Below are 288,358 nucleotides of genomic sequence, written 5' to 3' on the forward strand. Positions count from 1 at the left end.
TGCCCTTTAAACCCGAAATACGATAATGTCTTCTAATCTGAGCTCTTGTCGAGAATGCTTTCAAAGCTTTAAATTGTGCTGGATTCTGTGTATAATTATACCTACATTTATGCTAAAAGCATTTGTGACCCTCTTCCCCCCCCCCCCCCCCCCAAAGCCATAAAAATTTGAACATAACATAGGCACACAACTTTAACCACTGGGGCGTGTGACCGAACTTTAAGCTTCCGTTGCCCCAGGAGTTTCATCACCCCCACAGCCCCCATTTCATCTCATACATGCTGTCTCTAGATCCAGGCATGATGTGTGAATTTAAGGAGAGAGGAGGAGGAAAAAAAGGAAAATATAAGAAAAATTTGAGGTCTCAAATTTTAAGAGGTCAAGTTCCGACAATCCAGCAGCTTTCTCAAGAAGCACGGCCATCCCCACAATTGTTAGAGGTGTTCCCCGCCCAAAAATTAAATTTTCACACATTTTTCCTACATACTCTTCTCTGTTTCTCTCTTTCTTTACATTTTTCTCTTTTTCTCCTGACAGACCTGCCCTACGATAGACCTGTCCACCGGGAAAAGCCCCAATAGTTCCATATGACCGGTCCCGGCCTGTATACAACAACCTCAATGTCAGCACTTTGTCTCAGCTATCGAACATTGTTTACACCTTGAACAACACAAGGTGGGGAAAAAACAATTACTTCTTGAGAGGCCTGTCAAAACCATTGAATTGTGCGATTCGATTCAAGTAAACTATGGTTTTTCATGTTATGTAGTGGAAAATTCAAATTCTTCGTTTTTGCCTCACGAAAACATTATTGTTTGGTTGGGAGTTTGTGAGGGAATGAATTCTGTTCACACTGAGTTCTTCCCCTCTCGCTTTTTTTTACCATGACGAGTTACGATGAATCAATTTTCCAGCTTGGAGAAAGCTCCATGCCGATTGAGTCATGTCCGATTTTTCGCCGGTCCAAGGTTTTTGAGCCAATCGTGTTCAACGTAGAATTTTGAAGCAAAAACATATGTAAGAACGCTTGAATTTGTAACTGATCCAGTGGTCAATTGGTTTAACCTCTGCGTTCTAAAATAGTGTACACTCAAGACTGTTGAGTAGACTGTATGAGACACTACAACATTTGGACCGCGTTAAGCAGAAAGGAACCAAGCCACATCAGCTATTGCCAAATTTAATTGGCTAATTTAATTTTTTACGTGAAAACAGTTGTGCGGATTTTTGTGCAAATTTCAGTGAATTTTCTTCATAGTACAAAGCAAATTTCTCAACATTTTCAAACGAATCCGCACAAACGTTTTCTCGTAATAAATTAAATTTCCCAGTTAAAATTGGCAATAGCTGATGTGGCTTGGTTCCTTTCTGTTAAACGCGGTCCATTTAACAGCCACTTTTGCCTGTGGGTGAGCCTGTAGTTAATTTGCATTTGAAGTAAAAAACATAGAGGTCTTTAAAGAGTTGGTAAGTACTATCCGTTCAACTTAATCTAGCTACTGGTTGGAGGACAGCTTAAATCGTCGCCCCACTAACGTAAAGGCGTACCTCAATTTTCACCTGAGCCCTGTTGTCAGTTTAACTCTATGCCTTACAGAGCTCACACGGAAATGAAGATAGGTTCACATCAAAAGAGCGACAAAATGTTATGAATATTGAAAGAATTAAACTTTTGGGAACTGTGAAAATAATAAAAAAAATTTAAAAAAAAAAAAAAAAACTTGAATTTTTGGACAAGAAGACCATTTAACATACTGGTCACCAAAATCTAGGTTGAACAGGATCTATTTTAGCCTTTCTTGTAATTTCTTCTAGCTAAATTTTTCTACCTCTTTTTATAGAGAAATATTTTTGGGCAAAATATCTATGCTTGATTTTTCTCTTCTTGATCAGGTCTGCTACTTCATGAAGACAAAATTTCCTGGATGGTATACGTTCTAATTAAGTAAAGGTAACTGTAAAATATAATTACGGCGAAAATGTTGGCTCTTGCTGGTTTAGATTAGGATTTTTCTTAAATGTTGCTTGATCATCATAAGAGGATAAAATTCATTCAATGTGCAGTATGAAATTATTAAGGAAGGCAACTCAAATTTCAAGAGCAGGATGCAAGGCATCTTAATTGGCAGGAGCAAAGACAAGAACTCAAACATATTTTTTAATGATTGTAGTGATGAGTATCTTTTGTACGTTGAGAATTGAAACCATCACGTCAAAATACAATAAAATTCTACTTAATCACAAAAGACCTGAGTCAAAAGGTACCCTAATTGATTCATTTTTAAGATTGCTAAGTGTGTTTTGAGAAGAGCCAATATCTGAACGAGTAATAGGGAATGCTGTTCCTCAGACTTACTTAAAATAATACTTTTGTAAAAACTTTTTAATATCACATATGAGTTGACAAACTTTAACATACATCGCGAGTGCTGATCACCTTCAAACAGAGCACCGCAGCAGATAAAGTTGGCTTGTACAAACAAGGATGCAGATTATGGAGTCAAATGTTAGGAAACAACAGAGTATCGATTCATTAACATTAAATGGCAGGTATCACACACACGCTCAGGTTTTGCCGAGGATGGCATTGGCATCGTATTGTCTGAGCACGCGTTGCAAAAAATCTCTCCGCAGTTACGGCAATGATGCTGAAAAACAAAGCAAAAATGATTTTGAGCATGAACACAAGTTCTTAAGGACAAATTAAAAATGTTTTTTACAAATTGATTTAAATCATAAGCACTTTCAGATTGAGTTGATCTGCGAAAGAAAAAAAACAAAATGTAAATACAGCAATAAAATTGTGCAAAGTGGATGCAAACCATATCATCATAATCTTTGCTTACTGTTATTTCTGTGTTTATGGAACATTTTGATGCTTCTGAAGATGAAATCAGTCCAAGAATTCACTCAGGAATAAATTATTTCAAACAAAAGAATCTTTTGTTCCAAGGCGGATTAAGAATGGTGGTCGCATTTCGATTTTGGCTGCCATCTTGAAGCGTTGTGACGTCAGGAGGGTACAGGTTTTGCCACGCATTTCGAGGTTGAGCCGCCCCTCCCCCCCCCCCGGGCCTCGACCGGCTCATGTACCTGATACCGTTTGACGTCCTGAGGGCACGAAATGCGACCACCATTGTTTATCCGCTTTGCTTTCGTTCATTTCAACTAGGTTGGACATAATGAAATGCTGTGCTTCCGAAATTTTAAATTTTGAGTAAAAAATGAAGCAAAATGTTCAGAAAAACTAAAGTCGCTTTTATGGTAGTCTAGAGCACTTTTCCTATTTAAACGTAAATTTTATTACAAAATTACACAAGCATCAAACAATGAACTCAAAATACCACTGAAGTTAAAATTCAGCCTGGTCCTTTGAGCTTTAACCGATCAAGTTAGCGAGATTTCACTGTGCATGTAGGTGTTTCTAAATATTTAAGTTTTAGTTTTTTGCCCGCTGCTATTTTCAAGTTAGTTTAATGGGTAAAATTCTGATACTGATATAAAGTCTTACTTTTCTGCGAGCTAAGGTAAATTCTCTAGCACATGCATGACATTTTGACGCTTGCTTGTCATCTACCCACTGAGCATCACTGCGGGCCTGACTGGCACTTTCCTTCAGATCTTCAATTTGCAACTTTGACATGCTGAGTTGAGCTCCTACTTCCTCTAAAGTTCTTTCCAAATCTCGAAATTGAGTTTGGAGCTGAAAGTGTTCTTCTTGTAGAGTCACATATTTCTGTTTAGCGTTAGAAAAAAAGAAAAAAGAGAGAATAAATTAAATTTAAATACAAAAAAAGAGATATGAAGGTGCATAGATTACATATTTTGAAAGAATTATTTGTAGAGAGACATTTGAAAAATAAGAGGTGAGCTAGTGGCATTCTTAGGAGAAAGCTTAAAAAAAAAAAAGACAAAGATATTGAAATGAGTTGTATTGGAGATTGAACTGTATGCGGGTAGGCACGGAATTGCTTTAGCTATATTTGTATTTTCTATTGTATTTTCCTGGCAAATTTTGATTGTATAGGCTCACGCCTGTTTATTTTTTTAATAAATAAATGAATAAATAAACAAATAAATTAAATGCATTAATTAAAAAAGAAGAGATGATTATTTTTAGAAAAAACCTATCAGCACAAGTGGTACCTATAATATAGCATTTAGGATTGGAAATTGAAGGCTGAATCACGCAAAATTTAATGCTCAAGCTTTGTTGATCTGTTTCTTTTTTCTTTCAATTTAATATAATGAGCAACTGAAGTTGAGCTACATTACAAATCAGAAGGTGCCTAAAAAATGGAAATCAGAAAATTACTTGACAATAGAACAAACATAGAGGGCTATAAGTTCCATTCTATTTTGAAGACAAGTTCATTTTATGCATAGAGGATGCTATCGAGAAAAAGTCTTTCAAGCTGCTTCTAATTAATTACTATGAGATAAAAGGACGTGACCAAAGGTGCGGCAGTTAAGGCGCACAATGTCCGATACCAAAGTAGTGAACAATTTGTGAGGGACTTGCAGCCCCGACCTCTGCGCTTCCATTGCTGGGCCTGTTTTATTTCCTTTACATAGATTCCCAGTGCTGAATTTGGTCACTAGCCTTGGGAGCACGCTTTGAACTCATTGCGTGCCTTGAATGCTATAACTTTAGTCTGAAGGAGATAATGGGTTTTTCCTAAAGTTTCCATGCAAATGCACTGTTTTGCATAAATTGCTTCAAGGAAGAATTGCATAACATAAAAGAAGTCAATCTGCAGGAGAGTTGGACTGTATTTTGAAATAAGGGACTTTGTACTATTTCTGGCTCATTTTAGAAACAACGTATATGTGATTAGTTTACCCATACAGAAAGGTTTTTTTTTTTTTTTTTTTTTTTTTTTTTTATATCTGGGACATTCCCCTTCTATCTTTATTATCGTATTTAGATATTACATGTATTACATAATATAAGTATATAACATAGGATAAGTATTACAAAATTATATAGGCTTAATTAACTATTTAATTACTTAATATACAATAAAAGGACGGCAAATATCAAAGATATATCCATCGCCCTGATTGGAAGTGTATACGATATAGTCTAAATATTAATTAAATTTACATTATAAATGGGTATAAAAGTCACACATAAATAGAGGCGTTTACGGTAGTCCCGAGGAAGAAGCCCCGGGACCGTCGGAGGACACTACGTCGGGGAGAAATTTGCTTTGTAAATTATTAGTCATATCTTTATAGTATTTATTCTTATTATCTAAAATATTTTTTATATAATTATATCCCTTATGCCAAAATTCCTTATTTGTTAACATTACTTCTAATAAATTGTCTTTTGTAATCTTATTATTAACTTCGTTTTCTAATTTCTTTAAGTTATCCTTATTTACAAAACAGTCAAAAAATGCATGTGCAGGGGTGTCAATCTGGCCACAGAAACAAAGGGGTGAGTCAATGATTTTTCTTTTTTCCAAGTAATAGCCAAAGGAACCATGACCTGAAATAAATTGTGTAACATAGTAATCCGGAAATCCGTGGTCTCTATCTAGCCAGGCATCTAAATCCTTAATAACTGTTTTGATCCACTTGTTTCCAGTTTCATCTTTCCATCTTGTTCTCCACTTCCCTCTAATATCTGAGTCAACTACCGATCTATCCTCTTTTTTGGCAATTCTGAATTTTAATTCAATCAATAGATCAATTGGGGGAACCCCGGAGATGACATCTTGGGCAAAGTTAGACACCGATCTATATCCGCAAATCAAAGTCCTTTTAAGAGGACGAATAGAAGTTTCTAATAGGTTAGTGGTCTTTTTCCATTGAAGGGCTGTGATCCAAATTGTTATTCCGTAAAAGATTATAGAAAGCAGTGCTTGAAAAATAATTTTGCGTTTGTAGAAAGAAGGGCCAAAAGTGTTGGGTAGAATTTGACGATAATGACTAGCGGTTTTGTTAAGTTTCTGGCAAGTTATTTCAAGATGCTTATAAAAGTTTAAGTTTTTTGTAATATAAAAGCCAAGATATTTCATAATCTCGCTCGATTCAATTAAAGTCTCATCAACTTTAATATTGGCTTTAGCATCTTCTTTTTTGCCGTCTAAAATGATAGCTTCTGTTTTGCTTTCTTCCATGAATAGTTTTTTCTTTCTAAGATTCTTTTTTAATCTTTTTGATGTTTTCTCTGTTTCTGAGAGCAGAGCTTTCTTATCTTCAACTTCAAAAGCCAGAAGCGTATCATCTGCGTACACGTTTTTATCAGTTCCTTGATTGAATCTAATTCTAACAATTTCATCAAAGATAATTAAGAATATGAGAGGGCCTAGGATACTACCCTGAGCGCCGCCTGAGTTGAGTTTAATTTTGAAATTTGGAAAGACCAGAAACCTATCGGAAAGATATGATTTTAATATTTTAACTAGATATGATGGTACATTTCTTTTGCAAAGAGTAGTGATAAAATCGATCCAGTTTATGCTATTAAAAGCATTTTTTATGTCCAAAGAGACCAAGCATAGTAATCCTCTTTTGCTTCTAGATTTACGCATATGGTAATCATAGATTCTTTTTACTGATTCCATAGCCGTTAGGGTAGATTTGCCTTTTCTAAATCCATGTTGTCTTACATCAAAATTGAGGGATTTTTCCAATCTATTGGCAATGATTCGTTCGAAGATTTTGGCAAGTGTATTAATTAAACATATAGGTCTGTAGGACATACAGAAAGGTGCTTTTATGAATGAACTAGAAGTAGTAGTTCCTTAATGCAAAATGCAGTCCAGTCAAAAATCTCACATGTCTTCAGTGAAGGCAACTAATACTTCTTTTTTCAGTATGCCATTATTTTCTTTTAATATTATGGAGATACTTAAATAACAAATACTTTCTGTTCTCAACCATTGCATCATCAAGCAGTTAAAATTTTCTAAAAAATGTTCACTAACGTGCAACAAAATAAAACTTTGTATCTAGACACGATTTGGCCATTCACTGTCTGCCCATCTAATGATAGTGACATCATCATCGCTGATGGCCAGGCAGTGGACAGCTGAAATGCATTTGTATACAAAGTTTTATTCTAATCGTCGTAACCAAAGTAGCAGTGATCGCGATAAATTACGATTTAATCGGAGAATGTATCGTGATTTTATCGACGTCGGCTTATTATAATATTATCGGATAAAAAATCGTGATAAATTGCGATTTCATCGCATTAAATTGCATTAAAATCGCGATTTCATCGACGGCAATTGATCGCGATAAATTGCGATTTTATCGCATTAAATTGCAATACAATTTCGATTTCATCGCAGAGATTTTGTAGGGATGAAATTGCAATTTCTTATCAACGCCTAATAGCGCATGAATGACGCTTATGAAAGATGTTCTCTAGTGGAGGTGTAAGAACGATTCGATACGAGGTTGGGCGTGGGGTTTGGATGGTGGGAGGTACGCCCACACTGAGAAAAAATTCTCGGCGTTTTTACCAAGGTCCGTTGGTAACTTTACCATCTCACTTTTTTTACCAATTACTGGTAATGTTACCAAGAGAGACTGGTGAGCTTACCTAAAAACCGGTATTTTTACTGGTTTTTTCAGGTAGGAATATGTACCACTTTTATTGGTAATCAATTTCCGGTAACTTTACCATTTTATCTCGGTAATTCTACCACAGTCGATAAAAAATGTTGGCGTTTTTACCAAGGTCCATCGGTAACTTTGCCATCTCACTGTTATTGGTAATTTTACTGAGACAGAATTATGAGATTACCAATAGGACCTTATTTTACCAACCGTATTTCAAGGTATGAAATAAAATACAGAGGAGGGAAAATAAAAAAAAAATTCCAATGAAAACTCGGTGTCAGTCAACGCAATGACAAAAGTTGTAAGGTTGCGAAGCGCCGATCCATGTATAAGAGGCTTCAATTCGCGCTCGTTAGTCATATAGCAGCCATAGCCTAGTGGCAATGTGCTGGCCTACCACTGCTGCGACTAGGGTTCGAATCCCCGCGGAGGCTCCGGGGATTTTACGCTCGTCTTCGTCAAAAAACCTGATGGCTGAGCCTAACGGCAACCGGCTAACAGCGTAAACTCCTTTTTTTAGCGATTTTATCGGTGATAAAATCGCTAGGATCATCAACATCTGAGCGATTATCCTCGATCTTATCACGATGAAATCGCAATTTTTTCGGGCCGATAAAATTGCAAAAAGATCGAGGATAATCGCTTAGATGTTGATGATCCTAGCGATTTTATCGCCGATAAAATCGTAAAAAAATTGCAATTTAATTGCGAAATATCGCGATTTTTCCGTTGAAAAATGCTACTTGGGAAGTGAACATTTTTTTAGCAAATTACAACTGCTTGGCAGCTATAGCTTCCTTGATAGATAATATATAGTTTTCCATGCTCCAAAATGAGTTTTTAGTAGCAACTTTAAACTGTTGCATTTTTGACAAGTAAAAACTGCAGTTCACTGAAATTTTTGTGCATTTTTATAAACTAAAAAACTCATAGAAAATGAGTTCAAACTTGTGTGTTTTGAGCCTCCATTTAAACGCAACTCCGAGAAAGCCAAAATGGCTTTTAGAAATATCAGTTCCTGTGCAATTATACTTTCGACTGCTTCACACTTCTGCTTTAATTTATGGTCCATGTAGCCGTTATCAAAGCATGACTGGAAGAACCATAAATTGTGACAGAGGGGTCGTGCAGTGGAAAGTGTAGCGGAGCCTGGCTGAATATTTTGGGATGCCATCTTGGTTTCATCTGCATAGCACAAGTAAATAGAGACTCAAGGCGTCAACATTGAATGCGCTTTTTGCAAGTTTTTATCGTTCAAAGAAGAGTCTTGTTCAAATAAATTAGTTGATCTTCTTTTGTTTACTTCCACGGATTTCCTTCTTGGCGGTTTCCTCTCTAACAGATGATTTTCTTCCTTGGAAATCATTTTGTTTCTTTGTAATTTTTCATGTGCCTAAATATCAGTATATAATTTAAAATGTGAATGATGATTATTGATGTTCAGTTGAACAGTCTTTAGTTCTGTTGTACATGTTTTTTCAAAAATCACGATGGCCCACCACAGATCGAAATGCGAAATTTTTTTGTAAAAAAGTTTTTCGGTTCTGTAACCACAGAACCTCTCAAAAGAACTTCTTATTTAGAGATTATTGCATAGAAGCCTTTTTTTTTTTTTTTCAAAACTTCTCCGAATGATTGACTCAATTTGTTCTGATGCATCCAACTATGGATATTAATCTGTTAATTGTATGGTAAAAGCTGGCTATTTTTTGGCTTGCGGCCTTTTTTGGGAAATAGGAGATGCTGAGAATAATGGCATCAATTTTCTGCAAATACCAAACTGCGACTTGGGCTCCATTCATGTTTGTGAAGTCCAAAAACTCATAGCAAAGCCGTATGGAAAAAATTAAATAAAATGTTTACTGCTGTTATATTTAAAAACCTTTCACGTGCTTACCATTGAAACTGCTTTCAACTGAGAATTTTCTTGTTGCAGCTGACTAATTTTTTCCCTATCTTTTTCCATTGAATTCTGCAATGACATTCGCCATTCTTGCTCAACTTTTAACTTGCCTTCTTGCTTGGAAACCTGAACACTTTCTTGTTTCATCGTGTCGAAAGCACTCTGCCTTTCCTTATCGCACACTTTGTATCTGGAGAAAAAAAGGAGGGAAGGGTAAAATTAAAAATAAAGAAACAAAATTAAAATAACAAAAAATAACTTAAATTTAATGCTGAAAAATAATTCTGATTATCTGTGAGGCAATCTCGACAATTTATCTGGATTTGGAGACTTTACTTGTACTTTTTCTTCTATCTTGTACTTTTAGCGCTATTCATCTGTATCTTCCAATTTTATGCAAATTTTGACTGATAAATGTTGGGATACATGAAACTTAATGATAAACTTTTTGAATACGTAAGATAAATTGAATTTTCCAAGTAGAAAATAAGTTGGCAAATTATTACAGAGTTTAAATCGAATTATTATACAGCATTCATACAAAATTGAATAAAGCAGGAAAAAAAATAGGATGGTTCTATACCAGAGGTATTTTCAAGTTGATAAAATTAAGTGAAAAAGATTAAAATGATAAAGAAGAATAAAACCAAAGGGAATCAAATGAAGTGAAAAGAGTTTTTCAACAAGAACATTTATTTTCAAACTTCCCTAAAGTCATTCTTTATCATTTACCTGTACAAAAAAAGCCAAAGTACATAAAACTTAATGAGATAAATTTGTAATAAATCGGTTTAACATTAAAACAAATTGTGCAGATAGCATGAAAAAAATTTAAAAAAAATATTTCACGAAAGCCTTGTAAAAAAGTTATTTTGATTGGAGCCTAGTTGCCAGTGGTGAAAGATTTCCAAAGTTCTGACTGAAGGGCAACTACAATCAAAACAGAAAAATTTTTACTACTGATCTATAAGAGTCCCATAGATGGATAGGAAAAATAAAAATGAACCTATTAAAATCAGAAAATACTAATCTTAGTAAACGCTCTGTCATTTCTTCCTTGATAATGACTCAAAAGACTTTTCAGTTATATTTATGAGTTAGGAAGAAATACAAATTTATAACAGATTCACAATTTGAATCTACCAATTTCAAAAGATTTCAGGAACAAGCAATAAACAAATTTAGGCACATACTTCTTGCTTTAAAGCAACGTTTGCATGATATTAAAAAAGGTATTTCTCTTTTAAACAAATTAATCATCTTGAGAATAGAAAAAAACTTATTTTGAGAGATGTACTGTTCTGTGAATCTCAAAAAGAAGTTTCAATTATTGTGTTTTTCAAAGCTAAGCGGAAAAACTTAGAACACCAGAAGACTGGAAGATATGGATACAGAAGACTGATTTTACATCTCATGGGAATTGATCGGAGCTGTGTTTTAAAATATTACAGCTTATACAAGACCGTAGAATTTGAACTTATTTCATTTTTTCTCATTTATAACATCCCAGAGATTAAGTATCTTCCACACATGTATCACACTATAAAAACATGCCCTAAGATTTACTGGCCTCAGGTACATTGTTTCAATAAAAAGATATCAGTATGGAAGCAAGTTTGAAATGTTTTGGACGATGTTTTGGAAGAGTAAAGAGTAGAAAAAATCCTCAAACCTTCCAAGGCAACTATCGATTCTTTTTAAGCTCTACTGATCCAACTTCTTTCTAAAGAAATTGACTTGGTGGGAAAAAATACCATAATTATTCACCTGCGTCTTTGTAACTTGGTTTGAATTGTACAAAATAGGTCTCCTGCAAAACGTAATAACCTGTCTGGTTATTTAAGCAATACGTCGCTTGGCTGACAAAAAGGTGCAACTACATTTTGAGATGAACCCAGAAAAACATTGCGCTACATGGACTTCATTGGATTCATTGCTATGTGTAGTTACGCCCTTGTGTCAGAAAAGCGCCAAATGACATCTACAATTTCCAAAGAGAAAGAGCTAGAAGTCTTATGAACAGCAAATATTTTGGGATTTCATTTTAGGTTGAGTATTTGAGATGCAAGTGATGGATTTAGACTTTTAAAAATTGTTGCTTGCCCAGCCCAAAATAGTTCATTGAAAAAATGTTCCAAGTACATACATAGACTTCAAAGGAAACATTAAAGAGTTTTCCTCAAAAATGGAGCCGTTTTTTTCTGATGGAGATAACATTCTTTTCTCCCATTGATAACTCTATAAAATTTTCAAATGGAGAGCTCAGCTTTGGTTTGAAATTTGGGCAAGCAAAATGAACGTATAAATTACAAAGGAAAAATTCAAGAAAAAAAATTTCACTTAAAAAGAAAAAAAAGGACTAAAGAACACAAGAACATACTTAGCATCCAATTTCTCTAAAGCATCAGACATGGTGACAGTTTTAGCCTCTAGTTTAGTAATCAATTCTGTTTTGTGCTTGAGCGAATTTTCGCATTCCTGTAAACATAACTCTGAAATGAGACTCAAACGACAGGAGAGGTAACATAAAATAAATCAAATGAAAATGAAGGGAGAAGATTCAAAATTATTCCTCCTTTCTTTCAGACTTCTCAACATTCTTGGAGGATTCTTTTCCAGACGCTGAGTTTTCATTATTTGAACTCGGCGACTTCTCACTCTTTTTAGACTTCTCTGTTTTCGGAGGTGGATCTCGCAGTAAATGATTGTGCTTTTGTAAACTGCTCAAAAGCTGCCCGATTTGTGAGGTTTTTGCTTGAAGTCTGCTGACCATCTCTCCTTTTTGAGTCAGTTCTTCCTCACATTCCTGTGCATTGTCCAAAAATAACATTAATTATACAGTTTCGATAACATTATTCAAAACTGAAACTTGACACTAAAAATACATGCTATAGAAACTTCGATTTAGGCTCACAATTTAAAGACAAGAAAAAGAAGCGGAGCTCTTTCTCATGTGTATTTTTTTGTTAAATGATAAAATATGAAGAGATGTTGAATTCATTTAAGTTCTATCTAGCATGAGTGAGCTATCAAATTACTCTTTCATTCATCTCTCTTCATTCTGAATAAATCTAAAAAATTGTGCAAAATGTTATCAGAAAATTGCGGTGTGAATTCCCAAGTAAATGTTTGATTTAAATAGGATGAATGAAAGAATTGCATAAACAGAGTTGGGCGGGCTCTAAGTTTCCTGAGGGCATGCCCTGCCGTAGAGAGGACTTAAGGCTCCCACAAATACTGGAGTGGAGAAGAAGAGGGTGTTCGAAAGTGAGTCTAAGAGGGTCTACAAGATATTTCAAAGAGCGTTGAATGGGGCCCCTAAATTTTGAGAAATAGAGGCCCCTGGCCGTGCTCTTTTGGCCAAAGTTTAGGAAGCAGTCACTCTCTAGCCCTAATGGCTAGTCAAACCCCTGCATCCAACTTCTTTCAGATGAAAAAAAAAGAACGTTTGATTCAATTTACACATTAAAAAAAGGTACTGGTGTTTGTTGTTCTACGTACAAGATCAATGATTTTTTTTACCCCATAAGCTTAAGAATTTTTTGAAGAAATGTATACGTTGCAAAAAAAAAAAAGAAAAAAGAAAAAATTGAGGCATCCTTACAAAGGAGAAAGAGAAAGCATCAAATAGATGATAGCTAAAAAGAGAAGAGTTTACCTGTAATTTTTTATACATTTCTATGTTGATTACTTTAATGTCATCCAACTGACAACGGAGTGAAGTGATTGTATCTTGTTTGTCATGAATGTCCTTCTCCAAAAGTTTCATGGCAACTTCCATTTCATTCTTCAAGCATAACTGCCAAGGTTATCAAAGAAAAGAGTCAAAACCGAGGTTTGAGTAAAACGTAAGAAGCATATTTACGGTAAAAATTTCGAACTTCCATTTAATCTGTGTTAAAACTGCTTGTTAATATGTGACTATTTCTGAAGTTGATTTCTGAATTTCCTGTTGTGTGAACAGTTTTCCACATAAGATTTTGAGGAGCAAACATGTAACATTTCCGTTCAATTTCGGCTGTACAGTAGACTCTGGATTATCCGGCTTCGTATTATCCGGACTCTGGATTATCCGGATCGATTTTGCAACCATGTAACTATGTACACTCTCCTAACAACTCCTTAAAAAATCGTAAAACAATGAAAACTGGAAAGTACCCAAAAGTAGACATCCAAGAAACACGCGGATTCTAAAAGGCAGAGGCCATTGACTGCCTACTTTAAGCCCGTTTAAGTTGGTATGTACATGATGTATACATAATAAGAATACTGTGGTGTTGGTTGGTGGTGTTTGTGTTTCGTATTATTATCCGGAGTTTTTTTTTAACCGGATCGGGCCCGGCACCAATTAATCCGGATAATCCAGAGTCTACTGTATCTGGTGGCCAGCATTTTCAGGACATTTCGTCAGCGATTTTTTGTCCGCGCACCTGTTTTGTCCGGTAGTTTACGTTCACATGTAAAATAAGCAACAGCGACTTGGTCCAAGCGTTATATCTTAGTCCGTATTTAAAATTATATTGATAATATCAAAATGAGAAAATTGAGAGAAAAGGAGGTGTTTTTATGGTATCTCATTTTTTATAACTTTTGATTCATATTTTCAAATTGTCATTGTGGCAAATATTTATAAAACCTTTTCCAAGCAATGGCATTGATGTTAATCTCAAAGAACCAAAAGCGTGTCGAACAAAACTACACAAAAATGAATAAAAGAGGAAATAAAACAAAAAAACAGGCAATCTTTGGTTTTAATCCATTTGTGCATCGATCTTCTAGATTTAAATACGTCCAATTTTGAGCGTTTGATTGCGCATACAAGACGCTGCAGCACAGTAAAAGCACAAAATATAAATAAAAAAAAAATAACAGGCTTTGGAGATCATTAAATTTGACATGGAACTACCTTGGTATTTTCAAAACACACATTAAATTTCCTTTTAATACATATTTTTCCCCATCAATATATATGAGAATAATCAATGCAGAGTGTGCAAAAATTTCAAAATCATGAGTTGAAAAACACTGACTCTGCGAGTTTAAATATTAGAGCCAAACACAGAGCTGAACGGCGCGGCGCGGCGGAGTCTGCCAGCGCGACCCGCGCATTGGCGCCTACAAACCTAACAGGGATACTTCACGCATTGCGAAATGTGCATTGGCGCCTACAAACCTAACAGGGATACTTCACGCATTGCGAAATGTGCATTGGCGCCTACAAACCTAACAGGGATACTTCACGCATTGCGAAATGTGCATTGGCGCCTACAAACCTAACAGGGATACTTCACGCATTGCGAAATGTGCATTGGCGCCTACAAACCTAACAGGGATACTTCACGCATTGCGCAATGCGTGAAGTATCCCTGTTAGGTTTGTAGGCGCCGATGCGCGTGTTGCGCTGATCGCCCTCGCCCGCCGCGCCACGGCGCTTCGAACAACTATTTCGCAACAGAGGTTACATATAAAATTGAAGGCCCACAAACATATTAAGACTGACAGGCATTCTTTAAGAGTACGATGCTTTCATGGCAAAATAAATCAAGATTCTACGGCACAAAAACAAAGCAGTAGTCCAAAAACTCACTAAGTCCTAGCATTCATGTTTAATAACGTTTAGCATAATTTTTGAATTTCATTAGAGGAAAAAGTGACTTGATTTAGGCAGAAATATTCTTGGGTATGCCGCCAAGAAGATTTTATTTTGAATCAAGAATAAAATAGCTGAATGAAAGTGGGTTTATGCTTGATGTGGTTGACTTTTCTTTTTGTGTAAGCATCTTTTCTTCTTTAAAAAAGTATTATTTTCTTTGTTGATTCATAAGGAAATCTTCCTGGCGGTAAATTTGAGCATATTTCTGCTTGAATCATGTCCCTTTCTCCTCTGATGAAGTTAAAAAATCATGCTAAACTTTATTGAATACAGATAATAGGACTCAGTAAGTTTTTCGACTACCCCTAGTACTTACATGTGGACCAATTAACTTTGGGTCTCGATTGGTAAGTGGACCAAAACTCCCCTGCCAAAAAAACGTGTGGACATAAAATACTAGAAAAAACAGGTGTGCGGACAAAAAATCGTTGACGAATTGTCCTATAACCTGGCCTGCTGTCACAAATTATTTGAAAAATGATGAGAAATGCTCTGAAAAATACTTATTGAGAAGATGTAGAATTAATTTTAATTGTATATTAACAAATAAAATCTTTGGCTGTACCTGTAGATGTAGTTCCTTCATTGCATCCTGCTTTTGCTTTTTTTCAGCATCTAACTGTTGTTTAAGCTGTTCCATTTCCTTCTTCATGGGATCATTCTCGTCCTTCACATCTTTAGTTCCTTTGGTTGTCTGAACATAATGATAAATTTTTCTTGAATCATTGAAATTTGACTGTTTCAGAAGTAGGAGTTTAAGGTACTTCGAATGATGGATGGTGCTTATCAAAATAGTTAATTAAACAAAATGAAGATTTAATCGACTCAAATGCAACTTTCCTAAAAATTGATGAGGTGCACATATCTTAGAATGCCTGGTACATATGCCTTGGTTACAACCATGGACCCAGAGTGCATAAGGTAGACTCACTTGTGCAAAAGATTGCCTCCTTCTTCACTGATCTGTTGAAAACATTAAATTATAGGACAACAGCCATGATGGTTGTTCCAAAAGTAAGTTCTATGGCCTTATTTCTCCAAAAAGACTGACGATAAATGAATGCCACACAAAGGGTTGTGTCTGTCATTCTCTCAGCTTTAATCAAGCTAAAGCAGTTAAAAAGCAGTTCTCCGGATCGCTAAGAAAGTCCATTTAACTGAGCAGACCTCCTCTCCTTCCGGGTCCAATAATAAGGACTCCTGAATTGGCATGTTTGTTGAGTGATTATCTAGATTCTAGAGCCACTCAGAATTTGTTAAGAGTAAAACTTTTACTCATCTACCATACTCGCCAGAATTAACCCTCCTTTCAAAATAGAAACCGGAACTTTTTTGCACCTGTCATAAAAAAACTGGAGCAATGTTATCGCGTGTTAGGTCAAAAGAGGAGACTACATTGAAAAGTGAGGTAAGCTCTTCACAACTCATCTTTCAGAGAACAGTCGATTTGTTTTCATTGTTCCGAAACTCTGCAATCGTGCTGCGATTACATTTTTGGACTAAATTTACGAGCTCTCTATAGCTGGTCCAGCCCGCCAGCTCAGGAAAACGAACTTTCTTATCAAACCAGTGAGCCTATTTCCAGCTTCTTTACCTTGTTAGAAAGCTGAAAGTATGAAAAACACAACTTTTTTTACTGCATTCATTCAAAATTAACAAATTCAGAGAAATGAAGCCATGGAACTCATTTTTGGAACGATGGAACAATACTTGTATTTTTGTTATACTTCGTGATCTTCAGGTCATTAAGTAATGCTCAGGTGAGATGCATCTGCCCTCTCTTAAACTGAGCTATAAATAGTCTAAGATCAAAACAAACAAAAATTGAATGAGTATATCTTATTGCATACACTTACCTCTTCAATATGTGCTGAGCTATTCACAGAGCTTAATTTGGCCTTCAAATTGGCATTTTCTTCCATCAAAGCATACAGATTACTTTTTGATATCTCCAAGTCTTCTTTCATTAAAGCATTGGTGGTTGTTAAGGCTTCTACTTTGGCTTGAAGATTCCCAACTGTGGCTCTGAAAATTGGAAGAAACGATAAAAACTTGTTGAAGGAAAAATGATACTAATAGGTCTTCAATTTTAGGAAAAAGTCTTAACTTACATTTACTGTCGACTGATCTTTCTTATAGAACTGAAAATTGACTGCATTGGTAAAAGTTATCAGTTATAAAAATTTTGGATGAAAACTTTGAAATGAAGACAAAAGAATATCATGGTTTACAAGACATGTTTGCTTGTTTTTTAAAGAATAACTAACTATTGAAATTTTCCGTGAATTTTTCTTCACTCCAAACAATCACTAAAATTGCATGAAAACGTTTGAATTAGTTTTCTTTAAAGGAAATAAAACAAAATTTGAGTTTTTTAAATGTTGCATTTGAGATATGCATTTTTCAAATTTAGTCCTGGATATCCTAGTTGTTCCTTCAACTTACTAATAGATATTGAAAAGCGAGGGAAAAATTTAAATGAAGGAGTAAGTAAACATACGTTAAATGCCTGTTTAGTTCTTCGATATAATTTTTTTGATCTAGGACTGCAGTCATATTCTCTAAGTCAGGGTCGTTTTCAATTGAACTTCCACTACAATTGACAGGACAAGCATTACGCAGGTACAGGGAGAAATCAATGACTCCTTGCTGACAATCTAAGTCTTCTTCCTGGAAATTATAGTTTATTGAAAATACATTTAATTAGTAGAATATTTCTCATTTAAAGTGTGGTTTATCCTTAACAAACTAGTTTATTTTATGTAATCGGCTGTGTACTGCAGCAGGAGAGTAAATATATGTTTATAACTATGAAAAACAAATTGAGTTTCGTTTTCTGGAGGGCAGAGGAAACAATAAATTGATAGTTGCAGAACTTTGATACAAGGAGATTGAGTCACAGAGTTCATAATATACGTATACTTCACGGAATGAACAATTAAAATAATAGAAATTGTTCTATTTCTGGTTTTTTTTTTGGTCACTTTACATGAAACAAGTGACGGTTTGTGGAAAAAGACTTACTTATGTACAAAATTGAATTAGAGATATGTATTGCTACCATTGCTTTGAGAGATATTCTATGAAGATATTAGCAAGAAAAGCACCAAGACAAATCTGACCAAAACAAGAGTTAAAATGGTCTGAAGTTCCTGATTCAAAACATGTAGTTTGGGGTAAAAGCTATTCAAAGCTTTTGATCTGCCATTATCGAGCCCTAGCATTGATAACCCAACATGCAATTTTACTAATTCTCCCTCTCTGTACTGCCACAAATATGAAGTGAATCACTTACAACCTCGTGTTTTCCTTTCAACAGTTCTTATGGTTCGCTCTTCAATCAGCTTGACAAAACTCACTATCCAGGAAAGTGTGCTTCAAAGCAGCTTCGTCCGATTTTTTTTATTTTAACCTGTTTCCGATTTTAGAGGCCAGTCACATTTGAAAAATTAAAATTATTCAACACCCTCCGAGAACGATTTAAAGGGGGATTCTATCAGCATTGAATTCCATTAGATTCCTGGAATTTAAAATGAAGTTGAAACATACATATCGTACCTTCACACACAAATTGCAGTCTATGACATTCAATCCTAGGAGAAGACCAACGATAACTATAATTTCCTCACTCATGAGAAGAGCGTCTGGTTCATAATAGTCTGACAGTATATCGTCTTTGTGATCGACTAAAACTTTTAGGTAGTCTCCTAACTTCTTTTGCATCAATGCTAAGCGAAGCCAGGCTCTTGCTCGACCCATGGCTGTTCTGAAAAGTAAAAGCATAAAAGAGTTTTGATTAGCTAATGATAGTTTCTAGACATTTAAAGAAAAGAAAAAGAATCAGAAGAATTCAGAGAAATCAGTGTTGTTAAATGGTTGCTTCCAAGTTTTACATGAAATTCAAAGAGAGAAATATTCAAGTGATGAAGGCCTCATTCATGCTGACACCAAACCCTTGATCTTCAAAGAAAAAACTATATCATTGAGGTTTATATCCATTTGAACTATTAAAAAGTTTACAATTTCGAAGAAGTTGGCTTGGAAATTGGCGAAAACAGAAATTTATCTCTTCCTATGACAGTGCATCAAAATTTAAAAGAGCCAAATAAGGTGAGACTTATCCATGAATTTATCTCATTTTAAAAATTCGAACTGCCGGTCTACCCTTTTCACTTGAACTATGAGCTACTCTCCCTTTCTCTTGTATGCAGTCTCATAATATTTTTTTTTTTTATTTTGTCACCCTACTATTAAGGTAGTGTCTTCAACTCCTTACAACAGTATCCTACTTCCATCAACTGTTTGTTTTTTTTCGTCTTTTGTTTTTCTTTTAACTCACTCGACTTTTTTATCTCTTTCCTCATCCACCAACTCAGCACTTACATGATTCCAATTTGTTTCATTTAATCATTATTGTCTTTACCTTTATTTCTGAGAAATTTCTTCCAGTTCACAACAACCAAAAGAACTTGACACATTCAACAGTTCAGTGGGCTATGCCCAGATTTATTTTTTTAGGGCACAGTTCATTGTTCAAATTTCTCTTTTTAATGCCTTATAGTTCACTTATAGTCGACCGAAACACACAATGATTACTCTGGGGTCCATGAGGTAGGACCCCCTAGGCTGATAAAGGCTTGCTTCAGTAAGCCTATAACAGCTAGTATGCTGTGAGGTCCCATTTAAACCCAAAACTCACATCCTTTAAGCTGAAGATTGGAGGGTTTTACGATACACTTGATTGTTTTTTTTACCTACAATAGTGATTGCTGACACTTATTAACTTACTTCACAGTTGGTAAATCCCGAACACTTGCTGTGATATCTTGTGCTTCTGCAGTGAGTTTCTCGACAGTTTGTAAGATGTCCCATAGTTCTTTTTTCGGTCCTAATAGACCCTGCACAGGTAAAATCACAATGACTGAGTATAATAACATGAAGTAACCAGACGAATTGATTGGAGTTTTTTTCCCTCTATCCTACATGAATGAGAGGAAACTGAGTAAACTTTTTCCTTTTCTTAAAGAAAAATAACTTAAGTAAATACAGAAATGAGAAAAGGGGGAGAGGGCAAGGAGGGAAACCTTTTAGATTGCAACGAGGCAGAAACCAGAAAATTCTGCTGCTTTCATTCGAAAGTTGAATTTTGGATAAAATGCCTATATTCAAAGTGAATTTTATGGTGTAATTTTAAAAACATGACCATCTTGTGGAACCGCTTAGTGGAAAGATCGATCAAACTTAAAAATGTTTGGTACATATTAATTACATGGATGACTTGGACAGAGGTACATCAATATTAGGTATTGTGCTTCAGGAGCTATTGTGCTGTATATTGAAGATTGCTTGGAAAATAATCCTTAATATATACATATATTTTTTTTAAAAAAAATTACTGGAAGCAATTTTACCTTTTTAGGCCTCAACCCATGTCGAAGAACATGTTCCAGAACAATAAAAAAATGCTGTAAGGGCATGCTATCTGAATCCAGCATCCGTCCATATTTCACAGACGTTTCAATTAACTCTTTGACAATAAGCTTAGAGATATTGACCAAATTTCTGCGCTCAATCAAGCCGGGATCTCGGACTGTAAAAGGCAAACGAGAAATAAAAGTTAGTGATAACTTGTGATAAAACAAAGAGGGTGTAAAAAATAAACAAGTCGAGAAACAATGAAATTATAAAAAATATAGGTTCTTTAGTCTTCTCTGGAACAGAACTGCCTAATGCTACTGGACTATGAATCTGCTCAGTGAAGGCGATAAGTCACATTTTCCACCTTTAAAATCGCTATTTTTAATTTTAATGCCAATCTCAATGTATAAATATTGACTTTAAAATCTGATCAAACACTCTTGAGAAATGTATCTTTTTTGAAAATGACTTGTATAAAACTCATGATAGTTCATGTATTAAAGCGGAGGTATTATGTAGACCCATACAAACCTTCCCGCCCGGCAAGTGGTTGCCTGAAGTAGATGCGGAAATAATGTCACAATGTAACTGCCAAAAATAATGTTGCGGCAACGTTGCAGCAACGTTGTGGCAATGTTATTTTTGGCCGTTGCCGGACGGGTTGGGTTCAACTCAGGTCTTTGATCACTTTTGAAGTGGCAAAAAAAAAAAAAAAAAAAAAAAAAAAAACCCTTAGGAGAGTAATCAGACTGCACAAAGTTTCTTCCTGAAATTGAGAAAGTTGGACAAAAAATAAAACTATTTCGACAGTTTACATTTACCGGAATGGGTGTTTTGGGACTTACAGATGACCCTGTATACATTTTTACCATTCAAACAGTAAAAAGACACAATAAATAAAACACAAAGACCAGAGAGTTCCTCCTGCTTGCAGATCATTCGACAGTTTTTAAAGAGAAATAGTTTGGATACGGTTAATAGAAAATTCTAGAGGGCCAACTATTAAACCCGAAATAGAACCAAGGAATAAAAAGTTAGTACCAATAAATAGAGGCTCGATGGGAGACGGCGTCCTCGGTTCAGGGAAGTTATCAATGTTGTTGTAATCAACATCATCTAATTCTTTCAAGCAGAGCCATTCGCCCTCAACAGAGACTCTGAAGTTGCACAGATAAATTGTATCTTGGGCACCGGGAACATTCGCCTCATTCATTTTCAGACAGGATCACTTCAAACTCTTGAATTACATTACTCCACCGACGAAATTTCCACTGACAGAGTGAAGATGAAACAAACGATTCACAAGGAAAAGCTGTGTTTGTAATGACAACAGATTTTCACTTGGAAGTTCTCCAAACGGATACACCAAAAAGGAAGAGAGACTGGAAAATGGGGGTCCTCGGCTGAGAAAAGCCTTAAAAAATATGATTTTTAACTGCGGGGATAGGGCGTAGGGGGTGACGCGAAGGTTCTACGACGCATTTTGGAGAATACACTGCGGAAAACTGAAAGGTTAGCGGTGAAGTTCGCACGAGTGTGAGGCTGGAGCGGTGCATTTGGGACCCGGAAAAATCAATAAAAGTCTTGGTGAGGACTGAGGAGTGAGCGCGGAGCGGCTGATGGCGTGTTGCCGCGAAAATTCAAAGTTGGCGCACAAGAGCTGCCGTCGCGTCGCGCCCCTTTGACACTCGTAGCCGGAATGCAACAGTCTGATTAGTGCGCAAGTGCAATGGTAATACGCATGCGTGAAAGGCAGACTGCTCCACGGTCGGATCAAGAGTGGCATGAGTAGTGGTTGCACCAGGCGCCGTCGAAGCAAGGGCACCAATCAGGGGTGCTAAAACTTCTCGACCACGCGACCGGACGGGGAGAGCTGGCAAAATCGCGAATATTTGGGCAAAACTACGGTAAAAATCATGTATGGCCTTGTCTCCACGAGCCGTTTCACGAGATTTGTCCCAGGGAAAAATCCCACTTACGAAGTTGGGAAAAATATTGAGTTAATCAATATTTTTCCCAGTACCAAGTATGGTACTTGTACCCCTAGGACCCACTGAGAGAAGAAGAAGAAGTGAAAACGAATTGAGCGATATTTTATTCATTACTACATTGTTCATGAATACTCGACTTTAACTGATTTATCTTCCCACGCAAACTAGTCGCAGGACTGTATGAGCCCCGTCCCGTGGAGACGGTAACTGGGAGAAATCCCAGAATTTTCATTCCTGCGATTCGAACTTGGGACAAATCCCATGAAAACGTCCCGTGGAGACAAGGCCTATTCTTCGTAAAGGTATCGTAATCGTGAAAAATCGCGTGTTTTGCTCAAAGTAGCGCCAAATATGCGATCGAGCCATAAAAAAGTTATCTTTTCGAATTATTTGGAGAAAAGGGTTTTCAGAATGAGAAGGCCAATTTAAAGAATGGGAAGGCCAAGAACTTTCTGCACCCCTGGCGCTAAAATGAGAGGAAAGAAAAACTATCGGCAAAAAGAGGAAAGAACAAATAAGGAGTGATGATAAGTTTCGAATTTGCCGGGGAACACGGATACAAGATACAATGAAGTCTCGATTATCCGCGGTGATAGAGCCGGAGCTGTCGCGGATGGACGAAAATCGCGGATACATGGCCAGGAAAAAAGATCAAGAAGGAACTACTTTAAAAGACTCTGATGGAACACTTGTCAACTTTTGGGCAGAAATGTATAAATATTGGTTGGATTTGAATACATTTTACTTTAAAAAAGATTATTTCGGCAGAAAATTTCGACGCGATGATTGCGTTCGTTCTATTTTCTTCTAATGTAAGTAACCTCCCCCAAAAAATTAAATATCATCCTAGTTTCTGAATACTTACAATGAAGATTGAAGAACATATTTTTAGGGAGTCGAGAGTGCTGACACGTTGTCCTTCAGCATTTCCTACAGTCTTGTGGGCGCTAGTATACGTTTCACGCCGCAACTGACCGACTGCACTGCGTTCGGCGCAATGCGAGAAGTATTCATCCAGTCTTGTAGGCGCTATGGGCTTCACGCGGACCGCACGGCTTGGTGCAATGCGTGAAGTATTCTTAAAGTCTTTCAGGCGCTAATATACGTTTAACACCGGCCGCACTGTGTATGGCGCAATTATTCGAACTCGCGTTAGAATGATCGCGGCATCGAATAATAGAGCTTAAAAGACCTATTTTGTGTTTCGATGCCGTATGAGCATTCCAACGTTGCCTCGTCTCTCCCGATTAAATATTTTTTCCGAGAAAAGTTGGGAAAGTTCTTTTTCCCACGAGCATTATTCAATCTTTTCACTTAATTTATCATCAGAAGGTAAGGCATCGATGACCTGTTAACAAACTAACCTAAACTGGCGTTGACATACAAATGCGTTTATTTTCCAACTGTTTCCTGTTTTGCCAAACTTATACCTTAAATTAACTTCATTTAAAGTCGCGCATTCGAATAGCAGATGTTAAGGTTTCTATTTGCGCAATCTTTCTGCCTTTTTCGCGCAATCCGAATATATTTTTTTAGACCTTTTGTGCAATCCTGGATTACCAATATTTTGGCTAGAGTTTAAAGATGATTTTAGAGATTCACTACAAATTTTACATCGTTTAGCACTAAGTTGACTATACTGAAGCGTATGCTAAAAATGTAAACTTTGCAATGCTGTACCTATCGCCAAAACTAGCTTTGAACTACACGGTTTCATTTCAACCATTTTACAATGAAGGTCCCAGATTCCTCAAAAAAGGGAAATTTTTTGGAAGGCTTTCTCACCTTCCTATATTTCTTGCTCAATTTAAGTAGGGTTCTTCAGGATTCTCAAAATGTTTGTCCTGCCTGAATCATCTTTTCCTTTACAAAAACTAGAATGACCTGGTGCTCTTGGATGATTGTTCAAACTAACTCAAAATCAAAACGTTAAATTTAGAAATATCCTAAGTTTAGTTTCCTAGTGAGGAAATTGTATACAGTTTTCACTATTTAACAGTCCCCGGTTGATAGATACAAGGCAAACCCAAAGCATTGATAGTAAAAGTGCAACTTTTAGTAAAGGAGTCCTCCCTACTTCGTTGAAAAATGATAATAGTCACGCGATACGCTGATACAGCTTGGACGAGATAATTAGTGACATTGGAGAGGGAGAATGCAAGACACATACCAGATGCTACAGACTCATGATAAATGACAGGGGGGAAGAACAGAAATACCTCAATAGATAAAAAGAAAATACATAAATGGACTGCCTTTAGTAGTAAGGGACCAAGCATCATCAGCTATTGCCAAATTTAACTGGGCAATTCAATTTTTTACATGAGAACGTTTGTGTGGATTCCTTCGAAAATTTTAGGAACTGCTTCAGACTATGCAGAAAATTCACTGAAAGCACAAAAATTTGCACAAGCTTTTTCATGTAAACAGTTGCCCAATTAAAATTGGCAATAGCAGTTGTGGCATGGTCCCTTTCTGCTAAATAATTTAAGATTTTTTTTTCCTTTCTTTTTTTTTTGGGGGGGGGGGGGGGAATAAATTATGAGCAAACAAATTCTTGGAACCACCCAAGAATTAGTCGAGCTAGGGCCGCATTAATTTCCCTCCCCTTCCCTAGCAAAATTTTGAGAAAAGTAAGTTTCTTTCAAACTTCAAAAAGCCCCATTAGGTTTGATCCTATGTTGTAAATACCAACCCCTTCAATCCCTGCTCAACGCTCAGTCACAAAGAACTTTGCTTGCACTCAATGCTGGCTAGCTGGGATTCAAATCCAGGGACTCACAATCATGAGGAAAGCCTTTACAGGAAGCTTTGGTAAAATCTCATTTAAAAAAAAAAAAAAAAAAAAAAAAAAAAAAAACTGAATTTTTTGAATGCTTGGAGAATTCTAGCTATCCTTCAAAAAATGTTGCTCCCCCTGGCAATTTTGGTAACGGCCTAAATTGCATAGTTCATGGGTGCAAAAGTTTCAAGACGACGCGACCGAGCGGGTCGCAGATTGCGATCAGTCAAAACCGCGTTAAAAATCACGTTGTTGGTAATAAATTGCAGAAAGAATCACATTTTTTCCCCACGCGATACACATAACAATTTCGTTTGGAACATTGTGGCAATTCCAACGTACAGAGCCATCTTGAGATGAAAGGTCATCTTTTTGAGATCTCTGAGGAAAAAGGTGTTTTTAGAATTGGAAGGCCATGAGCTTTTTGCTTCCCTAGGATGATCATCTGAGGGTGTCCAAAATTTGGAAAATTTACACCGGAAGATGAAATGGACCGCATTAGGCAGAAAGGAACTAAGTAAACCACATCAATTACTGCCAGAGGTAATTGGGAAATTTACGTAATTTTCTACATGACAACGGTTGTGCAGATTTTTGTTCAAATTCCAGTGGATTTTCTGCATAGTATGAAGCAAATACCTCAAAATTTTCAAAGGAATCCGCACAAACGTTCTCTTGTAAAAAAATTGCTCCATTAAATTTGGACATAGCTGCTGTGGCTTAGTTCCTTTCTGTTCAACGTGGTCCAACCAGCCATCAAGGAGGAAACCTTTCCTTTAACCTTTTGACCTTTCCTTTCCTTACAAATTTTGATTTAAAAAGATTTAACTTTAGTCTTGACTAACGATGAAAAAGCGCTGACCAGGTCCAGGATTCATCTGATGATGCTAAACGACCAATGGTCTAGAAACAGGTGCATTGATCAGAGCTGTCATCCACTTCAGCATAGCTATCATTAGCATCCAGCACACCTCATCATAGCGATCAATACTTGGTATGACATCACGTTCACTAGCATGACAAACAGTGCTTGTCAAAAAGGAGTAAGAGTGAACCCTTGATTTAGAGCACTTTTTGCAAGCGATTAAAGTTAGAATCCTATTGCCAGACAAGACTAATACAAATATAATCTGGGGATAGGCTGCAAAAAACAACAAAGATCAAAAAATGAAAACAAACCGGGACATTTCGAAATAATAACAATCCCATTTTCAACCGGAAAAAAACAAAAAATGAGTCATTGATCTGCTGTTATCTACTTAATGCGAAACCAATACTAACAAATTGTTCATTGAACCCTGGTTTTGCAACTGGAGAAAATTAATTCAACTGAGCCACACCCCTTCATGGATAAATCTTTGTGAATACAGAATAACTGCTGCTATTGAAAAGCAACCTATTGCAGCATACCGGACAGCTCAAAATTGTATGGTCAGTTTGTTTGCTTGACAGTGGAAAAACCTGTCTTTAATCAACAACGGGAAAATTTGATAGTTTCATATCCTTTCACACTTCTTTCCATGACCTGACGGTGGTAAATAAATATGAGTGCCACAGGGGTAGTCCGGTGAATACTGCGTTCACCGCCCAAAAGAAGGCAAGTTCCCTTGCCTCTTCCTCCATTAAACTCAACCTTTCGCGAGATGCTGTCCGCCCAAGGGCAACTAAGATGTGGTTCTCAGCCTATTACGTTGACTTGCGACAAAATGCTGCGAAGTTCATCAAGGTGCTTACTGCATTCACCCTGCTCCTGAACAACATAATAGGAATATCTAAGGGAGGAAATACCTGCGTGAACCGGCAGGTAATGGATAAAGTCCATCTCAAATATCAGGGTTCCTTGGCGGGTGTGCTTTTGCGGGGATCCAGATTTTACTGCATGCGGATGAGTAGATGAAGCGTGAGTATTGATGAAAGAAGTGCTTAGCTTTGGGCTTACCTTTCTGGGACAATTTGTCTGATTTTGAGTTTGAAACTAACAGTTGGGGCCATCTCTCAACGGAGGTAACTGATGGGGATCTTGAGGCACTTTTGAAGAAAAATTCACCAGCAGTGGGACTAAAACCAACTTTAGATGGTCCCTCAGGACCTGTAGGCAACCCTTCACCAAAGGCAGCCATAATTAATGTAAGAATAATTATAAATGCATTGCAATTCGTTTGATAAAACTGATAAAGTTGAATAAAAACACTACGTCACAAAATAAAAACAATTTGGAGCAATGTTGCCGATATCACAAGAGTAGAAGTTTAGCGTTGCCAAATTGCACTTTCCTTTATATTTGATGACGTCACAATTAATTGATAGGAAAAAATAATATAAACAACAACTTAACCCAAAAATTTCACATGGCCATTCATTCCCAGCGTTGACGTTTCTTAGTATTTCACGCCGATATGAGTAAAATGTAAGTATTTCCACCTAATTTTCATTTCATTTGCTCTGATTTTTCATCGCTCTCGCAATTTTGCTTTCATCAGATTTGTTTTAGGTACTCTCTAATCTCTGTAAGTGCCGACTCATTTTCTACAAAATTCCTCCGTAGGAAGGGTAACAGTTAATTGGAAGCTGGAATAGGGCTCAGACCCAGTCCTATCTAACCACCCAAATTTTGAAAATACACTATTTCTCAGAGATAGAGATATATGGATGATTTGACTAGACATGAATGTAAATTGGGAGATGATCATGCTGTTCCTGACAGCACTTAGTTTGCTTTTCCGTCAAAGGTTCATTACAAGAAGAAAGTGTCCAAACACAGGATAAGTTGCAGGTTCTATTTTAATTCTACTTGAAAAATGCAAATAATTAGAACTAGCATCTGTTAAGATGGCAGTTGTTTACTTTCTGTACGCATGCGACTGCGTTGCAGTTGTCCACTAGCCATCAAGGATTGAGTGCACGCAACGCAGCTGCCACTCACTATTGTACTAATATCTATATCGACAGTGTAAGTCGGCAATCACATAACTCGATTTGTGACGTCGCAAACCTCCTATCATACTTTATTTTTTAAACGAAAAACTACTCAATAGCAATTCTTTAAAACTGCCGTGATTTTTTCTCTCTGTGCGAAGAAAATTCTGCAAAAAATTAAAGGAATGATGTCAATTTGTTCTCCTTTAAAAATTAACATAGAGGCGGAGACTTTCAGACACTGGGAATGAGTTATGTGATTGCCGACTTACACCGTCGTCATGTACTCTCCTAGTAGAATGTAGCATTCTTCAAAATTTATCATTGTTTTATTAATTTTTGTCATTTTTGGCTCTGTTCAGTCCTTGCTATCCTGAACAGGAAACATAGGGTGTTTGGTAATATGAAAAATTCCAAAGCTCACCCACCATACATTTTACAGAAACCATTGTATGATAACTGTCAACTTCTTGACTCAGAGGGAACTCTATTGTCAACTTGCAACCGAAAAAAAGTACAGTGGTAAGTTTATTTGTTTACTTATTTACTTGTGCCTGTCCTTGGGGAAAGGGATCTCACTGCAGAAAAACTTTAAAATGAGATGGTAGGTAAGGGCCATCCTCCGAAATGGTTGCGAAGTATTTTACTTTATCATCTTCAGAAAAATTTCAGTTCCATAAAATGCGCATCAAATCTAACTTTTGCCTTTAAATCTTCAAACCGTGTAACTTGAAAACTTCTTTTTGCTTGAATGTTCACACTACTTTGGTTTTTTTCAAAACGGGAAATGATTCTGTCTTTCTTGTCTCATTTTTGTTTTCACCCTTGAATTACTTTAAGTGTTTCATGTTCACAGGTATGTTGATAAAGGCCTAGGTTCCGTCATTAAAGAGAATCCAGTCACTCTCCAGTTAAATTTTTCTACTAATTATAAAGATCAAGGGTGTCCATCAAAAGTGTACTATTGTCATGATAAGGATAACATCTGTGTTGTTTGCGGTTGCAGTAATCTCCTACTTCGGAAGTATATTGTTCCGGCAGAGTATCGCAAATATTTAGGAGGTAAATTACAATACGATGGTACTGGTAATTTGTTTATAATAATTCAAATAACTCTTCCACAAATGTTATTTGGTTTTTCATAGTCAGATTTTAACTAAGTAATGGTCAATCTATTGAAAAATTTCCAAAAAATAGAACGTACAGGCACAACGAATAGTTAAGGGGCCATTTATAAAATACGCTATGATACACTTTGAATTTTTCAACCCCTCCTCCTCCCCCTTGTAACGCTTTTGGGACATAGATCCCTATCCCATAATACATAGAAACTGGATGGTGCAACGCTCTCCTCAACCCCCCTGACCCCCACCTTTAGCATTACATATTTTTTGAATGACCCCCAAGGTTGGAGTAAAGTTTTTGAAATGATACTACAAGGACTGATCCATCTGTGCCTCAGCTGGATCAATACGTCGAGTTTAATAGTGTATTTCTGTTCCTCTTTAGTATTTCAATGCAAAAACAAATGTTTGTAAAATTTTCGATTTAAGCCAAGAAAAAAAAAAGGGAAAAACTTATCACATAGGTTACCTTGAAGAAACCATTGCTGTAAACAGGCTGCTTGAACAAATGGTATATTAAAAATCTGAAAAATCAGGGAATTGTAAAATGAAGGAATTAAGGAAACCTCGAATTTTAATGGTGAAGTTCAGATGTTAAAAATAAACATGGAAATGTATAAAATTTTTTGGACAATGACTCTTAAAAATCGCTGGATTCCTGAAAATGTTTTGTACTATTGAATTCACAGTGTTGAAGTTGAGAAGTTTGAATTTTTAAAAGTCTCTCATACATTTCTTTAAATGATGTTTCAGGAACGTCTCATTCTTCCCATGATATCCTACTTTTTTGCAAGTCATGTCATGATGAACTTAACAAATATCAACATGAGCTGAAAAAATCTCTTTGTACCAAGTACAAAGTACCTATCAACAATGCTGAAACAGGTCCAAAAGTAAGTGCTTCATATTGTGTCTGCATTTATCACTGAAACATGTACTTAGATGGTAAACTCATGAGACACAGCAATGCTGTTTTAAATGATAGAAATAAAGCTCCTCGGGTTTATTCAATTTTATTTTCAGTTTGAAAGATATTATTTGGACTAGGTTCATTAAGTGTGTGTTTAGATGCCATAGGTCCGTTTTTTAGGAATGAATAGCGAAGGGGAATTTTAGCAAAAGCGGAAGGAGAATTTTAGTAAAATGTTGCATTACCCTAATAATTTTAAAGGTCCAACACTTAGGGTATACTTATCTACCAATGGATATCCGCCTGAAAACCAGTCAAAGGAGCTCAGTCAGATTTCCTGTGGCAGATTGTTATACTGCCTTTGATTGCGGACTTGGACAGTGAACTTTCACCATAAGTACCAAACCTTACTTGCCTGGTTAAGATTTATCATTGACTCCAAACAGGAATCTGAAACATTTTCAACGTCATAAGTTCAGATATTCTTTTGTTTTTGCAACTGCCAATTCATTCACAGGGTGACTTATGTTCTCCTTTCTTGATTCCTTGTTTCTCATCCATTTCTAATCAGTGCATGTGTTGGATTTAATGTTCACCAGTGGCGGATTTCCCACAAGGCAGACCTAGGCAGCTGCCTAATAGGGGCGCAAAGTTTTGAGACACCTGCATGCTTTTTAAAGGGTTGTAATGAAATTCGTAAAAAAAATTAAGGACGAAGACATAGGTTGAAGAAAAGAAGAATATCTGTGAATCTGTCCTTGTCTGCTGATAAGGTCCGCGCCCCCTCTGCATTGATTGTCTCGTCTCGATGTCGCGCCTTTGTTTTTTACTTTTTTCAACTTTTTGTCGCCTTTGTTTAATTTTGCTGTTTTAATTCATTATAACTTTTGATAACAATCATAGCACATGAGGCTTTTGAGCTACCAAATTTTTCTCAGAGATAACCAAAAAGTAGCTTTAAATTGCGTTAATCAAATACCCGTTTTTAAAAAATTTCCGGGGGAGGACCCCCGGCCCCCCTTTTTCCTGGAATATCCCCCCCGCACCCCCCACGTGGTTGTCAGTTCTGCGAGGGGCGCGACTGTGAGATTTGCTTGGGAGCACTAAAAGGTAAATCCGTCCCTGGTGACTACTACAAAAAAATAAAGTTTCTCAGGAAGTCTGCAAGTCGCAAATGGAGAAACGTCGTCTCTCATTTTGCCCAAAACTATGTATGTATAAAATTGAAGACATTTTGACTTTCTTCCCTCAACTTATATTCGTCTGTAACGATAAACACTGGGACGCGTCTGCTACGGCACCTTGATACAACTATACAACCTCGACGGATGTCCGTATTGCGTTCAAAAAATTGAAGGCGTTTTGACTTCCTACGCACCAACTGAATCTGGGTCGATCGACGGACGCGTTGATCGGCGGAGAAAGGGACTTGATGAAACTATTTAAACTTGATGGATGTCCGTATCGCACCGCCTGAAGTGCGAAACCACGTATCTCCATTGCGGTGTTTCAAAATTTTCGTTCTTATTTCATCTCTTCCAAGAGAAACAATCCAAATTTACGACTCTATATTTTGAATCAAATCTCCTGCTATCGAATACGAAAAATCATAGAGAATTTACGCATCATGTTGACATTGTTCACTTTTAGGCATCCCCCCCCCCCCCCAAGTATTCATTGAACGAAAGTGAAAAATTACATCGAACCGCTAAAGGATAAATAATAATAATATAAATACGACTGCAGTCACTTGTGCGTTTATTTTTATTTTCGTTCATTATTCGTATATGTTTTATTGGAATGCTTCAATTTCATTCAAGTTGTACATAATGATTACGCAAAAAGAAAAGGATTAAAGTCTGGAGATGGATGTCAAGTCTGAAGTATGGTTTTTTCTTAAGTAGATAAGGGACAAGGGATTAGAGATGAAAGTATGCTACCCTAAAACCATACAGAACCTGCTAAAAATGAACCTTCCATAGCACCGACGCATCCTTAAGTCTTGTACAGTTAGAATATATCCATATCTGCATAATATCTATACTGTTATTGTTGCTCATGCAAACTTGAAAAATGGGAATGAAGAAAAAACCAAGAAAGAATTTTAATTTTTCCATTAATTACCTATTGTTTTCAGTTTCTTCCGAATGAAGATATAAAAAAAGTTCAGCAAGCTGGCAAGGCTCTAAAAAAGCACAGATCAACTTTGCCAGATTTTCGAATAAAAGAATTTTCAGACAGAATCAAGAACTTTTACAATATTGAAATATTAACTGATGAAGATATTGACAAAGCTTCTAAGGAAATCTATTTGTAAGTTTGGTCACATTTTGTATTTGATTTTAAATTATGTTAATTTTTTTCAGGGCATTGCGTGTCGCAAGTAGAGGCATATCTAATTATAGTGTTTCATGTATATGCAGCTCTTTCAAAAATGAACCGTTTTTACATTTTTCTGACAGTTCCTACTATTTTTGTTTTTATTGTCTAGAAATCTCCCTGAGGTTTTTAAGCCTGAAAGTGCAATGATGGTATGTTTTACAAAGAATCTGTTCATGGAGATTTTGGGACATTGTTTTGTAGATGTACCCGAACGTGCAGCATCAATGAGATCAACACCTGAAGTAGAAAAAAAGCAAGAGTCTAATGATGTATTTATTTTTCCTCGGATTTTTAGGAAAAAGATTTTTCCATTTTTAAGGAGGCTCTGAGTTTTAAAATATATCCCAAAAATCTTGAAAATTAGTGAATATAAAATAATTCAAAAATTTAGTTTGGAAAGCCTGAAATAATCAGTGCCATTATTGACTTTTTGTGAAAACTATGAGAAGCTCTATACTTAGTTTTCATAATTTATTTTCAGTCAATTACTTTGATGAACTGAAAGCACACTCATTTAGGTTCAGTTAAAGGATAGCCTTTTTTTGACCTCAACAAACCTATTTTAAAAGAGCTGAAACTAGTTCATTGAACTGAATGTACTCACTTTGTGGAACTATTTTCGCCAAAGGTAAATTGCACAGTTTGACTGAGTAGACAAAGCAATAAGCATCCCAATTACTCATGGAAAAACCCATGTCTCTTCATTCTACAATTTTTCTATTAACTCTCCAGTCCATCCCCAAAATCTAGTAGGTCTCAGGTTCAGTTTTAGATTTTTTCACTCTATTTTTTGCCAACTGATAATAGATGGGTCTTCAGTCATAATTTCTCAAATTTTCACTAAATCTGTCTTCAGGATTGTTTCCGATTTGTGTCATTGTTTCTACATACGCTCACTTCATTGTCACTACTGGCTTTGCAAGTTGTTTTAGCACGTAGCTCTTTTCTGGTTTATCATTCACAGTTTAATTCATTGATCAGCAAGTCTCTGAACATTTGAGTCTTTTTAATATGTAACTAATGATTGTTTCCACTATTTGTGTCTAGCATAAAGCATTAACCTGCCACTTGGATTTTCTGTAATTTTAATTTTCTCAATTTTATTTTGCAGGGAGACCAATGATCATTATGAATCGCATGGAAAACAATTGATGGACGCCTACAAAAACTTTAATTGCGATGACATGCTAGCTTCAAAAAAGTTTGAAAAACTTTGGCGACAACATTTCCTTGATAGTATGAAACCAAAACATTTGCCCCTCGATTGGTCTGTTGATCATGGCTTTGATCTTGTCCAATGTTAAAGCACCAAATAAATGTATTTACCTACCTACCATACATACATATAGGGGAAGTCGCTTTTACTGGAAAAACCCATGTCTCTTCATTCTACAATTTTTCTATTAACTCTCCAGTCCATCCCCAAAATCTAGTAGGTCTCAGGTTCAGTTTTAGATTTTTTCACTCTATTTTTTGCCAACTGATAATAGATGGGTCTTCAGTCATAATTTCTCAAATTTTCACTAAATCTGTCTTCAGGATTGTTTCCGATTTGTGTCATTGTTTCTACTTACGCTCACTTCATTGTCACTACTGGCTTTGCAAAGTTGTTTTAGCACGTAGCTCTTTTCTGGTTTATCATTCACAGTTTAATTCATTGATCAGCAAGTCTCTGAACATTTGAGTCTTTTTAATATGTAACTAATGATTGTTTCCACTATTTGTGTCTAGCATAAAGCATTAACCTGCCACTTGGATTTTCTGTAATTTTAATTTTCTCAATTTTATTTTGCAGGGAGACCAATGATCATTATGAATCGCATGGAAAACAATTGATGGACGCCTACAAAAACTTTAATTGCAATGACATGCTAGCTTCAAAAAAGTTTGAAAAACTTTGGCGACAACATTTCCTTGATAGTATGAAACCAAAACATTTGCCCCTCGATTGGTCTGTTGATCATGGCTTTGATCTTGTCCTTTGTGAAGAACCTAGTTGATATGATGATCGTCCTCTGAGAGCAAGAAGTTTTTACCGTTGCATTGACAAAAAGTCAAGAGATCAAAAATTTAATCTTAATTAGCTCTATGCTTGATCGGTTCATTGATTATCGTTTTGACCTTTTTCATGAGTGAAGAATTTAAGCAAGATTTACTTGACTCAATATTGACCAAAAATTTATTTAACTCATGCGTGTTGCAAGGACCATATTCTACAAGAATATGAATTCTAGTGAGAAGTTTTTATTATTGTATCAATGGAGAATTTGCAAGGGTCTGAAATTTGATGAATTTCCTGTTTAAGTGGAATCCTCTGAGTGAACTGAACACGAAGATACCCTTGATTCATAAATTGAGCGATTATTAGAGGAGATATGACAAAATAACCGATTCTGCTAAAATACATGTGTTTAAATGGGAAATGCCGCCAGATGACGTCACAAGGCGGCGCATTTTCTCACTTTTAAATCAATTTTTCTCCAATTTCCCATGTCAGAAAAAAATTATGAAAAATATTGCGAACTCAGCTCATTAGGCACTTTCAGATGAAGCAATAAAAAAATTGCGTGCAAATTCTCCATTATCAGGTAAGGTGTGAATAATTCTCATTCAGTTGAATTTTAGTAACATCATTACATATTTTGATTGATATGTGAGATCTTTGCAACCAAGGTGTGCTAAGATAAAAAGACGAAATATTCTTTTTTTCTCTCTTTTTTTTTTGGTCCAATGCTTTGCACAGATACTATCCTCAGAGATTGTTTTTCATTAGAAAGATTCCACAAACTCAGTATCTCAACCATTCAGCTACAGACATTTCCTGTTGCATATATAAATAACATTAAAATTGGGTGCACATCAGGTAGCAAAATTGTGCAGCAAGTGTATTGATAAATATTAATTGAAAATAGCCTCTTGTGATATTCACATTCACCCCTCCGTTTGTTATTAAAGTCGAATAAAAAGGGATGGAATGATTTTTTATTTCCACATTTAAAGCCATCCTGTAACTTCTGTTAAAATTTTGTGAATGATATTAGTCCTGTTTTTCATAAATAGGGCTTCTTCACTTTTATCCCCAGCAGAATCATGTGAACTATAAAGTAACTCTCAATTTACCAACCTGAAGAGGACAGCATCATATTATGAAAGTTTCATGCAAACATACCTACTGACTGGTATGAGGAAAAGGCACCCTCAATTTAGCAGAATCATTTTTTTATATGTTATACAATTTCCTTAGCAAAAGCCCTGTTGCACCAGATTGCAGTCAGACTTCTTTTTTTGGCCCAGTATCTCAGTCTCGTGTCTTGCTCAGTTAACAAAGTATGCCTCAGTGCTTAGTCATAAATCATGATAGATATTTATATTTATAAGCTAATTCTTTTTGGAGTTCTCTGGTTTCAGCGTCTGGTTCAAATTTTTTTTTCCTCCTGAAAAAACTGAAGTAAGTAAGTAACTGCTATAAGTTGCGTTTGACTTTTTACTTTGTTAATATTTTTTTAAAAATATACCTTTTTAATTTCTTTGAACCAAAATACGCCATAACCATTTATTTCCATATCCTCACCCTTAGTGTGCAGTTTTGCAAACATTATTGTCTACATTGACCTAATGTAATCAAACAATAGAAATCCATCTGTATTTCTGCCTTTGGGAAAAGGCCTGTTCCAGCAAGAAATTAGATTTGATTTAACTACCTTTAAATGCCAAGCTTGAATAAATTAAACGCTCCACAGCCAGATTTTGCAAATCTCTAAGGACAATATTAAGCCTTTGGTCAGAGGGCCGATCGTTCTTTCAGCTTCAAATTTTAATCTTTAATTGTTGAATTGTGCCTCATCCAGTATTCGAATGTCCTTGAAAACCATATGTGTAAAACCCCTGACTGTCAGTAGTTATTATTGTGGGATTATAAGTGGTCTCATTTGGTTTTCAATCTACCTACCTTGTCCCATGGATAGATTCTTCCATAGCGGCATATGCACCATGTTCATCGTGCAATGCCATATGAATGGATTGCATTTTGCAAAAAGGAACCAAGAGCATTGGAATGTTGCTAAGATTGCGGAACTTCATTCTTCGCAATAACTGTATTGAAATCATGCAAAATTATTAAATTTACATGGTAATTATTGTCTTGAATTTACAGTTTTTAGGGCTCGAAACAGAAACTGTTTACTTATAGATGATCAGGTTTTTATTTTATAACAAGAAAGTTACACAATCTTAGAAACATTGCAATGCTCTTGCTTCCTTCTTTCAAAATTCAATGAATCCATATATTCTGTTGATTTTTTTCTCATAAATATTTCAACGTAATATAAGATGGCTTTGAAGCTTTTGCAGAGAGCATTATGTTTCTCGCAACTACAACTAATTTTTTGGTTTGTTTGTTATAATTTTTATTTTGAAAGATTTATTTTTATACTTTGTCGTTATAAGGCAAAACAGGATCAGTAAAAAAGTCTTGATGCTGCTGCGTATCCAACTCTTATTTTCTTTATTTTGGTTCTGATGCGCTCAGCGAATATAGCTCTGCGCTCCACAAATTAGGGAGCGCAATTTTGATTTTCCCGCTCTAAAGTCAAGTTTGGCGCTTTGTGGAATCAGGCGCGCGCAGAGCCGAGTCATGTGATTTCTAAAACCGCTGTGATTGGTCGAAACAAGCCTCAAGTGATGGCGAGAGGGAGGGGGAGGAGCTGTTGCGCAAGATGTTCTTTCGGCCGAAAATTTCATTCAAGACCAATCCACACAGGTCAGTTATTGCGCAGCTTTTTTGAAATCCACTCCCCCGCCCGGCCCTAACTCGCAGCACTCATTGTGACGTACTATTGAGTGCACCCATAAGAAATACATTGCAAGCACTCAATAGTACGTCACTGCGCAGTAGAGTACCAAAACTCGTCCACCGGAATGACTGACCTGTGTGGATTGGTCTTGATTTCATTGTTGATTTTGATTTTCAGTTAGAACTAGTGATAAGGAAGGCAGCTCCGTTTGACCATCATAATACGTTCCGGTTTTGTCACTTTCTTCGAAAATCATGGCACCAGATTGTCGATAAATCGGTCGTTCCTTTTCTCGTCCATATCTGTGATCATTTTCGTTTTCGTGGTTGGCTGTGCAGTTTCATGTAAAGAACGGATTTTGCTCTTATCACCTAACCCCATTCTTCATCCTTGTCCTAGGTAAGTTTCCCACTTCGATTGCATGCCGAATCCAATTGTTTTAATCTCTCGTTCGTTTCTCCTTGATAAGAATGAAGTCTGAAAAATTTTTCACTTTCACTCTTCTCAGACGAATCCATTGTTCTTTTATTGTTTCGCTGCGAGTCATGAGGTATGTCGTCTCTTGTAATGCTACAGAAAACTAAGTTCAGGATCTTGATGTTGCAGTCGAATTGCTGAACTGTATAAAGTGCATTTTACTTTTTTAACAATTTTTATGTCGAACAGCACATCCGATTTCTAATGTAGGAAACTCCAGGTTTCATTTCTGAATCCTGGTAACTGTCCCATATGCACCCTCTAAGTCTCATCAGCGGGTCGATTGTTGAATCGTTATCGAATGACCTTGATCGATATATAGCATTGTGAAGATAGGGAGTTATCGATCGAATTAATTCGATAAACGATTCAACAATCGAGGCGCTGCAGCCTGATTATTGAATCTATTTCTAGCCTTACCGGCAAGACAAGACAACACATACTTAGCTCTTTCTATGCTCTGTAATATATTGCAATATGATGGCTTGTTATTAGTCAGGCTGCAGTCTTTATTTGGAGAAAGACCTCAGCCAAGAGGAGCAATGGGTGTAAGGAAATGTTCAAATTCCATTCTGTAGAAAACAAGGCTTTGTTTACTGTTTTAGACTCGCGAAACTCGACCTACTATCCACCACTTGATTCCGTATTTTCAGAATTCCTGGCAGTGTCTAACGGACATTGTCCAGAGGACTGATGCCAATCGCATTGAGCCTGCGAAGAATTGGATTCGCAAATTTTTAGCTCTCCCAAATTATTTAATTTTATGATATTTCATCCACATAATAATATGTTCCCCAATTCCAACTTTAAAATACCTACTTACTCCAAGGAAGACCAAAACTAAGTACAGGCTCTCTTAATGATAATGTAGGTATTGCAGAAAATTGAGAAACCCTCAGCTTTTTTGTGACATGTCAATTCCTTGTCACATATATTTAGTTTTTCAAATGACAACTTTTGAGCTTTGTTTCTTGGTATTCACACCGATGTCTTACTATCCTGTGCTGAAAATACCATGTTTCCAAACAATCGTGTTCATTATGGTGTTTCTCCCCACCAAAATTGAAAAACAGCCCAGATGCAGAAACGTTGCAATCAAGATATGTTTCTCTTGACTTCGACCTTTGGGTCAGGTCTGAATACCACAATTCCTGCTCCCAAAATGTGCGCAGTGCAAGGGTTGAAATTGAAGATGCGCCAGCTTTCTCAGTGGCAACGCTTTGTCACTATTAAGTGGATTGTTTTCAAATAAAGAACAAGCAGCGATGATAAAAAATAGAGACTAAGGGAGTTTTCAGCCAGCAATTCTTTCATTTCGTTTAGGTACTTACTTACTTCATATTTCTCCAGAATATTTAACCGTCTTAATGCCTTAGCTCAAAAACAATTTCGAGTTATGATTCGTGATCATGACGTCTTGAACAGTCCTAAAGAGTCTTTGGACTTCAGGAAAATTGAATGAATATACTTTGAACCTTCAATTTTTGTCGCAACCCACGATTATGCTGTTGTAGTGGACCTCTGACAACAGATAAAAATACCTATTTATTCTTATTAGTAAAATATATGCTTAGAAAATTCAGCAGAAAATTCAACAACTTTCGCACATTTGCTTCAATCATAGTGAATGAGACGTATTTTTTTTTTGTATTCCTGATGACTGTTCATCAGCAATTGCGGACCTAAAAGCGTTCAAATTTATGAAGATCGAAGGCGAGCGGCACTGCTGGTTTATTATCGTGGGTCTGAAAATTAAAGGCATTCCTCTTCATCCCTTCTCCTCCATTTACCACCATTTTCTTTCTCACGCCTCGCTGAGGAATTTAATCATATCCCTCGCACCCTCTCGACGATCTTTCCTCGTGCGCTCTTGTCCAAAGATGCCGCGAAAAACGACTCATATACTGCCGTGCTAAGGAAGAACGCCGTATGAGCCTTCAGGCGTTGCTAAATTGCCTTTGATAAAACACGAATTTTCTGGTTAACTTATGAATATTTTTCGTCCACTTTTGCAGATAGTTTTGTTCGCGATTTCAGCTGAAGTTCCTGAAAATTCCGAGGAAATATATTCATAGCACTCCTTAATAATAAACATTTTATAGAAGGAAATTTGGCAAGTCTGGAAAGTTCATACGGCGTTCTTCCTTAGCACGGCAGTATGGTCGCTCCTCTAACGTGAAACGTAAGGGCGTAATTTGATTTCCACGTGAGCTCTGTTCTCCGTATAACAATGCTTTCTGGGGCTCACGTGGAAGTAGAGATACGCCCTTACGTCCGAAGAACGACGTGCAGGGTTGCCGGAGTTCTGGAAAATTAACCAGGAAAGTCAGGGAATTCGTGGCGACCGGGAAAAGTCAGGGAATTTTGGCTACCGTGAGTGGTGTGATGCTCGGAATTTTGGAGAAATGCTTTAAAATCCAGAGATTATTAACGGATCGACCGACCACGGAAAATGCTGAAAAACGACTCTAAAAAGAGTTATGAATATCTTTCTTCGTTTCTACACAATTCCAATAGAATGCCGAATAAAATTCTTCAAAAAATTCGAAGAAAAATCGGTACCTATAAGTTTGCCAGAAAACAATATTTCATCAGTAAATTTGGCAACGCCCCACCGTTGTTACGGAGTGAGGAGACGGAGTTCCCTCAGTAAGGCAGAATACGGATTCGCCTTAGTACTGCCGTGCTAAGGAAGAACGCCGTATGAACATTCGAAAGTTGCCAAATTTCCTTCGATAAAATGTTTATTTTTAGCAAAGTTTTGAGTATTTATCCTTGAAGTTTCCAAGGATTTAAGGTGAAATTGCGAACAAAATTATCTTAAAGATTGGAAGAAAAAAATTCATATATTTAGCAGGAAATTAATGTTTTATCAAAGGAAATTTGGCAACGCCTGAAGGTTCATACGGCGTTTTTCCTTAGCACGGCAGAGTAAGTATCAAGACTCCAAGGATCCGAATTAAGGGGTAGAAACGAGTTTCACTCGCACCGCAATTTTCCGTAATGCTTGGCGGAGGATTTGACCTGGATTCATAAATTAGGAAACGCCGTTCGGCTCGTCCCGTCAGAAGCAGCAGTAAGATTTTAAACCTTATTTATTAAAAAATATATCGAGTTTTCATCGGGAAACAACAACGATCACTTGAAACTCGTGAAGAGTACCCTACACTGGGAAAAAAAAAAAAAAAAAACACATTGGATCTGGAGTCCAGACTCTTGAAAACATTGACAAGAAAAAATACTCCCGATTCAATCGGATTTAAGCTTAGGTAAATCAAGAGGAAATCCGCTCAAATTAAGAGGCTTGGTTCTTGATTTAAGCAAAAATCCGATTGAATCAAGAGTATTTTCTCTTGTCGGTGTTTTTAAGAGTCTGGACTCTAGATCCAATGTGTTTTTTTTCCAGTGTACAATACCCCAGTCCATTCTGGAAAGCTTTTAGTAGGTACTTATTCTTTCCGTGTATTTTCTGGTAGATAGACATTTTAAGTACTTATTAGCAATCATTTGAATATTTATCGGGGGAAAAGAGGTTTATAGGGTGTATACCGGTCCCCAAAAGTCCCCAATGTCCGCGGTTATCCCCGATTTTGGAAGGGTGTCGTCGATATCCCCGAAAGTCCCCAATTTTCTTGTTCAGGTCCCCAAAAAATGACAAAAATCGTCCCAAACACCGGCATTTTCAAATTTCCCCGCCAGTCGCGGCGGCGCGGTATAACCAGGAATAGAAGAACTGAAGTGTTGCTTGGTTTTTCGTATGTTTTCATCGGTTCAACATGACTTGTAAAATTAGTCGTATAAAATACGCCTTTTAACGCTCTAACTAGCTTCCTTTCATAGTATTTCGGGAAAAAAGTCCCAGTTTTTTGTTTTTTCATAACTGGTAGACACCCTGGCTTATGATCAAATTTTCATAGATGCAAACGCCATCGGATTTTAGCATGGTTTATGCGGTCTTGAAAAGTGCTCGATCTGGAAAAAAATCTGGAAAAAATCTCATCGTTTAAAAACGGTGTGTTTTTTCTTCTATCCAAAACCGTTGTTTTGAACTATTCTTCTACATCAGCCGAAATGAGGTATACAGCGAGCTTAAGTGTCGGACGCCTCAGATGTCTTGGGCACTATCAGTGCAAGTTGAACTTATAATTAGTCATCGATGAGGCACTTACTGATAAGTGTTTGCCATGATTGTGTATAATCGGAAACATTTTCAAGCAGTGGCGTGGCGTGCTTCGCGATCTATCGATATTTCTCCATTTGAAGCTGTGGTAAATAATCGATTATTAAGGTGTTCGCTGCGAACACCCTGTTTATCGATACTTTTCTATAGGTTTAAATCGCCGATCAGTCGATATATCGCAAAACACGCCACGCCACGGTTTTCAAGGAGCGTCGCCGACGCCGAGGTCCCTGTTCTTCATAATTGCTGGACTTTTTCTACGACCAGCACGGTTTTTCCCCTCCTTTCTTTCCCAGTGTTCATAATGGGTGAATTACGTTGTTCTTTACCGTTAACATGATGTAAATGCACCATCGGCGATGTGCCTCATGCTTTTATAAACTTGCAGAAGAAATACTAGTTGCGATTTGGAATTCATTTTTTGTTCCACCACGTGATCATAGTCATGGAAAATTCAAACGGAAAAATTGGCTCATTTTTGGCAAAATTGTCAGGGAGACTGTATATTGTTCGTTATTAGCCCTCATGTAGAGAAACGCTGCACTGGGAAAAAAAAACACATTGGATCTAGAATCCAGACTCTTAAAAACACCGACAAGAAAAAAATACTCTTGTTTCAATCAGATTTAAGCTTAAATCAAGAACCAAGCCTCTTAATTTGAGCGGATTTCGTTTTGATTCAAGCAAAAATCCGATTGAATCAAGAGTATTTTTTCTTGTCAATGTTTTCAAGAGTTTGGACTCTAGGTCCAATTTTTTTTTTTTTTTTTTTTTTTTTTTTTTTTTTTTTTTTTCTTTCCAGTTTGCTCTCAGGGAAGTGACGAATTTTCATGTTGAACAGTTTGTTTCTAAAATGTAACAAGTCAAGTTTCCAGGAGAGCCCGACAGCACCATAGAACTCTTACGTAGCCCAGTACAGGGCCATTCTGGAAAATGGACTCGTTACCTTTTAGAAACATCTTATTTACATATCGTGTCTCATTGCCTCAGCTTTTCCGAATCTTCATATTACTTTTCATTCCGCATTGTTTGGAAATCAAGGAATTTTGTCAAAATTCGTCGAGGAAAAACCTCGAAAAGTGAGGGGATTCCTATATCCTCACCGGAAAAAAAACACATTGGATGTAGAGTCCAGACTCTTAAAAACATCGACAAGAAAAAATACTCTTGATTCAATCAGATTCAAGCTTAAATCAAGAACCAAGCCTCTTAATTTGAGCGGATTTTCCTTTTGATTTAAGCTTAAGTCTGATTGAATCAAGAGTATTTTTTTTTGTCAATGTTTTCTAGAGTCTGGACTCTAGATCCAACGTGTTTTTTTTTTTTTTCCAGTGCTGTATTTCTATGGCCACCCCGGAGTGCGCAAACGAAGGAAATCCATCAGCTCCCGCGGTGGCGTGGCGTGCTTTGCAATATATCGCCATTTAAACCTATGGAAAAGGATCGATAAACAGGATGTTCGCAACAAACACCTTAACAATCGATTCCTCACCATCAGTAGCGAGGCGTGAATGATCGATTATCGATACTTCCTCATCGGAAGCTACGGTAAAGAATCGATTACTGAGGTCTTCGTTGCGAACACCCTGTTTATCGATCCTTTTTCATAAGTTTGAATAGCAGTGGCGTGGCGTGGACGATCGATTATCGATATTTCCTCACATAAAGCTGTGGTAAAGAATCGATTATTAAGGTGTTCGCTGCGAACGCCTTGTTTATCGATTCTTTCTCATAGGTTCAAATGGCAGATCAATCGATATATCGCAAAGCACGCCACGCCACTGTTTGCCATAGTTCAGAAGGGGAAATATCGATAATCGATCAATCGCGCTTCGCCACCGAACCCTCGGGTCCCACTTAAAGACCCCGCATTCCGAAGGGGGATCGAATGGAACGCCGGCGTCCTGCTGTGATAACGCGATCAATGTTCGAGGCGAACGAAACGACGAAAAGCATGGCGACGAGAAAGCGGGCGAACGGAGAAGTGACACGAGTGTCAAAAACAATTACCGATAATGAGAGCACACGGGTTATGCCTCCGGAGGTCGCTCCGCTTGATATAGAATTTTCAACCAAGACGAAGACGAACCCTCCGATTAGAATTTTCGAGACTCCATCAGGATAGAATAGACGAATTTAGTGGCTGCGACGTAGTGTGACGTCATACATTATTCGCAGGGTTGGAAAACCGGGAAAGTCAGGGAATTCACAGGAAAAGTCAGGGAACTTTGCGAGTTGCGTTTAGCAGTAGCGAGTGTAATTTAAGGGGAAGAAATAGAAGTGAAAGTTTTATTAGAATGTTAGGGGAAGTCAGAGACTCCGAACATTTCAGGTCAACAAGTTAGGGAATTTGATAATGATGGGCATGGTGGGGATTGGGATGATGAAATTGTGGTAACCTTGTAATATTCGGAACTTTCACTGGTTTGAAAAAGCTGGAATCAGAGAGACCACCTCTCAACCCCTCTAAACACCCCCCCCCCTTAAATAACTTTTAGAGCAGAGGGGTAGGGGCTTTTGACTTCCTCGGAAAATTCTATACAATAAACCTCCCCGAGATGGGATTCTAAGCTCAAGATTTGTGAAATAGTTGGTTGTTAAAAATTTACTGCAATTTTTTGAGCATTAGCAAGCAATTATGAAGTAAGAGTGTTAAACGAAACAATATTTTGCACGACCCCCCCCCCCCCCCTCCTTCCACGAGAGGAAAAATAAGCCTACAATCAGGTGTCAGTTCAGTTCTTAAAACATCTCAGTAAGTTTTTAGGTTTGAAACTTTTACTCTCCAATTTTACTCCCTTGCCACTTTTTATCCAACTTTTTTATTTTTCTCTGATGGCTCGAGGGGGATGTCTACGTGCCCCTCCCCCTTCTTCTTCCTGAAAACTTTAGTCGGGTGGCGTTTTAACCTCAAAAGTGGCTTAATTTTAGAAGATACTCGTGCGGTTGTCGACAAGGTCGCAGAATTCTCTCGTTGTTTTAAGTTAAGCGGCAGAACGAATTGGTTATAATTTGGTCGTTATTTGGTGAAACTGAATTTCAGTCTCCGAAAATAATTTTTGCATTATAAGAGGCTCTATGACATCATAGGTGATCTTCAGGGCCGCATGCCCAACCTCATCGGGCGCCGCACGTTCTTAAGACCATATCGCGGCGATCTGAAACCTATAGGTCAAAATTCGGATTGATTTTCAAAAAGGAATTATGTCCAGAACACCCCAGCAAAATGAGTTTCGGACCGCGCACTGACCACTATGTAGTACGAGCTTACTTCAATTAGCGACTGCTCTTGAGCTGATTCTCGACATTGAGTTTGCTCTGGACATACAATAGCTCTCAAGCTCTCGACATCGCATGTTCCCCCGCGGTCACGAAGGAAGTCAATCTCCACTCATTATTCTATTCGCTGCCAAGTTCCGCATCGAACGAAAACTTCCAGGACTGTCCCATCGCTGGAGGAAGCAATGAGGGGATAGTGGCTAGTGTCCTTGCTTCTGAATCATCGTCGCCGAAAAATGTGCGATTACTCATTGATGGCCCAAGTCGAACAATGCGTACTTTCGATGGAGAGTTCGCACGAAACAATTTTATTGCTGCATCTGAGAATGCTCAGGGAGCTGCGTTTGGAGTGTTCTTTTTTAGACAGGAAATAGTAGAAAAATAGATTTTAAAGTGAGAAAATTTGCCGTCTTGCGACGTCACCAAGGGACGCAGTTCCCATTTAAAAACATGTGATTTAACAGATGATGTAATATAGTCATATCTCCTCTAACAATTGTTCATTTTAGAAACCGAGAATATTCTCATGCTGAGTTCGCTGTGTAGTTTCTTCTTAAACATGAAATTTTACAGAATTTCAGACAACTGCAAATTCTCTATTGTAACGCGTAACAAATGTACACGCATGTTTTATTTCATTAATTTTTTTCAAAGGAAACCAGCCAACGGTTTCTCTCGGGATTTTTGTGAATTTTTCTTCACTTATCCCAAAGTATCGAGGTACCTATAGGAAATTTCAAAAATATATTTTGTTTTAATTTCTTTGCAGAAGAGTGCATTGTTTTGAAACGTTGTCTGTTTTGCAATAGAGGTAGGTGTACATTTTTCGACTTTACCTGTTGATGTCCCGCCGCGTTACCAATGAGAGTACCAATGCGAAAATAAGGTCTTGAGAAAATGATCGTACGAGCGCGTATAGAAGCGTCAATGGCCATCTGTAATACACATTGAAATCACTGAGTGTCCAAATCTTCGAACAATCAAGAATTGATGCACCGATACTTAACCGTAAAGGAACACGCAAGATAGCTTTTTTTTGCATACTTGCATGCCTGCAACTAACAATAAACAAATTTTAAGGTCAATAGTCGGTATCAAGGGGTAGCAGAACCTAGTGAATTTTAAAATCATAAAATATTGACGTAATTCATGAATTATGTAAAATTTACGTTCGAAATATCAGATAGTTAACCTCATGCTGAATAATAATTAAAATTCCTCCAGCATTGTTAGGTGGCACCATCCTATTCACATGTATCGTTATTTTTGTACGTTGAAGAATAAGAAGGAAAAAGTGAGAATCAAATTAATTTTTTTTCTTCAATTTTTTGGCATTTCGTTTGGCGTTTCTAATTGCGTACTGAATACCCAGCGCTGCTTGAAACGAATGTTTCTTATTTTTTATAAATCTCACAGCCTCGTAAAATTTCATGAACATTTTTAAAGCTAATGACGAGACAGCAATGGCGACTGATCTCTCACGAGATAATATGCATTTACTGCTGTTTTACCGGAAATAATGTCAATTTTCACGTTCTCACTGCTCTCTCTCAGCATTTTTTTTATTTTTTTTTTTTTATTTTATTTTTTTTATTTTTATTTTTGTTGTCCCAATGGACTGTTCATGAAATAAGGCATGTTCTAAGGGAGATGAGGTCGAGAAGATCGTAACATCATTTCGTTTTCCTATGTTAAAGGATAGGGACATGCGTCACCTAAGCTTCACGAGAGAAAGGGTCGGAAAATCTGCAATTTAGCGTTACGTATTTTAAGAGCGGTGCCTAAAAATGAATAATTTTTTCTGTTTTTCGGAAAATTCCAGTTCCTTCGAAGAAGAAAAGTTGAACTTCGAAGAAAACTAGACTTGACAATTGGACGTTAGGTACTCCTCTCCGATAACCCGAGGAACGTCGCACAGTAGGTCGAACAATCGTAGAGGACGGACGTGGAATTGTTTACCAAAAATGTAAATTTTGATGTTTATTTCGTCGCAATTTAAGTTTAAAGGGGCGCTCCTGAAAGAAAATTTTACGAGGGAACCTATGTAGTCACTTTAAAACTTCTATGTTCTATGTATAATTACAAAGATTTTAGCTTTTAAAGACTCCAGATCGTGTGTGACCTTCCTAATCGACTCGCTTCACTGTGCGCCGTATATACCTTCGGACTTCACCAAATTTCCGCCAATAAAAGACTTGTTCCATAGGAAAATGCCACTATTTTTCTTTTTTCCAGACACCTCAGATCCAATGCGAAAATAATTCTCAGAAAAATTCTAAGAAAAATCTTGCGAACTTCTCTCTGAAATAATTATTTAATAGGGGGAAGTTTGGTAACGTTTGGTGAGTGGTGGCTCTTTCGGCGTTCTTCCTTAGCTTGGCAATGTATTCCCATGCAAAAGAAAAACGCCGTATAAAAATTCGAATGCCGTCAAATGTCCGCTGATAAATATATATTCGTGGAGGAAAGTTATGCATATTTTTGCTTGATATTTTCAGATACATCAGATTATATTACGAAATAAATTGTCCGGAAAACTGAAAGAAAAATACAACTTTCTCAATAAATTCGCATTTTATCAAAAAAAATTTGGTAACGCTTGAATGCTCATACGTTTTTACGTCAGGGTGTCTACAAGTCCGGAATTTCTGGAAATTGTACTGCTTAAGGGCGGTCCTCTTGTACTGAAAAGTGCGGAAATTCCGCAAGAAGGTCCGGAATTTTTTCGTTCTTTGTCATTTTCGTAGCAATCTGAGCGAAAAATTCAGATTTCTGAAATTTTTCGAATTTCGTCACATGAAGGTACTGAAAAAGCACTGAATTTTTCTGTCGAGGAGGCACTGAATTTCGTGGGAATGCACTGAAAAAGTACTGATTTTTTGCCACCCTGTTTTAGTAGACACCCTGTATTTTACTGAGTAAGAACAGCAGTATACTGCCGTGCTAAGGAAGAACGCCGATGAACATTCGAGAGTTGCCAAATTTCCTTCAGTTAAATGTTTATTTTTGAGGAAAGTTATGAATATTTTTCCTTGAAATTTTCAGGGACATCAAGTGAAATTGCGAACAAAATTATCTGAAAAATTTGAAAGAAAATATTCATCAGTTTACCAGGAAATTCGTGATTTATCAAAGGAAATTTGGCAACGCCTGAAGGTTCATACGGCGTTCTTCCTTAGCACGGCAGTATAGGGAGGCGGATTCGCGGATACAAGCTCCGACTAATTTTGAGCAGTTGAAAGTGTGTCTCGGCGTTACACACAATATGCGTGCTCTAGTTTTTGTTTCGACTGCAAGTTTACAAATTCTATGGTGAGGCCGGATCTGTCAATAAGACTGTAACGATTGCAGACAACAGACAGCCACAACGACGACGGCGACGGGTGCGGACACCGTTTGAATTGCTAATGGCTTTCCGGATTTTATTGTGTCAGCAGTCACGTTCGATTATCTGTTCCGCGCATGGCTCATGTTATTTCGCACTATTACGTTCGCCAAAATTCACGGTGGTTACTCGCGGTAACCATTCCAGACCGGTGAATGGTGCTCCTTCGTGCACCAACTTCAAAGGGAGGATAATTCAGTAATATCTTTGGTAACGACATGAAGCAGGGTTGCCATAGAGTCCCTTTATTTAAGACAACTCGATTATCAGCTGACTGGCAGCCGGCCTTGGCTGGCCATGGAGGCCGAAACGAGTGCACCCAAACGAACGATATTGAGGGATAAGGATCAGGAATCCTGCGATGTCTGTCACACAAAAACAACAACATCAACAAATTGATCAATTAAAAAGAAAATGGGATTGGTTTGTGAATAATTTCTTAATCAATTTTCATTTTGGACCGATGGAAATAACAATTTACTCTTGATAAACCACAATTAGGTAATATTTTCATTATTCTTGTTCACATTCGAGGTACCGCCATCTTGGTGCACTCGTTTCGGCCTCCATGAGCGAGAACCAATCAGAATTGGATTTTTTTTTTAGGCCACTTTTAGCCCAACCCTGGCCCAACCAAAAGTGAGTTGTCTTAACTCTGGGTATAAAGGGACTCTAGGTTGCCACAGTCAGGGTATACCGGGAAAATCGAGAAATGTTAAAGAATGTTAAAAATCCGGTTAATCTATTCGCTCCCTATCTGTGCATGGAGAGTTTGTCTTGATATAGAGGTAAATTCGTAGGATACGGTGATATATTCCCTCCATTACGGCCTCAACTTCGAGAGCTTTTTTCGAGTTTTGGAATTTTTTCCTGAGAAAACCAGTGGCACCACCGTAATTCTTACGACATTTTACATAGGAATTAGTACCTAAATCGCAAATTCCTAACACTTGCAAGAGCTCCATTGGTTTAGCAATCCTAACCTATTTTGCAAAAACTCGTGTTAGATAGAATACCCACATAGGGAGAGTACGGACATGTCGGTAATTTTGAGGTTAGATGATGGAGCTTTTAGGACCCAAAAGGCTAGGCAATCTATGAATTCAAATAATCCAGAGTGATTTCTCATTACAGTTGTTACAATCTGTCGTTGCTTAAGCACTTATTTGACTCAATTTTTGCATACATTTACTCATTTTTGCGGAGGAACACTCATTCATGAACATTCTTGGCCATTTTGGTTTGATGTTGGTATCTGAAGATTGACAGTGAAATTCTCCGTTTTCAAAGATTGGTCGTTCTTTTGGGCCCTAAGAGCTCCATTTTTCGACACGTCGTCGCCTTCCGGCCAAAGTATCACAAGCGCCATGGGACGTTTACAAATTTCCGCCGTCATTTTATTGTTTTACAGAGAAAGTTGTTCAGCGAAGCCGTCCGAAAATTCCACTAAATTTTCTTTGTGCCAACGACGAAAAGCGACATTTTCCAACAGATTCAACCAACAATTTCTCCGTGAAAAAATGAAAAGGCGGCGGAAATTTTTAAAAGTCGCATGGCGCTTGTGACACTTGGGCCGGAAGGTGCGGATGTCCATACTACTCCTATATAGGTACTCTAGTCCAGGAGAGCTCTTACCCCGACATTCATCAGTCACCATGCGGCAAAAACCGATTTTATCCTCTCTAAGTTGCTCATCAATCATCATACTGAAAGCTGCATCGAACTTCGACTTCATATTTTCTGCCGTGATAGCGAAGAGAGCCGTCAGTGCAAAATTTTCAAAATCGAGTTTTCTTCAAAATTCGTCTAAACTCTTTTAGATGAAATTACTGAGACAGCTAAAACAGCAAAATTCATTCTAATTTAACGAAAACGAGACGTATGAAAAAGCCGTAAGTGCACAAAAAATGACATAGTTTTCTTCAAGACAGCCGTAGGTGCATGAGAACCAATGAAAACAGTGCTTTCAAGAGGAATGCCGCCCTCATTTGCGGATTTCTAACCTGAAAATGTGTTTGTTGTGTGTCCAACACGCTACCGAAAAAGCACGCAGAAGATAGCACTTACGGCTGTCTTACCTAACAATAACCTAGCATGAAAATGAAAAATACCCTTTTTACGTAATTGAAATAAAATCGGTCGATTTTTAATCATCCAAACGATTTCTAGGAATCTTTCGGACGATTAGTGGCAATTTGATGAAGGACGGAGGCTCCTTTCAATAACATTTTCCGGTCAGAAGCTTCAGAGCCCGTTTTCCTCAAAACTCCATTTTAAGCGCTCAGCCAATAGGCAGCGCTTTTTGATTTCGACTTGCCTCTGAGTCGTTGCTCTGAGTACTAGTATACTAGTGCTAATACGTTTAAATGGCGCACCAGCTCATCGATGTGTAGGCTTTTGGGGGGGGGGGGGGGTCCATTTTTAAAATAAATAAAGCTGTGAAAACTGTATTTTATGCTTTTAACGTAATGCGCAGGTAGTTTCGATCGTTTGTCCATAAGAAAATTTCTTAGCGGTAGAGTAATTCTTATCGAAATTGATCGTTGAACTCAAATGAAGCCTAAAAAAACGCGCCTGATGAGCTCAACGGTGAGCTCATTTTCGGGAAACGAAAAAACGCGTTTACGGTTTCCTCGGTAACCTTTGTTTGCTATCAGCTGATGTTTTATTTCCATTTCCCAGCCGAGTCGACGGAGTTTATACGTCCTTTCCTCACTAAATACATTTGCTAACACCTGAGCGCTTTTCTGATACGACAGTATTAGAACTTTCCCGCTTGTTTGCACTTACGGCTCTCTTCGCTATCACGGCAGTTTTGCCTTGCACGATTCCATATCTTAGATCGTCAGTGCGAGGTCTCTAAACTACATCGCTCGTGGTTCGGATCCATCCCTGAAGCGCCTCCACCTCGACGCGCCCCCGCGCTCCCCCAGGTCCCCCCACGTCCCCCCACGTCCCCCCACGTCCCCCCACGTCCCCCCACGTCCCCCCACGTCACGGGCTCACGGCCGGGATAAGGGAGGACCGCGGAGGCTGGGCGCCGCGCCGGGCGGGGGCGAGATCGGATCCGACGGGGGTTGCCCTCAATTCGCGCTGGATGCCACCAGCTTCCCGCCCCCCGCCCCCGCCCAATCCTCGGAAATAATTAAAGTCCTCCGGTGGATTTTTCGACTCCTCGCTCGCGCCCGACCCTTGATTGCGTCATCCTGCAGGCGCGTGACGCATCCCGCGTGACGCATACGCCGGCAGCGCGTCACCGTTCAACCTTTTTTCCAGCCCGGGGGTTTTCCTCCGCCTTCGTCCCGCGATAGAGAGCAAGGTTGCCAGATTGTGGAGTGAGAGATATGATGGACGCTCCGCACTGCCGTGCTAAGGAAGAACGCCGCATGAACATTCGAGAGTTGCCAAATTTCTCTCTATTAAATGTTCATTTTTTTGGAAAAGTTACGAATATTTTTCCTTTAAATTTTCAGAATCTATAGGTAAAAATGCAAACTAAATAATCTGAAAAATCGGGAGGAAAATCTTCATAAATTAACCAGGAAATTCACGTTTTATCAAAGGAAACTTGACAACGTTCCAAGGCTCATACGGCGTTCTTCCTTAGCACGGCAGGGCAGCCCGTGACAAGATATACAATGAAAAAAGATTTGAAAAGCGGGTGACAAGGCTAATTTTCATGAATAAAACCAAAACGCTTCGGTTGAGCACTCAGCCTTCCTCAGTTGGAGAAAATAGTAGAAAGAAAAATGGTAAACATCTAAAATAGTACCTGGCTGTACCTTTCAAAGCGAGGCTGTTGCTCTCATTTATTACTATTTCATCCAACTGAGGAAGGATGAGTTTTCGGCTGAAACATTTTGGTTTCACTCGTGAAAATTAGCCTTGCTGCCCGCTTTTTAAATATTTTTTTTTTTTTTTTTTTTTTTAATCTTTTTTTTTTTTTATTGTGAAGTAAAAAGTGGGTATTTTACATGGGTTTAAATGCGAAAAAGTGCGAAAAATAAGCACTATCTGGCATTAATGATAGAGAGGCGGATTTCCGCTATTGGATGCCCCCTCGAGTTTTTGTTTTGTCTATGTAGCCTATAATAATGTTTTTCGATATCGGCGGAAGGGAGGGGGGTGTTGGAAATTGGAACTCAATGACGTCATTTGATGGGTGCGTCACTACACGTGGAAAAAATTGGCGGCAATATCCGCATCCCAAGGCAGCTGGAACTGAGATTCTCGGCCCTGACTGTCGTAATTTGGTGAAGGCTCCAATCTCGGTGCACGTATTATACCATGCTTTCGAAAGTTTTTATGGACTTTGGCTGAAACCATTGAGCTTTTCGGGGTGCGAACCCTGCCGGAAGACCAAATTAAATTAAATGTTAAAATTGTAATGGAATAGAGAAAAATTGATTTTTTTGGTGTTTTGAATGTAATCATAATCGCAATAACAGTTACAAACTTTATAACTTTAATACTATCTATGATTTTACAAAATCATCACCATGTCTTCGAATCATGTTCATTAATATTGATATTCTAATAATTCTTTTTGTAATTAGTAAAATTGTAAAATATAGAGTGGTATGATTTACCGTGTAAAAGACAATCTCGGATCGGTGAATAAGTCCGTCTCATGGCAAATAATTAAATCAGGATTTTTGTCAAATGCCCAGGCAAATGATTATTCGCGAGCCAACTACTTTTTTTTTTTTTTTTTTTTTTTTTTTTTTTTTTTTTTTTTTTTTTTTTTTTAGAAGTTTTTTATTATAGTTTAAAGATACTAATGCCAACTACTTGGGGGTCCAGTTGCATCTCATATAGGTAATTTGCAATTTTCGAAGTCTTGCCTTGTCGTTAGATATCATCACCAAATTGTATAATCGAGTCGGCTCTAAGCATGTTGAGAGTGTGAATAACTCGATTTTTCGAGAGAGTTATTCACACCTTGAGACCTAGAGAGGACCTCGAGAGGTTATACCGAACGTTTCAAGGTCTCTTTTCCCATTGACAGTCACGTAAAGCGATTTTTCACCAAACCTAGTTTCGATCAATGGTGAGACGTAAATGGTCGATTATCGATATTATTATGGTCATCGGTATTATTATAGATATGGTAAAGAATCGAATACTAAGGTGTTCGTTGCGAACACCCTGTTGATCGATCCTTTTCCATAGGTTTAAATGGCACGTCCATTGATCGGAAAGCACGAAACGCCACTGGTGGTGAGCCCCACGCCCCTTGCGCCCTTTCGAAGATTGGTTAACTCGTTCGTTCCACCGGAAGATGCGCGGTTTTCTCGTTATTTCTAGGCGCTTTTTCCTCGCTCAGCTAACAATGGAGATGTTGCATGTGTGAGGAATTTGCGATTTGACTCTTGATTCGTATGACTAAGTTCGCGAAAAATACGATGGTCCCACTGGTTTTCTCTGAAATTAACTCCCAAGCTCCAAAAAAAGCTCTCAAGTTGAGGCCAAAATGGAGGGGATATCCCACGCTGTCCTGAGAGTCTACCTCTCCATTAAGACAAACTCTCCATGCAAAGATAAGGAGCAAATACATTGACAGGGCTGCCGTGATTTCAGTTTTTTAGAGTCCCCAAATAAGGTGACAGCCCTGTCAATGTATTTGCTCCCTATCTTTGCATGGAGAGTTTGTCTTGATGGAGAGGTGGACTCTCAGGATAGCGTGGGATATCCCCTCCATTTTGGCCTCAACTTGTGAGCTTTTTTTGAGCTTGGGAGTTGATTTCAGGGAAAACCAGTGGCACTATCGTGCTTCTCGCGAACTTTTACATAAGTATCAATAGTCAAATCGCAAATTCCTCACACATGCAACATCTCCATTTGGCTGCTCTGAGCGTGCGTCGTCATGCTCCATTCAAACTTTAAAAGCGAACATTTCCGCGAGAAATTTACAACCTATCTACAACCTAACTTTTTCCGGGAAAAATATCTTATCGGGAGGCAACGTCGGAATACTCATGTGGCGTCGAAACACGAAATGGACCTTGTAAAGCCCATTATTCGATGCCGCGATTAGTCTAACGAGTGTTCGAATAATAGTCGCATCAAACACAGTGCGACCGGCGTTAAACGCATTTTAGCGCCTGCAAGACTGTAGGAATACTTCACGCATTGCGCCAAGTAGTGCGGCGGGCATGAAGCGCATCTTAGCGCCTACAAGACTGCATGAATACTTCTCGCATGGCGCCAAACGCAGTGCTGGCGGTCAGTTGGCGTTCTTTTGACGATCTCTGCCCGATTTTGATCACCCTTAAAGAGCAAATAAGTATACATATCAGTTGCAACGATTTAGAAACTCGGACGATGTTTAATCGATTCTGAAGCTTGATTCGCGTAAAATTAATTTTGGTTTAGTAAAAAGAAAATATAACGAACGGAATTGCGTCGAATTATTTTTTGCGATTTTATTTTGTATTATTCCGGAAATTTCCTGGAAACTCTCGAAGAAAAACTGTCTAGCTGTTTGCAAAGAAAACTGATGAAAAGTAAAAAATGAGTAGATATGTGCAATGTTGCAATTGGAGGAAAGAACACTTTCTTCCGCGTGCAGGCGTCGATTTTTGATTTCATTCACAGCAGGCCGGCAGGCGTAATTTGACTCTCTGTTCCAAAGGAGGAGTTGCGTTTTGGGCCTTTACCGGCCCCACCTGGATTTTGCTAAATGTTTCATATTTTCAAAGTACTAGTCTTAGGTAGACTCTGTGCCAAATATTAGACCGATCGGAGCCCATGCAAGGGCGCAGCAGCGCCTCAAACCCAAAATCCTGGAATCGAAAAACAATTATTTTCGTCGACTTTTTCGACTGTTATCACTCTTCCAGCACATGATTCTTATTCTTATGTATTTTTTTGCGTACTTTTCGTTTCTGGCCTTTTTAAAGGCCTCCGATAAATTTTAAGGGGCCTTATGGCCCATTGTTGCCATTTTTGGCCCATTTTTAGGGGTTTTTTTCCATTTAACACATTCAAAACTCAATTTAATCCAAAAACTGTGTACATTTTTGAAAAGTACGTAAAAAAATGAATAAAAAATGTTCAGTAAAATGTTTTCCTATGTTGCCAAATTTCCGAGAAAATTGGCCCCAAAGTGTCAAAAACGGCAAAAAATCGATAAATCGCCGCGTCTAAGGTTCAAGAAAGTGGAGTACATTTTTCATACTGTACCAGATAACAGCTCTTATCCATCCATACAACATACTAAAATATCATAGTTGTACCTGGATTCCCACGATGTGAAAATTGACCGAGATGTCGATTTTAGCGGCCTTTTTATACTTGAAGGCAGCTCTTTTGAATGTTTTTCGACCTTAGTCCACCCTCTATGGGTGATGTACAATAGTGTAAATTTTTCTAACGTACTTTTCATATCTTCGGCCATTAAAAAATGGCTTCCTGTGAATTTTAAAAGGCATAACTCCAATTGTTGCCAATTTTCACACACCAATTTTTAGGGGTTTTTCAAGTTTTACGTGTGTGAAACTTAATTTAATCTAGAAATCGTGTACAATTTCGGAAGAACTAAAAAAATACATGGAATTTGATTTTGTAACCTTTCCCGTACGTTGCCAAACTTTCGAGAAAATCGTCCTGAAGCGTCAAAAAATGTCCAAAAATTGGATTAATCATCACGTCGGAGGTTCCAGGATGTGAATTCTGACATTCATGTGATCGTGGGGGACACTTTCTCCACAATTTTCTGTTCTAACGGTATATTTGCCTGTAGCAAGCATCAAGAGAACCAAGGATTAATCTTCGAGGTTACAGGAATAAAGAGTGAACTGGAGTGAAGGATAAAGTAAAAGCACCTTGAGGCGCCCGTTTTGTCACGTTCATCTACGCCATACATGTTTCCTTGAGATGCATGCAATTTTCCATTTTCCGATACGGTTTTTGTATGAAAAAAAACTTGAAATTCACTTCCTGGAACCTCCGACGTGATAATTAATCACAATTTTGGGCAATTTTGAACGCATCAGTACAATTTTTCCTCGAAAGTTTGCAACGTAGGGAAAAGGTACAAAACACATTCCATGTATTTTTTTACGTTCTTTATTTCTTTCCCGAATTGTACACGATTTCTAGATTAAATTAAGTTTCACACACGTAAACCTTTGAAAAAACCCCCTAAAAATTGGTTGAAAATTGGCAACAATTGACCGTTATGCCTTTAAATTCACATGAAGCCAGTTTTATGGCCAGATATGAAAAGTACGTAGAAAAATACATATAGTACACACCGCATAGAGGGTGACTAAGGTCGAAAAACATTCAAAGAGCTGCCTTCAAGTATAAAAAGGCCCTAAAATCGACAACTCGGTCAATTTTCACATCGTGGGAATCCAGTTACCACTATGAATTATTAGTATGTTTTATGGATGGATAAGCGCTGTTAACGGTACAGTATGAAAATGTACTCCACTTTCTTGAACCTAGACGCGGCGAGTTATCGATTTTTATGCCGTTTTGACTCTGTTCCAAATTTACCGTACTTAGAGGAAAAAATATGTATCCTCATTGTATCGATTCAGAAACTCGAAAGATAATTAATTTTTTTTTTTCTTTTGTGTGTGTTTTGTTACATAGAAAGAAAATAGAACGAACTTGAATATCGTATCGAAATTTCCGATGCTTTTATTTAAGATCAATTGGGAAAATCACGGAAACTTTCCGAAAAATTGTGTGTAGCTTTTCCAAAACATTGATTAAAATAAAACCTAAAAGAGGGTGCATAACATTGCAATCAGAGATAAATACGCTTTCTTCCGCGTGCACCCGAATCACCGGACGGCTTTTGAATCCACAAATCTCTTAAATAACTTGAACATGGTTGCTCTACGATTTTTTACGTGTAGTTCTTTTTCAGCGGTTGGGGACCGCGTAGCGGCCACAGGCCTCTGGTACAATTTATTTACTCCAACCAACTCGCTTGGTCTCCCCTCGTGAAATTCGAATTTTGTCAATTTTTATGTGTGCACATTTTTCCTTTCTAATAGGTCCACAATGTTTGATTTCAGGTTGTTAGTTAGTTATGTCCTGTGATGGCAACGAGGGTGTCGATATTCAAGACTTTCAAGACCTCCATGATGAGGGATCTTTCGCCAACTTGTATCCCGCTTTAACACAATGTTTTGCCATTATCACTTGTGGGTAAGTCTTTTGTCTTAATCAAGTCAATTTCGTTGAAAAATGATTTTTAAAAAGAAAAGATAAATAAGAATGAAGAATTCTGAAAAAGCCTAGTTTTGTTTTACTCGAATGATTGCATGTTCTTCTCTATTTTACCCAACATTTGGTTGTTTTTTTTCCCCGTCCTGATTTGTGAAACCACGCTATTCCCGTAACGTAGTCTTATGTGTGATAAGTCTGGTTCGTTGAGTAGGTATCGCGAAAGTTCGAGCCACTGGCAATTCTTGAAATTTGGCAACACTGTTTTTCCTTTAATTTAAATGTATGTGAAACAATCGATTCTCGGTAATGCAAATTGCCGTACCTAAAATCGATATTTTTGGAATGGATTTCGACTCACTGAAAAAAAAATCTCTGTGTATTTACTAAGAAAAGGATAAAATTACCGAGAATTCAGGGTTCTATTTGATCCCAGTTTTTTCTTGGTGAAATTACCATTTATGGAATTGGTAATTTTACCGAGAAATCTCGGTAAAATTATTGAACTTTCGCGGTAATTTTACTGGACCTTGGTAAAAACGCCGATATTTTGTATCGACTGCGTGGTAGAATTACCGAGATAAAATGGCAAAGTTACCGGGAATTGATTACCAATAAAAGTGGTATTCTTACCTAAAAAAAAACAGTAAAAAGACCGGTTTTTAGGTAAGCTTACCAGTCTGTCTCGGTAAAATTACCAATAATTGGTAAAAAAAGTGGGATGGTAAAGGTACCAACGGACCGTGGTAAAAACGCCGAGAATTTGTTTTCAGTGCGACGCTCGATGGATCGAGTCAATAGAAGAGGTCGGACAAAATTTGGAAACTCTAAACTCCTTTAACTCCGTTTATACGAAACTTTGAGGTTCTTAAAGTAGTTCCATAGGTTTCCTCGTAAAACGCACTTCTAGTAATACAATTTTAAGTTGAAAATATGACGAAATATTTATCAAAATTTGCAGTTTTAGTCAAAAATTTTATGTCCGACCTCTCCGATCGATTCGATCCGCTGTGCGGCGTCCGACTGTCGTCACGTCTGGGCCGGGCTTTATGAAGGAATAAAACTTCAAACCTCTTTTTCTCGGTACCAACTCCATATTGCGCGGTTCCTTTTCTACTGAACTCGATCTATTTGTGATGATCATGTTACAAACAATTATGTTTTGATGTTAAGAGTCTGATTGTGATAGCATCTCAAACAGCGACGCGTTAACACAACTGTTGTGCACATGTCTTTTCTCGGAAGGGTTTTCAATAAAACTCTACGGTGCATTATCCAGCTCAGGCTACGCATGTAACCTGCCATAGAATAGTGAGAAACGCACCTTTATTACTTTCTCAAGGGATTTCAAGTTCCTTTACAAGTCCATTTAAAATAATAAGCGTGTCAGCATCTGAGCTCCAACTTTACGGCACCGCACTTGGTGGGGTCGCTTAGGGTCAAAAATCACCAAAATATTTCAAATTAGGCGACCAGCATGAAACTTGGTGAAAATGTAGTTTAAGGTACCTAGAATGGAAATCCGTCGGGACCCAAGCTGGATCTCCCGTGGTTCCCGTATTTTGGCCGCCATTTTCCAAGATGGCCACCATAAGCTGATTTCCATTATTATCTCATTTTTCAGGCATTCTTACATACCCATGAACATGAAATTTGGCAAGAATATACTTGAGTGTGTCCAGAATGAGGAAAAATTGACATTTAAGTCCAGTCGGCCATTTTACCCTTGTTATTGGCCGCCATTTTGAAAATTAGCGGTTTAGCGCCGTTTCTCCGCGGTTTATCAGATTTTCGCGGCTGGGTTGGAATGAGATAAATGAAATTTGGCAGGAATATGCATAGACATGTTGAGAACCAAAATCTATCGAGACCCAAGTTCAGTCGGCCATCTTTATCCTGGCTAATGGCCGCCATTTTGGAAATTAACAGCCCAGTCCTGCTCCTCCGCGGTTTCTCAGATTTGCGCGGCTGTTTTGCAACTGGACGCCTGAATTTTGGCAGGAATATCCATGAGTGTGTTGAAAATAGAAATTCATCGAGACCCAAGTTCAGTCGGCCATCTTTATCCTGGCTAATGGCCGCCATTTTGGAAATTAACAGCCCAGTCCTGCTCCTCCGCTGTTTCTCAGATTTGCGCGGCTGTTTTGCAACTGGACGCGTGAATTTTGGCAGGAATATCCATGAGTGTGTTGAAAATAGAAATTCATCGAGACCCAAGTTTGGTCAGCCATTTTACCGCCGAACTTGACTCAACTCTGGAGCGAGTCAATAGGAGAGGTCGGACGAAATTTGGAAAGTTTAAGCGCTCATAACTCCGTTTTACAAAGTTTTGAGGTTCGTAAAGTGGTTTCATTGGTTTCCTCGTAAAGTTTGCCTCTGAAAACACCCTCGAAATTTAAAATGTGGCGAAAGCAGCATCGAAATTTACAGATTTAGTCAAATATTTCATGTCCAGCCTCTCTAATGGACTCGATCCACTGTGCGCCTTGACCTAGAGTACCTTTATAGACAGAGTATGGCCATTCGTATCTTTTTACTACAGGAAAACTGTTCCGCTTTTTGATTGGTCAACGAGTTTTTAGGCTTCATGATGCTCTTAGGGCCGTAAATAAACAAACAATATGGCCGCTCGCCGTAACATCGATAAGAAGCTAAATTTGACACAAAATTCAATTCTACGGCAGTAACAATTTAAACAAGCATATCTACGAATAACACACGAAAAACACACGAAAATATTGTTAAATCGCCTTTCACCTTTATCACAGGAGGATGTAAGATGTGCATAACCTCAATCTTGCTTGCTGATAACGGCCATCTTGTTTGTTTATTTACGGTCCTAAGAACATCGTGTCAGCCTATTTTCACGCGACCAATGAAAAACCGGAACAGAAATGACCATACTCTGTCTATAAAGGTACTCTACCTTGACCTCCTTCACTCAAAATCTCGAAATATCATCAGAAGAGGCAGAAGTTTAGTTCTGAGGACAATGTTACGTTTTGCCCAACGATGATTGATGAGTAACCTGTCGAGCATAAATCAAATAAAATTCGCCTAATGGTGACTGATGAATGTCGGGGTGAGCACTTTCCTTCGATTATTTGCAAATTAGTTTAGGATTGCCGAAGCAATTCCTCAACTCGTGTGTAATGAGTCATCATTAGGCGAATTTGAGCATTGACTTGAAAAAGTAGCTTTTACACTACAGGAAGGAATTTTGCCGAACGTTGATAAGTCGGGGACAGCGAGGGAATTTAGCTGTGGGAATCTTTTTCTCCACCTCGGAAAAATGAAAGCGGATTTTAAAGTGTTCTTATATTCGTTCACACGTACAAAATAGGGAGTAAAAAAGGTGCAACGTCGCAAATTGAAGTATGAATATTTCTTACCCACCGTCATGAAGAAATGTGTAACTGCGCACTCGCTAAAGTGTAATGTCAGCGGCAGTCGTGATCTCCCGCCATCATATCGAAACGATACTGTAGAAGGCGCTCTGAGCAACTATTTCACCACAGAAGTATCGCACAGTATCAGGCGTAGATGAAGGCGCACTAACGTTCGTAAATTGACCGGTTTCGTTTTCCATTGTGTCGAGCCCTACTAATCGTACGATTTGCGGCCCCTGTTCAATCGATTTTTGTGGAACTTGGTACCTGGTGGCATTCTTTGACGGGAAACTTAAAGTTCAACCCATTTTCGAAATTTGGAAATTAAGTTGGTGGATGTGGCCTTTAATGCTATCTCAGCGCCTGTTCGATCGATGAAAAGCAATCTCAGCTCGTGGAAGAGCTCTTTGTCGTACTAATTTGAAGAAAAAGCACATTATACAAGAGAAAAATAGGCTTTCGCTGTATTGCCGTGCTAAGGAAGAAAGCCGTATGGACCTTTAGGCCTTGCCAAATTTCCCTTCGTAAATCACGAATTTTCGGGAGAATTCCAATTTTTTTCCTTCCAATTTTTTAGATAATTTTGTTTGCAATTTTGCTTAAAGTTCTTGAAAATTTATCGGAAAAATATTCATAACTCTCCTCAAGAATGAACATTTTATCGAAGGAAATTTGGCAACTCTCGAACGTTCATGTTTTTCCTTAGGACGGCAGTGTAACTATGTCGTTTATTTTAATTGGACTACATTTTGCAATTAGGACTTTTAAATTCCGGCCTGGTTTAAAAACAACGTATATGCCATTAGTTTCCCTATGCACATACGTTTTTTTTCAGATGAGCCAGAATTTATAGGTCCAAATTGCAAAATGCAGTTCAATTATTATACTCTACGCTTCTTGAGGCACAGTGTCATGCTGAAATCATAACAAAATTTGAGAGACGAACTTTTGAAAAATGAGGATGAATACGAGACCGGTTCATAAAACGCCATGCGACGCGGGCTAAGATTAAAATCAATTTTCTCTGAAAGCCGATTCTTCATCGATACTGTACTCTCCTTAGTCGGGTAGCTATTTATGAATTTCATTCTTCATTAACAATCAAGTGAGCGTGTCTCATATTAAAGTTTACACGTACGTACGATTGGCATTAGTTAGATCGCGAACTCGTACATACAACGTGCAATGGCTCAATTGTTATCAATAGTAAGCAAAGTTTAGTAGACCGTGTTGTCGTTATCTGTGCAACTCCAGAGTCTAGACAACTTGCAGTTTTGATTACTGGACGCTGGCGGCTACTAGAGGTCAGTAATGTTCAATGAGTCATACTCGTTGAGTGACGCGGTGTCGTTCTGGGGCCTTTGCTGGGATAAACGGGCACGTACTTGGATATCCCTCGAATGATTCACAAACGCATTTAAGTGTCTATATTGTTCAAAAACAGGGTGTCAAGCATCAGGATTTTCCCGATTCTATCAGGATTTGAGGTCAATCAGGATCAAATCCCGGTTTTTTTCAGGATTTGAGAAGAGTCGGCCGTCCGCTTATTTTCCGTTAATTAACCGCTATCCGCCGTTAATTTTTCTCCGCAAAAATCAGGATTTGGAAAAATTATGAAATCAGGATTTAGCAGTCAAAAATCAGAAAACATCAGGGTTTCCCAAAATGAAGAAAAACTAGACACTCTGAAAAAGTAGAGGCGCCTCTTAATTTTAATAGGCAACACTTATTTCACAAAATTAATTTTATTCATATTTTACTGTAAAATTTAATTTATCTTTTACTGTAAAATTCGATGTATTTTTTAACTGTAAAATTGTATTTAAAGTTTGCTGTCTCGTTTGCGCAGATATGTGGCAGGCCGGTTGCAGCTGGTCACGCCGAAGGAAACGGCTGGCTTGAGTGTTTTTGTCGGGACGTTCTCATTACCATCCCTTATATTTCTCTCATTGGCCGAGCTAGATTTAAAGGCAGTCAATTGGTACTTCCCTCTAGCCATCTTCCTCTCCAAAGCTCTGGTTTTTTTTGCGGTCATATTAATAACGATATTCATCACCAAACCATCAAGTCTTGCCAGAGCAGGGATCTATGCTATCTTTGCAACGCAGAGTAATGATTTCGCCATTGGTAAACCTATCGGTAGGCACAGAAAATTTCTGAGTTCTCTTGTCTTTTATTTCGTGTGGTTTTTTTTTTGTTTTTTTTTTTTGTGTTTGTATTTTCAGTTAGCTTTTTTAAAATTTTAATTTGCACGCTTGTTTTTTGGCACCTGACTAATATCATGATATAATTATTAAATTATCATAGTATCCATCTTTTCACCGCAATAAGAGGCCGTCCCTAAATCACGTAACGCTTTAGGGGGGGGGGGAAGTTGAGGAGAGCGTTACGCCTTTTTGTTTTTATGTGCCAAAGGCTGAAGACCTACGTCACAAAAGTGTTACAAGGAGAAGGGGGGTCAAAAATGCTGGAAAAGTGCGTTACGTATAATTAAGGGACGGCCCTTAAGGTTAAGTAGTTTTATTTAGCCATCGTAAAGAGTGTGCACACTTTAAATGATAGGCCAACATTTAAGTCAATCATCGAAATCAGAAACCCATCAATAACTCGTGATTTACTCGTAACGTATGTATATCATTATTTCATTTTTCTGTGAAGTATCAGTTAGTGCAGTATAAACTGTTTAAATAAAATTTAGAACTTTTTCAATCGAGTCATACAAAAAAGGATCCAATTACTTTCTAAAGAAAACAATAATTTTTCTTCTACAGAAAATAAAATTCCAACTTTTCTCTCAAATATTCTTCAATTACTATTTATCTAACTTTCATTAAATTTCTAGTCACCATTTAAGTATGTGTAACGTCTAATTCGCAATAACCCTTCTTGCGTAAACATCCTTTCAATGCATTTATGTAAATTTAAAAATGTCTATCTACCATGAGAATTTCATGTTGATGAACTCTCTTTGTATACCCAAACATGTACTTGAATTTATTATTAAATTTTGTTCAAAGAGGCTTGCAAACATTCAGATCCATAAGCTCTGTGTGTAAAAAATTTGTGGTTTGTTTTTGTAGACTCCCATTCAAAACATTTAACATGTCTGATATCTAGTTTCTTCTCTGCTGAAACTTCACGAAAACTGCAAAATTAATGAACATTATTTATGATGAAATTTTACAGCAAAATCTAATTGAATCGCCCTTTTTGTCATGTTTTCAATCTCATTTTATACTGTGATAAAATACTCCTCTTGCAATGAGATTTAAATCAATGGCAATCATACGCAAGAGAAAAAGACTAACATACCAACTTTTTGTGCATATTTCCTTAATCATAACACATAAATATTTAAGATATTATGTCAGTTATTTAATATAAAGGGAACTGTATAAGCGATCTCATAATCTTAAAAACTTACCCAGCCTAATACTCAGAAGATCTCATTTCTTTTTTTCTTTTTTTTTGGCTTCTGCAAGAGAAAGAGCGTTTCTTCTGCAAAGTTCATGAAGTGTTAGTAGTTAGTTTCAATGTAAGTATATCCCATTTCTAATCTTCAGCGCATGTTATGCCTATTCAATTTTACTTCAAAAGTTCAACCGTGATAGTGCCACATGTATTCATTAAATGACAGTTCAGCATCCTGGAGAAAATTTTGTGTCGCCCAAGATACTATATCATCTTTGCTTCAACTCTCTGTTCACCGATTCAACTGGAGATTTTGTTCTGTTACACTGTGATCCCATTCAGTGGACATTACATTTTTTCTTGTTGACTTTTCATCATTGTGAGCAGACATCAGCCGCCAAAAATGCTTCCGTTCAGATTGTTAATGTGAAAAATTCAGGAGTGCAAAAAGTATTCCATCCTGATAAGAAAAAAATACCAAAAATATCCTAAATTTTTGAAAGGCATTCTAGGATTTAGTTTTACCATGGTTTGCAAAGAGTAATTTATCGATAACCCTAGGTCTCTGGACTCTGCATGTTCTACATATCATTGATTAGCAAAGTTAGCAAAATTCTGACCACATATTGTCAGTATTTGTTCTCCCTTTCATTGTTCACTCCATCATTTAGTGAATACTTATTTGGATTGATTTTGGCAAGTACGATCTGCCTGAATTCTGAGTTGCAGTCACTAACCTGACACAGCTGGAGTTCTGAAAAAATTCCATCTAAAATTTAGCTTGAAAAACTCTAAACAAAGAGACTAAACTATGAAGAAAATTGCGTATCTACTTGTGACACTTATGTTTAGTCTTGGGTGTTAGTGCTGTATGTGCTTTCAATCGGCTGCAGGTATGTTTCTTTTACGAGCTGGCCTCAATCAATCCAGATTATCAGATCACCGTCTACCTTGTTTTTTAATGAAATAATGTATAGCATTATCATAATTTCCCGCGATGAAAAGTTTTAGGCTGTCTTCAGTAGGAAAAGAACAAAAATTAGTAGATAAAATATTATCAAAATGTATGAGGAGCTTTAGAGAAATGCCCATCTTAAAAAAACAAAAAAAAAAAAAAAAAAAAAAAAAACTAGCATTCCTGCATGATTTTGCTTCGTCTTAAGAGTTTATATTCAGGATGAGATCACAGGAAATTGTAACTTTAAAAAAGAAAACTTGAAGCCTACTTGTGAATTTTATATTTAATGGTAGAAACGCTCCTTTTTTTGCTGCATATACTTTAGTCCTTAATTGAGAATATCAGTAAATTTTTGTTGTATCGCTTAGAGTAAACTTGGAAATATCAGAGGATTGGTTTTCCTGAATTCTGTAGATGCCCTGATCTCTCTTTGACCATCCTCTTAAATATTTTTAATATAGTTTCTTTTCTTTTCTTAATTACTTGTTCCCACATGATAAAGAAGTCAGGTTCCTTAGCCAGGAATCATATGTAGTCAAATTCCCTTTCATAATTGAATGTATTCTCTAGTTTAATATATGTTACCGCTTTGAATGAAAAAATATTCTTTGTTGAATAAACAAACTAATGTAAAATGTAGCATGTAGGAAAACGGTCTTTTTTTGTCCAGACAACATTTTTTATTTTTTCTCCTTTTGATAGCACTCCGACCTATTTTTTGAGCTTGGTTTTATCGTGTCTCGCTTATTCTTTAAGTTGCGTTTCATATAATTTTCTTTAATAATTTGCTATATTTAGTTTCAATTTTGAATGTATTTTTTTTAATTTCTCCATTTAAATTAAAATGATGATCAATAATGCATCATAAATTTTTTAACTCTCCTTGTTTAAGAGTCATTGAGATTTTTTATCTTGTATACTACCTATCAAAATATAAATTGGTTTTTGTTGTGATTTAAGATGTATTTTAGCTGCAGTAAAAAGCATAAAAGCAACTGTGGTAAGGCTGTTACACAGTTATCTGCTACAATTTTTGCTAAAGCCAACACCTTGCCAAAAATCCTGTTTTCATGCTGATATGAATTTTGTGGTATATTTCCACACAACTGAGAGTTCTCAGGAAAATTTTACTAGATATTTTTTGTATAATGCTGTCCGATTTTTTTTCAGACAAGAAGGTTTAAAGCATAGTAATAATTTTAGTGTTCATCGCAATTTTGTTTTATTCCTATTACGTTTGTTTCAGTTGAAGCTCTGTATAACAAGTCTCACCGTGAGTTCGTTAGTTACCTTTATCTTGTAGCTCCAACATCCCTTATAATGCTGAATCCCATAGGATTCATTCTGATCGGTATCAGCAAGTTGGCAGAGGCAGCGAGTGATGAATCTTCTACTCTTCCAAAAATGGTTTGGAATGTTGTGAAAGGAATTCTTAGTAATCCGGTTGTCTTCATGAGCTCACTGGGTGTCCTTGGAAATATTGTTTTTGATCATCAACCACCAGTCGTAGTGAAAACAATTTTAGATGTAAGTAGAATGGTACAATTAACTAGCTGACATTTGTTTTCAAACTGAGGGGAACTCTATTGAGAACTTTGTAATCATCATCTCTCGGCTCAAAAGAAACTTCCCTGAAGCTCTGATAGATAGTTGAGGTTGAGGTTACCAATCGTTCCCTTATATATAGTTTACTCATGGTCGATTTTCGTCGTCTACTTGAAGTCAATAGTGGCTGTTCATCTATTTTGTAGAAGCAGAGATAAAAGGCGCAGATGTGACAAACCCTGTCTTTGTCTGCCGCACTCTGAGTCAAATGATTCAATCTTACATTTTTTCATAGTTATGAAGGTGATGTCATTCCATTTCGATAGCAAATATCCCAAACCGAGTTCCTTGTTTTCAGTGTTTTGACATCTCTTCTCCTATTTGATTTTTTAGTAGGAGAATAAATCAACATTGTTCCTTGAAGGTGTTTCAGAATTTTCTTCCCACAGAGAAGAAAAATTACAGTAGATTATAAGAATTGATTTTAACTAATTTTCCATTTAAAATATAAAGAATGACAGGAAGTCTACAACGCTGGAAACTGCGTTACATGGATAGTCTCACTATTAATCCATCAAAGGGTTTTTTATTTCAATATGAGAAGAAAAAAAGTGATTAGAGATTTATAGTCAAGTGTGATGAATCGATGAAATATTGAGTTTTGAGTGTCCCTTCAATTAGGGCATTTTAGGTTCATGCTTTCTGGAAAATGATCAATATCACAAGCCACAGATTGTGGTAAAAGGAAGGGAAAAAACAGCACCATCGGGAAAATATTTTTGTTGGTTTTATTATGCATGTCTGGAATGCATTTGTGTTGTTTTCATTTACAGGTTTTTGGACAAGCGTTCTCCGCAACTGCACTATTTTTACTGGGGCTTCGGATGGTAGGAAAAGTCCAAAAATTACAAGGCGCAGCATTACTTACCCCTGTCCTTCTGATTGCAGTAAAATTGTAAGAATTTAAAAACTTCTAACTACCGTTTTTTTCCAGGTTTTTAGGTTTCTCGTTTTAATCTTCCTGTAATACACTTTGTGCTGCATTTTTGTTCGTTAAATTTCATGAATTTTTTATCAGTAACTGTTTAGGAATTACAAAGATCAATTGACCCATGGGTATTAGAATGTGTTCTATTTTTAGCAAATGAGTGTGGTGAGTGTTTTTTGAGAGCTTTCAATCTAAGTTTTCTAGTTTGAACCGTTTTACTTCAGCCAACAGAAGAATCCATTGAAAGAAATATTTTGAAATGAAAAAATGTTTTGTACTATTTTAGGGGTACAGTCAAGAGTTACTAAATAGTTCCACCTAAGAATTACCAAATTGTTTCACCTCCTCATCCTTTAGTCTTGCTGTCTTTCCTCTCTAGCTAACACATCGCAGGCAGATTTGTTCTCTCTTGAGAAACTAAATACGTCTAGAAGATTTGTATTACTTTCAAAAATGACTGCACAAGTGTTCATGAACATAGAAGAAACTGAACGATGATCAAGAGCTCAAGCAAAACAGGTGTTTCAAAAGTTTTGCAGCCGAAACCTCCCTTTGTATATATAGTACAATTGTTTAAGATCCAGTGGTGTTTTTACAGAATTGCAATGCCAATCGTCACAAGAGAAGTTGTGAGTGTAACGGTCCGCTATGGGGATAGTAATTCGACCCTAGCGCCTGCTTTGAGTACATTTGGGTTCTTATACGGGACTATTCCAGCAGCCCCAGCTGTATTTGTATATGCCACTCAGTATGGTTTGGATACAGATGTGGTAAGTGAATTAGTAAATTTTATACTTTGGTTTCGACAGTTTTGAAGAATAATTAGTTTTCCTCGCAGTTGAAATATGTGTGGTTTTTGCAGTTTTATAAATGCAAAGTTATAACTAGACTGCGTTAAGCAAAAAGGAACCAAGCCATATCAGCTATTGCCATATTTAATTGGGCAATTTATTTTTTACATGAAAATGTTGTGCGGATTTTTGTGCAAATTTCAATGAATTTTCTGCAAAGTACAAAGCAAATTCTTTAACATTTTCAAGGGAATCTGCACAAACGTTCTCTCGTAAAAAATTAAACTGCCAAGTTAAATTTGGCAGTAGCTGATGTGGCTTGACTCCTCTCTGGTCCAACTATCTGTCAAAATTGAGTGGAATTGTTTTAAATTATAGCATTCCTGGTTCAGATTCTAATTTCAAATGTTACATGCGTTCCAGCTGAAGTTAATCTTCTAATATACTAATGAGAGGCCTTAAAATTGTATACCATGGTCTCTTCCTTTTTTTTATACGTGAAATAATTTGGTCATAAAGTTTTAATTTTCTCAAAATTAGGTAACAAAAAAAAACAAATCTCACAGGTATATAAAAAAAGTAAGAAAAAACAATTCTTATGGCAGAAGGATCCTTGCTGAAGATGATTTAAAGATTAAGAAAATATTAACTAAAACTGAACCATAAAATTCATATTACCGTATATCATAATGAATTTTGTAAATGAATTATTTTAGATTGCTGCAGCAATGGTTCTGTGTACTTTCATATCTGCACCTTTAATGTTTGCTTCGGCCAAAATGATCGCAGCGACTGAACAACCCTCCGACAATTTTATAGATGCTCTTAGCAATTTTGAGTTTGATACGAGCATTATTGGATTCATTGCTTGTGTAAGTTACTTTTTTTTATTCCTTTCGCCATCTTCTCATTTTTGGTTTCAAAATCTGTGAACCTGTAATGTTAGTTTGCACAACATAAGATACATCATATCATGTAAAGTTTCCCTGGTTGAAACTCGTATCCACTCAATTATCTCCTTATGAGCAGTGAATACATTGTGGTGGGACCCAATATTTTTATATATTTTAAAGACAAAAGGTAGATCCAACAGAAATACTTACACTACCTCTAAAAGTAAATCATTCAAGGAATTGGACAAAAAATTGTATTTCTTTTATCTGTCTTCCCCATTTTTTTATCTCTTTCTAAATTAATGGTTGATTCGCTCCCATTCATAAAGTATTATTGCTTTCAAAATGATGCTTTAAATTATCCTCTGTTTTCCTCTAATCTGTATAATTTTATTTTTTTAGTTGTGGGTCTTAACTGTCTTCCTTGTCGGTAAAGATTTTTGGAAGTTACCGGTCAGAGTCACAGCATTATTAATTGTACCTGAGGTGAGTTGTACCTTTAATCTGTCTACCTATACACTCTTTTTCATTTACATTTTTTCACCAAAAATTTATTTTACTTCTAAAATATTTTGATTTTTCACTTGTGACTCGAAACGTGGGGCTTGCTTCTCAATGAGGAGTGTTCCTTCCCCTTTCTGTTGTTCAAAGTGTGAACAACGTGCAGCAGCTGAGCAAAAGTGCCAATATTAAAGTTGCCATATTCTCATACAGCAAAGAATGTCATGGTAATATTTAGTATAAGATTAAACTCAAACATATTATGGTTTTTATATGAGCAGAAAGCTCAAATTGATAAATTGAAAAACGATACTGTTGCTATTATGAGTTACTTTCAGTAATTTTTGTCGTACAAATTGTTTTCCTCCTGAAATTTTTATGAGAAAGCTTCCATCAAACGCTGACTTTTGCATATTGTCTTGATCCATTGTAAATTAAACCAATGATCAAATTGAAACTCCGAATCCTTGTATTAATTTTGGCCACCACCATATAGAGCTCAGGTTTTTTATCGTTTTTTCTTTTAAAGGACTACGTGCAAAACGGGCCGTTTGGGGCTCAGGGCGGATACCTTTGAGACTTGCCCTATTCATTCACCTAACAATGCCCCATCTTTTCCTAAAGTTTCAAGCCCCCCAAAAATTTTGGGGAGACGCGGCGGGGGGTCAAAGTTAAAAACCGGCAAAATTTTCGCGAAGTTATTACTCAAAAACCAAGAAGTTTTGGAAAACGCGGTTTAAACGAGCGTATTCAGCGTGACGAGAGCTTTCAGAAAATGTATAACATCATAGGGTTTTGTCAACTTCAGCTCGAGTTATCGCCTCCGAAGCGCCGGAACGCTCAAAAAAGACCCCTTATTTTTTCACGTTTGGGCCGATTTAAAGAAAAGCCATTTTTATATTTTGATGAAAAACTGATATGTTGTTCCTGACTCTCTGTAGCCCCTCTAGCTCTTTACCGCATGCTGGGAAATGTTTTGGTCGCGAGTTATAAGAGCGGAAAGGAGCGAATGTCGGGAAAATCGGCTATTTTAAACTGCCCGCGCGGCGTTGATCGGAGGGAAAACGTCCCCTCCCACTCAGTTCGCCGAATCATACTTCTCTGCCGACCTCGCATTGTTGCCACATGTCTCTTGATCCGTCGCCGCGCGCAGTTTAAAATAGCCGATTTTCCCGACATTCGCTCCTTTCCGCTCTTATAACTTGCGACCAAAACATTTCCCAGCATGCGGTAAAGAGCTAGAGGGGCTACAGAGAGTCAGGAACAACATATCAGTTTTTCATCAAAATATAAAACTGGCTTTTTTTTAAATCGGCCCAAACGTGAAAAAGTAAGGGGTCTTTTTTGAGCGTTCCGGCGCTTCGGAGGCGATAACTCGAGCTGAAGTTGACAAAACCCTATAATGTTATACATTTTCTGAAAGCTCTCGTCACGCTGAATACGCTCGTTTAAGCCGCGTCTTCCAAAACTTCTTGGTTTTTAAGCAATAAATTCGCGAAAATTTTGCCGGTTTTTAACTTTGACCCCCCGCCGCGTCTCCCCAAAATTTTTGGGGGGCTTGAAACTTTGGGAAAAGATGGGGCATTGTTAGGTGGATGAATAGGGCAAGTCTCAAAGGTATCCGCCTCGAGCCCCAAATGGCCCGTTTTGCACGTAGTCCTTTGTATTGTTTCCGACTGAAAATGACTCAGTTTTGAGTCGAAACGTCTCGGATTTCATTAATTGTGTATTTTTAGCCTTGTTTCCCGTTTTTTATCCTTGTTTTTCCACTGTTATCATTGTCTTGGGCTGCTTTTAAAAATTTGTATCTATAATTTTGCAGATGATCAGTTGTATTGGAGTGATCTTAGGGCATCTGATCCCCAGTAAACAAATGCTGCGGTTCTTTTTGACAACTATCGGTAATCTCTCCACTGATCTGCTGACAGCTGCGCTTTGTGCCACTATCCTATGCATTCAGGCACAAAAATTCTCTGTCCTACTGAAAGGAGAAATGCTTGTTCTAGGATTTTGTTTAGGGTAAGGTACCTTTTGCAACAAGTCAAAACACTCTTCAGAAAAGAAAATTCCAAAGAACTTCCTCAAAAAAATCTCTAAACTGCACCAAAATATTTTCTTATAAATGAGGTCCATTCACTATTATTATGGTCTTTAAGGACAAAATTTTGATCATCGCAGTTTTTTCACCCTTAATCTGCCTTTTTTCTCTTTTTCTTTTTTTGTGAAGGGAATTCCGTTTCTTGATTGTTTTCAAGCATTGCAATCGTTAGCATGTTGGTGTGTAATATGCACCTCCATAATTTTTCAAAAGAGCAAAAAATAAAGAGCAAAGTAAAGTCTTTTCAAAAGTAGCACCAGAATAAATTGACCCAGATGAAGAGAATAGCCTCAAGTCTGCCCTTATTTTATGTCAAAGGTCTACCTGTAAAATTAAAAATTTGATGAATAGAAATCAAACAAACGTAATTCAATGTTGTTATCTTTGTTGCATGGATTTTGACTTCTCTAAGGAGTCAATTTTATAAACCTCAATACACATCAGGCTTTATAGCTTCTAATTAGAGGTGTCGTCAGCTAAGTTGATGGTTGTTTAATTCCGGTTTGCAGGCGTTTTCGCGTCACTGCTATCCACATGAAAACATCTGGCTCTCTCAGAAGCAAGAACACAAGCTTAGATAAGTTATTTAATACTTTCAAACCTTGAAATACTTTAATTTTTAGCCACACAGAAATCACAACCACAAAAAAGTCACAAATCATAACTGATAAGTAGTTTTTTTACGATACGATCATGAGATTGATGTTTTCAATGTGGATAGTAGCAAGCGCCGCTTTGTTCAGAGGCCCAAATTCGTCGTTGGCGCTTGCAAACCGAAAGTAAACAACCATCAACTTAGCTGACGACACCTATATTACTCTATGAAAAATATTTAAGGAGCCAAGTTTAAGCAGGCAGTTTTAGTTTTAATCTTGACTCACTTCTCTAGCCTTTCCTCTCAACTGTTGTGAACAATTCTCAAAATGTGTGAAAATATATTTAGTATTCCTATCAGCACATTCAAATTTCTTTATAGGTTTATAGTTGTAATGATCAAGGTGTAATTTTACCAATCTATTCTACAACAATTTCTAATCCTGTTCATTTTTTCAGTTTTCCAATTTTAGCTGTAAGTGTTCTAATGTACTTGGTAATGCCTTCTCCAGTGCACACCGAGTATGACTTTAATTTTATGTATGGGTCTCCAGAAGCTGTCCTCTATTTGCTAGTCCTCCTTGTGTCTTTCATAGGTAAGAATTTCTTGAAAAAAAATATTCACATTTCCTTGGAGTGTATGAGGCCCTTTTTACTCTCTATTTGTATTGACTTGTAAAAATTTGAACCAATTAGTTGCATGAGGACTTTGGTCCATCCTATTGTTTCAAAATTGCTGCTAAAAGCGTATTTTTGTTGATGATCGGTCGAGCCAATGTGCCCCGATAATGGCAGGGAAATCATGAGGGCTTTTTTTATCCGAACTGCAGAATATCGCTGCGGAACGCATCACTTTCTTATCCCATTCCACTGGCGCATTCCAGTGCGCTCCATGTGTTCCAGTGGAACGCTTGGACCGCTCTTCTGAGATGAGTTGAGGTCGGTTGAGGCTGCGGTTACATCGGTTGAACCAGCCTGAACTACTACAATTGCGTTCCATGCGTTCCACTGATAAAAAAAAAGCTCTATAATCGGGTTGGTAAGCATTTGAGGTTAGATTTCGAAATTGATACTGGTTGGATGCCATCATCTTCATCAGGTCATTTCTAAACCCTACTTTTTGTAGGATTATATTTTGGCCCCAACGTTTGCAAGAATTCCACCTTCTATCTGTCTGGTGAGTCCCGATGTTCCGAAAAATTATGATTGTGTCAAAAAAAAAAATACGAAACCACTTGATCCACCCATTTGATTCGACCGATCATCAACGAAAATACGCTTCAACTTATCATCTTAGTATTAATGATGGATCCCCAATAAAATTTCCTTAGAAATTTTACTGAATTTTTAGGTTGCCAGGGGAAGATTATCCATTTTCCCAAGCTTGGTTTTCCGTTAATATGAAAATAAACTCTCCTTGGCAATCTTGTAACTTTGCGATAGACTGAAGCTCTCCTGGAAAAGTCAGTTCATTTTTCTCTAGATTTGGAAAGACGCTTATCTCAAAATTTTTTTTGAGTTCCATCATTTTGAAATTGATTATCCCATGTATGCTTGTTTTAACTTGGAGGAATGTTTATTTCCCTTGTTGAGTCTGTGCCAACTAAGTTCACGCACTTTTAGACTGCGAGGGGAAATCCGCCATCTTGCTTCTTGCATTTACATTCTATGCAAAAATGGCGTCGGACAATCTTCTTTTTCAGTCTAAAAGTGCGTAAACTTGTTTGGCGTGATCTCTATGTAGAATTTATTTTTTTTTCTCCCCTTATTAGAGGTCGTACTGCTGCCAAGTATGGCAGGAATAAACAATAAAAGTTCTTACCTACGTACCCACTGTATGAAATGTTTTTGTAACTTATCAATAGCTTCATGGTTAATCATCTGTAAAGTTAATAAGCGTTTTAAAATAATAACTGTTCTAAAATTATAAAGAAATTTCGTCCAGTGGTCCTACCCTTTCACTTTATTTAATTATTTAAGGTTCTGTGAGTGAAATGAGATCAATTAATTTCTCACCCTATCGGTGAAAGGGCATCTAGTATGATCTCGTCATCACGAAAAAAAGTGAGGTGGGAAAAATTTTTGTTAAAAAATCAGGTAAAAAAAATTTGAAAAGTGATGCTGCCTGAAATACTATAAACTGATACCATTGGATATGACTGCGGTCGTTCATTTTTGACTGGTCTGCGTCAAATATGCAGTTAATTGAGCATGCCGTAATATGCATCATAACATTGTTGCTTTCAGTCATTACCGTTTGAGAAAGATGGGAATAGTTGATAGTGCAAGCGTTTAATAATGAGCCTCTGTTGAATTGCCTGTGAGCACCTGGACCTATTTTAATATCCGTCCAGTCACACTTTTAGGAAATATTTTTCAGCTCTAAATCGTAATGTATTTAGCATCTTAAATTTTTGGAATTTTTACAGGATCCGTTTGTTTTTTAACCCTTGGACAGCGGCTGAGGATCCGAAATGCACATTTTCTCGCTCTAGTCTCTGAAGCAAATGGCATGACAGCTCACGATCGAATATCTAATCTAGCTGAAAATGGTTTATCCTCAACTAGTGTGAACAGTAATGAATCATCGTAAGTTGTTATTTACTTTAACGTTAGGAATTGGTATTTTATGAAGGACTGAGTGACATAGAACAACATATGTATTGATGGCCTAAGTGCAAAACCATGTATCCCTGTTTGCAACATTCTAGACTTCCTGTCATACTTAATTTCTCCTTTGTTTAACCAGTCAACTTCCTTGCGTTTTCTTCTCTGTCAGCAGAATAAACTGTTCGAAAAAATCAATTAGGAGCCGAAATTTTGAAACGTCACAATGCAGAAACGTGGCTTTGCTTTTTGGCCATGGATATCTGAAAAATTAGCATATTTTCCTAAACCCAATTTTGAAATAAGTTTAGGTTTTCTGCACAGAATGCCAACAAGAAAAAAAAAAAAGTTAAATAAAAAAAGTATTCTCAAGTTTGTGCCTAAAATCAGTTTGCATAAAAAATTTCACTTTTTCTGTGGCTTTTTTGATCCGACTAATCGTGTTAGCTGTGCGAGTACTTCAGCGAAGATTCACTTTTAGATGCAGAAGTGAGCTATTGTCAGTCTTGAGGGCTGTATCATAATGTACTTTTTTGCAATTCACTTACAACACAATTTCAGTAACGGAACCTGAATGCAAAAGATATCTTATATTTGATGAAAACAGAGAGAAGGAAGGGGGGGGGGGAAAACTGGGGCTAGTTTACTAACTTGTTCCAAAAAAATACTCTACACACTTGATTCAATTTCTTTAAGTACTAGAGTGCTAAACTCAGTGCGATCCTAGACCAAAACTACCGCAAAACTGTGGAAACTCAGCATGTACAAGTAATCAGAATAGAATAAGTGTAGAAATTCTTCGTGAAACTATCATCAAACTTCACATGGCAGTAAAAGTGAAAAAATTCTGTTGGTATTACTTGCTTAGCCCTGTTTTACGATATTCTCAAGACTGAGTTTTAAGTAGCGGAAAGCCATGAAAGGCGCGAAAGGGGAAAATATAACAAGAAATAGGGTATTAATTTTACCTTGAAAAAATCTGCATCATTCTCAGCTGTAAAATTGTGACATTTGGAACAGTTCCTCTTATTGGTAATTCTGTGTTCCAGAGCAACGGAGTCGCTGTTAGATAGTCCTGCAACGCCTCGAGAAAGCAGAGACAAATTGATGCCTCACATCATTTTTGTGATACTAATAGCCTGTGGAATTTTCGTGGTAAGTGCAATACTCGCATAACAAATTATAATTTTGGGTAGGAAGTATAGGATTAAAATTTACCTGTTGCTCACCAAATGGAATTTCTGTTTCAGTGAGTACCTCCCTGGTCCTTCTCAGTGAACTATAAATTAAATTATAACTCATGATAAAAAGTGCTGACTATTTTAGGTAGCTGCATCATAAACAGGTCGATTTTATGTAATTCCTTTTCAGGAAGAGCCCGTGAATTACTTAGTTTCTATTAAACTCTATAGTCAGAGCACAGTCAATGATGTTTTAATTAGAGTTGGGCCGAAATGGAATTTTCGCGTCACCGGAACCGGATCCGGATATCTGTTTTTTGTATCCGGCCGGATCCGGATACCGGATAATTCAAAAAAGTATCCCAGGTCCGGATCCGGATAGTACCGGATCCGGATAGTGCTTTTTCGCGCGAAAAATGTCGCGATTTTTGAGGTTAAGTTTACTCGACTCACGATCGGTCGTAGCTAACAAAATTCGGGCCTTGAATTTCTTTCCTTATTTCTAGTGTCGCAATTGCAATAGTACAAAAATCATGGTTGACAAATAATATGTGTCATAAATATAGCAAGGCAGTTTCTAGCTTTTCGCAGCTGTGCTCATATGTTCAGCAGGAGGGTGTTATCAGAAGTCAGAAATGTAAACAAAACAAAAGTGGAAAACAGCGCTGCCAATCTGACACTTTTGAAAGCACCGCCGCCGCATGCCAATCCAAAGTCACAGCAAATCAAAGCCTGTCTTGACGGAAAATTATTCGGTCAATTTCTGTTGATGAGAATCTCTAAATGAACGAGAGAAATGGATGTTTCAACCGATCACAAACTTAATTGGCCTTCGTTTCGATATTACCGAAACAAACAGCGTGCTGCGACACTACGATGAATGCGGAGTTTTGCACCGACTAAAAACGGGGAATTATGCATATGTTGGTGGCGTTGTTGTTTGTTATTCTCTTTTCCACCTGCATCTATGAAAGTGAAACACGCGGGTCGCGGACTTAAGGAATTTACGTTGCGATCAGCGGAGAAGAAAAAAAAGTCAAAAGTTTCAGGAAAAAATACAGAAAATTGTATTGATAGGGAAGAAAAAAGAAAGAATATCACCAAAAATTTATCGAAATTTTCAGGGCCAAAAAAGCACTATTCGGCGGGTCCAAAAAACGGATAGCGCGATTATCCGGCCGGATCCGGATACTCGCGAAAATCGTATCCGGCCAGAGCCGGATATCCGGTATCCGGCCGGATAATCCGGCAATCCGGATAATCGCCGGATACCCGGCCCAACTCTAGTTTTAATTGAAACAGCCCATTCATGTATTACAATCCTATAGTCCATTTTGTGAAACCTGAGACTTTTATTCGGCATTAAAATCCGTAAATGGCAACGCATCAGTCTCGGATTCTGGTGACCGGACCGCTTGCCGGACACCCTCTTTTGTTCAGCGCCCATAGGCCGGCAATCCATCCATTGTGAGGGTAGGAACAATGGGCACCCTTCATCCCTCCTTAATGAGCCCTAGTACGTGGACTGAAATTTTTTTCTTGCTGAAAAATTCATCTTTTGGCGTGAAAATTTAGTTCCAGCGTGAAATTATGGTAAAAACGCACTAAAATTTCGTCCAATTACACGCTGATACACGACATTTTGCGGCGAATCGTGGTCACACGCAAATGCCTTGTATCAGCTCAAAATTGAGATAATTAAGATAGTGCGTTTTAACCATAATTTCACGCTGGAACTAAATTTTCTCGCCAAAAGATGAATTTTTCAGCAAGAAAAAAATTTCAGTCCTTGTACTAGGGCTCATTAAGGAGGGATGAAGGGTGTCCATTGTTCCTACCCTCACAATGGACGGGTTGCCGGCCTATGATCGCTGAACAAAAGAGGATGTCCGGCAAGCGGTCCGGTCACCCAAGTCTGAGACTGATGCGTTGCCATTTACGGATTTTAATGCCGAATAAAAAGTCTCAGGTTTTGTGAAATGGACTGTAATGGTAGATTTTTCAAATTTTGTGGAATAATATCTGTTACATTTATGTTGAAAAGTTGCAAAAAAATCCATTAATTTGTAAGTTCAATTGGAAGTTTCTCAACAGATCACGCATCTGTGAAGTATGGGAAGATTTTTAAACTTAAGAAGCTAAATTATTTCAGAAATTGATCGTACATATGTCGAATTGGCAAATTTTTTTGTTGAGTTTTAGTGTCAATCAGTGAGGAAGTGAAAGAAAATCATTTTATTTCCCGTACATCTTCTGATCTCCTCGGAAAATGTTGGTTTCTTTATCATCAACCATGTTTCGCACCTTTTTTTATTTGTTAAATAAGTTTTGAAAAAAAAATGAATGAAATTAAATCAATCAAAGTAAATATGATTAAAAGATTGTGAGCGCAAAATTTGAAGATTGTTTATCTTTTATCTTAGAGGGCTCTAATTGTCTTGGCTGTGTTTTCTGCCGATTCTCTGACCTCAAGGACAATCTATCTAAGAAGTTTAAGTGCTGTTGTTGAAAATTGCAATTTTCTTTCAACTTTTGTGCAGAGCACAAAAAAGAAAGGCATTGTCTTGTATTCTACAACAAATTTAAATCAACTTTTCATGTCACAACCTTCTGCCTTCTTTTGTATTCTTCTTTGTATTCATGATCGTTTTCTCAAACCTTTCCAGAAACTCGGTCTCATGCTGTGGCGTTTAATTCTTGATGAGATGACTGGTGTTTATGTAGAAATTGCCTTCTTTGCCATTACATTGAGCAGAGGAAAGGGTATAATCGCCTTCTTTTTGTTTGGAATTGACTCAGCAACAGTGTTCAAACCCATGTGCAGGAGGTACATACATTTTGTAATCTAGTCAACAACTCTTCAATTTTTTTTCAGGAAATGTTAGGTAGATGCACTGATTTCATTTAATTTTCTTCCTCACGTACAAACTAGAGGCTTTAAAGAGGCTCATCAATTACTCCGACTTGTATTGCTGACCAATGAGAAAGCCTATGGCCAGAAAAGCCATATCTATGAGCGTCAGTAAGAGCTTAAGTTTGTGCATTGAGAAGAACCTTTACTCAATCCTTGGTTACCTTATAGAATGAAAGAGTGAGGAAAACCTGGAAAAAAAAATTGGGAAAAGTACTAAAATGCTTTGTGGCTGTTGTGTCGTGTAGTCTCAGCTTTTCTCTCAGCTGGGCCCGAAAATCTCGAAATGATTATTTTTAATTCTGTCTTGTCCCAAAAGTTAGGTAATTTTCACGGTATGCAGTAGGGAAGAAGTCGACAGTAGAAACGTTTCAATTACAAATTTCTGTGACCACTCTGCAATTGATTTTTAATTGACTGTCTAAAATATACATTTGACATCCTGGGAAAGGTAATCTTTAGTTTCTGTTTTAGAGCTATGTCTACAGCATTTTTTATTTTTTCAATGTTGAAAAAATTTCCGGGTAGATACTTTTAATCAAAAATACCATTTCAAAGAAAACCAGGTTTCCAATTTTTTTTATTTTTTTGCGCAAGCAATGACTGGTTGTGAGTCTCCTAGGACAAAAATCTGTTTGTGAATTTTGAAGGATCAAAGTTGACATTGCGCAAGTAAATTCAGTGCTTATGTAACTCACTACTGCCTAAAATCAATCGAAATCAATCAATCAAAATCTTTTATTCCAAATTTTTTATTTGAACTTAAAAATACAATAGTTGCACACAGAATGTTGGATTTGTCTCCTTAAAATTTAGCTTTCTCTAAAAATTAACCATATTTTAGTGCAAGTGGGCATTGATAGCTTTTTTTCATTCAGGAGATATAAAAACTACAAGAGATTCAGCTTTGATCCCCCATAGTGTCCTCAAATTTTTTGTGGGTTTGAAATATTGGTCAAAAATTTCTTTTTCAAGAGACTTCAAGGGATGCTATACCCTGTATTTTATTCTGTTCCAAAGCAAAAAGGCACCATACTCGATTTCAGTCATTTTGAGGAACTAAAGAAAAGTGCATGTCATCCTTTGATTCCTATGTAAATCACAATTTTTGGAGCTTAACAACTCAGAACTGGTGCTCGAAAGGGCTACCAATGTTGTTACACAAACAGATATTTTATTGAAAATCTTTCACAATGCTGATAACTATATTGTCCCAAAAGTGTGAGGTAGGCACTTTCTTGCCTTACTTTTTTGAGCTCTGTGTTTTTTTCACAATTTTTTTTCCTTCCAGAATTTTAACTCTGTGGTACGGAGGGGAAAGTTTTGAACTTCCCTCACTCGATTCCTTGTCTCTGGAAACGAGGACTGCCTGTGATCAATTCCGATCTCAACACCTAGAATCGTGCAAAAAGGATATTGCAAAAGATTTGCGGTAATTATACACATATTTCTAATGTCTATTGTTTCTGTTGGGTCTTTTTTAAAATTTGGTCTCCTTTCAATGTTGCATTTAATTAATTAAACGTCAACTGTTTTATCAGATTTAAGAAATTTTATCAACCTTAAGGAGTTTTACCCTCTTAAATGAAAAGTAAAGTGGACGATTCAAACTGCTGATTGCCTTGCTGTCCATGATGTAGCCTTTAAAAAGTCAAAACGAATAAAATAATGGGTACTTATTAAGTTATCTTAATATGTTACGGCATGTGGTTTTCACTGGAGGTTGCAAGGGTTTCCTGTGTTCTTCTCTGTATGGCACTTGCTTGCTTTTGTGTGTCCAGAGGAAAATTCTCTCTTTGGTTCAACTTTCTCAATTCAGTTTCTGAATGTCTTCTGTTTTTTGACTCATCATCATTGTTTTTATCGTTCTCACACAATCATCTTTCACTAACAAGTGTTTTATCATCTCCAACATATCGAAAGATCAGAAAATGAACCATTCTTTTTGAGAGTTTCAAAGGACTTCTCGCCATCGAGAGTAATCATGAATTGTGTTTTAAGCCTACAAAGTTGCTGAGAAAAAAAACAAGTAGGAGTATGCAATTCTTTAAGGATAATCACATTTATTGTGAAAATAAAAATTGAGTAAATTGAAGACACAATGGGTTTCTACTTTTTCCAGGTAAAATTGCACAAAAATCATGCTTGGCTAATCAAAAAAGGCTAAAATCCCCTCTTTAGCGTGCAATCTGTATTTTATTACATACTTTTTCAAATTTACCTCACTTACCAGCAGTTTTTCCTCATGCCTGGCCGTCAGGTTTGCCGAGAGAACATTTTGAACAATAATCATGGGGGAAAAACAATTTATTTTTCTCATTAGAGCTAACAGATGAAATTACCCTTACTAGTTTTCTAGCATTGCTCCCAAAATTTTCACTTTCAAACTTCTAAATACCTGGTAAAATTTTGTCTTGCAGTGAGAGTGTGAAAATTCTGATGAATGCCTCGTTTTTTCCCATTTCTTACAGATGCGGAATATTCATGGTAAGAGATTGCTTTTGTGGGGCATCCTTTTTAGACTGGCTTGTTGAAAACTCCGTTGTGAGCGAGCGCGAGGAGGCATTTCACTTAGCAACACAGTTGGTACTTGGACGTGTTCTGCGGCATGTGCATTACGACAGACACTTTAAAGATGATTCCAATATCCTCTTTGTCTTCACCTGAGAATCTCATTTACGCCCAAAATATCTTGCTTTGTACTTGTTTCCGTAGTGTCTCCTTAATCAGGATGAAACAGGAAAAAGTCGCACAACTTGTCTTGTTTGATTATTGAATGTTTCAAAAGTTAAGTCGATCATATGGAACCATTAAAAAAAAATGCATCACTCATCAAAGTGTATGTCCTAGTGCACAGCTGCTCAGCTCATGTGGAAGAGTTACCAAAACACCAAGAGTGAGAAACTCTATACCTCTGAAATTTTTCTATGAAACAAGAATATGGTACCTATTCGGAGGAAAAATCCCTATGTTATTTCTTATACCTGTTGTGGATTTTGATCTCAGTTATCAAGATCTATAGATGTTCATTTTTGTTTTGTCTAATTGCATGACTATTCGATCAAATGAAAAGTTTAACTAATGTACTCAACCAATTTAAATCTTTTTCTATACTTGAAAACTGAATCATCACTCATGGTCAAATATTATAATTTACTCAAAGAAAAATCTGAGGCTTCTGAATCACTGTATCCTATTTTCGAAGAGTAATTTTGACCTCATAAAATCATGACTATATTTGTTTGTATCCTTATATCATGTAGGTATTTACTTACTTACCCACAATTTTGATGTTGAAGCAGGTCGCTTTCATTTTTGACTAGAAACGGATAATCGTATCAAAACAAGTCTATCAGTCCTTGTCTTTACATGATGTTTTCATGTGATTCATCTAAGGTCGAATTACAAGAAGAAAACTTCGGTGAATTTTTGCAGTTACCATCCCCATTGGGGGGGGGGGGGGGGGAGGCTCTCCTATTCCTGCAACCAATTTACGTAGGAATATACTTAAATCAGTAAAAAATAATTGAAGATAATTAATAATCAAATTTTTTAAATTAAGAAAACGTGAACAATCTAGTGAACACAAAAATTGTCCTTATAGTTCACTTTCACTTCTTTTTCTACTCTCAGTTGGTTTTGGAACTCTTCAAGGACCGCTTTTGGTTCTGCGATTAATATTGAGTCAGTCAATATTTGTTGCAACTTCACATGAGCGACTTTTTCCCACAACAAATTGTCAGAAAACATCCTGTGAAGTCAAGGTCTTAAGATTAATGATCATTTTTCTGTACTTTGTTGATAAGTTTCATGTACACGTTAGCTCAAATTTTCAACTATCACGGGGCTCCTAATTTTTCTTGCATGCTCTCTTCTTTAGTCCCATCTTGAATTTATATTATACATTTTGGTTTCTTCCGAGGAAATTATTCATTTTTTTTTCTTTTTTCTTCAGTGTGGAAACTCTTTAACTACTAATTTTGAAATTGCTGAAGACAAATTGTAATTTTATAAAAGAAATTTACCAAAAATAAAGTCCGACTGAACTGTGCTTCTTAAGGTTTGGGTCAGCGTAAGTTAGGTTCCTTCCGTTAAATAATTTATCGTAAAAAAACCCTTTTCTTCCCGCTCTGTAAAGTGTACCCTCATCATTTTCCCATGGGAATTTAAAATTCATCTTGTTTACTCTTAATACCTGTGCACTATCAGTTGTTTTCTCAGACCTGCCCTTCAAAACTGTGTCCCTAAACTCATAGCTCTCACTTTTTTCCACCCAAATATTTTTCTTTTCATATTCTTGTAAATTGCTTCTGTTTTCTTTGATTTGTGTTTTATGTTTTGTTGGAACGGATTTGCTCCATTATCAAAAGCATGCTCCAAATATTTTCCTCATATTTTTCTCTCCTCTTTATTTGGATCCAAATGAAGGAGGTAAATAGTAATCTTAAGCGAAAATATCATTATGTGCCAAAACTTAGTAGAAAAGCTCTTGAATACATTTATGAAGCTCATTTCGACAGTGAAACTACCAAAACACGTGTCTTGTTTGCAGTGCTAAAAAATTTCTGCTCCCATTTTATCTCAACATGGAAGAACAAACCAACAATATAGCTTGAAATTTTCACTAAATATCTTTCACATTAAGAGGACAAATCAAGAGAGTTTTCATGCAATGCAGTTGATGAGTTTGTTCCCATTTCACAAGTTAATTATATGTCTGAAGATCTCCAGTGTCGCAAACCGAGATGCGCATTTTTGTAGTTTCACTGTCGATTTGTGAGTATAGACATTCAAGTTTTTCATTTATTTGAAACCTCCTTTGGTCTGAAATTATTTATGATTTACTTGCGTGTCATTGAATTTAGCGGAAAAATGTAATAAGTAGGCAATGAAAAACAAATTATTAACAGAGGAACGTTATTTTGAAAAATTATTCATCTACAACGTGTGTTTATTAATATTTCAAGATTTGAGAATTTATTTTATAAATTAAACATAAAATTACCTAACTGATAGTGTCCCTTTGGCTTGCTTTACTTTTTGAAAATAATATGTAAATCTAATCACAAAGAGCAAGTACCAAATGAACTGCAGGAAGGTGCTGAGCTGTTGCACAGTTTTTTGAATTTATTGCCGTCATGATACATTTCACACCATTAGGAAGAACAAATCAACCTTATCATTCATCCAGAACTTTCGACTTTTCGTATGCAACGCAGAATCAGGCCTAAGAAATCGAAACTTTGAACGTGTAACCAAGAAACATGTGTGGTTTGTTGGACAATGAAAATGTCTGTTCAATTTTTGTACTTATTTTGCTGTTACCAATGGCCTCCCATATTGGTACAAATGCATGCATATGGGAATGAAAACTCTGTAACGTACTTGCAACATGCACCATTGGCACCTAAATATTACCTTTTTTTTTTTATTTTTATTTTTTTTTTATTTTGGAAACTCATTTAATCTGTTTCATTTGTCAGATTTTATACACCCCTAAATTTTCATTTGATTTTCTCTTACAGAGATGTGAATGCTGGCCCACCATGCACCCATTTTCTTTCTATGATGTGAGATTGAGAAACGTGTTTTTGATCATTATGCTGATTTTTGTTTTTGTTTTCACTCTTGTTTTGTAGTGGCACCTTCGTTACTATCAAACTGCTGTTTTTAATAATGATATGATTGGATTTTTATGATTTCAAAATTATTGATTTAATAAAAACGAACAGTGTGTTGTTCTCTCCTCGAGGAAATAGGAGGGGAGGAATTTTATTTTGAAAAATCTTTGCTTTCTTGGATTTTTGAAATCAGTACCATAAAAGAACTTGAGAAAAATTTCGCCAAATCTAAACCAAAAGCTCTATTTATACTTCTTTATCAGTCCGGGTAAAAGGAAAGAAGAGTAGGTGCAGAATTATAGATTGAGGAGGAATAAGTTATGTATTTTTCCTTGTGTAAAATTATTTTATGCATTGAGGAGTAGACCGCTACCAGGACTGCTGAATTCAGCCAGGAATTCAGAGGAAAGGTCCTCGAGCTCAATAGAAAAGCTTTTTGGTAAAAATTCGCCTAGGTCTTCAAAATCTCCATTTAAAGCCTTTTTTGGGGCTTTCTCAGTTGGAGCCTCTAGTTCATTCACAGCGGTAGAATTAATGTTATCTAATTTTGTATATGTTGGTTTATTGACATTTTTCATTTGGCCAGAAAACTGATTAATCTTTTATTATGAATTTTTTATTTTTGTTGAGAAACACTGTTCAGGAGGCAATATGTTCTTCAATTCAGTTATCATACTAAGTTGTCCAAATATTGAAGACTTTCAACAGAAAGAATTCAAGGTCCCCAAGCTCAATAGAAAAGCTTCCCGAGAAAAATTTGTTTAAGTTTTCAAAAATCCCCATTTTAAGCCTTTTTTGGAACAACTTTCAACTCACAAAATTAAAAGGAGTGTTACTTTCTTCACTCATTTTATGTATTAGAGATACTAAGATCTTGTGAGACAGTTTCGATTGGACTGTGAGCAAAGGGATCAAAAGATCTCTGAAATTTGAAAGCGTATATGTACAATTTCAATCTATCGATCCTTTTCAAGGACATTTTAGTCACTGTCATATTTCAAGAATGCAAGTGAATCTAGTTGACTGTTTGAAATTTCGGCGACTAGATTCATCGAGCCCTGAAAAAATTTCTCTTGTGATATAAATTTAGTAAAGGAGTTGTGCTGAAGCGTATTTTTCGTATGTGTTTTATTTTGTGATTTTTATTATACTATTAGTCGTTAAGTTGATAGTCTGAGGAAGTATACTGTGCGTTAATGTTATCTATCTTTCCATTGTTTCTGGTCCTTTGGCAATAATCTGTCAGTGGTTGTAATGATCTGGAAATTGAGGAGGAAAGTAATTTTATCGATTAGCTGTTAATACTTTCCAAGTATGTAACATGATTTCTGTTGAAGGAATGAAATTTCTCTGGTAAAAATTAAAAAATGTGAAAGTAACCACTTTCTTCTATCCAGGCATTTCTGATAAAATTTTGAGGGTCATATTCTCCGAGGGATTCTTTCGAATCATGCTCCTTAACGCAATGGCAATTCTAGTGAGTTCTCAACACTACATCTGCTCCATTTAAGCCATTATAAAATAATAGAAGATTCTAGGCGGGACAGCCTGTCCCAATAAAAATTGATGATTTTACATACATTTAAATGGATGGAACCTAGCATTGTTAACTTACAAGAATTGTCTCAGTCATAATGCGAAATTGTTCTAAAGAATTTTATTTATTGATAACATAACATTATTGGTTTTCTTAAATCAGTTGTGTGTTCACGAGATATTATTTATAAATCATGGAGTGGATGTTTAGTCCCTGGTGAAAAATACTTTCTCTTTTATTTTATGTGCAAGAGAAAAGAGTCCTCTTATTTTAGAAATTTTATGCGGTATGAAAATAAACTTTCAAGCATACCAATTTATTTTTTGTGAAAATATTTTTTATGTTTTTTTATTTGGTGGAAAATTTCTGCTAGTATTAGACTGATTATCTTGAGGAAGAATTGAGAAAGGATAATATGAATTATACAAAATGTTTCCCTGATGAAAATTTTTCTTAGCAACTCAAAATACCACTGAGGATTACTTTTTTTCCTATACATACTGTTAATTTAAAAGTTTGTTGGAAACCGAATGAGGTCAAAATGCTTTCATCAATGCTGATTCTTTTTTGTTACCTCATAAAAGTTTTTAAATAAATTAATATTTATTTTTTACACATTATGAATTTTTAATTGTAATTCCGGACCAAACACTCTGGCTCTCTGTGATTTCTCCCCAATTTTCCCACAACTTCAAATTTGGAGGACAGTTTTACACAAAATGAATGTGAAAACTTAAAAATTTTAGGGTGCGTAACTTCCTTCAAGAGGCAGAGTAAAATAAAACAAATCAAAAATCGAATATGAAATTAATAATTATTCTAAACATTATAAAATCATAACAATAATACTGCAATACGAAAATTGAAGATGATTCGGACAAGTACAATTGTCAGTATCTCAAAAAAGTGGGATCCCTAAAAATGAAAGAGGAATGACCCATCATAGTTCAGATACTTTTAACACATAAAAAAACAACTAATCTTCCTTACATTTTCAGAAGATGAGCGAGTAATAAGTTAAAATATAAAAGAAAGCAGCACAATAATTTAGCACTTTTTATGATACATACGTAGAATCAAATTTCATAAAAATTATTTTATTTATTGTACTTTATGTAAGTTATTAACTTCAGTCAGAGCTTAGATCTTTGCATCTAGAGAATGATCTAGATTTTCAACTAATTCTAGTTTCAGTTAAAATATTGAGGTTACCACATCAGAGAAAGAAGCAGAAGAGAGGGGGAGAAGGGGTCCCGGAGGAGGAAAGGTCTAATGGCTACACATAAATAGTTAAAAATTAAGAAAAGAAAATTAAACAGCTGCAGATTTTTGTAAAACAGTAAAAAGGATGTGTTGCTAATAGAGTGAGATTTACAATTTACTTTCAAATGTTGGAGTACCTAAGTTCTGAGTATTTAAATTCTATGGATGAACTTTCATCTAAAAAGTAGCTTCCAAATTTTCAGAATATTGTTTGTTATAAGTGCATTCTCAGAAAGTTAAGGAGGAATTCATCCATTAGTAAGCAGAGATCCAGTATGTTAGGACTAAAGTAAAATACTGTTCAGTCCCAAACCAGCACCCGGTAGATTCTTATCAGTCATGCCTATATCCGACAATGAACAGTCACATAATATGTGAACACGAACATGTACTGTCAATGAATATGCATATAAAAAAAAATGAAACACAGAAAGTCAAGTTAAAAATACATATTCCGTTTACAATGATTAATTCCTCACTTATCTTGGGGAATGTATTGATGCAAAGGGCAATGCGAGACCAGCTCGAAATTTTTGGGGAACTTCACTTTTGTCAAAAAACACTGAAATTCAGCTCCATAGGATCAGCTATCATATTCAATGATCTCTTGTTCATTTTAATTCAAGCATAAGAAAATCAAACAATAGTAAAAAACTGGTCTAAAAACGAAGTTATATGATTTGAGAATTGATGTATGATACTAAAAAGGTAAACAAAATATAAGATACTGGGAGTTGAGACACCTGAACTTCTGACAAGATTGACAAAAATTTAGAGATATTTGAGTGAGAACTTTGAAATGGAAGAAAGGACTACTAGGCTATGTTTGAACTAAATCACAGGAACACCTAGTTAGACATCAGAATTCCACATAAAACGCAGTAGACTCAAAGCAAATTGCTGATATAAATCTTTTTCAGATTCATATTTTGGCAATCCTCATGTCATACTTGATGGTACCTCCAGCGAGTAGATACTGTGAAACTATATGAAGGATGAGCCCAGCAAATGAGACTTAACTTAAGATTTGTTATTGATAGTCAATTTACTTACACCAATTCTAGTTTTTCAAATAGATGGGAATTTTGAGTTGACTGATTTGACCATGAACTGAAAAAGTGAATTTCTCACTTCTGAGTAAACTTGGGGAAATTTTCTATATGTTCTTGAAGTCCTAGGTGGAATTCTGATGGGGAAAAATGTCTTGAGTGTTAGACTTCTTATCTTGTCAAATAGTCAATTCATAAGGCTTATTAAGAGAACCTGAGAGCTTTTAAAAACTGAAATTCAAGGTGGATCTAGTAAGGTGGGAGTATTATCATTAACTTGATTATGTAAATAATAGTGACAGGAAAGAGGAAAGAGTATAAAACAGGGTACTCTTTACAAAAATTCTCTAAGTCTAGTTTATCATGCCTAATGATATTAAAAAGGTAGAAAAGCTTACACATCGTTAGATCTACTTTGAATGAGACCTATTAGTAAAACCATCTTCTGATAGTAAAAACAAGTGTTACAGGGTACGATAAAAAAATTGGTCAACATGAAAGATAAGTCTAAATAATTTGTCAAGCCTAATATGCCCGAGTATGTACTACACATTAGGATTTTATGACTTGAATTTTCGGTCTTGTTAATTTCGTCGTTTCTCTCATGAAAGAACGTAACTTCCTTTCAAGTTTTTGAATTTTCCCTTGTAAATTGCATTTTTACCAGGAGGATCTTTTCAGGAGGATCAATTGAATTGTACGAGACAGAAATAAAAAAAGGGATTGCGTGACTAGCAATACTTGCATAACTAATAAAAAAATGGCAAGTTGTATTCTATAGATTTTTTACTCATTATTAAATATATTAAAATAAATTAGAAAATGAAAATTATGGAATTACTTTAAGAAAGAAAGTGCGCCTGGGGATAAGAATATCTCCCTAAAAAAAGGTGTCAATGTTGTGTATTGAACTATGTTAAGTTGAAAGATTCTTATCATTCTTTTAGTGCAGAGAGAAAATTGCTTAAATTATTACTTGATATTAGACACTATTCAACATTAAAGTCTGGTATCTTCAAAATCTAACTTAAGTTCAAGGTCGCGTCCAGATGAACTTGCATGACACAGAAAGATTCATCTGTATCATTCAAGATCTTATCAGGACGCTCGGAACTCAATCAGCTAAAACAAACTTATTTAAAAGTTCCTAGGAAGGCTGATTGCTTATCACTTCTGATAGAAAATTTCCATTTATTAAGGGTAAAAATTATTCACAGTGATAAAATTGACAGGGTGATGATATTGTCAGAACCAAAAAAAATGCAGGTAGTCGTTGGAGTTAGGACTGCGTCTTAGCAGACCAATAAAGCTAAGATAAATGGAGACAGCGTCTTTGTTAGGAGCTGGGATTCATTCTGTATTATCCTACTTCACAAAAAATGTTCATCAAATACTCAGGTTCTGTTGTACCTCCTTCGCTTCTTCCGCATTTCAGTCCTGACTGTCACAGTTACTCCAAAGGCTTTAGGTTCTGACAATACATGACACAAATTATAAGAGCTAATACAAAGACATTTGATTTAATGTATTGGTACAATCAGTCTGACTTTTTTTTTTTTTTTTTTTTTTTTTTTGAGTGTGTGTGTCGCAATAGGTGGTTTTAAAATTTCCAAGGAAATATCCAAGGTTTTCCGATATATATGCTTTTCAATTGCAAAAGCACCATACAATAAGTCAGCAAATTAATGGCTAAATTCTAAATACAGAGCGACAAATCTACTTCAGTCGATTTTAGATGGCAAAACAGGGTTAGGGTGGATGATCTTGATTAAAAACAGAAGAAATTACTCCTGAAAAATTGGCCTCAAAGTACTACGGTTCCTTTCACCATGAAGTAACAAATAAAGAAGACAATTATCTGTTAAATCTCCTTAAAATTGAGATCTTCAAGATACCCATCTTGAGAGGTTAGCTTTGAAAATGTTGTTTAAGTTAGGGTAATCCTCCTTGAACGCATGCGGACGCTACAAAGTGACTCAATGGTTTCATAATTATTGAACCGCAAATTCAAAATTGGCGATAATTTTCTGTTTTTTTCTGTTCCTTTCACATTCTACCCCTCTTTTTTTCCTTGTGGAGTTAAACTCTACACAAAAGTGAGAAAAAGTTTCATTTTTTTCAGCACATTTTGATTAGCTGGACTGTTTATTCGTTGATCAGAAACTAGCTACAATAAAATTAAAATTATTTTATTTGCAGTCCATTTTCACTTAGTTAAATGATATGGATTAAGAAAAATTCTTTCACTAATAGAAGGTTAAAAAAAATCTTTTCAAACATTCAGTCCTTAGGTTCAATATCAGTATCAAGTCTTTGATCAATTAACCCTAACAAAAATTTGAAATCTGTATTATTAAATTGTCACTCAATCAGTAAAACTCTCTCGCTTAGAGTTTCTTGCTTATGAATTTGGGGTTCAACAGAATCTTCAGATGTTGAACTGAAACCAATACTGAAAAAATAAAATTGATACAGAGTTTTTGATTTTTTCATGATAAAAAAAATAAGAGAAAAAGTGGCTAAGACGTATTGTTATGAAAAACGCAAGTATACTAATTTCAATATAATCTGGATAGAGAAGGTGACAACATATTTCTCTACTATTATAATAAATTAAACATTAACTATACATAGCAACCTAAGAACTTCATCTTTATAAGTATCTAATTACATGAAACTTCAGTTGAATTGGGCACGATAGTGAAAGAAGTAGCTATTTGCACCCGCCTTTTGAGAGGGAACTATAGAGTAGAAAATTTTCAACACTGAGTTCCCTTAATTTGCGGCAAAAATAGAAACCTATTTTAATGACTATTTTCTACTCTCTTCTCTGGCTGACAAACCTTTCTGAGGCACAAGCATGTGCAATAACAAAGTAAAACAATTTGATTGTGAAGAGTAAGCATTAACTTCAAGTTAAATACAAACCAGTACTAATAAGGAATTGTATGAAGATGAAATGATCAGATTTACAACTATACAAACATAAATAGGAAGAATTATTTTCAAAATTACATTTGAAGACTTTACAATAAAAGGGACAGAAATTCAATTTTGAAAAAATTATAAGGGGTAAATCAGAATAAAACCGTATCACGACTTCATTTATAACACTAAATTTAAATGAGTACGCTTGTGAATAAAAAATATAAAAAACAAATAGAATATTAAATAAAAATTTGTCAATGCGAAACAAAAAAAGAAGAAATAAAATAAATCAGTACAAAAACAGAAATAAACTGAAACAGATTAAAAGAAGAAGAAAAAACTTGAATTTTTAAATTACAAATCACATACACGAATAGTATATACATGTAGCGTACGATGATAAAGTACGTTTATTTATATTAAACATGTTGGAAAACATAATACTGTACAACGAAAGGATCTGAGAGGAAAATTTGTTGGAGATCATGAGAGGCAGTAACGGGCACTCGATCAAAAGCGAAGAGTCAATGCATCAAACGACTCTGCATCAAAAGTATCTGAAAAATGAGAACAATAAACATTGAAAAAACAAAAAACCACTTCCTGGTTGGTTATAATAGCAGAGAATAGAGATCCTTCACTGGTACTGGTACATATCTTGGCAAGGGTGAAAGCTTTTACTTTCGGGATTTTAACATTCAACTGTTGACCTACCTACTAGGTCGATGGTCAACGAATTGAGAATTAAGTTTTGCAAACTTGTTTGGCTCATGCTGTCACCCAAAGCTCATCATCCACTTGGTAGGTAAGATGACTGTTACTCCCTCATAATTGTCCATTTAGAAGTGATAAATCCCCAAAAGTAAAAGCTTCCACCTGTCGCCAAGAGGCCAGAGGAAGGTCTCGTCTCTGGTTACTAGTTACAGGACCTCTAATTTTACCTTTGAAACTATACAGCTTTGAAAACAAAAATAAGGGCGCAAAAAACCCAAAAAGAGCACACTATGATATGCTAGAATGCCTAATAGGTAGAGAAAACTGCCACCTTCCGCCCGAAGTATCACAAGTGCCATTTACGTACAGATGCTATGTTGCCAACATCTCAATATTTTTTGAATCTTTTCTTTGAAACTCTTGCACATATACTTTTGCGAAAATTTCAGGACTTCGTCATGATGACTACAGAAATAATCGGCAAACTTTTCAAGGGATCCTGCTCATTAGTATTTCCGTAATAAATTGAACAAGTTTGAGAAGTTTGGGAAAATAGTGTTTAGACACAAATGGTGCTTGTAATTCTCTGGCCAGAAGATCACAATATCATCTCCGGACAATTCACAGTTGCAAGCCTTGCAGGTCAAAATGTTAAGTCATATCTTATGCGACTTCAAGAACTCACAAAACAATACATTAAGGAACACATGGAATATTGATTGTGAGAGCGGGACATCAAATACGCATAACATCAAAACATGAGCAGAGGAACATTTCATTCCTCCTGGATTAAATAAGAACGAATGGTCCTATCTAAACCACCTATTTACCCATAAAAAAATTTGACGACTGCAAATGGGCAAGATGATGGAAATGCTTGGAAAGCAAGAATAAGAATTTTCTGTAACACCTTAAAACAGATAAATGTAAGAAAAATAAACTTTTGAGCGATCGAGTTCGATGGTGAAACTTCAAATCAAGTATCTCAGTTTGCAACGTTGCAAACTTAGAGTCCTGTCACATTTCATTTTGTAAATGGGTAACTAGTTATTGTCAATTCTTAGAAACTTCCATGCTTTTTCTTCTCTGTGCAAAGAAAACTCTGTAAAGACTTCGAGGAATACTGTTGATTTGTTCTCAGTCAAGAAAATAAAATGGGAGTGCAGATTTTAAAACAACGCAAAAAAGACACAAGGTTAGGGAGTTTCACTATCGAAGTAGAAATTCAGATAATCAGCGTAGTTATGCCTCTCAATCTTTGTCAGGTATAGCAAGAATGAGCATACTGGGCTTGTCCAACACCAACGTACACAAATTATTAAACAGATATTCACTGTCCAACAAAAATCATCTAGTAAAAGAGTAAATAACCAGTACTATGTGCACCTTTGTACTTGAATAAATACCTCTTTACTTTCCAATTATCTACTTTCATTATAGATAATTTTCTTTATTCGTTTATTTAGTCATTACCAATTTTCCTTTTAAGTTGGTATAACTTTTCATTTGACATCCATGTTCTAAGACACATTTTGTTTGCCGTACCAATCGTTAGCAATGTGAGATAGAGCACAACATTCTTGTTTTGCTTGAATGTTACTGAGTATTTATGGACCTATTTTATTTCAACGATTATAAACCAATCTGGTAACGCTATTATAGCATCAGATGCATGACATCCAGACCGATCTTTAAAGATGGATCCGACCAAGTCCCAAAACAGGTCTCAGAAGGAAAATAAAGGGAGAAAGTGAGTTCGTTACATTATTTTCATTATAAATATTAGACAACAGTCTTTTTCTGTTTATAAGAGTTCTGTATACTAATAAATTTAATCCAGAACGAGATGATAGGAAATTTCAAGATTATTAACGAAACTGAGAGGCGCTTTTGAATTCCGACCTCATTTTCCTCTACTGCTCTCTCATTGGTCATAATAAAAAAGAAACGAAATCATTATTATTCTGGTAACCAGTAGCAATTACTGTTAAACTTACATAAAATTGTCTGCCTTCTGCTTTCAAGTTTTGAGCTTATATTTGAATACAGTGTACTGAAGTGTCAGGAGTTGTCAAGGACTCATTACAGCTGAAAATGATTTCTGAGTTCATTGAAATGACATTGACTAATTATAACAATTTGAACTGATCAAAGAAATTTTCATTTGATTCATTGCTATAAAAGAAAGAGCCGATTGTGAGAATTAAAATTTTAAGAATCACACAACCTATAAAGGTTCACAGAAATCATACATTTTTATGACAAGAAGATTAGTACAGATGTCATCTTCCAGCTCTGGAAGGAATTTTGCATCTGATACCTTGAAAATTTTAGGTGGAAGTATAATAGAAGAATAAAAAAACAAAACAAAAAAACAGGAATTTCAGTAATATTAAATTAACAGCAAATTAAGTGGCTAAAGAGAAAATAAGGAACAGAAAAAAACAAAATACAGAAGAAAAACGGCAGAACTTACATTTTTTTAACGAGAGTTATTCCTAAATTTCTTCTTTGACTCGGGATGCTCCGTTTTCACCTGATTTGGATTCTGAAAAAGGAGGAAACTCACATTAGAAACCGGACTATAATAATTTTAAATTATTATTGTTTACTCATGAAGGATTTAAGTCAGATTGTAGTGGTCAGAATAGAAAAGGACCCACAAATATTATCAATGAGAAGCGGAAATTTTGAAACACCGCAATGGAGATACGCGGTTCTGCACTTAAGCCATCGATATATTTGGACAGATTGGACTAGAGTCAGCATGACTTAATCAAACATTGCTCAAATTTCTCTGATGTTTTAGTTTCTAACGAGAAAACTAGGCAACATTTAGATTCGAAATTTTGTGAATAAATTATTTGTAATGTAAGGGAAGCTCTTGGAAAGTTTCAATGCATTATGTTGTTATGTCTTTTTGTAGGGAAATAGAACATGTGTGGATACTAGGCAATGGAAAAAAAAGTCTGATTTCGGTCAAAAACCTCCATTTCTAAAATTACTTTGAACTGCTCTTTATGAATTCAATTCGTTGAAAAGCTATGTTGATGTTAACATTTTTAGATTCATTTAAGAAAATGAGGAGAGAATTTTTTGGATGCAAAATGAAGATTATGGAATCATTTTTATGTAACCAGTTAAAAGCCTGACAAAATATTCAACAGAGGACCTAGAACTGTGCAAATTTTGCCGCACATATGACAGTTTATCAGTTTCAAGTAAGGTTATCAAGATCACACAAAGGTCTCATTTATCGACTTAATATATCATTGATTCCTGAACAAATGAACCCGACTACATCTAAGTGCTGTAAAATTTCCATCCGCTGATTGCATTTTTACTGGGAAATATTCCGGAGTTGCTGACTGAAAATTCAATTGGTTTATCTTCCAAATACAAACAAAAATCAAACTACACTGTCGTATTTATGTTAAAAATGGATCATTTTTTTTTTTTTTTTTTTTTACTATTCAAATAGCCCTCAAGGGCTAATCCAACGCTTTAAGTCCTATCCCCCCTCCGTCCCTACTGAACCAGTCCCAGGCAACCATTGTTTGAGACCATCAAACTCGGGTCGCCTGGCCGGGAATCGAACCCGGGACCTCCCGATCATAGAGCAAGCGCTACAACCACTACACCATAGGAGGCCGACAATTTATGTCAATGTTGCAAGCTTCAAAATCAATTATATTCCTTCATCTGGGAAACAAATATATACATTTCTGTCTGTTTGCAGTTAAAAAAAAAAAATAAATATATATGCATGAAGGGGCCGAGAGAGAAGTCTATTAGAGAGGGGTGGCAGTGATGATAAAAATAGATTTGCTGCCTTATGGTTTTGAAATGATGAACATTATCTAGTTGACAAAACATGCTGTTACGTAAAACTGAGGTGATGAGTAGCTTCCTGGGTTAATGTAGTAAGTGAATATAATTTTTTAAAAAAAATATCTAGCAAGAATTTTAAGCAGTAGCATAAATGATAAAATGAGTTAGCGATTAGTTCCATCCTGTTCAGCTTCAGCATGCAATGCAAAGTGTGAAATTTTTGAGGCGCACTTGCAGGCAAGAGCAATTTCTTGAATTTTTCCTTGAAGATTTTCCTTGAAATAAAGTTGGTTTTAGGTTGACGGATGCCTATGATATGATAGGTGTTGATTCACTGCCAGAAATTAATTGGAAAAAAAAACAACGTAAATTGCTGAAACCTAAAAATTGATTTTGGCTTTTTGAAAAGTTTTAATTTTACCCGCAGCTTTCCAGAAATTTCCTGATTATAATGAGCATGTAAAAATGATCCTAAAATTAACTTTCAGAATAGCTCAACTTCAGAAAATTACATAATTATTTTAAGATAAAGGATTGACCACAATTCGATTGTAAATTGAAGGTTAAGAATAAATTCAATTTTTAAATTGTGTCGATATTGAAGGTTATAGAAAGGAGTTGAAAAACAATTTTTTCTCGAGGAGCGATTCTATCATAGAAAAAAATCAGTGAACTTCGGCATACAGTTTTTGCATTGGTGATATTCAAAGATTATTTAAGAGACTATCAAAACAAAAACCTTTTTAGGTTTCAACATTAATTCCATTTTAGACTTTCAAACAGACGGAGAATATAAAAAAGGTATGTACAATAGAGGTCACTGAATACAACATAATTAGAGTAATATCAAGTGTGATAAGCAAGATAAGGGCTCAAAGGTAAAAAACAAAATCCAGTGCATTCCATCAATTATAAAATCTCTCTTTGAAACATAACTTCCAAATCTTAGAATTTGGACGTGATGTTAAGATCATAACTTAGAATTAATTAGCATTGATTCGTTGGTGCAAGGTTAACCTGTCAGTTGGAACAGTTTGCATATGCTTTCTCACACTAGAATTACTCAATAGAAGAGGATGGGGAGGGGGGGGGGAGCAGAAAACAGTGCATTGTGCCAAGATGACGACGAATTGATGGTATTATTCGTAAAGTAAATCCTACTTCAGCTAAATTAAATGGATCTAATGGCAAGTTACCGATTAAAACAATGTGATAGTGTTTTGTTGTCGATTAAACAAGTGCATTACCTAACGGTTCAGACTTTTTTAATTGAAAAGTGCAGACGCTATCTCAAGAGAAATATTTTTCTATAAAAAGACAAACCAAAAAATCTACACAGTTTGGCTAGTTTATGTGGAATTGAGAATGAACAAAAAACTTAGAGTGACTAAAACTGCAAAAAGAAAAAAAATATCCTCATGTGCAACAGCTAATATATTAAAGAAGAACAACAACTGATGCAACATGCAATTAGACAAGGAGCAAGAAAAAACTAAACCATGTTTCACAGTCATTCACAGGGTTGAAATTTAGAGGGATCTTCGCTTGACAAGGAACTGGGCGATTGTAATTCAACATAGAGAACTTTTCACCGTTCATTTGATATCAGAAAGATAGTCATTGCCGAGAAAAAAAATTAAAAAGTCTCATTATTTTTCTCCTTTTATAGGATAGGGGATGAACTGCTTTGACATGTTTCAATTTTTCACGGTTGGGACAAAGGAGATCGTAAATAGAAAAACAGAAAAAAAAGCGTTAAAGTTTCTGGTGTTCTACATTGCAGAGCCATGTTCTTAATTGCAAAAAAAGTTTAGCAAGATTTTAAATTTTTAATAGACACAAAAACAGGCTTAGTTCTCTCCAATTGGAAGCTATCTAACTGAACACTTGCCGAAGAACGATTTTGTCTTGTCAAAGTAGAAACTGACGGGAAAGACATGAAAACACACAAAAAAAAAAAACAAAGTTACATGATAAAAATACTCGATTTATAAAAAAAAGGAGCAAAATAAAAATTGAAAAGGCAATTGAGAGGCCCCAGGCTGCAGGTCACAGCCACCAGACTGAAAAAATCACCTAAGTTACAATACGAGATGTCTCTATCATTGCAAGGGCTAACATTTTATATGTTATTTGAGCAACAGGGTGCAGATCAGATTGATGCTTTTTTTTATCATTTTTATTTCTTGATGGTCCGAGTCAAAAATGGGAAAGTCTGAATTGAAAAGGGTAGAATTGATAGAAAGAAAACAACCATCTCTTGAATGAATGCTTGGTGCTGTGAGAGGAAAACTTAATGCCTTTTTGAGGTGCAATATTCTATTAGAGAAATACTTGCATAGCTTTGTATGTTCTTCTAATTTCCTCAGCGCAGACTGTTACTTATCTACGAGAACAAACACTGAGAACCACAATCTTCTTTCAGCACAACGCATGCTAACGCATTTTTACGTAAATGTTTGTTTCTATACCCCCATTTTTTTCAAAAGAAAAGACAAAAACAAAGTACTGCAACTTATAGTTTAAATTATTTTTTTCATTTAAAAAAAAGAATAGACAAACAACAGCACTTTGCCTACGATCTCCGATATAATTTTGCTTGTTTCATTTTTTTGGGCTTTTTAAAAACATTTTTGATGAACAAAGTCCATTCACAGTTTCCCTTTAAAGTTTTGTGGAAACTTCACACATAACAGCAGAAGGGGAGGAGGGACGCACTAAATGCATTTCTTTCTTTTCTACACTGTCATGCATACTGGTAAATTTTTCCTGAACTTGCTATCAGCAATAACTACCTCACCGAACAAATCTCTTCAAAACAAAATAGAACTTGTACCCAAAATTGAACTGAACTAGTACCCATAATTGAACCGAACTCAGACCTATTTTAATTTCCCCTGATAAAAGAAAACGTAAAATATGATGAAAAAAGGTTTATGTTTCCAAGGCAAATTTTTTCCTTCAAAACAAAATGCTTAAATGAAAAGAAGGAGAAAATAGATATTGGAAAGCGCTTTGGGTAACCTTGTAATTTCATTTCTTTAGTAAAGTAGTCGAAAAAAGTGTCTTTTGTATTCTCAACTTTTTCTCTTTTCAAAGATAATTAATAACTCCAGTACAAGTCAATATGAACAAATATCGAGCTCACAAGAAACTTGGGTCTTTGCAACTAAAAATAGCTTATGCTGGGATCGTCATCGAACTATCGTTCAATGGGTCTATAGCTTCATCATTCCTTGAAAATTCCTGGAAGTAAACCGAATATGACTACATAACCAATCATTGAAAGAAATAATGAGTGATAACGCAGAGCATAATTGGTGAAAATGTATGATCAGGACTCAATTGTGTAAATTCATATTAAAAATGTAGCTTTTAAGCTCAGCAACCTCATAGTTGCAATCACATATGTATACGCTTCTACCCACCCTACACAGGGCACAGAAGCAATATTCTTGAAATAATTACTTTTTATGGAAAAAGTAATTTTTTTTATTAACATTTCTTCAAGATTGCCAGAAAATCATTGCTAAGCTGTACAAATAAAATAGGGACTGCAAAAATATTTGTTCAATACTTGCTATGAATATAGCAAGGCAATACTGACAAAAAAGTCAAAAAAGTAATTACAAATGTGAAATGTAATGCTTGAAAAAAGAATAGCACCAACAGTAATTTTTCAAATTTAGAGCTACAATTTTGGTACAACATCAACCAGTAATATTGCTTTCTGTCTCATGAGTAATGTTGTTTTAACATTGATCAAATATTTCGTTCCAATGATGCAGGGTCATTGGAGATATTGAGGCAATGTTGAAACAATATTATTTCACTGGGTGGGTAGTCATTGATCTAACCTGACATTTTAGAAAATTAGTGAGCGAGTATTGGAAGTCGTTGAGAGGTATCTCCTCCAATGATGTAATTTTCAATGCGCAGGAACTTGGTCGAAAACAAATAAAGGAAAGCTCTGGCCTTGAAGAAAATTTGAATGATCCGATTTTGATGAAAAAAGGAGTTACAAAGCTAGAGTGATGATATGAGAGAATGGGTGATTTTTTTCATGTCTGGTGCCGATGCTGCGGGTCGACTCCTAGGGTGAAGGGACTCACCATACTCAAGGTCACCTGAGTCAGAGCTACTGGATGAAAAGCTGGAACTACTTGAGTCCGAGTCCGAAGAGCTAGAACTAGAGGCTGATATTCTTGGGTTTCCTGCTCCGTTAGTTTTTGAATCTATAACAATTAACTTGAGGTAAGTTCAGTCGCCAGAGAACAGCAAACCTAACTCTCGCCTTTTGCATATCTTAGACCAATCTTGTAGAAAATTTGATGATAATCTCTCCCCGTAGTCTGGCTGTTGTGTGAATTTCTTCTCTTTCAGAAATTTATTTTTGTCTAAAGAGGAGTACAGAAATGATATGATACAGGAAAAAATGAGGATGTGTAAATGGGCTATTGGTGATAGTGGCCATTACTTTCTATAGTGAGTGTAAAATTGTGTGGTTCCTTGAATATTTTTCAATTTTAAGTAATTCTTTCATAGTCTTAAACTTTCATTGAATGCAATCTACATTTTGCTTTCACAATTACTGACACATGATGCTGAGATAATATAGTAATTAATCATTTAGTTATGAAAATGGTAAATCTGAAGATCAGGCACAATTTTCTGTTGACAATTTGAATTTGAGTGATCCTTAACAAAAATGAACTGAGAATGTGATGGAAAATAAATTAAAATTTCAAACTATGCAAAAACATGAACGTGAGAAATACAAACCGGAAAATCAAATGCATTCTACAGAGCAATGAAACGAGCATACATTCCATGGAGAAACTTAAAGTAGGTCTATTTCACAACTAAGCTACCCCGGACGACACACAAAGGAGACTTTATTTTGTTCAAAAGAAATTCAGATCTAGGAACGATTACAAATGACAGAAACTAAATTTCCATGCAATTAACAATTTTACTTCTTCAAATCATAAAATCAGAGAAGGATAGGAATAAAAAGCTTCCAAAAAAAATAAAATAAATAAAGAACAGACAAAAAAGGGGGAAAAAACAAAAAAAACGAACGAACAAAGCCAAACAAAAACGAATTGAAAAGGAAACATTGCCATTGCTTTAAACTTATTTACAGAAATCAAAAAAGAAGACAGCACACTTTGGATCAAAAGTTTCACTCTCACTTTCATAAATGATAATTCAAGATATTGTTTTTTTGGTTTTGGATCTTATTCTAATACAAAATTAAGGATTTAGAGCCTTCCTTTACTCAGGTCTCATTAGCACACAATGTGTAAATGACTCACTTAGATGAGAAGAGGGATTAGGGCTTCATCATGTGGAAAGAGAGGGGGTAGGGGTGTCAGTCAAGCATCTTAACCCTTTCAAACATCGAGACATATAACCTTTTAATCCAACAGTGGGTACAAGTATAATATAGCAATTTAATTCCATGCATTTACTATCAAATTTACCTACAAAGTCTTGTCACTTTTCATGGACATCTCTTTTCGAAAAATAGAGAGAAATGTGTTGTACATGAACTACACCTAAGTAATGTCCCTTCTTACAGGTAAATATTAGCAAGTAAAAAAGACCCTCATTGTATCAAATCATGGTTGACACCCAAATGATAGAAGATTCTAAATTTAATATTTGAGGTAAACGCATCAGCTGACAACTGAATTATAATTGTAAAAGTTACAAAGAGTGTAAAAACAAGATAGAAAGTAGAAAGTACGAAGGATACAAAGTAGTCTAATATTTATGACAAAGAAAATCAAAGTTTGCTGGATAGCAAGGCAAAAAGAGTACATAAAAATACAAAAACTCCCAAAAATGTAAGCTAAAATTGTCATAATTAGTATGTAGATGGTGGGAGAAATTTAAGAAAAAGCACTGAAGCCAAGAGCAGCAACCAAAAGTAAACAAAGGAAAGAATGTAAGTGGACGAATCCACAGAATGAGGAACTATTAATTACAGAGGACTAAATTTTAGAAGTTTAGTGGTGAAAATGTGAGGTGAATACATATATAGAGGTTCAAGATTGGAAATCTGAATGGCCCGATTGATATATTTTGTGTTTCAGTTTTTCTTCTCAAGTTTATTGCGCTGAGACTAGAGCATAACAGCAAATTTTAAAACTAGTGCAGGATAAAAATGAATAATGAGAATATTTTTTTTAAAATTTCAAGAGGCAATGGCACCATAATTGACAAAAATGTCCATGTAGCCTTTGCATTTAGCTTAAAAGATGAGAAATCTAGTAATTTGACATTAAGTTGTACGCGATGTATATTCGTATAATTCAGACTAAAAAGGTTGGTGATTAATGAAGCGAGTTATATGCTTGATGATTTGAGACAAGGGATCGTTTGCTATGATCATCAAATTTTACATTGATGTTTGAGATTCATGGACGAGTGTCAAATGATCACAGCTGTCCTTATGCAAATTTTCTGTATCAATTTTAAAGAGGAATGACTCTCCAAAAAAACAAATGATAACGGTGATGTTATCTACTGCAAAAAACTGTACCATAACAGCTACTGGTGTAGATAAGTGCTTCATTGATGACTGACGTCATACACCATGGTTTGCAACAATTGATATCTTTGTTTAAAAATACATCAAATGGATTTTATTAGCACTTTTGGTGATATACGAGTTTTAGCCATCAAAACACAGTTATGTGATGAATGGAACTTCATCATTTAGAGTGACAGCAGGAAGTTTAAAAATGAACTTGACTAGCGTCAGTACTTCTTGGTATATTTTTTTTTCATTATATTTCTTGTCATTGATGAGTGACGGCTTTTGGCAGTGGGAATCAAAAGGTTTTTTTTTTAACTGGATGAGAAATTCAATTTTGGGCAAAGCATGAAAATTAGGATGCAGCTAGCAGGTTGGCAGATGTAAATGACACAGCTTTTCACGACATTGATGGGTACACTTTAGATATTGTTCTAATTTTTCATGGAGCAAAAAAGGACATATTTAGGCACAAAATTTTCCTATTTTACTCATTAAGAAAGGAAAAGTCTTCTACGTGGCAAGGAAAACTGCACCGGAAGCATAGGTAATAATATTTGAATTGATGAACGTTAAATTATAAATTGAAAATTGAAAACAGAATTGAATTTCATGTTTTTCTTTAACACAAAAATTAGTGTGAGTTAATAAATTCATGTGAAGAGCAAATCAGCAATCAGCGCAGATGAACGTACACTGCATCCAACTTGATATACTGATGAATTTTCACAGATATCGTGACCAAACCTTTCAAGTTAAGGTTATGCTCATCAACAAACAACAACGTTGTGTTAGACATTAAAGTTTCAATATCACAGTGCAATGAGAAGACTTAAAATTCTCCACACAAGAGGTCCTGAACCCATGGTTTTGCCCTGTTTTTTCAGATTGTGGAAATTGGAAAATCTCTAAGCGCCAGTTTGTCATAAACGAGACATTATTTGTGTCTCACTCAATAGGCAAGGGCAAAACAGACACTTAGAGATTAATGTTATCGGTAAAAAGGTAAAAACAATTTGGTCCGAAGTCAACTTTTCATTTTTTACATAGGAAGATATCAATAACTTTAGTAGGATAGTAGAAACCTGCACTGTCAGACGTCTATCCTTTCATTATATTTTGTTGGGTTTCTTTACCATAGTACTCAGATCACAGTCAATAGTGTATAGTCGATAGATTGATATCACTAGCCCTTCAGCCCTGCTCAGATAAGTTTGGTTGGCACAAGCAGCCGAAAAAGTCTCAATTTCATTATTTCATGGTCATTGAAAATCAGGACAGAACTTTATGAACGGAAAATGAAGAAATTTCTTTGAATAATTTACTGTTAATGACCGAAAAATTAAGGCTAGGTAAAACAAAAAGAATAAAAGACAAGCAAACGAACTAGTGTGCAAGCAACTGGACTAGAAGGCATTGGTGAAAGCTAATTCAACTCTACTGACAGTGCGATAAGGTGTCAATGTACCTTTCTTGGCAGTTTTCTTTGGACCTGAGTCTTGTGGTTTCTTATCTAATTTCTCCAAAATTTCTTTTGATTTCCCAGATAATTTTTTATCTACAGTAAACACAAAAATTCAAAGGTTTCCGGTTATTCCATCGAAATTGAATTATTGAAACCCCTTACAAAATAACTTGTAAAGCTACCTTGCATATAGATTGAAACCTTAGCAGAAACAAAATGATGAAATTTCATTTTGCGTAAGCCTGTGCTTGGAGAACGTGTCGAGTTCATTTTCGGAATACCATTTTTTGGGAGTGATTTTCAGTTTCAAGCTTAAAAAAGCGACACGTGATTTTCAGTTTCAAGCTCAAAAAAGCGACACGTGATTTTCAGTTTCAAGCTTAAAAAAGCAACACTATATTCTTTTATTCATTGACTATGAGTTGGTTGTTATGCCTGTAACAAGGGAATTTTAAACACAAAGATGATTCTAATGGAGAGCCATTAATGATCAAGCATTAACAGGGAAAAAATTTAAAGTATGTGACTAACAATAAGTATTTGATAGTCACATAAATGATAGAGCTCAAAATGTATAATTTTTTATTTAAAGGAAATAAGTAAAAGATATATGCATCATAAGTTTTTAAAATTGTTCGGTCTTCAACTTCCGAAAATAAGAAAGGTTAATGTTAATGCGAAGACAGTTGGGAAATGCCAAGAATGGAAAACAGTTATCTTTCCTGTATGGGATTATTTTTAGAAGTGAGTTCATTTGTAATAAGCAACATCCTATGCCAAAGGATTATCAGACACTTAATTTTTTTCAGGACAATTCTTCCATACTTCAACATTTTCTGACTTGGCAGACAGAGTTCAGAAGAATCATTCCCATCACTATGCAATAAATTCATAACCTGATTTCCTCCGTTTTTTTTTCAAAAACTCATAAGAAAAAAAATGGAAACTTCAAACAATCGAGATATGCACAAACCCTCCACAGATACAGTCACAAGGGCTCAAATGAGCGGTAAACTCAGAAAAAAAAAATCGACATAAATCCATTAATAAACTAGATACATAATATATGTTAAAGTGCTTTTAAAGCATTTTGTAATAGTCAGTTCCATCTTTTCTGTTCACAACTAAATTAGAACTTTTCGCATCGGTGTATTGAATTCAGTAAGGCAGAAGGTTTGAAAATTCTGACCACATATTTAATCACAATATGGCGTTTTCTGCATCACAGCAAAATTTCTGATTAGCTCCATGGAAAGTTATTTTTTTTAAAAATTATGAACAACCGGTGTCATCACTTGGGAACATTCGCCACAGATCCAAGTTTTATCTCGTCTTTGTTGTGCATAATTTACACATCGAGAATCAGCATCTCCTATACCCCTGAATCAATCCACTAAAAATTTCGAGGGAATATTGCAAAGTTACAGCTTGAAATTAAAGTAGGGACAAAAGTTTGCAACATTTTCTGTTAGCACAATTAAAATGTTTTCTCCTGGTAATTTTTCGGTTATTTTTGTTTCCATTGCAGAAACAACAAAATGGACAAAGATAAACGACAAAGACAAACTTTGAAGAAATATGATATGAGAAAAGATGAAAAATACCTAAAATAAGTTCAAGGTTGGTCTGTTTTAATTTAATACGGAGAAAAACCAGACAATCCCCATCATCACAATACATGGCACCAAATTACATGCAAGGACACTAATTGAAACAGATAGCTTCCATTGAAGGAAACTAAGAGCACAAGGGTACTTACAAAAAGACCTATTCGTATAGGAAAATTAACAGCAGATATTCTGCTTTAAAAATAAGCCAAAAAAGGCGACTCATTTTCAATAGTTACATCCAAATGATTTCCAAATATTTTAATTGCTCTAACATAAATCTGAGATAAACAAAATGCATTACCCTGGGTTATTATAAAATTTCAATTAAAGACAGTTCCCAAAAACATGTGAAAGGAGAAAAAAGAAGAAATGGACAGTTATAAATGAGTTCACCGTTGAGGCTGAATCAATTAGAGATTGTATTACTAAAACTTCAAGGTGGTAAATTCAAAGTATCTACTTAGAAAGTGAAAATATTTTAGAAATAAAATGTTTGCTGTCATTGGCAATGAGCAAAAATTTGAGGAGGATCCAAACAAAGATAATTGACGACTCATTCCATGCACAAAAGAACATAGGACCTAAAAATGTGACTGTCCACAAGAGAGGGGATCTTAATCCGCAGTGGTATTGTTTAGTAGAGCGATTTTTGTCAACTTCACAAAAGTTGGGCTGAAAAATCGGATTTTGATATTTCAATGGAAAACTCTCTCTAAAAGTTCTGACAAGTTTAGGGTTAGTTTGGTTTTTGTAATATTAGGAGGTATGAAGTTGCACTAAAATCCAGCAATTTTGCACCCTGAATGTCAAAGATTAAAAATTACATAGAATTTCCTTAAAATTACATTTTTTGAACTAGAAACTTCAAATCGCCATGATTCTGGTTCTAGATTTTACCTGTGGTTAGTGCTTTTATCCTAAAATGTTTTTAGAGCACTCTTCAATGCTTTGGAATCAATAGAGCAAGTCCAACTTATACGGACCAAGATTTCATCCCTAGTGGACTGCCACAAATGGAGAAAAGACACAAACTTTAAGTGATTGTAGAAAATTTTAAAGGACACTAGAGTAGATAATTTTCTTGACAGAAAAGAAAAAAACATTGAGATAGGAAAGTGTCATTTGAGTTGTAGTTCAAAACTAATCATACCCAGAAAAATTCAAAGGACATCTTATCTGGAAATATGAAAATAAACCCCTGTTGAATTATAATTTAGGAAGATCAGCATGTTTTAAAAGTTGTCTGCAAGTGAAATTCCTTTCCCAGAAAGCATGATTTTCACCAGACTAGCCACTTCAGCACATAAAACTTAGGTGTTCGATCACACTGAATATTGGCAGAGAAATCGCTGTATGGTAGTATTGCGCATTGTATAGACTAATGTACAGTTTCATTCTGGCATGTGATCAGTGTTTTCTCAAGCTTCATATCACATTTAAGCTAAGCAGATAGGACCGGGGGGGGGGGGGGGGAGAACCCAAATCGTATCAAGAGGCAAAAAGAGGCGTACATGATTTTCATGAGTTCAAAAGAAAGAAAAAATGGTCTGAAATAAGTTAAAAACTCAAGCTAAAAATACAGAGAGGATTTTAAAGTATTTAATAGCGTAAAAACTAACATGGGTCAGTCATTGACATTTAGTGAGTTCTTAAAATATGGAGATCAGAGGAGATCTTGGAAATAGAAAGACTACAGGACGTATCTTGTGTCTTAATACTCATTGATGAGCGCAGAGTAATTGAACTGATAAAAATTAAGCTGGGGATGTTGCTTTGAAAGTGAATAAGTGCTTTGAAACTAAGAATGATTGAAGAACAGAGCTGAAGATTTTGAACTTTTTTTAGGAGTTAAATGAGAGATGAACGGGGAAAACCCAAGCTAAAAAATAGTCAAAGGGGTACGTGCAAAACGGGCCATTTCACGCTCGTGTCGGATACCATTGAAACTTGCCCTATTCATTCATCTAAGAATACCCCATGTTTTCCCAAAGTTTCAAGTTCCCAAAAAATTTTGGGGGTAAGTGGCGGGGGGTCAAAGTTGAAAATCCGCTAAATTTTCGCGAATTTTTTACTAGAAACTACTAAATATATCGAAACGCGGTTTAAAAGAGCGTTTTCAGCGTGAAAAGAGCTTTCAGTAAATGTATAATATCATAGGGTTTAGTCGACTTAAACTCGAGCTATCGCCTCCGAAGCGCCGGAACGCTAAAAAATGACCCGCTTTTCTGTCAAATTCGGGCCGATCCCCAAAATACTCAATTTTTAATTTCTTTGAAAAACCGATATGTTGTTCCTGACTCTCTATGGCACCTATATGTCTGTACCGTATCCTGGGGAAATGTTTTGTTTGCTAGTTATAAGCGCGGAAAGGAGCGAAAGTCGGGAAAATCGGCTATTTTGAACTGCGCGCGTCGCATGGGTTAGAAGGAGAACGCCCCCTCCTGCTCAGTTCGGCGAATCACACTCCTCTGCCGACCTCGCATTGTTGCCGCATGTCTCCTGATCCGTCGCCGCGCGCAGTTCAAAATAGCCGATTTTCCTGACTTTCGCTCCTTTCCGCGCTTAGAACTCGCAAACAAAACATTTCCCCAGGATACGGTACAGACATATAGGTGCCATAGAGAGTCAGGAACAACATATCGGTTTTTCAAAGAAATTAAAAATTGAGTATTTTGGGGATTGGCCCGAACTTGACAAAAAAGCGGGTCATTTTTTAGCGTTCCGGCGCTTCGGAGGCGATAGCTCGAGTTTAAGTCGACTAAACCCTATGATATTATACATTTTCTGAAAGCTCTTTTCACGCTGAAAACGCTCGTTTAAACCGCGTTTCGAAATATTTAGTAGTTTTCTAGTAAAAAATTCGCGAAAATTTAGCGGAATTTCAAATTTGACCCCCCGCCATTTCCCCCCAAAATATTTTGGGGACTTGAAACTTTGGGTACACATGGGGCATTCTTAGATGAATGAATAGGGCAAGTTTCAATGGTATCCGACACAAGCGTGAAATGGCCCGTTTTGCACGTACCCCTTTAGGGATTCTTCGAGGCATAGGAGTTTCCAACAATTAGACGAAAATTGATAAATACTCCAGAGAAAAAATGAAAAAACCAAAAGCACAATCCAAATCTCAAGAGAAATCAATTTTGACTTACGTGGTTTTTTCCTTAAACAAAAGGCTACAGCATTTTCTAGGGCGCGCAATGTGGACGGTTTCAGGGTTTCAAAGTCTATTTCTATCTCGTCTGGATTTGAATCCCGTAGAGAGGGCTCTCTGGACTGGATTATTTGCACTACTCGACCAAGTTTATCACCTGAAAAATTTCGTGAAACAGATATGAAATATAATAAGATCCCAGCATTTTTCTTTCGGGGACTCATAAAATTAGGAACTTAAATTAAGAGTGAATATTTGCAGAAAAAACTAATTATTTTTAAAATTTAAATTTGTACTTGGTTATTTTTTAATACTTTAATGAGTTTTTCTTATTTGTGTCCTCTGAATTGTTCTTCTCAAACAAAAATAGGGGATGAAGAGCGCTCTTGCACTGTAGCTAGCAGTACACCAATAACAGCAACTTACTGCTGTTTTTGGTGTGAACAGGTGTTCAGGTAGAGTCCATTCAGCTTAATGGGCCTGTTGCAAACTTTTGCTAGAGCAAAACTAAGAGTTGTTTCCTGTAGATAATGCCTCAAAACTCACAATGAGCGCATCGGCAAAGTCTGAAATGCACTCATAACTTCACAATCTGCGTAAGATATTTGCGGTTTTTTGAGCTTCCCGCTTCGAAAACGATACTACGGTACAGGTGAACATTTTGTTAGAAGAGTCGTTCCATTGGCGACAATACTCATTATGGCCGACGCCAGTCCGCCAAAACACGTGTGATGGGACGAGATAACACCTGAACAGGATTAAACCATATAACAATCGGCGTGTTTACGTTCATATTTTCCTCGCCCGCCTTAATTGACCTTGAACTCTCCTTGAATTACGCGAGGAACTACACAAACGTCGGCCATGATGAATATTGCCGACGATGGAGCGACTCCTCTAACAAAATGTTCACCTGTGCAGTAGTATCGTTTTTGAAGCGGGAAGCTCAAAATAACGCAAATTTCTTGCGCAGATTGTGAATTTATGAGTGCATTTCAGACTTTGCCGATGCGCTCATCGTGATTTTTGAGGCATTATCTATAGGAAACAACGCTTCATTCTGCTCTAGCAAAAGTTTGCAACAGGCCCATTTGCTGTAAAAAGAGCAAATCTAGCAGCAGTTCTGTCAGTGGAGCCCCAGCGATACATTTTTAATGCACCTGCCTGGAACTGAACCTCCTTCAGTTTTGCGCCGATAAATATAAGTTTCATCATCAAACTCAGCGACGCTATGTGGAGCGAGTGCATGCCTCTAGGAACTTTGACACACTTGCTAGCTGGTACCTCTCTTCATTTTTGTCCCTAGCATTAAAAATTCTGATGGATCCTTTAATTATTTCTTGTAAGTAAGGAATAAAAACTTTTAATAATCAAAATGAATAAGAAACTTCATGGCACGTACTTGGTAATTTGTTGATATCCAAGCTAAGCTTTCTCTTTTCATCGTAAGTCATCGGCTTGGCATTATCTTCCTCATCTGAGTCATAGGCAGGGATTCCGCCAGCATTTTTCTTCCGTGCGTTGTTCACCTTTGCATTAGGTTTTTTCTTCGGAGCGTTTGCAGGAGCTTTAGCTGCAGCAGCCCCACGTCCTTTGCCGGTCTTATTTGTCATAGAGGGTGGCGATAGACCACTTTTTCCGTTTGCAACGGCGTTTATAACTGAGCTAACTGAGTTACTAACGTAACTGGCTTTGGTGCTATTAAGAGGACGTCCTTTCGGTCGTTTGACATCGGTACTACTGGCAAGTTCAACTTCTTTCTTTTCTTTCTTTTTTGCTTTTCTACTACATTCTTCCACTAACTTTTTCATTTGCTCTTGCATTGCTTTTAACTGAAAAATAAACATTCAACTTCAATTAAAAAAAAAGTAGAGAGATTGTTTTTAGACCAAGACATCTGATACAAATACTCCTTTATTACCCCTAATGTGAAAAACCGCTCTGATTAATCTTTTCCATCCTTTAACTACCAATTTTTGTGGCAAGAATTATAACTGTACGGTACATTGGAGTCCCTTCAGAGGGATAGTTAAGGCAAGTTGGTTCATGGATGTCCCAAACCAGAATATAGATGTTTGAACGTTTCTTCCAATTTTTGATCAATTCATTCCTGAATTCCTCTCATCTGTTCCTTCTCTCATTCTGTTTGTTCACTGATGTACCCCTAATTCCACAGTCCATTCCAGTGTTCCATTTGCAATGGGTGAAAATGTAATCTTAACTCCGGAGTAGGGATACAGAATCCATGAGGAGGCCTGAAACACGGGAACCAATCAGAAATGGATTCCTTATGCCTTAACTCTTAGAATAAAGAGACTATACTGTACAGTAAATCATATAAAAATATAAATGAAAAAAATCTAGCATCTGTTCCTTTCCTCGGCCAGTTACTACTGGTCTTGCTTTCATCCAACCCATTTTTAAGATTTTTCAAACTTGGTGGCAAAAATACTGTTTTTTCGATGTATTTCAAAATGAAAAGGGGAAAAGGTAGAAATCAAAATTACACCAAGGAACTTGGGATAGTTTTTTTAACTTTTTCAACTCATTATTACAGAAGATTTGAAGATGAAAATACCTGCTCCTGAAGAACAAGGAGTTGTTTGGCTCGTTTTGCTTCAGCTTCTGAGTCTGATTCGGAGGAGGAATCGCCATCATCATCATCATCATCAGTGTTATCATTATACCTCGGCCGATTCAGATGCGTAGCCCTTGTATGATTCATTGTAGGAACTTTTTCTACTACTGGAGATGCATCGTCAGGAACTTTGGCATACCTAAAACATGATTATGATGTGGTCAAAAGCACACATTAAGATTGAAATATGAGATGTCAGATTACTACATAAGTACCAAAGACCAGTATAAAATTATTTGCAGAAATAAAACCGTCATCAAGGTCATCAGAGAATGAATCTCTAAGATGCTATTGTGAGAGGTGCAACCGATTGAATGGACCATTCACAAGTGAAATCTCACAAAATAAAAAAAAAACTCTGCAAGTCTGCAAATCTCTGCAAGGTGCAAAAACACTTGGACAAAAACTCCAATCATGGAGTGTATGCAAATATAAGAATTAACAAATACATGCCTCTCTTCACGCTCGGACTCTAACTAAGAGTTTCTGAGGAAAGAATGATATTTTTAGAAAAGCATCTTTAAAGAATTTTTTCTGAGGCCAGATACATTTGAGAAATACAAGAGAAAATTAGAATTTTCTCGTAAAAACAAATAAGGAAGACTAGAGACTTCAAGAGCATGAATTTCCGAGTCAATCTTACCTCATTTCAAATACATCTTGAAGTTTCCGCGCCATCATTACAACATCATGCTCTGGGGGATTATATTTGTAACAGTTGGTGAAAATGAGTCGAACATCAGCAGCAAATTCTTGCGCTGTACGGTATTCACGATTGTCCATCTTGCTTTTCACTGTACCAAGATCCATTGGTTTCTTGATTATTTCATGGTAGTCGTACAAACCAAGCCATTCGGCATCAACCGGTTTATAGAAAGGCCATGCGTATTTCTAAAACAACAAAGAAGAATAAATTGAGACAGAAAGCTTTGAATTTTAACCCAGTTCATTGATTATAAAATCTTTACTTAATATGGTCAAATTTTGGTTCCTAAGAAAAAACAAGATAAACAAGTATGTAGAGCCTTGACAATAGAAACTACCAACATTTAAAACTGGAACAGCAGGACTTCAAATGAATGATGGCCATATTCATAGCCGTTCATTGAGCAGTTCCTTCCCTTAGAAAGCTGCGTACGGTTTTACATAGGGACTAAAGGAGATACATAATTAACATAGCATCATGAGAAGGATAATTTTGACGAATTGCCAGTGAAATTCAACACAGTGACTTTGAGAGCGTATCATTGTAAAGGATAACAATGATTTGCCACTGCAAAAAATAAGAAAACAGAGGAAGAAGTTCTATGATTTTGATAAACTTTGAGGTAGGTGCAAACCTACTAAAAGTTTCAAAACCACCAAAATATTTCCTTCAATATTCTTCATTTTTTACAGGGTAAAATCATTATAATTCCTTGCAAGCGTCTATTTCCAAAGTTTTACCAATGAATTCTACTCGAGAATCGTTAACATCGTCTTTTTTATGATGCTATATGTTAGAGATCTCCTTAAACCGCCGTAAATTCCAATGTAAATCATACGGGGCTTCATAAGGAACTGTTTAAGGAATGAGAGTGGCCCAGGGATCTAGCACCCAAGTCGCAGGCGATGACGAAAGTCCCATACGTCATGGGATTGGGCACCAGTGCCCAGTTTTGTGACGTAGGGGGTTTTCTTCATCGCCTACGACTTGGGTGCCAGGTACTTGGGCCTCTCTCTTAAAGGAATGACTGAATATGACCCAATTTGAGCTGTCTTAACTGATACACCAGCAGATTTTTATTTATTTAATAATGGAAAGTTGGTGTGACAAACCTTTGCAGGTTATGTGGGTCAAAACTGACTTCTGAAAGAGTGAAATTTGTATTTTCTGGATTTCTTGGACAAGTATGAGCAGCACCAGACATTTGAGTGACTTATTTTGCATGCATTCAAGTGGAAACTCATGACTGCTATACGTACTCAAAGGAGCAATGAAACGAAAAGTGTGAGGTAAAAGTACTTACAAGGTGTTTTTTGGAGAAGAGTTCCTTCAGTATTTCGTTGCAATGCTTCAGAGGCTCAGATAGAGGTTTATTCTTTTCACTCTGTCGGTAAAAAGGGAATAAATAAAAGTTATTAGATACATTCATAAAATAAACAAATAAAAAGGGTAAACATGAAAATTATACAGCTTGTGGAGTGCGACTCGTAGATGCTTTGCTGCGCAACATAATCGTGCTTCATTGCGCAGAAAGTTGGATGAACAAAACTGATAAAACATACATGTTCGTTGCTTTTGCTCCTTGGCTTTTTTGAACTCTCAGCTCCCATCTCATGACCCATTTATGTCTGTTTGGCATCCATGATCTCCTGTATCATCTCATTCCCGATGTTATCCTTTCTGGGAATGCCAGCCAATCCATGCAAGAAATTCATCTTTGTTGCCTCTACAACCTCCCAGGTTTATTGCTCCATCAGCCATACTTCACATCCATGGGTTACTATACTCATGGCAAGTGCCAAATTGAAAGACTCCCAAAAATTGCTTGGTAGGGCCAAAATAACTGATAGTCTACAGATGTTACCTTTTCAGTTGGTTCCTTGAGAAATTCGAAACATACTAGGGCAGTTGGAGCAATTTTTCCAGCAAAGTAATTTCTTAGATAATATAAATTTCAGCAGCTGTAGCATATTTATCATACTACTAAAGTGCTTGTTTCAAAAATGAATATGGAATCTAAGATTTGTCTGCCCATTACCGTTGACGATTAAAACACAATTTGGGACTTGATGGTCTTGAACATTCTGAACCTTTGGTATTAGTAACGAATAAAAAACTGATAGTATTTTTCTAAGAGAGAGAAATAAAAGGAAGACAATGAAAATTCATGTACCTGACTCTGAGATATTCCACTGGGCAATGCAGGCGACTGACTAAAGGATAGTTCATCTATTGATTGCTCCATTTCCTGAAATCAGTGGGTGCATTAGTATTAGTAAGATCTAAAGAAACTGTGGAAAATAAAATGTATAACTCCCTCAAGAGCTGCTACCTGGAGCTGTATTCTGAATTTTGATGCTAGGATGTTTTAAAAGATTTCATTTTCCATTCTTGGTTCTTATTTAGATGAAAAACAAAGAATGTGCATCCTGAACTGACAGACGGTCTTGACAGTTCAGTTTTGATGTTTTATTTTTTTCTCTCAATGAATGTGATCACCGTACAGAATTCATAACATACCTTAGTTAGATATAATCATAATTAGGAAAAATCCCCCATTAATTCGCAATCGTTGAATTATTGTAAAGAATTGAGGATATTGATGAAATCAAGGTTTCATCTGAAAGGAATGAATTCAGTTTGATGGAACAAGATATTTTCTTACCACTTTCTTTGTGGGTGAGGGTCGCCCAGTGTCTCGCCGGGTCGTAATTTTAGCCTGTTTGCCCGTTGAGGAGGACATAGACAGGGGATCAACAGGGGTATCACTTTTTCGTTTCACACCAGCATATTTGTTGCTGGGGGTAGGTGCTCCTTTCACTTGGACCGCTGTCATTGGTTCTAAATAGTCGCTGTCTCCCTAAAGAGTAAAGATTGAAAAGAGTTAGGTACATGCTCAAATTGTAATGAGAGTCTGGTAGAAGTTCTGGGAAATGCACGGTTAAATACTCATTAAAAGGATGAAGTGAGATTTATAGCCGATAGTTGGTAAATGGGTAGAGGTTCGGAGAGTAGGTTGACAGCAACATCAAGAAGTAAAAAAGTGAAAAAAAATAATATAAAAAAAAAATAAAATGGAAAATAGTGCACTTTGTTCGGAAAATACTCTTTGACTGTGAAGAATAAAATACAAAATGAAAGTTGGATTACTAATAATTCATTACCTGCGAACTTGACGGGGCCTGCGACTGAGATTTAGGCTTTGTACTGGCAGGAGGTTTTTTCACACCCTGTTTTGCAGCACCTTTAGATTTTGGAGTAGGGAGCTCCATTTCTACTTCTTCTTTTGGCATTGAAGAAACCTGAAATTAAGAAAAACTTAACATTCCTTTCCTTTAGGCAATCATCATAGATCAGATGTCTTCGTTTAAAGTTACAATTCATTCCGTAGATTTTTTTTTCTTGGAATTATTCACTGAGGGAAAGCAGTGCCTCTTTTAAAGGCGCAGCATCTTAAACGTGAATGAATGCTGACGATGAGTGCAAGTCAGATAGTGACACTTGGATAAAGTTTGTCTCAAGAGAGTCACTTCACATTCAAAATGCCACACCTTTAGAATCGTCACAGATTCTGGATTCAGAAAACGCAGAAACCTCCCAACTACACACCTATGCTCACATGAAAAAATTGGAAGGATGTAAAAAAAGTGAGGACTGAGAGGAAAATAGAAAAACCAGTTAGCAGTCACGTGAAATGCACAGCACATTGTTGGGGGGGGGGGGGGGGGGGCTGGAAAATTATGGGTTTTAGTATAAAACTGAAAGACCAATTTGAAAAATGACAAGGCCAGAAATCTCTTACATCCCTGGGACAAGACAAGATTCAATTTTTAAAAGATCAATCTTTCACTTGGAAGGGAGGCATCATTGGAAATTACTGTTTCAAGGATTTTAAAATCACCGTCCAAGGCTGATGAAACAAGTATCAGATCAAGTTCAGATGATATGGCAATAAAAGTAAAATTACCTTTATCAAAAGAGTGACTTACCTTGGTAAGGAACAATTTTTCGAGAGCTTGAGCCATGACGACAACATACTCTCCAGGCTTATTGTATACATAACAATTAGTGAACATGGTGTTGAAATCTTGTATGCATTCCCGTCCACTCCAATAATAATTATTTTCTAGGCGTTTTTTAATGGTCCCCAGGTCCATTGGATTTTTTATTAAAGTGTGATAATCCTGCAATAGAGAAAAAGGATTCCACACTGTAACTTAAACATTATTACTTATGCACTTGGAGAGAGGAAAAGAGGAGAAATATTCTTTTAAAACAGAAATTTCTTCCCTCTTATAATAATTATTGAGCAGCTATATGAATGTACTATTCAAATGGATAATACTATCCATTATGGATAGTAGTAGTCAATAACAGAGACAAGGGTTTACACAGCTCTGGACCTCCGAAATTTTGATGAGTTAACTTTTTTTAAGTTTCCGAGGCCTGCGCTCTGAGAGATTACGCAATGACTCACATGGAGTCACTCAGTGCCCTAACACCTATTTCAGCCGCTAAGATGACGCTATCGCTGATTTTTCTGAAAAAACCAAAAATTTGTGTTCAAGATTTACATATTGATGGCCAACGAACAATATCGTCTACCTGACAATTTTGGCAAGAATGAGTTACCAGCTTTGCTGCATTCTACAGTATAAAGTACACAAGCTGATGATTTTGTTTTTTTCCAATGCTGTAGGGGAGCGCTTCAATGACGCTGTAACGTATGAAAAAAATTGCAAATCTAACCTTCAAATTACAAAAATGGCAAAGTTTTCTAATCAATCTACAAAATCTTCCGTTTGCAAATAGGCAGAATTGTTTCTTAGCTACCCATATTGTTCAAACTCTATATATAAAATATAAAAAAGATAGTAACTCCGAGTACTTAATGGCAACGATACTTGGTGCGAGTGGTTGAAAAACGGCTAAAATCTGAAATTTTTTTTGTTTAAGGAAAGAACCTGCGAGACAAAATTTATTTTATTTTATGATTAAGTACGGCTGTTTTGCAGAAATTTGTGATGACATGGTATTACTTTTTTCTGAGCTCTATTTAATCATTGACCAGTATTTGGGTACCGGCCATAAAAGAAAGAGCAAAAGACAAAAAATAACTGCACATATCCAATATGAAGAAAATCCCAGTTTTATAGAACTGGGGAAAGAAGAGAATAGACAAATACATAGGCTGTCCCAAAACAACTGGCACTAAGGCTGTCATTCGGGAACTACAATAGATATCGACATGCGGTTTGCGGGAGATGATAGCTCATACTCTTAGCTCTTAAACGAGCCTAAGTTGAGCTAGTTTGGTTAAAAACTCTACGAGTTACATCAATTTTCCCGAGACGTGTAAGAAATACCCCTACGGAATTTTTCGGTAATTTTTCATTCCGTTAACTTTGCCTCCGCAAGTCCGCAAGCTGTGCAATTGGTTCAGACGTTATGAATCAAGTTTCCACTTGTCTGGATGCAAGTTTGAACTAGTCAGCAAGTGTTTCCATCACAGCCGAAAAGTTTTTTTCTGTTTGCAAAGTCAGTTAAGTGAAATTGTCGATAACGCGTTTTTTTGTGTTTTCGTCATGAGTTCACCCGCAGGGTTGAAGCAAGAGCAACGATACGCAATTCGATATTGCGTTCGTCGTGAATTATCTGCTTCTGAAACACTTCTGAGCCACTGTCATTTCATTCACAGTTTCAGAAGCAGATAATTCACGACGAACGCAATATCGAATTGCGTATCGTTGCTCTTGCTTCAACCCTGCGGGTGAACTCATGACGAAAACACAAAAAAACGCGTTATCGACAATTTCACTTAACTGACTTTGCAAACAGAAAAAAACTTCTCGGCTGTGATGGAAACACTTGCTGACTAGTTCAAACTTGCATCCAGACAAGTGGAAACTTGATTCATAACGTCTGAACCAATTGCACAGCTGCGGACTTGCGGAGGCAAAGTTAACGGAATGAAAAATTACCGAAAAATTCCGTAGGGGTATTTCTTACACGTCTCGGGAAAATTGATGTAACTCGTAGAGTTTTTAACCAAACTAGCTCAACTTAGGCTCGTTTAAGAGCTAAGAGTATGAGCTATCATCTCCCGCAAACCGCATGTCGATATCTATTGTAGTTCCCGAATGACAGCCTTAGTGCCAGTTGTTTTGGGACAGCCTATGTATCACATCAAAGAATGACATCATTTAACATAAATTCACATGGTAACCAATGGGCCAAGTGATGATTGATTCACACAGATTGATGTGGCATTTGCCTATTCTTTTCTTTTCCCAGTTCTAATATGAATTGACAATATTATATCGTCACCTTCCATGCGAAGTATCACGAGCGTCATATGACATTAAACAATTTTGCTGCCACTTTATTTTATTACAGAGAAATTGTTGGTTGAACCTGTTTGAAAATTTCACTGAATTTTATCGGCAGTACTTACGAAGAAAATTAAGAGAAATTTTCGAACAGCTAAGTTGAACAATTTTTCTGTACAAAATAAAATAAAGGCGGAAATTTTTAAAAATTGCATGGCGCTTCTAATACTTAGGCCGGAAGGGGACAATATCTTCAATATTTATTTCTTTGTTATGCATTTCCTAACAGCCTGTGAGAATCATGACGGACTTACAGGAAGATTCAGTTTTACAGCATCAACTGGTGTTTGAAATGGCCAGGCATGCTGATGTTTCCAAACAGCTTTGATGACATTATTCTTAATGAAATGAAGCTGGTTAGTCAGACGTCCCGGTCGATTTGGTGGGGGCACGACAGGTGGCTGGACTACGCCATTGACCGGCTCTAATCGGGGCTCTTCTTTAATTGTGGATTCAGAAGTCGTTTCTGCAGGTGCAACTGTTGGTGTGATTTCTGAAGAGCCTGTGTTATCACTACTTGGGGGAACCTCATTTTCCTGTGGTAAAAAAGAAAGAAAAAAAAAACATGATTTCACATTTATACTTTTGATTATTTAGATCTACTTTCAAGTAAATCAAAGGTAAATGATTAAAGTAGCTACTACGATCAGAATAGATGAATTGAGCTCTTTTTAATACTAGCATTTAATTTACATGATACATAAATATTTTGACGGTGTAGGTAAGTCAGCAACCACATAACTCGGTTTGCGACTTCGCAGACTTCCTGTCAATCTTTTTTAAATGGAGAACTACTCAACAGCAATTCTTTAAAATGCCATGATTTTTCTTCTCTGTGCAAAGAAAATTCTGCATAAACTTCAAGGAATAATGTCAAAATTTATTCTCCTTTAAAAAAATAACATAGAGGCGGAGATTTTTAGACACCGCAAACGAGGTATATGATTACGGACTTACACCATTGATATGGAGAAAAAAAAGGCATACCTGATTGTGGAGGAAATTAATATAATGGGTCAGTCCATTGTAACGGGCCGGACAACCGCACGCCTTTGAGTAATAAAGAAATGAATTTAAAATCACATAAATTTAAAATAAATTGTACCAGTAGATAGAGCTCAGTGTGTTATTTCCAAAAGTGTACGAACTTACTTTTTTGTTTTAATTTTTAAGGGAGTTGTACCAAAAATAGAGCCGTAACGGGACGGACAGTTTTTGGAAGTGAGTTTTGACTCCCTTGAGAAAATTGAATAACTCAGCGAATTTTACCATGTAAAAAATCCACAAAAAATGTATATAGTCCTCAAGGGTTCAAGGTACTATGCTATTTAAACTAATTTTCATAAGTATTGAATTAAGCATAAAAAAAATTGAAAAATCTGCGTAACGGGACGGACAGCATTTGTAACGGGCCGGACAGAGTACGACTGACACATGGTTTTACGGCTGAAAGTCATCTGTATATGATCATACATTGGTCCAATTTTTTCTATGCATTAATTTAAGGTTCTGACTGATTATTTTTGTTAGATAAAATGCAATTTTTTGTTGATTTTTATTTTTTGCAGCTTGTAGAAGTAGTAGCAAATTGTACATACCTATTGATTTTTTACTCTTTTCCCGAAATTTCAATTATTTTGATTAATTTTCAACCCACAACACTCAATCCTTTAGTTATTAATACGATTTCGTTAACTTGGAAACAAAATTATGAGCATAATAGTCAAAATAACACTCGTAACGGGTCGGACACTTTTCTCTTAAATCAATAACTTGAACTGTTACTCGCTTAAGAGCGACAGTTCATTAATGCAGTTACTTAAATTTTGAACGCTATCATTATAGGAGTCAGAACCTACATTTTTTCCTTTACTTAGTAGTTTATTCTTTTTTGTTTTTAATATACAAAGCAAAATAAAATGAACTCTTATTATCCCCTGGAAGCGAACGCTTTCTTTCCTTCTCCGAGTTTCTTGATAACAGTTCCAGCTGCCCATCCACCTGCACATAAATTTTATTACTTATTTGGATATGAAAATGATTTAAAAACAGTTAAGATTTCTTTTAAAATCAAAATTTGAACTTTATTAATGTTTTAACTGGCAGAAACATCAAAGAAAGATAATAATAAAGAAACAAAAGCTCGAGGAAAAATTAAATAGTAACTTAGTACCAAAAATAATAATAATAATAGTAATAATACTTCATGGCAACGGTGTGAGTATCAAATAAATGAGAAGTTTATACTATGTCTAAACAATTATAGGAATAAATGGATCGGTCGAACAGAAAAACTTGAGTGTTTTAAATTTTTGTTTCGAACGTAAACGGGGGAATTCAAAAGTTTAAAACTTTTTTAGTGGATGTCGCTGAATAAAATTGTCAATATAAATAGTGAAAATTGGTGAACAATGTTAATTTTAATCTTAAACGTAGTAGACAAAATAACAAAAAAAAAGAATTGCATTTAAGGCAATAAAAAACAAAAAAAAATGAAAAAAAATTTTCTGTCCGCTCTTTTGCGGCGCTTCCCGTTCTGCATCTTTCTTCTTAACAGCCTCCTCATACTGATGGATATTTTTTAAATATTCTCTTCTTCTCTGTGTCCTAATCTTGTCTCTCAGTCCTTTCTTTAGCCAGTGGCTTTATAGTCATCTGGGTCCTCCTTTCAATTTTCTGTCGGTGCTTCTGCATCCGGTTTGCAGAAAATGTCCATTTTTTAAAACCTGAAACAACAAAATTTCTTAAAATCCAAGAAGTGGAACATTTTGAGTTTTTAAGTACCCATCCTAGGTCTAATAATGTTCTTCTGATGCTTCTAATACAGCCTTTCACAATCCTTAAAAAATTAAACACCCTGTGCCCCATAAATAGCGAAGTTCAATACTTGTCCTGCCCGTTACGTAACGGGACGACAACATTTAAGTATGTTTTTTTTCAACATCTCACAAGTATAAAAATTGAAAAAAAAATTGAGGGATAACCTGAGTTAATCAGAACAAAAGTGAAATCAAAATTCGCATTTAAAATATGCAAAAATAAGCAAACAAATAAAAAAAACCATCTTTTTTTGCGTAACGAACGGTCAGGACATTTTGATGTACCCAACTTCAAAGTAAGTAAAACACGTAAGACTTACTTTTAGAAAATCCAACTTTTGCGAGCACGTATTTGTTTGACATGTTTTATGTTAGATCAAAACATCACTTCAAATAGTTTGTGAGCCAGGAACAGTAAAAAGTGCTGCCAACTTACACCTTATCCAGAACTAAAATACACTGTACAGCCACCAAGTCATAAAACAAACAAAAACACACAAAATAAACAGAAAAATCGCAAAAACCCGTATATTTTCGGAAACTAGAAGTTATTTGCCGTTCAAAATGTATTCCAAAAGAAGTTTTCACTGTATTTCAATTTAGACCCTCAGGTTGACCTTACCAAGGACGCGACCCTATTCTTAATTCTACAAGGGGGAGAGGGGCCGAAAAGAGCGTTTCGCTACAGGTTCTTGAATGGTTATGGACATACTGCACAAAAATATTAAGGGAGGGGGGGGGAGGGGTCGAAAAATCCAAAATTTAGTATTACGTATTTTGAGAGCAGCCTTCATGAGTTTCCAGATCATAAGTCACACTCTCAACATGCGAAAAACTTAACTGGCACCAGCTGCTGATAGAAAATATGAGATACCATCTAGATGACGGACAGTTATTTATTCCATTAAGGGATTAATACTATGGAAAAAGATAGATGTCCGTCTGGAAGACAGAAGTAAACACACAGTAATGATTTGAAAGGGACAAGGGTAAAATTAGATGGTAAATCATTGAATTAAACTATGGCAAACCTAACCCAGCAAAATTTTCACCTGTAGTCTTTACGGTGCTTTTCTCTTCACTTGCCATTGGTATCTTCAGTTAGTACTTTTAGGAGTCAAATACCTAATACTTCTACAGTCATGATAAATCATGGAGAGTTATTTCATCTTGAAGATACGCAGAAATCTAACTGGTTCAAGATGCTACAACTATGTGAACAACTAGGTAAGGTGTCCAAGAGCGAACCCTCAGGGACCATACTCACCTAAAGTGTGTCATGAAGGGTCAGAGTGGAGCAGATGGGTATGCAAAGCAAGCATGAGTGGGAGAGATTGAGAGACTGATCTTACATTTAGGAGAGAAAGAAAATTTTCCAGGAAAATATTGGATAATACTACTTCCGACAGGAATCAATGCAGGACATAACACTAATTTAGTTATTTCAGTATGTAAGTACGCTTCTTTTGGAGAGTATGGTAATGTAACGTAAAAATGGATTATTAGAAACTGCTTCTGAAATTCTCTTTCTAATACCATTCAGCTTTCAGTAAATTCAGAGAACTATAATGCATCCCACTGACAATGACTGATAACGGACCATTATTGAGTGTCGTCCGGTGAAAGGGACAGAAAGTAAGATCACTGTGCCACATAATTGTCCATATGCTGTTGAGAGCACATTTCCATGCCCCAACCTTGCATTTAATGGCTCGTATATAGAAAAATCTGTAGATAATAAAAATTGAGTAAATATAGGAGAAGATAAACTTTTGAAATCATATTCACAACAAAATGATGCATCGGTCGATCTCTACGGATCCCAAACAACAGCTATTTTATTCAAATAGAATGGAGCCGAGAACTTGATACTTACAGGGGTTTTTGGCACAGTTGAATCAGCTTCTTGCATTGTGATTAGATACTTTAACTAAAAACCATTGATATTTCTAACACTGATGAGAAGCATTTAAATCGGCCTGTCACTAAGCCATTCAAAAGAGCAGTACAAGTCATTGCACTTCTAAAACATTTTTTCGCTAACTGAGACCTCTATTGCACGGAAAAAGGTTTGAAATTATTTGCGGCGACACTTAACTTAAAATCCCGAGCGGAAACAAGTTACCGAAAAGGAGGCGTTGATTAGAAATCAAACTTTTAGAAAACAAAACACGACAAAATAATGGCGTCACCGACCGTCACGGCGTTGACAACAATTTTGGAGGTAATAAAAATCTTTGAAAATGCACCTCTGTGATTGGTTCGTGTAAATCACGTGGGTGCAAGATCGATTCTTTTAGAGATTTGCCAACCCTTGAACACAAGATAAATTTTAGAACCTACTTGCTAAGGTGATTTAAGAAATTATCTGCCTCGTTTGAGACAATTGAGAGTGAACTTTACTGGAACAATATTTTTTGTTCTATACTCTAACTGAATGTTGCATAGAAAAGATTTATCTGTCTGCGTAAAAAATGAGAATGATGAATGTTTTGTCAAAAACTTTGCGATCTTGATGTGGCAAATCTGAATTTACTGAATTGGCGGAAAATACAAAAAAAAGAGCGACTGTCATTCCTGGATGAATGTGCCGAGCTGCATTTCATTTCTAATTTTCTAACTTCCTCTCATGTATTATTTTTTTACGGGGAACTAAACAACTCAAAATTTTGTAACTTTTTCTGAATTTCCCTCAGATTTTGAAAAAATACTTAACAAAATTTCAAGTTAGAATGTGGCTCAGTTCTCTGGTAAAAAAATAAAACAGAGGAAATTTGGCAATGCCTAATGTAATCAGGCTGATTTGGGGGTAATCCGTCCGTTTGATGATTAACTTAGCGGGATGTTTCCTTCAAACAGGCTGATAGATGGACCAAATCATTTCATTTCAAAATTCTGACTCATAGAGAATAGGAGTGTCTGAAGAAAAACTAAAAAGAGAGAGAAAACATTGTCAAAAGACTACTATATGCTTATTTAATCATTCATCTACGATGAAACAAAATTATGCGGTACAGATTTGTTAGAAGAAAAAAATTGCATCTTATCTGATGATACAATATTGTTCAATCTCACTAGAGCTTGAGAGTTTTTCAATTACGAGTAATTTAAAAATCGCCATTCATACCTGTACCACAAGGAGGCAATCTCCACAGATCAAAACGTAAAATTATGTTACACGAATATTACTTATACCTAACCCCCCCCCCCCTCCTTTACTAGTTCCGATAAAGTAAGTATAAGGATGTGCTCATCCCATTAAAAAAACATTAATAGTAGGTAATTCTTTCTTTATTATGTAAGGTACTTTCTGAGCAGGTACCATGCTAATCTTTTTTAGACAGTTTAACAATTTCATAAAAAAACATACATATATACTGGTAACATACAAAATATACGGTAAAAAATATGACAAATTAATGCACTTATCATGTTGAATTCTCATGGGTAAGAGAAAAGAAAAAATGCAAATAAACAACCTATCGACGGTGTAAGTCGGCAATCAAATAACTCGGTTAGCAACGTCGCAGACTTCCTGTCATACTTTATTATTTAAACGGGAAACTACTCAACGGCAACTCTTTGAAACTGCCGTGATTTTTCTTCTCGGTGCGTAGAAAATTCTGCAAAAACTTCAAGGAATGATGCCAATTTGTTCTCCTATAAAAAAATAACATAAAGGCGGAGATTGTCAGGCACCACAAACGAGTTATGTGATTGCCGACTTACACCGTCGATATGAACAAAAGTAGAAAGATAAAAAATTTATGAAAACCTCATAAGTACTATAGAGCTACAAACAAAAATCAAATAAAAAAATACATATTTAGGGACATTTGGTAGACAGTATGTGATGCAAGAACAGTCTTAAAGAACACTGTTGAGCATGCTCTTAGGATATGATAAATTTTTTCACCTTTTGTACCTTTGGCAGAGAGACACAAATATTTACAGAGAAAAAACAGATGAATGTCAATATCATTCCATATTTGAAATCCATCTAAAAGAAACAGCACTTGTATAATTTCCAACATTTACGATTGAAATTAAAATTTACTAATATTAAGTGTGCATTCCACTAACTATTCTTCCTCATTTTCTCTTCAACCTAACTTTATCTGTCCACTTTTCTAGACTAAATTCAGTGCTTTTGCCATTAAAACAAGTGCTTTTGCCATAAAAACAATAAGGGGTCAAAATAAAAATTAAAAAAACATGGAAAATATTGTAAATTAAACATTGTTCAAGAGATTGGTTTACAAAAGTACCTACACATTGCTGTTCCTGAGATCCCAAAGTAAAAAATAAGGCAAGAGGGTGTAAACTCCTTAAAATATTAAAGACCAACTGGTCACAGGGGAGAACTATCCATGATCTAATACTGCATTTTGTGATTGCAGAATGATGTGTTCAGTAGTTACATGCAGTGATGTTTTGCTAAATAGGTAGAGAGATTTCAGTGGGTTTTACATCTTTTACACATTTCAGAACAACTCACCCAATTCAAATATTTTTGTTTGTTTAAAATGTTACAAAAAAGTTTTCCTTGAGATATTCAAATCTCTCAGAGCAAAAATAAGATATAAAAATCCTCTGAAGAGCAAGCCAGAAAAATATTTCAATTTTTAAAAAATGCGAGATTGAAAATCACTCATCTCTGAAAAATGAGAAGAATTGAAAAACACAAGTGCGGACAGTCGAGTTACAGAGGTATCGATGGTTTGTACTCACAGATAGAAGAAAGTTTTGATTTTGCTATAATATAGAATTTCCAAAGGTTAGGTTAATAGAGTAACCAAATATATAATATAATAGATATAGTTTGATATGAATATACCTAAAGCTACATATGTACCTGACTTTACTGAGCATCCTGGCTTTAATGGCTTATTATTTGTGCTTCATTAGCTTGCAAACAGTTCACAGCTTTACCAAAAAAGACACAAAAGAAAGTAAGCCTTTGTTGTATCACATCTTTCTTGGTAAGAAGGGCATGTGTAATACTGTGTAACACATTAAAGAATAGTCTTAGGCTCCAATTAACTTGGTCATGGTCATGTATATCTGGTAAAATTTGGCAATTACATGAGAAAGACAAAAAATAAAAATTGAGAAAGAGAAGACAAAAACGGCAGAGGAAAGATACAACAATAAAAAAAGTAACAAAACATGATTTACGAAGAATATGGAACACTTTGTCATGAAATATTAATTGTCATTTTGATTGAGTCACAGCAAATATATCTTGCTAAAATGTCGACGAAAAAAGAAATTTAAAAAACTACATTTTTAAAGGAGCCAAAACTTAAAAATAAATTCTACAGAGCTGTACCTCACTTTCTTTTCAATTCAAAATATGATGACATTGTTATGATCTTAGGAGCTGATCATAATGGGAACCAAATAGCAGGTTATCAATTTATTTTACTTTTTCTTTTATTTTAAAATGTTAATTTCTAAAAATATTGCATGTCTTTGGTCGTTAGTTCTGGAGAACAGCTAGAGAGGAAATGAGGTATCTACTTTACTCTTACACTTCAACAGTTCTCCTAAAGAATTCCCTGAATGCTCTGGCAAAATATTGTTTTTAGGATGAAAATCAACTTTCACTTGAGAGACTGGAAACAAGAACAAATACTTTTTTACAATTTGCGACTAGTCTGGAAACGTAATACAAAATACGTTGCGAACTTAACACCTAAAAATAGTGCTAAGATAAAAGAGTAATCCCGCAAATAATGTCCATCTTTTAGACCAAGGTCATGGAGCAACTTTTTTGGCATTCTAAAATGACAATACATTTCTGAACAGTCTAGGACAGGTCGGTTGTAGCCATAAATGGCACTCATAACGCCTTCCAGCGCATACTTCATAAAACTGATTTCGAAGAGCCATGAGAAGTACGATGGTGCATCTTTGGCTCGAAGGAAAAATCCTGAGAAAATAACCCATGGAAGACAGGTCAAAGGACCAAATATTACTCCATTCTGAAAAAATATACACAAATGCATTAATAAACTACACACAACTGATCAAAATAATTGTAAGAGAATATTGTTGAAAAACCAAAGACAATTCAAATTGAAATATGAACCTAGGGTATATTATTTTCAACACCTTCACACTTGAGTGGAAATGATATAAATAAATTAAAGTTTAAGATGCATAGCCTGCTCTAATATCACTGTCAGAAAAGTGAATCTTCCATTACTGTTTAAATCAAGGTATGTATGGCTCATTTTGTGAACATTTTCAATCTGTGACAATCCTGAGGATCAGTAGCGAAGCGTGGGTGATCGACTATCGAAATTTCTCCATTTGAAGCTTTGGTACAGAATCAATTATTGTGTTTATTGCGAACGCCCTGTTTATAGATAATTCTGTAGGTCTGTGGTCTAGGTCTTCTGTAGGTCTTCTGTAATGTCTGATATTCTGTAGGTTTAAATGACAGATCAATCAATAAATTGAAATGCACGCTGGAGAGAGAAAGAAAGATCATGTGGTCTTTGGAAACTTATAAAATTATCCCATCAAAAATTCAAAAGATAAGATTATAGGTTCCTGAACCATGAAACGGCTGTGTCGGTCAATTGGAAATCAATAATAGGAGTTCAAAACAGAAATCTAACAGAGTGATTCCTTCTTTTCAGAGGATCTGTGGATGGTAGTCACAGAAATTCAGGATTAAAATTCCCTAACATTTCTAGATTTTACCTGACCAATGAGATCCTTTATCAGAGATACCTATCTACACTTACCTATTGCATAAATAACCAAAGGTGGTTTAATCCAGGAAAAAATAAGAAAATACTCACTTTGACATCGAGTAATATTCCGACTAAAACACCAACAGCTTGAGTCAGTAACGTAACGGTTGAAAGCATAGTGAAAAACAATAAAAATCGGTAGAGTTCTAATGGCTGAGAAGACATGACAAAGACTGTTATGGAATAAATCAACACGCTCAGAATCTGTAAAAAAAAATGTATGATTATTATCAATTTAGTGAGTAAACTTTCTTGATATACAGGATAATCCGTAAGTCCCACACTTCCGGCACCTAGCATCACTCCTGTAATTTTTGAACCAATTGAGATAGAGACTTGAAATTTGTTAAGAGTTTGTCAATACCTCTGGGTCAAAGTAAACGACTTTCAGGAACCCTCAAAATGTTAAAGGGACCACTCACAATCAAAGGGCAAAAACTATAGGAACTATAGGGGTCGTAAGGGTCTACTGGATCATCCTGTATATTGGACAATATTTTGAAAAATGTTTTAACTTCTTTTGTTTCCCATTTTCTATGGGCAAGCAGCTTTTTATGAGATGCAAGGAAGCTTGAGGACTTTTTCTTTTTCAATACTAGGATTTTCAGTTTTTTTTTTTTTTTTTGGGATAAAAAAAGGGCAACGAGGCCAAAAATGAACATAATGGCTTAGTAATGGGTATTACTTCAGTAGATACAGGCAGATGTAAGAGAGTCAAATATTGAAGTGAGATTGAAAGTGTCTGTTGCAAAGTTTTTGATTAAAAATACAGGCTGAGTACTTTGCATTTATTCACACAAAGCTTCAGGTATTGAGCTTGAAATGGACCGCGTTAAACAGAAAGGAACCAAGCCACATATGCTATTGCCAAATTCATTTGGGCACTTAAATTTTTTACATGTAAACGGTTGTGCGGATTTTCGTGCAAATCTCATTGAAAATTCTGCATGGTACGAAGCAAATTCCTTAATATTTTCAAAGAAATCCGAACAAAAGCTCTCTCGTAAAAAATTTAATTGCCCAGTTAAACTTGGCAATAGCTGATGTGGCTTGGTTCCTTTCTGTTAAACTCGGTCCAAATGGGAGTGCGCATCTGTGACCTTTAGCTCTGCACTTCTGCAGCATGTGTTTTAATGGTTGCTCTTTGAGTTAAATTTTTTACACCCCATTAAGATTTTATCCTTATCAGATGCTATTGGTGGAAAAACAAGGGAAAGGAGACCTTTTAGCAGACTTTATAAAAGAGTAATCTTCGTTAATAAGGCTCAAAATATTGGAATTTATGTTCTTCACTGACAAAATTCTGTCATATTCTAGATATTAAGTTGTGAGTATTTTAATTTAAAACTTCAAACATGATAGATAAATAACTTTCTTTGGAAACTTTCTTATCTTTGGAAAAACTTTCCTCTACAGTAGTACTCATGCAGTTATGGTCATGCTCATTCTATGTTTTTTTGCATTGAGGTCTCTAATCCTGCGGATGGTCAGGTACTCTTGGAAAATATATAGAGAAGCACTGTTGAATATATTTTTATGAGGTAAAATTCCTTTCAACATGAATTTGAATTCTCATTAGGTATTCATTGTATTCTCATGAAGTTTAAATTGGAATTTCAACATACCTGTATTGGTGCGTCTGATATTGAATTTGTGATGAAATAAGCTTCCAATGAATACCATCCATTGAAATGTTCTCTTGATACGATGGGCATCTCTTCGGGGAATGTTATCAATTTAGATTGGAGAGATGTGAACATTAAAAATAGAACAGAGAAGAAAAGTAAACTAAAATTGTCAAGTGTGTGAGCAGCATCTTGACCTATACCTGTAATAAATGAAAAATACAATTTATCAAATTATCTGAGAGAAAAGAGAGTAGTCAAGGATTAAAAACAAATCTCAGTACTACAAGTTTTGAAAAGTTTCATTTTTTTGTCAAAGTAATAATGACAGATCTATCTACCTGTAAAGTTTTACGGCAATCAACAGATAATTATATTGGAAAAACTTGCTGCTTCTAAATTCTGAGGGCGCAGAGCGCCTGTGAAGTATTGAGCCAGTTGCTACCAGGAATTTTACTGTACTATTGTATAATTTTTGAAAGTTGATCCAGTTTGATTCAGCACCATGATTATTTAAGCTATTTCAAATTTACATGAAATTCAGTTTTATAAACACTGAAATCCTCAGTGTACAAGATTTATCTAAAAATCTCTCAAAAGATAAGGCGTTTTCTGAATTTTGCTAATGGCGAATATGGAAAAATGCTCTAAATTTTAATAACAATTTTGGACAATTTTGCCAGTGATTGGTAATTGCATCTGTTGTTCATGGATCTGGAAAAGAAACTTAAAATATGTCCATGATTATGTTTGTAAGAGTAATGTAGATTGTGAGATAACTACCATAGTAAAAAATTCCTAAAAGGAGAGCGACTAAAAAATGCAACGTCAGTCTAGTATTTGTCAGGAAGCTATCCCGATAAATTTTGATTATATCCCTCCACAGTAGAACTCGAAACTGTGTAAGTACAGAGCATCCATAAGTGTGTTGATAACTGAAGTCAGCATTATCAAATTCGAGAGGTATCACAGATTGAGGGGTATCATTAGATCCAGATGGGATTGTTTCCTTATCTTTTTTCCATTCCTGGTTTTTTCCATTGCTTATATGTTTGACTAAGGCATCAACATGATATCCCAAAGCTCCAGAAGCTAGCTCGATCACTGAAAAGAGATATGACAAACTTAAAATTGCAAGTGAGGATGGCTATTTCCTAAGTATTCCTAATGTTACCAGTCCTTCATTTAACAAACATTTCAGGGAAATAAAAAGGCTTGTATTTGAGACATCACACTAGTCATGACCTCACTAGGTAGAATTTAAGATGAAAAATCTTGATCATCATGCGGCTTGGCAACAATATTTTTGCAATTAAATTTAACTATGTGAGTTTTTCCACTTTATTTTCAGTTGATGCAGAGATTTGATTTCACCTTGCTCACCATTAACTAATGTGAGCAGAAAATTCGATTTTGGTAATTTCAAAGTAAACGATTCCGGCTAATACCTCACGGACAAGTAAGACTCTTGAGTATTTCTAAAGGACCAATTTGTTCAGTGTGAAATTTTCAAGAGGAATGTGTCTTCTTACCCTGTCTAGTGACCTGTCAATAATAATAAAACTTAGATTTTTAACAATCATAAATGCTTTCAAACTCAAAACTTACAAAAATCAACTGGATTATGATACGTTGGACATTCAAAGCCAATGGAGCTTAGAAAAGGGATCAAATTTCCTGGAGATCCTTGGTAGACACATTCACCATTTGCCAGACAGTAAAGGTTATCGATTAAGTTTAGATGCGAGGCACTTGGCTGATGCAGAGTGCAAATAATCGTCCGACCACCAGATGCAAGTTGCTTTAGAATTGACAAACATTGTTTTGCTGATGTGCTGTCAAGTCCACTGTCAGAGAAAAAAAAAATTGAAATTAAATTTCAGGAGTACAAAATTGTGGATTTACATATTGATAAACTATCAGATATCAGAGATAAGATGATGAGGAAGAAGAAAAAGGGAAGAGGAAAATTAATAAGTGGTTCCATGTAAGTAAACAATTTTGTGACCTCATAGAGTGTTGGTTTAAAGTTAGTTAAGGTGTTTTAAAAGTTGAAATTCATAGTAAAATCAGTTAGGCTAACGCACAATTTTCACTAATACTTCAAAATGGTTGGAATCTACTTAGATACTATATGTATATTGATATGTGTTCTGTAATAGCATTGGGAAAACTAATTTTAAAAAAATAAAAATAAAAACTTGAATAGCCTAAGTAAGGTACTTAGGCGATAAAAACGAACTTAAATACTCAATAGGAAAGGACTGGTGACTAGATTTGAGTGTTTTTGTTATCTATATTCATTACCATGTAAGTGCCATAGGTTTACGGACAGTAGGTCTAGAAGAAAAAGGGCTACAAAAAAAAGGGCTACCTTCTTTGGTCTACAGTCAAAATGTCTACATGAAAATGCCTATTAAAATAGTGTCTATAGTAAAATATGTCTGCGGCATTAACATGTCTTCGGTTTGATTGCCTACTCCAAAAACGTCAAAGTACGTATTTATGTCGTCTGATAAGAATCTCATTTGAAAGTGTATCCCCAAAGACAGGACGAGACTGTGGATGCTGCAGAAGCTGATGCGTAAAAATTGTGAGTCACACTTCGCAAATAATTCACCATATAAATATCAACATGTATATGTTATGAATATTTTATTTAATTTTTAATTTTATAAATGTATTTTATATATTTTTAGTGGCCAACATAAATATTTTGACATTTTCTAAGTGGGCAAACAAACCGCAGACATTTTAATAGCGTAGACATATTTAACTGTAGACATTATTTAAGTAGGCATTTTAATGTAGACGTTTTGACTGTAGACTAAAAAAGGTAGCCCTTTTTTTTGTAGCCCTTTTTTCTGTAGACGTACTGTCTGCATACCGTGCCGTAATTAATTTCTAGGGCTTCCTTCTTGCGCATAGTTTTTTAATAGTTGTAAGTTGATTCAACTTTCAGTCATCATTATAAAAAAATAAAAGCTACAAAAAAGAATTGTTTGCCATTTTTAATGGGCAGGGTAAAAATCTAACAAATACAACTGGAATAAAGAATTATTCATGAGTTAATCCGTATCTGTTTCATTTCTTGATTGAGCACGTTCTTGATGCACCAAAAGAGAAGACCGCCTGTACATGTCGCAGGCAATCAGCAATCGCCGGCAATTTGCAAGCTCCGTACTTGTCAATTCGTCAAATTGCAATTACAGTGACATCGATGTAGTAAAGGTTTCTTAAGCGAAGAGATGCAAGGCACGACCTCAGCTTTGAACGCCTTCAAATCCAGCGATACTCTCAGCTTTGCCGCAGAGTTAGTTTAGTTGCTTAACCTAACCAAACCCAACGCAGATTATTGATTACATTTCACGAACTCGCGAGTGTGCTAGCTGGTACCATGCATTCAAGAAGAAGGGGATGACGTATGTTTGAATTCAAAGCATAGTAATCACTACTTCCTATCTCGTTTTTACTTTTTTCACTTTAAATTTTTTTAATTTGTTGATTCAACACGAAAAGATTGCAATTTGCCGGCGATTGCTCATTGCCTGCAACATACATATCAAATTATGTTCTGTAATTTTGTCGAATAAAAACACTATGTCTAGAGTAATTAATTCTCAAAGGCGAAGAAAAAATAATTACATACCTTGTTGGCTCATCAAAAAACATAAACGGAGGATTATTGATAAGTTCCAGAGCGATGGATAATTTCTTACGCTCTCCACCACTCAAAGTTCCAGCTAGCGTGTGTCTATGTGATATTAAGTTCATCGAGTCAAGTACTGAGTCAACCTGTGTTCAAAAAAATAATCAAATTGAGGGGATACTTGTTGGAATATTGCAATTTTTATAGCTGTCGAACTGATTAAAGTTGAAGATAAAATGATCAGGCTCTTTTTGGGGGGTAAGTATTTTTTCTAAATTTGTGACAATTTTCAATCATTAGAACTCATCAAACCTCTATTTGAAAGCTATTTAAAATCCAATCTGCTACGATCAGGGCATGCAATTGTCGGATTTACACTATTCTGTCAGAATTTCAAAGTCTGATTTTTCGACCCAACTCAACAAAAATTACGTAACTGAAAATTTTTTTCCTATAAGCTCAGGTCTTTTTTTTTTTTTTGTGAGAGGTCACAAATAAGATGTCCTCTGTGCAGCTAAAATTTTTTTAAAGCAAATAAACTTAAAAGAGATGAACTTAGGTATCTATGATGAGAAAATCGTAATCATTAGTCGATTCACTTTTTGTTTCTAGAATACAGCTAAAGACAAATCCTGCTCCTGTTTGAATCATTTGAAAAAATTTACTTAAATGTTGTTCTTAAGTTAAGATTAAAAAACCCTCACGACATTGCTACTCTAATTCTGAACAGAAGTAAAACGCAGATACAAATTTTGATCAAGATGATTTGTAACGGATCAATTGTGAATAATGATTATTCACTTTAAAACTAACAAACTCATTTTAACAATGTCGATTGGACCGAGTTAATTGGAGAGAAACTAACCCACATTGAGTTGAAAGTGAAATACAGAGATGTGAAATTTTTAAGACGCATTGTAAAAATTAAATTTTAATTCCGAACATCATGAACAAAGTACTCTGCCTTGCCTTAGCATTTTAGGCATGCAATTTCGGTAAAAAAATTCATTCGGTTGGATTTCAAACCACCCGAAAAATTGATAATCACGTGAAAATATGCTCCAAATTACTTTTCATTTTCCCTAAAATGTAGGCTAGTTTCTAATCGTTCATTTGGTCTAGTTCTAAGAAGGCAGTATTTGTTCCAGACATGCATCCAGGAAAAGTGTAGAATTAACGAACTTGAAAACAAAAAAAAACCAATAACACTTACAGGTTGGTGTATTCAGGAACATCAAATTCAATTTGAGGCTATGAATCAATGCTTATGATAAATTTTTCCTTACAATCGTTACTTTGATTTTTTAAACTACCATGAGGGAGGGGGAGATCGAGAGAAAATGAGGGGGGAAGAGGGGAGTAGGACAATTTGCCATGATGTCTTGAGGAAACAAGAGCCCCATTACAATAAATTATCATGCAGAGTATGATGTCAAAGTTTAATGACACTGATACATTAGGCATGCACCTTTAAACATTCATGAGAGCTAGTAATGAGCAGTAGAAACTACAAACATCTGAAATGATGGCTAAATGTCGAAAAAAATTACTCAAATTAAAAGTATTTCATGCATCAGATAGATTTCTACCCTCGATGCTGTCTTCCAAGGACTGATTACTCACCATTCTGGCAGTCAGGAATTCATTGATTGAGACAAGAAATTATCCCTAGGGAGCTCTAGATTCTAATGTCTGTATATAAGATTCATTAACAATTAACGAGGAATGCGACGACCTCTTTGGTTCATTGTAAAAGTTTCCAGGGTGGAAACTAACAGAAAACGATGCAATTAAAGAATATATGTTGCATGCTTAAATGCTGCATGCATGGGATATTTACAAATATATGCAGGTATTTGGTGGAGAACTGATGAAAAGAATCTTCATTAGAAAAGTAACCTCCCATTTTTGGTACTTTTTTTTAAATATTTTAATTAGAGCAACATTTTTTCTTGGTAGAAAATTCAGTTTTGAAGTTTATTTATTGGTAGATGAGAAAGTTTACTGGATCTAAGGGATGAACAGAACAGACTAAAATAAAAGGTAAATCTGCGAACAACAAGAAATTGAAACGATACTTGGTTTTTCTTTTTAAACTTACAAAAAATTAGTTGGTGGATAGGAGTGTCCTTTTCTTTAAATACAAGCTGGAAGAGCAAAGAATAATAAAAGTTAATTGGAAAGAGTGTTGAAGCAATCGCAAGACTTGAATTAAAAGCACACCTACTTTTTGTAACTACTGTTTTTTGTGAATAACCTATCCATGCTTTTCGTGTTAGCAGGTCACATAGGTATTGAGAGATGGTTAGAACATAAGAACCTACATATTTTGTAAACATGATCTCTTACACGAAAGACTACAATTTTAAAACAATGCATAAAAAAATGGCGATAAAATCATTTTTGCGGCCAAATGGAAGCTGAAGTTTACATACCAGAGAGACAATTCTAAGAATATCATGCTAAGAATTTAGGTACCCAATTACTATAATTGGTTGATTTGAGAATTGCACTTTTCTGTTGTTAATGCTACAGGAATGTAAATATTTTCTAATTTCAAGCGGTAAGGAACAAAAACGTCAAAAAATGTTTTGATCTTTGAATTTAGAATGAGTGACTTGCAGATTCTGAATAAAAGTACAAAGCTGAAAGAAATGGGGGCAACATGAATATGTGCGCGAACAAAATTACTTGCAGCTCAGGTTTTTGAATTGATAAACCGGTTAAAGTTATTTTAAATTTTTAAAAGTTCATTCGGTTGCCTATTAAAAGCCAAAATGAGGCACGTTAGTGTGAAATGAGGGGAGACCTTTGATAAGGAGCTTATACATTCTGAAATTTCCATGAGAAGGGAGAATTTCCATGAGAGAAATTTTGAGACTTTACTAACAAAATGTTGGGAATCTTGACCAAATTTCTAGAGCTTTGATTTTCCTGAAAAGCGTTAACCGAAAAATTTTGTCAAAAACTTAAAACAGTGAGAAACGGACTGAGTTGAATAGGGTAAATACAAGTGATGACCTTTTTTACATCTCTTTTCTGAGTAAATGAGGCAAATCAAACGTTTCGGCAAGAGACAAAAATGTCTCTTGAGAAATAATCTGTGTTTTCGAACTTTTGGCAGCACTACTAGATGCCTCCATCTTGGTAGAACTGGCATGGTTATTCCAGAAGTTGTGGCATGAGAAGATCAAACATTGTTTGCAATTGTGAATATTAAAATGTCAGCTGAAGGATTATTAAGCAGTCCTCGTTCAAAATGATGAAAGGCTTCTAGAGGTGTCTGTACAAAAATTTGCAACCAAGAATCCTCCAAGCACAGGTTGGGGAGAGAGTACTTTAACTTACCACAAATTTCACTGATTTCGGTAAGGGTTGCAAGGAATTTTCATCACCACTATCAGAATCAGAGTTGAAAAGAGTAAGTGGTTCGTAAATGCGACCGAGGTTGACCTGATTCAAATATTCAATGGATCAAAGCAAAATAGTCATTTACACTGGAAATTTTCTTTCGTAAAAAACTTACAGTATGTAGGGAGCTTTGAGGTATGCACAAATTGGGATAGCATGATTCAATGAAAGCAACTATGACAAAATTAGTTTCTTTTCTTTGAAAGAAACGAACAGTGTATATCCATTCACAAACAGAATGGATTCCTATCCATTTTATTGTTCCCTAGTAACTACTATGTGTTGATTATAGACAAAATGAACTAAAGATACTAAAAAAATCCTTTTCATGTCAGTAACTGAGCTCTTACGATTCTGGTGCACACATGCACATGATAAAGATAATTATAGAGAGGAAAATGCAAGCCAAGAGTATAAACTTTGCCAGGTCCAGAAATTATGATAGACATCACTTTAAACTATTTCATGAACCAAAGTGGTGCAAATAATTTACGAAACATGAGCATTTGTGAATATCATTTCATAACATGGCAGTTTCTTGACGATTTTGTTTTTTTAAAAGAAAAGAATAGGGTAGAAATATATGAAATATTTTGTCTCTCTTTTCAATACTGCTTTTTCCTTTTAGCTCTGTTTATTAGATATAACTTCTTCCATAATACATATACAACTTTTTTCCATCTTTTACGATGAGTACTTTTCTACCTCCCTCTTTTTTGATATAAAATAATGTGAAAATCTACTTTCCATTTTTTTTTAAAAAATCTATTATATCGTTGAGCTTATTTCCACCTAAGCTTGTTTAATGGTACTTTATGGAGAAATTAAAGAGAAAATACTTCGATAAATACATTCAAAAAGAATCATTCAGTTCTCATATTAAATTTTTGATAAAACTACAAAATCTTAAATAATTTCACTGTCTCGTTGGTTTGGCAGCATAGCTTATGAAAAAATGGATTAATTTTATTTAAAGTCTACGCTAAATTACCTACTGAGATATGACATGATAACATTAAATTAAATGAAAAAGAGAAGAAGAAGCACAACGCATCACTAGAAGTGAAAATACCAGAAAAATGAGATCAAATACCTGAATCAAGTAATAAAAAAAAGGTGGGGAAAAAGTAAATAAAAAAATAAATAAATAAGCTGGTGTCTAAGTTATTAAGCTGCTAAAATTAATGTAGAATCATCGAAAAAACAGCCTTATTACATGCTAGCTGGTTAGGTATTGTTGCTGTAAAAAGCATAGATTCACAAGAGATTTCAAAACTTTTGTACTCACGAAAAAAGTTTCGCATCCAATGGAATTCTACAATACGAAAAAATATCAATGTATGTACTGAGTGCTAAGAAATTCATCCAATCAATTATAGACATAACTTTGGTCTTTACAGAATTAATTTTTTGTTTTTTGAGGCAAATGGTTAGGAAATGATATAACGGTTACAAACGCAGTATGGACTTCAAAACCACTTATCTACTGATGACCAAAGTAAGTATCTTTTCCACAAGAATTCTAGGATATGATTTCACCTCATGGAGGCGGAATGGGCAGAAAGTTTGGGTTCTGAATCATGCATTTTCCATAGAAATCGAATGCTACATTCATAAAGAGTTTGAAAACAAAGTTACTGCCCAAGCAGCCTCAATCAGCAAACAAGAGCAAGTTTGGAGTGATGTGAATGGTAACACGGCAGACCTAGAGCTATGTAGCATGGCTACTCGTTGAGTCTTTTTTCAACACTGCCCTCACCTTTTCTCATTTCCGAGAACCACCTGATGCCTTCAAGGTGACTTGAGAACAAAATTTAGGCAAACTATTTTTGGTTTCAGGAAATTTTCAAATTATCTGACTTATTTGCCCTTATTTGAGGAAAATTATATCTTTACACTTTCAATTAATATTTTAGAATCTACTGCAATTAGTTCAATTTGATTCAGTAATACGCAAAAGAGCAAATTCCTCCTCCTTCAAGATTTTAAAGGGGATCGGGTTTTGAGTAGCTGAGGAACCTGTTCAATTTCATTTCTCAGTATAAAAATACTGCTAAAAATTAGATGGACGCTGATCATGAAAACTAAGTGTGAATCATGCATTAAAATTCAAAACTTAAAGGCTAATGATAATGAAATTGCAAACAATAGCTAATTTAGACAGAATAATAAAAAAAATGAAAACTGAAAGAAACAAATGAAGAAAAAAACAAATTAAACTCTCAGAGAGCAACAAGCCACAATATGAAAAACTTTCAAAATCTCTCTCCCTAGATTGAAAGTACAAAATTAAATGTTAAAAAGAAATTTCAATCAACAAAACTTACTTTGCGAATCTTTCTTTTTGGAGAGGATCTGCGGCCTAACTTCAATGTTGCAGCAAAGGTCATAGATTCTTGTACCGTTAGTAGTGGCTGCAGGTGATTGTCTTGCATGATGTAGCAGGACTGTTTTGCAAAAAGAGTGTCATTTTTGTCTTTCCCATCAATTAAAACTTTCCCATCAACACCTTCAGTCCTGCAACACGACTTATTCATTTAGTCAAAAAATTAAGCAATGCTACTTCAGAAATATTATGTTTCCACCAAGTTAAAAATAAACCGACTGTTTACAGAAAAACAAAAAAAATATCAGAAGTATACTCCAGCCAACAACTTCTAGTTTATTTATTTTGTTAGAATTTATCACCTTCCATCTCCTGAAAAGGGTTATGGTACTGTGTCTTTATCAAAATGTTAGAAACCACTTGCATATTTCTGCTCGCTCAGTAAGGACTATTGAAGTTGAGTTTGAAATGAGGCACCCCACTTCACTATCCATTCATATGCTAGGTAGTGTATTCTTGTCACCCCTGCCTTCAGAGAATTTGTAGAGGTAATTATTCTTTCCTTTTTCAATTCTAAGTCTGTGAAAAAGTTCCTTGACTTTCAACAATTATTAAGGTAATTCCATGACATTTCCAGGTTTTTGTGTCACATTTCCCCCCAAGAATTCTAGGTTTTTCAGACGTTTTGGAAAGCAGTTGTAAAAAAATTGAACCCCACTAGGACCATGTGTGGTTTGCTTAGAACTCATGACAGATAAGTTGGCAGTTGCTTACTTTTGACTGTCTTGCGCAGTAGACTGGTTAGTGTACCTGCACATAGGGGTTGTGTTGCCCTCAGTCTATCTTTGTTTGCTTTCGGACCGCGGCAGCACAGTCACTTGAAAACAGAAAGTAAACATTTTCCGACTTACCTTCGGCAAATTCTATTGTAAAAATGGACCACTAGACAGGGTACGAATTTTAGCATTCTAATACATGTTTCTGAATCAAAATTTCACGTAGAATACGATTCGCGCAACAAAAGTTATTGAAACCAACTCTTAACGAAGATATTAACGTTTTTATTCCACATCAGTTACGAGGCATTTGAACTGGCCGCTCACAAGAAACTCAAAGCTCTACGTGAGTCAAATCGCGCACTACAACGGTTTCAGCAAGCTTCTCAATCGAGCAATGTTCATTTCCCACCATGTGTTGTTCAAACTATAAGCAATTTGCTATAGCTGAGCCAAAGCGTCAGGACTTAGGTTGCCAGATTTATATATCGCTGAGACGTTGATGATAACGTTTAGCGCTCGATGTGAATCACGTAGAGCATTGAGTTTTCATGAGCGGGTGGTTTCAATTCACGCATCAAGAATCATTAAATATCTTCGCAAGGAGTTAATTTCGGTAATTTTCGTTGTGCGTATCGTGTTGTACGTGAAATTTTGGTCAGGAAACATGTATCAGAATGCTGAAATTCGTACCTTGTCTAGTGGTCCATTGTAGGCCTCCTGCAAACCAACTTGTACTTACTAGTAATATGGAAAGTTTTTAGTTTCACAATCAACTAGTACAAATACTTCAGATTTTAGTGTGCTTTGATAGAAGTACAGTCTTGAAAGTCATTGTTTGATATAAAGTTTCTTACGTAAATCCTGTGAGAATGTTCAAGAGGGAAGTTTTTCCTGCCCCTGAAGGTCCTATGATTGCAGTGACTTGCCCATTTTTAAATTCACCGTTGATTGAGTTCAGTAATTGTTTGGTCCCTGGAAAAATAATATCATGAAGTAGACACGATTAGTTTTCAATCAAAGACATTGAATCACGTAGACCGTGCATCCTGTGTTACGAAAGGCGTGACAACTTTTAAAAATTTGCATGCGGATGAGTGTTAGCACCGACCTGCGTCGATGAATTCCTGTGTCCTAATTGCGCACATCTGTGCATGCGCAGTGAATTTTGTGAATGTGTGCTGGTATATTTTTGTCAGACTGTGAGGTTTCTTTCTCGCTTGGTAATTAGTTCGGAAAAGTCAAACTTTGCGATTCGGTTGTAAACTTACATGTTCTCCAACTTATATCCTTAGGAATTTTGTCTGGAAATGGACTCAAAAACGAGTTATTAGCAAAAAACCGAGTGCGCGAAGGGATTCTCCATGAATTCTCTGCAGTCTCTTCGAGTGCTTGGGACACATGCTCTCTCCCCAAAACCAAGTCGGATGCACGGTTTACGTGATTCAATGTCTTTGTTTTCAATGAATAATAGAGAGAAATTTCTTTGGTACAAAATATGTATTCATTGTTGACCTGCTAACTAAAGTGATTGCATTGCACAGCCCGAGTTCTTCCTTAAGAAAAGCCATGGGGTCTACAAGAGAGTATGTGACTGGAATGCCGGAGTCTTTCTAACCTAAAATTCATGAAACAAGCTGATTTAAACAGCATCTTCATCTCTAACATATCATTGACCTGAAATTCTACTTGCAATCACACATGAAAATTTTTGGTATTTTTAGAATACATAAGCCTGTATCAAAACTGGCTGTATTGTGCAAAAAGAGTCTCACCATTAGATGTGAATGAATTTTGCGCCTGTGGAATTAAGTGCACCGAAAAAACGTAGAAAAGGATCAAATTTTCACTCTCCAGCTAAGATCAATACCTCAATTTCTACATGACTCTCTTGGACAGTAAGAAATTTTTTTTTTTTTTTTTTTTTTTTTATTTGTTCAGAATCAAAATTTGCACAAAATACACTTAGAGACATTTTTAAATGTCTTTTTAAGCTTACAATTAATTTGACTGTAAGATTAACTTACCTATACTAAATATACATTTTATCTTATCTTAAATAATAACATACTACCTCTTTACAGTGAGGAGATAAAAAGTACACAATTATTCTTGTAAATAAAAATGTCTTTCTGTTTTAGCTTTAACGTCTTTTTGTTTTATTTGAGACTACGGTCGACCGTCACCGGCCAAAGACCCAGGAACCCCTGATCCATCCGAAGGTACGGGGGGGCACACTTGTTTAGGGGGAAAAGTTTTGAGAAGCCCTGAATTCCAAGCTCATAGGGCTTACGTCTTTTCAATCTGCGACCACACCAATCCCATTCCAGGAGCGCAAGCGCTTCCTGGTTGGGGTGACGGTGCAATCTCATCTCGTACGCAGAGTACATCTTGGTGATGTAATCCTCTACAGAATCAATATTAAGGTCTGCGCGAATATCTGCGTTCCTCTCGTACCACATTGCTTTAACGACACTTCTTAAAATCTTCATTTGCATGACTTCTATTTTATCTACATTTGACTTGGCTGCGCAACCCCACAATTGGCAACCATGACTCCAAACTGGCCTCAACATTGACTTGTAGAGGAGCAACTTTAGATGTAGGGAAAGTCGAGATTTGCGCCCCAAGAGCCACTGCATGTTCGAGAATTTAAGTCGCAGTTGAGCGACTTTTTTCTTAATGTGAGCGCCCCATCTAAGCCTGGAATCCAGGTGGAGGCCCTCGATACTTAGCGATATTATCGTTAGGGAACAGTAAGAAATGATATGGATAATACTGCCGTGCTAAGGAAGAACACCATATGAACATTCGAGAGTTGCCGAATTTCCTTTGATAAAATGTTTATTTAGGAGGAAAATAATGAATATTTTTCCATGAAATTTTCAGGGACTTTAGATAAAAATACAAAGGATATTCTCTGAAAAATTGGAAGAAAAATATTCATAAGTTTACCAGGGAATTTGTGTTTTATCGAAGAAAATTAGGCAACGCCTGAAGGTTCAAACGGCGTTTTTCCTTAGCACGGCAGAATAGGACTTGACTAAAAAAAATGGTTTCACCCTGGGTTACGTCGGGAGTGACGGATTAGGTATAAATTATTTTTTTTGTTAAATTCAATGAGCTGAGAAAAGCAACAAAATGAGCAAAAATAAAAAAGCGATAACATACCTCTATTCAATGGATTTAATCCTGTTTTTACAGAATACGATAAATCACTGAACGAAATATCAGAGAATCTGTTCGCCGCATCACTGGTTGGGCCACGTTTCTGGACAGTTCTCTTTAGGGGTAGATCCTGCTGCTTCCCTTTGTTCGGGGACAGGACCTTCGTAACTTTGGACATTATCACTAAAATCCGAAATACCTACGAGGTAATTTCAACCAGGATACTGGACATCTTATTCTTAAGAAGTTGACTTGTTTTTTTTTTTTTTTTTTTTATTGGGTGAAATAACAACAATCTACAGACACAGTATTTGGTTGAAGTTGGATAAAAACTAAAAAGCCTCACGGGAACGATTGTTGGCTAAAAAGAACGAGTGGGGAGAAACTCAGCATTCTGAGATCTAAGACCTTAAACTACGTAAATTTAATCCCCGAGAACTAAAACTAAAACCTTCTGCTGGTTGTCACTAGGTTCTAGGTTGTCACTGAGAGTAGGGATGGGCGATGTCGATGCAATACTATCGAAACATCGATGGTTGACCATCGATGTTTCGATGTTTTCACATCGATGGTTGACAGGATCGATGTCCGAACTATCGATGGGTTCCGCCGATGCTGTATGTGACATTCAAGGGTGCCTCTGGCAATACATTTTTATGTTTTCTTATTACCCTTCAGTTACCTTTCTTTCGTTCTGTTTGGTTTTTTTTGTGTAAATACGTTAATAAACATTTTTCTACTCATTTTTACTGTTTTTTTGGCTTTGGGTGAAGATTTTCAAAGCTTTTGGGAGCGTTTTTCAAGAAATATCGAATTTTTGGGATCGTCGATGGTTTTTGGACCGATATATCGAGACTATCGATGGTTTTGGACCGATGTATCGGTGCTCGATATATCGACGGGTCGCACCATTCGATAGTCGGCTATCGATGTCTTTCGACCATCGCCCATCCCTAACTGAGAGTCGTTCAAACTGACGGAGTGACGCAAGAACAGAGGCCAACGTTTGACAAAAAGAATGACCCGAAAAAGCATCAAATGATGCTCTTCGGCTTCGGGTCGGCACACCGGTGACCCTACAAAGATGGCGGAACCTATTTTGCGCGGCAAATTCAAATTGAGCGCGGTATTTTTAATTATTTTCAAATGCGTGACTGGTTTCTCTGACGAGGAAACGTTTTGCGTGGTAGTTTCGTGATTTTGTTTATGCGCATATTTTCGATTGAACTTGAATTTCATGCGTTGGTGCCATTTTCACAAGCTATACTTCATTTTTGCACTATGAATTGATTCAATAAAATTATTATTACTCTTTTATCCCGTGTATGTTCCACAATTTTTCCGGAATAATCAGGAAATCTGGGTCAATTGAAGTTAATATTATTGGAATGATAAGCATAACAGAGGTGTTAATGTTCTTTGAATTAAGATTTCTGATGATTACAGTTGATCTTTTAGAAATTCTGTGAGTAGCAATGTAAAATATGAAAATCCTATATAATGATCTTAAAAATATAATTACTATTACACTATACAGCGACGCCTCCCTAGAAGCATACTATGTAAAATTTACGTAAAGTAAACAGAGAGTCGTTTTGAAAAACAACCAGCATCTAAATTTTGTTAAATTCTAAAAATCATTAATACCTATTGGTGCCAAACACAGAATAAATTGTAAAATTTGCAACTTAAGGAATACTAGAATACTTAAATTTATGGTTTATATGTTACTGCGTTCAAGTGCAAAATTATTTAAATATTTTGATTGCACTGTGTGACTATTTGGGACAAAAAAAGGAGGACAGCTAGAAGGGGGATTTTTGCGAAAGGGTTGAAAGGAAAGAAAGATTGCACGGATAGGACAAAGTTCTTAACGTGTTCGCACGTGCTAACTACCGGCGGCGATGCGATGTTCTTATGCATTTGTTTACTTTTCTACTCATGCGTTTAAGTCTCCAAACTCATGCACGCTCAGAAAAGCAGCGACTCGTGCGTTCAGCTAAAATATTACGATGGCGCATATTTGTGCATGAAATTTTCACGTATCACGGTGTTCACACGGCGATGTTACTACAAATTTCTACTTTCTCCATACCTCTCCTTCTTCTCCACCCCCTCTTCTTATTCTCGGATATAAATAAAAAATAAAAATAGTCCCATGAGAACAACGTAAGGTAGAGTACCTATACGTATAGGAAGAGTATGGACGACTCGAAGTATGTAGCTCTTAGGGCCCAAAAGGGACCTTTTCTGTAACCTTTGAAAACGAAAAATGTCACCGTCAAACTTTAGACTCCAATATCAAACGAAAATGGACAAGAAAATTCATAAGTAAGCATTCTTCCGCAAAAATGAGGAAGTTGATGCAGCATGAAAACAACGTAAGGTAGAGTACCTATACGTATAGGAAGAGTATGGACGACTCGAAGTATGTAGCTCTTAGGGCCCAAAAGGGACCTTTTCTGTAACCTTTGAAAACGAAAAATGTCACCGTCAAACTTTAGACTCCAATATCAAACGAAAATGGACAAGAAAATTCATAAGTAAGCATTCTTCCGCAAAAATGAGGAAGTTGATGCAAAAACCAAGTCAAATACGTGCTTTACCATAACGACGGTTCTCAACAATTGTGATTGTAAATCATTCTGGATAATTTGAATTCATGGATTGCCTACCCTTTTGGAGTCTAAGAGCTCCATCACCTAACATCAAAATTTTCGACTTGTCCATACTCTCCCTATGTAGGTACTCTAACGTAAGGTGACCATTCACGCGTCAGTGATCGTTTGATGGTAATAAAGGACAAATGCGCTTGAAGGACCCAAAATTGAACTCGGCCTTCATGGGTGAAGGGGGGCATTGCTGGGGTCATTGCTGGGGCAGAAAAAAATAATTTCAACAACGTGAACAGAACGTGAATGAGTTGAAGCAAGTGTAATGAAAGTTAACATGTCTACGACAAATTCGCCGCCAGAGACCGTCTGACTATTTTAGGGCGGATGCTACCACTAATCGACCTTCGTGAGAGCTCGTATTGTTTACACTAAAAATTGAAGGCGAACGTATATGGCGTGAGAGGAACCCTTTTCGGTTTTGTAGAAAGGTATTTTTGGAGCAGGTTCCCATTGAGCTTGTCATTTCACGATGATACCACTATTCGGCCATGGAGGAGCTCGTGTTGCCTAAACTGAAAGTGAAGGCGATCTGACATGGCGTTGATGCAATCTTTTCCTGCTCGATAAAAAAAACTCTCTTTCTTACGTGATTTCCGAGTACCCAACCTTACTTTTTCACCATGTTAACACTGTTCAAATCCCTTCTCATGTCTTCTTCTTTTTCTTCTTCCTCGACTTATAGTATTCTAATTTTCACACCATGTTCCCATTGAGCGTGCCATATTCCACAACGATACCACCATTTCTTGACTTCTCTGAAACCTTGGACATACAGTAAGGTTCTTCTGCAGGTCAATCATTGAAAGTTGAAATCAACGCGATGAGACATCGAAATACAATGTATTGCAGGGGTTGAGAATATGCAATAGGGCTATGTTTTGCCTTGTCGTATCGACATAGATTCAATAATAATTCAATAACCTTTATCCATTCGCAAGCGAGCCAGACTCCTCCCTAATTTGTCAACGGCGCGTGCGGAGAATCGCAGAGGAAGGCATGGTTCTCCACGAGCCGTTTCGCGAGATTTGTCCCAGGGAAAAATCCGACTTACGAAGTTGGGAAAAATATTGAGTTAACCAATATTTTTCCCTGTACCAAGTATGGTACTTGTACCCCTCGGACCCACTGAGAGAAGAAGAAGAAGTGAAAACGAATTGTGCGATATTTTATTCATTACTACCTACATCGTTCATGTTTGTTTAGTTAAAATAATGTGTCTAATGGTCAATTGAGTGTATTTATTATTTTGATCCCGGTTAAATACTCGACTTTAACTAATTTATCTTCCCGCGCAAACTAGTCACAGGACTGAATGAGCCCCGTCCCGTGGAGACGGTAACTGGGAAAAATCCCAGAAGTTTCATTCCTGCGATTCGAACTTGGGAAAAATCCCATGAAAACGTCCCGTGGAGACAAGGCCTAGCGCCACGACTGTCTTGCCGAGGAATACGCTGTTTGAGCTTTCGAATGTTGCCAAATTTTGTTTAGTAAAAATATAATTTTTCAGAAAAGTAGGAAAAAATTATTTTTTCTTGAGATTCTGAGAAACATATAGATTAAATCAAGAGTAAAGACCTCTACAAAATTAAAAAAGGAAAAGTCACAAGATCCTCAACAAATGTTTACTTTATCGCGAGAAACTTAGCGACGTTCGAATGTTCATACGGCATTTTAGCCCAGCAGGACGGCATTCAGGAAACCTGACATCATGACACTTGGTGCCTACGGGCGATATAAGAGCGATAAAATGCAAATGGCTCTGGCAGGAAATCTGATGCTATCTCCGGAGTTAATCGGTATAATTTACACAGTTAAATTAAGAAATTGCAAGTGAAATTACCTTCAAATGATAGATCTTTCTGATCAATTATTCTATGATTAACCTGTTTGTTTTTCTCTTATCTTATTTTCCTCTCTCTTGAGATTTATTTGGCTCCTGCTATTCTTTTATTTTCTCCCAGGAATCGACAGCCATTATCTTTTCTTAACTTATGTATTCTTGAGAGTGTTCATGAAGTGCGTAACGTTCTGGGGGGGGGGGGGGGTGTTGGAGGAGAGCATTACACCAGTGGCGTGGCGTGCTGTGCGATGTATCGATTATTATGCCGTTTAAATCTATGGAAAAGGATCGATAAACAGGGTGTTCGCAGCGAACACCTTAATAATCGATTCTCTACCATGTAGGTTTAAATGACATAACAATCGATACATCGCAAAGCACGCCACGCCACTGCATTACACTATTTTGCTTGTATGTGTTGAAGGATGAGCATCAGGATCTGCGTAAAAAAGGGAATAGGACATGGGCATAAGGGAGGGGGAGGGGTTGAAAAATCCGAGGTTTGGCGCTACGTATTTGGAGAACGTCCTGTAATCTCATTTTACACTGATAAAATTGGATTGTCTCTGCAGGTATGACAGGTGCGTGAAGTTTGGTGAGAGATGAGTTGGTACGTAGGCACTGTCGCACCGTCTTCGCTCATGCGGGACACATTGGCATCGATGTATATTTTGACCGAATTCTGCTGTCTGGGCCGAATTATTTAAGTATTGACAAATATGCTCGAAAACCGCATACATAGTGGTGAATAAAATTGTAAAAATATTATGCCAACGCTAAATCGGTTGTGGGTGCAAAAATGTTTCTTCAAGAAAACTGTACTTTGATTTTATGTACCATTTCTGGAAAGGATCGACAGCGCTGTCAAACCAGACATTTTTCAATGAAGTCAGTGTTTAAGAGTACCCGAGGAGGCTCTGAGGATGAAAATTCCGGAAAACGCAAAAAATTGAATGGTCCATGCTCATTTGATTAAGCTCGAGGTTGGCTTTAGTTGAGTTGATAGGGAAGCGCACGTGGCATGGGTTTTTTCCCCATATCGCCCGGTGACACTCCCAAACCTCGTATCTCGTTTGCGGGGTTTAAAAATCTCGGCTCTTACTTTATTTTTTTGAAGGAGGACAAATCAACATCATTCCTTGAATTTTTTTTTTTCAAAATTAACTTTGCACCGAGAAGAGAAATCTCGGAAGTTTTGATGAATTGATATTGAGTATTTGAACATTTTTTTACATAATATGTATATATTGAATAGTTCTCCATTAAAAAAATAACAAGTGTCAGGAGGTCTGCAACGTCGCAAACCGAGATAAGTGGTTTGAAAGTCTCGCCACTCATATGAGAGACATGCTAAAAATTCATTAATAACCGATAGCTTTAATTGCTAGAATTGGTGACAACTTTTTCTTCCAATTGAGAGAATGAGATGAATGCCACATAATAGTCTATGGACCAATTAATAATGTAGTGTCCTTTCCTGATGCCACCATTAAACCAGCTTCGGCGCCTGTAAAAGTCACTTCAGACTTTGAGAGGATTGTGAATTAGGGAAAAAATACAAAGGAAAAAAGCGGCTATATTCTTCAGAAGTTTGGTGTAAGCGGAATTGTTTCGCTCATAGGACTACGTCCAAGGGGCGAAAGCTTATGGGCAACAAAAGAATACGATTTCATCTCACAGACAGTAAAAAATCCAGTGAATAACGTCAATCAGCAGTGTCCGAAACTCATTTTTGAGTTTTAGGAGCCATGTTGCGCATCAAGAACGACTCTTAGGGGCCATTGAAGATTCTTTAGGGGCCAGATTGACATTTTGCATATATATCACGGCGTATTTAGTGAAAAATTAGACGCAAGATGTTTTAGTGACAGAACTAATAACTGTTGGGGGAAATGTTGAAAATTCACAAAAAAGAAGAATTAGGAAGTGTTTTTTTTTGGGGGGAGGGGGGCCCGGGGGAAGGCAATTTTTAGGGACCACGTTGGTGCAGAGCCATCATTTTTTAGGCGCCATGATCGATTTCTTGGGCGCATTTGGCGCGTCGGCGCCTGTGAGTTTCGAACACTGGTCAATAGCCTTAGTTCTTCGACACTTCAATGCTCTTGCTGCATCATCAGACTAGCAAATATCACTTCACTGAAAAAAAAGTTACGTCACACGAACCAACCAAACTTTGGCGGTAAATTGAACTGATGAACAAAGTTCGGTCAAATGAACCAACAGTTCGGTTCAACAATGCGAATAGTTGGGATGATATTGAACACCAAACGTTTGGTCCATATGACAGCATGCGGTAATATTTCCTAAGGATGCGGCTGTTAACATCTTGAATGTAAGAGTTATCAAGAGTCGGTAAAAAGTGGCAATCCTCCTTGAATGACATTATGCAACTACAAATGAGTCGGTCAAAAAATCTAAAGAAATGACATTGGTGCAGAGATAACCAGAAAGGGGCCGTCCCTAAATTACGTAACGTATTTTTTTGGCATTTTTGACCCCCCCCCCCTGTCCCCTTCCCCTAGAACGGCGCAACGCTCTCCTCGACCCCCCTCCCCCTATAGAGCGTTACGTAAATTAGAGGCAGCCTCTAAAGACGATTTTAATTTTAGTGAGAAATGCCAGTTAAATTTTGAAAAAGAGTTAGAAGGCACTGATTAAATTGAGTAAATTGAACGACAAAAATTCAGACATTAATCCGAGAATTGAGTCCTTAAGTTTAGTATATGTGCAGTCGTTTTGGAAGCTAAGTAGATGTCACGCTAATGACAAGGTTTGCCCCCGAAAAATAGCTTTGAGAGTAAAAAGTTTTCCAATAGCTCACTTGAATTAAGATCCGTTGACAGCGGTCAAATCAAAGATGCAAATTTAGAGATCTCTTCATTCTTGACCTTGCAAAATGCTTATTCCTTTCTTATCTTTAAAGGAAAATGAATTAGTGTGATCTCTAGGGACCTTCGCTAAGAACATTAAATATCCAATTATTGCGTGTTGAGCTCATTTGTTCCGCCCCTGCTATCTTCGTTGATCTTAGTGCTCACGAATTTTACATTGATGAAGCCAGATTTATACTCTTCCACGTCCCTAATTTCATCATTTAAAATAGCAGCGCTTATTAATCACCCGCGTGTCTTGAGTTCGAGCGATAATGTTTCGAATAGCCACTCTGCTATGCTAAGGAAAAACGCCGTATGAGCCTTCAGGCGTTGCCACATTTCCTTTAATAACCAACGAATTTACTAGAAAAATTCTGAATATCTTTCTCCCAATTTTCCAGACAGTTTTGTTCCCTATTTGATCTAAGTTATCTGAAAATTTCAAGGAAAAATACGAATAACTTTTCTCGAAATTACATGTTTTATCCGGGGAAATTTGGCAACTCCCAAAGTTCATACGGCGTTCTTCCTTAGCACGGAAGCGTCGGGGTTGCATATTCCATTTTGAAGGAAATTTTTGCCAAAAATTTCATTAATAAATGTGATGGGTGGGACTGCAGGCCCGCCACAAGGGGGGGGGGATACTGGGTCCCTGGTACCGGGGCCCGGGCCCCGGAGGGGGCCCGTGTTACCCGTGAAAAACCACTACGAATTCAAATGCAACCCTTGTTTCGTAAGAAAAAGTGAAAAATTTACCCTAAAAATTTCGCAAAAGGAGAATAGATTTTCAGAAACACGCTGGGGCACTGTAGAATTCTTCTTAAATTTTCAAAGAAGTATACTTCCTGGAAAATTTCTATCTAATTTCAAGATTTTCAATAGAGAGGGATATTTTTAGTAGCTGCGTTTCATTTTCTTCCGTCGTCAGATGCTGAGAGTATCCAGTCTGGGCATCCTCGACTTCAATGGCTCATGGCTCAAATCCCTTGCCATAGACAAACGAAGGGGCAGTCCAGGGGGGCCTGGCCCTCTTAGAACTGAATTAGTATCATATGCCCCCCCCCCCAAAAAAAAAAAATAAATAAAAATTTTCCAGATTTTTTGAATGCAACAATTCGCAAGTATTGTGTGCTGAAAGTAGAAAAAATAAACATAGTTATTCCGCAGAAATTGATGGAAAAATTCTTTATGGAAGCTTCAAAATGCGTCCGATTAGTCGTATAAATTCTAAAATTTCTCGGGGGATGCCCCTCGGACCACCCCCCCCACCGTCCGTGCTTGGGGTCCGGACCTTAAAACTGGTACCAGGGCCCGAGAAGGGATGTGGCGAGCCGTCACATTCACACGGCGCAATGATACAACTATTTGAACTCTCCGGAATGCGTGAGGTATCACGCCGCATTTGAAAGCGTTTTCAAATCAGCCAAGTTCCGTTATCGGAATAATCGTTTTGCATAGTTCATATTCTTTTGTTATTTTCCGTACCACTCGTTTATTTTTAATTCTCGTAGAAAAACCACCCATTTGCTAAATACAATTCTAGCTGGAGCGCACTTCAGCTATGCATTCACCACTGCAAAAATGTCAAAGGAAATCGACACGCACAGCGTGCATGGAGGCTATTTCCGTTTAAATTTTCCGTCACATTCTCACGGCGCAATGATACAACTATTTGAACTCTCCGGAATGCGTGAGGTATCACGCCGCATTTGAAGGCGTTTTCAAAACAGCCAAGTTCCGTTATCGGAATAATCGTTTTGTATAGTTCACATTACTTTGTTTCCATTTCTAACCACTTGTTTACTTATAATCCTCCTATAAAAACCACCCATTTGCTAAATACAATTCTAGGTGGAGCGCACTTCAGCTATGCATTCACCACTGCAAAAATGTCAAAGGAAATCGACACGCACAGCGTGCATGGAGGCTATTTCCATTTAAATTTTCCGTCACATTCTTACGGCGCAATGATACAACTATTTGAACTCTCCGGAATGCGTGAGGTATCACGCCGCATTTGAAGGCGTTTTCAAAACAGCCAAGTTCCGTTATCGGAATAATCGTTTTGTATAGTTCATATTACTTTGTTTCCATACCTATCCACTTGTTTAATTATAATCCTCCTATAAAAACCACCCATTTTCTAAACACAATTCTAGCTGAAGCGCACTTAAGCGCATTCATGACTGCAAAAATGTTAATGGAAATCGAAAAGGCCATCGTGCATGAAGGCTATTCAATTGCAATCTTCCGTCGCATTTCTAAGGCGCAATGATACAACTATTTGAACTCTCCGGAATGCGTGAGGTATCACGCCGCATTTGAAGGAGTTTCAAATCAGCCAAATTCCGATACCCGGATTATCGTTTTGCAAAGTTCATATTCTTTTGTTATATTCCGTACCACTCGTTTATATTTAATCCTCGTAGAAAAACCACTCATTTGCTAAATACAATTCTAGCTGGAGCGCACTTCAGCTATGCATTCCCCACTGCAAAAATGTCAAAGGAAATCGACACGCACAGCGTGCATGGAGGCTATTTCCATTTAAATCTTCCGTCACATTCTTACGGCGCAATGATACAACTATTTGAACTCTCCGGAATGCGTGAGGCATCACGCCGCATTTGAAGGCGTTTTCAAAACAGCCAAGTTCCGATACCCGGATTATCGTTTTGCATAGTTCATATTCTTTTGTTACATTCCGTGCCTCTCGTTTATTTGTAGTTCTTGTAGAAAAATTACCCATTTGCTACGTACAATTCTAGCTGTAGCGCACTTCAGCTATGCATTCACCACTGCAAAAATGTCAAAGGAAATCGACAAGCCCAGCGTGCATGAAGGCAGGCCCGCCACAAGGGTGGGATACTGGGTCCCTGGTACCGGGGCCGGGGCCCGTGTTACCCGTGAAAAACCACTTTGAATTCAAATGCAACCCTTGTTTCGTAAGAAAAAGTGAAACATTTACCCTAAAAATTTCGCAAAAAAGGTGAATAGATTTTCAGAAACACGCTGGGGCACTGTAGAATTCTTCTTAAATTTTCAAAGAAGTATACTTCCTGGAAAATTTCTATCTATTTTCAAGATTTTCAGTATTTTGAAAACTGATGGAAAAAATCTTTATGGAAGCTTCAAAATGCGTCCGATTAGTCGTATAAATTCTAAAATTTCTCGGGGGATGCCCCTAGGACCCCCCCCCCCCCGTCCGTGCTTGGGGCCCGGACCTTAAAACTGGTACCAGGGCCCGAGATGGGATGGGGCGAGCCTGGGTGGGAGGCTGTTTATGTAAATAGTACCGCTCCAATATACTTACGGGTTTTCGTTCTTCTTATAATTTGCTTTGTTGTCACAACGTTTTGTGCCAAAATATGTGACAGATTCACACGGAATGTGCGTTAAAGTGCATAGAAATTAAAATTGTTCAGTGTTCACAATGACAAAGTATATATTTGACTTTTTTTTGCCACGTAGGGAGACAGTAATTGAAAGCATGATAAGCAGTAAAAAATAATGTATTTATTTCTCTAACAAAAAAAAAATAAACATTTCCTTGATATTCCTTTGGACAGGATAAAAATTGTAATATTTATGCTTTTGGTTCACTTATTTTAACTCATAATATCACAGAAATTCGGATTTTATACAATCGCAGCTTTTCGTAAAGCTATAAATATTTACACAGCAATTTTGAACTTCCAATTTCTGGAGCTTTTTGATTTTATTTCATTTTGACCTAGACACGGTACAACGATTAGGTTCAGTTAAGCAAAGAAATTGTTTGATTTTAGAAATTGAGCATTTACATTACACAATGAAAAGGCCATATTAAGAAGATGCAGCTTACGTACATAAATTCAGCAAAAGCACGGGAAGATCATATATAAATACATTTTAACAAAGTTGGTTAATTCTGGATACCAGATACAAATGAAAGAGAATCGTCAAAAAGGCAACAGCCGACTCAAAATCAACGAAGAAAAGTTTCATACGTCCCTTAAGATCTCTATATTTTTTTTTTTTTTCAGATGAAATCCCCTCTAAACCTCTCCTTCGATACATGTAAGAATAATTACAATAAAATGTTTGAGACAAAATTCGTTCGGTATCTATTTTGGAAAATACCTAAGTAATCAATTAGTTTAAGGTAAGGTGGTGGATTCACAGATTGTTCTTTACTTTACGGCGAACTCAACGTTATATGAAGTTTCAGGGGTCTCTCTCTGAGAAAAAAAATATCATACATTTTTTCTATTAATAGAGAACTAAGAAAAAAGTAAACAGAAAGAGAACAACAGCATAACGACGGCGTAAGTCGGCAATCACATAACTCGGTTTGCGACGTCGCAGACTTCCTGTCATACTTTATTTTTTAAACGGAAAACTGCTCAACGGCAATTTTTGCTCTGTGCAACGGCAATTCACGCTCTGTGCGAAGAAAAGTCTGCAAAAACTATCAGCAATGATGTCAATTTGTTCTCCTTTAAAAAAATAACATAGAGGCGGAGATTTTCAGACACTGCAAACGAGTTATGTGATTGCCGACTTACACCGTCGATAAATAGAAAACTAATTTTATGTGCTTGGTAAATACTAATTGAATGAATAATGCTGTATACAAGGTAGGTACAACTCAAATATCGGTAACATTTTAATACAAATGGGGCATAAGCGTATACTTTGAGGTCCAATATCTGCCCTACAGAAGGCAATACATCAAAAGATCCACCACAATATTGGGAGACATCCACGATACTCAGTGACACCAGTTGGAATAAAATGTTGAGGGTGTGGAGAGAATTGTCATGCTATCAAAAGATTGAATTACCTAATGCCTTCCTTTTATCTTTTTGATGAAAAAATTGACTTTTCTTTATCGTAATTACGTCCATTATTCTCAATTTTGAACTACTGCTGAGATTTTACTAGAATCACTATGCGAGAGCATAAGTGTATTTTCAGTTAGATTTTATCTTGGTATATTCCATTTTTGTATCGATGAGGTTTCTCTAAAAACATCAAGAAGCTGTTTTGATCATTAGTCTCGTGCCGCAGATACGTAGCTAGATAGATATGATCTTAAACAAATTCAAGGATTTAAGGATGTTTTTTCTACTCATGCCTTAGAGTCTCCAAACAGCACCGCATTAAGCAGGAAAGAGCCAAGCGCCAAGCCATATCAGCCATCGCCAAATTTCATCAAACAATTTATTTCTTTACAGGAGAGTAGTTGTGTGGTATCTTTTGAAAATGTCAGGGAGTTTGTTTAACATCATGAAAAAAGTCCTCGGAAATTTTTACAAAAATGTACACTATCGATCTCGAGTCAAATAATAATAAATCGTTTGATGAAATTTGGCAATGGCTGATTTGACGTAGTTCCCTCCTCCTCAACGTGGTCAAACTATTGGCTTGATTAGATATGGGTTTAAATGATCATCGATTCATTGAATTCTACCAATTAACGACACTGCCGAAAGGTTTCAGCAGAGTCCTTCATGAGGGAAGTTAAGGTACCTCAAGTTTTGACTGCAAAAAAACGTCAAAAAGATTACGTGCCTTTTTTTTCGTAATCTTTGATCAAGGCATTCCCTAATTTTTCTGCTCCATCCTTTCTCTAATTTTTTTCTCACTTTTTGCGGAGTTGCACGCTGCAAATAGGGTCATCGATGACCCACAATTGCACCATTGGCCGACGAGAAGGCTGGGAAAATCATCGATGCCTCCGTTTTGAGCTCACATTCGAAGCGTATCAACTCGGTATTAAAGTCCCTTGGTCCATTTTGGTTGGTAATCTTTGCTATTTGACATGGAAATGTAATATTTGTAGCGATTTGTGACTTAATGGAAGCCAAGAAGAGCTGGAGGAACGGAGAAATGTGAATTTTATGAAGGAGAAAAAGCGACTCTCGCTTTTGAAGCTCTTGAATAAATACAACACCGGGAGAGGGGTGAAAAAATAAAATTTGGTAAAAAATAGAAAGAAAAAACAAATAATCAAACAATAAAAACAGTTGTCTCAGCATACAAATACTTAACAGTAACTTTTTTTACTGTGTTCATCACCGAGGTAACCGACGAAACAAGCAATTTCTAGGAACACTTCCATTTTTTGTGAAACAACTCATAATATCTTGAATTGCTTCAGTTTGTCACTAAGTGGAAATGACCATTACATATCTTTGGCAGAATCTTTTGTTGTTTTTAACTTTGAGTAGTTACATTATGGCTTGAATGGAGTCGCTAACTGCGAAGACAATGGCACGGGGAAAAAACATAAAAAAGAGGTAACATGAATTGTAATCTTTGGGGGCATAAATATGGTTGACTCATCGCCGCGGTCAGTAGATAGGAAGTTTTTAACTTCTCCTGAAGAAAAGCTTTTGCGGACACTTACTCGTGAGTAAACTTGAAAGCCAGTATACATGCAGATTCTTCTTAAACACTTTTAATTCAATTTAATCTTCATTGAGTTTTGGATACGTGACGGTCCACGATATATTAATTTGCTGTTAGTTATGAATATTCATACAATATGCTTCACAAGGGGGGGGGGGGGGGTTGCAGTGAGGTAGCAGCGACGCAAGGGAGAATTTTTTTAACCATCTTCATATTGATCGTAAGGTACTCACCGAATTGGCTGCTGAGGCTTACTGGGTGAATCATTTTTTTTCACAATGAGTTTTTCCTCTTAGCAAAACTGGAAGTATGTTTACAAGACAACTATTTTGCTATGTGGCATTTGGAATTTTGCTATGTCCAACAAATCCTAACTATTAGGATTAATCGAAATATTTTGTACTTAAATTACTAAAGTATCTCCATTTTCTTCCAAAATTAAGATGTACATTTGAGGACAGCAATATTGAAACAAAGATTTTATTCAAACGCAACCTGCACTTGAGCGAAGGGCTGATTATCGAACATGACAGACAAAGCGATAGACAAAGAAGACATATGGTAAATCCAATCGGTAATCCTATTGGTGGAGGTGAGTGGTTGTAATGGACAACGGAGGGTGTAAGTGATAGACTGACTAACTGCAACCCACGAGAAACCGTTTAGCTAGTCCATCATTTTCTCTGTTAGTCTACAGTAACACCACCATCGGCGATCCCATTGCTTCCAATGAATAGGATCGCTACATTTCCCCTTTATCTTCTTTGTCTTTCGCTTTGTCGATCAATTTTAATAATCAGCTCACAAAAATTAGCCTACTACTGTTTGCTAGTCTGAAGTCGTTGTTTCCACTCTGTGTCAAACAGAAGTGCATTGTGCTCCTACACACCATTTGGACCGCGTTAATCAGAAAGGAACCAAGGCACATCAGCTATTGCCAAATTGAATCGGGCAATTTAATTTTTCACATGAAAACGGTTGTGCGGATTTTCGTGCAAATTTCGATGGATTTTCTCCATAGTGCGAAGCAAATTCCTTAAAAGTTTCAAAGGAATCCACACAAACGTTCTCTCGTAAAAAAATTAAATTGCCCTGTTAAATTTGGCAATAGCTGATGTGGCTTGGTTCCTTTCTGTTAAACGCGGTCAATTTGAAACTCTCCCGTATTCATAGAATACATAGAGTCGTAATGTAAGTGGGAGAGCCGGCGCCACTTCAAAGCATTTTCCAGGTCCTGAATTCCGCCTGAATTGTGACGCCGGGTCACTTTTTCGATACATTATCGATTGTTCCCGATACACGGGTACCCAGCCATTCGATGTAAACAAGGAAGATAGGAATCATCACGTATTCCACACCGCCATTTTGGATCGAACATGTCGTCACCTTCCAGGCAAAGTATCACAAGCGCCATGCGACGTTTAAAAATTTCCGCCGCCATTTTACTTCTTTGCTGAGAAATTGTTGGTTGAATCTGTTTGGAAATTTCACTAAATTTTATCGGCAGCACAAAGAGAATTCAGTGAATTTTTCGGACAGCTTCGTAGAACAATTTCTCTGTAAAAAAATAAAGTGGCGGCAGAAATTTTTAAACGCCGCATGGCGCTTGTGATACTTTGCCTGGGAGGTGACGATGTATCGAAAAAGTGACCCGAACTCGGCGCACACCGGGCTCAGAACTCGTCGAGCAGAACATGGCGCCAGCTCTCTCATTTACATGACGACTCTATGTACTCTATGTCCGTATTTCATGCTGAGTATGCCGCTGGGTCGAAATGGGCACCCGGTGCTATGGGTTGATCTCGTAGACGCAGTTGTACCTAGGGTGGGATTGGGGGTACTCCTCGGGCGGGGACGTGGCGCAGGGGACGGGGAAATGGGAGAAGTTGGAGGCGTCGCTGGTGGAGTAGTCGGTGTAGCCGGAGGTGCCGGTGCTGGCCGGGCTCATGAGCTCCACGTTGCTGTCGTACTCCGAGTGGGCGAACGGCGAACCGTGCGCCGCCACTCCCGTCGCCACTGAGTACGCCGGGAAACTCGGGTGCGTCGTCGCGTTGTAGCTCCGCTCGTAGTAGTTTGCGCCTGGAATCAAAGAAATAACAACAGAGTCATCGACACTGATTTTTTTTAAATAGAGAACTTTAGATAGGGGTGTGGCCTGGCCAAGGGTGCTGGGATGGTTCGGCACCCCAGGAATTCTGACGGGCGGCTCAGGGTAGAGTACCTGTACAGCGAGAGTATAGACAGATGTGAAACTCCGAAAATGCATCAGGCTTTCACCGATGCCTCCGCGAATAAAGTTAGGGCCCAGAAATGCAGCCAATCTATGAATTTCAATTATCCAGAGCGCTTTACTAATACAATTGTTACGAACCATCGTTTATAAAGCACGTATTTGACTTAGTTTGTGCATAAATTTACTCATTTTTGCGGAAGAACGCTTATTTATGTACATTCTTAGCCATCTTGGTTAGAGTTAGAATCTGCAGACTGGCAGTGAAATTTTGTGCGTTAGAAGTTGGTTAGAAAGGTGGCTGCACTTTTGGGCCCTAAGCCCTCCATGAAGCGATCTGTCCATACTCTCGCTATAAAGGTACTCTACTCAGGGGACCCCGACAGGACTCCAGTAGTGCCGTGATAAGGAAGAGCGCTGTGCGAACATTCGGGAGTTGCCAAATTTCCTCCGATAAAAATTTCCTCTTGGAAGAAAGTTGCGCATATTTTCCTTTGAGATTTTCAGATATTTTAGATTAGGCAGTTAATACGGCGTTTTTTCTTGGCACGGGAGTATAGAGCGGCCCCCATCAAGAATGATGACACGCAGTCCTACAGCATTCCTACAGTCTTGGGGGCGCTAATATGCGTTTCCCGCCAACTGACCGCCTGCACTGCGTTTAGCGCAATGCGAGAAGTATTCATGCAGTCTTGCAGGCGCTAATATGCGTTTCCCGCCAACTGACCGCCTGCACTGCGTTTAGCGCAATGCGAGAAGTATTCATGCAGTCTTGCAGGCGCTAATATGCGTTTCCCGCCAACTGACCGCCTGCACTGCGTTTAGCGCGATGCGAGAAGTATTCATGCAGTCTTGCAGGCGCTAATATGCGTTTAACGCCGGTCGCACTGTGCTTGGCGCGATTAATCGAACTCGCCACGGGATAATCTTGGCATCGAATCATAGAGCTTAAAAGGCCCATGTTGTGTTTCGACGCCGCATGAGCATTCCAACGTTGCCTCGTTTCTCCGGATTGAATATTTTTTCCGAGAAAAGTTTGGAAAGTTCTTTATACTGACGACCATTATTCAAATCTTCTCACTTCATTTATCATCAGAAGATAAGACATTGATGACTTGTCAACAAACTAACCTAAACTAGCGCTAAGATAAAAATACATTTATTTTCCAACTGTTTCCTGTTCTGCCAAACGTTTACCTTAAATTAACTTCATTTTAACTTCGCAAATCCTTGTCCTTTTCGCGCAATCCTCATGTATTTTCTTAGACCTTCCGCGCAATCCTGGATAACCGAAGAAATTGCTTCCATTCCCTAATTGCTCTTTTCCTCTGGGATGGTCAAAGCACCTACACCCTGCACCCTGAACCCTGTGACGTGCACTCAGAAATCTCCCAACATTCAATCTACCATTCTCTGAGAAAACTGACCTGGAATGATGCCAATTGGTGGTTTGATATCAGGATTACTGAAGTAGACTTCCGAGCCTGGATAGACGTAATCCTGTCTCACGGGCACCGTTTCGGACGGCGGGAACTCCTGCGCGGAGTAGTCCATCGTGTACTGCGCATGCGCAGAGGTGCTGGGCCCGTGGCTCACGGCCTCGGGTTTGCCGGGCTCCATAGGGGTCGTGGCGAGGGTTGCGTCTCCCGGTTGGAAGGGGTTCGTCCCCAGGTCCGTTGAGATGAATTCCGGGTCGTTGGCGAAATCTTCCTCGGTCAGAGTGGTGATTCGGTGGTTTTTCTTGCAGTGTTTCTGGTGTCCCGAAAGCATCTCGACCAGCTGCTGTCGTTCCGACTTCAGCTTCTCGATTTCCGCTTTCAGGTCTACGTTTTGATTTTCCAGCAATTTTGATTCCTGAAAAATGCATCAAACGTTGCATGAAATATTTTTTCCCCTCATGGCGGCTTCCGAATTATTATTAATAGGTAGGTAAATATCCTTGCTTCTTCCTCCCTCCGCCGCTGTGAAGTAAGGTTAGATTTCTTGGCGGAAGAGTACTTTTTTTTTGCGCGCTTGCCTACTTTATAAAAATGGACGTATCTTACTTTCTATCAATAACAACGTAAAATACACTAGTTTTCATAAAATGATTCTCGCATTAAAAGAGCAGACTCATCCTACGTTGAGACTAGATTTATCAGTCTAGAGTTAGCACCTTAGAACAGATTAGGTAATGCAAATGCCTCATTTGATGAAAGTTGATACAAAGAGGATTTAAATTTTTTCCAAGCATACGCAAAGTATGTATAGGGTCTGGGCAAATCCCGCTTAAGTTTGAGGGTTAAAATATTAAGAGAACAACAGTGATGATCGAAGCTTTCAAATAACTGACAGTCATTTTGAGAAGTGGCAACAAGGTGCATAAGGTATTTTGCTCATTCACTTTACAATGTATCTTTTAATTGTGACTGTTCGGAAAAAGGATGAGCCGCGCCCTTGGAATTTTCCTCTCATCGTCGGTTCACTTGCATGGACAGTTGCATTGTTGTTCACACTTCGCAGGGTCTACGATAGCACGTGTGAAAGCCCTCCCAACTTACTTGCCTGAGCGGTTTTCCACTAATGGCGGGGAAAAAAACCGATTTGAATAATTCCCTTGTCCAATGATCGTGCAACTTCTGATAATAGAGAACATTATAAAATGTTCTTCTCATTTCATAATCTAACAGAGTTAATTAACATTAAGTTAAATAATATCGATGGCTAAATTGCGACACCACGTATCTCCATTTGAGACATTGTAAACTTCCATTTAAGTACACTTTATTTTTTAAAGTAACTATAAAAAGAAGAATCTTGGTACTATACATTTTTATTAAAGGTTATTTATACTTACATGCTGGTTACATGCATGGCTACAATGATTACATGCAAAAGGCCTTTTCATTGTAGCCATGCAAGTAACCAGCATGTAAGTAAATAACCTTTAATAAAAATGTATAGTATCAAGATTCTTCTTTTTATAATTATTTTAGCATACGGCACTACTCTGTCAAAAATGTTTGGATACTTTATTTTTTCCTGAGAAAACTAGTCAAGGTAATTTTTTAAAAACACCAGTGTTCCTCTCTGGTAGTAAAATATTCTGTATAAAATTCAAGCTATAGAGTTGACTTGTTCCTCTTCGAAAAATCTGTACAAGGAGCGGAGATGTTGAAACAGAGCAATTGAGATGCGTGGTGTCACACTTTAGCCGTCGATATAAAACTCAGATAAATCATTATTGAAAGATTATTGTCTCGGATATGTTAATTAGTATCATTTAAGCTTGGTTTTACACTAATGTGGAAGTTTTAATTTTTAAAAAATCAGAAGCCCTGTAAGAATATATTGATGAACTAGTCTCTCAAAGGTATTTTAACGATTCATTTAACGATTGAATTGACACTTTAAATTATTTGCTCTGAAAATTTAATCCTAGTGGAAAGAATTGGTTGCTTTAAGAACGAGATGCACTTCCTTACTTAATGTATTATTATTTCTAATTGCCTTTTATGACAGGCTGTTGTTATTGCTTGAATTTTTTTTGGTAGGTTCATATTACGTTACGAGTTTTTGGTCAGCAAACTCTTAAAAAGAACATTTTCATGTACTACACGCTAGAGAATGTTATTGCTCCGGAAGCCCTAGAAAGGGGGCCGGCGGCGGGTGGTTTATGAAAGTTTATTCCTCATACGAGATACGCAAGAGAAAAAATCCTGTTCTCAAAATAAGATAATAAATTGGAGATGAAAGCACTGCTTAGATATTTATCAAGTTTCAGCGCAAAGAACGTTTTCATCTTCGATTATGGGTTTCAAACTAAAACAAAGCCTTCATTAACTTCAACACGGACTGCAAGAGGAAGAAAATTTACTTCTCTTCGTTCTCATGGAGGCAAAATTATTCTCTCTGGCCGCACATTACCGGATCCGACTATATTTTAAGGAGGTGCTGGCCGATTATTGAAATGAGGTCCCAGTTTTAATAATCACCGGATATGTTCTTCACGGACAAAACTTGGTCGGAATCCACGTGTGACAAAACGAATTAATTTCAGGAGTATAAATATTTAAAAACAGACTTCAAGCGCACGAGATGGGGTCCGATAACAGGGGAAATGCGGGACTTGTTTTTCCGAATGACTCTAATGTTTTGCCAGATTTGACACCAATTTTTGTTCCAATAGAAAATTTTGAATAAATCTTAACGGTATTTTCAAGCACAATCTGAACTTTTCTATAAAATGTATTTATTCCATTTAAGTAGTAGATGCTCTGATGAGAGGAAGGCAAGAGGAAACTACTGAGAGCAGGAAGACATAAATCGGTCATCATAAGGTCGCTTATTAAAGATCTACGGCCCAACAGAAAAAAAAAAAACCATAACATCGTCTTTAATCCACGCGAATTCCACACGCTGCGATGTTTTCGGCGTTATAGTGACATAGTTGAATTCATGAACACAAAACACAACAATTAATTCATGACAATGAATTCATGAGGCTACTTTATATTAGTATTTTTGATTCATGACTTTTTACAGCTCCACTTATAAAATAAAATAAATTCCACTTATTGGACGTATTTCTGTCAAACAGAACTATGTGCAGGCTGTGAGAAATATGGGGTGTGCTCTAGAAAGCTGCGTAAGAAACAATGTAAAAGAGGGCGTGATTCCTTTTGAAGAATTGGAAAAGCGGGATATTAGATTCTATCAAAGAGACCTATGTGGCAACTGAATGCGGGATTCATGAGCCGCGGGCATGGCAAGAGAGCGTTGTGAACAGGGCTCATGAGTTAAAGCGCCCCGACGACGATTAGAGTCCCTTCATACTGAGAGTCAAGACAATGTGAATCCATCTCTGATTGGTTCCCGTATTTTAGGCCTTCACAGTGTCACAAACGGGAATAAGGATTACATTTTCACCGATTGCAAAGATTATAATCTGGAATGGACTAGGGAATTACGGGTTCGGCAAGGAACAAACGGAATGAGAGAAGGAACGGAGAAAGGAATTTGAGAATGGGCCGATCAAAGATTACTAAAAACGTTCAATTTCTGTAATCTTTATCCCCGTTTGTGACTCCATGAGGGGGTGTTGTCTTGACTCTCAGTATGAAGGGACTCTAACGACGATCCCCCTCTCGATAGTCGGCTCCATCATTGCCGCTGACGTCACTGGCGCTTTATTATTCTCATTCACTCTTACGGCCAGAGAACTAACGAGCACACCCCATATTTCTCACCTCCACATAGGTCTGTTTGTTAGAAATACGTCCTATTGATCCTTTTATATTATTTTTTTTTTTTTAATTTTTTACTTTTTATTTTTTGTTTTGTCAACTTTAATGGTCTTTTGAATGTAGCAGTAGGTACACACCTCCTCCAGCTTGACGGTTCGTGCTCTCTTCTTCAGCCTGCACTTCGTCGCTGCGATTTTGTTCTTTTCTCTCCTTCTCCGTCTCCGTTCTTCGTCTTCTAAAGACAATACCTGTAAAAAGGGACCAGGAATGCCATTTAAACGTCTTGCAAGATCATTTACGATGAATTTACATGGTGAAAAAAAAAATTGTAAGATTTGCTCACAGCCGTGAGTATTATAGTCCCAAATGAAGATTAAAATCAGCTTCAAAAAGGGGGGGGGGGACAGAAGATAGGCGGAATTGTCGTCTTGGTAGATAATGATGAACAGCTGGTTTCACAGATTTAGGGTAGTTATTTGTTGTGTCCTCAACTCATTATTCTACTGCAAATAGAGTGAAAACGTAGAAGAAGCCAAGAGAGGGAGAGCAAATTAGGATAAAAAACAAGTGCAAGAACTGGAGACGGGGAAAAAAAGGTGTGACATAATTGGTAAAAACTGGACTAAGTGGACTGCACAAGACAGGTAAAAAAATAATGTGCATTGAAATACTACTGAGGTTATGCAGTTTGCCTAATCTTTCTCAAAAAGTCTAAAGCTCAGTTTAAAACCCAATAGGTTATGACAATACCATAAATTTCATTTTTTGCAGGTCCCACTGTTTTTAGCATTTTCAACAGATTAATTTTATCACTTTTGCAGTGATCTTGATTTTCCTCCACTTGACCGTTTACGTTATTCAGCATAAACATCAGATCAGAGTCCAAGAAGTGCCTTCAAATTCACAAGACGCAATAAATGCTGCATGACAGCCATTAATGCTCCTGATTATCAAAATGATGCTTTTTTTCTTTTTCTTTCTACTTTTACCATCTTTACAAGTCCACTCAACATTCGATCCCAAGCAGCATAGATTGCTATAAATTGCAATTGCATGGTAAAATTATAGCTACTGCATCGAGGTGTCGTGTGCGTTGCCTATCCAGTGATTGGATGCACGCAACTTATTGAAATTATTGCAATAAAATTGGAATAATTTATAATTTTTCATAATAGGGGAAGTTATACCCGGACCACGGAATTGTTTAATTAGATTTATTACGTGAAAAAGTTTGAATTATAATTTATATTCATTTCTTTTGATAATAATTGTGTAGCACCTGAAATTGGTTGTGTAATTCCTGTAACTAAAAATTTATTTGGTTCTCATCGTGATTATGAATAACTAATTGTCTTGCGTTCTAATGACGTAAAAAAAACAATTATGATGAGTATTACTGTAATTATTAAAAGCAATAAATTAATCAACTTAAAAATTACTAAATGTAGAATAAATAAACTCTAATCTAATTCAATAATTCCGTGGTCCGGCTATATCTTCCTCTATTATAATTTGCGTAAATGCCGCGCATAATGCATCTCTGCACGTATCGATGGTGAAACTACCAAACCACTATCTCGTTTGCGGTGTCTAAAAATCTCCGCTCTCATTTTATTTTTCTGGAGGAGAACAATTCAATATCATTCCTTGAAGTTTTTTCAGAATTTTCTTCGCACTGAGAAGAAAAATCACGGAAGTTTTTAAGAATTGACGTTGAGTACTTTCCCATTTAAAAATTAAAGTATGGCAGGAAGTCTGCGACGTCGCAAACCGAGATACGTGGTTTGGTAGTTTCACCATCGGTATGTAATTTGCGTTGTAATTGCGCTGCATATTGCCTATCTTTCTGACACATTGAACTCACTTTGTTGATTGTTTAAAATCGCCATTCAATGACCATGTGGTGTAAAAATATTGCATTTCATGGTAAAACATTTAATTTTTGTTGCAATAAAACGCAATTTTATTTTAATATTTTCACTACACTCTGCTATTTGGGATCTATAATTCAACTTCATTTAAGGTTTTTCATTAAGCAGAAAAAGTTCTGTTTGATTTCTATCAAGTGTACTTGCATACTGAGGAGGAACGCCGTACAGTGCGGAGCGAGCCAATCAGAGAGGTCGGACAGGATTTATGAACTTTAAAAACGAATATCTTCGTAAGTATGAAATGTCGATGTTTTAAAAGTAGTTTCATGGGTTTCATCGTAACATTTTCGATGAAAAATGTTTCCGAATCGCTTAAAATTAAAATTGTGACGAGATGAACGTTAAATGTTTCATTTTTTGTGAAAAATTTCATGTTCGACATCTGCCAAAGACTCGTTCCACTGAGTGCAGTATTAACTTTGGGATATGGCTGATTGATGAAACACACATTTTCAAGAACCCATTGAATATTTTCCTCTTAATTTATCATATCAGTTAATTTGTACTTTGATCTGAACACTGAAAAAAAAACTCCGGCCGTGGGAGCCGAAATTACGGGCTATATAGACATACCGTCCGTTCCGGGCTCAAAGGCCGAAAATTCCGGCTGCTGGAGCCGTAGTTTCGGCCTCTGAACCCGGAGCAATCGAAGCTACGCCTCCAGCAGCCGGAATTTTCGGCCTTTGAGCCCGGAACGGACGGTATGTCTATATAGCCCGTAATTTCGGCTCCCACGGCCCGAGTTTTTTGTTCAGTGAAGTATCTGGAAATTTTAAAGAAAAATGTTCTACACTTCGCAAAACTAAATTTTTACAAATGGAAATTTGGCAACATCCGAATCTTTATACAATGTTCTCCCCAGTGCGGCAGTCGGCAGTATAGCATACTGGGCCAAAAAAATGAACAAAAAAAACTGAAAACTCACCGCATCACCAGCTATGGAAGACATCCCATCATCTCCTTCATCGGACCCGATCGAGTCCATGGTAAAATCCTCCCTCAGGAAGGGGGTAGGTTTTTCATGAACCAGTTCCGAACCAGAATCCGATCCGGGCGTCATCGCACCCCGCTTCGCCTGTATCGTGAGCTTCAACCCCTCTTTGATGAGTAAAGATCGAGTCTTTTGGATACTCGACACAGGAATGGGATGCGCTGTCGCGGAACCGATACCCGAACCGGTCCCGGAGCCCATTTCGGAATCACCCGGTGGAGAGGAGGCGAGTTTCGGGTCCGTCGGGGTGTAGGCGTCCAGGGGGTTCATCACAGCCATCAGGGTATTGAGAACTTCGGGGGTGCGCGGGGTTTGAGACCCGGATTGGGGGAGTGCGAGAGCCCCGTCTCCCCCCGTGGAAGGCACGTTCAGGTTGTACATTTGGGTTGTTCTTTTTAGCCGCGCGTTCAAGTCACCAGGACCACTATCAATTCGAGCTGTGCAATCTGCTCACGCTCCGCAGTTTAAAAGGTTTCGAGGAAAACGTCATTTTTGGACCGAAATTTGGGAAACTTCGAAAAGACACAAAAAGAGAAGATTTTCGAAGAGTTGCACTGAATTTTTCTTACGGCACTGAAATCTCTCTAATTACCGGACAGAATAATTGAAATAACTGAAGAATGGCAAGTAGGTGGTTTTTATGATTTGATTGTTATTTTCTGCCCCTTGAAACACTATTCACGAGTAAAATTTGTTCTTGCTGTTAGTTTTACAGATAAAGCGAAGATTAGCAAGGTCCTAGATTACAGCCGTCGTTGAAAATTTTCCACACTAACACTTTTTCAAAGAAATCGAAGTTTAATATAGTTAAGAATCAATTATATAAATATAAATTTTCGATCGGAGGTAAAATTCACGGTTGTTTTGAGTGGATGTTGTTTGCCATCAACCAATCAAAAGTTTATTATTTGAGGTTGATTCAAAACGCAAGTTGATTAATAGATAGGAGCACCAAAAACAATGAGTTATTTACGCGTAAAAGAGATCAACACAATTAGGCACTGAGTAAAGTATCGTCCGCAGACATGAATACGACGTAAACCCGGTATTAATAAAAAAGGCAGCAAATCACAGAAAAATAACGGTAGCGCCGAATTTTTGAGGAACGGTCGAGTATATTCAAAACACGTAAAATCGGAAACAATCACGTGTTTTTAAAAATTTTTATAGAGTCAAATGGAAGGCATATAGATTTTTTTAAGACATTAAAATTTGTACTAGAATAGACCGCGCTCAACGAGAAAATTCGGAAAACGCGCACCGTATAGAGATTTTTGAATTTGCAAGATTTTTTGACAATGAACTCGATCCGGAGGAATTTCACTCGGATGTTTGAATTCATCAGCAGGACATGTTGGGTTTTTTCTTGAAGTAGAACTTCATCATGACTTGAACTCCATTTATCGGGATATTTGACACCATTCGTCTGAATCTGGAAAAGAACAAAATTAAAAGAAAAATCAGCGAAAGTTAAGAATGACCGAGTCCTTATTACGAGCGACTGAAAAAGGTGAGAAACATGCTTTTAAATGCACCTTCAATCTGAAGAGATGCAATTTCACTTACACCACCGACATGATCCATCTGATCCTGTAACGGCGCGCAAGACAATGCTGGTAGACTGGATATTGGAAGGAGATTATTTTAATACCGAGATTTTACCGAAGGGACTCCACAATTTCACAACGTGCAGGAGAGGAATTTGCTCGGGAGATTCAGAAATTTAAATTATTTGAGAAAGACATGTCCTCTGATCTCCGAGGCTTGGAATTTTCCTAAACTTAAGATGTCGAATGTACATTAATTTTAGTGTGCTTTCAGTTTTTAGTGCGCACACGTGGACTTCGAGTCTAGGATATTTCAATAGGTCTATTTGATATAGTAATTTGGACCATTTTCCATGCCTTTTACCTCTCTCTTCCAACTTCCCCTAACTCATCCGAAATTAATTCACGCAAAATTAACGCGTAAATTTCTACAGTTTCGCAGCAAATCTTTATCCTTGTTTCAAAAACACAGCATATCGGCGGGGCAAATACCTTCTGAAACGCGTAGGTACCCCGGTTTGGGTCGCTGCAGACTTCTTCTCATGATTTATTTTTTAATTTGAAAAATCCTCAACGTCATTTCTCTCATTATCTTTCTTTTCTGCGAGAAAAATATTCTGCGATCATTTCATTGGCTTGTCCTCTAGTGATTAAATCAAATAAGAACAGAAAGTTGAGGACACCGTAAACAAAATGCACTTTCTGCAGTCTCGTCGTTGATAGAGAGGATGGGACAGAATCCAACACTGAATAAACAACGTATCAAAACTGCTGTAGAATTGTTAGTAAAAATCCAATAATCACATGCAAGCTTCAAATCTATGAAAACCCGACGAGTGAACAGTAAAATTAGGACTAATTAATGTTGCTCAGCCGAATTTTCAAGGTCTAAGAAACAAAATTTTACGGTGGGACGCGAGGTTCTTTTTGACCACTCTTTTTATTACCTCTCCGACAATTTTAGTGTCTCGCCACGGTGAGCTATACGTTACATAAAACAAACGGAATATCTCACACACATAAACCACGCGGACACAGCAGAATTATGGCACCTAAAGCAGACAATGCCAAATGTATTGTAATCGTCCTCATTGTGCTCACCATTGAGTGCATTAGAACTTTGATGCGTTTTGTATTCTTTACCTTTTTTAGAGTGGCAAGCGTTAAGCGATTTTTGCGGCATTGCATGGGTGGTAAAAGTAATAAAACACACTGTGTGGAGTAGTATGTTCAATTCTAAATTTTCCTTTTGGGGTTTAAGGGCCACATGAGACTGAGACTGAATTTTCCAGTGGCGTGGCGTACTTTTAGATATATCGATTGATCTGCCATTTAAACCTATGGAAAAGGATCGATAAACAGGGTGTTCGCAACTAGCACCTCGATAATCGATTCTTTACCATAATTTCAAATGGGAAAATATCGATAATCGATCATTCACGCCTCGCCACTGGAGATGATCGATGAGGATTTTTAAAGTCGATCTCGATAGACTACGCAAAAAACTAATTGGGTATAGGTCAGACTTAATCGGGATGAATTTGCCTCTATAAAAATATCGGGTATAGATTCTAGAATCTAGATTTACACGCCGACTGATTCTTGAAGTTGATCAGAAAAACTATTGACAAAGAAGATGAAAGAAAATTAAGTGATCCTATTGGTTGAGACGGGTGTTTGTTTTGAACTAAGGGGTAAATTGATGGACTACCTATAGGTTGTCTTGTGGGTTGCCGTTGGGTAGTCTATTTCTTACCTTTTATTATCCATTGCAACCACCAACCCCCCGCTTCCGCAGCAAAAGGATCGCCCCATTTCTCTTTCTCTCATTGTCTTTCATTTTATCTATCAGTTGCAATAATCAGCTCGTTGGATAAGTTACGCTGAGTTATCATAAACTGTGCAGTCTCTGGCTATTTCAGGATATTACGCTAGTAGACGCATGATCGCGCTTGCCACCTTACTGTAGGCCGATAAATGCAAATCTTTACCTCTACCATCCTTGCCCCTGTGTATATCATACTCTTCCTTAATCAATTTTTTCCAAACTGTGGGTGAAAATCTTCCTGCAGAACTTCATCAATTTAATATACATAAAAAAAAAAAAAAAAAAAAAAAAAAAAAAAAAAAAAAAAAAACAAGCGGGAAAGTTCCAATACTGTCGTATTAGAAAAGCGCTCAGGTGTTAGTAAATGTATTTAATGAAGAAAGGACGTATAAATTCCGTCGACTTGGCTGGGAAATGGAAATAAAACATCAGCTGATAGCAAACAAAGGTTACCAAGGAAACCGTAAACGCGTATTTTTGTTTCCCGAAAATGAGCTCACCGTTGAGCTCATCAGGCGCGTTTTTTTTAGGCTTCATTTGAGTTCAACGATCAATTTCGATAAGAATTACTCTACCGCTAAGAAATTTTCTTACAGACAAACGATCGAAACTACCTGCGCATTACGTTAAAAGCATAAAATACAGTTTTCACAGCTTTATTTATTTTAAAAATGGACCCCCCCCCCCCCCAAAAAAGCCTACACATCGATGAGCTGGTGCGCCATTTAAACGTATTAGCACTGGTATACTAGTACTCAGAGGCAAGTCGAAATCAAAAAGCGCTGCCTATCGGCTGAGCGCTTAAAACAAATGCCATTGCAAGATCAGAATCAACAGGTAAGACTTCGGGGGAAAACTAAGCTCTCCTTCATCTGAGAGGTTATGCAATTTGAGCTGTACAGAGGTTGAAATTGTCGCATCACGAGTTTTAGACACATCAAGGAGCGATCATCTCGTGTGTTTTTGTTTTGTTTGAAAAGTAATCACTAATACAAGTGCAATTGGAGGTGGAAACGACAGTACTCCCGTCCGAAGATGCGGAGGACGGACACAGGTCTGTGTACTCGTATATCAATGAACCGTGCAAGTCGAGAGAGGCTCTACCTATAGATAATAATTCCAGTAACTTTTGAATAATTTGCAGACATCGTAACACTCTCCTAGTCGCAACTTCGGAGAGATATCGTGTGTCGTCCATTTCTTCATTACTGAGGGAGTGAGAGTGTAATGTTCTCAAAGTGTTGAATCTTCTGTAACAAGTTTAGGAGCGCTAAATTCCAGGAAATAAGTTGACCCGTTTCCTCTTGAAAAATAGAATAGGAGCCAAAAATTTGAAAACCGCAATCAGGATACCTGGTCTTTGAGTTTGACTATCACTTTAATACGGCGGCAAACCTGTCACGATAGATCAGAGGTTTTGCACCTGTGGCGTGGCGTGAATAGCGATATATCGATTGTTGTGCCATTTAAACCTATGGTAAAGAATCGATTACTAAGGTGTTCGCTGCGAACACCCTGTTAATCGATACTTTTCCATAGGTTTCAATGGCCGATCAATCGATACATCGCAAAGCACGCCACGCCGCTGTTTTGCACCGCTACCGTGCTAAGGAAGAACGCCGTAAGAGCATTTGGGAGTTGCAAAATTTTCCTGGATGAAACCAATATTTTTTCATATTTGCCCTTGGAATTTTAACATAATTTAGACTAAATTGCGAACAAAACTGTAAAAAGTTTAGGAGCACAAAATTCCAAGCGATGAAGTTGCCTCGTTCCCTCTTGAAACATAGAATTGGAGCAGAAATTTTGAATACTGCAATCAGGCGGATACGTAGTTTGCAGTGGCGTGGCGTGCTTTGCGATATATCGATTGTTCTGTCATTTAAACCTATGGGAAAGGATCGATAAACAGGGTGTTTGCAGCAAACACCTTCATAATCGATTCTTTACCATAGGTTTAAATGGCAGAACGATCGATACATCGCAATTCACGCCACGCCACTGTATAGTTTTTGAGCTTGACTATCACTTCAATCCGGCGGCAAACCTGTCACGATATATCAGAGGTTTTGCACTGCTGCCGTGCGAAGGAAAATCGCACTTCTGAAAAATTTGAGGAAAAATATCCTCGAGTTTCCCTCTGAATTTGATTTTTATGGAAGGAAATGTGGCAACGTCTGAAGGCTCATACGGTGTTCTTCCTTGGCACGGCAGACTACTGAATGTAATAATTGGAGATAAACACATATGATTAGCGTGACAACATGGTAACTACGCCCGATGCACGGCAGACACGGTCAAAATACACGCGTGGGAGTGTGAGACGATGACTACGCGACGCGACGTGACGTGAAACGACGCGGGCGTGCAAAGTCAAAGACTCGACTCGCGGGTCCATTCCTAATCAGTGGCGTGGCGTGAATTGCGATATATCGATTGTTGTGCCACTTAAACCTATGGTAAAGAATCGATTACTAAGGTGTTCGCTGCGAACACCCTGTTTATCGATACTTTTCCATAGGTTCCAATGGCCGATCAATCGATACATCGCAAAGCACGCCACGCCGCTGTTCCTAATCGCTCAAATCACAAGTTCATTTCTCAAACGGTTGCCAAATTGATTAATTTCTCTTCAATAGTAAATCAGGCAACTTATCACCCGTTTCCCGATAAATTTTTGAACCACTTGTAAATGGATTGCATTTTGCAAAAAGGAACCGGAAGAATTGCGATAATGCTAAGATTGTGCATTTTCATCCTTTGCAATAAAGTCACCGAAAGGATGAGCAAATGTGAAATTTACATTGTAATTTTGTCTTAAATTTACAGTTTTTAGCGAGTAAAATAGAAACTGTAAATGAATAATCAGGGTTTTCTTCCAAAACGAAAAAAGTTGCACAATCTTAGCAACTGGTTCGTTTTTGCAAAATGCAATCCAAATTATAGACGGAAAACGACTCCAGCGGGCTGATTATTGAAATTGATAGACAAAGCTAGACAAAGAAGACAAAAGGGATTTGGAGGGATCCTACTGGTGGAAGCGAATGGATGCAATAGACAAATAAGGTAGATATTAGACTAACTAACGACAACCCACGAGAGATCTCATGGTTAGTCCATCATTTTCTCCTTTAGTCTATAGGAACCTACCATTTCAACCAATAGGATCGCACCATGCTCCGTATGCCTCTTCGTCTATTGCTTTGTCTATCAATTTCAACAATCAGCCCGCCGGTGGGGTCCTTGAATGGCATCATCTGCGGGTATGTAGAGTCCACGCCTAATAAGTTTACGTACTTGTAGACTGCGACAGAGGATCGTCTGACGTCATTTTCGCATGGTAAGCACATGCAAGAAGTAAGATGACGGATCTTCTGTCGCAGTGTAAAAGGGCGTAAAAGTATATTAAGCATGGACTCTATTATAGCCTCAGAATCGCAAGACTAAATTTAAATCCAGATGCCATACCGTTGTTCGTTGGTAATTGAAACACAAATGTGTTCAAGGAGCGTATGTTCTCTTAGTGCGGTGAAGAAATGTCTGTATTGTACGCATATTAAGGAATAAATGAGGGGCTTGAAGGACAAGACTTATAAGTGCAGTTTTGAAAAAATTGAAATATTAATGATTTCAAGCAAAACTAGTCTTAATGCATATTCTGTGAAAAATTCGCTCCCAAATTCCAATTTTCAAGCATTAAAAAGACCAGAAGCATGACCAGAGTCATTATACGATCACTGAGGAGGTTTATTCCTATACAGCTCAGGTATCAACCACCCAACCTGTTAGTGCTTTTTCTACCTTTTTTGCTCTCTCTCTCTCCCTCCCTCCCTCCCTCTCCCCCTCTCTCTCCCTCCCCCCTCGCTCATCTTAATCCGGATTTTTTTCCTGCCAAGAAGCATTTGGCACTGCTCTCTGCCGAAGTGGTTTTTCTTTAACGTCAAAAATAAGATAAAATGACCGGTGACAATTTTTAACAGGTGCATCTTAATTAGCCCCGTTGTACAAGTACTTATGAATAATCGCGTGTATTACCTGATTTACGGAGATGAAAATCAAAGGTAGAGATGTCAAGCAGAAGTGGGAAGAAATGGACTCCCTGCTATGATAGAACTAATGGCGTCAAGTTTTTTCTTCTTCTTTTTTTCAATTTGTTAGTTCTCGCTCAGGAATAAATTAACTCACAGAGTTGCGCATGAATGAATGAATTTAATGGTTTGTTTTCAATAGAGATTGAAGACCTTTTGGAATATTAACTTTTATGAGTGACTTTTTCTGAGGTGCCTCCGTCCGTTCTCAGCTGCGAATGTTCCGTATTATGAGATTACAGTAGACTCTGGATTATCCGGATTAATTGGTGCCGGGCCGATCCGGATAAAAAAAATCCGGATAATAATAGCAAACACAAACACCACCAACCAACACCACAGTATTCTTATTATGTATACATCATGTACATACCAACACGAATTTAAAAGGTTAACGCCAAATTGAACGACTCAATGGTGATTGTGAATGGTAGCCGACAACGATAAATTACAATACAACGATTAAAGCGCGCAATGCGTGAAGTATTCATACAGTCTTGTAGCCGCTAATGTGCGTTTTAGGGTAACTAACCGACTGCACTGCGTTTGGCGTAATGCGAGAAGTATTTATGCAATCTAGTAGGCGCTAATGCGTTCCACGCCGACCTCACTGTTTGGCGCAATGCGTGAAGTATTCCTTCAGCCTTGCAGGCGCCAATATGCCTTGCGACCGCTTCTCCGCGGATCCGCTCACTTATCGGAATGCGTACGCAGTTACATGGTTGCAAAATCGATCCGGATAATCCAGAGTCCGGATAATACGAAGCCGGATAATCCAGAGTCTACTGTAGTTAGCATCCTTCTTAATTTAATTGGATAGTCATTAGTCATGCCGATACTGTAAGGCGAAGTGAGAAATCTCAAATAAAGTTTATGCCATGAACTTTGCTGCGTGTCCACGTTGTTACAGGACAAAAAATGTGCATCACCTGTAAAAACTAAGTACTTACTGACAATTGTGTATAGAATTTTAAGGATTCTGAAATAATAAATGTGCATATCGATCCCGTGAATTTTCATTCTCTTTATGCAGAAAAGTTTTTTTGAACAGAAAACTGTTTTTCAATTTTTTTCTCTCTCTCTTTCTGTTTTGTGTGCAATTTTCCCCAGACCGCCTTCCATTGGATGAGATCACCACGAAACCTTTCTTCTCTGGGTTGGTGTACATTGTGTGTCCACAACACAGGCTTAGGGCCCGAGAATCCTAAATTCAGTCCTGGTAAATGGTTATTCCAGATGCTTTTATATTGAGACCAAGATCCCCGTACATGTTTGAATTGGATGTGCAGCAGTTTCCAGTGCAGTGTTTTTATTTGTTTTTTGTTTTTGTCCGTACTGGATTGAAAATATGGTAAGTGATAAGCTCTACATAAAAGAGGGCCAAAGACGCGATAATTGACGAAGCCAATTCCTATCCCTCCTCAAGTTCGATTCGACGAAGCTGGCAGATTTGCTGTTGCATCACTTTCACTTCTACAGCAATCAAGTACCAACAAATCACCCGTCCATTCATACAGCCATTGATTCAAGCGCTCGTTCAAAATTCGCTCACCTTATTCCCCAAAGCCCGGCTTCTCTTCTCGCGGTGGAACTCACGACGTGTTTATTCACAAACAACGAGCAGGAACGCGTAATGAAGCCCTGGACATAATTGTCGGATTGTTACAATATTTAGTACACTTTTGATGGGGGAAGAAAAATAAATGGTAGATGGAAAAAAACCCGAAAAATCATATTTTACCTCGGACGATATAAACATACTTTTGTGAGATCTGAATGATGCAATGTTTCATTTAAAAAGGCTTTCGGTCTATTAAAACAGCTCTTCGTGGCGGCCTTTCAAAGGAAGAGAGAGGTTAACTTTCCGGGTATTTTCCAATTCCGTAAAAAGCGAGCATTGAAAAAAAGGGGGTCAAAATGAGAGGGGGGGGGGTCAAATGAGGCTGCGACGGCCTTGAAACGCGTTTAGCACGGACTTTTAATTTATTAAGGTATATTTGAGTTTTTAATTTTAACCCCCTTTATTTTAAATGCGACCTCAGTGTTTATGAGTCTCGGTTTTTCACAGTTTTCAAAAGCGAGCATTGATAACTTACAAGAGTTTTGCTCGAGTGCGCATTTTTACAGCATTAATTTTTTAGGGATAGAATAAAATTTACTAACATGATATATAAATTTCGACTTTCTCGACTAATACCTCCAGACAAGGTGCGAATTAAGGCATTGCGATATGTGTTTATCTTCCACAAAATTTCACATGAAACATGATTTAAGTGGCAATAATGACTAAAATTAAACGAAAAAGCAGCTATCACAACGCTTAAAATTACATTGTTTCTGGTGGTTCGTTGAGGATCATGAGGACAGACGGAAATGAAAGAGTGATCGAAACGAAGTTTTAAAACATTCACCGTTACCGCTGCACGTTAGCAGTTCGATGTTAGTTCTGTTTACACTGAAAAAAAAATTCTCGGCGTTTTTACCACGGTCCGTTGTTACCTTTACCATCTCACTTTTTTTACCAATTATTGGTAATTTTACAAAGACAGTCTGGTAAGCTTACCTAAATACCGGTATTTTTACTGTTTTTTTCAGGTAAGAATACCACTTTAATTGGTAATCAATTCCCGGTAACTCTGCCATTTTATCTCGGTAATTCTACCACAGTCGATAAAAGATATTGGCGTTTTTACCAAGGTCCTGTAAAATTACCGAGAAAGTTCAATAATCTCGGTAAAATTACCAATTCCATAAATGGTAATTTTACCGAGAAAAAACTGGGATCGAATAGAACTCTGAATTCTTGGTAATTTTACCCTTTTCTTCGTAAATACACCGAGATTTTTTTTTCAGTATAGTCCTTTATTTTATGGAGGACTGAGGAAAATTTCGATGTATTTTAGGCTAATTCGACACCAGTGCTTCACTAGTCAAAAACTGCGCGGAGTTGTACCTCGGAGCATCTTGTTCTCACGGTGCGATCGTCTCTTGAAAGGCAACCGCATGGAAATCAAATTGACTCGTCACTCATTGCCATGTTGTGATACAATGATCAACACTTGATTATACCTGCGGGCCGGTGTAGGATAATAATTTTCAATAACTCAGCCTCTCATAGTGAAGTGGTGTGCTGAAAGTTCCTCCGAAATGAGTGTTTGTCGGCAAGAACTGTTGGTTGGTTTCGTAATTGAAATCCCGCAGAGTATGGTGGACTTCTTGCTAATCTCTGAGATCAATTGATACGCTTGAAATTGCTTTAATAAAGTTCATTTTAAATCGTTAATCGGATTCACACTTTGAGAAGAAATAAGTATCAGCGTTATCGATTGATCTCTTGGGTTAAATTATTGCATTTAGCGATGCGGCTCGAGTTTGACACTCTCTTAATTCATACTTGAAAGTTTTTTAAGATCGAAAGGAAAAAAAGTCCGAAACACATAGAAAAAAACGGTTTCAACAGGAGAGTATTAATTTGGTACCTTACTTAATATATATAGACTTTTCGTCCATTGAGGATCCGTCAGGTCTGAATTGACGGATAAAGAGAACGTTTATTCACCAATAATTAGAAGTAACTTTTGGAAATTATCAATGTGTCTACCTGGAGACTTTCATATTAAATTTTGAAACGAATATTATTTCCATCGTAATGTTGAGTTAAAAATTCTACAAGTGCCTTCGCAAAAATTGGATTCATTGTGAGACAAACAATGGAGATGTTGCATGTGTGAGAGATTTGCGATTTGACTATTGTTTATTATGTAAAAGTTCGCGAGAAACACGATGGTGCCACTGGTTTTCTCTGAAATCAAATCCCAAGCTCAAAAAAAGCTCTCAAAGTGAGGCAAAATGGAGGGGATATCCCACGCTATCCTGAGAGTCCACTTCTACATCAAGACAAAATCTCCATGCAAAGATAGGGAGCAAATACATTAGCAGGGTTGCCTTGTTTTCAGTTTTAGAGTCCCCAAATAAAGTGGCAGCCCTGTCAATGTATTTGCTCCCTATCTTTGCATGGAGAGTTTGTCTTGATGTAGAGATGGACTCTCAGGATAGCGTGGGATATCCCCTCCATTTTGGCTTCAACTTGAGAGTTTTTTTTGAGCTTGGGAGTTTATTTCAGAGAAAATCAGTGGCACCATCGTGTTCCTCGCGAACTTTTACATAAGAATCAACAGTTGAATCGCCAATTCCTCACACATGCAACATCTCCACTGTGAGAAGATAAACGTAAAATTTTACAATTTCTGTCAAAAATGCCATGTCCGACTTCTTCCATTGACTCGATCCACTGCGCAGCGCCGCAAAGTTTATACGTCATTTCTGCAAAGAGCAACTCAATTTCCGAACGTTTTTCCTAGTGCCCCAGTAAGCATCGACTATGTCGTGAGGTATTTTGCTAAACGGTACGTGACCTACATGGCAGCAGCGATCGGCCCTTTATGCGGAGCCGCGCTACGAGCATTAACTTAGGCGCCCGGCTCCACGTCCGTCGGTCGGGAGGATGAATGATTTTTCGCGATGCGTTGCGTGCGACAATACTACAATGAAGACGCAGTTACGAGCGACAGGTCGGCATCGGGCAGTGACAAGACTGACGCGACTGTCCGGTCGCCCGCTCCGGCTCAATGACGACACTTCGATAATGGGTGATCAATCAGAATCAGCCGGCTATGTAAATGACCCACCGCCGCGATACGGCGAGGGGGGAGGGGCGGTTGAGGTCTCTAACAAATCACAGTTGCCGCAATGCCGAGTCTTAAAACTGCTCGTATATACTTGGGTTTATTTTAGCCAGCGGGCTGATTGTTGACGTTGATAGACACAGTGATAGACAAAGAAGATGTGAAGAGTACGGAGCGATCCTATTGGTTGAAATTAGTGGTTCCTGTAGACTAAGGAAAAAAATGATGAACTAACTATAGAGTCTCCCGAGGGTCACCGTTAGTTCGTCTATTACCTACCCCCTATGTCTATTGCAACCACTCGCTTCCACCAACAGGATCCCTCCATATCCTTTTAGTCTTCTTTGTCTATCACTTTGTTTACCAATTTCAAAAATCAGCCCACCGAAGCCTGGTTTCAGTCAAGTTGCAGGGAAAGTAGAAAGTCAAATGTTGTAAGAGCGAAAACCTCGGTTAGACGAACTGCTGATCGTGAGTTTAGAAGGATATTGAAGATTCCGAGGTTCATTCATATCATACTCTCTAATATAAAATAAAAAAGTAACGCGTAATGCATAATGCTTGAGGCGCGAAGAACTTCGGAGGGTTGGGATGCAAAGCAGCCAGGGATTGTAGCCCCCTAGATTTTTTTTTTTTTTTTTTTTTTTTTTTTTTTTTTTTTTTTTTAATTACATTATTATTCACTGTCGTTCTTTTGACAGTTTCTTTTCTTAAATCGTCTCCTCATGGTTTACATTCTAAGTGAGGAAGCTTAAAGAGCTTGGCGATTTTTTGTCAAGTTGGTGAGTTCGAAAATTCGTAAGTTGAGTTTTCGATGGAAAATCTTCCCCAAAATTAAAAAAAAACAAGTGGTAGTCGGGTTTAACTCATTCTTGCGCCAAAGGAGAAAGTGAACTTACAACATATTTCACAAATTTAAAGCGCCAATCATGACAGGCGAAAACCTAATTTTCTTTTTCTCAAAACGGCGCTTTTTGGAACGTAAATTCTAATCGTCGAGTCGCAACGCCGGTTTGGGCGGTTTAATTCCTGGTTTCATACTTTCTTGGTGTAGAATAACGCAGCAAAATGTTTGCAGTGCGCACACCTGATCATCGGCTATTTATGTACGTTTAGTAATGTGTCACATTCCAGCTAAAATCAACGCAAACGATGCAACAATGCGATCAACACCTTGATACAACTATTCGTACTCGATGGATGTCCGTGTTGCATACTCGAAAAGTAGAAGGCGCTTGGGCGTTCGTTGCCCGCGCGGCAGAGCAGAACGTGGACATGAGGCTGCGATTCTACTGCCGCATGTAGAAATTAAGTATTCCAGAGACTCCTCGCTAGTTATTCAAGTAATTTATGCGAGACGAAAGAGGATTTTAGGCATCAAAATTATGTTCTGCCCGGAGCGGATCGAATTTTTCAACTTTGTAAAAAGTTGAACGTTTCGTTATAATTTTTATTCACGCATTAAAGGTTCGCGACACCATCACATAAATTGCTGTATGACCGTGAGGATTTGAATTAGATCATATGGGATCGCCAAAGGAAAGGTTTGAAGCAACTCAGAGAAATAAGGGTGGATTTAATCTGAAAAAAACTTTGCGCAGAGAAATTAAATGTAAAGGAACTTTGAGGCTCGCAAATTTTCATATTCATAATTTCCATTGACTTTTCTCGTTTGCTCGGAGTTTCGTTCGGTATAAATGAATCGGTTGCTTTCAAAAGGAAACGTGTCCATTTTTGCATGAGCTTTGGTTTGCGTAAAAGGACATGCTAATTAGGACTCAACGAGGAACGGATCTGTTCCCTTTTGAAAACAACTACTGATTCAAATACGTTAGTAAAAGAAACATCTCATCTCATCCGTGAATGGGGTTGAGCTCTTGATTGAGGTCTTTGATCATTCCGATCGCTTTCAGACGCGCGAGTGATGCGATTGAGTCAGTGGCGTGGCGTGAATTGCGATGTATCGATTGTTCTACCATTTAAACCTATGGTAAAGAATCGATTATTAAGGTGTTCGCTGTGAACACCCTGTTTATCGATCCTTTCCCATAGGTTTAAATGACAGAACAATCGATATATCGCAAAGCACGCCACGCCACTGGATTGAGTCTCCTGATATCAGAGCTCCGGAGCCTGATTCTGAGTAAAACGCGGCGGTTTGTCGGGTAAAATTTTGCGGCACTCGTAGTCACACGAACTCGTAATAAAACTGTGCGAGATCGGAGAATGATAAAACTACGAGGACAATTACGGCCTCAGTAACATTACAAGGCCTCTTCATGGCCTGTGCGCTCAACAATATCGCCCCCGCGTTAAAGGTTTTTTATATGCTAGCCCGGAGACAAAATGTAAAGAGGAAAGCAGAAAAGTTAACCTAAAAAGTGCACAAAAATTTGACGAGATACCGTGGAACCATTTCAAGAGTTTCCTCTTGGTAGCAGATAGAATGAAGGAAATTTGTGTTATACACACATTTTTTGCAGTTTTACCGTCAAAACAATTTGCTGCTCAATGTGCGGTAAAAAACAGAAGAAATTGTCCGATAGCTCGGGAAGTTACCCACAATTACACGCAATGGCTACAGCTGGTTCAATAGGCTTCCAACACGTAAAATTGCACAAAAATCACGATGGGACCATCAAACACTCTCAAATCAACTCCATAGCGCACCAAATGGGATGTGGGATTTTTTTATTTGTCACAATTTTTTTTCTGAAGATGCAAAAATTATGGGTGAATATATAATGAGCAAGGATTTGAGATGGTGGCTCCAAGAGACCCGCTTTCTTAGTTGAGTCGTCTCTTAAGTTCCTATGCCGATGCGATAAACAGTAATTATTGTTACGGAAGAATGAACAAAAAGTCATAAAAATTCATATAGCTAAATGAGGTTCATTAATACCGCCAGCCTCATCTCGGCATTCAGATGGGGTGAGGAGGGGGCAGTTAGGATGAGACATGGTTGTGTAATCTTGAATGGTATGATAAAAAGCAAAAGTGTTGTCAAATACGGCGAGTTCCATTGTTTTTCTCTACTAAAACAAGTAAAAAAATCAGCTTTTAACGAAAATGCTAGCTGTTTTGCAGGAAATAATATGATTAACTTTATTTCAAATCTGAGGCAGATTGAAAATTATGCGGTAATTTTAAACTCATTTCATCAGAAGCTACGTTTTTCAATGTGTTCGATGGGCGACTTTAGATCTCAATTTTAATAAAAATTAGAAATATGAATGATCCCCGGGAAATTTATTACAAACCGTTCGAATTTACTACAATAAGGTGAACTTTTCATATTAATATCAAGACAGTTTAGTGATTATCGAGCCGGAACTTGTTCCGCAATCGCCTCTTGGGTGTCAGAAATTCTCAATAGAATTGAAAACAATTAACATCTTAAGAGCGCATAAAAATAAAATATAGCTTAATAGAATTTTCGTAAATTCCCAGTTCGTGCAGGGAAAAAATACGAAAGAAACTTAAAATCTGCCGCATAAACTTGTCTTGAAACCCGTGTCCTTCGAGAAGCCCCTGAAATTCCTTGGCGATAACTATTCAGCCACTGCTGTCGTGGGGTTGCAGACACATTAGATTGAAGGCGATTTTCGCCTGTGCGTCCCGCATTGAGTGTTCACCGCAGAGATAGACGAGAACTTCGGAAAAAACTTTTCATTATCCAAGGACGCCCCTTCTTTGACTTCACGTGCGACACTTTTTAAACTTCATTAAACATGTATCGCAGGAAACGATTCACCCACTAATATCAACGGGTCCCAGTTACAATTTCCGCGAGACCGCTCCGTCCTGTTGCGTTTCTTTCCGGAAGAATTTTTAATTACCGTCCAAAATATTTCAGCATTTTCGATAAACCCGACCAAAAAGTAGTATTGACACAGGAATCATTCTTCATTCGCCGCATATGCAGGATGGTACCGTATACCTGGGAAAATACAATTCGATGGCGAAATCCCCACGCCACGTACCTCGTTCTCGGTGTTTGAAAAAGTTCGCTCCTATTTTATTTTTTTGATAGAGGACGAATCGGCATCATTTCTCAAAATTTTTTCACAATTTACTTCGTACGAGGAGGAATAATCACTGGAGTTTTTAAGAATTGACGTTTAGAAGCGCTTTATTTAAAAAATGACACATGACAAGAAGTCTGCAACGTCGCGAACCGAGATACATGGTTTTGAAGTTACACCATCAAATTTTATCCCATTCGCGTCGCAAGGGCATCAAAAAGAACTGCCCTTCACCGCACAGGTGAATTTCACGCGAGCTAAAATAAGAGATCCGTGTCAAAATGATCACTTTCAGTATTTGTCGCAAAACAGTTGACGTAGGTCAGAGAAGAGGAGCGTTAAGTTTCAGCTCAAAATTTTACGGTTAAATGGATTAAAAATGACACTTGCAGACAGCCGAATATCGCTGATAAACCGACGTTGCAGAACTTGCGACTCGGTTTTTGCGAAACAGATGTTTTCCGACCTTAGACTTTGGATTGTCTCCTGGTTGCCAGTTTTCAGACTTTGTAAACGATCTTAACGGTAGACTTAAGAAATAATGATGGATCCCTGTAGAGTAGCACGTCACTTTTAAAGTTGTTTGGTGCCCCTCGGGCCCTTTGATGAAGACCGGACGAATCAAAATTTGTCAGTTGTGTTTCATAAAATAGCAAATATTTGAATAATTAGAGCTAAATTTCATTTCCGACAAATAACAACATTTGTGATTAAAAAGGATCGCATACTTTGATGATTCTGAAGGGTGTTAGCTTCAGAAGTCATGGATTTGAAAAATTTTTGAATTCATACTCTAACTGACATTCTTGAAAAGTCACATTTTTAATGTGCGCTTGTCTACAGTATTTTCTAAAAAAATTCTATTGCCAATCATTCGAATGATAATTTCTATATTTTACTATATATTTTCAAACGTCTTTTTAGACTATGTTATGTTTCTGTAACTCAGTCCTGAATATTAATAGGTACAAAATTCAATCGGGCGTATATGTTTTAAAAGAAAAAAATGACTCTGAAAGTCCGGTCTGAGCGAATTTTGCAAATCAAAATGCAGTGGGCTAAAGACGACAGTGGAATGCAACTTCCAGAAATATTTGCAAGAAAAGAGTTGTAAATTCTAAACATTATCAATCGATCGATCGCACTAAAACGTTTCCAAGAAGCAATCAAAGATGGGTCGATAGCAGTTGCGTGTCTTAAATGATCGATTTTCGATATTTCCCTCCTTGAAGCTGTGGTGAAGAATCGGTTATCAAAGTTTTCTTTGTGAACACCCTGTATATCAATTTTTTCTATGGGTTTAAATAGCAGATCAATCGATACATCGCAAAGCACGACACGCCACTGGTCGATAGATTGATGATTTCTGGATTTTAAGATATTTATGAAAAAAATTCCTGCGAAGCACATACGCTGACAATGAAACGGACACTTCAATTTGCGAGATTCGCAGACCTCACTTCCGAGTCTACTTAACAGTAAACTCTCGATCAAATTTTGAACATATACATTAATATTTGCATCAGAGTATAACTTGGAAAATTACGTGGAACGTAATGTACCTTTCAGGGATATATGAGAAATTTAAAAGCCCTTAAGTATCAATTGATCGACCTACTATCGAATTCTCTCGAAAAAGCTGTAGATCCTTTTCGACCGAAACAGTAATAATAAAAGTGCATCAAAATCGCATCAGACGGAGATCATGCAACAACCGCGGGTTGGATTCCGACTCCGCGACCTTGGGTCATCTCAAACACTGTTACTGTGGCATATTTCGTCGCCCCTTTGCAAAAGGGCGTATCCCTATTTCCATAAGAGCCCTGGGGAGCATAGAGTTATACGGAGAACAGGGCTCATGTGAAAATTGAAGTACGCTCTTCGGCCAGAACGGCGACGATTTCAGACGCGGTGGCCCAAAGCCAACATTTCCGAGTTTTCCGCGACCGCTGCAGCGGCGTTCCCAAATTTCGTAAGAAATCTTTCAATTTCATATCAAACACGCTGTCGAAACCCAAGTTTTACGGTAGAGCTGACAAGTAAGCATGTCGCAGAGCCGCTGTTACACTTTTTACCCGTTCCCTCACCACCCTCGCCCTCTCGCTCTCCCAGGCTCGACACTCTGAAGCTCGGGGAAAGCTCGTACATCATCATTGATGGTTCAAGTTCATTACTTGCTTGCCGTCAAAGGTTAATAACTGATGAATCGACAGCGTAATCGATTCGCAGATCGGCTATGATGACCCCACCGAAATGCTGAACATCATAATTCGTGCTCGTTATCGGAACACCCTTATTATTACGGTTTGAATAACAAGTGTCCCCGTTGACGTATATATTTGCGTAGCTGTGCTGCTCTTGTCCTCTTGAGAGCCACGCGTTGGAGGTTGGTCTCGGTCCAGTAGGAAACTGGACTAGGTTTTGCAGTTAGTAGCTAAGGTTTCTGGCTCAGTTTAAAAACAACGTATTTAAAATTAGTTTTCCCGCAGATATATTATGTGTCTCGATGGCGAAAGTGCGAGAGCATTTTCCCGTTTGTGACGCTGCACAGCGGCACCAAGTAATAGAAAAGGTTGGCCATGAAATTTTGGGCTAAAATTTCAAATTTTTATGTTCATTCCGTCAAGAATTCAATTTCAAAGGGTGTCTCTGGAATGAAATTTTACGGAAAAACCAAAACCATTTCATATTTTTGAAGATATAAGCTTTCAAAAGTTTCCAGATTTTGTCCACCTTCTCCTACTGACTCGGTCCAGTGTGCGCCGCAGACTTCTTGTCATATTTTAAAGCTGTTGAAGAGAGACCTGCAGCCTGACTGTTAAAATTTTGTGTTTATCGGGTAGACATAGATGACACAGGTTAAAAGGCAGAGTGTGATTGGTTGGCTATGTCTTATCACTGCTTTGTCGTGCCTATGTTGAGGGAACTCATGACAAGCTAAAGGCACCTCTTAAGTTTTTGACAGTATGTTGTCCATTCCACGTGACAAAGGCACGATAAAGCAGTGATAAGACATAGCCGACCAATCACACTCCACCTAAAACCTATGCCATCTATGATTACTCGACGAACACAAAATTTCAACAATCAGGTTGCTGGTGCAATAGGAAAATTTGGAACAATAGAAAGATTATTTGCATTGGGAAAAAACCAAGGAAAGGCAGCTTTATGACCCGAGAATACATTGTAGCTCGGTGCGGAGAAGCTGAGGCGTGCGTGGATTAGCACATGCGCACGCCGCACAGTGGATCGAGTCAATTAGAGAGGTCGGACATGACATTTTTGACTAAAACCGCAAATTTTGATTTTTTTTTTTCTGTCACATTTCATATAGCAAGCACTGGAAAAAAAATCACGGTGTATTTACTAAGAGAAGGGTAAAATTATCAAGAATTCAGGGTTCTATTTGATCCCAGTTTTTTCTTGGTAAAATTACCATTTATGAAATTGGTAATTTTACCGAGAAACCTCGGTAAAATTATTGAACTTTCTCGGTAATTTTACTGGACCTTGGTAAGAACGCCAATATTTTTTATCGACTATGGTATAATTACCGAGATAAAATGGCAAAGTTACCGGGAATTGATTACCAATAAAAGTGGTATTCTTACCTGAAAAAAAAACAGTAAAAATACCGGTTTTTAGGTAAGTTTATTTACTAGTCTGTCATGGTAAAATTACCCATAATAATTGGTAAAAAAAGCGAGATGGTAAAGGTACCAACGGACCTTAGTAAAAACGCCGAGAATTTTTTTTCAGTGAGGGGTGCTTCGAGAAGCAAATCTCACGAGGAAACAAATGGAACCATTTTTAAAACCTCAAAGTTTTGTATAAACGGAGTTTGATTGAACGGCTTTTGAAGTTTACAACTTATGTGCGACCTCTCTTATTGACTGGATCCACTGTGCACCGCGGGCCGTAAAATGATTACGGCTAAGGAGAGTCAGGCCGGGTGAGCCGGGTAAGGTGCGAAGAGGAATACTGCCGTACTAAGGAAAAACGCCGTATGAACCTTCAGGTGTTGCCAAATTTCCCATCACAAATCCCCAATTTTCAAAAAAATTTGTAAATATTTTCCTTCCAATTTCTCAGGTAATTTTGTTTGTAATTTGATCCAAAACGTCCGAAAATTTCAAGGAAAAATATTGATAATTTTCCTCAATAATAAACATTTTATCGGAGGAGATTTGGCAACTCTCGAATGTTCAGACGGCGTTCTTCCTTAGCACGGCAGAATGGAGCATGCAGAGAGGATTAAACTGCGAGTGCACGTGGGCGGACTGGTCGCCCAAATCTGCCCGGGAAAATGAGTTTTAATAAACCCATCAGCCGGAGTCATTAACCGCTCTACTCGCTTATGGAATTATCCGCCCACTTCCACTCGGACGTGTAACTGGTCATTAATTCAATTCCCCTTCGCTTTTTATTTCCATCAACGCTTCCGAGATGCGAGACCGGCTCCATTGTCCGCGAGGTATTCTTATTACCCGGCTCGTGCTTTCGGGGTTTTCGCGAACAAGTGAAATTTGACGTCATCGAGCCGAACTAAAGTATACTTTGATCTTATTAAGAAGAAGCTCCTTATTCTGAAAGAAGTTCCAATTAATCCTCTCCAAACACCAAAAACAAAATATAAAACGCTAATATCCTCGTGATTAGTTGAAAAAAGCAAACTTTCATATTTTATTCATAGTTAAATAATAACACTAAAATGCAATTTTAGAATTGATCAACTTGCCAATCTTGATAAATAAAGTGTCTGATAAAAGGGTTGAATTGTAAACGACCTATTGTAAAGCACCTATCTATTTTAAGGACCGATTTAGTTTTCATTCATTCGAATGGGGAGTGGAGACTGTGTGTGGAGCATTGAACCACCCGACAGCAACGAAATGATAATTGAAATTGATAGGCAAAGAAGACGAGGGGAAAATGGAGAGATCGTATTGGTGGGAATGAGTGGTTGCAACGGACAACGGGGTAAATAATAGACCAACGAGCGACAACCTAAGAGAGACTATAGGGTTAGTCCATCATTTTCCCTATGGTTTATAGAGACCATACGCTTCAAACAATGGGATCGATCGATTCTTCTTTTGTCTTCTTCGTCTATAGCTTTGTCTATAGATTTAAATTATCAGCCGGCAGTGTGAGGAAATAAACAATTACCTATCATATGTACTTCCTCACCAAATAAGCTCGACGTGGTACACGGACTTTATGTCCACTTTTTTTACGTCCTTAGACTTATTTCGTCCACAGTTTTTACGCCCACAGCACGCAATTTTTTGTTTTTAACTTATTTGTACATCGACCTCCTTGAGTCAAATACGTCCAATTTTGAGCGTTTAGTTGCGCTTACACCACGCTGCAGCACAGTAAAAGCCCAAAACATAAAATAATAAATTTGAATGCTTTGGAAAGCATTAAATTTGACACGGAACCACTATTATATTTACAAAAAACACATTATATTTTCCAGTAGTACATATTTCTTTTTTATCAGTTTAAAAGGGAATAATCAATGCAGACCAGAGAGTGCAAACATTTCAAAATCATTGATTGAAAAACGCTGACTCCGCGAGTTTAAATATTAGATCCTAACACAGAGCGGAGCGGCGTGTCAGCAGCGTAGAACGCACACTGGCGCCCACAAACCTAACGGGATACTTCACGCATTGCGCAACGCGTGAAGTATCCCGTTAGGTTTGTAGGCGCCTATGCGCGAGTCACGCTGAATGCCTGCCGCGCCGCAACGCTGTAAGCAACTATTTCGCGTCAGAGGCGTTGCACAGTATCCTACAAGATTGAAGGCTCACGAAATAACTAGTTGAAGAGGACTTTCAATTTTGACTGCATCTGTTACTGAAAAATGTTTAATTTGGCATTGGAGCGTTTCTTAGGCTCCCGCTTTGGTTTTCATCTTAGGCAAAATACCAACCCTTAAAACTGCTCAAAGAAATGATGGAAAAATGAACCATGATTCAAAAGTTGCCAAACACCCTCTTTCAAAGAATTGTAAGTCTAACTAATTGTATAAACAAAATGTAGTGAATTGCACTTTATTCTTCCTATTTAACCCCTGACAAAATCAAACTTTTCAGGCTACGAGCAGCAAACACAGTTCGAACACATGGAATTGAGTTTATCAAATAATCAATAATATTAAAATTATAAAGTTTGCCACTATCATTACAGTTATAATCATACTAGGCGCTACGCGGTCCAACCCCCGGGCACTGTGGGCCCTCAAAGGCCGCTTCCTTACTCTTCTTACTTCCCTTCCTTACCCTGTCCATCGGGCGTCTAAAAAAATGATTTTATTGGAATAGAGAGGATTAAGAACACCGGAAATATTAATTTTTGATCATTCAGAAAGCTACTTGACCCTCCCTCCCAATAGAAATGTTGCATGTGTGAGGGATTTGCGATTTGACTGATGATTCTTCTGTGAAAGTTCGCGAGATACACGATGGTGCCACTGGTTTTCTCTGAAATCATCTCCCAAGCTCAAAAAAAGCTCTCAAAGTGAAGCCATATGGGAGCAAATACATTAGCAGTGAAGCCGTGTTTTCAGTTTTAGAGTCCCCAAATGAAGAGGCAGCCCTGTCAATGTATTTGCTCCCTATCTTTGCATGGATAGTTTGTCTTGATGTAGAAATGGACTCTCGGGATAGCGTGGGCTATCTCCTCCATTTTGGCCTCAACTTGAGAGCTTTTTTTGAGCTTGGGAGTTGATTCCAGAGAAAACCAGTGGCACCATCGTGCTTCTCGCGAACTTTTACATCAGAATCAACGGTGAAATCGCAAATTCCTCACACATGCAACATCTCCATTGTCTGTTTCCCCTGATAACCCTCCATTTCCTTTGGTACTTTCGCGTCATTCACGGTCGGCCCCTCGGTGTCATTAACCCGAAAAAGTTTAGGAGGTCAGGCCCATTTCGCAACTTATCGGAGGATCCTTAATAAAGGGCTGGTGCATCCTCGGAATGCGCAAGGCCCCTGACATGCCCTCCCCCCACCCCGTTTAAATATGCAATTTAGGCGCGCCCTCCCACCCCCTCCCCTGACATGGCAACGTTTATTCAATTACTCGCCGAAGTTGCACGTAGCGGGCTGTTGACAAAGCGGCGCGCGTCGTACGTGCCGTGTCTCCGGGGCGAAGAAGGTAAACAATGCGGGGAGCTGCAATTTGCAATTAGATTTCCAAGAGGAGGCTCCGCGCTACGGCTACGGCTGCGGTTTTGTCGAACAATAGTAACGGAACCCGGGCTCAGCCGCATCCCGCATCTGGGCCAATTAAATGGTGTCGCTCTGCGGGGAGTTGGGCCGGAGGTGCGCTTTCCACCGTGGTTGCCCGCTTCTTGACGCGGCTACAGGCGTTTCGACCTAGCTTGCTTCAAAATCCTGACAATGATACCATGACCTGTGGGCCGATTATTGAAACTGATAGACAAAGCTATAGACAAAGACGACAAAAGGAATTCAGAGGGATCCTATAGGTGGAAGCGGGTAGTGGCAATGGACATAGGAGCTAGGTAATGGACTAACTAACGGCAACCCACCAAAGACCCGACGACTAGTCCATGATTTTCTTCCTTCGTCGATAGGAATCCAACCATGTCAACCGATAGGATCGCTCCATACTCCCTATGTCCTCTTTGTCTATAGCTTTGTCTATTCGTTTCAATAATCGGCCCGCTGTGGGCTGATTATTGAAATTTATAGACAAAGTGATAGACAAAATGATAGACAAAGAAGACATAGGGGGTATGGAGCGATCCTATTGGTTGAAATGTGTGGTTCCTTTAGACTAAGGGAGAAAATGATGGACTAACTGTCGGGTTTCTCGTGGATTGCCGTTAGTTAGTCTATTACCTACCGCCTAGTTGTCCATTGCAACCACCAACTTCCACCAATAGGTTCCCTCCACATCCCTTTCGTCATCTTTGTCTATAGCTTTGTCTACCAAATTCAATAATCGGCCCGCAGGCTGCCGTGCTATAAGGAGGAACGCCGTATGAACATTCGAGAGTTGCCAAATATCCTTCGGTAAAATGTTTATTTTTGAGGAAAGTTATGAATATTATTCCTTGGAATTTTCAGGAACTGTGGGTGAAATTGCGAACAAAATTATCTGAAAAATTGGAAGAAAAATATTCATAAGTTCCCACTATTCGTGCTTTATCAAAGGAAACTTGGCAACGCCTAAAGGTTCATACGGCGTTCTGCCGTGATAGCGAAGAGAGCAGTGAGTTCAAAAATGAAGTTTTGAGAAAACAGTCTCAGAAGCTTCTGACCGGAAAATTTTATTGAAGGAAGCCGTTCTTTGTCAAATTGCCACTGAATGTCCGAAAGACTCCAAGAAATCGATTTTGATGATTAAGAATCGACTGATTTCATTTCAATTACATAAAAAAGGCATTTTTCATTTTCATGCTAGGTTATTGTTAGGCAAGACAGCCGTAAGTGCTATCTTTTGCATGCTTTCATGGTTGCGTTTTGGACACACAACAAACACATTTTCAAGTTAGAAATTGTCAGAAGAGGGCGGCACTTTACCTGAAAGCACTGCTTTCATTGGCTCTCTGGAGAGTCAGTGTCACTTACTGCTGTCTTGCCTAAAACTACGTCATTTTTTGCGCACTTACGGCTTTTTCATATGTCTCGTTTTGATAAAATTAAGATGAATTTCGCTGTTTTAGCAATTTCAGTGATTTCATCTGAAAGAATTTAGACGAATTTTGAAGGAAACTCGATTTCGAAAATGTGACACTTACTGCTCTCTTCACTATCACGGCAGCGTTTTTCGTTACCATGGCAGCAAGGGCGTCATTTCGGAACCACGGGGGCCATGGGCCGGACAGCTCGAACGGGGGAGGGCGTAAGGGGCTCCAGAGGCCTCCCCCAGAAAATAGTTGAATTTTTGCAGCACCTAATATACAGTTTGAGTCAATTTCGTCATTAATAATTACCAAATGTTAACGTCCATTCGTCTCTTCCTCAGAGGGGAGGTTTTTTGGTTTTTTAGAAGACCTCGAATTTAAGGTAACATAATACATAATTTAGGGATGATCCTTACTCAACCGAGGAAAAGATTTTAAAGAAGATTTAGTCCAGCTTGCTCATGCTGATGTATTCAAATTCGCAACACCTGCACAGCGGTTATTTTTTGATAGGTCATCGATTAGCAAAAAGTATTAGAGTATGGTGAAGGGTTTGTTAGCTTGGTTTGTAGATTTGAACATCACCTCGTCGACGAACAGTGCAATTGAAAGGCAGCTAAGGCGGCTAACGACGGAGAAAGGGAGATATTCGGACATGCTGTCAATAATGCTTTGACTTTATGGTTTGAAATATTGCAAGATGCTCACTTTTCCTGTTGAATTTTTATGAGCAAGAGAGTCAAATTTAAAAAAACTCAGTCTTTATCTTACTTATGAGTAAAGTATCTACGTTTATTTTCAGAAAAAGGTACACACGTTTGTCTCTAACTTTGGCAACTTTTCTGATACATTTGGGCGAAGGTAAGAGGGGGCGAGACAACGCAGTTTGCGAGAGAAGTTGCAGCATGAAGATGTCTGAACGTAGAGGAGAGAAGATACAGGGAGAATATGACCACCCTGGTAAAAATTGGCAGTAGAATCTGTGTTCCAAAATACCATAGACCTACAGCCGGCTGTAAGATTTCCAATAGCTTCTATAGCCGGCTACACAATTTCTTATAGCCTTTTATAGCCGATGGCGATTAAGCAACAGCCAGGCGACAAAGTGTATGCTAAACGTTGCTAATTACGGACGCTAGGACTTAGTGAGTTTTTGGAATACTGCTCTCCTTTTGAGCCGTAGTATCTTGATTTATTGCGCGAGGAAACCTCCGTACTTTTGATGGATGCCTGCCATTACTAATATATTAGAGCGCCTTCAGTTTCGTTTGATACTGTGCAATACCTCTGGTGTGAAATAGTTGCTTCAAGCGCCGTGGTAGGCAAGCAGCCAGCGCGAAACACGCATTGGCGCCTACAAACCTAACAGGGATCCCTGTTAGGTTTGTAGGCGCCATTGCGTCGCCGCTCCGCTTTGTGTTAGGCTCTAATATTTAATCTGGCGGAGTCAGCGTTATTCAACTCATGATTTTGAGATGTTTGCACATCCTGTATGGATTATTCTCATTTTGTTTGATGAAAAAAATATGTATTAAAGGAAAATATAATGTATGTTTTGTAAATATTAAGGTGGTTCCGTATCAAACTTAATGATTTCTAAAGCACACGAATTTCTACACAATTTCTTATAGTCTTTTATAATCGATGGCGAAAAAGTAACAGCCAGGCGATAAAGTGTAAAGCCCGGCGATAGGAACTATAGCCCAGCTTTATCGGCTTTATCGCTTCGTATAGCCCGGCCGTATGATTTGCTCCGCACTCTACAACCAGCTATATGATTTTCTGTAACCTTCTTTAGCCGGCTATAAGAATTCCTATGGTATTTTGAAACGCAGCTCTTATCGCCAATTTTTATCAGGGCAAACTCAAACTGGTTCACAGTTCCTATCTTATTCTATATCCATGTGTCCATTTGTGACCCCATTGAAACCTAGCATACGGCAGCCAATCAGGAATAGATTCCACATGTGTCAACCCTCATTAATAAAGGGTCTTCAGGTTGGAGAGTTTAAATTGACTCTTAATACGAAATTGTCTGCAGCCAGCGGGCTGAGTGTCAAAATTGATAGACAAAACCATAGACAAAGAAGACAGAAGGGGTATGGAGGGATCCTATTGGTGGACAGTGATCATTTGTCCCCTTAGTCTATAAGAACCACCCCGTTCAACCAATCGGATCGCTCCATACTTCCTGTCTTCTTTGTCTATCGCTTTTTCTATCAATTTCAGTAATCAGCCGGCAGGTATATTTTCTGGTACGCAGAGAAATAAAAACTGAAACAATCCTGAGGGACCGAAGGGAGCGGAGGGATCAAGAGCGCGGGTGGTGTCAGGAATCGTGTGACTATCCGCACGCCTAGAATACTGCCGTGCTAAGGAAAAACGCCGTATGAGCCTTCAGGCGTTGCCAAGTTTCCTTCGATAAAAACCGAAATTACTGGGATATTTGTGAATATTTTTTTCTAAAAATTTCAGACAGTTTCGTACGCAATTTAATCTAAATTATCTGAAAATGTCAAGGAAAAATATGCATGAATGTCGTCAAAAATACAGGTTTTATCAAGAGAAATTTGGCAAGTCTCGAATGTCCATACGGCGTTCTTCCTTAGCACGGCCGAATACCACATCTCTGTTGCCGGTTGGGGGAATCTTCATCAGCTCCTCCGCATATCCATTTTAGAGAGGGATCTTGTCCTCTGCAGCTGACAACGCGGGCCAATATTCACTATTGTGTTAATTAACTGTTAACAGACTCGCAGAGTGGCTAATGGCCGAGGCGCATAGGCAAAGGAGTTTGTTTTTAATTATCCGTAATAGTGGAGTTAATGCACGCCGTTTCCTGATTAGCGAGCCCCACCCCCCCCCCCCCCCCGCCAGAGAAATCCGACGCCCGTCGCGAGGGCGATACCCTTAAAAAAAGAGGGGACGTTCGCCCCCTCCCTAAGTGTCTCGAGAGTCGTAATTTTTAAGTTCAATATCTCAACCGTGAGATAAATAATCATGGCCAAAATAATAGTCATTCTATGCAGTACACGCCACGAAACAGTCAGCATTATTCGTCGAAAAGCGTCATGCAGTCATAAGCAAAAACCATTGGAAACAACTCAAAATAGAGTTCCTGCCTTTTGATTGGCCCCTATCTTGGGGGGTCTCGAAATGTTGACAACCTGTACCTGATGATGTCAAGTTCGTCTCTCCCGTGTCAAATAACCATCTGGTACCAAGTTTCTGATAATTTCGTTGTTAAAAACCCCTTTAACCCCTCTATAAATGATCTCCCGCCGTTTTTTGGCCGTCATCTTTTCGAAAATGTATTATCACTATACACCATTCACTTCTGAAGAAATATACTCGTAAGTCAAAATTTGTTCATGGTTTAGTGACCCATTCTGAATGGGCAACCTCGGTCGGCAAATCAGGCTGCGAAAAATCGAAAATGCGTGGTGTGGACTATGTAAATCGTGCGTTAAGGAGTAGATTTCAAACTTTTCTGGCGTGCGCTTCGTAATTTTTGGAAAATTTTACCGATACAACGTCTATTCATTATACTGTGCCTCTTATGCGCGCAACACACTCATTTCAATCCAACCATGAAATGACCTATTCTGAATCTTTAATATCAGTTGGCTCAGAATGGAATATACTTGAATCGGTGAATGTTGATTCCTAACAAGTCTATTCTCGGATGAGCTCTCAGGTCCATAAGCAAGCTTACATTCTAGGATTCATGAGATAATAAGCATGATCGGTTTCTCTTTCACTGTGCTCCGAACGCACAAATGCGGACCTATGCGTACCGCCGCGGACATTTTAATGTCCCACTAATTGCACGTCGCATCTTTTTCGAGAGATAAATGACTTGGAGCGGGCAATTAGACGAGCTTTAGCGCGCGGCTGTCAGCGGCGACAGCGCTTGCCTAATTAAATCAGTCGAAACAATGTATAAGGTGAGCCAGGATCACGGTCGTGAGGACAGTTGTGCTTTGGTCTCAATCGTTCATCTTCCTTCTATTCCTCAGCGGTATCCGACGAGGAACGCCTTGTCCACGAGGAGGTCCTCAATAAGCTGTTTTAATCGTTTGCCACTCTTAATATGGGTTGAAACTGGTGGAAAAGTAATATCAATCCAAGGTAAGTTTTCTGCGTACTTTGACTGAAATCTAAGTGGATACAGCATTGAAGCGAGAGGGGCATAGAGATCACGTCATGTCCAGGCAGTTATGCCGTGCTAAAGAAAAACGCCGTATGAACATTCGAGAGTTGGCAAATTTCCTCGCATATAATTTTATTTTTTCGGAAAGCCATGAATATTTGTCAGAGAAATTTTCAAGAACTTGAGGTAAAATTGCAAGCAAAACAAAATTATCTGAAAAATTGAAAGAAAAATATTTACAAATTTTCCCGAAAATTCGTGATTTACCAACGGAAATAGCAACACCTGACGGTTCATACGGCGTTTTTTCTTTGCATGGCAGCGTAAGTGTGGTGTGGACGTGTGAAAAGAATGTTAGAGGAGAGGTTTCCCAAACAAGTTTTGGATTGGGCACCACCTGGGGAAAGGCGACGAGGACGTCCCATGAGCATGAAGGGACGTGGCAGGGTGTTGATGAAGAGGTGTTGCGTTGTCATTTGCGCACTGCGATTACCTCTCGGAAGGTAGGCACATGTGGCGTTTGTGTGTCGCAGAACGCCAGAGTGCGTTGTAAGAGTGACTTTTATGTATGTATGTAATTATGAGTAGGGATTACACATATTGATGTATTGCCTTAAATTGTCGAGGTAGGCCAGAATACCTCCTTCGTGCTGCAACAGTTGTTTATCCCAGGATTTGTACGTAGCGTTATGTTTACATATCTTGTCTTACAGTTAATGACGTTAAACTTCAACCTATTGATTATGGTATACGAATACGAAGTTCTGATCCCATTTAAGTTTCTATGTTAAATACTTATAATATGAAAACTTACCCAAAATAAGATGCGATGCCAATGTCTAAGTTTTAACAATTGTTCAAGAGGTATTTTTTAAAAATATATGTATTATAGAACCAATCATTATAATTATTTCTCTATAATGTCCTTGATTTTCCTTCACATCAAAAACTTTATATGATACCGCGAGCAGAATTCCCGACTGGCCGATCTGAAATTTCCGAGTGATATGAGTAAAGTGCTCGCGAAAATTTGTCGGCTCTACTCGTACTCTAATTATTAGGAGGAGAGGTTTTTGTCGACGTGGATCCTGCTTTTCTTTACATTGTGATTAAATCGAGAGAAGAGTTTTTTGTAAACGTGGAACTAGGCGCTGTTCTGACTGCCACGTTGCATCTGATCTTAAGCTAGTGGCACGTCAACCTCTGTCAACGTGGAACTACAACTCCCACTTGAGTTTGGGCACTTGAGGAACAAAAAACTCTCATTAGACTAATGGAGACTCTCCAATCTGCAGAACAATATATTGGTCCCATACTCCGTGCTTTGGAAGAACGCCGCATGGTGGATCAAGTCAATCAGAGAGGTCAGACATTACATTTTTTACTAAAACTGCAAATTTTGATGTTTATATCACTAGATCTTAAATTTCAAGGGGTGCCTCTTGAAGCAAATTTCACGAGAAAACCAATGGAGCCACTTTCAAAACCTCACAGTCTTCTGTGAACGGAGTTATGAGCATTTAAAGTTTCCAAATCTTGCCCGAACTCCACCATCGACTCGATCCATTGTACGCCGTGTTGAAACTCGAATCTCTTTGAATTTTTTTTGAGACAGTATGTATTTGGACATGATCCTTAGTGGCATTGGCTGTTAATAAAAATGTTAAAAAAAATGTTGTAAATCCTAGGACATCTCTCATGAAAACTCTCAGAAAAACTGTTAAAATATCCGAGTTTGGAGACCCTTGTTGTTCTTTTTTACGTAAAAATGCAACCTGGCCGTCTAACAAGTTTTTCATCCCTACCTATAATAAATTTTGTCAACAATTTTACATTGTATTTTAGTTTTTATGTTGTATTTTTTGCAGTTTATATCATGTATTTAGTATCATTCTGAATGATTTTTAGAATTTAACACAATTTGAATGTCAATATTCTCACATATTTTCTAACGTATGCTACACGTAAATTTAATTTTGAAAAGGATCCTAAAGGGTTTCCTAACACACATATTTGTTTACGGTTTTTTGAAGTCATAGTTGAACAATCAATGCTACTGGAGGTTTATGAGTAAGTGTTTTTCATTGTCGTTATCAGACGCGGTACATTAAATTGAGATGAAAATTCGAAAAAATCAAAACATCTGCATGTTTTCCAGAAAATTCTTACTTATCCGTAGTAAATTGGCAACGTCCTCATGTTAAAATGGCGTTCTTCCTTAGTGCGACAGCATAGATCCATTGAGATTTATGTGCGAGCCGACGTGAACCGAAACAGTCGATTGATGGTTCAAGTGTTACCCCCGTTGTAAAAAGTAACGAGAGAAGTATAGGAGCCTCCCTTTCACAAACCTTGGTTTCCGTACGCAAGTGCACGTTTTATTTGCTAATTGGCGTTTACCGAGCCGACATTTTCGAGATATTGGACTGACGAGAGTCGACAGTTAAAGTCATCGATTCCATACTGGGGTGTAGCGGAGTTGTCGGAATAAACCAAAATCTTATTAACACGCGAAAGATTCAGTCAATCAGGGAAAATCAGTACATTCTTGTCATAGCTTACACACATTAGACAGACACTGTAAACCAAAATCATGATTAAATTTCCAGAGTTCGGGATTTCATCTGTACTTTCAAGCACAGCATTTCTGAATTCTTCGAGGCAATCGATAAAACTCATTAAATTTTAAACTTTATTTTTTCTGGTGATGAGAAAAAGCAATTAATAAACGTTTAGGGTGTCCTCGCCAAAAATCTACTTCCGACTTGCCATCCAGCTAGTGATGCCGTCGTGAAGAGGTTCTGCACGTCGGACAAATTCCCTGCCTGTTGAATTAATTGATGCAACTATTCGGCCTCTGAGGTTAAGCCAGGAGGTATTTTCTCAAAATGAAGGCGTTTCATATACGTTGACACGCTTTATCATGGAATTGTGTTCGACAACCGCATTACTCACTAATCTACACTGCCAAATTACAGGTTGGGTTTTTAAATGATGCAACTATTCAGCCTCCGAAGCCACCCTGGGAAGTATAGCCTCCGAATGAAGGCGTTTTATATGCGTCGACCCGCTTCATCGATCAGAACGTTTCATCTGAAGCAATCACATCACTCACTAAACTAATATTCACTAATGTAAGAATTTGAAAGAAAAGGAGAGGAAGAATTTGAAGAAAAAGAGAGTTTTAAAGAAGAAAAGAAAAAAAGAAGAAAAAGAGGAAAAAGAAGAAAAGAAGAAAAAGGAGAAAGAGAAGAAAAAGAAAAACAAGAAGAAAAAAGAGAAAAAGTAGCAAAAGAAGAAAAAGGAGAAAAAGTAGGAACAGAGGTAAAAGGAGAAATAGAGGGAAAAAAGAAAAAGAAGAAAAAGAAGAAAAGGGAGTATAAGAAGAAAAATAAGGAAAAAAAGAAAAAGAGGAAAAAGGAGAAAATGGAGAACAGGGAGAACAAGGAGAAAAATATGAAAAAGAAGAAAAGCCGTGCGCAAGTTTGGACTTCGGGCCCCCAAAAAAGTTGAGCAACGTTCGACTGATGTTATGGCGTTTTTCCTGAACACAGGAGAGCAAAGGTCGCTCCGGGGACGCAACGCGACGGGCGCAGCTTGGGAATTCCTTGTGCACAAGGATGCGCGGATCACAGCCGCAGTATCGCGCATCCCAGCGCCGCCGGAGATTTATAGCTCGTGCCCGAGTAGAGGCTTTAATTTCAGCACAGCTCCGATCAGATCCAACGTTGCCACCCACCCCAAAAATAACCTTTTCCTTTTAAAGGAAAAAGAGGGATCATGGTGCACCTCATGCCTGCCCTTCACTCATACATTCTTCGGATCAAGACACACGAGGGAAAATTACACTGGTCAACACGGTTAAATATGCCTGCAATGAATGAAACGATTCAGGAATACATTTTCAGCGCTGATTCGAAAAAAGACCTCCTTTTTCCTAGGGCGACTCGATTCTCTCCGGAAAAATTGAGCTTTTCCAAAGAAAGGTCCGTATAATGAAAAATCTGTGCACGATGGAGAAAAACCAAATAAGGCCATTTTTGGATTCAGCAGCAAAAATAACTCTGAAAACTACGACTTTCATGTCTTTTGAAGTTTCCTTTCTGTTCCTAATATCGATGTTTTTCCAAGCAAGTGCTCCTTATAACACCATGTTAAGCTCATCCGATTGTTTTGCATCGGAAAGGAAGAGAACATTTTTTTTTTCTCAAATAGCAAAAGGAGTTATTCCCACTCAATTTTTGCCCCGGTTCAATAATCGATTTTTACTTATTTACCTTTTCGCGCAAACTTGTCACATGTCACAGGAACGGAAAAGCCTCGTCTCAAGGAGACGGTGACTGGGAAAAATTCTAGAAGTTTCATCCCTGCGATTAGAACTGGGGACAAATGCCATGAAAACGTCCCGTGGAGACAATGCTCACTTTTTGAAGGTAGGAGCTAATTTGCACGTATTTCTGCGAAACGGAACGATAGATGATCGGGAGAGATGGGGTGTGCTCTAAAAAGCTGCATAAGAAACAATGTAAAAGTGCGCGTGATTCCCTTTGGAGAAATGGAAAGCGGGATTTTACATGGTACCAAACGAAGGAAAGTGCCAACTGAATGCGGAACTTATGTGCCGTGGGCATGGCAAAAGAGCGTCGTGGACAAGGTTCATGAGTTAAAGCGGAAGACGGGCGACCCCTGACGTCACCGGCGCTTTATAATTCCTATTCATTCTTATGACCCTCGACTAACGAGCACATTCCTTCTTTCTCACCTGTCTTTCGTTCCGTTTAGCAGAAAAATGTCCATTTCAACAGTTCCCAATGCGACCATTTTGATTTCAGAGACATTGCGACGGTGTAAGTCGGTGATCACATAACTCGGTTTGCGAAGTCGCAGACTTCCTGTCCTTTCCTTTTCAAACGGTAAACTACTCGACGGCAATCCTGTAAAACTTCCGTGATTTTCCTTCTCTGTGCGAAGAAAATTCTGCAAAAACTTCAAGGAATAATGTCAATTTGTTCTCCTTTAAAAAAATAACATAGAGGCGGAGATTTTCAGACACCACAAACGAGATATGTGCACTGAAAAAAAATTCTCGGCGTTTTTACCGAGGTCCGTCGGTACCTTTACCATCTCACTTTTTTTTACCAATTATTGGTAATTTTACCAAGACAGACTGGTAAGTTTACCTAAAAACCGGTATTTTTACTGTTTTTTTTTCAGGTAAGAATACTAATTTTATTGGTAATCAATTCCCTGTAACTTTGCCATTTTATCTCGGTAATTCTACCACAGTCGATAAAAAACATTGGCGTTTTTACCGGGGGCCCAGTAAAATTACCGTGAAAGTTCAATAATTTTATCGAGATTTCTCGGTAAAATTACCAATTCCATAAATGGTAATTTTACCAAGAAAAAACTGGGATCAAATAGAACCCTGAATTCTTGGCAATTTTACCCTTTTCTTAGTAAATACACCGAGATTTTTTTTTCAGTGTAGAGGCAGAGATTTTCAGACACCGCGAACGAGATATGTGATTGCCGACTTACACCACCGTCGATTTACCGCGGAAAAGCAACTCCTATTTTTCCTCCGGGGAGAGTATGGAGGAGACCCATTTGGCAATGGTTATTGGATCGTCCCGTGGAGTTCCTCGGACGATCCATCTTTCGTCGTCCTCGACTCCGGATGCCCGATCGAAGCCGTCGCCGTCGTGTCGACCCGTAATCCGGCGTGTTTACAACCCATCCTACAAGGATCCCCCGCGGAGACGCCGCAATTGCTCCGCATAAAAACTGTAAGTAGCCTAATTGCGGCAACGGGCCACCTGTAATTGAGCGGTCGGCTCGTTCCACGGCGCTTTTATCAAGTCCACGGAGTTCTCGGAAAGAAGATATGAAAAAGAAGAAAAAGAAGAAAAAGAAAAAAGAGAAGAAAAAGAAAAAAGGAGAAGAAAAAGAAGAAAAAGAAGAAAAAGAAGGAAAAGAAGGAAAAGAAGGAAAAGAAGGAAAAGAAGGAAAAGAAGGAAAAGAAGGAAAAGAAGGAAAAGAAGGAAAAGAAGGAAAAGAAGGAAAAGAAGGAAAAGAAGGAAAAGAAGGAAAAGAAGGAAAAGAAGGAAAAGAAGGAAAAGAAGGAAAAGAATAAAAAGAAGGAAAAGAAGGAAAAGAAGGAAAAGAAGGAAAAGAAGGAAAAGAATAAAAAGAATAAAAAGAAGAAAAAGAAGAAAAAGAAGAAAAAGGAGAAAAAGAAGAAAAAGAAGAAAAAGGAGAAAAAGGAGAAAGGTAGAAAAAGAAGACAAAGGAGAAAAAGTAGAAACGGGAGCAAAAGGAGAAATAGAGGGAAAAAAGAAAAAGAAGAAAAAGAAGAAAAATGAGGAAAAAAAGAAAAAGAGGAAAAATGAAAAAAGGAGAACAAGATGAAAAAGAAGAAAATCTTCGCTTTTGGCCTCCGAAATTTGATATGAAATACGGGTTACAAGTATTACTGTTTTATTTTGCGAGGAAAGCTCCGTACTTTTGAAGGATGCCTGCCATTCCTAAAATGTTGGAGCGCCTTCAATTTCGTATGATACTGTGCAATACCTCTGGTGTGAAATAGTTGCTTCAAGCGCCGCGGTACGCTACGGCGCGGCGGGCGGGCAGCCTGCGCTGAACGCGCATCGGCGCCTACGAACCTAACAGGGATACTTCACGCATTGCGCAATGCGTGAAGTTTCCCTGTTAGGTTTGTAGGCGCCAGTGCGCCGCCGCTCCGCTTTGTGTTAGGTTCTAATATTTAATCTCGCGGAGTCAGCGTTTTTCAACTCATGAGTTTGAAATGTTTGCACACTCTGTATGGATTATTCTCATTTTAATTGATGAAAAAAATATGTAGTAAAGGAGCATATAATGTGCGTTTTTTAAATATTAAGGTGATTCCGTACAAACTTAAGGATTTACAAAGCATAAGAATTTCTACACAATTTCTTATAGCCTTTTATAGCCGATGGCGAAAAAGCAACAGCCAGGCGATAAAGTGTATAGCCCGGCGATGGGAACTATAGCCCGGCTGTATAATGATTGATCGCTTCGTAAAGCCCGGCCGTATGATTTTTTCCACTTTCTACAGCCAGCTATATGATTTTCTATCGCCCTCTTCAGTCGACTATAAGAAACCCTTTCGGTATTTTGAAACGCAGCTCCTATCGCCAATTTTTACCAGGGAAGGTGCCTTAACGAAACAAAGTCATTAACACCTAAGAAACAGAGAGAACGATACAGCGAGAACCTCTTACTTGCGTTGCGTGTCAAGGTGTTAACCTCTTTTTCTGCTCCTATAAAAGAAGGAAGTATAATTGGTCAGTGCTTTTTCCGAAATATCGTGTATTACACCTACCAAAGAGAGCAGTATTACGGATTCCAATGCGGAGGATTAAACGAACGTGAAGCTCGTAAGCCTCGCGAACGAGGGCCTCGTTATATTCAGCCGATCCGTCGCAAACCGACTTTCGCGCCAAGTTTCGAGTTCCGAGAAAATCGATAAATATTCAAGTATATTTTTATTAGATCGGGTCAGTCATAACACTGGCCTAGTTCCAGGGGGCCAGACTGTATTCTCCACGGTCCGGAACTTCCGGGTTTGCGAAGATTAAAACCGACCGCATCTCGGGCGCAATTCCTTGCTGTTTTTTCTTGGAAATACAAAACAACAAAACTGGAGCTGGCGCCTCCAATTGCATGAACAGATGGGCGTATTTACGCTAAAAGGAACTGTGTTGCTTACAGACCCAATGCACGTAGTTCCTTTTAGCATAAATACAACCCTGCGTTCGCGTTTTTTCCGTGCAGAGGAGGACAAGGCGCGTAAGTGCAGTTTTTTCTATCTCGAGAAATATATGTTTGAAGTTTCGAAATTACATGGATCCTCACGGCGGAAAGATGATTCAAACTGACTTTTTGATACTTAAAAATTGGAATTTGAAAGCGAATTTTTCACATAATATGCATTGAGCCTAGTTTTTCTTGAAATAAATAATATCTCAACTTTTTCAAAAATTGCACTTATGCTCCTTGTCCTCCAATCCCCTCATATACTGCCGTGCTAAGGAAGATCGCCGTATGAACATTCGAGAGTTGCCAAATTTCCTTCGATAAAATGTTCATTTCCGAGGAAAGTTATGAATACTTTTCCTTTACATTTTCAGAATCTTTAGGTAAAATTGTGAACTAAATTATCTGAAAAATTGGGAGGAAAAAATTAAAAAATTTACCAGGAAATTCGCGTTTTACGAAAGGAAATTTGGCAACGACTGAAGGTTTATACGGCGTTTTTCCTCAGCATGACAGTATAGTTTTTACTTAGTCCGATTGACCGTTTCTGCTTGGATTGAGACGGTGAGGAAATCAACAACCCGGCTGAAATCCCAGGGAAATCAGCTCTCGTCTGCAAGTGCGAGTGATTCATCGCTGGCAGTGTGATGAGAGGACGAATAGCGAACAGGGACTTGTGGCGCGCGAACCGCGGAAAATGAGAGTGCAGGCAGGTGAGCAAGGTTATCGGCTGCAGCAGGCGGCACTAGACAAATTTGCACCAATCAATTAAACGTCCACTTTAACGCCCCCCCCTCCCCCCCCCCCCGTACGACGTCCGGAGGACTAGGAGTTCAATCGTCGGACGCACCCGTGGATCTGTTTATAATAAATTGACTGCACGCGTGCATGCCAAGGTATAGAAACTTTATCCCGTGGGTTCAGTTTCCTGCAGGGCTGAGAAATGATCCGGTATTGAGATTCTTAAGGTGGGTAGCGTCGAATGCAATGGCTCTATCCACATTTCAACAAGATGATATGTATGATTATTGATTTTAAATGCGCTTGGAATTGAGAGTTAGAATCGGACCCCTCCTGAGCGAATAATGTTAGATCAACATTTAATGATGTTGCTTGTCCGAATGTCTTTGACGAGAATTGGGATCTGTTTTGCAATTAAGAACTTCGTATAATCTATGGCTCATTTAAAAACAACATATGTGCCATTGGTTTCTTTATGCAGATAAGTATTTTTACGGACGAGCCATAAATAATAGTCCCTTATTGCTGCTAAAGATGACGGCTTTACAATCGCATATCTTGCCTCTATATATCAACAGTGAAACTTCAAAACCATGTACATCTCGTTTTTTGTGCTTAAAAATCTCCGCGCTCTAGTTTTTATTTTTTGAAGGAGAAAAAAATCAACGCATCACCCCTTGAAATTTTCTCAGAATTTGGCCCGCACAGAGAAGAAAAATCACGGAAGTTTTTGAGAATTGACGTCGAGCAGTTCTCCATTTAAAAAATCAAGTATGACGGGCATAGCCTACAACATTGCAAACCGAGATACGTGATTTCGTAGTTTCACCATCGATATGTTATTAGGACTAGAAATAAGTAGGGGAAATACTGTCATAGAAGAATGTGGATCTTTCAGTCCTACCTTATAATGGTCTTTCCTAAGAGTTTAAAACTTTAAACTTTTTCGGCACGCCTGGTGCACGTAATTTTTCTAAGAATATTGTTGATTAAAAGGCAGTTTTCTTGTCTCAGTATATAATGGATGAGAGCGTCCCTTATAATGACTGTGTAAAATCTGTGCTCCAAAGTAAATTACCTTTTTTAGGCATTCCGTCACAAGTGAGGTAAATTGTTGAGCAGCTGCTTACGGTCACGACACGACGCGACGCAGGGTAACGGCATATCGTCGCCTACCTGACATGAGGGCGTAACTGCATTCTGCAATGAACCCTGTGTTTCATTCATTGCAATGCTTTTTTAGGCTCATCTCGATGTGTAGTTAAGCCCTTATGTCAGCCAAGAGACGAAATGAAGTACGAACTATCGAGCGAATCATCACATGGACTTGTTAGCGGTCTAGTCAGAAGGTGTGCTTTCATTCAATTACCAACTATCGTTCGTTCACAGGTCTGTCTCATGATCTGATTTGCACTCACAAAAGGGAAAACCATGATTTTCGTCGCTCCTCTGAGGTAAGGGCGTATCTAAATTTTCATGTGAGCCCTGTTGTCCATATATCACCGTGCTTTCGGGAGCTCATGTGGAAATAGACATGCGGTCTTACGTCCGAGGAGCGGCGATTTTACCGATTTGAATATTTTCTGAGTTTGAATGAATCATTATCAGCACTGAAAAAACAATTTCGCGCGGAGCCCTGATACTTGGACCGCGTCAAGCAGAAAGGAACCAAGCCACATCAGCTCAACTTTACTTGGGCAATTACATTTTTTACGTAAAAACGGTTGTTCGGATTTGTTTGCAAATTTCAGTGAATTTTCTGCAAAGTACGAGGCGAATTCCTCAACAATTTCAAAGGAATTCGCACAAACGTTCTCTTGTAAAAAATTAAAGTGCTCCGTTATATCGTCGTCTCCCGCACGAAGGAACGTAACTCCAATCCAAGGTTGCCAAATTGACTCCAACAATTAATTTATTTTACAAAAATGTAAGTGTGCAATTTATATCCAAATTTGTCTGATTTTTGCATGAAATCGGAAGAAAAATCAGTGAAATTTTCAGTTAGAAATGCCCAATACCTTTCTGGTTAAAATGCAATTTACGAAAGGAAATTTGGCAACATTGAAATGTAGTTACGCTATTTCGTGCGGAAAACGACGATATGTGGCAATAGCTGATGTCGCTTGGATCCTTTCTGTTTGACGCCGTCCACTTAAGGTGAGATGGCGCCAACTACAAGCAGTCAGGCTGGCATTGGACCCTACAGCTGTAGGGATCAGTGCTACTGTCTGTAGTTGGCGCAATTCTACCCGAGGTGTTGGGGCTCAGCGCTAATTTGTTTTTTTCCACGAGTGACTGGAAAAAAGACCGTAGTCCATGAAATTAAAAACTGAGCTGCTGATACTAGACTACAGAGGACTGTTATACGACATTTGAAAGAAAAAATCGCCCCAAAATGTCAAACTGGAAATAAGTTCTGGTGGTTTGAAGGCCGTAATTAAAAGAAGTCTGTAGTTTTGGGGAAAAGCTGTAAGGGCGTCTCAATTTCTATACTCAGGAACAGAAATTCGGACTTTGACACAACCCAATTCCTTTTTTATACATATAAAAATGAAGTAAACCGGTTGAAATTTATTTTCTAGATTGCTGAAGAAAATTTTCCGCTGAAATCTCAGAATCAAATTTTTTTACACAACTTAAGACAGTTGCTGTATCGAAAATTTTGTCTCCGCGGACAGTTAAATTTTAAACTATTCAACTCGTCAATAAATATAAAAATAGGCTACTGATTTGCAGAGTGTGGAGACAGGACCTAATATTAGAGTTCTATTTATAGCCACAAATTTAACAGTTTTGGCGTATTTATGATGGTTTTGATGGAATAGTGATAGTGAAGAGTGAAAAATGAGGAGAAAGTTTACTTTCATTTATTTTACCTTTTTTTTTTTTTTTTAAAAAAAAAAATAAAAACTATTGAGCGCTTGTTTGAAATTTCCACAGAGCATTTTGCGAAGGGTAAAGACAAGATCGGCACAGATTCCGAGTTCGTCGATTTTCTTTAAAAATAAAATAAATAAATGAAATGAGACGAAAAATTTGCAACGTTACAAATTGAGATACGTGTTTTATTTTTGGCCACAAGTCAAGACAATTTCTCTATGACCCGAGGAATTTTTGAAATGAAGTCACGATTAAAACATTTTGTAGAAGTAATAAAACGTATTCTTCATTGTGCACCAAAAATAGCAATCCTCGCAATGGGGGAGTGGTTAGTAACAGCGTTTAGACTAAAACGAGCTTTACTCCACAAATCTGTCCTTAAAGAACCGCCGATTAATTGGAATTGAGCGAAAGGCGAGAGAGAGAAGGGAGGAGGTAGAGAGGGGGAGATAAAGAGAGACAGGGGGAGGACGAACGAATGAGAGGGGGAGAGGTGAGAAATTCGAGTTTTGCGAAGGTGTGAGAGAGCATTGCGTGGAACACCTGTATACGGGCGGTTCGATTTAATTGGCGTTCAGCCTCTGACAGGTGCACGTGAGTTGACCCTTGGTTGGTAAGTACCAACTTGTAAACCCCGCCCCACGCAGAGCGAAATTAATTATTTCTCTAACGCACCGAGTACCGTTTCTGATTCAATGAATTTTAACGAAAAATCCACCGACTGCCAGATCTCAGTGCACTGTTCAAAATCTTGGGAGTGCTTTTTACCTCAGAGCTGATCCCCCCACCCACCCCAATAGATTACTTTGAATAAGTAAAGACCATACAAACTTTTTCATAAGTGTAATAAATACTTGTATGCTAATTTTGTTAGTAAGGCTTTTTTTTTGTTCTCTCTGGATCTTAAGACGTTTACGAACTTTACACCTCTCTTGTAGCCCGTATAGTCTTGTATACAAGTTTTGGCCGAAAAGTATTCTATAGTGATTTCAAAAGCATACCCCGACAGAATATTGCAAATCGGGTTGTATTTCCATTTGCAATATCCTCTCAGGACGTATTTTCGGAGTTTTTTCGACAAATTTCTTTGTCGAGTCTTGTTCACTGACAACTGACGTCGGTATTTTCAGCTCAATTGGTGCGATGAAGGCGTATTGCAGTTATCCGATTATGTTCTCTCGTTTTACGCATATCATTAACGAACTGATAGCTTTTCTTACCGTGGTTTTCTCTGACTCTGACCTGTTTGCCTTCAATGATCTGAGTAGGCAATAAGGGCGGCTTGGGTGGGAGCAATAATACTTGCTTGTAGCAGTGAGGCCACGCCCATGCTCAGAAAGAGCACAGTGTATATCGGGGGAAAATAGGTGTTTAAGACATACTGTCTCACTTTAAAATCTTAATGCATGGGTGCAAAAACTTCTCGACCACGCTACCGAGCATGTATTGGTCGCGTGTGAAAATGACCCTTAAAACTATAAATTTGGATGGAAACGCCGGCAAAACCGCGTTTTTAGTTGCAAAACTGCTGTTAATATCAAGAGTTTTAAGCAAAATCGCAAAAAAAATTGCAAGTTTTTCGCGAAATCGCGGCAATGTATACGTACAGAGCCATGCAAAAGTAATTTTACAAGATTTGTGAGGAAAAAGCCGAAAAAGGATATTTAAAACGGGAAGGCCGAGTCCAAGAATGGAAAGGCGAAGAACTTTCTGCATCCTCGTTCGGAAATATGAAAAGTTCACCTAAGGCCTTAATTTTTATCCTTCCATCCCTGCCTTTTACAAAAAGTCAGACATTAGTGGAACCTATGGATTGATGACTGAATGTTACCTTAAAAAATTCAGGCGTCTTGACAAACATCTATAAGTTAATTTTTGATAAACTTTGTGGCAGATTATATCGTACTGCAAGGAGCGATGCAACGCTTTAAAACTTACAAAATTAATGATAATTTGGTGAATGATAAAGCTATTCTCTCAAAAACACGGTGAATGATATTAGGCAATTCCACTCATAGGCGAAGATGCTCGCGAACGCCAAGAGCTATTGATTGAGTAATTTCTGATTACGTCGTGGGCGATGTGTCCGGACAGAGGAATACGAGTGTTTATTTATAAGATAACCAAAAAACCACTCAAGCTCCGACCTGTTTAATTAAACATGAATGAAACTTTTCAAGCAGCTCAGAGCTTTACTTCGCGCGAGTGGTTTTTTGAAAGGTGGATCTGATTGTGAGTGCTGCTACTGATAATTAAGTATTATTTAGTAATTTATTAATATTTGTTTTATCACGATAAATTTCAATGCGTGGCTGCCTCGGCATAGTTTTTTCTCTGTGTTGCCAGTTTGGGAATTTTTATTTTTAGCAATGCGTAATAGGCAGGCATGCGAAAGAGCGATTATCGCCGATGTTTTGGACTTGAATTTTTAAAATTGATACACGCAATAAATGATGCAAACTCAAATCAGACAAGCAAAGTTTTTTAAAGGTAGTTGTTATCGTGCATTGCATGTTGCATTTGTGCATTGGAAAAAGAACTGTGGTGAAAATGAGTGTTATGAAAACAGAAATGACAAAAAAGATGTATCCATGAAGTTGGAGCTTGATTTCTTGTTCAAATTAAAATATTTTGCAGTTGATTTCAATTGATTGTGTTATATAACTTTGCAGATTTATTCTTCCGATTTGAATGTAAATTACGATTTATAAAGTGAAACAGTTTATCTTAAATACCTATTTTTACCCGATATTAACCATGCTCATTTTGACCATGGACGTAGCCTCACTGCTACAAGCAACTATTACCACTCCCAAGCCGCCCTTATTGCCTACTCAGATCATTGAAGGCGAACAGGTCAGAGTCAGAGAAAACTACGGTAAGAAAAGCTATCAGCTCGTTAATGATATACGTAAAACGAGAGAACATAATCGTACAACTGCAATACGCCTTCATCGCACCGATTGAGCTAAAAATACCGACTACCAGTTGTTAGCGAACAAGACTTGACCAAGAAATTTGTCGAAAAAACTCCGAAAATACGTCCCGAGGGAATATTGCAAATCTAAATACAAACCGATTTGCGATACTCTGCCGGAGTGTGTTTTTGAAATCACTATAGAATAATTCTCAGTCAAATCTTGTGTACAAGACTACAAAAAGGTGTAAAGTTAGAGGCTTTTAGCGGAACCGTCTTAAAATCCAGAAATTATACGTTATTTGATCGACCACCAAAAAGGTCAAGTTTAACAAAGTCACTAAGTCACATTTTGGTGAAAATGAGTTGGGGGTCGTTTTGAATCCAAAAAGTTGTAAATGCTCTTCCGTCCAAAATTTAAAGTCGAGAAAAAATATTTTGAACATGGAAAATGCCTTTATACTTTGTCCTTGCAGTGAGTCTTATGGAGGAATTCCTTACTTCGGTTCTAATCTGACGCGACATGAAGCGTATTTTTGCGTCGGATTTGGTTGGATCGGGTAGAGCGCGTGAATCCGATACAGTGAATCCGCATTTAAGCGTATTTTATTCAGAGGTTCGGCACTACTTTTATGCCGGAATCTCCAAGTTACCATTCTATTTGAGTTCAGAACTTCCGATTCGGTGACTGATGAATCGCAACGTCGGTGCGCGATTTTGGAACCACCTCGGGAGATATAGTTCTGAAAAAGGTTCGACCTATCGAAAACCAACGGATCTGATTGGTCGAATCTGGTAATAACGGTGTCCACTGGTGTTGGTGATTGATCAGACGGATCTGGACAGAACTTCCCAAAGAGGCTCGGAACTTTAAATGAAATTAGCTTTTTCATCGCGAATCCGATCGTTGTTTTGGGGCTCACAAAACGGATGGTTGGTGCTCACCGGAGTCATTGTTGGGATTAAACTCGTGCCATGTGAAATACTGGGGGGATTGCGGTGAATCTGGTGGAAAGCTTTAGGCCTCGATACACGCCCTGGTAAAAATTGGCGATAGGAGCTGCGTTTCAAAATACAATAGGAATTCTTATAGCCGGCCAAAGAAGGCAATAGAAAATCATATAGCTGGCTGTAGAAAGCGGAACAAATCATACAGCCGGGCTATACGAACTGATAAAAAAAGTATACAGCCGGGCTATAGCTCCTATCGCCGGGTTTTGCACTTTATCGCCATCGGCTGTAAAAGGCTATAAGAAATTGTGTAGAAATTCGTGCGCTTTGGAAATCATTAAGGTTCATAACGGAACCGCCATAATATTTACAAAACACACATTATATTTTCCTTTAATACATATTTTTTTTCATCAATTAAAATGAGAATAATCCATACAGGATGTGCAAACATTTTAAAATCATGGGTTGAAAAACGCTGACTCCGCGATATTATATATTGGAGCCTAACACAGAGCGGAGCGGCGTGCTGTCTGAGTTAAGGGCGCACTAGCGCCTACAAACCTAACAGGGATACTTCACGCATTGCGCAATGCTTGAAGTATCCCTGTTAGGTTTGTAGGCGCTAATGCGCTTTTCGCGCTGGCTACCCGCCCGCCGCGCCGCAGCGTGCCACGGCACTTGAAGCAACTATTTCACACCAGAGGTATTGCACAGTATCATACAAAATTGAAGGCGCTCCAACATATTACGAATGGCAGGCATCCTTCAAAAGTACGCAGCTTTCCGCGCAAAATAAATCAAGATACTACGGCCCGAAAATAGAGCGGTAGTCCAAAAACTCAATAAATTCTAGCATCCGTTAGTAACATTTAGCAAACACTTTATCGCCTGGCTGTTGCTTAATCGCCATCGGCTATAAAAGGCTATAAGAAATTGTGCATCCGGCTATAGAAGCTATTGTAAATCTTACAGCCGACTTTAGGCCTATGGTATTTTGAAACACAGATTCTACTGCCAATTTTTACCACGGCGATCAAATTCCCGAACCAATTACCATCGAAGTGTCGGGAGTCATCAGTCTTAAAATCGTTACTTTGCCTGATTTCCAAATGTAAACCTAGCAGAAATGTTATATGTGGCAAGAGATAATGAATGGTGGCACTCCGCTTTGATCAAAATTTGACGGTCCGTCCAATTTTGATCAAAGAGAACTGTTGAATGGTATACATCAGTCATCAACTCGTCTACTTTGGTCGGAATTGGTCCGTAATTTGATCGTTTATCGAGAGCTTTTGTGACTGGTGGGTAAGTCTGTCGTCTTTTTGATGACATCGATGTCACCAATTTCATCGGATTCAAGCCGATCGGATCGGATCGGATTAACACAACAATGGAGATGTTGCATGTGTGAGGAATTTGCGATTTGACTGTTGATTCTCATGTAAAAGTTCGCGAGAAACACGATGGTGCCACTGGTTTCCTCTGAAATCAACTCCCAAGCTCAAAAAAAGCTCTCAAGTTGAGGCCCAAATGGAGGGGATATTCCACCCTACCCTGAGAGTCCACCTCTACATCAAGACAAACTCTCCATGCAAAGATAGGAAGAAAATACATTAGCAGGGTTGCCGTGTTTTCAGTTTTAGAGTCCCCAAATAAAGTGGCAGCCCTGTCAATGTATTTGCTTTCTATCTTTGCACGGAGAGTTTGTCTTGATGTGGAGGTGGACTCTCAGGGTAGCGTGGGATATTCCCTCCATTTTGGCCGCAACTTGAGAGCTTTTTTTGAGCTTGGGGGTTGATTTCAGAGAAAATCAGTGGCACCATCGTGTTTCTCGCTAACTTTTACATGAGAAATCAACAGTCAAATCGCAAATTCCTCACACATACAACATCTCCATTCGCTGATAGTGCTTCTCCCTGAAACTCGGTCTAAAAATGTATCCGAAATCTCAAACATCCATCTCAAACTGAGCGCATCGAAGGTATCTAATCCTAGTTTTTGACAGAGATTTACATCTTTATTGGTAAGATTGTTTAAATTTTAAAAATTTTACTTATTTACAATTTGGTTTACTTATCTTTTTAATCAATATAATATATTTAAATATAAAGTTAGTTAACTTTAGGTCCAACCGCAACTGCTGGCACCTAATTAGTTGGAATTTAAATAAATTCTTTTATTAGATTGCTCTAATCTTTAAATTCTAAATGTTAATTTCTCATATTTTTCAAATTTTAAATTTATATACATTTAATCTAATTTCTAACTTTTAAACTAAAATAGGCGTTGCATCGCCTATCTGAACAGGCCACTAAATCAGTCTATTCGAGCGTCAAGTCGCAAGAAAAATACGCACGCCTGTCATGGCATCGACCTCCCGATCCCGGCGAAAAATTCCGACGAGGCCTCGTGGCGTAAATGAGTCTCGCGCGTTCGCGTTTCCGGGGCGAAAACACTCCACTAGACTGTCGTGATAGCGAAGAAAGCAGTAAGTGCATGTTGGGATGAACCTCGAGACTCATAAAAGCAAATGCTAATCATGGCTCATACAGAAATGGACTTACTGATCTCTTCGCTATCAAGGCAGTAATGGTTAATTTCGTGCTGAGGAAAACGGCGTATGAGCATTCGAATGTTGCCTTTCCTCTCAGAAAATATCCATTTTTGAGGAAAGTTATGAATATATGAACCGCGTTTAACGGAAAGGAACCGAGCTACATCAGCTATGGGCAAATTTAACAGGGCAATTTGACATTTTACGAGAGAACGATTGTGCGGATTCCTTTGAAATTTTTAAGGAATTTGTTCTATACTATAGAGAAAATTCATTGAAAGCACGAAAATCTGCACGACCGTTTTCATGTAAAAAATTAAATTTCCCAGTTAATTTCGGCAATAGCTGATGTGGCTTGGTTCCTTTCTGTTTAACGCGCGGTCCATTTATCCTTGACATTTTCAGAATGTTTGGATCGAATTTTGAAGGGAATCCTCCGAAAAATCGAGGGGACAAATATTCACAAATTCCCCTGAAAATTCGTTGTTTTTCGAAGGAAATTTGGCAACACCTGATGGCTCATACGGCGTTTTTCCTCAACACGGCAGAGTAGAGCCAGGCGCGCTCGCTCAGAAAGAGGTGTGTGAAAAAACGGCCAAAAATGCCTCAAGGCATTTTCGAATTTTGATCACTTGGGGTGATACAGTAGCTTCCCAGACGCCCAAAACCGGTCGCCGTTTTGCTTAGAAGCGCCGGGTTGCGACGTTGCCATTTTTTAAAGTGGAAACCTTTAAAAATTCATATCTCCGCCGCATCTCAACCGATTTCAATGAACTTTTTTTTAAAATGTTCCTCTTAAATAGAGCTTTCTAGTGGTATATAGTTTTCTGGGGTTTACTTGGCTTTAAGTGGCACTTACGCGGTTTTAGCACTTCTTGATAGACACAAAAATGTAGTTTTTATTTTACCACGATCGTGGAATCGACGGAATCTAAACAAAAACCAGTCTAAATGAAAGTTCAGATTCTCACCTTTCTAACGAGCACAAGATCATCCCGGGGAAACGTTTAGTTTCCGAGATATGACCGCTCAAAGTTGGTCACATGCGCTTTTGCGCAATGTGAATGCGCCTTATCACTAAGTCATTCGCGAACTGGGGGTCCCTTATGTTCAATTTACGTTGAAATAATTACACAGAGCAGTAAGGTGTACAACACGAGCCGTATTTTCACCTTCGGCTGCTGATGTGCGACGTTGCCATTTTTTTAAGTGAAAACTCTTAAAAATGCATAACTCCGCTGCATTTCAACCGATTTCAATGAACTTTTTTTTAAAATGTTCCTCTTAAATAGAGCTCTCTAACGGTATTTAGGTCTCTGGATTTTATTGACTTCAAGGCGGCACTTAGGTCGTTTATATGGTTCTTTGCAGAGATTTTTCATATAGAAAATAGTGTTGCTATTTTTTATTTTTTATTTTTTTTTTTATTTTTTTTTTCCGCGGGTTGTGGGAGGGTTTGAAATGGCAAAATTTAAAAGAAAGAACTTTGAAAAAAGGGATTCTTTTAATCACTATTCTTACGTGTACAAATATTGAAAGCGACGCTCTCATTGTACAAGGGAAGTTGGTGTTGTTAATTTACCAAGATTTTTGCATTATACTTTAAGCGATGGTGATCTTCCGATCTAGTTTGAATGTTAAAAAAAATCGGGGGAAATACAGACCCCCTTCCGAAAAAAAAAGAAGAAAAAAATAGCAACTCAATTATTTATATGAAAAATCTCTGCAAAAAACCATATAAACGACCTAAGTGCCGCCCTGAAGTCAATAAAATCCAGAGACCTAAATACCGTTAGAGAGCTCTATTTAAGAGGAACATTTTAAAAAAAAGTTCATTGAAATCGGTTGAAATGCAGCGGAGTTATGCATTTTTAAGAGTTTTCACTTAAAAAAATGGCAACGTCGCACATCAGCAGCCGAAGGTGAAAATACGGCTCGTGTTGTACACCTTACTGCTCTGTGTAATTATTTCAACGTAAATTGAACATAAGGGACCCCCAGTTCGCGAATGACTTAGTGATAAGGCGCATTCACATTGCGCAAAAGCGCATGTGACCAACTTTGAGCGGTCATATCTCGGAAACTAAACGTTTCCCCGGGATGATCTTGTGCTCGTTAGAAAGGTGAGAATCTGAACTTTCATTTAGACTGGTTTTTGTTTAGATTCCGTCGATTCCACGATCGTGGTAAAATAAAAACTACATTTTTGTGTCTATCAAGAAGTGCTAAAACCGCGTAAGTGCCACTTAAAGCCAAGTAAACCCCAGAAAACTATATACCACTAGAAAGCTCTATTTAAGAGGAACATTTTAAAAAAAAGTTCATTGAAATCGGTTGAGATGCGGCGGAGATATGAATTTTTAAAGGTTTCCACTTTAAAAAATGGCAACGTCGCAACCCGGCGCTTCTAAGCAAAACGGCGACCGGTTTTGGGCGTCTGGGAAGCTACTGTATCACCCCAAGTGATCAAAATTCGAAAATGCCTTGAGGCATTTTTGGCCGTTTTTTCACACACCTCTATGAATGAAACGCCGGTCAGCGTAGGGGGAGTGGCACATGGCAGTGCGCGCTGAGTGGTCCATCCATTGAGAAAGGCAGTGCAAGTGCCATAGTTGCCAGGTGGTGCTGAAAAACCACCACTTTCCTCAATTTTAATATTGTATAATCTCCGAATTCGGAGAATATGGCAACGTTGGAGTGCGAGGCGCGGGAGCAGAAGAGGGAAGCTGCGAGCGCGGAGTATGAGCTTGTGTGTGCCCGGGGCGCCCTCTCTATTACAACCTGCAGGCCAGCTGACCGGGCCGACCGGTCCATTCGCACGGGTCACGGATCATGGAGATATAATAAAACCCTCATAAATCACATTATCACACTCCGCTCCACGCGCGGACGCGAGATGCGACGACGCCGCGCGACAAGGCTCCAGAATTTTTCCGCCTGACGATCGACGACGTCACGTCGTGCCACGCATCGTCGTGTCGAAGATTCGTGAAATTGAAATCGTGAAATTTTACGGGAGTTAGGACTGATTCAGTGACTACGCGCTGGAAAAAAAACACGTTGGATCTAGAGTCCAGACTCTTAAAAGCGTCGACAAGAAAAAGTACTCTTGATACAATCAGAATCTAGCTTACACTGGAAAAAAACACATTGGATCTAGAGTCCAGACTCTTGAAAACATTGACAAGAAAAAATGTTCTTGATTCAGCTTCAAGCTTCTTGATTGCTTTTTTTTACTCGAAAATACAGAACAGGTCCGGAAATTTTGAAACAGCAGTGGAGATACATGGTTTCTCACTTTGGTCATTGATAATATGTCCGACTTTCGTCTGTTTATCCTGCTTTTTGACTCCCTGTTTTTCCTCCTTTCCGAGGGGCCGAAATCATCACTCACCCACAGCCTTCCTAGAGATATATGACAAATATATGATAAAATTAAATTTCTGCCAATTACTACAATAATTGTTATAGTCAGAGATAGGGAAGGAGCGCCAAAAAAAAAAACGAAAAAAAAAAAACAAAAAAACAAAAAAAAAAACACGAGAAATGCCGGAAAGAGAGTAAAACGTCAGTGTTCGAGTTAGATACCAAAAGTCCGCGCCATGCAGGTAGATCCACCTCTGGTTATCGTTACTTCAGGGGAACATTAGCTCATAATAATCCGGTGATAAAATATTCATACCAGAAAATCCAGTTGCCTCCAGGAAAAGTTCACGGCATGTTTTACTTTAAGCCATGGAAATGGTACAAGTTTAATCCTTGAAAGTTCCAAGTTGATGAAGGAAATGAACTTCGTTAATTTGACAATACTGCACCTCCTTCTCGCCTTGCACCCTGACAACCTCTTGACCTGCGCTTGACTAAAAACCAAATATTTTATCGCTGCTACGAATACTCTGTCACGTCGCGAGAGAATGTTGCCACTGAGGAAAATATGCGATAAAATAAGCCGAATGAGTATTTCGAAAAGTTCAAAGTTTACCGGAAAATTGGCAGCGCCTCCACTAAATGCGGTTGGAAGGATAAAAAAATATTCCACGATATGCTGCACTGCTTAATATTTAGTGTTTACTGGAATTCGTCTCTAAATTGATGCTGTCAATGAACCGAGGAAAGGGCGTGGGAGTGATTAATCTGTAATGGCCAAATTTTTCGATGTTGACCTAATATTAGATTTTGGTTGAGTGGGGAAAGTACTTTCGTCGAACTTTCCTTTCAAAATAAATGCAAAGGAATTCCAAAGGGTAGTGGGATTTTCAGAGAAGTAGTGAATTTCCATTTCCAGGCTTTCGAAAAACTTCAGTGTCGTTACATTCTTGAGCTAAATTTTAGAAGACTGTCAAAAAATCCTTGTTATATTAACACTTCCACGTAGAATTTTAATCTCGTTTTTTAGTTTGTGAATGCGCTGAAAAAATTTGCCCGACGACGCAAATTGCAGAGCTAAAATGCCTCATTTTTAGGACGCTCAATCGGTAGAGTGGCAGAAATAAAACACTACGCATGGGATCTAGTTACGAGGCGTCAGAGTCGGATCCGGCAATTTGGCAACACCGGATTCCCTCCATCTAAATCTATGTTAAATAATCGATTCTTGTCGGAGCACCTGGCCCCTGCAAGAATCGATACATTTCCATAGGTTTAAATGGAGAAAAACAATGTTGCCAATTCTCTGGGTCCGCCGGTGCGAGGCGTGAATGATTGATTACCGATATTTTCCCCCTTGAAGCTATGGTAAAGAATCGATTAATAAGGTGTTTGTTGCGAACACGTTCATCTATCCTTTTCCATAAGCGTAAATGGCAGATCAATCGATATATCGTGCAGCACGCCACGCCACCGATGCAAGCGCGTCCGCAGTCGAAAAACAAAAAAATAACACCTAAAGCAAATGAAAATTAAACTATTGAACGAATAAAATAGGACGGCTTCGCCTCGAAAATCAGTAGCGTGGCGTGAATGATCGATTATCGATATTGCTCCATTTGAAGCTGTAGTAAAGAATCGATTATCAAGGTGTTCGCTGCGAACACCTTGATAATCGATCCTTTTCCATAGATTTAAATGGCAGATTAATCGATATATCGCAAAGCACGCCACGCCACTGGTGAAAATGTGTTATCACTTCTTGACCTGATTGCGCGACCAGCTGAACACGTTTGGCACCGATCAGTCTTGCACCTGTGCTCGAAGATTTCGAGAACCGGTTGGGGGTGGTGGTGGTGGAGTCACCCCGACTAAAGTTTTTTAACGAATTACACCGAGTCTTCAATAACTGTTTGATTGTGCGGAATGGATTGGAGAGAACGCTTGATATTAACTCGCGAAGATATTTTCTTTTTTCAGATTAATATTTTCAGTTACAAGCATACGATTGGCGTAAGATTAAATTCCATGTTAGACCTCTTCACGGGACATGCATTTATGATGTGCTCACATCCTCACGGGTGCTCATGGAAAAATTTTTATAACTTATCGGGGCTTAATGCTTGTCGACCACGAAAACACTTAATTTCGTTCTGATATATTACAAATTCGCGAATAAGAGGACTGAATCCTCAGTCATACGATCGATCTCCTCGGTTGACGTAATCAAATTTTGGTCCATTAAGCCACAATACAGCTCATAAGCTGGAAAAATCCGGTTAATATAGGATAAAATTCCCCACATTTTTAGTATGGAACATATTGCCTAATTTATTTTAGACGGGGGGGAGGGGAGTATACAGCGTATGGGGCGTACTGTACACTCCTTAAGCGCTGCACGGCTGCAAAATTCATTTTTCGTTCTCAAAGGGCCGCTCCCTCAGTCTTATTTCAAAAATTCAAAGATAGCGGGCTTATATAGAAGTTATTATCTATCAACTGCCGTGAAAATCATGGCAGTCAGCCAGACGGATGTCTACACCAAAATCTGAAAAAAAATTGAACGAAAGAAGAGTCAGAGAGCTATAACGAGGCACGTAAACTACTGTGAGGAGCTATTACTGATTTTGAGCCGCTCACACTGCCTACTAACCAATTGAATAAGGTGACCTGTTCTGAGCAAGAGCGAAAAAAAAGTTCAATCACTTTTCAATGCTTGAAACTTGGATTTTAGTGGTGCTTCTCCCCCAGAATATATCATAAGACTTTTTTGTAGTTGAAAGCATCAATAACCCATTTTTCACTCTCTATTTTCAAAAACTGCACTTGAGCGTCTTGTCCTCTAAGCCCCTGATTACAGCCCAAAATTGCCACTTTTCCTGAAAAAATTACTCCCTTAATTCCTCTACAAACGACCAAGTCACAGCCCTGCTTGGCAGCCAGCCTTGCAAGCCATCTTGTACCGAGCACAGAAAATCACTTATTTCTCTAAAAATTGTGTTTTTTTACAAAACCTTCAATTTCATATCGAGCAGATTCCATTGATCATTTAGACACCCTTTAAAGGCCTACACGGAGGAAAATCCATGGCTTTATGAATCACTCGGTGCTTAAGATATGGAACACCACTAATAGTCGTAAATGAACCTATGATTCTCGGTCTGTGAACCATAAGGTATCTCCAACCATACCAAGGTATATATCGACGGTGTAAGTCCGCAATCACGTATCTCTGAATACACTTGTCTACCCTTTAATTGTAATAAAAATCGAGCAGAGATTGTCAAAAGAACGCCAACTGACCGCCTGCACTGCGTTTGGGGCAATGCGAGAAGTATTCATGCAGTCTCGTAGGCGCTTCATGCCGGCCGCACTATTTGGCGTAATGCGTGACGTATTCCTACAGTCTTGCAGGCGCTAATATGCGTTTAACGCCGGCCGCACTGTGTTTGACGCGGCTATTATTCGAACTCGTGTTAGACCAATCCCAGTATTGAATAATAGGGCTTTAAATGTCCATTTGGTGTTGCGACGCCTTATACCGACGGTGTATGTCGGCAATCACAAAACTCGGTTTGCGACGTCGCAGACTTCCTGTCATACTTTATTTTTCAAACGGAAAACTACGAGGGCTGTCCCAAAAGAAACCGGACTTTTGTCATAGAAGGCGAACCGAGCGTCGTAATGAAGTTTTCTTGGGCTTGTTTGAAAGCTGATAAGCTACTGGAGATGCTTGTTTTTACAGAATGCAAAAATTCGTCTTGGTAAGGAAACTACACGCTTTGGAGTAAAGGAAAGTCAAACTCGAGTTGCGATTTTTGTCTTTATTTCAAGAAAAATTTGGATACAACTTAAAAATAAACCCAGGTTTTAAGTTAAAAACTTCGTTGCTCTCTTATTCAAATGCTTAAAAATAAGGAAATTTACATTTTAAGCAGCTTACCAAGTCATCACCTATCCCCTTCAAAATACTCGCCAGCTTTGTCGATGCATTTTTGCCACCGTTTCTTCAATTGGAGGAAAAACTGTTGGAAATCCTCAGGTTTGAATGATCGCAATTCCTTCAAGGTGTTCTCTTGAATTTCCGAAATGGTTTGAAAATGTCGACCTTTCAAGGTAGATTTAGGTCGTGGAAATAAGAAAAAATCACACGGAGCCAATTCCTGGTTTCTGCATCACGATAATGCACCTGCCCATGCATCCCTCCAAATTCGCGAATTTTGTGCAAAGAATGCCATGAGTGTCCTCCCTCATTCCCCTTATTCACCTGACCTGGCTTCGTGTAATTTTTTCTTATTTCCGCGACTTAAATCTACCTGGAAAGGTCGACGTTTTCAAACCGTTCCGGAAATTCAAGAGAACATCTTGAAGGAATTGCGATCATTCAAACCTGAGGATTTCCAACAGTTTTTCTTCCAATTGAAGAAACGGTGGCAAAAATGCATCAACAAAGCTGGGGAGTATTTTGAAGGGGATAGGTGATGACTTGGTAAGCTGCTTAAAATGTTAATTTCCTTATTTTTAAGCATTTGAATATGAGAGCAACGAAGTTTTTAACTTAAAACCTGGGTTTATTTTTAAGTTGTATCCAAATTTTTCTTGAAATAAAGACAAAAATCGCAACTCGAGTTTGACTTTCCTTTACTCCAAAGCGCGTAGTTTCCTTACCAAGACGAATTTTTGCATTCTGTAAAAACAAGCATCTCCAGTAGCTTATCAGCTTTCAAACAAGTCCAAGAAAACTTCATTACGACGCTCGGTTCGCCTTCTATGACAAAAGTCCGGTTTCTTTTGGGACAGCCCTCGTACTCAACGGCAACTCTTTAAAACTGCCGTGATTTCTCTTCTCTGTGCGAAACAAATTCTGCAAAAACTTCAAGGAATGATGCCAATTAGTACTTTTTTTTAAAAAAAAAAGTGACAGAGATGGAGATTTTCAAACAACGGAAACGAGATACGTGGTTACGGACTTACACTGTCGATATACCATTAATAAGGTAGGTGTGCTATTATTATATGTTGCCTTTACTACTATTAGTGGTGTTCCATATGAACCACTAATTGGTTTATAAGCCATAGCTTCTTCTCAGTGACCACCAGAAAACTCTATCGAAAACTGTCATCGACATGCAGAGATGGGAAGTGAAATTTCATAAGGCTCGAATAAATTTCACAGAAGTTGAAATTTATTAATTTTTTTTAGAATTATTGATTGAACCTTTGAAGGTCTGAAAGCGTTTCAGATGGTCTTTCTGTTGATGCTGCGGTGTTATGCTACTCTGCTGAAGGTGCCAGACACAAAGAGGGGGCAATAAGTTTATAGAGGAAAAACCCAACCTAACCTTTAAACTAAACGGAAACATTTGCAACGCGCGAATGTTTTAGGCTTGGGGTAAAAAATTTCAAAATCTAGAATCACCGTTTCTAGGCGTTTCTTAGCTTCCTGAATGTATCCCCAGAAGTTTCAATCATGAAATTTTGTGAAATTTCATTCGAATAAATTTCATGAAATTTTCCATCTCTGTAATGACATGACAATCCTCTCCAGACGAATGTCCTGCGGGTCGATTATTGAATCGTTATCGAATGTCCTGCGGGTCGATTATTGAATCGTTATCGAATATCCTGCGGGTCGATTATCGAATCGTTATCGAATGACCTTGATCGATAAAAAGCATTGCCAAGATAGGGATCTATCGATCAGGATCATTCGATATCGATTCAACAATCGACCCGCGCTGGAGGCGAGGGTGAGAAGAAGCACGTGCGTTCTACTCTGCACCCATTCGGTCACTGTCATGTTTCGTCCATATCCCAGCCCCGAGGCCCAAGCCCCCGTTTTCATACATAAGTAATTGCTTGCCGCGGATTGCATGAAAAATGAGCGTTGCATCAACCCAGCGGCAGGCCATCAATCCGCCCGAAGAAGACCTTAACCCCGCTCTTACGAGAGTCCTAGCCAGCGCGAGGACATAAGCAAAACAAGACTCATTCAACTCTACAGTTACGATGTTTTTGTAGCAAAGGAACGGTGTGAGGGTGCTGCCGCCGGTTCGGATCCTGAGCCAAAAACAAGACGCATCGAGTGAGGGAATAAAAATGCTGAAGGATGAGACGAGCGTCTGCCTTGGCTCCGCAACGACAGCTTAACAGCCTTCGCGTCGGGTCCAGCGGCGCGGCGTGCTTTGCGATATATCGATTGATCTGCCATGTAAACCTATGGATAAGGATCGATCAACACGGTGTTCGCAGCGAGCGCCTTAATGATCGATTCGTAACCACAGCTTCGAATGGGGAAATATCGATGATCGATTATTCGTGCCTCGCCACCGGTCGGGTCCTTCCTCTGAGGCTTTGTAAATCAATCTTTATTTTATTCGCTTTTTATGAATATCCCGTCCGTAAACTGTGCGGCTTCTTCTGTCATGATCCCGTGCTAAGGAAAAACGCCTTACGAGCCATTAGGCGTTGCCAAAGTTCATTGGACAAATCGCGAATTTCCGGGAAAATTTGGAAACGTTCCTCTTCCGATTTTTCGGAGGATATCATTCGTAATTTGACCTAAAGGGTGTGAATTTTCAAGGAAAAGTATTCATGACTTTCTTAAAAAATGTATACTTTATGAGGAGAAATTTGGCAACATTTGAATGTTGATACGACGTTTTTTCTCAGCACGGCAGTATGGTCCGCGACGTTGTTTTCGCACCGGTCGCGGTTGTCCGAGGGTCAGATTAGAAACAAAAAGTAAGAAAATGATAATAAATGAACGTAAGGATTAGTCCTTTCGCAATCGTTCCCAAGGTCTTAGGCCCGGGAGATTAAAAAAGCATAAACCCACTTAACAGGAGGAGGAGACTGCGTTGATAACGCCCACCCGGTAGGTTTCATACACAGTTTGCGATTTTTTGGTCGGCAAAATTTTTAACGTTCGGGTTTCGACTGAACCAATTCCGTGAGGTCCTGTGGTCTGTAACTATTGTAGACCAGTGTTGTGAGACTACACTGTTGGAAATGATAATATTCTGTTTTCATTTTGAGAACCTAATCGAGTCAAATTTGAAACTTTTTTAGACTGATGTGACTGTATATCGAATCGTTTGGCTCAATTCGTTGCTTGACTGACAAAAATACATAACCACATTAGCTGCAGATTTTGAAAATTTTAAGGTAGATTCGTAAAAACCAAGAAAGTTTTTCCCCCATTTTATAATTATTGCAATCGAGAAAATCAATTTCCCAAGTCATTCTTTTGAATTTCACTCGAGATTTGTTAAAATTGTCCTTTTTATGGTGGAATGTTAATTATTCCCTCAAATCTCCCTTCATCACAATATAAATCATAGGCGGATCCAAGGGGGGCGTAGAAGGCGTACCCCCCACCTCGCGCGCCCGAAAAAAGAAGGAAGAAAAAGGGAAGAATAAAGAAAGAAGGCAGGAACAGAGGAAAGGAGATGGAAGGAGGCTCAGATACGGTAAAATTCATGACAAAATTGACTCAAACTGCTCGTGAGATGATTTACAATTTCGAAAATTTTCGGGGGAAGCCCTCCGGACCCCACTTCCGACCTCGTTCCAAGTACCTATGGGTCCGCCTATAAGATATAAACCATATGGGGCCTCTAAGGAAAGGAGTCGTTTAAGAAACGACTATAACGGCCCTGAGCTCTTTCTTAGGAGGGCAGAATACTTTTCTAACCACTCGACCAAGGCTCCTATGATTTACGACACTATTTCGGCTACAAACTTTGTTCCAAGTTGGCAATGGCGCTATGGCCGGAGCATGGCACCGCGTATTTGGAAAGGTCGCGAAGGTGAATTACGACCATTAAACATTACTGATTTCCAATCGTACTTCAACCTTTTCCTAACCCCGGACCCATCTTTCAGATTATTGTTGGAGGTCCCTGGTGACAGGCCTCAAGAAGTGTTGCGGCATCAGAGCAGGTGTTCAGGGAAAACCGTCGCGAAAATACCGAAGCTTGATTTAAATGCGGTTTGAATCTCGCATCCGATCGAATGAGTTAATAGTTCATTACATTGGTTGAGAATTTGAGCACGAAAATCCATGCGTGCTCATAGAGATTTCACTTAAAACATACTTTGGACAAAGATGACATATCAGCATTTATCCCGCACCATTATACCTTTCCTACAGCGTAAAAATTACTTATTTCGGAAGTCAACGTTCAGATTTGCTTGAAATAGATTAGGTGAATTTTCTTTGGTTTTTTGCTCTAATGTATGTCGAGTCACTGCTCGAAACCGTGCTTAATTGTGTTAAATTGTTCTTCAGAGGAGGATTAGTTTTTCAGGAAGCTGACAAGCTTTTGACAACTTGAGTATTACTATGAATCGAAGAAGTATAGGAAAGTCTTAGAGTTGAATTCTACGAACCTATAATTTAGTCTCATTAATAGATTTGACCTACTTTGAGTTTTGTTTTTTGGATGCGGGAAGTGTGAATTGGAATGATTCTATACCGTAACGGATTATCAATTGATTTTTTAAGTATTTTCAATAACATGATGATTATTGACGGGATACCATGTATTGCGATACTTTACTTTTTACCTTCTTTACACTTCTACAGTAGAATGGTCTGTCAGCCTCAGCAGTGGCAATTTTCAAAGTTGGCAACACCGTTTTTCCTCCATTTAAATCCATTAAAAATATCGATTTCAGGTAGATTATGCTGCTTCACAAAGAATCGATTATTTTACATACATTTAAATAGAGTAAAAACAGTGTTGCAAACTTTCAAGAATTGCCGCTGCCTATCAGCACGGAATTAGTCGGTCGCACGAATAGAAATCTACCATTATGATTACATATTAATTTTACTGAATTTGATGGTCAAACGTACAGAAATAATTTGGTTTCTTTTTTCACAAATTTTTGTGTACTCTAAAACACGAGTATAATTGAATAATATGATGATAAAGTGTTTCCACGCGATACAAATAAACACGGTGAGACTTCAGAAATTAAGACGTGCCCACGTTAGCCTTTGAATTACGAGAAATATTTTGCCGGATTCGAACATTTATTCCTGTTCAATCATTCAAAAGAGATGCGAAAAAGAGGTCACCGAAGTGACTGATATCGGCAACTATGCAACGACGTTTTGTAACGGAGATCGATACCGAAAAAAAATCTCAGCGATCGACCTCATGTAGGTTCTGCAGGAATACGATATACGTATGAATTTAAATTTTAAAAGAGAAAGTAAGTGAACAGACAGATACGGAATTTTAAATTTGAATAAGGTGTAAGCGACAATTTCCGAGAATTGCGACCTCGGAGGAGGCATAAGGAAATGCGGGAAGAAGCGCATTGCTTGGATTAACTTCAGCTTGGTGAGGTATTAATGAGGAACACTTGTACAAAAAGGAGCCCCAAGTGTCATTGATCGGTGAGCGCTCCTTCACCTCCTGCATAAGTGCATAATTTGGCCAGCTTTATCGAAAAGGGACAAAAAGCAAGTTTTAAAAAAATCACTTATTTGTTCGTATCGGAGGATCAATCGTGCGGTTTTATTGTTTCTGCAAAAAGTAAAAGTACCTATAGTTGGTTCCTTGCAGATGAAAGTTCTCCATTCGATAAATAATAACATTTTAAACGCCGTTGTAAAAGAGGTAAAAACTTTAAAAAAAAAAGGTAAGAGGACGTCACTTTTTATTTGTTTACGGTAATCAAAAGTAAGTCCTGTTCTAGTTTCGCCAATGAGAAAAATCAATTCGTTTTATATGTACGTACACTTAATTTAATAAAACGTGACGGAAATTTAAACTTAAAATTTTACGAATCATGCATCTTAAAGGCCCCTCGTTTTCAGATGAGGGGCTCGGAGGACTAGGCGCATAAGTGTAGTTTTTGCTCTTTCAAGAAATACGTCTTTGAAGTTACGAAATTACACGGATCCTTACGGCGGAAAGAAAGTTCAAATTGACTTTTTAACCCTGGTAAAAATTGGCAATAAGAGCTGCGTTTCAAAATATCATAGGAATTCTTATAGCCGGCTGAAGAATGCTACAGAAAATGATATAGCTGGCTGTAGTATGCGGAGAAAATCATACGGCCGGGCTATACGAAGCGACAAAAAATTATGCAGCCGGGATATAGTTCCTATCGCCGGGCTTTACACTTTATCGCTTGGCTGTTGCTATTAAGCCATCGATTATAAAAGGCTATAAGAAATGGGCCTGTTGCAAACTTTTGCTAGAGCAAAACTAAGAGTTGTTTCCTACAGATAATGCCTCAAAAATCACTATGAGCGCATCGGCAAAGTCTGAAATGCACTCATAACTTCACAATCTGCGTAAGAAATTTGCGGTTTTTTGAGCTTCCCGCTTCAAAAACGATACTACGGTACAGGTGAACATTTTGTTAGAGGAGTCGTTCCATTGGCGACAATACTCATCATGGCCGACGCCAGTCCGCCAAAACACGTGTGATGGGACGAGATAACACTTGAACAGGATTAAATCATATAACAATCGGCGTGTTTACGTTCATATTTTCCTCGCCCGCCTTAATTGACCTTGAACTCTCCTCGAATTACGCGAGGAACTGCGCAAGCGTCGGCCATGATGAATATTGCCGACGATGGAGCGACTCCTCTAACAAAATGTTCACCTGTGCAGTAGTATCGTTTTTGAAGCGGGAAGCTCAAAATAACGCAAATTTCTTACGCAGATTGTGAAGTTATGAGTGCATTTCAGACTTTGCCGATGCGCTCATCGTGATTTTTGAGGCATTATCTATAGGAAACAACTCTTCATTCTGCTCTAGCAAAAGTTTGCAACAGGCCCATTGTGTAGAAATTCGTGTGCTTTGGAAATCATTAAGTTTGATACGGAACCACTTTAATATTTACAAAACACACATTATATTTTCCTTTAATATATATTTTTTTCATCAATTAAAATGTGAATAATCCATACAGGATGTGCAAACATTTCAAAATCATGAGTTGAATAACGCTGACTCCGCCAGATTAAATATTAGAGCCTAACACAAAGCGGAGCGGCGGCGCACTGGCGCCTACAAACCTAACTGGGATACTTCACGCATTGCGCAATGCGTGAAGTATCTCTGTTAGGTTTTTAGGCGCTAATGCGCTTTTCGCGCTGGCTACCCGCCCGCCGCGCCGCAGCGTGCCACGGCGCTTGAAGCAACTATTTCACACCAGAGGTATTGCACAGTATCATACGAAATTGAAGGCGCTCCAACATATCACGAATGGCAGGCATTCTTCAAAAGTACGCAGCTTTCCGCGCAAAATAAATCAAGATATGACGGCCCGAAAATAGAGCGGTAGTCCAAAAACTCAATAAGTCTTAGCATCCGTAATTAGTAACGTTTAGCATACGCTTTATCGCCTGGCTGTTGCTTAATCGCCATCGGCTATAAAAGGCTATGAGAAATTGTGTAGCCGGCTATAGAAGCTATTGGAAATCTTACAGCCGGCTGTAGGTCTATGGTATTTTAGAACACAGATTCTACTGCCAATTTTTACCAGGGAATGCTTAAAAATTGGGATTTTGGAGCGAATTATTCACAGAATAGGCCTTAAGATTAGTTTTACTTGAAATCATTAAAGTCTCAATTTTTTGAAAAAATTGCCCTTATGCGCCTTATCCTCCAAGCCTCTCAGATTTTCTCTCAACTCGACATGCAATTTCTTGAGGTCAACGAAAAGATTACTGGGACAAAATGTCACATATTTTAAGGTTTTTGTTAAGCACTTACCGGCGGTTAATTTATGTATAGTTCCTGAGCTCTCTCAAAAGCTGCCGACTTTGATTCATGTGGTGGAAGCAAGTTTGCTGTAAAAAAAATATGAAGATAAACTGCATTAGAATCATTTCATCAGATTGAATTAACAAGAGTAAAACATGGTGTTAGTCTAAATTTTATCTCTTGACGGCTAATTAACGGAACAGGTGTGGGCAATGTAGTATTAGTAAAAAGCACTTGCTCTCTGTGACCGGTTTACGAATGCAGCATCAATTTGCTTTTATGTTGCTTAAAATTGAATTACCCTCTCAGTTCTGGAATAAAGTTTTAATGATATTTTTTTTTGAAAAAAAAAAAAAAAAAAAAAAAAAAAAACACCAAATAAGAGATTTAGGAGGACAAAGCGCATAGGTGCTGTTTTCGCTATTTCGAGAAATACGTAGGTATTCAAAGTTTCGAAATTACACGGATCCTAATGGCGGAAAGAAAGTTCAAACTGACTTTTTGATGTTTGAAAATTGGTATTTGAGAGCGAATTTCTCCCAGAATATGCATTTAGACTGGATATTACTTGAAATCATTAAAATCTCATTTAAAAAAAAAATAAAAAAAAAAAAAAAAAAAAAAACTACACTCATGCGCCTTGTCCTCCAAGCTCCTCAAATATTATTGCTTGAAATCAACGAGGAATAATTAGAACGAGGTAAAGAAAATTTCAAGGAACCAAAATGAGTTATTTTTCTTTTCAAAAATGAAATGCGAGGGAAATAGCAACTTTGTGATTTTTAGATATATGCTATCAGAGTTAAGTCATCGACATCTACAAAAAATCAATGACTAATGCGCTGAATTCTGGTTTCTTCGAGTGAAATTTAAAGATGCGCGCAATTTTAAGAGACAAACTGCTCCTTCAGATGACTGTCCGTAATTTTTTTTTAAAATAATTATTGAGTAAAATTGTATTAATTGTCGTGTATCCGTGGAATACTGTTTGTCTGCTCAAAACTTGACCGCATCTCGTGCAGTTTGTCTCTCTCGCCTGATAATCTACCGTGTGAAGTAGGTATTAACACGGAAGCTATTCGAGAGAGCAATAAAATGTACCCACAATGAAGCTAAGCGCACATAACACTCCGATTAAAATCTGTTCTGTGAGTCCTGACGCCACTGATGGTTATCCGATGTCAGCGAATGGTCCGCAAACCTCTATAATGCCGCTATCACTGCAGCTCGTGCAGCACAGCCTCTATTCCACCATTCTAAGGTAAAAAGACGTATGTTGATCCAAAACGTTGCCGAATTTCAATCGATAACATTCGCACTTTCTCGATGATTTTCGCCAATTTTTCGGGGGATTTTTCATGGAGTTTTACTCTCAATTAAATTTAACGTATCTGAAAATTCTGGGGGAAAATACTCATCACTTTCCTAGAGTATTATCATTTTGTTGGGGGAAATTTTGCAACCTTTCAGTGTTCACACGCCGTTGTTCCTGAGCATTGAGCGACTAAGTTCCGACTTGAACAACGAGTGCGCTATTTCTCATTTATCTCTAGGGAGATAAATCACCTGGGCGCAACTTGCAGTCATTTGTGTGACATTTTCAAGTGTTAACTGCTCGGCATAGCCATGGCCACCACAGACAATAGAACAGCGCGGATTCGAAGAATAATTAAACTGATCGATCTGGCGTTACAATGGTGATCGGTAACGTAAAAAACGTCTGCGAATGATTAGGTATAACAATCGCTTAGTTTTACTAAAAATAAGCCTGTATATGGTTGTGGAAAAAAGTAAAATTGACCATCATTTTAAGGTCTAAAAACATTTTCCTAAGCGTAGCTCTAGGGAAAATGCAACTAATATTATAGAAAAGAAAGGAGGCACAGTTATAGAAAAAATTAAGAAGGAATCATCGCTAAAATCTGCCCAAAATGAACCCTGCTAGATATCGTGGATTCGTCGACCACATAATTTTGCTGATGCTCGATTACTTTACCATAATTGCCTAAGTTGAGAAAATGTTTCCCTAAAATTATTAAAATTCATAGTCACATTCAAAGTTAGAGTTTCAAAAATTATTCAAAGAGCAATGGCGGCAAATTTTGCAACTTTTTTAAATGTAGCTATAAAGAAAAATCGGATTCAGAGAAACAATTATCAACGAGAGAAAGTGACAAAATCTCTCATTTCCCGAGAGTATATCTCTAATTTTGTCGTCTTCCTGTGATACAATAGACAGCACCTTAAATTAGTCGAGTTAAGACTAACAGAGAAACCGAACACAGAATTTGGCCTTGAACGGCAAGGCGCAAAGAGCAATGATGACGAGAACTTAAGATGAACAGAAGAAACCCTCTGCGCGGCGCACGGTCGGCATGTACCACATATTAGCGCCTACAAAACTGCATGAATACTTCACGCATTACGTCAAACTTAGTGCCAGCAGCGGTCGGCGTGAAACGCATAGCACATACAAGATTGTAGGAATACTTCACGCATTGCGCCTAACATAGTACGGTCAGTGCGGCGCGGCGGCGGAAGTTAAAATTATTAAAGCACATTTATGTTTGTTCTTTCATAATATTTTTGATCATTTCATGTAAATGGAAGGCCTTGTCTACACAGAGGTAGGTTTACGGAACTTGACTTTCGCGCCAAGTAACGTGAACTTTTGCTAGTAGCGTTGTCAGCACTTTCGCAAAAAATGTGTCCAACACGAGTAAACGCGTCTTATGCACCCCTCCCCCTCCGGCACGTTCACTTGATGGTTTTTATTGATGTTTCAAAATACGATTGAGAAGATGGCGGCAAAATACAGGCGGTCCATGGGCGGCAAGCAAGTAAATGTGGCCCCGTCCTCAAATCTCTTTTTCTCCGTTTAAATTCGATGTGACTAGCAGTGGCGGGGCGTGCTTTGCGATAAATCGATTGATCTGCCTTTTAAACCTATGGTAAAGAATCGATTATTAAGGTACTCGCTGCGAACACCCTGTTTATCGATCCTTTACCATAGCTTCAAATGGCATAACAATCGATCTATCGCAAATCACGCCACGCCGCTGGTGACTAGGTGCGTTTCTGTCAAACTCGGTCCAAATCATCGCTCTTTTGACGTGTTGGACGTATCTATATTTCCACTTGAGCCCCGGAGAGCATAGAGATATACGGAGAACAGGGCTCACGATGATATTGGGATATGCCCTTACGTAAGAGGAGCGACGAAATATCAGTTTAGTTTCCATTCTGTATCATCTAATAGACAGAAATTAATAGGGAGATGAAGATCATCTAGGACATGCACGAGTTTGTCCTTAACATTATCACGAGGAAAAGCCCAGCCCAGCATCCGTCACTGCGATCCTGGCTCATTGTTCGGCTACCCTCGCTGACGCTTGTAACCGCAAGCTAATTTACGATCGTCAACTGAAATGAGCTTTTGCTCACCCAGGTTTCCTACGCAAAGATCGCTCCCATGCGTGAATTACATCCAGCAACTGGAGATTATATATCATTGATACTGCTGTGTCATGAAGAACAGTAGTAAGTGTAAAAATGAGGTTTTCAGAAAATAAACATGTGGTAGTTTAAAAATAAAATAAAAAATTAATTTAACAATCCCTCCGTTTTCCGTATAATCGGTTTGGCTCCGTAATCGATCGTGAATCAATTCTTTTAGATGAACTGCGTAAATTCATGAATTTTACTTTTAATTACAATTAGGGGGTTAAGTAACGCACTTTTCCCGATTTTTACCCTCCCCCTTGTGACGCACCCGTAATGCAAAGGTCAGTGGGGGTACAATTGTAATAAATGCGTCACATATTAAGAACTCCTCCACAGTCTTTGATCTGAAAAAAATTTGAGATCATTACAATTTTTTAATTTCTAAACGTCGCGATCAGGAAAAGTATTTCCCCGGGTTTTTCACTAGTAAACACGGATTTTCAATTTTAGCATCGACTCTGTTTGAAAAATTTACGTTATAATAGACCAACAAACAACCAGGAAGGATATATGATTTTGTCAATTTGCAACTTAAAATATGACCGCCTGTACCTATTGCCGTTATTTATTCTCTGGCAATCAAGTCACACTGATTCGAAATAATTCAACTGCTTGAACATTTGATAAACTCACCCTACGGCATCGTATAATTTTCGTATAATTAATTTGAAATCCGACAACCTGGCCCGCCTGCTTTTTTTAATACCCTCATCGCTCCCGCGGCAGATCTCATTCCAGGGTTCAGAGTTCACGATTATTAAGCGCGCCACCCGATTACCGACTCCAAAATCTTACCGTCCTCTCCGAAAATTGTATTTCTCGGCAGATTAAAATAAAGCGGATAATAAGCGCCTCAAGCTTGCGTCTGGAGTTTTTGAGGAATCGGTCGAAGAGTTAGCCAAATCTCGAGTTACCGGCATATTTCTACTTCACTTGTGAGACGAAATAAGAATTTCAGGACTCTGAGCTGTCGTTTTACTCAGGTAGCAATAACGATCTAATCTTAGAGATGAGTTTTGTAAAAAAAAAACCCTGGATTTATATAATTCCCAGGAGATAAAGGGGCCAACACCAGACTCCTGGTAATGTTAAAATATACGATTCTAATTGATTACTAAACGTATGACTAACATTGCCAGGAATCTGGTAGGTACGATTCACTAAAGTTCTGTTTATTCTGTTCTGTAAATTTTTAAAGTTTGCTCTTTGGGTCTAGTTTTCTATATAGCTACCACATTTTTCGACACAATGCGACCTCTCCTATTCCTTTTGAGAATTTGAATAATGCGTTTTTTTCTCTCAAAAATTCTAGTTATAACCATTTTGCTTTGCCACTGATATCAAGACGGAAAGTGTAGAAACCACCATGTGTAACCAAGAGAGATGTATCCATCGCCCGATATAAAAAAAAGGAAGACAGAAAAAAAACAGAGGAAAAGTTAAATAAAACATAATTGAAAACGTCTCAGTGTTATAAAAGATATGTTTGATTGTTCCATGGTAGATAATAATTGTTTCGGTTTATTTTTCCGCATCCTCTATGTGGGCGAGTCTCATAAATCATAGCGCAAAAGACGGAGGAGGTTGAGTCTCGAAGCGGCACGCGGCGTGGCGCGGCGTGGCAGGGGAGAGCCCGTGGATTGGTGAAGTTTAGCGCGGGTTGTGTGCGAATTGAATGGGAAGGAAAAAGTTCGATCGCTTATGTTTGAGCTTTGTAGCGCTATAAGTACCTAGATGAATCCACGCAAGCCTGAGAACCGTCAACCCAGAAGTTAACACGGGAAAAAAGTCTCTTGAATCCAGAGTCCAAATTCCTAAAAGAGGCGATAAGAAAAAGTACTCTTGATTCAATCGGATTTTTGCTTAGACCGAGAGCTAACCTCTCAATTTAAGCGTTTCCCTTATAATTCAAGCAAAATTCCGATTGAATCAAGAGTATATTTTTTTTTGTCAAAGTCTGTATGATTCTGGACACTAGATCCAAGAGATTTTTTTTCCAATGAAGAAAATGACAATAAGAATATTCGGTGGTTCCAATTTTTTCAGGAAAAACGAGTCTACCTGAAAAGGGCCTGTGTTGTATCATCCTATTTTTCGTCGATGTTTTACGGAAAAACAAAGTTCCTGGAAGAGAACCGAGAGCGGTAAGAAATTTACGGGAAGTTCGGAGTCCCTTCCACGTTGTGAGTGTGTAATGTGAATTCTGCTAAAGAAGAACGCCGTATGAGCCTTCAGGCGTTGCCATATGTCCTTCAATAGAAACATAATTTACTAGGAAAATTGTGAATATTTTTCTTCGATTTTTTCAGACAATGGGCCTGTTGCACCAATTTTTTTTATTGCTTTAATCGAAAGACCTAAGGCTCCTGATGTCACAGGAATTTTCCCGGAGTTTTTTGATCACCGGAAACCCCCAAAAAATCAACTTAAAAACGCCTCAGAATTTGGATTTTCAAAACGGTCGTTTCGGGTCCGCCATACTTGTGACGTGAAATGATATGACAGACCTGGTTTCTTCATCACTTACAATGTATTTTCCCGTAAGGAAATGGCAGCCGCTTTTCAAATGCAAATATCGAGTCAATCGCTAATTTTTTGATCAAAATTGAAAGCAGAAATGGATTCCTCGTACGTTTAAATGGTTAAAACCTTCATTTGATAAATAAGAACCGACGGGATAAACCCTATTCTTAAGGAAGACTGTAGTCAATGGGCGATTGTTTACATCTGCTTAGTGATAACAGACATGGACATTAGCTCAATATTTGGTCATTTTCATGAGTTTTTACTTGTTTGTCACTATTTGAAGGTAAGTTTATTTTGTAAATCAATTGTCTAGTGTCTTAGGATCATGTTAAAAGCTGTAAAGGTATACTTTGTTACTTATTAATTCAGAACACACTCCGGCAGTCCAACGCTCAAACCTGGATGTAGCGAGTCAGTTGTTATATCTTACTATTTCACCCTTTAATGCTTCACTGAAGACACCAAAATGATAGTATCAATCATTGATGATAAAAAAAACTTACCTTTGACAATACTGATGAGATGAGGAGACCGGTATGTTTTAGCTGGAGGCAAGGAAAGTAGACGTAGGATCCTTCTTCGATTACCAGACTTTATCGATAAATTTTTCTGTATACCTACTGTTACATTTAAAACACACAGGATTTTAAAATAACATAAGTTTATAAAACGTGGGAACGTTCTGAATGATATTGAGATGTTTGTTGAAGAGTTAAGAATGATTTACACGCATTGAGAGAACATCCAGGGTTTGAGCGTTGGACTGCCGGAGTGTGTTCTGAATAAATAAGTAACAAAGTATACCTTTACAGCTTTTAACATGATCCTAAGACACTAGACAATTGATTTAAAAAATAAACTTACCTTCAAATAGTGACAAACAAGTAAAAACTCATGAAAATGACCAAATATTGAGCTAATGTCCATGTCTGTTATCACTAAGCAGATGTAAACAATCGCCCATTGACTACAGTCTTCCTTAAAAATAGGGTTTATCCCGTCGGTTCTTATTTATCTAATGAAGGTTTTAACCATTTAAACGTACGAGGAATCCATTTCTGCTTTCAATTTTGATCAAAAAATTAGCGATTGACTCGATATTTGCATTTGAAAAGCGGCTGCCATTTCCTTACGGGAAAATACATTGTAAGTGATGAAGAAACCAGGTCTGTCATATCATTTCACGTCACAAGTAGTCACAAGCATAGAATCCACCAATCACAAGTATGGCGGTTGAAAAGCGACCGTTTTGAATGGGTCGGTTCCAAAAACAGCTTTTTTTTGAGTTTGAGAGGTCATTTCAAGGTTTTTTAATAGCGCCATCGTTCTTTTCGTGAAATTTGCCATAAGAATCAGGCATCAATTTGCAAATCCCCGCACCTTGCAACAGGCCCATTTTGTACGCAATTCAATCTAATATATCTGAAAATTTCAAGGAAAAATACGTATACATTTTTTCAAAAATACATGTTTTATCCGGGGCAATTTGGCAACTAGTGAATGTTCATATGACGCTCTTCCATAACACGGCACATTTGGACGTATTTCTACCAAACGAAACTAATTGCATTAAGACATGAGCCCTGAGACCCAATAGAAAATATGCATAACAGGGCTCACGTCGTAATGCACATAGTTTCGTTTGGCAAAAGTACGTTCATGTATTCCTATCTGGCATGGAATTATAGATATTTTTTTCAAAACCCTCAAAATAAATATGATTGGTTCGCTTAATGCACTACTAAGTGTCAATCCATAGCCAACAAAAGGGTAACTCCACCTTGCCACCTCCGTTTCTTGAGCTACACAAGGACCGACAATTCGCGAACAAATAAAAATCGTCAGAGCAGAGCAACACTGACGTGCTTAGGTAGAACGCCGTATGAACATTCGAAATTTGCCAAATTCACCCGAATACAACATGCATTTTGGAAGAAATGTATGCTTATTTTTCATTGAAATCTTCAGATAATTAAGATTAAATTGCGAAAAAATTGTCTGAAAAATCAGAGGAAGAATATTCAGAACTTTCATCAGTAAATTCGGTTTTTATTGAAGGAAATATGGCAACGCCTGAATGCTCATACGGCGTTCTTCCTTAGCACGGCAGAACAGTCCACGCAAAAGCAGTCGCCACACATTGGATCGAGTCAAGGTCGGACAAAATTCGGAAATTTTAAACGCTTATAACTCCGTTTATACAAAAGTTTGGGGTTCTAAAGGTGGTATCGTAGGTTTCCTCGAGAAATTTACAGCTAGAAGCACCCCTTGAAATTTGCAATCTGACAAATTAAGCATTAAAATGGAGATGTTGCATGTGTGAGGGATTTGAGATTTGACCATTGATTCTTATGTAAAAGTTTGCGAGAAACACGATGGTGCCACTGGTTTTTTTCTGAAATCATCTCCCAAGCTCAAAAAAAGCTCTCAACTTGAAGTTAAAATGGAGGGGATATCCCACGCTATCCTGAGAGTCCACCTCTACATCAAGACAAACTCTCCATGCAAAGATAGGGAACAAATACATTAGCAGGGTTGTCGTGTTTTCAGTTTTGGAGTCCCCAAATAAAGTGGCAGCCCTGTCAATGTATTTGCTCCCTATCTTTGCATGGAGAGTTTGTCGTGATGTAGAGGTGGACTCTCAACTCTCAGGATAGCGTGGGCTATCGCTATCCGCTATCCCCTCCATTTCGGCCTCAACTTGAGAGCTTTTTTTGAGCTTGGGAGATGATTTCGAAGAAAACCATGCAGTGGCACCATCGTGTTTCTCGCGAACTTTTACATGAGAATCAATGGTCAAATCGCAAATCCCTCACACACGCAACATCTCCATTTGCAGTTTTAGCTAAAAATTTCGTATCCGACTTCTCAAGTTGACTCGATCCGTGTGTCGGATCGAGGAAATTCGGCAGGGAAGGTGGATGTGGGAGGGACGGTGGATGCGCGGAGGAATAAATTCGCGGTGCGTGCCGTACCACCGCACGGCACCGCACCGGGACGCGTCGCGACGCTGTGGTTAAATTGTGGGAATCCGGGAGTGGGCGTCGGCGCACAGTGGTTTAAGTCAATGAGGAAGGTGGGACAAAATTTAAAAACTTTAAACGCTTATAACTCCATTTATACAGAACTTTGAGGTTTTAAAAGTGGCTTCAATGGTTTCCTCGTAAAAGTTTCTGCTAGAGGAATCTCTTAAAAATTTAAAATGTGATGAAATAAACATAAAAATGTGCAGTTTTAATAAGAAATTCCATGTCCGACCTCTCTAATCGACTCGATCCATTGTGCGGCGTCGTGGAGGCTGCGAGGCACCTTGGTGCCGTTTGCTCCCTGCTCTGCGGTGGCCCATAGATCGCCTGGCTCAATCGCCACTGTCGTTGTCTCGTCGTGTCGTGCTTGTCTCAAGGTTAGTCCTCTTGTGCAAACGGTGTGCGAAGTACGGTGTTCTCAAAGCCGGGGAAAATCAACCGTGCCGGCAACTCCACTCGCGGCGTTTTGCAGTGCTACCATTCCGTGGCCGTCAAAAGTTCCGGGATTCTTTTTAGATTTTTTCAAAAGTTCCGGAAAAATTAAAAGATCCGGAACATTTCTGGAATTTAACAAGTTCCGGGAAAAATTCAGGAAAATCTCGAAAGTTCCGAAATTCGGAACTAGTTCCGGAGAATGGCGTCACTGGCATTTTGGGGAATTAAAGGCACGCTGCATCACAGACTACGGGGGTGGAAGGAGAGGGGGATTTCGGGGGCACTTAGGGTGACGTGGAACGCAGAGGGACAGGGGTGGGCTATAAACCTTCAAACTGCAGTAATTATCAATTGAGTCGGTGTGAATGAAAACGCACCAACCCAGATAAGTAAAAGTGTCTAAAAGCTGCGGAGTAGTTGAATATGTTGGTTCAAGGAAAAGCTTTATGGTGTCAAAGGGCAATTATTTTGAGACACTTTGGTTTAAATTGACAGAGATGCGCCACTTTCAATGGATTTTATAAAAATTTCGCATCTCAAAATCCATTCTCATGGGTTCAATTTAGGGCCAAAGAATTCCACAGTTTTCAACACATTTTTCAAGTTTGTAAAATAAGTGTTCAATAAAGACCGAAGTTGAGTCCGTCCAGCCGAAATTCCTCTCTCCGTGTAACACCCCCCCCCCCCCCCCAGGAAGAGACAGTAAGAAGTCTCCATGATACTTTGCCTCCAATGGCCTCGTCATCGACTGATACCAGTGACTCCTCAGACACACCCTGTCAGAAGTAAGATACCATGGAATTCACACCTCTCTGGCTAACAACAAACCGCCTTCTAGCGGTTCTCTTCTCCAGTTTGCGAATTTACAACCACGCTTATTACTGAAGGGCATTGGTCCAAGTGTAAGCGCTCAAAAGTTCGCGGCACGATCCGATTGAAAGATTTTTCAATAATACCAGAGTTGCCGGAGTATATAATTTGAGGGGCTCGGAGGACAAGGCGCTAGAGCAGTTTTTGACAAAATTGAGTTATTAATGATTTCAAGTAAAACTAGTCTAAGCGCATATTCTGTGAAGAATTCGCTCCCGAATTCCAATTTTCAAGTATCTAAAAGTAATCTTGAACTCTCTTTCTGCCATAAGGGTCTATGTAACTTCGGAACTTCAAACATGTATGTCTCGAAAATACTCGAAATAGCGAAAGCTGCACTTAGGTGCCTTGTCCTCCAAGCCCTTCAATTGCAGTTTAAGCAGGCGTAAGGTTAAATCTTTCTCAATATTCGAATGTTGGCAACACGGAACACAGCTCAAACGCAGCATATTACAAACACGCTTTCGCTATATGCTAAAATGTACATAAACAATACGAACATCGTGTGAGTGTTTGCACTTCTGAAGAAGTTGAGGCAGGTAAGTCGCGGGCACTGCAAAGGTGCACCTTCGTTTACTTGCACTCTCGCGTGCATACGACTGCGTGAGACATCAGACAGCACTTCGCAAATCTCTCCGCTATTCGAACAATGGATTGAAAGTTGTGCTATGCAACACTGCAGCACGATCTTACGATTTTTATGATGGCCGATCTGTTTAAGACGATGGCACGGATGGAACTATGGATTTGGCTTCCCGTAAAGATGCATGGAAGCTGACCTTTAAACATTTTGAAGACAACTCCCGTGCAAAGGAAAGACGTCGTATGAGTCTCCAGGAGTTGCCAAATTTCCCCTGGCAAATCACTAATTTTCAGGCAAATTTTTGAATATTTTTCTGCCAATTTCTCAGTGAATTTGTCTGTAATTTGAACTTAATTGTCTAAAAATTTCAAGGAAAAATATTCACAAATTTCCTCAAAAATAGGCATAATAATCGAAGTGAATTTGGCAACTCTCCTATGTTCACACGGCGTTCTTCCTTAGCACGGCAGCCTAGAAAATCAATGATTTCCTTCCTTGTAGGAATCTTAGCGCGGTTGATCGGTCCCTTGCATGCAACAGATTCGGGAGGTGCTTCAAAACACGGACAATATTTCAGGTACAATGTAATTAGTTTGCATACTTTCATTTTGCATCTGTTCACAGCATCACCAACGCATGGCGAAAGGTCGCGAGGAATTCTCATTTTAACGACAGAAGCACGACTAATCACACCTTTAACACTTGAACCTACGAATGAAAAAGTGCAAGAGACGATGAAAAAATCGCCGGCCCGTTTCGATCAGTTTTACTGCACCGAGTCGATGACATGTGCACACATGTTCACATGTTCTAAGTAGAAAAATGTTGCGGGGATCCAAGCGCAAATTGCCTGTATCGCGGTAATAACAGATACAACCCGTGTGCCGTGTACTCGTCCTCCCCATCTCAGCGTGGCAATTAAATAAAACTGTTCATACCGGTAAGAAGACATAAATTTAAAATTTACATCCAGAACTTCACTCTCATGCTAAGTATTGAACAGGACACGTAGCGCGGGCATGTAGGCACGTACCTGCACAAGCCGCACGCTGTCAGAAAACACCGATGAACACTCGGTCGTTGCCGAATTTCTCCCCACAAAATTCGAGTTTTTGGAGATTTTGGCAAATAATTTTTCCTTGAATTTTTCAAAAAACTAAACTCGCAATAACAGGCAGTGCGTTTGAGAATTTCAAAGGAAGTTACTTATGAATTTACTCGGGGGTGAATATTTTATCGGGGGAAATTTGACGACGTGCGAATGGTCATACGGCGTTCTTCAATAGTGCAAAAGCGTGGATCCACTTAAAGCAGCATCGCGTTTGTCCATTAGCAGAAGTTCCGCGGCCCGCGTTCGAATGAATCAAGTCGGAGCGACAACGAAGTTCGAGGAACGATCTTATGGACGCCGTGCCGCCCATAAATCCGCGAATCGATGAAAACTTGATATAAATCACCCACCTTCCCCATAAAAATAATCAAAACCTGTCGAGTAATTACCGGTCATTATCTTTTTTACAATTTAAACAATCCTTTTCGGCGATGATGGCTCATTGCGAGATTTGCCCCAGCGATGCCATTTTTCACCAAGGAGAGAGGAGATCTATCAGATCAAATAATGGTACATACATAATGAGCAGACATTTGGAACGTCACGATCAAAATTACAAGTTTTTTCACTAAGGCTTTCAACATTACGCTACTAAGTCAGAAGAAAGCCCAGACCTCTTCAAAAGAATGAACTTACCCCACAGCTAAGGGGTCTTGGGGGAGACTCTGTCCCCCAGGCTGATTATTGAAATTGATAAATGAAGCAATAGATAGAGACGACACACTGAAGATGAATCAATCCTATCGGTGCAAGCGGGCGATTGCAATGGACAAAGAAGGCAAGTAATAGACTAACTAATAGCAACCCGCGAGAGACCCTATAGATAGGGTCATTTCCCATCATTTTCCCCATTAGTCTATGACAACTACCCGTTCCAACCGATAGGATCGTTCCTGTTCTCAATGTTTTCTTTGTCTATCGCTTTGTCCATCAATTTCAATAATTAGCTCGCAGACGTCTGGTTTCCCTCCCCAGAAAATGTATGTGAATTGTATATAGCTGCTCAATATCAATAGACTCCTGCATGCCGATTATTGAAACCGATAGACAAAGCTATAGACAAAGACGACAAAAGGGATTTGGAGGGATCCTATTGGTGGAAGCGGGTGGTGGCAATGGACATAGGAGGTAGGTAATGGACTAACGAACGGCAACCCACCAAAGACCCGACAGTCAGTCCATCATTTTCTTCCTTAGTCTATAAGAACCAACCGTGTCAACCAATAGGATCGCTCTATACTCCCTATGTCTTCTTTGTCTATAGCTTTGTCTATCAGTTTCAATAATCGGCTCGCTGTAGAGGGTAAATGTGCCCTTGCCCTTCAAACAAAATTTTTCTATCTCCGTTCATGTTCATCGACTGTGCGAACAATAAAATTGCTATAGTTGGCAACCCTCGACTCGGAGGTTTTCACCTCTGGCGGAAACACATAAAAGCGTCCCGCGCGCATCCCATGGCTTGGCCGGGGCATTCCATTTCGCTGCAAAATTAACACGTTATGTGCCAGTAAAATTGTTTAATCACCTCGCTATCGGTCACTCGGTGCGCCGCGCCGCATAGTGGATCGAGCCAATCAGAGAGGTCGGACATGAACTTTTTGACTAAAACTGCATGTTTATTTCGTCACATTTTAAATTCCGAGGGGTGTTTTCCAAGACGAATTTCACGAGGAAACCAACGGAATCACTTTTAGAACCATACTGTTTTGTATAAACGTAGTTATAAGCTCTTAAAGTTTCCAAATTTCGTCTGACCTCTGCTCCTGTTGACTCAGTCCACTGTGCGCCGCGCCGTGTGAGAGCTTTGTATCCGCTGCATCACTCGCTCGCTCAGCGATATTTGTTTCCGTTTCGCCTGCCCGGCCTCGTCCATGGGATCCAAAGAAAATTTTTGTTATCCACGGGAACGACGCAAGCCAAGAAAACTGCACATTGTCATACGATGAGGGGACATTTAAAATCAATGCTAAAAACGGATTGAAACGCTTGAAAACTGACACACATTTTCCATGAAATTTCCAAGTACATACTCTAGATTGATTCGTAATAGAAATCTCTGAAAAATTCGAGGATAAACATTCATAATTGAGGGGTTTGGAGGACAAGACGCATAAGTGCAGTTTTTGAAAAATTGAGATATTATTATTTTTTAAAAAAAACTAGTCGTAATGCGTATTATGTGAAAAATGCGCTCTCAAATTCCAATAATTAAGTATTAAAAAGTCAGTTTGAACTTTCTTTCCGCCATAAGGATCCATTTCGAAACTTGGAACAAATATTTCTCGAAATCGCAGAAACTGCACTTATGCGCCTTGTCCTTCAAGCCCCTCGATTTTCACAAATTTAAATCTTTATGTGGCATTGTGGCAACGCCAGGGAGCTCATACGGCGTTTTTACTCAGCACGGCATAATATGCACGCGAGTGAATGGAATGCAACAGTGGCGTGGCGTGAATTGCGATATATCGATTGTTATATGCCATTTAAACCTATGGAAAAGTATCGATAAACAGGGTGTTCGCAGCGAACAGCTTAATAATCGATTCTTTGCCATAGGTTTAAATGACATAACAATCGATATATTGCAATTCACGCCACGCCACTGGGATGCAATCAATCCGAGGTGCATCTGTGTTTACGATGGTGAATGGGGGCGCGTTATCTTATCTCAGTACGATGGAATTTACAAGGTGTATGGAGCGTAATTAAACCTTCTCGACAGCGGCACAGCGGAAAGCATTTTTTAAACAACGGTGAAAAAGTTTTTACGTTCTACGATCAAGGTCACATCTCAATCAAATCAGTACAATGTATCAATAAGCGATAAAGCAATTTTTTGTCACTAGAAGTGATACTTCACTGTGCAACATACTTTCCTTCAGTTCAAACGAACTTCCGCCATCGGAGAAAAAAAGAAACCCTACCTCTTTCACCTCCCGTACCCTCATGGCTGATGCTTGACATCTGAAGTGCGTATGTGCAAGATAAATGCATCACAGCTAATCGTTTTATGTGAGTGTGGTACTCAAATGCAGCATATGCTTTGAGATGTCGCAACTCAAGCCCGGAAGGATCGGGGTACAGGGTGTCCCAATTAAGACGGTTCAACACACAATTCAAAGATTTCCTCGGTTGGAATACTCAGTAATGTGATTCTTAGCTGTTAAAGTAATTATTTATGAAATTTCTTTTTTGGATAGAGGGGCTTGGAGGACAAGGCGCATAAGTGCAGTTTTCGAAAAAAGTTGAGATATTAATGATATTAAGTATAACCAGTCTTAATGCATATGCTGTGAAAAATTCACTCCCAAATTCCAATTTTCAAGCGTCAAAGAGGCAGTTTGAACTTTCTTTTCACCATAAGGATCCATGTAATTTTGAACCTTCGAACAAGTATTTCTCGAAACAGCAAAAACTGCACTTATGCACCTTGTCCTCCAACCCCCTCGATTTTCCGTGGGGAAAACTGAGCCTGGAGATTATTTTCTAAAAACTTGCACTGAAATTCGAGGTTTAGTTTGGGGCTTTGGTAGAATTGATTGGAATCGACGTAGATAAAAAACTGAAGTACCTACTCTGGATTTTATTTTAAGGTTTGAAAAATATGGTCGAAATAAGAGTCCGTGAGATCATGAACGCCGAGCAGAACATCGTGCATGAAATTATGACCAAACAGCTTGTCTGGTATGGTCATGTTCAACGAATGGCGGGTGATAGGTTGCCTAAGAAGGTGCTAGATTGGGTTCCTCCTGGGAGAAGACGTAGGGGACGCCCAGCAAAATCGTGGATTGGTGGCATTCAAGATGAAATCACAAGATGCCATCTACCAGATGACCTCTGGATCGATAGGCAAGGATGGCGATTAGGTGTCGCAGAGCGCCCGAGCGCGCTGTAAAGCGACTAGAATGTATGTATGTAAAATATGGTCGAATGGATCGATTCAGAGAGGCTAGATGCAGTGCTTTTCAATGAATTTTTGATATTGGAAAATTCTTCCAAACAAGCTAAGTATGTAAAAGGTTTTGTAAGTCCCCTCTGGCTTTTGTGAGGGAACTTACTCGTGTACATGGAGTGTTACCATTATGAATCTGAATTAAGTGTAAAAGAATTAATATATTTGAGTATCATGCAAGGCGTACATTTTGCAATCGGCATGGCGCAAAGTTTGAAAATCTTACTCAACCATTCCTTTGGGCCGACTTCATCCGCAAATCTCTAAAATCGTTTGTGAAAACCTAACTTAATTCTTTCTCTTTTTGTAACGATTTGTATACTTAGCACGGTAATATTGTCAACTCGGCAACGTTTATGGTCAAGAGGCAGCGAGTAGAAGGGGCAGCTGAAGGGGTTTAGCAAATACATGCAGTCAATGCTGCTTGAGGTATCTGAAGAGCTCTTCTCAGCTTCCGCACAGCCAAAACATAGACTCAGGTCATGATCGGTATACATATTGCAGAGCTGTACAGAAGCTGCTCTAAAAATAATGCAGATATATTCGTTTTAACTATGCATGTTCTCATTTTTTCAGCGTTGTAAAATATTTACCCGTGGGCCTGAAACGGACCTTCCTGTGGAACAAAAATTTAAAGCGAGGGATTTGAGAGAGCGATTTCTATCCCTGTAGATGTGCCGATGTTCTTTTGGTACGACATACTTACATGCCAAGTGCATAAAATCATGGATGACCATCGCCTACTTACGTTGCAGCGGTATCATCTTCTTTATTGAGCATGCAAACTTGATGCATGGAATTTCCTGTAACTTTTTATCGCGTTTTCCTACAAAGTTCAGTGATTTTCGTACTTTCATTGTCAGGATCTTTATTCAAATTCAAGATTTAGAGTTTTTAGAAAGTTTTGGTGGGCTCCAATTAAAACGAATTTCTCTCTTTTTCTCTTTCCATTACGCAATGAAGTCAAAACTTTGATTTTCAATTTTTATAAGAGGGTCTCCATACCACAGATTAATAGCATATTTTCAGCTGTAGGACCATGACCATTTCCATCCATCACAAAATTCCGTACCAATGGAGGATCTGCATCAGTTGCCTACACAGTCAACTTGGGAGAGACAAACGTTTCTCCGACCATTTTCAACATTTCTTCTCGAGAGCTAAAACTCTGATTTTTTGTATTAAAACAAATTTCGTAACACTTAATCCTGTTGACAATAGTAGTGGGACAATCGCATCTCTGCGTTAGAACAACCTAACTTAACCGGACGCCTACATAGCCAGATTTCTTCTGACCTGACCTAACCTAACTTAACCTAAACTAACCGACTACTTTTATGCAGGGCCAGATTAAGGGGGTGGCCAATGAGCCGCGGCCCATGGCGGCAAATCTAGGAGGCGGCAAATTTTGCAATTTTTGTAAATGTAGGTATAAAAGAAATCGGATTTGGAGAAAAAATTACAAACAAAATCTTTCATTTCCTGAGAGTATTATATACTAATTTCTAATTTTGGGGCCCTCGGCGCGGCGGTCGGCATATAACACATATTAGCGCCTACATTCCTACAAGACTGCACGAATACCTACTTCACGCATTGCGCCATACACGGTGCGGTCAGCGTGAAACGCATAGCGCCTACAAGACTGCGTGAATACTTCACGCATTGCGTCAAACACAGTGCGTCCAACAACGGTCGTCGGCGTGGAAATCATAGCGCCTACAAGACTGCGTGAATACTTCACGCATTGCATGCGTTAAACACAGTGTGTTCAGCAACGGTCGTCGGCGTGAAACTCATAGCGCCTATACCTTTTGTATACCTCTTGTTTGTACCTCCATATGACTTTTGTTTTCTTTGTCTATATAGTTTTGTCTATCAATTTCAATATCAGCCCGCGCTGACGCACTCTACTGAGACACGACTCCGACACTCGGATAGGAATCCCTTCTTCTAGGGCCTCCCTCGGCAACCGAACAACACTGAAAAAAAATCTCGGTGTATTTACTAAGAAAAGGGTAAAATTACCAAGAATTCAGGGTTCTATTTGATCCCAGTTTTTTCTTGGTAAAATTACCATTTATGGAATTGGTAATTTTTCCGAGAATCTCGGTAAAATTAATGAGCTTTCTCGGTAATTTTACTGGACCTTGGTAAAAACGCCAATATTTTTTATCGACTGTAGTAAAATTACCGAGATAAAATGGCAAAGTTACCGGGAATTGATTACCAATAAAAGTGGTATTCTTACCTGAAAAAAACGGTAAAAATACCGGTTTTTAGGTAAGCTTACCAGTCTGTCTTGGTAAAATTACTAATAATTGGTAAAAAAAAGGGTGATGGTAAAAAGAAAAAAACGGTAAAAATACCGGTTTTTAGGTAAGCTTACCAGTCGGTCTTGGTAAAATTACCAATAATTGGTAAACAAAGTGAGATGGTAAAGGTACCAACGGACCTTGGTAAAAAGGCCGAGAATATTTTTTCGGTGAAGAGTGAAAGGGGATTTGGTGGCTCCTAACGACAACAACGGCTGTAGCGGAAAAGACGGAGACTCATCTTGTGAGTGCGTGAAAAGTGAAGTGTTTGAGGCTCGTCTGCCAGGTCGTGACGTCTTGTGGCAGCCGAAACAATATCGAATCGTGACGCCTCGCTTTCGGCTCTCTTCGGATGCTGTTTTGATCCTCCAAGACTGCGCCATTGTTTTGACGCCGTTTGCGCATTATGCTTTCCCGCGTCAAAACACCTTCGCCGAAATTTCGGACCCCCTCCCCCGGTCGCACGACGGAACGCCTTCACCCGACGCTCACCGAGGAAATTAGATATGTCACAGGCGATTAGTAGAATCAGGCATTTTGTCGGATGCCTTGGCAATAGACAAATATTCTCACTTGGATTGAAATTTTGATTCTTTCGTTATTATAGACTAGAGTACCTGTACGGCGAGAGTATGGACAGATTGCTTCATGGAGGTCTTAGGGCCCGAAAGTGCAGCCATCCTTCTAACCAACTCCTAACACACAAACACTGCCAGTCTGCAAATTTGAACTCTAACCAAGATGGCCAAGAATGTACAGAAATGAGCGTTCTTCCGCAAAAATGAGTAAATTTATTCAAAAACTGAGTCAAATACGTGCTTCATAAACAACGGTTCGTAACAATAATATTAGTAAATCGTTTTGGATAAGTGACATTCATAGGTTGGCTGCATTTCTGGGCCCTAACTTCATTCGCAGAAGCATCGGTGAAGGCCTGATGGATTTTCGGAGTTTTACATCTGTCCATACTCTCGCTATACAGGTACTCTATTATAGACAAAATAATTCACTGCTCCTGTAAGAGAGAAATCCCTTTTAAGCTGTGCATCATAAAATAGACCGTGTTTAGCAAAAAGGTACCAAGCCTTATTCACTATTGCTAAATTTAACTGGGCAATTTCATTTTTTACGAGAGAACGTTTGAGCGGATTCCTTTTGAAAAGTTTTAGGGATTTTCTTCGTAATATGTTGAGAATTCACCGAAATTCGCACAAAAATCCGCACAACCGTTTTCATCTAAACAATTAAATCGCCCAATTGCATGTAAATTCGGCAACAGCTGGTGGCTTGGTTCCTTTACTCTGTTTAACGCGGTCCAAATAGCATTTTAAATGAGTTTTAGCTTCTGAACGAACATGTACTTTAAAATTTTCAGCGTGTCATTAAATACAGAATTTTTAACGTTTAACATTTGATTATACTTATGAGAAGCATTTAAAGAGGGAAAGAGGTCGTAGATTTGATAAGTTATTTTTCAAAGTATTGAAAATTCGTTCTGTTTACGATAAATTTACACAATTCCGCCAACTGTCAAAATTCGGCCATCTGCAATGTCAAATCAGGCATTTAATAAAATGCCTGATTTGACTATTGTCTGCGACAGATAAAGATTTAGGCCCCGGATAAATAGTTCTGCCACGAGGAAATCATCAGCAAATGATAAGAATGGCGAGAAAGTTAATTACAAAATTGGCCGAAGAAAGAACATTTGTTTTAAGTCTCTTTGATTGTCTGGGTACATTTTTTAAGTCAATCTGGTTAGAATGAGCGTTTGACGCAATAAGTAGATTTTATCAGCCTACTGGTCCTGAGCTAGAAAAGGATGAATATTAAGCACTCCTCTGCAAGAAACTATTTCTGTTCTCAAGAAACTCACACTGACCAAGCAAGATGTTGGAAGGGAATTGGTTTGAATGAAAACACATCCTGTAAGAAAGTGATTGTAGATGCTATGCTCGAAAAGAATGAGCCTTGCTAACCTTCCGCAAGCATCTATTACAGCTCTCAAGCAAGTCATATTGCCTAATCAGGCTATTGAAGGGGGACTGGTAGGAATGAGTGCAAATATAGTCAAAGAGTGATGGTAGTTCGCCAATGTTATGCTTAAAACGGCCTATTTGGGTATTTCATCATAGCATTAATTAAAAATGATTTATGGGCTCTTTAATTTGTTTGGGTTGTCTCTACTTCTACTTTTTACTTTCGCAGTGCTGCGGCAACGAAAGACACATGCTGAAGATTAACCTCGAATAGATAGACTAGCGAGACTTTAACAGCTTTTTAAAATCGATCTATCGAGTCCAAATAAGTTGAGCACATTTTTTGTATACCTCTAGACTGCAGTTAGTATCAGTATGGTCAATCGCATTTGTAAAAAAAAGAATTACAAACCCGATCAATTGATCTCAGTGTTTCAGGCAAATGAGCAGCGAGCTAGACAGATAATTAATCAGATTATATGTTATCTCTTACAGAAAAAAGAGCTAGAAAAAGGAGAAAATAGAGGCAAAAATCCGTAACGCCTTTGCAAAAACAGACACCTTATTGATTATGAATATTTATTACTTTTTTAAAGTAACAGGTATAACCTCTTGACCGAAGATAACTTTCAAACAGATAACGAGATGAAAAAATTCCAAAGTGCAGGAAACAGAATTGAGCCTGTAATTGAGTGATAGATAGTGAGAATGAACAGGAAATACCATGTTCATAGTTTTTATTCATAATTTGTAATATCTGCGGACAACACTGCCGGAATTTTCACTTTCTTGTCTTGAATCACCTCTAATATTTTTTTAAAATAGAATTCGTAGGTAGTTATTCACCGGACGTATACATTGTAAATTCGTGCATGATTTACAAAATGTGGCATGCGTAATATTATGTTGACGTCGATTTTAGTACAAACCGCGAAATAATGTTACCTCTGTTTTATTGGGAAAGTAGGTATAATTCGAAACCGTATGGGGGACTGTACTGTCACAGGTTTAGCAATCCTGCGGACCCCAGCTGGTAGCCCCTGCCTCAAAGGGGGTGGGTAGACAGGGCTCTTAGCTGTAGTGAAAGCAACCTGTCTAGGAGAGGTAACTCCGAAATCAAACCCTGGTCCTCCAGGTTGGGGGTTGGGGCATTGGGCTGACTCCCCGATCCTCGGAAAAAATGTACAATGTCAAAAAACCCAATAACATATGCCTCGGTAACCATGGAAACAAACGGACTCTTCGACTTAGATTACGGAAAACGACCCTCGCTTTTGGTACTTGGAATGTGCAAGGCATTTCCAAGAAACTGACGGAAGTGGTATCGGAGATAAAGAACAACGGGATCGACGTGGCGGTAATAACGGAAACGAAGAAAAAAGGCCACGGATCAGAGAGCCTTGGGGACTATGATTTATTCTACAGTGGAGTGCCAAAACATCAGCGTGCACAGCAGGGTGTCGCAATTCTGATCCGCAAAAAATTTCGAAAAAATATTAAGAACTGGGAAGCCATCAACGCTCGCATGATTAAGATGAACCTAACTATGCACGGTCACAGAGTCACTGTTTTGGGGGTATACGGGGTCAATGATGATGCTACCATCGCACTTAAGGATCAGTTTTTTGAAGAACTGGACGAGGAGGTAGTGAAGGTAGGACCTGGGAGAGAAGTCCTTGTGTTGGGAGATCTAAATGGAAGAACGGGATCCCGGGTTAACAGTAAAATCGTTGGCCCGTTCGGTGAAGTTACAGTGAACGACAACGGAAGCCGCATTATCGACGTTTGCGAGCAGAGGGAATTAAAAGTATTGAACGGGTTCTACCAACACAAGGATATTCACAAATATACTTGGGTCCAACCTACCCGCGGCTTAAGATCCATCATTGACTACGTGCTCGTTAAACAGGTAACAAACCTGAAGATCCAGCAGGTGAGGGTATGTAGAGGACTCTCCTGCGGTAGTGACCACTATTTCCTCAGAGCGGATGTAGCCTTTCCCGCTCGTGTGTCGCAGAACGATCAAGGCGACAATCAACAACCGGAGCGACAACGCGTACATCAAGTTCAGTACAACATCGATAGCCTAAAGCACCCGAGTGTCAAGGCTCTGTACGCAAAGCGCCTGGATGAAAAGTTAGGAGATGCATGCGATGGCAGTACGGAAGAGCGGTATGAATTCATTAAGAATTGCGTTCACTCGGCGGCAGCGGAGGCCCTGGGGGTTTCTGATCAAAAAAATGATAACAGAAAACCGTACTGGTGGGATGCGGAGGTAGAGGAGGAAATAAATGTGAAAAGGAATAGGTATCATCAGTTTCTCTCTTCCCAAAAGTTGGATGATAAAATCATGTACAGACAGGCTCAAGCAAGAGTCCGTCGGGTAATCACTCGGAAGAAAAATGAGGCTTGGGAAGAAAGCTGCATGAAGATAAATACCTACCTTGGAGGCCGGAAAAGTACGGAAGGCTGGAAAGTGATCAAAGGGTTGCGACGGAATAAAATGCGCGACATCATATCTCCGATACCAATTGACAAGATGGAGGACTATTTTAAAGATTTATTAACGGAGAGGCGACCCGAGTTTCAAGGCGGAGTCATAAGCACTAAAGAAGATTCCAACGTGGAGATCCAGCTCCAAGATGTAGTGAAGGCTGTGAGGGAGTTGAAAACTCGCAGAGCTCCTGGACCTGGGGGTATACCGGCGGAGTTGATAAAATGTGGTACCGGTAAACTATTTGAACATCTGAGGAAACTTATGCAAGACTGTTTGCATGGTTCCGAAATACCAAAGGATTGGAAGGAATCTTGGATTACTCCCAGTCATAAGAAAGGTAGTAAGCAAGATTGCGACAACTACAGAGGTATATCGGTCACAGGAACCTTGAGCAAGGTCTACGGTAAAATTCTCAAGGCAAAGGTCGAAGAGGTTTGGAGCGGCCAGGAAGCCGAAGAACAGGCTGGTTTTAGAGCCGGTAGGTCTACCGTCGACCATTTGTTCACCATTACCCAGGTCATCGAGAAGAAAAGGGCGGTCAGCCAGGAGCTGCACTTGGTGTTTGTGGATCTTCAGAAAGCTTATGACAGCGTGCCGTTAGTGAAGCTTTGGGAAGCCTTGGAAAAAAGGGGTTTTAGCAAAGGACTTGTGGGGGCAATTAAATCATTTTATAACGGGACGATAGCAAAAATTAAATGTCGTGGAGAGTTGTCCGGAGGTTTTTTCGTCACAAAAGGGCTAAAACAAGGCTGTTGTTTGTCACCAACACTATTTAAGGTATACCTAGAGCACGTTTTAGAGGAATGGAAAAAGAAGGTTGCAGGAATGGGCGTTCCACTCCTTGATGGGCAGACCCTTTATACTCTATGCTTTGCCGATGACCAGATCGTTGTAGCTCAAGATGAGGAAGATGCAGATTACATGACGCGGAAGTTGGTCGAAGAATATCGGAAATGGGGCATGGACGTTAGTGTGTCCAAGACAGAGAAGCTGGTCGTGGGAGCAGCGCATCAACGGCAAAGCATAGAGCTTGAGGATGGACGGCGCATCGAAGAGTGTGACGAGTATAAGTATCTCGGTGTTTGGCTCGATCAGGATGGAAGGATGGATAGAGCAATTAAGGACAGGATCATCCAGGGCAGGAGAGCCATCGCGATGCTGAACGGGGTGCTCTGGGATCAGAGCATCTCAAAGGCAAACAAGCACCGGATATATGACGCCATCGTTAAAAGTATCGTGCTCTATGGTAGTGAAGTGTGGCCTTTGACGAAAAGAACGCAAGAAATGTTGAGGGCAACTGAAATGGATTTTTGGCGGCGATCTGCCGGCATTTCGAGACGGGACCGTGTCCGTAATGAGAGAATTCGCCAGGTGATGAAGGTTGAGAAAGATATCGTGCACGACGTCATGTCCAGGCAGTTATGCTGGTATGGACATGTGCAAAGAATGTCGGAGGAGAGGTTGCCCAAACAAGTTTTGGATTGGGTACCACCTGGGAAGAGGCGACGGGGACGTCCCGTAAAGGGTTGGCGGCAGGGCGTTGACAAAGAGATGTTGCGGTGTCAGTTGCCCGATAACCTCTGGGAAGACAGGCATATGTGGCGCTTGGGTGTCGTAGAACGCCAGAGTGCGTTATAAAGCGACTTTATATATATAGGTATAATTCGAAAGAACACAAGAGAGAATTGATTATCAAGATTAATTTATCTAATTAGCCTGGCAGCTTATTATGAAATTCACACTACGCACCATTCTCGGTATAATAACGGTAACAAATTAGGTTTGAATGTATTACACGTTATCGAAGGAGTAATCGCCAATGGGCGTGTCTGAGGCCATTTTGCTCTTTGACGAATGAAGCCGCGTTATGCCGATTTAGGGAATTAGGGATGTAACACTGTACAAGGCAGCTTTTCTGAGAAACTCAATCAAAAATTTGAGAGACGCTATGAGATGCATTGCTGTTAACTTATTTTATATCAAATTTTGCTTCTCTTTTAGATTTAATGCTAAGCTTTTTCATTTTGCTGAAGTTTTTGGAATAGAATTTCAAATATTCAAAGCACAATTCAATTACGATGAATTGAAATAATACAGCTTTTTAATATTAAATACGTGATCTTCGTTTTTGGATAATAATAAATGTAGCTATTTACTTGCAATTCGTCGCTATTGAATGATCATAGTATGAAGACTCTGCTGAATGAGCAAGTCTACAATATGATGCAGGTACTATTTAAAATAAATAATGAATTCAGATGGAAAAATGCATCTGAGAAAATTTTTTTATTTATACCAAAAATGTAATAGATTGAAAGAAGAGTTGAACTTAAAATATAGAAAAAAAGTAAATAAAAAAATAATAAAAAAGTAAAAAAAAAGTAATATCCGATTGGCAATTAATTTTAAGTAGAAATTTTATCAAAAAACGTGATTCTAAGACTAATTCTGACATTTCTGTTGCGTAGATGTAATAAGAGAGTAGCGCTCCTCATAGAAAAACAGTGATCCAAATTTGTTTGATCAAAAATGACTGAAGAGTATTTTCTGACTGACAGAGGAGATAAATAAGGAGAGAAAAGTAGGTGAAAGCATGCATAGAAAAAACGGATCAAGACTGAATAACAAAGCACAAAACCGTTGGATCTATAACATCTTATAACAGAATTTTATTTGATCAGCCTTGTCCCACCCCGAGGCGCCGCGCCGTCAATAAGTATATATAAGAGAAGGGGCAATGGGGGGAGAAGCGGGGGAAATCGAACCCCACCGATTACGTCATATTTCTAGGAGTGAAATTAGTGCAATACACAGAAGACGACTTTCATCCGTTTTGCATTGCACAGTGTTACCAATTTTACCAAGTTTAAAATTTCTAACGAAGCGAAATTTCTTTGCACCATCCTAATTTCGAAATTTCCAAAAGATATTTACATTTTGTGTCTAATTTTTGGATCTTGATTTTACATAGAATATTTTGGTTTCCCATTGTTGAAAGAATCAGAGGAGACCTACATTATGAAATATCTGTCTCGACGTCGCACATGGAACGAGGCAGTAGAAGAGGTCGGGCATGAAATATTTGGCTAAAATTTCAAATTTTGATGTTACATTCGTCACAAATTCAATTTCAATGGATGTTTCTGAATGGAAATTGCACAAAAAATCCAATTAATTCACACTTGACCTTTTTTGTTTCGTATTCCTAAAAATATAAGCTTTCAAAGTTTATAGATTTTATCCGATTTCTCCTATTGACTCGGTTCAGTGCGCGTCAATTGATTGATCGCCTGAAGCAATTTCAAGCATTATATGGTTAATTATCTATCTATCTTAATAATTGATTGGTAGTGAAACAAATCATAATTGGTTTTACCGAATTTCTGCAACAGCATCTCTTACAGTCATCTGAAATTAATTCTGGACACCTCTCAGTTTATGGGATCGGATAATCAGCTCAACGCAAATTGCTTGGTTTGTGAGTATTCATCTTAGCATTAACAATGATAACTTCACACTCCTTTCTCCTTGTTTTTTTTTTCCCCCACAAATGTAAGATACATAGGCAGTGAAAAATCAAGAGCATTAAAAAGAAATTAGCATTTGAAAAAAGGGGAAAAGGTGAATTTGGATTATCCTTTTTTTAACGAGGAACTACTATTTCGGTTCATTACAGAAAAAGCATACGTGCCGTTAGTTGCCCAATGCGGGTAGGCGTTTTTCGGGATGAGCCAGAAAGCAGTGGTACCTCCTTGCAAACGCGGTGTATTAAATGTCGCAGGAACTTCTTCACGTGACATTTCATGATTTGATTTTTCGCGGTAGTGAAAAATCAAGACCATCCAAAAAAATGAGCACTTGAAAAAAGGGAAGAAACTGCATTTGGATTATACTTCTTAACGAGGAACTACTATTTCAGTTCATCACAGAAACGGCATACCGTTAGTTGCCGTATGCCGTTAGTTGCTCAATGCGGATATGTGTTTTCGGGATGAGCCAGTATAGTGGATTCCTTCTTGCAAATGCAGTGAATTCAAGTGTCGCAGATACCGTGCTGAACTTTTTCACGTGAAATTCCGATTTTCCGTGAAATTTCATGATTCGATTTTTCGTGAAATTTCATGATTCGATTTTGCGTGAAACTTCATGATTCGATTTTCCGTGAAACTTCATGATCCGATTTTTCGTAAAATTTCATGATTCGATTCTACGTGAAATTTCATGAGTCGATTCTTCGTGCAATTTCATGATTCGATTTTTCCCGAAATTTCATGATTCGATTTTTCGTGAAATTTCATGATTCGATTTTTCGTGAAATTTCATGATTCGATTTTTCGTGAAATTTCATGATTCGCTTTTTCGTGAAATCTCACGATTTGACTTTTCGTGAAACTTCATGATTTGATTTTTCGTGAAATTTTGCCACTCCGATATCGAAGGCTGGAAAGCGGGAGAGCGCGCGCGCGCAGCTTTCCGAAACCCAGAAATCCGATCTTGATTCCGTATTTGTTTAGACTAGCGCGGAAAATCCGGACCACACACGAAGTTCCCGGAAAAGCGATGAGATAACCAACTGCACCAGCGCCGCGGTTCCATCCATCAAATCATCCGACGGCCAATCCGCGATTGCCATTTTATGGACGAGTTACAATTCGCCAATACGACTCGGTTACTTCCATCTAGTAAAATGGCTACACTGTTTCGTGAGTAAGGCACGGGGGCAGGTACCGCGCGAAATTCGAACTTGATATTATTTATATGCAGTTCGCGATGTGCAGCGCCGAACCAGCCCTGATCGCGTTTCAGTACAAGCGTGGAAACATGTGTCAAATGGATCCGAGGCTTCGCGGGAGTTCTGTACTGCCATGCTAAGGAAAAACGCCGTGTGAACCTTCAGGCGTTGCCAAATTTCCTCCGATAAAATGTTCATTTTCGAGGAAAGTTATGAATATTTTACCTTGAAATTTTCAGAATCTTTGGGTGAAACTGCGAACAAAATTATCTGAAAAATTGGGAGGAAAATATTCATAAGTTTATCAGGAAATACGCTTTTTATCAAAGGAAATTTGGCAACGCCTGAAGGTTCGTACGGCGTTTTTCCTTGGCACGGCAGAATGGGTCATGGATTTTCTTTATTCATTTTCTGAAAGTGCGGAGTCTAATAAGCTTTTGAGATTTGTATTTAACTTTAAGTAGCGAAGAGCCCCGTTTTGAAAATGCCGAAAATGGGGCCCATTTGAAACGATATTTTTGATGAGCTCTGGTGGCATAGCCAGGCAGGGTGCGTTTGCTGATTGGCTGGGCTCAACTTCAGACATCGCCTGGCACGTCATCTCGACTGCCGGCTATTTTGATTGGTCGTATTTGGAATAGCGTTTTCTCTCCTTAGAAATGATTTCTTGAGCTTTTTAATGAGGTTTTTGGTCTTTTTACGAAACTTCACTTGAGGAAAAAATGTTATGTAACCCTGCAAAAATCCCTTACTACCACCCCATTGTCAATTTAAACCTCTTATAATTTTTTAAGCGATCCGCTTCAATGCCTCCACCAATAGGAGCGCTACATTTTCTCTATGTCTTATTTGTCTATCGCTATGTCTATTAATATCAACAATCAGCCCGAGGGAGACTGAATCCTTGACTCTTAGTGACGGACTGAACCATTATCGACGGTGTAAGTCGGCAATCACGTAACTCGGTTTGCGACGTCGCAGACTTCCTATCGTACTTTATTTTTTAAACGGAAAACTACTCAACGGCAATTCTTTAAAACTGTCGTCATTTTTCTACTCTGAGCGAAGAAAATTCTGCAAAAACTGCAAGAAATGATGTCAATTTGTTCTCCTTTAAAAAAATAACATAGAGGCGGAGATTTTCAGACGCCGCAAACGAGTTATGTGATTGCCGACTTACACCGTCGATTTACTCTGTGCATTTCGACCACTATACTGACGTACTAAGGAAGAACGCCGTATGAACATTAGAGAGTTTCCAAATTTTCCTTGATAAAAAATGTATTTTCGACAGCATCAATGCATATTTTTACCTGATATTTTCTAATATTTTAGATTAAATTACGTACAAATTTGTCTGAAAATTTTGGAAAACATTATTCACATTTTCCCCAGTAAATTCGATTTTTCGCAGAGGAAACTTGGCAACGTCTGAAGGCTCGTACGGCGTTCTTCCTTAGCACGGCAGTATGGCTCCATGGCAGTCTCATTTAGATTCAAACTCATTCAGAGACTAAAAACAGATCTACAATCCTGGTCCGGTGACTTTGGCTGCGACGGCAACGAGAACGGACTTGAAGCTCATACAAGTTCCCGAGTTTATTGCGCTGCACTTGAGTCGTGATTAGAGCATATGGCGGACGTCATGTTAGGTTACAATGATATATAGAAGGAATACAGTTAAAGCGCTCGTGATAATATTGTTACGAGTTTTTTCCGTCGTAAAACATAAAGGTGGCCGAGGAGAGAGAAAACAAGAGGCTTCACGAGAGGAAACACCGAGAAATCCAGGTTACTGGTGTAATTGATGCGTTATTATGTCCTTCTGAGAATCGCTCGTTTTGGCTTCGGATATTTGTCCTGAATTATTATTTATTGGCCATTAAAATGATCCCACATTAAAAGACAGTGTCCAAGTTATCAATCAAATAAATTCTAAAACCTTTCGTGACTGGTGTTTGTTTTACCCCCGTCCGACCAGAGAAAACTTACCAGGAGATGGAAGCCAAAAGGGTTTAATTGCATTTCAATGTTGTAAAGTTTCATCCTACTCTGACAGTATATTCATGTTTACTCAGATATGATCGCTAATTTTTTGGATTTTTTTTTTTTTTTTTTTTTTTTTTTTTTTACCCGATGGAAATTTCCTAAAATTGTTGATGTAGATGAACTTGAACTGAAACTTTGTAATGGACAAGTCAATAAATAAATGATTACGTTCTCAGATGAAACCTTGAAAAGGTATAGAACAATAATCATTGCGTTTCGACTCAAGCCTTTCCATATTTTATAGACCCTGCATGCACTCTCAGTGTACAATGTACCACTATATGAGCTGCATTTTGCCATTCAAAACTACAATATCTGGTTCATATATAAAATCATCTCGCGATCACAAAGGGAAATTAATGACACATATTTTAGGTACCTACCTATCTATCATGAGCTAGAAATTGTTGTTACTAATTGCGAAAAGTGGTCCAGATGGAGTAAGATTCAAGCTTTTGTTTGTTTTTTGACGGGACGGAATGTAAGTATATATCACAAAAACTCCCAATGGGTTACCTTTTGAGCTTTTTGATGTTTGATTTTTTTCCCCATGATATTTTGATGAGGAGGCCTGTCTCCTAGTGTTTTCATTATTACTTCATAACTGTTCCTTTGAGGTACGGTTGCACTCACGAACATAAGGACTCCTCAGGTAAAATGATAACTGGGTTATAGGTGTAAGGTCATCTCGCTAATTCATCGAAAAGAAGGGGGCTCACCTATCCGTGCAAGCAAACACTCAGCTCAGACGAGAGGCACCAGGCTTTTTCGGACCCCCGCAGTTCCGTTGACGAGCTAATATTTCACAGCGCGGTGATAATTTTCATTAGACAGAAATGAAGCGGCTGTAAACGTCAGCGACCATGTTTGCCGGGTCCGTGCATAAATCCTCGTGCATCCCTAACGACAAGGGCCTATTAACCATTCAAACTCTATGACACTAAATTTTTCTAGGAGATCTGGCACGCGTGGCAATAGTTATGACAAAATGACGTGCAGAAAACGGTGTTGCCGCACTAAAGTAATTAACGCATGTGATCTTTCAATTTTTAGACCCGGGAATAATTGAGGCATTTTTCGGTGAAAGAGCGTATGAGGCTTGCAATGCTGCAAAGATTGTGCAATTTTTTATAGCGTTCACGGCTGATTAAATTCATTTAAAGTCTACCTACAACCTCATAATAGTGAAAAAAACTCGGAAGTAGATTCAGGGAAAAATGCATGGTAGAACTATCGGATAAGTTACTTACTATTAGAGGACTGCGTTGCACGATCTAAGCAGCATTGGAAGCCCCCTGAGAACGTGAAAAAATTCTCACAGATAAGGCTAGGGCCTTTTCGTAAATAAAATCTTGCTCAATTACCAATAATTACATGATAACTATTCGCACAACGAGGGAGCTACACCTCCCCACCGCTTTGTGGCCCAACCCCGAAGCGCTTGGCGCCCCAGGCGCACAGTGGATCGAGTCAATAGGGGAGGTCGAACATAATTTGGAAGCTTTAAACGCTTATAACTCCGTTTATAAAAAATTTTAAGGGTAAAAAAGTGGTTCCATTCGTTTCCTCGTGAAATTTTCTGCTGAGAACACCCCTTGAAATTTATAATGTGACGAAATAAACATCAAAATTTGCAGTTTTAGTCAAAAATTTCATGCCCGACCTCTCTAATTGACTCGATCCATTGTGAGGCGTTACGCGTTAATATATGGTTGGTTGGTAGATACGTTAATTTGGTGCTTTTAACAATTGAGTCATTAACACCTTAGAGGAGAGATCAAAATATGGTGCAGAATTCAAAAATTTAAAAGATAAGCGTCACAAAAAGGTAGTGCAAAATTAAAAGTTAGGACAAGGAAATAATACATTAAATTTGGAGATTGATTCGTTTGAAAAAGAATGTGCGTGTATTTAAAATGTAGTATAAGAAAATAATTCTCTCTGAAAATTGGTCGTTTAAACTCGAAAACAAGCCATGATTTTAGGATTCCACGAAATAATTCGAAGAGTTTGACAACTTAGGAGGAAGATCGTTTAGTGGCCGTTAATAAAAAATGAGGTGAAACCATCGTCTCCCGTGCCGCCGCGCCGCGCCGCGCCGGCCGTCCTCCCCCGGCTCTGTCCCTCGTCTAATTTAAATGATGGTAACCATTTGAAGTAATTAGAGCAAGGCTTAAACGACACGAGCATAAAAAAAAATATTCCCCGGGAGAAAAGGGAATAAAGTCTGGTCCGCCTTGTTTTATTGCATATTTCACGGGGTCGCACCGCGTCGCTCCAAAAAGTGAGGAGGGGACCTGGACCTCCCCATGACCAACGACCATGACTCTTTCCCTGAAGTGTGAGAAGCCTCCCAAAAGACTACCTTTAATGGAGAATTTGTATGCAAGTTTTGTATTGCTTCATCTGAAAGTACATACTTAAAGAGCTGATTCCACAGTATTTTTTAAATTTTTTTTTCTGATATAGGAAATAGTATAAAATGGATTTAAAAGTGAGAAAATGAACCGCCTAGTGACGTCATGTGTGGCGTTTCCCATTTAAACACACTATTTTAGCAGATTGTATCATTTTGTCATATCTTCTCCACTTGTTCAATTCATGAACCAAGGGTATTCTTGTGTTCAGTTTACTCAGTAGTTTCCACTTTAACATGAAGTTCATCAAATTTCAGACACCTGCAAATTCCCTGTTTAGGAAACCCGATGGATTCCATTGACTTGTGGTTGAATGAAACCTTGTAATGAGAGAAGTTTTTGTTATAATTTCTAACGAATAAAAACGAAAATCTCCTCGGAGGCCGCACGAGAATATGTCAATTATTTTTAGAAATTTTAAAAAATTATTACTCATTTGCACATTAATTGATTTCTATTTCCTCCGCATAGGAATTCCCCTAACGGTATTTGCGCCAAATGCTTACGTTTTCCAATCCTCGATGTTGTTGGACCTTATTGTAAAACTTGCCTTGTTATAAAATAAAAACTGTTATCTTTATATCCATCTATCTATCTATTTACTTGATTTTATTAATGAGGACACGTTTCGCTCTCTTCTGATAGGCTTCTTCAGCGCGACATCTATTAACGGGCAAGTGAGAACTTTTTTTATAATTTTTAACGTGAGGTCAAACAACTTTGGTGATACAAAGTTTACCATTGCAGCATAGGAACGCAAATCTTGGTTTGAGACGTAAAACATCCTGTTTTACTTTGTTTCTTAAATGAAAATACTGAACGTCATTCCTTGTAAACTTCCCTGACTCTACTTTTCTTTGTAAAGAATATTCTGTGAAAATTGCAAGCAAAAGGGTTGGTTTGTTCTGCTTTGAAAAAATAAAACGAGAGGGAAGAATTTGAAACTTTGTAAACGAAATGAGCATTCCTGTAGTTTCACTCCATAAACAGACGACTTCTTTTCCGTGGTTACCTATTCTAGACTATTCACTACTGTTATGTCTGCACTGCATATACCATGTTATTTCAATTTCAAGGAGAAATATGAATTTGCGAGACAAGTTTACTTTATTTCATTTTTTTCTCCATGAAAATTTAAGTGTTAAGATGACCTACAGTCATAAAAACTGGATGGGCATCTGGCGTGAAAGCAGCTGAGGGAACATTGATACGTGAAAGAGAAATTTGTTGATTTTCCTATCTAATTTTTAGCAAATGATTTTAAAGTGGCTCGACATATCGTTAATGCATTTCATATTTTTTATGTTCTCTCGTCCTCGAATTTTTGCAACATCTGCCGTAATAGTGGAGCAACAGGTCTGGGCATGTTTTGAAGTCAAGGGACCCAATCGATGAGAAACAAACTGTGACCTGATCCTGATAGGTTTTTTTCTCGAATTTTTTATATTTATTTCCTTTCTCCCATATTTTACGGCATTGCTCGTTTAGCCCTATTGCCGAAATTGAAATGCTTTTGTGTTCTCTTTCGTTCATGCGAACCTGACTGTAAGTGAGTGAAAGCTATAACTGGTCATAGCGACACAGGAGATGAGGCAGTTCACTTTGTTATATTTCTTTTTTACTCTCCTTAAATAATATTTGTCATATGATTTAATGGGTCGTTTGAAACTCGAAGTATCAACCCGGCTCTCCAGGCGAGTTTTGCTGCTTTCATTTCCTGTCATCTCACGTAAAGTTTTGTAAATTGCACCATTAAGTCCACAATAATATCTGAACTCTTGGAATGTTTCTATACACCCAAGTAGCAGCAATCGCGGTAAATTGCGATTTAATCGGAGGATGTATCGCGATTTTATCAATGTCGATTTATCTCAATGTTATTGGATATCGTTATAAATTCCGATTTCATCGCATAAATTTGCAATATAATTGCGATTTTATCTACGGCGATTCATCGCAATATTATCGAACAAAAGTCCTAATAAATAATTGAGATAAGATTCCGATTTTACCAAAGGCGACTTTGTAAACATGAAGTTGCGACACCATCGAGGATAATCGCTCAAACGTTGATGATCCTGGCGATCATATCGCCGAAAAATCTTTTCAAAAATCGCAACTTAATTTCAAAATATCGCAATTTATCCGTTGAAAAATGCCTCTTCGGCAGTTAGGTCCTCACGAGCACGAAGTTGACAGGCTTTTAAAATGACGACTCGTATTCTCATGTCTTTCTCCAATTTGGAGCTTTTCACTGAGCGGATAATGCAAAGCACCTACTTTTAAGTCAAGCAGTGTGTATCCTGACAAGAAAGATGACACTATGCGTGGAAAGTTCTGTGGTAAAAATTTTAGATGACTTTGGGACTTTGAAATGAATCACTAAAATTAGGAAGTGAATGGTGTAGGCGTAGTTACATGTGTGTCTTTCTGTACTTCCCAACTTCCTCCAAAACTTTGCAAAAGAGTTCTTTTCTTTCAAAGGGTTTTTTTTTTCATTCTCAATACTTACGCGTAAGGAACAATAGGGGATACTTATCACCTTCTTTTGACTGGAAAGTGTAGGGAACAAAATTACATTTGGACCGCGTTGAGCAGAAAGGAACTAGGCAACATCAGCTAATGCCACATTTAACCGGGCAGTTTAATTTTTTACGAGGAATGTTTATGCAAATCCCTTTGAAAATTTAAAGGAATTTGCTTCGTACTATGCAGAAACTTGGAAATGTGTTCACTTCTTTGGCCTTAGAATAGCTTTTTAAAGGATTATGAGGTGCTCCTCTAGGAGGATAGGCGTCAAAAAAGCCTTCCACGAACCTCTTTCTCTTATGTAGCGACGCTTGTTCCCTATTAGAACAGGAATAAAAAGCTTCTCGGAATTTTAACAGCCGTTTCTGTACCTTTTCATCCAACCTCCTATTTGCAAAATGATTTTTCATCCTTGTGTACACTGGGGAAAAAAAACACATTGGATCTAGTCCAGACTCTTGAAAACATTGACACGAAAAAATACTCTTGATTCGATCAGATTTAAGCTTAAATCAAAAGGAAGTCCGCTCAAATTAAAAGGCTTGGTTCTTGATTTCAGCAAAAATCCGATTGAATCAAGAGTATTTTTCCTTGTCGATGTTTTTCTGAGTCTGGACTCTAGATCAAATGTGTTTTTTTTCCAGTGTACCTATACCTATATTGCTCGTTTGATTCTGTTCGTGGATGACTATCCCTCCTCACTTTGATATGTAATCGCAATTCAAAAATGGAAATGGGTGAACCCTTCCCCCAAAAATATACGTGGCCCCTCCCGAGAAATATGAGGGATTTTGCTAAGTATGTAAGTGTGTAACGTGTCTTCCATCTTTGAAATTGTACTTACATCAAGTTTTCGGTGAGAACAGCAAAACGTTTTCTTCGGAGCCAGAGAAATCCCACAAACCTCCCTATGGAGTCCCACAGACCTCCACCTATGGTGGAATGTCTTTCAGTGGCCCTCACCAGATTCCCCTAATGAGGTACCCCCTGGCCCACTCCCAAAAAGTTCCTAATTCCGCCTTTGCAAGAGTGCTCACGAAGCATCAGCAAGTCCATCCAGCCTTAAAGGAAGGGAGAACAATGGGGGTCCTGGTCCCTCATAGATTTTCGAAAAAATTACGTAGTAAGAGAGTTATAGTTTATAGTACATACGGGCACGGGCAATGTCCCTATATAATATATAGGGGCATAGTATAGGGGTATATAGTATATAGTATATACCTTTCCCCTCCCACATCAGCGTAAGTCTTCGATGAATTTTTCAGTGGAGCCAAGCCGGCTGAAAGTAGGATCTGAAAATGAGAGTCAGCTGTGCGCATTTGTTGGATGGTAAAATTTCTGGAATGTTGGGAAATCTTCAGCCATTGGAAAGGTAGTCAGTACACAAGTATCGATTCGTCGGAGCTTCGCCAATATTTTTTCGCAAAATTGAAGAAAAACCACGGGTCTCGCCTTCAGCCCCTTCTCTCAGAGGAGCATATAAAAAGAGAAAATCAGAATTTTTCCATGCCTGCTTACCTTCGTCTGTAGTGCTCATAAATCCCACGGTAGCTTGCGTAATCCTTTACGAACTCAAAAGCCACACTAAAACAAAACAGCTGAACGACGACAAAATTATAGTCTCAAAAAATCCATAAAAATCCCGAAGATTACAGCACTTGTATTCGAGCGTACCACATAAACAACGCAACAAGCCGGCCTTTCCGGAACCGGGGTATAACAACAACAGATCAAATAGAAAACACGAAGCGTAGCACGGGTAACTTAAGTCACTACATTAAAAATTGGTTTGTAACAAAATTGTAACGTAATTTTCCTCGGGAAAATGTGAAAACACGGTGTGAAAAACACGCGGGGAAGGTAAACAACTCGGTTGGCGGACCGCGCAGAGCACCAGCCGTCGACGTCGCGGATACGACTGGTCTGATGAGGTGCGCTTCGCGGCGGGAGCAGCGCGCTCGTAGAGCCGGGTTAAAAATAGGACTGATGTCACAACGGAGGCCTCCCATTGGTCGGCGCCGACGCCCCGGCCGCTCGCCATTGGCCGCCGTGACGTGCCTTCGTCGTCGAAACGCTTACTTCATCTAGACGCCGATACGTACCCGTGTGTGCGTGCAGGACTTCGCGCTGCGGGCAGTAGACGTATTTCGATTGATTCTCGACAAGAGAAACGTACATAGAAGTGGGTGAATGATGCTGTGCTAAGGAATAACGCCGTATGAACATTTGAGAGTTGCCAAATTTCCTCCTATAAAATGTTTATTCTTCAGAGAAGTTATCAATATTTGTCCTTGAAATTTTTACACTATTTGGATCAAATGAACCACTAGACAAGGTACGAATTTAAGCATTCTGATACATGTTCCTTGACCAGAATTTCACGTAGAACACGATTCGTGCAACAAAAATTACCGAAATCAATTCCTTACAAAGATATTAACGTTTTTACCTCACATTGGTTACGAGGAATTTGAACTGCCCCCTCACAAGAAACTCAAAGCTCTACGTGAGTCAAATCGTGCACTACAACGGTTTCAGCAAGCTTCTCAATCGAGCAATGTTCATTTCCCACCATGTGTTGTTCAAACTTTAACAACTTGCTATAGCTGAGCCAAAGCGTCAAGATTGAGGTTGCCAGATTTTTATATCGCAGAGACTGTCATGATAACGTTTAGCGCGATGTGAGTCACGTAGAGCATTGAGTTTTCATGAGCGGGTGGTTTGAATTCACGCATCAAGAATCATTAAATATCTTTGTACGGAGTTAATTTAGGTAATTTTCAATGTGCACATCGTGTTCTACGTAAAATTTTGATTACGAAACGTGTATCAGAATGCTGAAATTCGTGCCTTGTCTCTTGGTCCATTACGAACGAAATTCCCCGAAAACTTGAAAGAAAAATGTTCTTATATATTCCCATAAATTCGTGATTTATCAAAGGAAATTTGGCAACGCCTTGAGGCTCATACGGCGTTTTTTCCTGAGCATGGCAGAATGGGTCTAATATTTTTCTTCATGAATGAGATATTTTGCGCTCAGTTTTGAATGAATAACTCAGCTTAAGACTGCTTATCAGCTTAACTTACGCTTAAGACTACCCGCCTGGCAAGCGGGGAAGGGAGGAGTATTGTTAGGGGCATTCTGCTGTGGCAAGGAAAAACGCCGTATGAACCCTCAGGCGTTGCCAAATCTTCTTCGATAAAACAGGAATTTCCTGGTAAACTTATAAATATTTTTCATCCAAATTTTCAGAGAATTCTGTTCGTATTTGGATCTAGAGTTCCTGAAAATGTCGAGGAAAATTATTCATAACTTTCCTCAAAAATAAACGTTCTATCGAAGGAAATTTGGCAACTCTCGACTGTTCATACGGCGTTCTTCCTTAGCACGGCAGCATTGGTCCTGTTACTTCTGCTTTATCCCTTTTTTCTATGGTCGATTTGCTGAGCAAAACGAATGACCGTATTGCGCTAATATTGATGCAATGTTCCATGCAACATCACCGAGTGATTTTGTTGCGAATACTCCCGCTTCAAATACTTGAATACTTTGAATACTTTCAAAATATTTATACCATGATACCCGCGGAAAAAGGAACCTTGTTCTTGAGGAATATTCTACAATGGTGCGAGAAAATATCCCCAGCAATATCAACATGGGATTTTGAATGAAATATCGCACCAATTTTTCCTCAATCATAGCTATTAATATTTAGTGCCCCCCCCCCCCAAAAAAAAAAGAAGAAGAAGAAGAAAAAGAGTGGTGGTGGCAAAACTATGAACATCGAGGTAAATAATTATACAAGATCTTAACGAGATTTCGTGCTTACCAATATTTCTTCCTGCCGCATAAGTATGGGACCGACCGTAGATTGGACTACATTTTGCAATTTGGAACTACAAATTTTAGCCTGATTTAAAAACAACGTATGTGCCATTAGTTTCCCTATGCTCAAAAGTGTTTTCCCATAAGAGCCAGAATTTATTGTTCCAAATTGCAAAATGCAGTCCCATTGGACGTATTTATGCCACATGGAACCATGTCGCACGAAAATCCTATGCAGATAGTTCCTTTCAGCATAAATACGTCCAATTACGCAACGCTCTAGGGGCGAGGGGATCAAGGAGAGTGTTACGCTATTTTGTTTTTACGTGTCGAAAGATAGGGACTTACATCACAATAGTGTAACAAGGGGGAGAAGGGGGGTCAAAAATGCCAAAAAAGCGCATTACGTAATTTGGGGACGGCCCCTATAATATAATTTCAGTGTTAATGTTAAATCCCTGATGAAGGGGACGCCCACCCCCCGATGGGGCCCTTAATGGTGGGGGTGGTGACAGCGGGTTTTACAAGGAATGAACCAGTCCTAAATCCAAGGAAGACTACTTGAAAATAGGGGGCTAGATGTCGCAGAGCGCCAGAGAGCGCTGCGTGACAGCGACTCTTATGTACTTACGTAAACCCCTAGCTATATATATGCACAGATAGTACATTGGGAATATTAAGGCCATATTTAAGCAATGTTGCTTTGCAAACCGGGTTGCCTCGACGTACGGGTTATTTTAGTCTTAAAATCGTTAGAGTAACGCGTAACGCACAAAGGCCCTGGGCGCGAAACGTCTCTCGGAGTTGGACAGCGAAGCGATCAGGTGGTGTACCCCCTAATTTGAATGAAATTCTTAGGTTTTCAGAAAATGGGCACAATAGATCGTTTTTTGACGAGGCTCTCTAGTGTAACTTACCTTAAAGCGATCCAATTTCGACTTGAGCAAGCTCCCGTGTGCGCCCGCGCGTGTTTAAGTATGCTGCAGTTAAAGATGCAAAGTTGCTTCCAAGATTGTCCGGAGAGGGGAGCGGAAGATAAGAAGACTACGAGTGGTGAGATAGCGACGACCTATCTCTCTTATCAATGGACTTATGTCACTTTTTTCTCTCTTTTTTCTGCGGCTCGCTTTTTCCACAGTTTTCTTTCGGTGGGAGCGGATTGATTGAGCGCCTCTGTGCGTGTGTGCGGGCGAAGTACTTACGTCAGTGTGGAAAAAGAATTTACTCCTCGGTGATAACTCAAGATACAATGAACTCTTGCTTTAGCACTCCATCTTCTGTCACTGTGTCAATGTCTCCCATGCACCTGCCACCTATATTAACTCTGTGCGGTGTTGATTGACTCTGTGGTCAATGAGACTATCGTCACTTAGGATTTAGGTAAGTTTTTTCGCACATATTTCGTCAGGTCAGCGATGATTTTGATGCTTTTTATGATTGACTTTTATTTGTGGAGTTTTTTTTTTTTTTTTTTTTTTTTTTTCTTAATCTATGTTTTTACTGGAAGGGGAAAAACTATTTTATTACATTTACGGTCATCACTATTCTTTCTATTCTCTTCTACGTTGGGATTATCTTTTGAAATCTTATTGTAGAATTGACCGTTCCCTCTTGTGTTCTCACAGAAATAATCGAAAATAGACAGGCATTATTGGCTATTACAACAAATTGAGAGACTTCTCGTTATAGTGCTGAGCACGAACACTTGGGCAATCTTACATATTACTTCGATCCTTTTCATACAATTATTTCAATATATGTAAATATAGCTGCAGGTCAACTTTTTTCCAGTTTTCGAAATAAGCACTGAAGGAGCTTTTAGCAATTTACAAATTCAAATATTCAAAATCACAGGGTTTCCAAAAAACAATTTTTCAAAGACTTGTGAACACGTTGCTTTTGCTTGAAAGCAGTTTCGATAAAAATTAATTGACACAATTAGGGTACTCTGTGACACGGTGGAGAAATATTTGGGGGTAAAAGTGCAATATAAGTCAACCTACTGTTGATTTCTTGAGTATACACCTACCCTGGTAAAAATTGGCGATAAGAGCTGCGTTTCAAAGTACTATCAGAATTATTATAGCCGGCTAAAGGAGACGATAGAAAATCATATAGCTGGCCGTAGAAAGCGGAGAAAATCATAGAGCCGGGCTATACGAAGCGATAAAAAATTATGAAGCCGGGCTATAGTTCCTATCGCCGGATTATACACCTTATCGCCATCTGCTATGAAAGGCTATAAGAAATTGTGTAGAAATTTGTGTGCTTTGAAAATCATTAAGTTTGATACAGAACCACCTTAATATTTACAAGACACACATTATATTTTCCTTTAATACCTACATATTTCTTTTTAATCAATTAAAATGAGAATAATCTATACAGAGCGTGCAAACATTTCAAAATCCTGAGTTGAAAAACGCTGACTCCGCCAGATTAAATAGAGTCTAACACGAAGCGGAGCGGCGACGCACTGGCGCCTACAAACCTAACAGGGATACTTCACGCATTGCGCAACGCGTGAAGTATCCCTGTTCGGTTTGTACGCGCTAATGCGCGTTTCGCGCTGGCCGCCCGCGCCCACCCGCCGCGCCGCAGCGTGCCACGGCGCTTGAAGCAACTATTTCACACCAGAGGTATTGCACAGTATCATACGAAATTGAAGGCGCGCTAACTTATTAGGAATGGCAGGCATCCTTCAAAAGTACAGAGCTTTCCTCGCAAAATAAATGAAGGTGCTACGGCCTAAAAAGAGAGCGGTAGTCCAAAAACTCACTAAGTCCTATCATCCGTAATTAGTAACGTATAGCATACACATTATCGCCTGGCTGTTGCTTAATCGCCATCGGCTGTAAAAGGCTGTAAGAGATTGTGTAGCCGGCTATAGAAGCTATTGGAAATCTTACAGCTGGCTGTAGGTCTATGGTATTTTGGAACACAGATTCTACTGCCAATTTTTACCAGGGTATACAATTTTTTTTTTTGCATACATGCGTTTATCTCTCAGTACTTAAAGCTTTCACACGAAGAAAATTTAGCGAGTTCTTCCCTTTCAATTCTTTTTCCCCTTATGTTCTTTTTATCTTGTTTTCTTTCGTATTTCCCTTCTGATTGTGCCAAATGTATGATCTTCCAATCCTACCACTTAATGGACTATCATGCTAATTACATTTGTTTTATGATTTTACCTCAATTGGTATCTTACTACGTTTTATTTTTTTAAGAACACTCATGCCATCGTGGGTGAATAAAATCCTGCATTTTCACCATTTATAGGTAAAAGGTTTTGAACATATATTCCTCAAAGGATGATTTAGGAATTAAAGAACGTCGACGCATTTAAAAGTAGGTGCTTTCATAATTTTTCTTAACTTTATTTGTTGAAAACAGGGGGTTTTCAGGTATTGAGTCGTTCTTTTTTGACGAATTGTTTAGAATTAACACGCAGAATATAGTGCCAATAAAATAAAATAAAATAATAATAATAAAAAAATTGTACTTGCTTGCATCAAATGTGAAACGCCTGGGACTCATTTAACAGCTATTGCTCCATCAGTCTTTGATAGAGGCGAATAAAGCAAGTTGGCAACTCTGACTTTCCTCCATTTAAACCTGTGTTGAATAATCGATTCTTGCCGGAGCACTCCGCTTTTCCGAGAAGCGATATGATACATTTCCATTGCTTTAATTGGAGAAAAAACAATGTTATCAAAGCCAATGGATTTTGGCGCGGCTCTTAATCTTAAACTTTAGGAATGACCGAGGACGGAGGGATGGTTTCGAAACGCATTCCACTTGTTTGAAATTTGATGAAAGTGAGTGCGAAATTATATTTTTCAAATAATGACGATATTTGACGTGCTCCAATCAGTGCTCTCACGTCGATAATACACATTCTATTTTTACGTCTCAAAAGCTGGAAAATAAAACCATAATTTAGTGCACAGTATATATTTATCAACACCTTATAGCTGCCAATATATTTCTCTTCATTTTCACTTAATTAATTTCAAATTTAATAAGCATCCAATCAGTTTTATAGGGATTTGCCTTTAGAAAACTGCTATATGAGCTATATTTACTGTTTTCGTTGTCAATATTATTGAATAGTTTGATTTTATCCGAGAGAATTGCGAAATTATTGAAGAAAAAATATTGAAAAGATTTTTATTAGCTTGAACGCAGTGTTAAATCTTAAAACTTATTCAAAAATCAGTATCAAAATAGAGCGCATTCCTGTTGTAAGAAAATAAGCAATAAGTCGATGTAAACATGCCTACTTTAAAGTCCGAGAATTGCGCTTGTCTTGTTTTACAACACTTCCCTTTAAGACCTGATCTGTTATGATTGCGGTTGCGTGGTCGGCGCATGGGGTAAATTTTGCAAACTGGCAACACTGGATGTAAAATTTAAATATTACTCGTATATACATTTAAATGTATACATAACAATCGATACTTACAGAAGCAGACTGCCTCATCCATAGTATCGATCATTCATAATGGATTTGAATGGAGGGAATGCAGTGTTACCAACTTGCAAGAGTCGTCACCGGGCATTTGGGCAATGGGCATACTTTATAAAACGAGAGACTTGAAGGACAAGGCGCATGCGCATAAGTACAGTTTCTGAAAAAAAAAATTAAAATATTACTGATTAAACCCAAAACAAGGCTTAAAATATATTCTGTGAAAAATCCTCTCTATTATGATGAAATCATTTTTAAGACGCTCGATGAACGGGGTGAGGAAGGGGAGTAAGACGGTCCATAGGCTGGGGTGAGGAGGGGTAGTTCAAAGCCTAACTTAGGCAATTTCAATTTGTTCGTCCGGATATTTCGAAGATTTCGCTGGCCGCGAAGCAGCCTCTTGGGGCGGGTAGCGGCCAGGGGGCGGACCCCCTAGTTCACCAATAAAATCCGATTTTTGAGTATCAAATTGTGAGTTTGAACTTTATTTCTGCCATTGGGCTCCATGTAATTTTGGAACTTTAGATACATATTTTTGAAGAAATGAGGGTTTGCCAACTTCCTGAGGGGGAAGAAATGAGGGTTTGCCAACTCCCTGAAGGGCTTTGGGAGGATAGGGGACTTTGGCGGCTAGGGGTCGCAGAGCGCCAAAGAGCGCTATAAAAGCGGCGCATACATACATACAAATACATATTTTTCCAAAACCCGTACTTGCACCTGATCCGTCCTTCAAGCCCCTCAAATAAGATCAAAGCTTAAAACAGAAGTACAAGATCAGATCACTTCAATGATTGCATCACTGAGAATTGTTAAAAATAAGTCTTCATTATCTCTCTCCCATTGGTGGTATCTCCACACGTGGCGCGGCAAATTGGACCAAGATTTTGCCCTCGATAGAGATCCACTCTACAACAAGGGTACCACTAGCATTATTATGGTTTACATTCGGGAGACATGTTTGTCAGGCTGTTTGCACTTCCTCACGCCACTCTCTCAGAATTGGACGTATTTCTGCCAAATGAAACTATGTGCATTATGACGTGAGCCCTATTATGCGTATATTCTTATGGGTCTCAGGGCTCATGCTTTAATGAACATAGTTCCGTTTGGTAGAAATACGTTCATTTGAACACTTTATCTCTAAAGAACCCAAACTACGGACACTCTTAAGCCTTGGTTTTCCTTATCGATGACGGCTTCCCTAGCTCATGAGTTTTCGGTGTTTGAGCCCGTTAAAAGTTCCACTTAAAGAAGACAAATTTGGAGGATTCGGCAATCTGACAGATAGTGCATCGTCAAGACATCATAAACATTATTCCGATTCCACGAACTCCCGTTATCACCTCCGACGTGGCAAATCAATACTGTCAATTAGGGATATTTGGAGAGGTCTTTAGACTGAAGTATGGGTTTTTGTATGACATCAGAGATAAGGGAATAACAATAGAAAAATTTGCAAGTACTGATTATCAGTACTGAAAATTCAGTGAGAGGATTTGGAGTGGTCTAAAAGTATGGGTTCATATTATGATGTCATGACATACTGGAATATCAGTAAAGAGTGGGCAATACTGAGAATGGCATCGATGTTCAAGATAATCCACTTCACCGCACATTTCTTCTTTCACTCTTTCAGGACTTGGGATTTTCTTAAAATAACGCAGCCCTGTACGTATATTAATTTCAGCTGCTTGAAATTTATGACGAATTCAAGGTAGCTTTGGGGGTTGAATTACGTAAAAATAGCAAAAGAATCTTATTACGTCGAGATTTTCTGGAAAACGGACACAGCTGTGAAAAATTAGATTTTCCAGGAAACTAGTGCATGATGGGAAATAAAATTAAATTCAGTTTTGGATTCGTCAGCAAAATTTACAGTGGATGATTCCTGCGCGGCATGCCTTAAATTCTGCCTACGAAGTCTTTCCTGTCGAACGATCCGTTTTCCAAAAATATGTGCATTCAAAATCATACACAATTTATTCAATGGTTCTTCGTGTAAAAGAAGGGGAGGAAAACGCCCTTTGGTATTTAACGTGAATTTCCACCAGTATCTATATAATCGGACAATGATTATAATTTATTTCTTCCAGTCACTAAACTTGTTTTCGAGGAATCGATTTTTTTAATCAAAAAAGAAGAAAAAACAAAAAAATTATAGAAAAAAAAAACAAACAAATAAAGAACAAGATAACTACGGTTTCGTTTGTACAGAAAAGGAATTTCACAGGCAAATAAAGTAAAACACAATGGTTTGGTTTGTAAACATACGCAATTATTTAGATAATCCCTGATTATGAATCTGCTGGTCGCTTAGATCTGACCCCGGAGCTAGGGGTCATCTGAACACTGGCGTTTTCTTGTAATCCCTCCTGATTGAGAAGACCGATACTTTACGTACCTTCAGAAGGCACCTGCTAAGCAGCACGCGTGTAAGCTAGTTAAATGAGGGAGTTGCGCCTATGAGTGATGTTATGGATGGCCCGGGTAGAAAATGAGCCTATCTGTATGCAAAATGGACGTATATTTCTGCCAAACGGGACTATGTGCATTAAGGCATGAGCCTTGAGACCCATATGAATATTTTCATACCAGGGCTCGCGTCATTATACACATAGTTCTGTTTGATAGAAATACGTCCAAATATGAAATCCGTGCGCGCTAAAGTCGCGCGATAGCCAGCTTTTTCAAAAAATGCTTATTTTCGATTAAGTTCCAGGGCTTCGAGTGGGGATACCTGGCAAATGTGAAGTGTTTGCATGTACTTGAATCCCAATCTCCGGAGACAGGTCCAAACTTGCGAACAGTTAATGAGCCTGTAAACTCCGAAAAAATGTTTATGGTGTTTAAAATAGCCCCTCGAAAATAAATTTATTGCGCTGGCCGCCGCGATGGATGTCGTTTTCACGGACGAGCTGCGCGCTTGGACGAGATGGAAAATATGAGGCTCTGGAGAGATCGCTCCGTATTCGAAGTCTATTTTGAAAATATACTATCAAAGCGGAAAAAAACACTTTTTCTCCTGCCATTGTCTCATTTAGTCTTAGCGTGTCCCTCGATTTAAAATCCATTCGGTTAAAAATCTGGGAGTCCCTCATAAAATATCGACGGTGGAACTGCAGAATAATGCGCATATCGGTTTACGGCGTTGCAGGTGCTTACGGCGTTGCTTCCTGTCGTACCTCATTTTCTACATGGAAAACTACTGAGCACCATTTCCTGAAAACTCCGGTCATTTTTCTTCTGCGTGTGAAAAATATTCTGTAAAAATTTCGAGCCACGGCGTTGCTTCCGTCTCCTTTTACAAAATAATACACTGGAAAAAAAAACACATTGGATCTAGAGTCCAGACGCTTGAAAACATTGACAAGAAAAAAGACTCCTAATTCAAGCAGATTTGAGCTTAAATCAAAAGGAAATCCGCTCAAATTAAGAGGCTTGGTTCTTGATTTAAGCTTAAAGCAGACTGAATCAAGAGTATTTTTTCTTGTCGATGTTTTTAAGAGTCTGGACTCTAGATCCAATGCATTTTTTTTCCAGTATATAGCAGCGGGGATTTCGAACAATGCAACCGATACATGCATTTTTGCAGTCTCTTCGTTGACAAACTATGTAATGAAAAATCTAAAAAATAACGCGTAACGCATGACGCTTGAGGCGCGAAGCTCTCCGGAAGATGGGACTGTAAAGCGGTCAAGGGGCGTACCCCCGCCTTGGATGATGCCTCATTCAATATCGACGGTGAAACTACCAAACCACGTATCTCGGTTTGCGACGTCGCAGACTTCCTGTCATTCTTTATTTTTTAAATGAAAAACTACTTAACATCCGGTCTTGAAAATTTCTGTGATTTTTCCTCTTTGTGCGGAGAAAATTCCGTGAAAATTTCAAGGAATGATATTGATTTGGTCTACTTCAAAAAAATAAAATGTGAGCGTAGATTTTTAAACACCGCAAACGAGATACGTGGTTTGGTAGTTTCACCGTCGATATGAGGTAAAATAACGTTTATTTCAAATACGCTTCTTTAGTTTCTTTCACGACTCCTATTCGTTCCCATACTTCTCTTGGACGTAGTGTATTTCACTACTACGTGAACTATTTGTACTTCTTTTTGACTATCGTGGTAACCCCTTCTAAACGGTCCATACCTTACGTTGAGGTGAATGTTTAGCTCAATACACTTGTTAATATTGGAGGAGAATACGGGTTAGATAGAAACTACCCAAAGCACGTCAAAAAGATTTTAGCGAGCCCAGTTGAAACGAATTCTGAGTTTAAAAATCTCTATTTTCACTCGTGGATAAATATGTAAATAATAAATCTAAAATATTGCCTTTAAAAATCACTTTCTCGTCCGCTGTTGGACGCGAAGGCTGGTACTTAAGCGACGCGTTAAACTCAAACGATCTTTCGTCGATCAGCGATTAGCGTCTCGTAATACGCGGAGAGAGGACAGCAAGAGGACACGGCTAAAAGCGTCAAAACCAGTTTTAAGTTCCAGTGCACTCGTTAAATTGCCCAAACATGGCCGTTTAAAACCGCCATTCATAAATACGCAAATTTCGCCGGTTTTCCCACTCCCCTCGCCCTGCAGTTCATACTGCGTTATGTAAAATTTCGTTCAGAGATCCTCATTGGCTCTACATGGTGCTCCAAATTTATTGACGTCAAACAGGAGAGAGCTTTTTTCGAACTTTGAAACCTCTTATGGTATACATTGAGCGAGAAATAGAAAGGAGAGGGACAGAACCGAGCTCTTGCTGGAATAATTAAACCGCAGAATAGTAAATTTTAGGTAGCTTACCGTGGACTTCAGCTAAACGTGACATGAAAAAAACCCTCCAAATTTTTCTTGTGCATAGTTTTGTTGTTAGGAAAACTGTTCCTACGGATCTAGGTGTTTCTTTGGAAATTTTAAAACCACGTAGTGCGACACAAACACGTAAAAAAATAAAATAATAAAAAAAAGTAAAATAATAGTAATAAAAAGGTAACATTTACATAGAATTATACATATTTTCAAATATGTTCGAATAAAATACAACAGTCAAAACTTTGTCAGAGTATCAGAAAATCCACAAAAATCTTAAATTCGTTGACTAATCAGAGAACAGCAGTTCTCTTTGGTAGTAAAATGATTGAGATGCAATTTCTAGCCTCAGTACATGGGCACTCTGCTATTCGGGTGCTAAAACTAAGGGCAACTCCCATGTATTTCTGAAGAGGTGACCCAAAGTTAATTGGCCCACATGTAAATACAAACGACAATTGCTCACGACGTTTTTGGATGAACATTTATAATGTCTTGGAAGAATGAGGGTTTGCTTGTTTTTTTGTTTTGTCTGTTTGGTCCAACGGAGAATAATATATAGTTGAGAGTTTTGGTAAAAATGAGGGAGCGTCAATTCCATGAGACAAAATTCACTAAAACTCTCTACACCTCTTTGGTGTAACAGGACTCAATTATCTTTCAAGAAATTCCCGCCTTGTCATACCTGAACCGGATAAACCTCTATATTTGCCTCAGCTGAAGGCTTTTAGATTTTTCCTGTGTACGATAAGTATCTTGATTTATTTTGCGAGGAAAGATCTGTACTTTTAAAGGATGCCTGTCATCTATACTATAAGCTCCAAGACCTCCTAATTTTGCGAAACTGGTAACGCTTAGTTCCAGCGTTCTACCGGGCCGATTTTCATGATTTTTGCGGCTATCGACGGGCAATTGCCTCTAGATAAGCCAACTCTTTTCAGATTTTCAAAATATGGCCCAGGTTTTTTTATATTACTTGGTAAAGTTGCGAATTCTCCCATTTAAACAATGTAAATTTATACTTTTTGTCATAGTTCGTTTGAGCGTTCTACCGGGCCGATTTCCATGATTTTTGCGTAAATCGACAGGTAATAGGCCCTAGATGAGCCCGCTGCAATCAGATTTTGGAAAAAGGACCCAGGTTTTTTTAAAATCACGTTATAAAAGTGAGTGAGTTTACAGAATGCTCCAGTACTGCTACCGCTATGCGCGGGAGGATGCGCAATGGTCGAGGAGGTTGCGCAGTAGCTGGGTAGCCTGCGCATCAGCTCTACACATCTACACAAGATTCACGTCAGAAACCTCACGTCGAGCGGTGGCCGAGTTGTCTAAGACGTCGAATGCGTCCCTAGGAACTCGATGTGAGTTCGATCCCCGACTCATGATATCTTCATTATTACCTGACTTTCACTATTCATTGTTTTATTGCAATATTTCATCAAGCAGTCATTCCAAAACGCGTCCTTTTAATTTTAAAGTATTTTAAAGTAAAGTTTAAAATTAAAGTATACCTCATATCGTATTTTTTTAGGGGAAAAATAAAACTAACACTGATAGGAGGGTAAAAATAGGGCCGCGAAGCGGCCCATTGATGGCGCGAAGCGCCTTCAGGGGGTTGGGCCGCGTAGCGGCCAGGGGGCGTAGCCCCCTAGTTCTTAATACGTTCAATTTCGTATAATACTGTGCAACACCTCTGTTGTGAAATAGTTGCTTCAGGCGCCGCCGCACGGCGGGTGGGTGGCCAGCGCGGAACGCGCATTGGCGCCTACAAACCTAAGTGGATACTTCAAGCATTGTGCAATGCGTGAAGTATCCACTTAGGTTTGTAGGCGCCAGTGAGCCTTTCGAGCTGGCAGCACGCCGCTCCGCTCTGTTCGGCTTTAATATTTATACTCGCATAGTCAGCGTTTTTTAACTCATGATTTTGAAATGTTAGCACACTCTGCATTGATTATTCTCATTTAAAGTGATGGGAATAAAATATGTATCAATTTATCAAAGGAGAATAATCATATAATGTGTGTTTTTTAAATATTGGTGGTTCCGTGTCAAATTTAATGATTTCCAAAGCACTTTAATTTTTTCTTTTACATTTTGTGCTTTTATTGTGCTGCAGCGAGGTGTACGCGCAACGAAACACTCAAAATTTGACGTATTTGACCCTAGGTCAAAATCGATGTACAAATGGGTTAAAACTAAAGATTGCGTGCTTCTTGGTTTTTTTTTACCTCTTTTATTTATTTTTGTAGTTTCTGTCGGCACAACTGCGGCTCATTGAGATTAATGTCGCTTCAAAAAGGTTTTACAAATAATTGTCACGTTTTAAAAATATAAATGTTTTAAAAATGAAGTAATAATTTCGTAAAGAAAAAATGAAAAAAAGGAAAAAAAAGTTCCATACATATATAAGGTATATTGTACATTCAAAATTTTAAGGATAGAAATAAAACCAAATATTCACCAATGACAATTTAAAAAGATGATCCCAAAGGAGAAAGTAATAACATTTCATTTAGAAAATGAGCAATCATAACAACACCTCCTTCTCTCTCAAATTCTCATTTCCATATTGTCAATATAATTTTACATACCGATTAAAATATAACGCTTGGACCAAGTCACGGTTGCTTATTTTACGTGTGGACGTAAACTACTGGACAAAAAAGGTGCGCGGACAAAAAATCATTGACAAAATGTCCTGAAACCAAAGCGATGTATTAACTAATCTCAATATAATCTTATAATCCACGATCTGAAATGGGTCAATTGCTACAGTCTATGGGTTTTTTCTCGCCGTGTTTTCATTTCTGGCACACAAGTCTTTTTAAGAATGACCAATTCAATTGTTTGACTAACATTGCATCTATGAGGAGGTGAGAATTGTGAAAGTGCCTTTAATATTGAACATACAACACGCACATCCGTCGATCACGAATAATTGCATCAAAGTGATACAGTCAAGTCAGTCTAGTCTTTGAAAAACGGAAAAGCTTCTAGTTTTTGAATATGCAACACGCACATCCAAGATACTGAAAATGTAAGCAAGATTTTAAAACAAACTTGTGCATTTTTGTTAAAACTTAAAACCAACAGGGAATATACCATTTATGCGAATTCGAAAATTAATTGTTGGTTCTAATTGAACTGATAGAGGGTTATGGACTAAAAGAAGCGACGTTCAGCGTTTGGACACTTCAACTTTACTTTAGCGTTTGAAAAATATATTTTTTTGGTAGAAACAGCTGAAATGTGCTCTAGACACAGTGGATCTGTTTTCTTGCCAAACATTTATTGTGAAACAAGATATTCAGAATTTATTTTTTTGATCCGTCGATGTTTCGCCTACTTCCGGAATAGATTCAACGCATAGTAGATTTTCTCTGATTACCACTACCATTCATAGGCACTCTGGCACTGTGCCTTTTTTTTTTTAACCGCGGGCTGATTATCGACAAAGAGGTAGAGACAAAAGTTACGGACAAAAAAATGAAAAAATGGAACGATCCTATTGGTGGAAGCGGGTGGTTGCGATGGATATAGGAGGTAAGTTAAAGCGTAACCGCCGGCATCTCCAGGTGCCGCTACTATTCTGCCATGCTAAGCAAGAACGCCGTAAATCCATCAAAAGTTTCCCTTGTTTTTTGGAACTCAGCACTTTATAAAATAAAAACTGTTTTACCCATGCACCTCAAATTTTCAGGTTGAATTCTCGATAGTATTTGAGAGTGAATTCTGTGAAAATATTGTCCCGAAGTACACAAGTTTTTCTGCTATAATACGTTGTTTCCAAAAAGTTTAAAATGGCGTTTACGGCGTTTTTGCGTTGCACGGCAGTATTACAACCATCCGTTGTAACGCATAGGGTCCACACAATTTTCCATTTGCCTTCTTTGTCTATCGCTTTGTCTATCAATTTGAAGTATCAGCCTTCGGAGCAGTCTAAGTCGATTCTCAACTCTACGGCTTTCAGTATCCGACACACTTGCATTTTCACGATTCACTTTCATTGTCAGTGCGTTGACTGCTCAATTAGACACGGCTGTCGCGAACAAGTTTGAAGCGCTTCCTCTCTGCGGAAGGTGCGCATCGAGACGTCCGGAACATATCGACGGTGAAACTACCAAACCACGTATCTCGTTTGCGGTGTTTAAAAATCTACGCTCGCATTTTATTTTTTTGAAGTAGACCAAATCAATATCATTCCTTGAAATTTTCACAGAATTTTCTCCGCACGAAGAGGAAAAATCACAGAAATTTTCAAGACTGGACGTTGAGTAGTTTTTCATTTAAAAAATAAAGTATGACAGGAAGTCTGCGACGTCGCAAACCGAGATACGTGGTTTGGTAGTTTCACCGTCGATATTCGGGATTTGATGCGGCATCCATGTCCGAGATTTATCTGCGATTCTCATCGGGGGCTGCGGTGACTGAATCACTCAGGTATCAAGGCGCGAGCTTCAAACTATTTGTTGCTGGATGGTGCGAGACGGAGACTCATCTCCACCGTGCTAAGGGAATATGCCGTATGAACCTTCAGGCGTTGCCAAATTTCCTCTGATAAAACACGGATTTCCTGGGAAACTTGTGAATATTTTTCTTCTAATTTTTCAGATAATTTTGCTCGCAATTTCACCGAAAAGTCCTGAAAATTTCAAGGGGAAACGTTCATAACTTTCCTAAAAAATGGAAATTTTATCGATGGAAATTTGGCAACCCCCGAATGTTTATACGACGATTTTACTCAGCACGCGACTGATTTTCCATTTGTGGCACCGATCTGGCTCGGAATGAACCGCTGGCAACGTGTGCCGAGTCCACAGGACTCAACTGCATTAGATTTATGTTTGATGGCCGCGTCAATCGCGGCAGATTTTAATACCTGCAATTTATTCACTTATTTATGACACTTCTCTTGCCTCGATCCGAGGGCAGGCGTACCTATGGGTGCTCGGATGGGTATGAAATCGTGTTGTCTTCAGGAAATAAAGTGAGTGCCGACTGTCTGTTTTATTTTGAAAGGTGAAAATATTTCACCTGCCCAAAAGTCTCTCATACAGGAAGAGGAGGTTAAAAATTCTAAGATATGAATTTGGTTTTATAAATATTTCAATGATGCATAATTTACCTCGAAAAATGTCCCTAAATTTATACATATTTCTTTACTCTCTTTTTTTACCCAGTCAAAACATTATTGAATTTTTAAAGCTCATTTTTCAATTCATGAGCTCGCAGTGCGACCTTGTGAATTTTTTTGGAGCTGGCGTCAAAGATAAACCTTACCTTCATTCGGTTAATTTTTCAGATTGTTGACCGTTGTATCACCCTTAGTATTTGGACGAATCAGAATCGAGTTTCTAATTTTCAACTAAATACTGAAGAAATCGAGTCATACCTAGGATTTAGTTAAAAAAGCACGGCAATTGGCCAATGCAACACGACTTAATCTACGATGTATAATATCATACTAAATTATAATACAAATATGTGCAGAAAGATGTGCACTCTTTACACTTTACTTCATCACCATCACCTCACCGCGGTTGTTGTTGATTTTGTCGCACAGAACACCGCCATTTTGGAAAAATTGGTTGCTTTTCGAGGTTTCTGGTGAAAGCGTTTACTTCCATCCACTTTTCGACCCACGCTACCTCCGAAAGGAGGGTGTCAACAAATTTTTGATTCGGATCAGACGACGGTTGCTGATGAGCTCAACAGACTAGTGGATTGGATCCAAAAAAAACCCTTCTTCATTAGAATTTGATCAAAAAGTCAAACATATCCACTCGCAAAAATTCGCCTATAGACTGCTAAGTTTCACTGGACTCAACTGTCTCTTCTTCAACGGAGGTCTATTCTAGTCCGTGCAACGTAGTTGATCATGAAAGTAACGCGGATTCTATGACGTAGCTCCTACGCGGCGGAGTTGGGGGTGGGGTGGAAAAACTTGATCTCCGGCCAATTTTAACGTCAGAGATCTCATGCATACAGGTATACCATGTTGGAGGATTAAAATACATGTATTTGTTTATATTGACTAGCGGCCATCAAACGTTTTATCGACAACAATTAGTCATCGAGAATCTTGTCTCATCCCAACAGATGAGACGGGCCAAATTGAGGGGTCGCTCACGCTCGGGCCTAAATTTCTCCTTTAGCCGTACTGCCGTGCTAAAGAAAAACGCCGTATGGACATTCGAAAATTGCCAGATTTTCCTTGATAAAACAAGTATTCTAGAAGAAAGTTGTGCATATTTTAACTTCAAATTTTCAGATATTTTATAAGATTAAATAACGAACGCGTAAAAAAAACTCCACTGATGAGTTGAATCGCAATTTGCACAATTCGGAAATTGTGTGCACCAGTTTAGATAACGGTAGGCTCGACACCAAGAACATACGACTTTTCAACGACTTGAGCGCGTATCGTGGTAGACGCGCAATGTATGAAGTATCCTGCAGACTTGTAAGGCGCTATAGTGACACACGAATGCGTTACCACTTTGCCATTCGGCGCTCGTACCAGGTCACCCTGAATTCACGCTACTTGGAGTTACCTCAACTAGATCGTCCGTCGTTGGTGATATTTACGCTCTGATCTATTTACTCAGAGTACGGCGCAAAATTCGCGCTGGATTTTTTTTCACGCCGGCTATTCACTCAGAGTAATTCATTGATTTTTAACAGTGGTGCCTGAATTCTGACTTGCAAATACATTTAGCTGGTAAACGACGCATAGAACACGATGCGCCCGCTAAAAACGCAACAAAATAACTCAGAATGTGTTACCATACCAAAGTGTTAAAAGTGAACATTTGTATGTAACTATTATATAAAAAAAAGTAATAACTTTCGTGAGCTTTCCGCGAATTAGAAGATTTTTTAGTATGTTTGCGAAAAGCTCACGAAAATTAAGACTTTTTTTTATAATGGTTACATAAAAATGTTCACTTTTAATACTTTCGTATGCATGCGTTTTATAAAAAAAATTAACTTTCGTGCATAATCTTTATCTTTTCCTTCTATGGTTCTGCTGCTAGGGTTGGGGCTTTGCCGCGTAGCGGCCCGGGAGAACCCCTTGCTATTGCATAGAACACACCGAGAGATCAAAGAGGCCGAAATAAAACGGCAGAAAAGAGTGAATTGTCCTACAATTAGTTCGTTGGTTTCTGATGAATTCAATCTAATTAAGACGTTATGTCGGCGCGCGGCGAATGATAGCGGTTCTTGCACGGCGGGCGGCGGGGTGCATAAATGCAGGCGCTCCCTCTCTCTGACCAACAGAGCGACATCAACGCCCGGCGTTGTGTGCTTTGCGATAGATCGATTGATCAGCCATTTAAATCTATATAAATGGATCGATAGCCGGGTGCAATGTTAATAATCGATTCTTTTTCATATCTTTAAATGAGGAGATATCGATAATCGATCATGACGCCTCGCCGCTGCCGTATCATTGCGCAGCGCGACACGGATTGATTACAAGATCTTTGCTGATCAGCCTCCTGCCTTCTTGATAGAATTAAGCTTGAAATAGGCTCTTTTTGTTCTCCTCGGAAAGGCACAGCTCTCAATGGGCCCAACGGAGTAACTGCCCGGGATAAATGCGCCACGCGCTCCTATCCACACGGATGCGGCCTCCGGGTCGCCAGTGTCAAATTTGGCGGGAAATTGACTAGTTTTGTAACGGTTATGCCATTTGATATAGAGTCCCTATGCACCCAGAGTTAAAACAACTCAATTCTGGTTGGGCTCAAAGTGGCCTAAAAAAGATCCAATTCTGAATGGTTCTCGCTCATGATGTCACAAAAGTGTGCACCAAGATGGCGGTGGCTCGAATGTGAACAAAAATAATGGAAATATAACCTAATTGTGATTTATCAAGAGTAGGTACATTGTTATTTTCATCGCGAATCAATCTCATTTTGCTTTATTGCAATTTCTTTGGTTAGGTTTTAATCAGTATTGTTGATGTTTTTGCTTTTGGAAGGCAGATATCGCGGGATTCCTTATCCTTGTCCCTCAATATTGTTCGTTCGGGTGCACACTTTTGTGACACCATGGCCAACCAGAATTGAGTTGTCTTAACTCTGGGTATAAAGGAACTCTAATTTGATACATTATCGCTTTTCTATACTTCCAAATAAATGCTCTGTTAAAAATTCGCAATGAAATACAAAGTACCTTTTTACCCAGAGAATTTTTTTTTTAAACCCTGCACACTGCTATGTTCCTAATATTGTAAAAGCTACTTTTAGAAGTTAACGCTTGGATTCACCTGATGTGATCGATGCCCAAAACGTTAAGATATTGGCCCAATAATTTTAGCCCAATTTGCAAAAACTCGGCAGGAACAGTGCTTGCCCTCACATTACACCGGAAAAAAAAGCCGCTTGCATTCAGAGTCCGGACTCTTAAAAAAATTGACAAGAAAAAATACTCTAGATTTAATCGGAATTTTTGCTTGAATCAAGAGGGAATCCACCTAAATCAAGAAGCTTGGCTCTTCGATTCAAGGAAAAATCTGATTAAATCAAGAGTATTTTTTCTTGTCAATGTTATTAAGAGTCTGGACTCGAGATCCAAGCGACTTTTTTTCCAGTGTAGGCGAATTTTTGTTTATTTTTTGCTCAACATTAAAAACAAATAATGATCTTTTTCCTTCGCAGTGATGCGAACAATGTTAAAAATTTGTTAATAAGACTAAGAACTGATAATGACCCACGAGCCAAAAATGTGATGAGCAAGATATTTTATACAGTGGCGTGGCGTGCTTTGCGATATATCGATTGATCTTCCATTTAAATCTATGGAAAATGATCGATTATTAAGGTGTTCGCAGCGAACACCTTGATAATCGATTCTTTACTACAGCTTCAAATGGAGAAATATCGATAATCGATCATTCACGCCACGCCACTGAAAATTTTATACTTTGTTTGACCATTCTTGCAGCCATGAAAAGCTCTGAACGACCGATCATGGCCTCGGATTTCCCCGCGATTTTCCGCTAATTTAGATGTTACATCCGTCTTCTCGTTGCCCGAGCGATAAGGATCAATATTCGCCGATTCAATAATAGGTGAGACTCTATAAGAATAGGATAAATCGGTGGTTATCGAGAAACCAAGAGTCATCGGGAAAATCTTCAATCGCAGGAAAAGCGGTATAAATCATCGAGGTTCCGAAAACTAAATCTTCCATACGACGACGATTGTCTCGTTCGATTCATTCATATCCGTTCACAGGAAGTTTTAATGTTTTTTTTTTTTTTTTTTTTTTTTTTTTTTTTTTTTTTTTTTAAAAATAATAATAACTCGCGAAAAAACAAGTTCAACGTTTCGTAATTCAGGGGTGAACTAGCATCGAAAAGGTATTAGAAGGCGATCATGATTTGGGGGAGTTGCTTTCTCAAATACTTGGGCTTTAAAACAACCCGTTCTCAGCGAAATTTTCAAAGGGCTTTTCAACTGGAAAACTTTCGAAAATTTGATCCCCCAGAACTGAATTCTTGGTTTTCCCTTTTTCTTCTTTTGTCTCTAGGTTCCAAAGGGAGAAATTTCCTTATCATCCTCTGAATAACACATACTATGAAAGGGAGATGTTTTTATTTCCCTGTTAAACAGTTAAAAAGGGTTTTAAGACGTAGCGCAGAACCTAGAACCGAGAACGTATCCAGAACCTAGAGGGACCAGTAACATTGTCGATAGTCGTTCGAGGAAAATTGAAAAAAAAAATTAAGAAAAATTGCAGAAAAATCTGAGTAGTGGCCACCGCCGCCCCTTTCTTCCCTTACACGCGCTGCCACCGTTGAAATATTAGTTTTGAGAGATCTCAGGGGCTCGACACTCCGCATATGCAGCTGAATTTTTTCATTTTGAGACTGTAGGGCCCCTTTCTCCCTCTTTTGAGGCCTTAAGGGCACGTTGATTGTGTAATGTGCAATAAATACATATTTGATCATTTCAGTTTTGATTATCGGGACTCCTTTATTCTGTCCCAGACCCCATTTAAATCTTTGATTTCTATACTTCTGAGGTCTCGGGGGCTCCTTTGTTGCTTTTGAGCCATTTGGGACCACGCATTTCGGCAAGGCTACCTTGGCTTATGTATAGTTACAGCGCGGCTAGCGTAGTTTCTAACTGGTTCCGACCTGTTTGCCTTCAATATCTTGATAGGCAACGTGAGTGGCACAGGAGCAGTAATATTTGCTCGCAGCATTTCGGCCACGGCGCTCCCTTGTTTTTTCATGGCCGTAGCGGCTTAACATTGTTCTTAACTTGTTTCGACCAGTTCCCCTTCAATATCTCGATAGGCAACGTGAGTGGCACAGGAGCAGTAATATTTGCTCGCAGCATTTCGGTCACGGCGCTCCCTTGTTTTTTCATAGCTGTAGCGGCTTAACGTTGTTCTTAACTTGTTTTGATCAGTTTGCCTTCAATATCTCGATAGGCAACGTGAGTAGCAAAGGAGTAGTAGTAGTTGCACGTCGCATTTTGGCTATTTGCACGCGTTCGATTGGGGCTAAAAATACGCAAATCTGAACTTGATTTCCGTAGATTAACATTTTTAGAATGAAACCGGAGAAAATTTCTCTGAACTGTGCACACTTTCTACATACATACAAGTCGCTGTACAGCACTCCCTCGCGCTATACGACTCCTGACCTCCACTGCTCTCTTTCAAATCACAAATCTTGGGGCACTGAGCACCTTAACATTTCCGCTTCGACACACCGCACACTTTCTAAATTTCAAAAATACAAGAGTTACAAATTAGTATATACATTCATTCTGG

General features: G+C 38.1%; 6 protein-coding genes across 20 annotated transcripts; 2 read left to right on the top strand and 4 right to left on the bottom strand.

The window, feature by feature from the left end:
• Nucleotides 1-2,365: 2,365 nt before the first annotated feature.
• On the bottom strand, nt 2,366-27,549 carry LOC109042866 (RUN and FYVE domain-containing protein 2). Of its 4 annotated transcripts, none has more exons than XM_019059829.2 (12): nt 27,271-27,549; nt 20,552-20,730; nt 19,929-20,038; nt 18,699-18,906; nt 17,641-17,810; nt 16,997-17,165; nt 15,706-15,834; nt 13,146-13,286; nt 11,868-11,965; nt 9,482-9,677; nt 3,512-3,736; nt 2,366-2,648 (listed from the first exon to the last, which is right to left on the bottom strand). In XM_019059829.2, the coding sequence occupies exons 1-12, from the start codon at nt 27,449-27,451 to the stop codon at nt 2,508-2,510; spliced, it is 1,947 nt and encodes a 648-aa protein (XP_018915374.1). In that variant the 5' UTR covers nt 27,452-27,549; the 3' UTR covers nt 2,366-2,507. The 4 variants fall into 4 exon arrangements, with proteins under 4 accessions (XP_018915374.1, XP_018915382.1, XP_018915391.1 ...); XM_019059837.2 differs by lacking the exon at nt 27,271-27,549 and adding an exon at nt 21,600-22,125; XM_019059846.2 differs by lacking the exons at nt 2,366-2,648; nt 3,512-3,736; nt 9,482-9,677 and having other exon boundaries at nt 11,829-12,293.
• A 44-nt stretch (nt 27,550-27,593) lies between these two features.
• On the top strand, nt 27,594-33,967 carry LOC140225787 (exonuclease 3'-5' domain-containing protein 2-like). The gene is made up of 6 exons (XM_072305714.1): nt 27,594-27,738; nt 28,610-28,769; nt 29,104-29,309; nt 30,125-30,264; nt 32,419-32,594; nt 33,775-33,967. The coding sequence occupies exons 2-6, from the start codon at nt 28,651-28,653 to the stop codon at nt 33,965-33,967; spliced, it is 834 nt and encodes a 277-aa protein (XP_072161815.1). The 5' UTR covers nt 27,594-27,738; nt 28,610-28,650.
• Nucleotides 33,968-37,602: 3,635 nt separating this feature from the next.
• Nucleotides 37,603-87,603, top strand: LOC109041640 (integral membrane protein GPR155 homolog anchor). Of its 2 annotated transcripts, none has more exons than XM_072305712.1 (15): nt 37,603-37,855; nt 57,813-57,945; nt 63,202-63,491; nt 66,968-67,248; nt 68,100-68,221; nt 68,853-69,024; nt 69,762-69,917; nt 70,341-70,424; nt 72,262-72,458; nt 73,591-73,727; nt 75,561-75,720; nt 76,788-76,893; nt 79,586-79,746; nt 81,122-81,262; nt 82,302-84,845. In XM_072305712.1, the coding sequence occupies exons 2-15, from the start codon at nt 57,827-57,829 to the stop codon at nt 82,495-82,497; spliced, it is 2,322 nt and encodes a 773-aa protein (XP_072161813.1). In that variant the 5' UTR covers nt 37,603-37,855; nt 57,813-57,826; the 3' UTR covers nt 82,498-84,845. The 2 variants fall into 2 exon arrangements, with proteins under 2 accessions (XP_072161813.1, XP_018913596.1); XM_019058051.2 differs by lacking the exon at nt 82,302-84,845 and adding an exon at nt 85,356-87,603 and having other exon boundaries at nt 37,604-37,855.
• A 180-nt stretch (nt 87,604-87,783) lies between these two features.
• On the bottom strand, nt 87,784-124,317 carry LOC140225785 (bromodomain-containing protein 2-like). Of its 7 annotated transcripts, XM_072305705.1 has the most exons (16): nt 123,975-124,317; nt 119,534-119,815; nt 116,880-117,074; nt 116,055-116,192; nt 115,556-115,750; nt 115,064-115,138; nt 114,194-114,274; nt 112,828-113,075; nt 112,125-112,323; nt 110,949-111,378; nt 109,545-109,703; nt 104,786-104,875; nt 100,886-101,008; nt 98,665-98,696; nt 95,419-95,490; nt 87,784-92,785 (listed from the first exon to the last, which is right to left on the bottom strand). In XM_072305705.1, exons 1-15 carry the CDS (start codon nt 124,008-124,010, stop codon nt 95,425-95,427), a joined length of 2,349 nt encoding a protein of 782 aa, XP_072161806.1. In that variant the 5' UTR covers nt 124,011-124,317; the 3' UTR covers nt 87,784-92,785; nt 95,419-95,424. The 7 variants fall into 7 exon arrangements, with proteins under 7 accessions (XP_072161806.1, XP_072161808.1, XP_072161809.1 ...); XM_072305707.1 differs by lacking the exon at nt 104,786-104,875; XM_072305708.1 differs by lacking the exon at nt 100,886-101,008.
• Nucleotides 124,318-125,371: 1,054 nt separating this feature from the next.
• Nucleotides 125,372-144,307, bottom strand: LOC109043019 (ATP-binding cassette sub-family G member 4). 4 transcript variants are annotated; one of them, XM_072305713.1, is made up of 11 exons: nt 144,229-144,298; nt 143,824-144,003; nt 141,510-141,627; nt 139,878-140,067; nt 137,488-137,592; nt 134,140-134,285; nt 132,099-132,337; nt 131,274-131,594; nt 130,491-130,693; nt 128,914-129,069; nt 125,372-128,085 (listed from the first exon to the last, which is right to left on the bottom strand). In XM_072305713.1, the coding sequence occupies exons 2-11, from the start codon at nt 143,996-143,998 to the stop codon at nt 127,741-127,743; spliced, it is 1,998 nt and encodes a 665-aa protein (XP_072161814.1). In that variant the 5' UTR covers nt 143,999-144,003; nt 144,229-144,298; the 3' UTR covers nt 125,372-127,740. The 4 variants fall into 4 exon arrangements, with proteins under 4 accessions (XP_072161814.1, XP_018915586.1, XP_018915593.1 ...); XM_019060041.2 differs by having other exon boundaries at nt 143,824-144,307; XM_019060048.2 differs by lacking the exon at nt 137,488-137,592 and adding an exon at nt 138,839-138,865 and having other exon boundaries at nt 143,824-144,307.
• A 10,395-nt stretch (nt 144,308-154,702) lies between these two features.
• Nucleotides 154,703-266,406, bottom strand: LOC109043279 (Activating transcription factor 3). Of its 2 annotated transcripts, XM_019060426.2 has the most exons (6): nt 265,973-266,406; nt 229,939-230,015; nt 167,916-169,413; nt 165,197-165,307; nt 161,262-161,688; nt 154,703-159,683 (listed from the first exon to the last, which is right to left on the bottom strand). In XM_019060426.2, exons 3-6 carry the CDS (start codon nt 168,360-168,362, stop codon nt 159,394-159,396), a joined length of 1,275 nt encoding a protein of 424 aa, XP_018915971.1. In that variant the 5' UTR covers nt 168,363-169,413; nt 229,939-230,015; nt 265,973-266,406; the 3' UTR covers nt 154,703-159,393. The 2 variants fall into 2 exon arrangements, with proteins under 2 accessions (XP_018915971.1, XP_072161816.1); XM_072305715.1 differs by lacking the exons at nt 229,939-230,015; nt 265,973-266,406 and adding an exon at nt 182,693-183,888.
• Nucleotides 266,407-288,358: the final 21,952 nt, after the last annotated feature.

The sequence above is a fragment of the Bemisia tabaci genome, unplaced genomic scaffold (assembly GCF_918797505.1).
Source record: "Bemisia tabaci unplaced genomic scaffold, PGI_BMITA_v3".
NCBI classification, from domain to species: domain Eukaryota; kingdom Metazoa; phylum Arthropoda; class Insecta; order Hemiptera; family Aleyrodidae; genus Bemisia; species Bemisia tabaci.

Excerpts from the sequence above, each read along its gene's own strand:
- LOC109042866 (XM_019059829.2), bottom strand. The coding sequence starts at position 27,451 with ATGGCTGCCTTTGGTGAAGGGTTGCCTACAGGTCCTGAGGGACCATCT. Across the intron at positions 15,835-16,996 it reads GCTCAGCACATATTGAAGAG|ACAACCAAAGGAACTAAAGA; the intron begins GTAAGTGTATGC and ends CATTATGTTCAG. Across the intron at positions 11,966-13,145 it reads AAATGTATAAAAAATTACAG|GAATGCGAAAATTCGCTCAA; the intron begins GTAAACTCTTCT and ends TTATGTTTACAG.
- LOC109043279 (XM_019060426.2), bottom strand. The coding sequence starts at position 168,362 with ATGTACAACCTGAACGTGCCTTCCACGGGGGGAGACGGGGCTCTCGCA. Across the intron at positions 165,308-167,915 it reads CTTCCATAGCTGGTGATGCG|GTATTGTCTTTAGAAGACGA; the intron begins GTGAGTTTTCAG and ends CCCTTTTTACAG. Across the intron at positions 159,684-161,261 it reads ACCAATTGGCATCATTCCAG|GCGCAAACTACTACGAGCGG; the intron begins GTCAGTTTTCTC and ends CTTTGATTCCAG.
- LOC140225787 (XM_072305714.1), top strand. The coding sequence starts at position 28,651 with ATGAAAAATTCCAAAGCTCACCCACCATACATTTTACAGAAACCATTG. Across the intron at positions 30,265-32,418 it reads ATGCTGAAACAGGTCCAAAA|TTTCTTCCGAATGAAGATAT; the intron begins GTAAGTGCTTCA and ends TATTGTTTTCAG. Across the intron at positions 32,595-33,774 it reads GCTTCTAAGGAAATCTATTT|GGAGACCAATGATCATTATG; the intron begins GTAAGTTTGGTC and ends TTTATTTTGCAG.
- LOC109041640 (XM_072305712.1), top strand. The coding sequence starts at position 57,827 with ATGTCCTGTGATGGCAACGAGGGTGTCGATATTCAAGACTTTCAAGAC. Across the intron at positions 67,249-68,099 it reads TAGTGAAAACAATTTTAGAT|GTTTTTGGACAAGCGTTCTC; the intron begins GTAAGTAGAATG and ends TTTCATTTACAG. Across the intron at positions 81,263-82,301 it reads GATATTGCAAAAGATTTGCG|ATGCGGAATATTCATGGTAA; the intron begins GTAATTATACAC and ends CATTTCTTACAG.
- LOC109043019 (XM_019060041.2), bottom strand. The coding sequence starts at position 143,998 with ATGTCCAAAGTTACGAAGGTCCTGTCCCCGAACAAAGGGAAGCAGCAG. Across the intron at positions 129,070-130,490 it reads TATCAGACGCACCAATACAG|ATTCTGAGCGTGTTGATTTA; the intron begins GTATGTTGAAAT and ends TTTTTTTTACAG. Across the intron at positions 128,086-128,913 it reads GAATATTACTCGATGTCAAA|AATGGAGTAATATTTGGTCC; the intron begins GTGAGTATTTTC and ends ATATTTTTTCAG.
- LOC140225785 (XM_072305705.1), bottom strand. The coding sequence starts at position 124,010 with ATGCAAGAAGCTGATTCAACTGTGCCAAAAACCCCT. Across the intron at positions 117,075-119,533 it reads CTGTAAAACTGAATCTTCCT|GATTATCACACTTTAATAAA; the intron begins GTAAGTCCGTCA and ends TCTCTATTGCAG. Across the intron at positions 112,324-112,827 it reads CAAGATGTATTTGAAATGAG|GTATGCCAAAGTTCCTGACG; the intron begins GTAAGATTGACT and ends ATCATGTTTTAG.